Genomic DNA, 286,228 nt, shown 5'->3' on the forward strand with positions numbered 1-286,228 from the left:
CAGCAGGACAGAGCAGGCAGGCCACGGAGGGGGAACTGTACTCATAGAATCATAGAATCATAGAATATCAGGGTTGGAAGGGACCCCAGAAGGTCATCTAGTCCAACCCCCTGCTCGAAGCAGGACCAATTCCCAGTTAAATCATCCCAGCCAGGGCTTTGTCAAGCCTGACCTTAAAAACCTCTAAGGAAGGAGATTCCACCACCTCCCTAGGAAGGAAGGGAAGCCGTGACTCTGTCAAGGATTTAGGTGTCATACCGGGCAAGCCGCTCAACATCCGCTCCCGGTGCGATGCTGTGGGGAACAGGGCCAAAGCCATCGGTGATGACGGGGGGATTTTCTTGGTTTTTCAATGGTTTGCATGCCGCGTGTGGGACTCAGTTTCCCTGGGTGCTGTTTGTTTAACGAGGTGGCACTGGTGGGAGAGGTCGTTTGTTGTTACAGAGGACCAGCGGTGATCTCGCCTGACAGTTGGGCCCTCAGGCAATGGCCTGGAGAATGGATACCCCAGCGACTGGTGAGCGGGAGGCCCAGCTTGGAAGTCACAGCCAGGTCGGGCCAGTAGTAGGACAATGGGCTGAGGAGAGAAGACCCGGTGACTGCCTCCAGCCTGGGGGAAAGAAAAGAGGGAGGAGAGGAGAGGCTGAGATAGAGGAGACCCAGGCAGCCTGTTTACCTGGGACAGAAGACAAAGGACACAGGCTTGTGGGAAGGTGATATCGGACGCTTAGCTGAAAAGAGGGGGCTTCTGGACTGGGGAGAGAAAGCAGCCAGAGCCCACACGGGTGCAGGAGAGACCAAGATGGACTGTGCTGAGGGAGGTTAGGCCTGAGGCCCTGAGAGTTTCCTGTGCTGTGTTCAGATGCTCAATAAACCCCTCTCTTTTACGCTGGCTGAGAGTCACGGCAGTCTCGGGATCAGGGTTGCGTTCTTCCCTCTGGGAGTAGAGGCCCCAGGGGTCCAGAGTGAGGGGACTCCCTGAGGGGGCCCACGGCAGAGAGGCATGCTCAAGGCTCAGAGAAGAGGGGTTCCAGGAGGTGGAAGGGCCTACGGCTTAACCCTTGAGAGAGTGGATCTCCGAGAAGGGTTGTCACACTGAAAGGGGTTCCTCCCAAGGACTGTACGAGGCTGAGAGAGAGCACAAGTCCTGTGAGTCCGTGACGCCATCCATGGATAGATAAACAGAGGATGGAAAGGGAGGTGATTCAGCAGTGGGGAGACTGACACTGGAATACCGCATCCTGTTCTGGTGTCCACATTTCAAAAATAACGTTAAAAAAAACTGGAGAGGGTGCAGAAAAGAGCCATATTTGAGGGATGGAGAAGACTTATAAGGAGGGATTGAAAAACTCAGTCTGTTTAGTTTTCAAAAAGATGGAGAGGTGAGCTGATGGCAGCCTGCAAGTGCCTTCGCTGAGAGAAAACACCAAGTATTTAAAGGGCTCTTTAGTCTTGCAAAGAAAGGCAGAACAAGAACCGATGGCTGGAAGCAGAAATCAGAAAAATTCTCCTTAGAACAAGGCAGAGATTTGTAAGAGGGAGGGCGACTCATCACTGGAACAAACTGCCAAGAGAAGTGATGGATTCTCCATCTCTTGATGTCTTCCAATGAAGACTAGATGCCTTTCGGGAAGGTGCTTTCATCAAAAAGCAGCTCTTGTGATACACGGGAGGGCTGGGAGATACAGGGCGTCATATTAGATGCTCCAATGGTCCCTTCTGGCCTTAAGTCGACTAATTTATGAAAAACTGGTGTTTTATTGTATAGCCGGCTCCACCCCCGACTCACCAGTCATTGAGTGCGGAGATCCGGGGGCAACAACTCCAAGCTCCACAGAGGCTGGGCAGGGGCAGGACATCAGCTTGGAGGGGAGGGATGGGGGGGGCAGTGACATCACAAACGCCTTTTGCAGGACCTCAGCCCATTGCGCAAAGGTGGTGGGGAGGGGGTGACCTCACAGACAGACCCCGACATCAGCGGGGCAGGGCCGAGGTGCAGGGCCAGGGCAGTCGCTGAGACCCCCCCGGCTTTGCAGCCGCACGTCTCCTTCGCCAGGTCTCCCCTCGAGGCCGGGGAGAGAATTAGGATTCACGTCGTGAGCATGAGGAGGAGCCTCTGTGGAGTTTTCTCCTTTCCGACCAGTGATTGTGCCAGAAAACGAACTTCCCTTGGACAAGGTCAGAGGCTGCGAGAGGTTTGGAGCCTGTTGGGTCTGATGCACCTGCTGCAGGCAGAATTCTCAGCACAGAAAACACTGGCTTAAGGGGGCAGAATTTGATTTCCTACCGAGCACTTTGATGCTTGGAAACATTGGGGACCTTGGGGTTTATCCTTTTTTGGTTTCCCTTTTCCTCTTTCCTCCCTCCTTTCTCCTCTTCTCTTGCTTCTTTTTTCCCTGTTTCCCTCCCTCTACCAAGGAGGGGTGTGTGTGTGGAGGGTGGGCAAGGGCGGGTTGCTCTCATCGCGGGAGGTCCTCACAAAGAGGTGGCTCTGGATCTGAGAGCGATCCCCTCTGATGGTGACCTGGGCCATCCTGTTGGACCTCTGGTGAGACCTCTCAGCCGCCCGCCCCTCAGCGTCTCGGTGCTGGTTGGCCAAGCGGGGGGCTATCAACAGTGAGGAGACTCAGGTCCTTTTGGTCTCTTTTCAGATCAGGCAAATAAGTCACCATCAATGCAATGTATGGGATTCTTCTTGCTGCTTCAGGGGCGGAAGGAGGCAGGGTCTTGGGGGAAGAGGTGGAGTGCGGCGGGGTCTGGGGCGGAAGGGGGGTTGCCCCGGGCCCGCACCCCCCTCGGGACGGCCTTTGCAGCAGTATTGGTCCCACCCCGCGGCAGGGCCGGGCTGGAGCCAGGTACGGCTGGGGCAGGGGAGGGCAGGGCAGGAGGTGGGGGAAAGCTGGGCCGGCGGGAGCCGGGGGAGGTACCTCTCTCCAAGCCAGACCTCGTAACCTGAGATCCAGAGAGGGGTGGGGCTCAGGGCACACCCCTCCCATCGGCCTTTCCCGTTGGTTAGCGTCGGTGTGGAGATGCCTCGCACGCTGGGTTTTGTGGGTCCTACTTTCAGGCACCTCCTTCTTCCTGTAAGCGGGGGAACAGTCCCGCTCTTGTGGGAAACTTTCCTGGCTTCTGCACGACCCCGGTGAAGTGGGCTAGCGAAAGGATCTGAGTCCTCGCTCCCACTGCCTTTACCCAGTGGGTTCCCTGCCCTCGAGGACTCCCCTTCCGCTCTCCTGTCTGGCAGAGTCCTCGTAACCCCAACCAGGCTGGGCCCAGGATTCCTGGGGGGCTCGACCCCCAACCTTGCTGTGGCCACCTAAGACAGGGGCTAGGGTGTCCGCACTCCGGGGTACTCTCTGCACTGGGCACTTCTCTGACCCACTGACCATTACATACAATTTAAAGAAAATGCAAGTTATTTAATCAACAATTAATTTTAAAAAGAATAAGGAATAATGGGAAACGTGAAAGGAAACGCATCACCCCGCTCTGTGGCAGGGAACATCACAAACAGGGTCTCTGGAACGTCAGGGCAGTTCACAGTCTGTTCCTTGTGAGTCCCAGGCCCCTTCTCCGGCCCTGGCCGTGCTGCGGGGATGCTGCGGGTCGGACGCTTGCTCTGGTGGTGGCCACACGCTCTCAGGCTCGAAGTGGCAGGACCCTTCTGCCCAGTGTCGCCCCCGCCCTGTCGGGTTACGATCCAAGCCTGGCCTGCAGAGCCTCTGGGCTGAGACGTCTCCCTGTGCGGGGCCCACTGCCCAGGGTCCCCCTCGCTCTCCCCAGCTGCTCACCGCACCCAGCTCCGGACTGCTCCCGCCCCAGCCCTACCACTCGGTCTCTGCACGGTTCCTGCTCTGCCCCCAGATCCCTGGGCTGCTTCTCTGGCCCCTCTGGCTCTGGTTGCTCTCAGGACAGGTCTGCTCTCTCTGGGCTGCTTTACTGGTCCCCCTGGATCAGCACAGCTCCGCTCCCCAGCTCAGCTCGGGCCCCTGCTTTCTCCTTAGCTCGGCCCCACTCTGTCTGTCTGACCCAGGCAAATCCAGCTCACACGGAGGACGGGACCCCCCTGGCCTCCTGACTCCCTCATTAGCCTTCTCACCCTGTCATTCAGGCTGACCTGGCGCGTTGGCCTCTCCCCATTGTTCCTGGGGACTATCAGTCTCAGGGTGCTGGTTTCCCATCGACCCTTCCCCCTTTTAGGACTGGGAGCTAGCCAACCAAAACACCCCCACTGACTGTTAGTAAGGGGGCAACAGTCCCCTTACATTTAGGCCGTAGCTGTGGGGGCGTTGAGGATCGGCAGCATCTCAGTGTCAGATTTAGGTAGCTAAAGTGAAAGTAGCAGCCAAGCCCACCTCAATATTTTTGTGGAGCTAGCCCCTGGTGCCTAACCTGTTTTGAACAACCCACTAGGCCCCCATCTGTGTTGTCAGGTGCCCGATCCCAGACCTACATTATTTTAAACAGATGCTTTTGAAAAACGTACCAAAAGTCTAACGGGCTCTAAAAATCAGCTGAATACATTCCAGGCCTACAAGCACTAAAATACCTTCCTCAAACCAGTGTATGGGGCTTTGAACGGTATCACGACATGGCAGGGGCTGACAGTCAGTGCTAACTGTGTGAAGACCCATTTTTCATGATTCTTGCTAAAGCCAGTCAGCAAATGTCGTCTAGGAGTAAGTGCTGTAATTATGGGGAAGAAAAATCTGCATTTTTCACACCTAACAGAAGTGGAATAACTGCATTCAAAGACAAAACGATGAAAAACTTGAAAGGCCACAAGCCCACTCAGTCCTACTACTTGTTCAGCCAGTCGCTCCGACAAACAGGTTTGTTGACATTTGCAGGAGCTCATGTTGCCCACTTCTCGTTTACAGTGTCACCTAAAAGGGAGACCAGGCATTCACAGGGCACTGTTGTAGCTGGCATCGCAGCATATTGACAGCCCAGATGTGCTGAAGAATCATACGTCCCTTCGCGTTTCAACCACCATTCCAGAGGTCATGCGTCCGTGTTGATGACAGATTGAGATGTCACCAGCGGAAGGTTGATTTTCTTGTTCGGTGGTTTGGATCTTGTCGTTTCCACATTGGCGTGTTGCTCTTTTCAGACTTCTGAAAGCATGCGCCACACCTCATCCCGCTCAAATTTTGGAGTCCAGTTTCAGACTCTTAACTCTTGGGACAAGTCCTGTGGCTATCTTTAGAAATCTCACATTGGTCCTTCTTCGCCTTTTGTCAGATCTGCAGTGAAAGTGTTCTTAAAACGAACACCACGGGTTGGGTCATCATCCGAGATGGCTAGGATATGAAATCTGTGGCAGAGTGCAGGAAAAACAGAGCAGGAGACAGACAATTCTCCCCCAAGGAGCTGAGTCACCGATTTAATTCACACATTACTTTTTTTTAACGAGTGTCATCAGCATGGAAGCATGTCCTCTGGAATGGTGGCAAAAGCATGCAGGGGCATACGAATGTTTAGCATCCCTGGCACATAACTACCATGCAATGCTGGCTACAAAAGTGCCATGCGAACGCCTCTTCTCAGTGTCCGGTGGCCTTGTAGGCGCTAAACGTTTACACTGTTTTCCTTTTGAGTGCAGTTCTGGAACAAAACAAAAAATCTACATTTGTAAGTTGCACTTTCACGGTCAAGAGCTTGCACTGCAGCACTTTTATGAGGGGAACTGAAAAAGGCTCTTTCTTTTATTACTTTGACAGTGTAAATATTTGTAAAGAATCATCCTAGAAAGGGAGCCCTGTATTCTGTGTTGTAATGGACATCAATATATTTGAAAAAAGTAGAAAAACACCCCAAAATCTTTAATAAATTTCAATTGGTATTCAATGTTTAACAGTGTGATCAATCATAACTAAAAAAATCACAATTAAAAAATTAATCATGATTAATTGCAGTTTTAATTTTTTTAATTGTGATTAATTTTTTGGAGTTAATTGCATGAGTTAATTGCGGTTCTCCCTGCCCCAGCCCAGAGCCTGCACCCAGCACCCAAACTCCATCCCACAGCCTGCACCCCCACGCCCTTCCCACATCCCCCCTCCTGCACCCGAACTCCCTCCTACACACCCACCCCTTACCCCAGCCCAGAGCCTACAACCAAACTCCGTTCCAGAGCCTGCATCCCCTCCCTCCGCAGCCCCTCCCATCCCCAAACTCCCTCCCAGAGCCTGCACCCCTCCACCCATCCTGCACCCCCACCCTGTGCCCCAGCCCGGAGCCTGCACCCAGCACCCAAACTCCATCCCAGAGCTTGCACCCCAGACTCCATCCTAGAGTGGTGAAGAGGACAGATTACTAACTCATCACAGTGGGTTTCAGCCCCATAGGATCACCTGTCAGGATTTTTCCTTCCTTTAAAGAGGGCAGAACCTAAACCCCATTCAGAAGATGCGGGGAATCTTACAGTAAATTCTTCCCACATAGTCCCCTCTGTAAACTCATCAAGCAGAGCTTGCCTTTGACTGCATTTGACCAATCAGGGGACGTTGCGGGGCAGGGTGACCCATGCAGAAGGGGGTTGTATCTCCCCTCTGAGAACTCCTCCCTCTGTCCTCTACCAATTGAAGTGGGCGTCAGCTCTGTAGGACCACCCCGAGAGGGGATTTGACCAAATACGGGAAGTGCCGCAGTGGAGTGAGCTGCCCACAACAGGATTCCGTGGTCCCTAAAAAGTCCCCACGCCGCCCTCTCACAATTGGAGAGGGTTCCACTCCCACCTTAGGCCATCTCAGAAGGGAAACGTGTACCAATCCAGAAGAGGTTTAGCCCGAAGGCCTAGGCCACGATTTCTGCAAAAGACAACCTTGGAACGAGACGGGCTCTTCCACGCAGTGTTGAGTTGCGACTTCCAGGAGGATGCTGCCAGCCACGCAAACATGGAGCTCCAGAGATCGGCGGCTTCTGGCCTAGACCTTCGGGCACTGCCTATTCTGATCGGCACGTTTCCCTTCTGGGATGGCCTAAGGGGTGTGTGAAACCCTGACCGATTAGTAGAGGACGGTGGGGGGATTTCATGGAGCGGTGATGGGCCCCTCTTGCAGGCAGGTCACCCCACCACAGCACTTACCCTATTTGGTGAAATCCCCTCTCTGGCTGGTCCTAAGGGGATGAGGCTCAACCCAACTGGGAGGAGTTCTCGGAGGGGTCACGTGACCCACTTCCGGATGGGTCACTCTGCCCCAGAACTTTCCCCCATTGCTCAAATCCATTCTTGAGGCAGATGGATGGAGATAAAACACCCCCAGATTGGTAGAGGAGTGGCAGGAGCTCTTAGAGGGGTCACATGCCACTTCTTGCTTCTACTCATATTTGCATCCTGACCCCGAAAATCTTATATCATAGTGTGGGTCTTATGGTGACAGATGAGAGATGCCTTAGGGGTGACGGGGTGAGGTCCCATGGGTGAAACTAAATAACTGTCCTTAGCCTCAGGGTGGTTTGGCCTTATGGCCAGAGCAAAAATGGCTGCCCTCCCACTCAGGGGTGTGTAGCCCAACGCCCAGGGTCCGTGCGGCCGCCCGCTCCATCCAGGGCTGTGTGGCCCAACGACCAGAGTCCGTGCGGCCGCCCTCTCCATCCAGGGCTGTGTGGCCCAGCGACCAGAGTCCGTGCGGCCGCCCTCTCCGTCGGGGCTGTGTGCCCCAAAGACCAGAGTCCGTGCGGCTGCCCTCTCCGTCCGGGGCTGTGTGGCCCAACGACCAGAGTCCGTGCGGCCGCCCTCTCCGTCCGGGGCTGTGTGGCCCAACGGCCAGAGTCCGTGCGGCCGCCCTCTCCGTCAGGGCTGTGTGGCCCAACGACCAGAGTCCGTGCGGCTGCCCTCTCCATCGGGGCTGTGTGGCCCAACGACCAGAGTCCGTGCGGCTGCCCTCTCCATCCAGGGCTGTGTGGCCCAACGGCCAGAGTCCGTGCGGCCGCCCTCTCCGTCAGGGCTGTGTGGCCCAACGACCAGAGTCCGTGCGGCCGCCCTCTCCGTCGGGGCTGCGTGGCCCAACGACCAGAGTCCGTGCGGCCGCCCTTCAGTACAGGGCTGTGTGGCTGAGAGTTCAGAGACAAGATGGTTGCCCCTCCTCTTGGGGCCGTGCAGTCTAGTGGCGCAATGGGGACGTGGGCAGCCACCCGAGGATGGATGGCAGCCAGGGCAGGGGGACCCAGACTCTCCTTACTCCCCCTTGCCCTAGCTCAGGGCCTTGTCCGTGGCCAATGTGTTTGCCGTTGAGTCAGTGGGGATCCAACCAGAACATGCTGACGTCACTCAGCATGACAATGGCTCGTTCACCCAGGTTACTTCAGAGGAGAAGTCTCTAGGCCACGGGCTGGGGGTCTCTGGGCTCCCGGCGTGGGAAACTCCCAGACACTCCGATCTCCCTTGCACGTCTGCAGGCCCCCGGGGGTGCGGCTGGGTCTCGGCGCCTCGGGGCTCTGCAGTCAGGGGCTTCAGCTGCTTCTGGACTGGAGCCTACAATGTGCATCCTCCATTTTCGGCGCTCTGCCTAGCGTGAGCTGAGCTGCTCCCTTTCACACTGGTGCTCCAGTTGTAGCGTGTCCGGCAGGGCTGGGGAGGGGCTTGGCTTCCTCCGCCTAATCTGTGGGGTTATGTGGGGCTGGTTCACCCCGGCACACGCTGCTCGGCCTCTTCTGTCTCCTCCTTCCCATGCAACAGCTGCTTTGCCATCTCACAAGAGATGGGATCAGTGGTGGGCTCAGTTGGCTCCTGTTGGCCTCCAGATGTCTGGAAGAGGGAGAAAGGGCAGGAGCACAAATTAGAAAAACAAAGCCTTCAAGCAGGGTAGTTTTCCACAGCACAAAACCACCCCACTTTGCCAATATTCATTTGCAACTTCCCTGAGAGCTGGCATTTCTTAAAGAGAGCACCCAACCCCCCGCAACCTCCACTACCCTGGGGGCTGGCAATGGTTAAAGGGAGTCTGGGAGAATTTCTCCTCTCTCCGCCTGGCTGTGATGAGTGAGGGAATCACATGCGAGAAGCTGTGTGAATGTCGGGCTCTGTGTGGTGGGGTGAGATGTCCTACATGGTGCCCAAAGGTGGGGTTGTCCTGACTCTGCAGTGACTTCATTCTAGGGAGAGAGATGTCAGAGATCAGCTCCAGGGTGCTGCCCTGTAACAGTGTGTGGGAATGGGGCAGAAGTGGGGCAATGGTGCACTCAGGAAAGGAGCAGGGCTAAGGGGGGCCCGAGCTGCAGCCACCAAAGCCCCTGTGTGCTGCGTTCCAGCCGGGCCGGCTCTGCCTGGCTGGGGTGCGGGCGAGGCGGCTCCAAGTACTGCCCTTCTTGTCTGCCCCCCCAGCCACGTCGCCGCGATGAGCACTGCACCGGGAACCTCTGTCCCGGGGGCTGCTCTTGCCTTTCGGCTCTGCCCTCCCCCCGCGTATCTCCCCCAGCAGCTCCCATTGGCCGGGAATTGTTAATCCAGCCCTGGCCCTACTCCCCAGCCTGTTCCAATCCTGCTCTTGACTCCTGACTCCGGCTCCAACCCTTGGCTCCCCTTGGCTCGACCTCCACCACTCTGAGCACGCGGCCCCAGCGACCCTGCTCCAACCACTGGGCCCAACCAGCCGTGCTTTGGCTTCTGACACCAGCGATATGGAGGAGTCGTTCACCTCACTGCTTTCCATGTGTATGGCCCTGCCTTGGTCAGCGCTGGTTTTCATCTGCCATTGCGCTGCCCGGTGACATGGCTTGATTAGATCCCTTTGAACTTCTTCAAAGTCTTCTCTAGGCTGATTAATCTGCATAATTTTGTGTCATCTGCCAATATCCACCTTGTTGTTCAGCCCCGGTTCCAAACATAAGAAAGGCCAGACTGGGTCAGAGGAAAGGTCCATCTAGCCCAGTATCCTGTCTTCTGACAGTGGCCACTGCCAGGTGCCCCAGAGGGAATCAACAGACAAGACTCATCCAGTGATCTATGCCCTGTTGCCTAATTCCTAGTTTCTGGCAATCAGAGGCTAGGGACACCAAAAAGTTGATAAGCGTCTGGTGTACGTACCATAGCAGGGCAAAGAGCTCTTCTGTGTCGGTCCCGGTTCCCTAGTCAACTGCAGAACCCGACACGAGATTTACAAGCTTCTGCAACCATTTGTAATGTCTGTTGAGGATGTCCCACGTGGTCCTGTCAGATTTCAAAGGCACTTCCTGAAAAGCTGAAACCAAGAGGAAACGGGTTGAAAAGCCCCTGGTGCTGATGTGCCTGGTGCCTAGGAATCCTCCACTCCCGATGGCCATTGCCCCCTGCTATTAGCTCCCCCAGAGTCTAAGGGCATGAGAGCAACAACTCCGCTCCTCCCAAAATAGCCCTGGACAGAGAGGAGACCCCATTCTTGTCACTTCCCCCTCCGCCGGCCTACACCCCTACACACACCCCTACACACGGACGGTTGGGGGCACTTGTTCTTTCGATGGAACAGGAAAGTGACAGCCGCAGCGACATTAAACCATCCAACATTTAGGCCAAGATCCACAAAGGGATTTAGGCTCCTAATGTCTGCTGAAATCCTTTGTGGCCCTGTGCCTTCATTCCTGAAGAGATCACAGGGAAAAGTGTTTCCCATGTGCCCTCATGGGATTTCCTAGGAGCTGATAACCAATCTCGGAGTGAATCTCCCTGGCCTGCAATCACTCCATTCCAGGGAGGGCAGGTGATGAGGGTAATTGTCATCATCATCATCATCCTTAATAACAACGGCTCTTTTCAATTCTGTCAGGCCTTCCATTACAGACTTTCAGACCTTTATGAAGACACTTTCCCCACACAGCTTTAAGGCTACGTCTACACTAGGAGCTAGAGATGGAATTCCCCTGCTCCCATACACATATTGTGGTACCTCGATGAAGCTCGCATGACCATCCTTCTTCCTTAAACGCTGTCCTTAGACAGAGAGGGACCTGTGTCCACATTCAAACCTGTCTTCGGGCCCTGTGCTGCACCCCTGTACTTCCCACAGAGGCACAAACACACAGAGGTATTTCCTTACCTTCATACAGGCGGGAGATGCCATCTTCATTCACTGTTTCAGACAACAAATTGTAGTAATGGCGGATAGTATTTCCTAGACATACAATGAATACAGTGCATCTCATTACTTTTCAAATCCTTCGCTGAAAACTGCTAAGGATGCAGCCATTCCCCCAAGACAGCCCTTCGGAAATTAAATACATTCCTTACATCTGTTCACAAAGCACATTAGATAAAGCATCAGATGCCCAGCAGTGACTGAGAAGCTGATTTCCAAAGGAGATTGAATTCACAACAAACCAGCATGATGTGAATTCAATCTCCCCGAGGCGCAGCCAAAGAGCTGTTGTGGGCAGGGGAAGTTGGTGCAGTTGATACAGCTAAGTTGCTCCCTTCATCTTGGAATACATGTTAATTCTCTCTCTCTCTCTCTCTCACACACACACACACACAGACACCCCGTTGTAGGATTCTGGTGCTGTCAGAGGGAACAGAGCAGCCGTCTAGAAAAGGGCTTTGAAGGAAACATTTAAGAAAGCTCAAGTGAATTTCCTCTGCTTACCAATGAACAAGGCTGCAGAGTGTCGTATTGTTGTCTGGGAGCTTTCCAGGTACTCTAGGGCCTGGAACAGGAATTTGGGGATGTGGCTCTTGTTGTTCTGCATCTGGAAAGAAAGAAGGAAGAAATGCACAATATACAAATGACATGTTCTCCCCACAGCGAATAGTCCAGGAAAGCCAAAGCATATAGCCAGGCCATGGCAACCGCCAATACGAACCCATACACCAGAGCAGCACCTCTCTGAAGTCACTGTTGTGTTCTCCAGAACCTCCGCTTTCATTTGAAAAGACAAAAGTTTGGAGGTCTGACAGTTGTGGAGAAAAATGTCAAAAATGTGAACGGATTGTAACTCCTGCAGAAATGAACCAGCAGAGAGCCTGGAATAGCGTCTTGCAACCCGACCGAAGCGGATGGGTACTCAGGCTGTGGGGTTCGAAAGGTCTCCCTCAAGTCCCCATTCACCCCTCTCAAGGCACAAAGAATTCACCTACCAAGCACTTCCCGACACACTTCAAGAGCTGTGAGGAGCCATCCCAGGCCATGCTGCGGAACAGCCTCTTCAAATGAGCCCAGCCGAGAAACATTGCGCAGCGGAAGAGCGTCAGTTTACATCGCTGCAAGAGAAGGGAGACCAAGAGGGTTCTCACTGAGAGAGGGATAGTGTGGGGGACACTGGACCTTCTCCACCCCTTGTGCTGTGTGCTGTGAGGATGGATGAGGCACGAGGCTCCAGCATGGAGTGAAGCCGGGAGGAGAAGACTCTGCTTGGGCAAGGGGCTCTGGCGATGACTGGAGTGGGGGCCCCAGGGGATTCTGGCCCTTTGCTCTGAAGGAAATAATGACGGTTGCACTTACCAGTGTCACACTCTCCTCCTGGTCTGCAAGATGCAGCAGCAGCGGGAGCAAGCAGTGGATGATTTCCTGCTGCACGAGGGGTTTGTCCGGGTCCTGCACCCTGCTCACCATGTTGCCAAGCAGTGAAATGGCAGCTGAGCGCACACTGCCCCTCTCCTGGCAATGACACACAGGGGGTGGGGACCCCCAGTTAAAGCCAGGCAGTATCAGAGCAGAACGCGACAGAGTCATAATCCGCCCGCTGCTCCGGTTCCCCCTGTGTGAACTGACTTGGCTGGCGGGAGCAGGGCGGACACCAGGCCAGCGCCATAGACATCTTGTGCAAGGCCTGAGACCCTGTGCAGGACAGCGCAGCCCCAGGGTGTCCCAGAGGCAGTTTCTGTCTGGAGAGCCCAGAATCCCAGAACCCGAGAAGATTTGGGGAGAGGGAGGGAAGTCTGCTGGAGACTGGTCTGGGGAAGGGGAGAAGCCGCTGCTGGAGCCTTGCAGGGATGCGCTGCTACAAAACACAGCATTTCTTTTGCTCTTCGGTGCCCCCGAGAGCCGAGCCATTCCCGACCCACCTCTTTCCTGCTGAGAATCTCCACCTCTTTGGGGGCCTGTGTTCTCCAGACAGCTGGTCATCTGCCCAGGGCCAGGCCCCCTCTCCCCCAGGCCAGGCTGCAGCAGGGGCTGGGAGCATGGCGCTGAGGCTGAGCTTTGGCGAGAAGAGCTCTGACAGGGAGGTGGCTCAGCAGGAGATTCCCCACCCATGGCGGGGGCGCTCCTTGGAGGCTCCATGGCAGGCCTGAGGGGCGGGAGCCAAGGAGATGGGGAGAGAGAGACAAGGGCATCAGAGACAGGTGGAGGGGGGGCATGGGCTTCTCCTGGGGTTCCAAGCCTTACATCATCAATGAAGGGGCGAAGGCTGACTGCAATGTCCTGGGAGATGGAGCCAAGCCCCTCCCTCTTGAGGAGGTAGATGATGTCTCCAGCTTTGTGCATGGCCTCCTTGACACACCCTCCATCCCGGTCACAAAACCTGGCCACGGTTCCTGGCAGCTGGGCCTGTAACCATCTCACCTGCAGGAATGAAGAAGGCAACTCATTACTTTCCAGGGTGACAGCCTGGAGCACATGCTGGACCACTCCCACCTAGGAGAAACCACGGATGGCACAGCCCCCCAACGGGGCAGAAAGTCGTTCTCCTATCACTCTGTGCCCGCTGCTCACTGTAACCTTTGTCTTTGCTCACCCCACCTCCCCCATTGCATCCCATCTGCAATCAGGGCTCAGCTCACGGGAGCAGGGAGCACCTCATGCCTTGATTTGCTCAGGAAAACAACTCCACCATTTGAGGGCTGTGTGTTAAACAACAAGGCTTGTGTGGGGATCTGGCTCTCATTTCCGAGCTATCTGAGAGACATCGGCTTCCTCGGTCCCCTGGGCAATCCACGCCTCTTACCTTTTCTGGCTGGAACACAATACTGCCAAGGCCTCGCAGACTGAGCTTACGTATAACGGGATTTGTGTCTTTGCTCCATTCCATGAGCTGCGCCCGGAGCTCTGATTTTGTCAGCACTGTCTCAATGGAAGGACTCTGGAGAAACTGGAAAGAGCCAAATCAACATCAGGTTGAGGAACAGAGGTCTTCCTGTGGGGTCTCTGCCCTAGACAGTCATCTTTACCAAAGGGCCACTTACTCCCACCCAAAGTCTCTGGTGCGTAGGGAGCCAGTTGCTGCTGTTTCAGTTGGTTCATTCCCAAAAGTTGGACTCATGCACAAATCACAAATCAACCCCCAGGGAAAGGGGCGTCTCCAGGCCTCATTGAGTGCCATGCAGAGACCCCTGGGACAGCAGAAAAGCACAACCCCAGGAAAAGGTGAGGAGAGAAGCAAGGCCTTGGGGCACTGGAGAAACATCCCCTCTTGCCCCATAATCCCATTGAGGCACATCCAGCCAGGAGCAATCTCACCCTGTCTCCCCCTCCCTCTCTTTGCCATGCCCCACAACCATCTTTGTGCGGAGAGGAGCTAGCTGGCGGTAAGGCTGCTGAGCTGCTGACAATGTGCCCCAGAGCTTACTGGCCTGAGCTGCTCTCCAGAAAGCTCCCTTGTGCCTGTCAACTAATGAATCTCACCTCAATACAGAAAGCCATGGCGATCGTTCTCTGCTCCTCCTCCCTCTCGCTCTGGACGATGGTGATTGCCTCTCTGAAAACTGCAGGGAGCTGAGGGTTCTCACACTCGATCATGGCTCTGGAACATGGAACAGAAAGTCCCTTAAAGAAAAGGAGTACTTGTGGCACCTTAGAGACTAACCAATTTATTTGAGCATAAGCTTTCGTGAGCTACAGCTCACTTCATCGGATGCATACTGTGGAAAGTGTAGAAGATCTTTTTATATACACACAAAGCATGAAAAAATACCTCCTCCCACCCCACTCTCCTGCTGGTAATAGCTTATCTAAAGTGATCACTCTCCTTACAGTGTATATCTTCTGTCCCAGGGGTCTCTGCATGGCGCTCAATGAGGCCTGGAGACGCCCCTTTCCCTGGGGGTTGATTTGTGACTTGTGGGGGGGGGGGTGGGGGGGTGAGAAAACCTGGATTTGTGCTGGAAATGGCCCAACTTGATTATCATACACATTGTAAGGAGAGTGGAACAGGAATATTTCACACGGAAATCCCATTCCCAAGAGAGACCCAGTGAGGAGAAAACTTTGGGCTCTTACCTTGCAATCAGGCCAACACCCTGTGAGTAGTAATATCTGGAGGCTATCGTGTCCCAACCCTGCTGAAACTGGATGATGGCAAATTCCTTCCAGTAGCCGGGCATGGAGAAAAGAGTCTTCACAGCCTCCACTGACGTGCTAAAGAGAAACAAATACCAGTGTCAGGCAACGAGATCAGCCCCAGGCATGGCAACTCTGCAGAAGTCCTGGGACACACAGCGTGGTCAGCAGTAGCTAGCCTCCCCGAGGATAGATCCAGTGTGATATCATGGTGCTTCCCTGCCCAATGGGCCCTGTCTACACTGCCGTTTCATTGAGTTTCTAACCAATTAGTGACAATGTTGCTTCTTAAGATGGTTGGTGTCATCACTCACTGTGGCTGAATACTTGATTCTTTACCGTGACAGGTAACAGGACTCAAGTGGGCATGTGGGGTCGGGTCCTTCGTTGGTGTAAGCGAGCAAAGCGATGTCAGTTTACACCACCTGAGGTGTCTTCCGGCGCTCTGGTTTTCCCGTGTAGATAGAAGCCCCTCACTGTGCCCACAGAGCCAGTCGAACGGGTCCCTCTTCCTCCTGCCTGCCTGTGGGGCTGAGATCCTGCACGGCCTGGCCCCAGGTGCTGCCGGTGTGGCTCTGTCCACATTTGGGGACGGAGGCCCCCAGATTTGCTCAGCAGACAGTGATGAAAGCACTGACCCTCTGGCGGGTGGCACATGTGGTTGGATGCACAAACTTGACTGCTGCCTGAGTGTGTAGGGAAAGCACCTGGCCTGTGGACGGCGTCAGATGAGCGAGTGTGACTCACAAGAACACACGGCTCTCAACCCTTTTCCCTCAAGAGAGACCTGCACCCAACTGAGCCTGGGCCAACGACAGCACCCGAACCACTGATGGCCATAAACAGACCCCAGGTGTTTAGCAGAACAAATCTGTTCTTCCTTTTCCTTTCAGTCATTACCTTAGGGGGCTGAGGCAGCTGGATCCCTCCTCGGGGCTGGATGTCTCGCTGGCCATGTCGGTCCCTGGCAAGTGCAGATCCATCACATACTGCACTTGCCTGACGCAGAGGATGAGGAGCTGGGGAAACATTTCCAGGATGGCTTCTCGGTATCCCCAAAGGAAAAGGACCTCATAAATGGTCTTCATGGCCTGGAGGGGGGAAAGCATTTCACTCAACTATCCCAATCTGTCCCCTGCCCCCATTGCCATTCGCGATTGTCCTTTTGTCATGTCTCCTTTCCTCTCCAGCGTGTTACAAAAGAGGATTGGCTCCTGAGAGGGGAGGAGACATTTGGAAGCTCCTGAACCTTCCCCCATTCCTGGAACGGAAGCAGGATGGAACCCTATGGAAAGATCAGAAGAGTCTGGGTGACGTTATTCCCCGTTATTTCTCTTAATGGTGCAGACCCTGTGCTTTGGCTTTCCAGCTGTGACTGGACGGGCTGAAACCATCCTGAGGAGATGCGTTCTCATAGGCCCAGTGTTTCTGGCCCAGTCAAAAGTACTGGACATCTCAAGATCCCATGCTGGGAAGATTTCTAGCCACGGTTTACAAAGCCAGAAACCTGGATACTTCCAAGAGACGCCCGAACTGCACCTGCTCACTAAAGGGCCATCTAAAGCAGAAGACGACTGAGCCAGGGTACCAGCAGATAAACCACTTAAGATCTATAACTTTTACCTGGGGGAAACTTTATTTACACCTCTTTGGTTTCATTGGAGGTGGCCAGGACACACGAAGGTCTGGTCTACACGACAGAGTTAGGTCAACACAAGGCCACTCACCCAGCATCACCCTAACTATGGAATTTCCTTCCCATTGGCAGAACTGCCCCTGGGTGCCAAATTCATAACTCCACCTCCACAAGGGGCAGAGAGTCCAAGTCAATGCAGTTGGGTCGATGCAGTGTCAGTGTAGACACCGTGTCCTTTACGTCAACTGACCCTCAGGAGCCTTCCCGCAATGCCCCACCCTGACCGAGGAATCGCAACAAGCACTTCTGGTGAGGACGTGCCCTGCTGGCACCAGGGCTGGCTCCAGCTTTTTGGCTGCCCCAAGCGGAGAAGGAAAAAAAAAAAAGAAAAACCCGATTGAGCTGCCCCCGAAGTGGCGCTGAAGAGGAAGAGAGGGAATGAAGGACCCGCTGCCGAATTACTGCCGAAGACCCGGACGTGCCGCCCTGACTTTCTATTGGCTGCCCCAGGCCCCTGCTTCCTTTGCTGGCACCCGGACCCGGCCCTGGCTGACACACGCCGCAAAGTGCAGCCCCACCCAAGGGATGGGCTTGCTGTGGCGGCTGTGTGCCGAGGGAGGTTAGGTCAGCTGAACTGTGTAGTGGAGCTGTGGCCTGAAGATCAGAAGGGGTGAAGCTCACACACACACACACACACACACACACACACACAAAGATGCACCAACCTCCCTGCAGTGACGGGTTCACAAAGTGACCTCTCAAATCTCACTTACAGCCAGAGACACATGGTCGCTCTTCTCCTCCCGGCGTCTCTGCTGGAGCTTGTCCAGCAGCTGCCGCAGCACCTCCCTGGTGAGCTGGGGTTCTTCACCCAAGGCCTTCCACAGCTCAAGGGCACATCTGCAGAGTCAGAAACAGAAGTCAGACCTTCCCTGCCTGGCCACCTCTCGCCCTCCCCAGGCAGAGGCTTGCAATGTAGGCAGGAAAGGCGTCTCTCAGAGGAGACACCGATCGGTGCAGGGAGGCTGAGGCTGGGCAAGTCCCTTCAGAAAACGTTGTATTTATTCCTTTCCCCTAATGGGTTATTGTTCCTGAAGCCAGCACCACTGCTTCCCAACAGTGACCATGAACTGACCCCAGAGTGACCAACGCACTGCAGACTGCAAAATTCTGCTCTGTTACGCTAGGGTCAGTCCGGAGGAACTTGCCTGAACTCATTGGAGTTACTCTGGCTATCTGGAGGTGTAACTGAGACCCAGCGTTTGGCCAAGTGTCTCAAAGCACCTCAACCCTACTGCAGTGTGGTGGATGGGGTCAGGCACTGAATCAGAACATGCCCTGATAGGAGAGGATTCAGGAGCTTGGAAGGGGAGATTGTACTGCCCAGCGTGACAGAGATGGAAGGAAACTACAATTGAAATCCCTCTCCTCTCTTCTCTCCATTCTTGCTGATCTAAGTCCTGCTGGTCCCCGCAGGCTTCTGCAGAGGAAGACTGCAGACGGATCCAAAAGACTTCCAGTCATTTGACTTCCAAGTTTGGTGAGGAAGGTCGGACATGGTGGTCAAGCCCTGGAGACACTGAGAGCTAGGTTGGACAAATCAAGAGCAAATGGCCTGGAAGCAAGGTCTTCAGGAAGCTTGACTGAAATTCTGTGCCAAGGCTGCCGAGTTTCTACAGCTTGTGAGCACAGCCCCTGGAAAGCACTGTGGCTGTTCCAAGGAATCCAAGGAAAGGTTTACAAATCAAACACTCAAAGAAATATGAAAACCAACACTGTATTCCTCTGGTAACTGAATTGGGCAAGAAATTCCATTTCTTTCATGCTGCTCTTCAATTTGCTCTCCCATGTGACACAGATTTGTCTCTGGTCAATGCAGAACTGCATTGCAGAAGATGCCGAGGAAAGCCGGAGTTTTGAGCTCTGGCTAGGGTCCAAGTTGAGTTTCACGGCCCCTAGGAACATGGGGATTGTGTTTAAAACACCTCAGATGGATGACTCTGCAAAGTGACCAGCAATAACCAGCAGGACTCAGAGTTTACAACACATTGAGATGAAAAGAGGCACTCACCCCTCTCAGAGCTATTATTGCCGGCTGTCTGCAGACTCAGGCAGGCTGCACTGCATTTACGCTCTGGTCATGTGTGGATGATTTTTTGTCTTTTTGCAACAATAAGGGCTGGAAATTTCTGTCTTCAGAGATTTACCTCTGCTGCACAGCTCCAGAAGAATGAGTGTATTTTTTCACCAATTCCTCAGCCACGGAATAACTAGGGATCTGACGACAGGTAACAATCCTGCACAGCGAATAGACAGATGGGCCTCATGGGCCTTTTCCATCTCTGCCTTCTCTCATGCACTAAGGAGCAGCCAGACCTCATGAGCCAGGGAAGTTGAGTGAGCCCCAAAGTCATTTATTTTGACATAGTCATGGATCTGAGAGGAAGTGGGTGACCCATAGAAATCAGGAGAATGCAGGAATTCTCCAGAAAACTGGCACGTCTCCATCCCGGGCAGTGCAGGAGGAGGGGTTGGCTCCTCAGCAGCTGGGCCTGGGCATCTCCTCTTACTAAGCATGGACAGCTCTCTGCACAGCAGGAAACTCCCTCCAACTGTGTGAGCCCCACGGACCCTTCCCGGCCTGTGGCCTGTCAGTGGGAGCAGGAAGAGAAATAACAGACTGAGGTGATAACAGAGCAGCTCCCTACCTGTGCGATGAGAGTGTGTGAGCCACACAGGTTAGAACCACGTCCTGGGGGTGGGAGCGAGCCAGCAAGGCCGTGGCCCTCAGCGCTGCTTTTCTGGCTCTGGGATCGCAGACATTGTCGAGCCAGATTAAGATCCCTCCCACAACGTCTCCAACCTGGAAGAATGCCAGGAAGTTGAGGGATGGATTAATCAAAGAGTGGCCTCCTCCCAGGGAACCCCTCCTGGCAGCCCTGCAAGCCGCCTCTGACCTCAGTTTCCCATCTTGGCTCCTCCATAATCTGAAGAAAGAGGCTTTGACAAGTCCAGGAACCCCAGTCTTCCCGAGGTCTGGTTTAGCACCTTAAAGCTCAGAAACACACACAAAAGCCTTCCCCAAAACCTTACAGTGGGCACAGCCCAAACTCCCCTGATGTCCCAGGGCCTTCCCTGCCATAGCAAACTGCTCTCAGCCCTGCTCTCAAAGGCTTCCCTGCAGGAGCCTTTCCTCAGTCTCTGCATCTTCCTGTTGCTCTTTCTAGCACAATCAGTTCCTCCAGACCAGGGGTCTCAACCTAGTTTCCATTGTGGGCCACATCCAATCCTACCTGTTTGGCCCTGAGGATGTCCCATGGGGCACAGCTCTGTGCTGACGGGGCCGCAGGTTGAGAACCACTGCTCCAGACCCCAGAGCCCATCCTAGAGATGGCAGGCCTAATGTGGAGGCTCGTCAGCAGACTAGGTAAGTGCTGCCTTGCCAGGGCTGGGGCTGTCCCACACCTTCAGTGTGGCTGGGCGTCCTCAGGGAAGTGTTAGGGCTCCAGCGGGCAGAGGACACTTTCAAAACCTGACACCGCGGATCCCCGCAGCCAAGCGCTGAATGGCAAGGGGCTGAGCCAACCTTCAAAGCACCATGCTAGTGTGTCCCAGGAACGGTTTCCTAGGAGAGGCGATTCTCCCGTCCCCCTCTCTGCGCAGCATCCCCCTGCCCCACTGCGGCCGTCTCTTACTCTCTCCATCTTGTCTCCGTGGAGAGATACGATGGCCCTCAGCTCTTCCTCTGCGGCTCTAAATCTCTCCAGGGTGGGTGTTGTCAGACCCTGCACGGCTGTCATCAGCAGGGCGTGGAGCGGGGCTGAGGAAGGGTGCTCCCCGAGGGTCTGCAATGAACAGGGACAAAGCCTGTGGGGACTGAGTATTTCCCTCGGGCAGCTGCCCTGGAACAGTCTGTCCCCGGGGGAGGCTGCCAGCGCAGAGGGAGCCTGGAGACTCCGGCTGAGCCCGTTTCTTCAGAAGCCTCAACCGGTGCCAAGGTTTCCTCAGCCTTTCGTCCGCTCTCTGGCCCCCTCTCCTGAGAAGAGACGGGAGCCTCTCGGGCAGTGCGGGGACCCCAAGGGCCACCCCATTTCCTCCCTCTCTAGCCCCTCCTCCCAGGACGCCCAGCTTTTCTTGAGAAAGCCTCAATGTCCTGCAAAGCCCATTTGAGTTGCTCCTTGAGTGTCGCCGAGGGGTCACTGGAGAACCTGCCCCCTGTCCCATCCCACCCCGAGCGCCTGAGCAGATTGGCTCAGCAGCTCTGGCAGCCCACAGTGTCTGCGAGGAAAGGAGTGAGAATAGGGCCCAAAGGGAAACGCCCTCTTCCTTCCCCACCCCGCAGCGTGTGGCGCTGCCAGGAAACAGGCAGGAATCGCCGGCAGGAGAGAAAGTAGCTGAGACTGAAGGAGCGTGTCTGCCTGGCTGAGGAGAAGCCCAAACCGTGGGCCTCCGGGGCCAGAGCCCTGTGGGTCAGAACTCACTGGGCACAATGTTACTCCAGGGGGCCCGGTTCCAGGGTCACCTAAACCCAGGGCCTGGGCTGCTGGAGGCCTTTGCCCTGGTGTCTCAGGGCAGCCCCTGGGGATTGCTGCAGCTGGGCTGCGTGGCGCTGGATTAGCACCGTCTGTCCTGGATGCCCGCAGCTGAGGACGCCGTAGAGCACACCGGAGTGGCCGACTCGCATACAGACTCCAGCCCCCCGGCACCTCAGGAGCTCCCAGAACTGCAGACTTTTGTCTGCGCTGCAGGGTGCTCTGTCACTGACAGCAAGAGTCACAACGGCGTCGAGGTGCCTTTGTAACTCGGACGGAGCCCAGATGTTGGCAGGCGGGATCGAACCTGGGATCTCAGTGCAGGAGCCGCTACCACATGAGCTAAAACCCATGCGGCTGTCAGCTCAGGCTGGAGAGCAGACTCATCGGTTCTGTCTCGAAGTGGTCCTGGTGCCACGAGATGGGCCAGAACCCCACAGCCAGGAGATACGTGGGTTACCCCGACAAGGGCAGGGATGGGCCTGGTCTGACTTTCAGCCGTGCCTGTGGGCCATGGGAAGTGCCTCAGAATCAGGCACCTGAGCCAGGCACGTCTGCCAATCCCACGAAGCACCTCTGGACTTCTTTAGGTGCCTAAACCCCCTAGACAAACTGGGCCTCCTTCCACAACCCAGAGAAACTCGTAAAGACTGGCTGGAGTTGACCACACTTCAAGAGTGTTCCTTTTCAGCCCCCTGAGCAAGGGGCAGGTCGTTCTCCTGTCAGAGATCCCAGCTCCGGGAGATATAAACACACACAGCAAGGGGTGCTTTCCATGAGCACAGTCACAAAGCGTCATTACCATCGTCATAGGGGAGATGCTCGTTAATGAGGAGACGGGAGCGCGCTCTTCTTCCTGCTCTTCTGGGCTCCCTATTTCCCACTTCTCCTTCGTCTCCGACGGCTCCTTCTTCGTCCCTGCAGCAGAAAGAAACATTCTTAACATTTTGCTTTTCCATGTCTTCTCCCTGGTTTCCAGAGGGTGGAAGCTGGGCACAGAGCCCTGAAGCGAATTGCCCCGGCTCAGACTGAAGGTTGTTGGCAGAGCTGAGCAGAGAACTCCAATCTCATGACTCTTAGCTGGGGGCTTTTACCACACGAGGCTTCCTCTTACTTAGGGGCCAGTTTCTTTTCTATTCTACTCTTCCTCTCCCCTTGCCCACCTTTCCCGTCAGTGATGGGCCACAGGCCTCATTTTGCATTTAACCCCCCAAGAAGCAATGACTCAGCTCTGCTACGGTTCCCAGCTGTGACCTGCTGAGACCTCGGGAGCATTTTCCTGATGAAAGGGACCCGATCCAGGAGAAAAGAAACGATTTCCTCCAACGTCCAGCCTCTCTGTTCCCCTTACAGCCTGAAGCAATGTTAGTACTCCCCACCCCACAGGGCCAGACCCCCAGAGGGGGGTGACCTGACATTGTCAGCTCTCCCCACCTCAGCGATGGATCTCTGCCACCCTCTCCAAGAGGATCCGGCACTAAATGGATTCCAGAGTCTGAGGTACCCATCACTGTCCCATGAGACGGCCCTGATGTGGAAGTGTAAGGGGTCTGTTGGCCCCTTACTCAAACTCAGTGGGGTTTTTGGTTGGCTAGGTCCCAGTCCCGAAAGGAAGGGGAAGGGTGGATGGGAAACCAGGACTCTGATACTGACAGACCTCAGGGGCCATGGGGAGAGGCCAACGCTCCAGGTCAGCCTGATTGGCAGGGCGGGCAGGCTAATGACGGAGTCAGGGGGTCAGAAAGGTCCCCATCCTCCACGCGAGCTGGAATTGCCTGGCTCAGGCAGCGTGGGGCCGAGCTAAGGAGAGAGCAGGGGCGCGAGCTGAGCTGGGGAGCAGAGGCGGGCCAGCCAGCGGGGCAGAGACACAGCCCAGGGAGAGCAGACCCTGGGCTGGGAGCAGGGCTGCAGCCACAGAGCCAGCGGGGCCGGAGAAGCAGCCCCGGGGCTGGAGGCAGAGCAGCAGCATCAGAGCTGAGGCAGGGTGGAGCCGGAGCTCGAACAGTGGGGCTGGGGCTGGGACTGGAGCAGTCTGGAGCTGGGTGCGGAGAGCAACTGGGGCCAGCCAAGGGGGGACCCTGGCAAAGGGCCCAGCGCAGAGAGACACCCCCACCAAGGGTCCTTGCAGGCCAGACTGGGAGGGGGATCTGAACCCGGCGGGAAGGAGGGTCCAACCCCCCAAAGCCCGGAGGTGTGTGGTCACCACCAGAGCAAGTGTCCGACCCACAGCATCCCTGCAGCACAGCCAGGGCCGGAACTGCCCTGACGTTCCAGAGACGTGGTTTGTGATGTTCCCTGCCACAGAGCGGGGTGATGTGTTTTCCTTTCATCTTTCCCATTTTTCCTTATTCTTTTTTAAATTAATTGCTGATTAAATAAACTGTATTTGCTTTAAATCGTATGTAATGATCAGTGGGTCAGGGAAGCTCCCAGTGCAGAGAGAGTACCCCGGAGTGGGGACACCCTAGCCCCTGTCCTAGGTGGCCACAGCAAGGTTGGGGGTCGAGCCCCCCAGGAATCCTGGGCCCAGCCTTGTTGGGGTTACGAGGACTCTGTCAGACAGGAGAGTGGAAGGGGAGTCCTCCAGGGCAGGGAGGCCTCTGGGGAAAGGAAGTGGGAGCGAGGACTCAGATCCTTCCTCTAGCCCATTTCACCGGAGTAGTGCAGAAGCCAGGAAACTTCCCCACAATAGTGGGACCGTTCCCCTGCTTCCATAAGGCTTGTAGAGTGACTGGTGTGAGTATTCCTCACATGCTCCTTGCTAACCATGTGGTTTGTTTCCTCACCTGTAAGATCCAGTTCAACTTTGTCTTGCTTCTCCTGCAGCTTCTCCTCCTCTGACTCCACCTGGTTCTTGGCTGCTTTCTTCTTCTTCTTCTTCTTCTTCTTCTTCAGGGAAAAGCACGTCCACCTTCTTGGAGAGGAAACCGTTCTCTCCTCATCGCTATCTGCCATCGAGTTGTCAGATTGGCTACAGACACAGAGTCTTTTCATGCCTGATAGGATCTTCCACGAGCATTTCCTTCTCGTGGGCTTCTCTGGCAAGGCCTGTTCTTGCTGGCTGATGGCAGAGCATGCCTCCATGGCTGCAGGTTGGACGAACACTGTGTTCACATGGCTCTCTCTGTGCTCCCGAGAGGTGAGTCTTTGAAAAAAGGAACGAAGCCTGGAATAGAAAGAAGGAAGAAATGGGTTTTTCTGTCCTACTCTAAAGGAAGGGAATTTGTGTGCGCAGGATTCCCAGATCCAAGAGAGTGGTCTTTTGAAATCATCTGCTCCTCTAATAGCCAGGACTGGTTCATACAACCAAGAACATAAGCAACAAAAGACTGGCCACACTGGGTCAAACGAAAGGTCCATCTATCCCTGTAGCCTGTCTTCCGACAGTGGCCAGTGCCAGGTGCCCCAGAGGGAATGAACAGAGAATCATCAAGTGATCCATTCCTGTTGCTCACTCCTGGCTTCTGGCAAACAGAGGCTAGGGAAACCATCCCTTCCCATCTTGGCTAATAGCCACTGATGGACCTATCCTCCATGAATTTATCTCGTTCATTTTTGAATCCTCTTATAATCTTGGCCTTCACAACATCCTCCGGCAAAGAGATCCACACATTAACTGTGTGTTGTGTGGAAAGAATACTTCCTTTTATTTGTTTGAAATTTGCTGCTTATTAACAAAGGTTTCAAAGGGGGCACTTGGAGTTGAACCAAGGACCATTTAATGTGCAGTCAAACACTCTATCGCTGAGCTCTACCCCCATGACTGGACCCAGCCCCAGGTGAAGACACTTGGGACCATGGTGAAAGAGGAATTCTTCTGGGGAAGTCCAAGGGCCCGTGTTATGCAGGTCAGACTAGATGATCAGGGCTGGCCTTAGAGCCTTTGAAACTGTGAATTTATGAACCTAAAGTTGCCTTTAATGGCTAGTATGAAAGTTGCTACTCCTTTCCAAGAGGAGATGCGTTGAGGTTTCCTTGGGGAGAGGCACCAGGATCCTTTGTCACAGCCTTTCTTGGACACAGCACATCACAGCTTCTCCCCTTTTGCTCTATAACAAGAAACCTCCACGCACCAGATCTGTAATCCCGTCCTAGCCCAGTCACTGGCTCCAGTTCCTAGCCTGACTCTCACCCCATGGAGCTCACGCCTCCTCTGCCAATGGACAGACATGGAAACAGCCAAGGTCAACTTCTGTTTTCTTTGCTCATTGCCTGGGCCTAGTTGCAAAAATGCTTCATTATTAACCCCACTCCTTTGTGCACAGAATGCTGGGACTCTGGGAACAGACAGGGCCAAGCTGAAAACCAAGACACCTCTGTTCCCAGAGAAGCCAGGAAAAGGAACAAAGGATTGTCATCTAGAAGGCTTGAGGGTCTGGATGGATGGATTAGCAGCTGCAAATATGTTGACTTATTCTCAACTATTTCAAAATCTGGACTGTAGTTGCATGGGGAAAATAACCAGTAAACTTTAACTGAAGGATTTCCCATACTATTTATAACGTCCAATCAGAACAATAGGCCACCCAAACAATGACAAAGAAATCACACCGAGACCCATGACAAATTTAGGCTGCAGTTTATTTAAACCCCTTTCCTGGAAAGGAATTGCAGGGGGGATTTGACACGTCTATTTTATGTAGCCCAGTGGGGGTATAGTACAATTTGTCGAGAGTTTTGAAGTCTCTCTCCATGAGATTATTTCTGAGAGAACTACCAAGATGGCAGCCAGGGGATGGGAGTGGAGCTGTGTCACTTTCAATAGCTTCAGATTTATTTTTTCTGCATATCTGAGCTCATTTATGTGTCTTTCAATCATGTAAATTCTGAGACCGATCTTGTCTCAATACACATATGTTAGACAATCATGACATGAGACAAAGGGTTTATATTCACTACTTGAAGGCAAGGAGTGCATTAGGGTCAACTCCAAGGGAAATACTCTTGATGGAGCTATCAATCTAAATTCCAGACCAGTTTTTTATCTTCCCTTTAGGTTATACCCATGGAAATTCACCCATACTAGTCTGCTGAAAGATAAAAGCATCGAAATCTGCCTCCAAAGACCGGGAAAGGCTGAAGCAGACGGAGAAGGGAGAGACGCCCACATTCAAATCAAAACGGAACGCTGAGACCTGACTGTTGCAACGCTGGCCCCCACCCGTCCCTGCCCCGGGGGGGCCAAGCTGAGCCTGAGAAGAGCCAGAACTGACCAATGAACATTGCCAAAGAGCCCCAGTAACACGCCAGCAGCCCCCATCCACCACCCCCTCCAGCCCCCAGCACCTCCCGCCCAGCGGCAGCCCCGCCCGTCAGCGCCTCCCCCTCCCTCCCCACTCCTCCCGCCCGCCGCAATCGGCTGTTCTGCCGTGCGCAGGAGGCTCTGGTGGGGAAGGGGCAGGAGCGAGGGCATGGCAGGCTCGGGGGAAGGGGCAGGGGCCTTGGGGGAAGGGGTGGAGAGGTGGCAGGACCTGGGGCAGAGCAGGGGGTTGAGCAGTGAGCACCCCACAGCGTATTGGAAAGTTGGCATCTGTAGCTCCAGCCTCGGAGTCAGCGCTGTGCAAGGAGCCGCGTATTAACCTCTGACGAGCCGCATGCGGCCCCGGAGCCCCAGGTCGGCCACCCCTGCCCGAGGGGAAGGAGGCACCAACCTGTCATGTGCGATCGAAGGAGCAGGAAAAGAATCTGGGAATTACCTTCTGTAAAAACTCATCTTTTGTCGAAAACCTGTGGAAAAAGCTGATGCAAGAAGTTGTTGACAGAGGGATAGTCCGCGTCTCTCAGCAGCTCCTTGGGTCACCAGCCGTTGTCAACCAAGCCAGTTGGCAGACTGAAGGCAGGGCAAGAATGCTGAGGCCGAACAGTCTTTGTTGTTGGCATCCATGACCTCACAATCAGCTTAAGCATCAACACACACAGACCCCACCCACCCACCCAGAGAGACACGCACACACAGAAGCTGGTAACATTTACAACATGGAGAGATGCACCCAAACTCTCGAGGACTTTTGATTTGGGGGAGGGCATCATCGGCGCTGACTGCATGGGTGTCCCGGGGCTGGAGCACCCATGGGGAAAAATTAGTGGGTGCTTAGCACCCACCGGCAGCCAAGCTCTGCCCTCCCCCCAGAGCATCTCCCGCTGACCAACTCTTCCCGCACCCTTCCAGGGCCTTCTGCCCACCGCAAAACAGCTGTTTGGCTGCATTCAGGACGCTCCCATTTGGTGCGGGAGGAGCAAAGCCATAACTCACCCAGAGATGTGATTTTATTAAATAGTTCGGAGGCTCAGAAACACGTAGAAAATGTTCTAAGGCTCTGAGCTAGTGAAAGTGCCAGTCACCCAGAGAGCAGTGGGAGCAGGTCCAAGATGTAGCAAAGAGGGTTTCCTGCAGGGAGAAGGGAAGCAGGGAGATTGCAGCTCTTTGGGACAGAGACTGTCTGTTTGTTCTGTATGTATGCAGCACCTGGCACAATGGGGCCTGATACCTGAGTAGGGCCTGGACACAGTGCTAATAAAGCAAGGGCATTTGTTGAATTACTGAAGTGCCCTGAGTCCCCTGAGTGGAAAGGTGGCAGGTGAAGCAGGGGCAAACCCTAGACAGATGGGATCTGCCCAGCCTGGGGCAGCATGTGCGGGAAGGGGAAGGGGAAAGGCCATTGGGAGTGTTTCCACAGAAGCCAAGAAATCAGGGCACCAGCCCTAGCATGGCTGAGTGAGGCTGTTTCCTGGGAGAGATCTCCACAGACAGCATTCGCGGGCAGGCTGGGAGGGATGGCCTGGATTCACTTTGGAGTGGATCCAGTGTAAATGAGACTAGAATTGTCCCAGAAGGGCCCAGATACAACAGTGACAGACACTGTAGGTGGAGTCTGTGAATAAATAAATTAGGTGCATTATAAAACAGTAGTGAAATAATCCCCCTGCTCTGTGACCCCAAGTCTGACCTTGTAGCTGTCAATGGGGCATCATCACTGAATGGGGGAGCTGTTAATGAGGCGCCACAGGGATTGGCTGTAGCCCCCTCACTTGTCAACTTTTTAATTAACGATCTGGAAGTAAGTATAAAATCACTGCTGATAAAGTCTGTGGCTAACACAGCTTGGAGGAGCGGTAAATAATGCTAGTGACGGGGCCGTTGTATGGAGCAGCCTGGATAGTTTGGTAAACTGGGATTAGTAAGGAGGCAACCTAGTGACAGAGGATGTGGAAAAAGCTAATGTGCTCAATGCTTTTTTTGCTTCTGTCTTCACTAACAAGGACAGCTCCCAGACTGCTGCGCTGGGCATCGCAACATGGGGAGTAGATGGCCAGCCCTCTGTGGAAAAAGAGGTGGTTAGGGACTATTTAGAAAAGCTGGATGTGCACAAGTCCATGGGGCCGGACGAGTTGCATCCGAGAGTGCTGAAGGAATTGGCGGATGTGATTGCAGAGCCATTGGCCATTATCTTTGGAAACTCGTGGAGAATGGGGGAAGTCCCGGATGACTGGAAAAAGGCTAATGTAGTGCCAATCTTTAAAAAAGGGAAGAAGGAGGATCCTGGGAACTACAGGCCGGTCAGCCTCACCTCAGTCCCCGGAAAAATCATGGAGCAGGTCCTCAAGGAATCAATCCTGAAGCACTTAGACGAGAGTAAAATGATCAGGAACAGTCAGCATGGATTCACCAAGGGAAGGTCATGCCTGACTAATCTAATCGCCTTCTATGATGAGATTACTGATTCTGTGGATGAAGGGAAAGCAGTGGATGTATTGTTTCTTGACTTTAGCAAAGCTTTTGACACTGTCTCCCACAGTATTCTTGTCAGCAAGTTAAAGAAGTATGGGCTGGATGAATGTACTTTAAGGTGGGTAGAAAGTTGGCTAGATTGTCGGGCTCAACAGATAGTGATCAATGGCTCCATGTCTAGTTGGCAGCCGGTGTCAAGTGGAGTGCCCCAGGGGTCGGTCCTGGGGCCGGTTTTGTTCAATATCTTCATAAATGATCTGGAGGATGGTGTGGATTGCACTCTCAGCAAATTTGCGGATGATACTAAACTGGGAGGAATGGTAGATACGTTGGAGGGCAGAGATAGGATACAGAGGGACCTGGACAAATTGGAGGATTGGGCCAAAAGAAATCTGATGAGGTTCAATAAGGATAAATGCAGGGTCCTGCACTTAGGACGGAAGAACCCAATGCACAGCTACAGACTAGGGACCGAATGGCTAGGCAGCAGTTCTGCGGAAAAGGACCTAGGGGTGACAGTGGACGAGAAGCTGGATATGAGTCAGCAGTGTGCCCTTGTAGCCAAGAAGGCCAATGGCATTTTGGGATGTATAAGTAGGGGCATAGCGAGCAGATCGAGGGACGTGATCGTTCCCCTCTATTTGACATTGGTGAGGCCTCATCTGGAGTATTGTGTCCAGTTTTGGGCCCCACACTACAAGAAGGATGTGGATAAATTGGAGAGAGTCCAGCGAAGGGCAAGAAAAATGATTAGGGGTCTGGAACACATGACTTATGAGGAGAGGCTGAGGGAACTGGGATTGTTTAGTCTGCAGAAGAGAAGAATGAGGGGGGATTTGATAGCTGCTTTCAACTATCTGAGAGGTGGTTCCAGAGAGGATGGTTCTAGACTATTCTCAGTGGTAGAAGAGGACAGGACAAGGAGTAATGGTCTCAAGTTGCAGTGGGGGAATCCGTGACTTCCAGAGACCTCTGTGACTTCAGCTCGTAGCTCCAAGCGAGCCCCCACAGCTGCCCAGCCACTGTGAGCGGTGTGGGGACCCCGCAGCTGAACTCCCCATGGACAGGTCACGGGCTTCTGTGAATTTTTCTTTATTGCCCGTGACCTGCCGTGACTGTTACTAAAAATATCCCGGACAAAATCTTAGCCTTACCCATGGTTAAGTAGGTGAGGGGAGGGGGGAAAGGTGTTACTTGTAGAGACCCAGAGATACAGGCATGAGGGACAGCTGGCTGCCTGGGGCCCCATGCCCATGGAGTGTCCCAGAAGACAATGGCCATTCCAATTGCCTGGACATTGGGCACCAAACAATAAATGACCATGGACGGCCCACCCTCCATGGGAAGCCAGCCAAGTGTGCCCAGCAGGAGGTCAAAGGACTGGGCTGGGGTTCTAAGTGTGGGCATCTGGAGGCAGGAGAGCAGCTTGTGGGCTCGGACGACAGAGGGGACAGAGGGCTCCGGGACTGACCCAGATGGACCTTTCCGTTCTCTGTGTTCACTAAGCACTGTCTGCGCTGTGTTCCAGACATGTCAAAAAACAGGGAGAGTCAATTATTTTTTATAAAGGTCCAAATTTCTTGGTCAAGGCATAGTCAAGGTCCAGACTTCAGAGAAAATAATAAAAAATAATAACAATCATGATCATAATCAAATAATAAAAAGATTTCAGGATCTGCTGGAAAGCAGCTGGTGGTCCAGATTTGGCCCGCGGTCTGCCTGTTGACTGCCCCTGTAATAACCCCCCGTGCTTTCACAATGCTGGTTGAGAGTCACTCCAGGGTAAGGAAGTGGGGGTACATGGCTCCCTGGGGGCCTACAAGACTCCCTTGGGTATCCAACTCAGGTGGACTTGCTGACGTGAAGCAGGGGTGTTGAAGGCTCTGAGATTCAGAGTCAGGAGGCAGTGAAGTCAGGTGACTTTCCTCATTGGAAAAAGTGTGACCTTAAGGGGGTTGCCACACTAAAGAGCTCCTCCCAGGGACTGTTCAAGAGCACCAGACCTATGGCAGGGAAACCGCCTGGAGATGATGGTGCTGGGGCAGAGTGGGCCAGGCCCAGCAGCTCTGCCGGGGAGCTACCTTGGAGCTGAGGTCACTTTTTCAGAGGGTTGGAGAAGGGGAACCTGCTCCCACAGCCTCACTCTGCTCAGTTATCGCTGGGCACAAACCAGTGACCCCAAACCAGCCCCCAGAGCCATTGTCTGTTTGCAGGAGCAAATCCTGAGCCGCCTGCAGCATCTGTGGGAGGAGACAGAAGAGCTCCTGGGCCTGAAATCTGACTGGGACAAGGAGAGTGAGAGGCTCCTGGTAGGTGCCCTGCCCTGCCCGGCCGCTTTGCACAGGGGTGTCAGCGACAGCAGCAGGGGGTCTCTGCGCTGCTTGGGGTCTGGGTCATTCAGAAGGTTAAAGGGTTTCCAGGGTCGCTACAGGGAGACAGGTCAGGGTCATTGTAACCAGTGCAGGGCAGCTCTGCTCTCAGGTACCTGGTGTACATCAGGAGTGACCCCACCGAAGTCAGTGGGGTCAGGGTCAGACTCCTCTGGGACCCTGGTGTTAGTTCCCACTGGGGTCAGTGGGTTTACACCAGGGTAGCTGGGAGCAGCCTCTGGCTCTGTCTCTCTAGCACTGGGAGTGGGGGCCAGAGGGAGAGGCCAGTAAAACACTGAACAGACACAGATGTGGCAGGGGTCGGGGCGGAGCGGGGGAGACTTTTGCTGATCCCAGGGTTCGAGTGTCAGATGTTCCAGTGATGCCACTGAGCAGTTTGGGAAGCACCATTTGCCACGGCCTGGTCTGCACTTCACTCTGGTGCTGGGACAGTGATGGGGACGGGCTGGGGGTTGGTGATTTTGGGTCACATTTTTATACTAGCAAAAGCTCTAGTGTAGCCACAGTGACTCTGGCAAAGATATTGAATGAAAGGCTCTGTGGAGCCCGGACAAGGCTTTGTCCCATTTCCCATGACACCCGCTCTCCCCGTGTCCCTGCCCTGCCCCTGCGTCTCTCTGTGCACCCCAGAGGCAGACGGAAGTGGAGCGGCCGCTGGTGGTGTCCAAGTGCGAGGGGCTGCGCCAGTTTCTGGCTGAACAGGAGCGCCTCCTCCTGGCCCGGCTGGGAGAGCTGGACGAGGCGATTGGGAGGAGGAGGGAGGAAAATGCCACCCACCTGGGTGAGGAGATTTCCCGGCTCAGCGCCCTGATCACAGAGCTGGAGAGGAAGCATAAGCAGCCGGTGCTGGAATTGCTGCAGGTGAGACAGTGTCAGATGCGCCCAGAGCCCAGTGCAGGGAGGAGACGGCCCCTGAGTCACTCGGGCTGACAGGGTAACTCAGTGCAGGGAGCACGGCCCGGGGCGTCTGCAGGGCCAGGGGCCCAGGGCTGCAGAGAGACAGGAGTTTGGGCTGTCGGGGAGGTGGGGGGAGGCTGGTGAAAGGCTGTTCCAGCCCTGGGCTCAGCACAGAGGACCCGGCCGTCCCGTCCCTGAGGAACATCTGGTGTGAACGGGGCTCTGCGCCCACTAGCACAGCCCTTCAGTGCTCCACCCCGCTGGGGGAGCAGCCTGTGGGGCCGGGGCTGGGGGAGCAGAGTGACCCCTCTGGGGCAGGGGGCCGGCTGGGCCATGGGCACTGACTCTCTGCTCTGTCTCTCCTTCCCCTCTAGGGTGTCAGAAGTGCTGTGAGCAGATACATCCGGGCTCCGTCTGCCCCCACGCCTCGTTGTGCTGGGAAAGACTCAGGGTATGTCTACACTATGAAATTAGGTCGAATTTATGGAAGTCGGTTTTTTAGAAATCGGTTTTATATAGTCGAGTGTGTGTGTCCCCAGAGAAAATGCTCTAAGTGCATTAAGTGCATTGACTCGGCGGAGAGCTTCCACAGTACCGAGGCTAGCGTCGACTTCCGGAGCGTTGCACTGTGGGTGGCTATCCCACAGTTCCCGCAGTCTCCGCTGCCCATTGGAATTCTGGGTTGAGATCCCAGTGCCTGATGGGGCTAAAACATTGTCGCGGGTGGTTCTGGGTACATGTCGTCAGGCCCCCGTTCCCTCCCTCCCTCCATGAAAGCAACGGCAGACAATCGTTTCGCGCCTTTTTTCCTGAGTTACCTGTGCAGACGCCAGACCACGGCAAGCGTGGAGCCAGCTCAGCTCACCGTCACCGTACGTCTCCTGGGTGCTGGCAGACGCGGTACTGCATTGCTACACAGCAGCAGCAACCCATTGCCTTGGGGCAGCAGACAGTGCAATAGGACTGGTAGCTGTCATCGTCATGTCCGAGGTGCTCCTGGTCGCCTCTGTGAGGTTGATCAGGAGCGCCTCGGCAGACATGGGCGCAGGGACTAAATTTGGAGTGACTTGATCCGGTCATTCTCTTTAGTCCTGCAGTCAATCCTATTGAACCATCTTATGGTGAGCAGGCAGGCGATACGGATTGCTAGCAGTCCTATTGCACCGTTTTCTGCCGAGCAGCCATGAGATGTGGATGGCTAGCAGTCCTATTGTACCATCTTCTGCCGAGCAGCCATGAGATGTGGATGGCTTGCAGTCCTTCTGCACCGTCTGCTGCCAGCCAAAGATGTAAAAGATAGATGGAGTGGATCAAAACAAGAAATAGACCAGATTTGTTTTGTACTCATTTGCAAACACACACACACACACACCCCCGTCTAGGGGACTCATTCCTCTAGGTCACACTGCAGTCACGCACAGAGAAGGTGCAGCGAGGTAAATCTAGCCATGTATCAAGCAGAGGCCAGACTAACCTCCTCGTTCCAATAAGAACAATAACTTCGGTGCACCATTTCTTATTGGAACCCTCCGTGAAGTCCTGCCTGAAATACTCCTTGATGTAAAGCCACCCCCTTTGTTGATTTTAGCTCCCTGTAAGCCAACCCTGTGAGCCGTGTCGTCAGTCGCCCCTCCCTGCGTCAGAGCAACGGCAAACACTCGTGCATCCGAGTTGAGAGTGCTGTCCAGAGCAGTCACAATGGAGCACTCTGGGATAGCTCCCGGAGGCCAATACCGTCGAATTGTGTCCACAGTACCCCAAATTCAACCCGGCAAGGCCGATTTAAGCGCTAATCCACTTCTCAGGGGTGGAGTAAGGAAATCGATTTTAAGAGCCCTTTAAGTCGAAATAAAGGGCTTCATCGTGTGGACGGGTGCAGGTTTACATCGATTTAAAGCTGCTAAATGAGACCTAAAGTCCTAGTGTAGACCAGGGCTCAGAGCCCAGGCAGCAGACCCAGCATCCCGACCGTGGGACGGTCTCACCCTCTGGATCCAGCCCCCCTCCATCCCCATAGCCCTGGTGCTGCTGCCGCTGTGTCTGTGTGACCCACCCTGGGAAGGGGAGTGCCCCACAGAGCTGAGTGTCCCAGCCCAGGCCCTCGTGGGGCAGTGTCTCGGTCCCAGAACCCCCACCCCATGGGGAGTGACCAGGCCCCTTGGAGGCTAAGAGGAGAAGCTGAGAAGAAGCTGGGCATGGAGAATGGGCCCCTCTCTCATCCCTGGGAGAAGCCCCTCCAGGCCCTTGTAGGGAACGTGGGGCTGGGCCAGGTGTGAGGGGAGCTGGCCCTGCCTGGGCTGGGTTTTCTCTCTGGATGGAGAGAGGCCCCCAGTCTCCAGGCCGGCCCCGGCAGATTGTGCAGGCAGTAAATTCCCTGGGCAGCAGAGGTCACGGCCCCGTTAGCCCTGCCTGTGGCCCAGCTCCCACCCACTCCCCATCTGGCTCTGGGGGGGCAGGAACTTAGAGCAAAGGAATGGGAGAAATAAACACGCTCGTGACTCTGCAGGGATGAGAAGGCTACGTCTCCGCTGCTAAATGAGACCTAAAGTCCTAGTGTAGACCAGGGCTCAGAGCCCAGGCAGCAGACCCAGCATCCCGACCGTGGGACGGTCTCACCCTCTGGATCCAGCCCCCCTCCATCCCCATAGCCCTGGGGCTGCTGCTGCTGTGTCTGTGTGACCCACCCTGGGAAGGGGAGTGCCCCACAGCTCTGGGCTGGAGAACGCTCCCTGGGACCAGGCTGGCTTGGGGGATCATTAATGGGGCTGAGAGCCTGTCACCCCGATGGCCCAGCTGGGACCTGGCCCCAGCTCTGTCATGGCCCAGAGCCTGTCCCGTGTGAGGGGGCCCCAAGGGCCTGTGGGGAAAGAGCTGAGTGTCCCAGCCCAGGCCCTCGTGGGGCAGTGTCTCAGTCCCAGAACCCCCACCCCATGGGGAGTGACCAGGCCCCTTGGAGGCTAAGAGGAGAAGCTGAGAAGAAGCTGGGCATGGAGAATGGGCCCCTCTCTCATCCCTGGGAGAAGCCCCTCCAGGCCCTTGTAGGGAACGTGGGGCTGGGCCAGGTATGAGGGGAGCTGGCCCTGCCTGGGCTGGGTTTTCTCTCTGGATGGAGAGAGGCCCCCAGTCTCCAGGCCGGCCCCGGCAGATTGTGCAGGCAGTAAATTCCCTGGGCAGCAGAGGTCACGGCCCCGTTAGCCCTGCCTGTGGCCCAGCTCCCACCCACTCCCCATCTGGCTCTGGGGGGCAGGAACTTAGAGCAAAGGAATGGGAGGAATAAACACGCTCGTGACTCTGCAGGGATGAGAAGGCTACGTCTCCGCATCCGGTGCCTGAGTCCCCTGAGCTGGAAAAAAGAACCAGGACTTCCCTCGAGAGAACAATCTCCAGGAGGCTGTGACGGGATTCCTGGGTAAGGGGCGCTGCCGAGGGTTTCTCTCATTGTATTCGAGCAGGGCAGGGGGAGGGATTTGGCCCAGCAGGTTGGGTTATTATCAGTTCGTGTGTGCCCGTATTACTCGTGGATCAGAGCCACACTATCAGAGGCTCGTTCACCTGCACATCCACCAATGTGATATATGCCATCATGTGCCAGCAATGCCCCTCTGCCATGTACATTGGTCAAACTGGACAGGCTCTATGTACAAGAATAAATAGACACAAATCAGATGTCAAGAATTATAACATTCATAAACCAGTCGGAGAACACTTCAATCTCTCTGGCCACGCGATTACAGACATGAAAGTCGCTATTTTACAACAAAAAAACTTCAAATCCAGACTCCAGCGAGAAACTCCTGAATTGGAATTCATTTGCAAATTGGATACAATTAACTTAGGCTTGAATAGAGACTGGAAGTGGCTTAGTCATTATGCAAGGTAGCCTATTTCCCCTTGTTTTTTCCTAACCCCCCCGCCCCCTCAGACGTTCTTGTTAAACCCTGGATTTATCCTGGAAATGGCCCACCTTGATTATCATACACATTGTAAGGAGAGTGGTCACTTTAGATAAGCTATTACCAGCAGGAGAGTGGGGTGGGAGGAGGTATTTTTTCATGCTTTTTGTGTGTATATAAAAAGATCTTCTACACTTTCCACAGCATGCATCCGATGAAGTGAGCTGTAACTCACGAAAGCTTATGCTCAAATAAATTGGTTAGTCTCTAAGGTGCCACAAGTACTCCTTTTCTTTCTGCGAATACAGACTAACACGGCTGTTACTCTGAAACCATTCAGAGCACTGTGACTGCCCAGCCCAGAGGGGCCCAGATCCTGGGAGAGCCCTTGGGGTCCCAGCTTCCCTGGCTGCTCAGAGCAGAGCCCAAAGGGGAAGATTTCAGGAGAGCAGATAATTCAGTCATGAATCTGTGCGCCCAGTGCTGTCTCCTGCTCTCTCCCTGGCTATCTGAGCGCAGGGGCTGATGCTCCTGGTTAACAGGAGACGTTATCACGGATTCTCAGCCTCCCTTACTGACACCAGCTGAGCATCAGGGCCCTAGTGTTTAAGCACCTTGGGCCACACTTTCAATGGTATTTAGGTGTCTGGTGGGAACCTCCAAAGCACCTAACTCCTATGGACTTGCCAAACCTGCTTCAGCCCTTTGGAAAATCCCCTTCTCCAGGCGGTTTCCCTGCCATAGGTCTGGTGCTCTTGAAGAGTCCCTGGGAGGAGCTCTTTAGTGTGGCAACCCCTTAAGATCACACTTTTTCCAATGAGGAAAGTCACCTGGCTTCACCGCCTCCTGACTCTGAATCCCAGAGCCTTCAGCACCCCTGCTTCACGTCAGCAAGTCCACCTGAGTGGGACACCCAAGGGAGACTTGTAGGCCCCCAGGGAGCCATGTACCCCCACTTCCTTCCCCTGGAGTGACTCTCAACCAGCATTGTGAGAGCAGGGGGGGTTATTACACGGGCAGTCAACGGGCAGACCGTGGGCCAAATCTGGGCCACCAGCTGCTTTCCAGCAGATCCTGAGATCTTTTTATTGTTTTATTCTGATCAAGATTGTTATTGGTGTTTATTGTTTTCTCTGAAGTCTGGACCTTGACGCTGCCCCGAACAAGCTGCCCCGACCAAGAAATCGGGACCGGAATAAGAAGTAACCGGCTCCCCCGGTCCCGGCCTGTCCGGAGCAGGGCGCGGCCAGGGCCCAGTGACCACGGGGACGGGCAGGTCCGGCTGGGCCAGCCCCGGAGCCCGCTGTCCCCCGAGCCGGGCCGGCTCCCCGCCGCCAGCAGCCCGCCCCTCCGACCCACCCGGCTCTGCCCGCGGCTGGGCCCCGGCCGGCTCCCTGGGGCGGGCCGCCCTGCCCCGTCTCGGCGGGCGCCAGCGGCCCGGGCGGGGGCGCGGCATCGCCTCCCGGGCCGGCCCCGGCCCGGCCGCCTCAGGCCGCGCCGCGGGGTGCGCAGGGGACCCCGGCCGGGAGCCCGGGAGCCGGGGAGCCGCGGCCCCGCCCGGGACGGGCCCGGCCGGCGTCAGGGCGGCCCGACGCCCGAGGCTTTTCCCGGCCCAGCCCGGCGGAGCGGGAGACCCGGGGCCCCGACGGACGGGCCCGCCCGCCCCGGCAGCCCGCCCGCCCCGCGAGACCTGCCGCGCCCCCCCGCCCGCGGGCGTCGCGCGGCCTCCGGCGGGCCCGGGCCGGGGGGTCCGGGCCCCGGTCCGCGCGTTCACAGCCCCCGGGGGCAGCGACCGGAAGTCCCCCCGGCACCCCAGGGCCTGCGGCCACCCAGGCGAGTCCGCTCCGCGGCCGGCGCTCGCGGGGGGGGCTGCGGGGGGGCGGAGCCAGGGAGCCCGGCGGGGGGGCCGCAGCATAAAACCAGCGGCTTTGAATTCCCGACCCCCCCCCCGCCCACACCCAAAGACCCACAGAGAGACCCCCCACACCCACAGAGACCCCCCCACAGAGACCCCCCCCGCACACACCCACACCCACAGAGACCCCCCCCACGAGACAGACCCCCCCACACAGAGACCCTGAGACAGAGACCCCCCCACACACACGAGACAGAGAGACAGAGACCCCCCCCACAGAGACCCCCCACACCCACAGAGACCCTGAGACAGAGACCCCCCCACAGAGACCCCCTCACACACACAGACACAGAGACCCTGAGACAGAGACCCCCCCCCCACACACACACACGCGTCCTGTGAACCGGGAGTTCGCGGCTATTTCTTAAACCGCGGGCAATTAGCGCAAGATTTGAGGATTCCCTGAACTAGTTAATAGCCAAGAATAACAATTCCTGCAACCCAATCCAGTAAATTTCATAGTGTGTGTACACACACACACACACACACACTGGGGCTGTCAAGCGATTAAAAAAAATCACCATTAGTCGTGCGGTTGTACAACTCTAGAATACCATTTACTTTAAATATGTGGCATGCTTACATCTTCAAATATATTAATTTCAATTACAACACGATACAAAGTGTACAGTCCTCACTTTATATTTATTTTTGATTACAAATATTTGCGCTGTAAAAACAAAAAAATTGTGTTTTTCAGCTCACCTCATACCCGTACTGTAGTGCAATCTCTTTCCCATAAAAGTTGAACTTACAAATGTAGAATTATGTAAAAAAACAGCAACCCTACATTCAAAAATAAAACAGTGTAAAATTTTAGAGCCCACAAGTCCCCTCAGTCCTACTTCTTGGTCAGCCAATCGCTCAGACAAGCAAGGGTAGTTACAATTTCCAGGAGATAATGCTGCCGCTTCTTGTTTACAAGGTCACCTGAAAGTGAGAGCAGGAGTTCGCATGGCACTGCTGTAGCTAGTGTTGCAAGTTATTTACATGCCAGGTGCGCTAAAGATTCATATGTCCCTTCATGCTTCAACCACCATTCCAGAGGATATGCCTCCGTGCTGATGACGGGTTCTGCTCGATAAAGATCCAAAGCAGTGCGGACCGATGACACGTGTTCATTTTCATCATCTGAGTCGGATGCCTCCAGCAGAAGGCTGATTTTCTCTTTTGGTGGTTTGGGTTCTGTAGTTTCCGCATCGGAGTGTTGCTCTTTTAAGACTTCTAAAAGCGTGCTCCACATCTCGTCCCTCTCAGACTTTGGATGGCACTTCAGATTCTTAAACCTTGGGCCGAGCACTGTCGCTGTTTTTAGAAATCTCACATTGGTACTTTCTTTGCGTTTTGTCAAATCTGCTGTGAAAGTGTTCTTAAAACGAATATGTGCTGGGTCATCATCCAAGACTGCAATAACATGAAACATATGCAGAATGCAGGTAAAATAGAGCAGGAGACCTACAATTCTCCCCCCAAGGAGTACAGTCACAAATTTAATTGATGTATTATTTTTTTTAACGAGCATCATCAGCATGGAAGTATGTCCTCTGGAATGGTGGCCGAAGCATGAAGGGGCATACGAATGTTTAGCATATCTGGCATATCTTGCAACGCTGGGTACAAAAGTGCCATGCGAACGCCTGTTCTCACTTTCAGGTGACATTGTAAATAAGAAGCAGGCAACAGTATCTCCCGTCAGTTGTAAACAAACTTTTGTCTTAGCGATTGGCAGAATAAGAAGTAGGACTGAGTGGACTGGTAGGCGCTAAAGTTTTAAACTGTTTTGTTTTTGAGTGCAGTTATGCAACCAAAAAAAAAAAACCAGCTGCATTTGTTACACTTTCACAATAAAGAGTTTGCACTTCAGTACTTGTATGAGGTGAATTGAAAAATACTACTACTTGCGTTTTATCATTTTTACAGGGCATATATTTGTAATAAAAAATAATAATATAAAGTGAGCACTCTGCACTTTGTATTCTGTGTTGTAATTGAAATCAGTATTGAAAATGTATCAAAAAAATTTAATAAATTTCAATTGGTCTTCTATTGTTATAAGTGTGATTAATCGCGATTGATTTTTTTGAGTTAATCGTGTGAGATAACTGTGATTGACAGCCTTAACGTACATATATAAAATAATACCAAATCCTCAGAACACCAATGTAATGGGGAAACTAATTCTTACCTTAAAATGACAAGTGATTTTATGTACTCATGTGGCACTTGTTGGCATTGCCCTAGCAACAAAGCTATTGAAACAGAAAAGCAAGCAGGGTGCGGCAGTGAGGCTGATGCCTAGCAGGGCTACCAGGGAAAAAAAAAATTCTTTTCATTTTGCCTGTGCTCCTAAGAGGTTGAAAGTTACCTAAACCCCAAAGCATAAACGTGGGAGTGGGGGCAGGTGCTTTGAAACTTCCATTCCCAGGATGGCCATGGCAAATGGGTCATGAGAGACAGAATCTACAGGGGCCAGGGCAGGGCTTGCAACTAAACTCCCATGTTTCCCTCAGGATTTTCAAACTACACCGGACCCTCACGAGAATGTGGGATTTGGGATCCATGCCAAATCCCGCATTTTAGCGGGTACTGCGTTACAGCGGGGACCGCGTTACAATGAAAGTTAATGACCGTTACTAAATTTGGGATCCGCAACCACGTTCTATCAGAATTTGTGTTATCTAGACGCGTGTTCTAGCGAGGGTCCGGTGTATAACTTTCAGGGTCTCATCTCTGTCAGTTAAGGCTATGTCTACCCTATAGCATTTACAGCGGCACAGCTGCAGTGGGCTAGCCCCTTGTTCTGTGTTTGGGAGTGGCAGGGGATTCATTCATGGTCTTTTTCCTCTTTCAGGTGCTTTCAAGGGTCATCATGGTGCACCTTGGTAAGTGCAGACAGGGCTTGTTAGGGGTTGCGTGCACACCATGTTGTACTGGCAGACCCCAGGTTCTGCATCCCTCTAAATCAATCACAGTTAGTGGAGAATGTGCAGCCTTCACCGCTGAACTCTCTTAAGGGTTGGTAGAGCAAATCTGTCATCTTTATTGTAAATAAATTGCTTTAAGACCTCAATCTCCTGGCAAGGTACAGACTTCGATTCCATCATGAAGAATAATCTATTGTTGCTGTGTAAGGGAAGGTTACAGCAGTTTTATTGATTTTTAAATGAAACCAAGCTTTTCTCTAAGGCCTTTGGAATTTTTTGGCTCGACGTCTATACACATCTGTTTATAATCAAATCTATTGTGACACCTGTTGATCTTCCCTTCAGCTCATCACCTTATGAAAAATTATCATGGAGGACACGTAGCTATCCGATTGGCTCTTGGTGGTTGTGCCAACAGACCCTTCTTCCGTATAGTGGCCGCATATAACAAGCGAGCACGGGACAGCAAGTATTTGGAGCAAGTGGGCTGCTATGACCCACTCCCAAATAGCCACAATGAAAAGCTTGTTGGCTTGAACATCGAGAGAATCAAACACTGGATTGGTTGTGGAGCACATGTCACAAAACCGGTTGAAAAACTTCTAGGTAACTCAATGTGTTTTTCAATCTGAACTATTTGCTTATTTCTCTTAAAAGACAACAGGTTTTCCTTGGTGATCCTCCGCATACTTGGAGTACCAAAGACTCTTTCTTCATTTCTTTGCATGAATTCTTGAGAATATGTATATATGCAATCACCCTTCTTTTGGCCACAGGAAATGGGATGTTTCAGAGTAGCAGCCTTGTTAGTCTGTCTCCGGAAAAAGAACGGGAGGACTTGTGGCACCTTAGAGACTAACAAATTCATTTGAGCATAAGCTTTCGTGGGCTACAGCTCACTTCATCAGATGAATAGAATGGAACATATAGTAAGAAGATCTATACACATACAGAGAATCATGAAAAGGTGGGAGTTGCCATACAAACTGTAAGAGGCTAATTAAGATGAGCTATCATTTGTTAGTCTCTAAGGTGTCACAAGTACTCCTGTTCTTTTTGAGGAAATGGGAACGGGTCTCATTTATGGAGACACTGAGCTGGCCGAGACAGCAGTAAAAGGCACTTCAAGCCACTAGAGGGTTGGTGAGAGAGACAATTACTCTCACTTCTTAAAAGTCTCATTAACTATTGGAACAGTTGACCCAGGGTTGTCGTGAATTCTCCATCACTGACAATTTAACTTGAGATTGGATGTTTTTCTGAAATATCTATGCTAAGAATTATTTTGGGGAAGATCTATAGCATGTGTTATATAGGATGTCAGACGAGATAATCACAGCGCTCCCTTCTAGCCTTTGAATCTGTGAGTCTAGAACAGTCATATTGCAACTCCAGCTATAAACATAAATAGTCTTTCTTTCAGGTCTTTCTGGATTTTTCCCATTGCATCCTATGACAATCACAAATGCAGAAAGATTAAGGAAGAGAAGAGCCTTGAAAGCCATAACAGCTTCTGAGGAAGAAACTCCAGGTGACTGATAACATCTAACTGAACTGAATGACTCAAAAGATTACTGTACAGACAACGATCAGAACAGTGTGCCAACTAAAAAGGACAATATCTTTACTACAGGCAAAGAAATGATAGTGGATGTGAATTATTTCATAAGAACGTATTTTGAGGCTTTAGGAGTCCTCAGACAAGGATTCTGATTGTCCTCATTTGTTAATTACTTCTTATTTTGCACAAATTATTCATCTTTCATGTTTGTCAAACTGCAATTACTTAGGCCCCGATCCACAAAGGTAAAATTTAGGCTTCTAAATTCCACTGAAATCCAATGGAAGTCAAGAACCAAAATACCTTTGTGGATCTGGGCCTTCCAGATTACAGCATTCATACAAACTGAATACAAACTCCCGTTTTCTAAAGAGCTCTATTGTGGAGGTAGAGAGAGCGTTACTGACTGCCGTAAGAGTCTAATGTATAGGAAGTTGTGCTGGATCAACGAACAGGTGAGGATGCACCTGTAGGCTTCCTTCTAAACGTCACCTTACCATTACTTAAGACAAGCCACAGTTGTTTTTTAATTTTGCAGTGAACTATTTCAAGATTTTTGTTAGAGGAGGGGCACTCAGACCTGGCCACTGTTGCTTCTTTATTTTCACCCAATGAAGCTGCAAATAGTGTAAGCAGCAGAAAATCCTTTTTTCGGTGCAGGGGTGCAGCACAGAATGTGACACGATTTACTTAACCACACTACTGTTCTTCCAGAAGGTATCCCACAGAACATGACCACTCTAAACATAGCAAATACTTGGATGTTTTTATACCTTTCTCCCTGAACAGTATTTGATCAAACATTATACATGCGTCCAGCTAAAACAATAATTTAAAAATCCAGGAATTACTACATGGTGTTCATAGATTATCAGCCACCCATAGCAGCCATTCATATTCCAGCGTGATAAGCACAATAAACATTGAGCTATGTTCAGAGGCAGACGGCTATCCCTGTTACTTGGAGGAACTCGCACATCATTCGTTCTATCGTCTTCCATCCACATTGTAACTCGCTTAAATGTCTTAGGTAAGGCTTGTACCATCCCCGAAGATCACCAACCTCAGACTCTGGTAGACCAAACAAAGCCACTGAGTTTGAGTCATAGAACCATCACCCCAAAAGCCTTAATGCCAATCAGTGCAAATCTCAGAATTGATGATAGGGAGCACATGAGATCTTTCTCAGCCCACGCTGCAGCACATCACCCCTTTTAAAGCGCTTGACGTAACAAAGCTGAGACACGCTCACTGGACGATCACAGTATCCTGCTTATTTAAGAAGAGCACAATACAATAGACCACTCTAGTGCTGACAGAAAAGTCGCCTTCCTCAGCTGTTGCTCCAAGATGGCAATCTGCTGCTGTTCCTGCATGTGAGGAAGTTGGTGGGGCTCAAAAGGAGGGCAGCTCACAGCAAGAGAAATGGCTGAGAAGAGCTAGGCAAGTTAGAGGCACTTGAGATTCACTGCAGGCCTATGTGGTGCTCCCTTGGCACCAGACCCATAAGGGTGCAGGGAGAACCATGGAAACTCAGCCGGCTCTCACTTGACAGGCAGCTGGGAATTGGTTCCATTTTTAATGGAGAAGTAAAATCTGAGCAAATGCATACATGGAACGAAAGAAAAATAAGATCTTTTGGGTGATACCTGAAGTCCTGCCTGAAAAGGTTCAGGCAGACGTGGCTGGTTTGGATTTTGCCTATTAGTACATTTAAACCAGGGGTTCTCAGAACACATTTTTTGGTGGCCTCAGACTGTGACCACCAATTCTTGCTGGTGGCCGCTGTGACGATGTGACGCAGCAGGGAGGGGGGAGTGTTGACCTGGGAATGTGCCCTGGGGACGGGAGACCTGAGAGCCTGTCACCTGAGCCAGGAGGGGGAGGGGGAGGTAACACCTCTGCCCAGGAATGTGGATGGAGGCTGCAGCAGGGAACCTGCTCGGTGGGTTTAGTTTCAGTTTGGGGCTGGGTGGAGGAACACAGGGAACCCCAGGGCTGGGGTCTAAGCTCCCTGCTCCCCCAGAAGGACTTCACTGAGGGGTCCTGGGTGTCCCCACAAGCTCTGTTTTGGACTGTGTTCCTGTTGTCCAATAAACCTTCGGTTTTACTGGCTGGCTGAGAGTCTCAGTGAATCCCAGGAAGAGGGGTGCAGGGCCTGGACTCCCCCACACTCCGTGACAACTGGTGACAGCGGTGGGATCTACTGCACCCCGTGAACGGCGCTTCCTGCAGTAAGTGACTGGGGAACAGTAAAACGAAGGGGGATTGACGGGGACCAGGCGTGCTGAAGATTCAGAGAGAGACGGTTTCAGGGGGCGGTTAACCCCTGGGAGTGTGTCACCAGAGAGAAGGACTTTTGCAGTAACAGGGTCCCCCGGGGGATTGCAGCGAGCGGTCCCAGGGGCGGAGGAGTCTGCAGCTCGACCCTGGCAAAGAGGTGGTGACCTCAAGAAGGACTGGCACACTAGGGGCTTTTCCTGGAAACCGTGGACAGCTGCCCGGCCTGCGAGTGGCCAGCCGGGAGATGTACGCTAAACGCCTTAAGAGCGACCTGGTGGAGCTGTGCAGGCAGAGGGGGCTGCGCGTCGGGAGGTCCACCAAGAAACAGCTGATTGCCCAGCTGGAGGAGAGGGATCGCTTGGATGACCCGATCCCTGTCCCTGAGGGAAGCCGCCCGGCGGACGCAGCGTGGGCCCTGGGGCCTGACCAGGCTGGGAGGGGTCAGACTGCTGCCCAGGACACCCCGAGACCCTTCCTACCTATGCCTGGGGGAGGGGTTGTGGGAAGCCCAACGAATACCGAGGGTCCCCTGACCCCAGCAGCCAGCAGGGGATCCTCCCAGCGGAGCTCCCCATCCCTGGAGCGGATGCGGCTGGAATGGGAGAGGGAGAGGAAAATGAGGGAGCTGGAGGATCATGAAAAACAACGTCAACATGAGGAGAAACAACGTCAACATGAGCAGGAGGAGAAGGAGAGGGAGCGTCAGGAGAAGGAGAGGGAGCGTCAGGAGAAGGAGAGGGAGCGTCAGCATGAGCAGGAGGAGAAGGAGAGGGAGCGTCAGGAGAAGGAGAGGGAACGTCAACATGAGCAGCAGGAGAAGGAGAAACAAAGACAGCATGAACTGGAGCTGGCCAGGCTGAGGAGCAGTGGGGCCCCGGCTGCGGTGAGTGAGGGGGGACCCAAGACTGCAAGGAGCTTTGATAAGTGCTTCCTGGCCCAGCGGAAGGAGGGGGAGGACATGGATAGCTTCCTGACGGCCTTTGAGAATGCCTGCGAGCTGCACAGGGTTGACCCTGCAGACAGGCTCCAGTTCCTCACCCCCTTACTGGACCCCAAAGCCGTGGAGGTCTACAGCCGGATGACAGGGGCAGAGGCAGGGGACTATGAACTGTTCAAACAGGCCCTGCTCCGTGAGTTTGGGCTGACCCCCGAGATGTACCGGAGAAGGTTCCGGAGTCAGCGTAAAACGCCTGAGGTCACCTACCTACAACTGGTCAACAGGATGCAGGGATATGCCCGCAAGTGGACAGCGGGGGCCCAAACTAAAGAGGACCTGCTTGACCTGTTTGTACTGGAGCACCTGTATGAACAGTGCCCTTCCGACCTGAGGCTGTGGCTGGTGGACAAAAAGCTCGCGAACCCCCAGCATGCAGGGCAGCTGGCCGACGAGTTTGTGAACAGTCGGTCAGGGGGTAGCCGGGAGGAGTCCCAAAAGAACAGGCCCCCCCCGATGCAGAGAGAGAGTCACCATGGGGCCTCCCAGCGGGGAAATAGGGAGAACCCCCTCCAAAGGGGAACGCCTGGTGTCGGGCCCCTCCGACCCGTTCGAGGGGACCAACGTGACCTGAGCTGCTATCACTGTGGCCAGAGAGGCCACGTACGGGCCCAGTGCCCCGGGCTCAGGGACAAACTGAGCAGACCCAACCTACCCAGGGTTAACTGGGTAGGGACTCAGCTGGACGAGGGGCAGGCGACCCAGGAAAGGGGGGCTACCAGTTTGCCACCTGCTCAGGAGGGAAGAGTACCCCCAGCCAGCCCCGCCAGAGGGCTGGAGGCTCTGGACTCAGGGTGCTCGGTTTACAGGGTGGGTGCGGGGCTGTCCCTCCGGAGAGAGTGCCTTGTTCCCCTGGAGGTGGATGGGAGGAAGGTCAATGGATACTGGGATACGGGCGCGGAGGTGATGCTGGCCCGGCCCGAGGTGGTGGCCCCAGATCGGGTGGTGCCCAACACCTACCTGACCCTGACGGGGGTGGGCGGGACCCCATTTAAGGTGCCCGTGGCAAGGGTACACCTGAAATGGGGGACCAAGGAGGGCCCCAAGGATGTGGGGGTACACCACCATTTGCCCACTGAAGTTTTGATGGGGGGAGACCTAGAGGACTGGCCAAGCGACCCCCAGACCGCCCTGGTTGTGACCCGTAGCCAGAGCCGGCGAGGGGCACTGCGACCTGACCCTGGGGAGGGTACCACACTGGAGGCGCGAGACCCTACTCGGGTGGGGAGGGAGCGCCGAGGGGCACGGCTCAGAGAGGCTGCAGCCTCAGACCTGGCCACGGAGGGGGAACCGGGCCCCATCCCTTCCCCAGCCGCTGAGTTCCAGGCCGAGTTGAGGAAAGATCCCTCCTTGCAGAAGCTCAGGGACCTGGCCGACCTCAGTGAGGGACGGACCATGAGGAGAGGCTGCCAGGAGAGGTTCCTGTGGGAGAAGGGGTTCCTGTACCGAGAATGGGCTCCCCCAGGGGAAGGGGAGTCCTGTGGGATCAGGAGGCAGCTGGTGGTCCCCCAGAAGTACCGCCGCAAGCTCCTGTCCCTGGCCCATGACATCCCCCTCGCAGGGCACCAGGGAATCCGGCGCACCCGGCAGAGGTTGCTACAGAACTTTTACTGGCCCGGGGTCTTTACCACCGTCCGGCAGTATTGCCGATCCTGTGACCCCTGTCAGAGGGTGGGGAAGGCCCGGGACAAGGGGAAAGCGGCGTTGAGACCTTTGCCCATCATAGAGGAGCCTTTCCAGAAGGTGGCCATGGACATCGTGGGGCCTCTCAGCAAGACGACCCGGTCGGGGAAGAAATACATTCTGGTGGTGGTAGATTTCGCCACCCGCTACCCCGAGGCAGTGCCCTTAGCTTCCATTGAAGCAGACACCGTGGCAGATGCGCTCCTGACCATTTTCAGCCGAGTGGGGTTCCCCAGGGAAGTCTTGACAGACCAAGGCTCCAACTTCATGTCGGCCCTGCTCCGGTGCTTGTGGGAGAAATGTGGGGTCCGGCATGACTGGGCCTCAGCGTATCACCCCCAGTCCAATGGGCTGGTGGAGAGGTTTAACGGGACGCTAAAGATGATGCTGAAAACCTTTATGAACCAGCACCCGCAGGATTGGGACAAGTACTTACCTCACCTGCTGTTCGCGTACAGGGAGGTGCCCCAGGAGTCTACCGGATTTTCGCCTTTCGAACTGTTATATGGAAGGAGGGTGAGGGGCCCCCTGGACCTGATGAGAGACGAGTGGGAGGGGAAGGCCACTCCCGATGGAGAGTCAGTGGTGGAGTATGTCCTGACCTTCCGAGAGAGACTGGCTGAACTCATGGGCCTGGCCAGGGAGAATCTGGCCAGAGCCCAGAGGAAGCAGAAGGTCTGGTATGACCGCACGGCGCGGGCCCGTGCCTACGCCACCGGGGATCAGGTGATGGTTCTCATCCCCGTGAGAAAGAACAAACTACAGGCCGCCTGGGAGGGCCCGTTCAAGGTCGTCAAGCAGCTCAATGAGGTAAACTATGTGGTGGAGCTGTCGAACCGGGCCCACCACCGCCGGGTGTACCATGTGAATATGATGAAGCCATATTATGCCAGGGGGAATGTGGTGTTAGCTGTGTGTGGTCAGTGGGAGGAGCAGGGAGATGACCCTTTAGTAGATCTATTCCCTGGGACCAGAGCTGGTTCCCCCCTGGAAACAATCCCCCTCTCGGATCAGCTCACCCCTGCCCAGCAAGCCGAGGTCAGGGGGGTGCTGCATCCGTACCGACAGCTGTTTTCCAACCAGCCTGGACGCACTAATCTGACTGTCCACCGGGTGCAGACAGGGTCGCACCCGCCGATAAGATGCTCCCCCTTCCGAGTCACAGGGAAAACTGCTCAGGACCTGGAAAGAGAGGTCCGGGACATGCTGGCTTTGGGGGTGATCCAGCCATCGGCCAGCCCTTGGGCCTCGCCGGTGGTGCTGGTCCCCAAAAAGGATGGGTCAGTCCGGTTCTGTGTGGACTATCGGAAGCTCAATGCCATCACTGTATCGGATGCCTACCCCATGCCCAGGCCGGACGAGCTCCTAGACAAGCTGGGAGGAGCTCGGTACCTTACCACCATGGACCTTACAAAGGGCTACTGGCAAGTGCCGCTGGATGCAGATGCCCGGCTGAAATCGGCCTTTATCACCCCTCTGGGGCTCTATGAGTTTCTGACCCTGCCTTTCGGCCTCAAGGGAGCGCCGGCCACCTTCCAGCGCCTGGTGGACCAGCTCCTGAGGGGGATGGAGAGTTTTGCCGTGGCGTATATTGACGACATCTGTGTCTTTAGCCAGACCTGGGAGGACCACGTGTCCCAGGTTAGACAAGTGCTGGACCGACTCCAGGGGGCTGGGCTGACTGTCAAAGCGGAGAAGTGCAAGGTGGGGATGGCTGAAGTATCTTACCTGGGCCATCGGGTGGGGAGCGGCCGCCTAAAGCCGGAACCGGCCAAGGTGGAGGTGATCAGAGACTGGCCCGCTCCCCACACCAAAAAGCAAGTCCAAGCCTTTATTGGGATGGCAGGATACTACCGAAGATTTGTGCCCCACTTTAGCGCCATAGCCACCCCCATCACTGAGCTATGCAAGAAGGGGAAGCCAGACAAGGTGGTCTGGACCGAGCAGTGCCAGGAGGCTTTCCGAGCGCTGAAGGAGGCTCTGGTCAGTGGCCCAGTTCTAGCAAACCCAGACTTTGACAAGCCCTTTGTGGTGTTCACCGACGCCTCCGACACGGGACTGGGGGCGGTGTTAATGCAGGAGGATGAAAAGGGGGAGAGACACCCCATCGTGTACCTGAGCAAGAAGTTGCTACCCCGGGAGCAACACTACGCGGCCATCGAGAAGGAGTGCCTGGCCATGGTGTGGGCCCTCAAGAAACTAGAGCCCTATCTCTTCGGGCGACACTTCACCGTCTACACCGACCACTCTCCCCTGACCTGGCTGCACCAGATGAAAGGAGCCAACGCCAAGCTCCTGAGGTGGAGCCTGCTCCTGCAGGATTACGACATGGACGTGGTCCACGTGAAGGGAAGTGCCAACCTGATAGCGGATGCGCTGTCCCGGAGAGGGGGCCCCGAACTTCCCCAGGTCACTGGTCACAGTGACCCCGCTCAGTTCAGTCTCGAAGGGGGGAGAGATGTGACGATGTGACGCAGCAGGGAGGGGGGAGTGTTGACCTGGGAATGTGCCCTGGGGACGGGAGACCTGAGAGCCTGTCACCTGAGCCAGGAGGGGGAGGGGGAGGTAACACCTCTGCCCAGGAATGTGGTGGGAGGCTGCAGCAGGGAACCTGCTCGGTGGGTTTAGTTTCAGTTTGGGGCTGGGTGGAGGAACACAGGGAACCCCAGGGCTGGGGTCTAAGCTCCCTGCTCCCCCAGAAGGACTTCACTGAGGGGTCCTGGGTGTCCCCACAAGCTCTGTTTTGGACTGTGTTCCTGTTGTCCAATAAACCTTCGGTTTTACTGGCTGGCTGAGAGTCTCAGTGAATCCCAGGAAGAGGGGTGCAGGGCCTGGACTCCCCCACACTCCGTGACAGCCGCACTGACACTTTTCCCTAAAATACTTAACTGTAGGAAAAACAAATAAATATGCACATACACGTGTCCAAATCATTGTAATTTATTTATGTAGGGTTTTTTCAGACTCAAAAATAATGTGAAAAATTATATTTGTATGTTGAATATTGCTTTTCGCAGCACCCTTAGTAGCTAGCTGGGAGTTTGTGAAAAGTGATATTAACAAACATACAAGTATCACTTTTCACAGCCTCCCAGGCAGCTAGTAAGCGTGCTGTGAAAAGTGATACTTGCATGTTTCTTTCTTTCGCTTTTCTCAGCAAGCCCCGGGTTTGGAGAGGGAGGCAGCAGGGGTCTGGGGCAATGGGGGGGGATAGAGGTGGAACCAGGGAAGGCAGTGGGGGCTGGGGGCGATAAATGGGGGTTAGGGGAGGCGTCGGGGAGAATGGTGAGCCCTGCTGCCATATGGCTGGAGCTGGGAGGCAGCACCCCCAGGGTCCAGAGTGAGCGCTGGAGCCCAGGGTTGGTGGCTGCTGCTGCGCAGCTGGAGCTGTGGATCAACACCCACCACCCTGGGGCTGGGGCTGGGGCTGGGGTTAGGGAGCGGGGTTAGGGCTGGGGGTCGGTGCCAGAGCCCGGAGCCAGCACTTGTTGCTGCACAGCCAGGGGTTAGCACCCAGGGCCAAGGACACGTGGCCAGAGCCTGGGTCGGAGCCCGGGGCTCAAGCCGTGCAGCTGAAACCCTGCGGCCAGGTTCTCACCCAGGGCTGAAGCCCAAGCCCCAAGGTGCCCTGCCCACCCCACAGGTGAGTCAAGAACTCACCTGGCTCCTGCAGCATTGTGCCCCACCTGTCTCCAGAGGCGGGGCATGGTGGCTCATGCAGGAGCAACAGGGAGGGAAGGGGAGAGGCTGATGCTTTGGCCTCTCCACCGCTGCCCAGGAGGCTGTTAGGCCTGCACAAAAAGCCCCTGGTAGCCGCATGCGAGAAATGCTGATTTAAACTCACTTCCATGCTGTCAAAACCTTTGCCATTGTACCTCCTAACTGCTGGTTTCTCAGGTCAGAGTGCACTTAAGGGTTAAGTGAAGTGCTGCTGGAAGAATAAGCTTCGTGTCCTTTAAAGGAAACCAAGGCAGAAAAAAATACTGATGATTTTTAATATTTTTTCTTTAGCCAAAAAAATTAATGAAACGATATAGAAAATTCTATTAAACACACCTTTTGCATTTTACAGATTTGTAGTATGCAAAATTTGATTTTATGTAGTGCCCATCCCCATGTATATTCCAGATTAGTATAAACAAGACATGATTTCCCTGGTAACTGGGACCAGTTTTTATTCTGTCTCCTCAAATTGAAAAGTTCATTTGTATGTAGGCTTCGGGAAGAGTTCCTTTCTCATTTCTAAACACACAACACGGTTTTCTTTTCTGGATTTCTCGGCCTCAAATACAAGGAGGTGGGTCTGCAGGGTTGCTTCAGGACCAGTCTGAATGAGGGAGGGTTTATTCTCCTGTTTAAAAAACAAAATTATTTCTAGTGTTACAGGAATAAAAGACAGAGAAGTCTGGTTTATAAAGCTGGATCTCTGCATCCCTCTCCCAAAAGGACTGCATGATCAAGCTCAAGGGAGTATTCAGAAATAAATTGTTGATCATCCCTTTAATCGAGTTATACCAAAGCAAGAGTTAGACAGTGGTTGGGCAATCACCATACAGTTAAATGGAGTAAATATTAATTAGAATGTTACTGCCAATAAAGACAGGTGACCCAGTAGTAAAGCTTTGATAATTAGGGGAGGCAACATTGTCTAGTAATAACTGGCTGAACGAAGAGAGGTCCTACACTCAACAGTCACTCCCATGTTGGAGGAATCTCAACTACAAAGATGAACAATCATCTTCCCAAAATAATTTTAAAATGGTGACACCCCCAATGACTTATCTCTCAGACAGAAAGAAAAGAAATAATGGTGGGGAGAAAAGGGGACCCTGGCCTGGGGAGAGGAGGCATACAGAAGTTCTGTGTGGTAGGGGAAGGTCAGAGGGCACACAGAGCCCCAGCCTAGGGGAGATGAAGAAACATGGGACAGAGCCTGTGACATGAAAGAGGGGTGAGCAGATGCAGGGAATCTGTGAAATAGAGAGGATGGGAGGGTGGCACATGGAGGGGAGGGGAATGGAGGGCAGCCAGGAGCCCTCAGTGTGTGCAATGAGTACAGCCTACAGAAGCATCTAAGTGTGAGAATGCCAAGTTCATAATACTTTGCATGTCTAAAATGACTTTTATCACTGTCCCAAAGAACTTTAAAAATGCAATTATTTCTTCCCATTTACAAATAAACTCTCTTGCCATGGTTTTCTGGAGAGAGCTGCACAGAGTCAGAGTATTAGCTATGTTTCTGGCTCCTGACCAAAACAGATAATCTGTCAACATTTGCTTTACGTGCATGTAGCATTCAGGGGTGGGGTTCTGGGAAGGGATCAGGAGTGATGCTTATATGCCTAGATCGTCCAGTAGAAGATTTTGGAAGTAAAAGATGTCTGACAGAGGCAGGTTTCAGTATGAACCTAGCTCTCAGGTAAAGCCTGGCCCCTTCTTGGTGGCTGTGGAGCATTCTTTCTTAAAAGACCTAGTCTTGGACTGCAAAGGCGTGGGGTAGCATTTAAGGAGCACTGACAGGGGATGCATACTTCCTACTGCCAAGGAGCTCAGCTGCACAGGGGCTCACTGCACACCACTATACAGCTGAGATCTGGAACTTGATCAGTGGATCCTTTGTATTCTCTTATCCTTATCCTTCTCTCTTATCCTTTGAATTCTCCGGGAATTACTGGGTAAAATCATATTGTTGGTGTAATGCCGGAGGTCAGATTAAAAAACCCACATTAGTCCTTTCCATGGAATCACAGAACCGGAAGGACCGTCCTAGTCCCGTCCCCTGCACTCAAGGCAGGACTAAGTACAGTAGAACCTCAAAAATACGAACACCAGAGTTACAGACGGACCCATCAACCAGACACCACGTGGACCCAGAAGTACGCAGTCAGGCAGCAGCGGAGACGAAAAACAAAAAAACCCAACAAATACCGTGCTGTGCCAGCACTGCATCGTCAAGTTAGGCACATCGGGGCTGCCTGTCCCCACCCCACCCACCACTTGCCACGCGGAAGGCCAGCCACGTACAGGTGAAGACGCTGAGGTTCACAGGCACAGCTGTGAGCTCCCGAGAAGGAGTGCTGGGGTCTGCACTAGCCACAGGGGCCGTTTCCCGCCTCTGGCTGGGAGGGGGACAAGCCTGCAACCTTAGTCTCAGTCCAGGAAAGAAGCTCCCTGAGATGCTGCTGGAACCTGGCCGAGAGCGTCAGCTGCTGGAGCCCGAACTCCTGCCCGCCTGCCGCGCTCTGGAGGAGCGGCTGCGTTTGAAAGGGCCCCAGCCTGCACTGCGCACCCACTGGTGCCAAAGCGCCCCCGGGTGCCTCACGCATCACCCTTGCAGTCAGGGGGCTAGAATCAGAAACTTGCCGGGCAGCCGCTGCAGAGTGTGAGCCCCCGTTCCGAGCACTCCGCCCTGAGGAGCAGCCCATAACGGCTTGGGCAAAGTTACGAACAACCTCCATTCCCGAGGTCTCCATAATTCTCCTATATTATCTAGACCAGGGGCTGTCAACAGGCGAACCACGGGCCAAATCCGGATTGCCAGATGCTTTTGAACAGACCCCAGAAACTTTTTATTTATATATTGTCATTATTATTATTTTTGTAAATGATTTTCTCTGCAGTCTGGCCGCTGACTGTACATTAATGAAGAATTTGGACCTTGACAAAAAATAATTGACTACCCCTCATCTAGACCATCCCTGAGCGGTGACTGTCGATCCTGCTAAGAACCTACAATGACAGAGATTCCACAACCTCCCTAGGTAATTTGTTCCAGTGCTTAACTATGCTGGCAGGAAGTTTTTCCTAACGTCCAACCTAACCTCCCTTGCTGCAATTTCAGCCCATTGCTTCTTGTCCTGTCCTCAGAGATTCACAAGAACAATTTTTCTCCCTCCTCCTTGTAACAACCTTTTATGTACTTGAAAACTGTTCTCATGTCCCCTCTCAGTCTTCTCTTCTCCAGACTAAACGAACCCAGTTCTTTCAACCTTTCCTCGTAGATCATGTTTTCTAGACCAGCGGTTCTCAACAGGGGGTTCGTGGCCCACTGGGGGTCCATGAACCCTTTCGGGGGGCCGCAGGGCCCCGTGGCTAAAATCCAAAGCCCGAACCCGAGCACCTCCCGCAGAGCTGAAGCCGGGAGCAACAGGGCTGAATTCTGGAGCCCTGAGCCCCGGTGCTCCCCAAGGGCCAGAAGCCCTGAGCCCATGGGCAGAGTTGGGGGAACACAGGGGTGTTACACCCCCCCCCAAACTACAGTGCAAGAGCAGGGCAGTCCTGGGGTAGCTCCACACCCCCCCTCCACCACCTCCTCTCTCCACCCCCTGGCTAGGTCGGAGGTGGGAAGTCAGAGTCCGGCAGCGTGGGACAGCTGCTGCTCTGACTGGTGCCAGGGAGGAGGCAGCCGCAGCGTTGCCTCATCTCCTGCTGCTGCAGGGGGTTGAAGCTGCTCCCATTTGCTCATGCAGCTGGTAAGAGCTGCCTGGGCGGGGGGACCTGGCTGCTTTGTGGCTGGCAGAGCCCTCAGGGTACAGGGACCGCAGGGGAGCCCTGAGAGCACACAGACGCTAGCTACCCCCCTCACTGCACCCTGAGCTACCCTCTGCCCAGACACAGCCCCTAGCTACCCCCGTCACTGCACCCTGAGCTACCCTCTGCCCAGATACAGCCCCTAGCTACCTCCTCCCTGCACCCTGAGCTACCCTCTGCCCAGACACAGCCCCTACCTACCCCCCTCACTGCACCCTGAGCTACCATCTGCCCAGACACAGCCCCTAGCTACCCCCCTCCCTGCACCCTGAGCTACCCTCTGCCCAGACACAGCCCCTAGCTACCCCCCTCACTGCACCCTGAGCTACCCCCCTGCACACCCCCATGCACAGCCCCAGGAGTCTCCCTGCACCCTGAGCTACCCTCTGCCCACACACAGCCCCTAGCTGTCCCTCTCCGTGCACCTCAAACTTTTTGAGCTGAGCCCCCCCACCTTTGAGTTATAATTTTTGGTGGTAGGCCCCCCAAGTCCAGACAGGCGGGTGGCCTGCTGAGGTGAGTCAGGGGGTGGAAGTAGCATACCCTCCCCAGACCCCGACGTCGGAGCTGGCTTGAGCCTCACTGGCCCCTGCCCACCCAAAACAGAAACTCCCCAGTGCAGCCACAGCCTCAGGGCAGGGACGATGCCCCGGGACTCCGGGGACACAGTCCGGGCCTCTCACCTCCAGGGCACTGGGGTTCTCTTCTGCCCAGGGCAGGAGTGAGCAAACGTCTGTATGACGTGATGACCATTCAGAAACCGGTGAGGAATGAGCTGGTTTGAGAGGAGTTGATCTCGGTCCAGTTGCAGGTCAGTGAACCTCTCCCTGTCTCCATGTCCCTATCTTTAAACAATTACAGGCCCCACAGGAAGGGGTTGGTTTGATGTTTAACCACATGGCTAAGCAACGAGAACCCCAAATCCCCCTGCGCTTTGGGAGCCAGGTTTCCTGTTTGAATTCTGTGTTTCAGAGGACTTCAGGCCTGGGCACTGTGATTATTTACCAGTTTCTCGGGCCTGAGGGGGTCACGTCACTCACGGCTGTGAGGGCCGAGCGGTTAAGGCGTTGGACTCGAAATCCAATCGGGTTTCCCTGCGCAGGTTCAAATCCCGCTCACAGCGAGGCCTGTGTTTTAGCCACACTTGCTCACCAGGGCAATACATCTCCACCGACCCTGGGACGCTCTCCATACACTCCCCACCCCAAGGAAACCCTGTTCTGCTCCTTTCATGGGGATGCCTGGGATGGTGCCTCACGCTGTGTCCCTGCGGTCTCAGCTCCCAAGGCCTCTGCCCCTCACCCAGCGCCCCCCGGCTCAGCCCCACCCCTGGGTGCTGCTCCTCTCCAGCGCGTGGAAGGAGCTGAGCACGGGCAGCCCGTATCAGAGGCCAGGGGAGGCTGAGCCTCCCCCAAAAGGCCGTCCATGCGGGGGGGAAACGCTGGGGATGTGGGGCGGGTCTCCCCTCCGGAGGCCCGTGGGCCCGTGGTCATCTTTCGAGGGCCAGAAGCGAAGCTCCAGAGAAGTGGGGGCCCCGCCTGCACCCCGCTCCCCTCTGCCTCTTAGCCCGATGCCCTGCTCTTGCTCTGCCTCTTCCCATCCCCCCTCCGCCTCTTCCCCCAAAACCTGCACCCCACCCCCCCTCGGACTTTTCCCCCGCGGCCCCGTCTTCTCATGCCTCTTCCTGTCCTGCTCCACCTCCTTCCCCAAGGACCCCACGGCCCCCCGCTCACTGAAGACAGAGAAAAGGGACGGGTGCCTGGCCCCATGGCCCCCCGGTAGCCCCCCTTAGGGGAAAGGGGCAGAGAGGAGCAAGCAGGGGGTGAGTGGAGTCTTGGGGGAAGAGGCGGAGAGGAGCGAGGGGCAGGTAGGGGGACCTCGGGGGCCAGAGGAGTGAACAGTGGGTGGGCGGGGCCTCGGGGGAAGAGGATGACCGGGGGCGGGGCCTCTGTGGCAGGGCCATGCTCTAGGCGCCGGTGGCCCCCCAACTTCTCGGGGTCATCTGAAACCCAGGATGAAGGTGACACAGGGCCTGGTTCTTCTTTGGGCTAAGATTCCATAACACCTCTCCCTTCCTGGCAGTGTGAAGGGGCTGGACAGGGCATAAAGCCCTCCAGACGCGGCCGGAGACAGGGAAAGGGCCGTCAATGCGGAAGAGAATCGGGCCCAGAGTTAGACAAGGGGTGCAGAGAATATTCTGGATTCTGGTCATTGCACTTCACCCTTGCTAGAAATGCTTCCTGTATTTTCTCCATTTCACTCCCTGACTCTCGATCTCTGCCCCTTTCCCTGTTTCGTCCTCAGAATTAGCACGTTCAGCCAGTTAATCGCAGCAATCCCGCCATAACACGGCAGCCTGAAATCTCAGCTCTCCCCGCCCCTCGCACGAGACCTGCTGCCAGCTGAACTGGAGAAAGAATGGGGAACGACTCTGGCGGAGGGTGTGAAACAGACCCCCGGAAAAGGTGAGTTTTCACAGGGATTTCCTCAAATTAGGAGAAACTTGGGGTCCCAGTTAGTGCCCAGAAAACCCTTCAGGGATCAAACAAACCAGAGGCCCAGCCCTCCCCGATCTGGGCTCCAAGTGGGAGTGAGCGGGAGGCTGCTGTGACATGCACAGACTGCTGGGCACGCACGGACTGTGGCTGGGGAGGGGGCTGCCAGACCTCCCTGGGTGACCAGACAGCAAGTGTGAAAAATCGGGACGGGGGTGGGAGGTAATAGGAGACTATATAAGAAAAAGACCCAAAAATCGGGACTGTGCCTCTAAAATCGGGACCTCTGGCCACCCTAGACCTCCCCCACAGACTGCCACTGAGGGAGGAGTGGGCAGATGCACAGACCTGCAGTGACCACACGGATTGTGAGGTTTGTTCCCCTCCTGTCTCCAGTGGAGCTGAGGTTTCTCCCTGAGCCTGCTGAGCCCTGTGGCCCTTCCCAGCCACGCCCGTGGGAGCAGAAAACACCGAGAGACCAGGCCGGGAAGGTCATATAGTTTATTGGATCCGCTTCTGTTGGGGAGAGAGACCAGGGCCTGAGGACGAGCTCTGCGGAGCTCGAAGGCTGGTCTCTCCCCAGCAGAAGTTGGAGAATGAAAGAGATCCCCTCCCCGCCTTGTCTCTCTAATCTCCTGGCACCGACCTTGCAAACAGAGAACTCTGAGGCAGTTCAGTGCTTCCGACCGAGCACCCGGAGCCCGTATGTAACACAGACGTTGCATTCATTCAAACAGTGCCTAGCGCAGCTGGGGGACGGGCTTCAAGCTGCTGCCAGCCACAGCCCCTTCTGTGCCCCAAACCGGGGGCGACTGCGCCTACCGGCCAGACCTCTCTGTTCCAGAACGGAGGTGCCGTTTGGTCTCTCAGCCCGGCGCTCTCACACAACCACAGCAGCTCCAGTCACCAGGTCCCCTCTTGGCGCAGTGGGAGCGGGCAGCAGGACAGAGCAGGCAGGCCACCGAGGGGGAACTGTACTCCGGGAAGCCGTGACTCTGTCAAGGATTTAGGTGTCATACCGGGCAAGCCGCTCAACATCCGCTCCCGGTGCGATGCTGTGGGGAACAGGACCAAAGCCATCGGTGATGACGGGGGGATTTTCTTGGTTTTTCAATGGTTTGCATGCCGCGTGTGGGACTCAGTTTCCCTGGGTGCTGTTTGTTTAACGAGGTGGCACTGGTGGGAGAGGTAGTTTGTTGTTACAGAGGACCAGCGGTGATCTCGCCTGTCAGTTGGGCCCTCAGGCAAAGGCCTGGAGAATGGATACCCCAGCGACTGGTGAGCGGGAGGCCCAGCTTGGAAGTCACAGCCAGGTCGGGCCAGTAGTAGGACAATGGGCTGAGGAGAGAAGACCCGGTGACTGCTTCCAGCCTGGGGGAAAGAAAAGAGGGAGGAGAGGAGAGGCTGAGATAGAGGAGACCCAGGCAGCCTGTTCACCTGGGACAGAAGACAAAGGACACAGGCTTGTGGGAAGCTGATATCGGACGCTTAGCTGGAAGGAGGGGGCTTCTGGACTGGGGAGAGAAAACAGCCAGAGCCCACACAGGTGCAGGAGAGACCTAGATGGACTGTGCTGAGGGAGGTTAGGCCTGAGGCCCTGAGAGTTTCCTGTGCTGTGTTCAGATGCTCAATAAACCCCTCTCTTTTACGCTGGCTGAGAGTCACGGCAGTCTCGGGATCGGGGTTGCGTTCTTCCCTCTGGGAGTAGAGGCCCCAGGGGTCCAGAGTGAGGGGACTCCCTGAGGGGGCCCACGGCAGACAGGCATGCTCAAGGCTCAGAGAAGAGGGGTTCCAGGAGGCGGAAGGGCCTACGGCTTAACCCTCGAGAGAGTGGATCTCCGAGAAGGGCTGTCACACTGAAGGGGGTTCCTCCCAAGGACTGTACGAGGCTGAGAGAGAGCACAAGTCCTGTGAGTCCGTGACGCCATCCATGAATAAAGAGAGGATGGAAAGGGAGGTGATTCAGCAGTGGTGAGACTGACACTGGAATACCGCATCCCGTTCTGGTGTCCACATTTCAAAAATAATGTTAAAAAAACTGGAGAGGGTGCAGAAAAGAGCCACATTGAGGGATGGAGAAGACTTATAAGGAGGGATTGAAAAACTCAGTCTGTTTAGGTTTTAAAAAGATGGAGAGGTGAGCTGATGGCAGCCTGCAAGTGCCTTCGCTGAGAGAAAACACCAAGTATTTAAAGGGCTCTTTAGTCTTGCAAAGAAAGGCAAAACAAGAACAAATGTCTGGAAGTAGAAATCAGAAAAATTCTCCTTAGAACAAGGCAGAGATTTGTAAGAGGGAGGGCGACTCATCACTGGAACAAACTGCCAAGAGAAGTGATGGATTCTCCATCTCTTGATGTCTTCCAGTGAAGACTAGATGCCTTTCGGGAAGCTGCTTTCATCAAAAAGCAGCTCTTGTGATACACAGGAGGGCTGGGAGATGCAGGGCGTCATATTAGATGCTCCAATGGTCCCTTCTGGCCTTAAGTCGACTAATTTATGAAAAACTGGTATTTTATTTATAGCCGGCTCCATCCCCCGACTCACCAGTCATTGAGTGCGGAGATCCGGGGGCAACAACTCCAAGCTCCACAGAGGCTGGGCAGGGGCAGGACATCAGCTGGGAGGGGAGGGATGGGGGGGCAGTGACATCACAAAGGCCTTTTGCAGGACCTCAGCCCATTGGGCAAAGGTGGTGGGGAGGGGGTGACCTCACAGAGAGACCCCGACTTCAGCGGGGCAGGGCTGAGGTGCAGGGCCAGGGCAGTCGCTGAGACCCCCCGGCTTTGCAGCCGCACGTCTCCTTCGCCAGGTCTCCTCTCGAGGACGGGGAGAGAATTAGGATTCACGTCGTAGCATGAGGAGGAGCCTGTGTGGAGTTTTCTCCTTTCCTACCCCTGGTTGTGCCCTTAAACGAACTTCCCTTGGACAAGGTCGGAGGCTCCGAGAGGTTTGGAACCTGTTGGGTCTGATGCACCTGCTGCAGGCAGAATTCTCGGCACAGAAAACACTGGCTTAAGGGGGCAGAATTTGATTTCCTACCGAGCACTTTGATGCTTGGAAACATTGGGGACCTTGGGGTTTATCCTTTTTGGTTTCCCTTTTCCTCTTTCCTCCCTCCTTTCTCCTCTTCTCTTGCTTCTTTTTTCCCTGTTTCCCTCTCTCTACCAAGGAGGGGTGTGTGTGTGGAGGGTGGGCAAGGGGGGGGGGTTGCTCTCATCGCGGGAGGTCCTCACAAAGAGGTGGGTCTGGATCTGAGAGCGATCCGCTCTGATGGTGACCTGGGCCGTCCTGTGGGACCTCTGGTGAGACCTCTCAGCCGCCCGTCCCTCAGCGTCTCAGTGCTGGTTGGCTATCGACAGCGAGGAGACTCAGGTCCTTTTGGTGTCTTTTCAAATCTGGCAAATAAATCACAATTAATCCAATGTATGGGATTAATCTTGCTGCTTCAGGGGCAGAAGGAGGCAGCGTCTTGGGGGAAGGGGTGGAGTGGGGCGGGGTCTGGGGCAGAGGGGGGTTTGCCCTGGGCCCGCACCCCCCTCCGAATGGCCTTGGCAGCAGTATTGGTCCCACCCCGCGGCAGGGCCGGGCTGGAACCAGGTACGGCCGGGGCAGGGCAGGGCAGGGCAGGGGGTGGGGGAAAGCTGGGCGGGAGGGAGCCAGGGGAGGTACCTCTCTCCAAGCCAGACCTCGTAACCTGAGATCCAGAGAGGGCTGGGGCTCAGGGCACACCCCTCCCATTGGCCTTTCCTGTTGGTTAGCGTCGGTGTGGAGATGCCTCGCACGCTGGGTTTTGTGGGTCCTACTTTCAGGCACCTCCTTCTTCCTGTAAGCGGGGGAATAGTCCCGCTCTTGTGGGGAAATTTCCTGGCTTCTGCACGACCCCGGTGAAGTGGACTAGCGAAAGGATCTAAGTCCTCGCTCCCACTGCCTTTACCCAGTGGGCTCCCTGCCCTCGAGGACTCCCCTTCCACTCTCCTGTCTGGCAGAGTCCTCGTAACCCCAACAAGGCTGGGCCCAGGAGTCCTGGGGGGCTCGACCCCCAACCCTGCGGTGGTCACCTAGGACAGGGGCTAGGGTGTCCCCACTCTGGGGTACTCTCTGCACTGGGCGCTTCCCTGACCCACTGACCAGTACATACAATTTAAAGCAAATGCAAGTTATTTAATCAACAATTAATTTAAAAAAGAATAAGGAAAAATGGGAAAGGTGAAAGGAAACACATCACCCCGCTCTGTGGCAGGGAATATCACAAACAGCGTCTCTGGAACGTCAGGGCAGTTCACAGTCTGCTCCTTGTAAGTCCCAGGCCCCTTCTCTGGCCCTGGCCGTGCTGCGGGGATGCTGCGGGTTGGACACGCGCTCTGGTGGTGGCCACACGCTCTCAGGCGCTAAGTGGCAGGACCCTTCTGCCCGGTGTCGCCCCCGCCCTGTCGGGTTACGATCCAAGCCTGGCCTGCAGAGCCTCTGGGCTGAGGCGTCTCCCTGTGCGGGGCCCGCTGCCCAGGGTCCCCCTCGCTCTCCCCAGCTGCTCACCGCACCCAGCTCCAGACGGCTCCCGCCCCAGCCCCACCACTCGGTCTCTGCACGGTTCCTGCTCTGCCCCCAGATCCCTGGGCTGCTTCTCTGGCCCCTCTGGCTCTGGTTGCTCCCAGGACAGGTCTGCTGTCTCTGGGCTGCTTTACTGGTCCCCCTGGATCGGCACAGCTCCGCTCCCCAGCTCAGCTCGGGCCCCTGCTTTCTCCTTAGCTCGGCCCCACTCTGTCTGTCTGACCCCGGCAAATCCAGCTCACACGGAGGACGGGACCCCCCTGGCCTCTTGACTCCCTCATTAGCCTGCCCGCCCTGTCATTCAGGCTGACCTGGAGCGTTGGCCTCTCCCCATTGTTCCTTGGGACTATCAGTCTCAGGGTCCTGGTTTCCCATCGACCCTTCCCCCTTTTAGGACTGGGAGCTAGCCAACCAAAACACCCCCTCTGACTGTTAGTAAGGGGGCAACAGTCCCCTTACATTTAGGCCGTAGCTGTGGGGGGGTTGAGGATCGGCAGCATCTCAGTGTCAGATTTAGGTAGCTAAAGTGAAAGTAGCAGCCAAGCCCACCTCAATATTTTTGTGGAGCTAGCCCCTGGTGCCTAACCTGTTTTGGACAACCCACTAGGCCCCCATCTGTGTTGTCAGGTGCCCGATCCCAGACCTACATTATTTTAAACAGATGCTTTTGAAAAACGTACCAAAAGTCTAACGGGCTCTAAAAATCAGCTGAATACATTCCGGGCCTACAAGCACTAAAATACCTTCCTCAAACCAGTGTATGGGGCTTTGAACGGTATCACGACATGGCAGGGGCTGACAGTCAGTGCTAACTGTGTGAAGACCCATTTTTAATGATTCTTGCTAAAGCCAGTCAGCAAATGTCGTCTAGGAGTAAGTGGTGTAATTATGGGGAAGAAAAATCTGCATTTTTCACACGTAACAGAAGTGGAATAACTGCATTCAAAAATAAAACGATGAAAAACTTGAAAGGCCACAAGCCCTCTCAGTCCTACTTCTTGTTCAGCCAGTCGCTCAGACAAACAGGTTTGTTGACATTTGCAGGAGCTCATGTTGCCCACTTCTCGTTTACAGTGTCACCTAAAAGGGAGACCAGGCATTCACAGGGCACTGTTGTAGCTGGCATCGCAGCATATTGACAGCCCAGATGTGCTGAAGAATCATACGTCCCTTCGCGTTTCAACCACCATTCCAGAGGTCATGCGTCCGTGTTGATGACAGATTGAGATGTCACCAGCGGAAGGTTGATTTTCTTGTTCGGTGGTTTGGATCTTGTCGTTTCCACATTGGCGTGTTGCTCTTTTCAGACTTCTGAAAGCATGCGCCACACCTCATCCCGCTCAAATTTTGGAGTCCAATTTCAGACTCTTAATTCTTGGGTCAAGTCCTGTGGCTATCTTTAGAAATCTCACATTGGTCCTTCTTTCCTTTTGTCAGATCTGCAGTGAAAGTGTTCTTAAAACGAACACCACGTGTTGGGTCATCATTCGAGATGGCTAAGAGATGAAATCTGTGGCAGAGTGCAGGTAAAACAGAGCAGGAGACAGACAATTCTCCCCCAAGGAGCTGAGTCACCGATTTAATTCACACATTACTTTTTTTTAACGAGCGTCATCAGCATGGAAGCATGTCCTCTGGAATGGTGGCAAAGGCATGCAGGGGCATATGAATGTTTAGCATCCCTGGCACATAACTACCATGCAATGCTGGCTGCAAAAGTGCCATGCGAACGCCTCTTCTCAACGTCCGGTGGCCTTGTAGGCGCTAAACGTTTACACTGTTTTCCTTTTGAGTGCAGTTCTGGAACAAAACAAAAAATCTACATTTGTAAGTTGCCAGGAGCTCCTGCTCCCTCCATGGCCCCACCCCTGCCCCGCCTCTTTCCCTCAAGGCCCTGCCCCCCAGCCAAGCTGGAAGCCGGAGCAGGGCTGGGGAGCCACAGACCCCCCGTGTGCCCAGGCTGGGCGGGCCTGAGAACAGCCCCCAGCCCATATCCCCATCCTCCATCCCCCGGCCCAGGGCAGGTGGAGGGTCTGAAGCTCCCCACAGCTGTCTGCACGGCTCTTCCCCCGACCTGGTTCCAGACGGGGCTGGGGCCTCAGAGCCACAGCTGGGTTATGGTAAGAGCCCCCCCGGGCAGCTGGTGACTCAGGAGGGTGCTCGAACCATGGGGCTATGCTGATGTGAGGCGTTCTCTGTCTCTCCAGTTAAAGCTGCGCTGGAGACACAGGCCTGGACGCTGGTCAGTGCTGTAACCCCCCGGCAAGCGGGTCCTACTCATGTTTATGTTCCCTCTCTCAGGCTCTGGCCCAGATCACTCTTTGAAGGAGAGGGAGAGAGCACAAGAAAACACACGCATGAGACTGACGCTATCGGAGGGTGGTTAGCATACCCACCCACAAGGTGGGAGACCAGAGTCCAGTCCCCCTGCTCCAATTCAGCTTTAATTATTTATCCAGAGGGCAACAGCTTCACTAGGACAGACTGACGGGGCCTCACAGCACAGTATCCCATAGCTTAGTGCTCAGAGCACGCTCCTGAAAAGAGCGGATCCCTGTCCAAATCCCTTCTCACCCTCAGGCAGAGGGGGGCTGTCACCTGGGTCGCTCACGTCCCAGGTGAGTGCTCTAACCAGGGGGCTACAAAGGTGGGAGGGACGTGTCGTTTCCCCTGGCTTCTTGCAAACCCAGCAGATGCGCGTATCTCCAAAGAGGGTTCCTGGCTGTGGCTGGCACCTCCCATTGTCAGCGTAGGCAGGTCCATGCGTAGCGTGCTGGCTTTTGTGAGTCACATTCCAGGGTTGTGTTTACGCTTCACTTTTATCAGTACAACTTTTGTGTCGGTCAAGAGTTTGAAAAAAACACACCCTGGGCCAACGAAAGTTTTACTGACGAAAAGCACCTAAATCTTTCTGAACCTAGCCCTAAGTCTAGGAGCAAAGAGGACCAGGGAATTGTAGACTCAGATTTTAATGGGTTTCTCTCACCAACTGAACGTCAGATTGTGATGGGGGGGGCTGTTTGTCAAAGGGGGCCACGCTCATAGATCCAGTGTGGAGGTCGCACACTTCCTCACACAGAGGTAGTGGGTATCGAAGGCCGGGAAAGGCTGAGCCTCCCCAAACAGCCTTGCATGGCCCCACTGACGCTCCACCCCCAGGCCTCTTCCTGCTTCCTGGTGCTGTGCTGTGGGGGACTCTTCCCCCCATGGCCGGGGCCCCAGGCTGGGGCTAGTGGGGGCCGGCCTGTGCTCTGGTGCTGGTGGGGGGGCATGCTGCCTGCCCTCCCACCCGGCACTCCGGGGCTGAGGGGGTGCTCTGGGGCTAAGGGGAGGTGCCCACCTGGTGCTCCAGGGCTGGAGGAGGGGGACCATGTTGCCTGCCCAACTGCCCGTGCTCTGGGACTGGGGTAGGGGGGCCACGCCACCCACCCCACTGCCTGGTGCTCCGGGGCTGCGGGAGCAGGGCTGCGCCACCCGCCTGGCTCTCCGGGGCTGGGGGCACTCAGGCAGCCCGGGGGTGGGGGGAGGTGGTGGTGGCCGTGCAGGGTGGGGCTCTGGGCTCTGGTGGGAGGGGAAGAGCCTGAGGCAGAAGGGATGGGCCAGGCCAGGGGCTAGCGTCCCCAAGCCCAGGTTCCACCCGCCCCCCATGCCGTCACACACGTGTCTGGACTCCCTGTGGGATCAAATAATTGCAACCGTGGGGTCTCAGGATCCCTGGCAGGGCTGAGCGAATATCAACCCGCAGGCAGGGTAGAACAAGCAGTCTGTAGCCTCCGAGCCTCCTGCCCGTGGCCGACAGTAACAGTTCGGGTTCCTGACCTTCTGGGCTGGGCAGAACAAATAGTCAGTTCATCGCCCCCGGGGGGGCAAAACAAACAAACAAACAAACAGTCTGTGGCCCCTGAGCATCCGGGCTGGAGGAGGCAACCACCGTTGGGGTTCTGGCCCTCTGGGCCGGGCAGAACAAACAGTAGCCAAACCTAGCGGGAAGTGGGGGAGTGGCAGGGTCAGCCGGGCCCATCCAGCTCCACCGGGTGCCGACCCAGGGCCCGATGAAGCCAGGGAATTCCACGTTAAGGGATGAACCATCAGCTCCTACTACGTTCCCTGGGTCTCTTCCTACCCCAGGGCGCTTCTCATACACCTCTCGGCTCGCCGCAGCTCAGCATCCCTGTCAACCTCTGCGCTTGCCTGGCCGCTCACAGTGCAGTCCGGGTCTCAGGTTCCCACTGCTTGGGGAGCCTCCGGCCTCTCTGCAGGAGCTTGCAACACACGTCCTTCCTCCTCCTCAGCCGGCCCAGGCTGGGCTGGGCCGCCTCCTTTTATCTGTCGCTTCCACTGGGAGCGGGTGCAGCAAGGCTGAGGGGACGTGGCCTTCTGAGGCCTGCAGCGACTGGTCTGTCCCTGGTGGCCTAACGAGGGGTCGTACACCCCTTCACACAGATCCTGAAAAGACCAGGAACTAAAATCGAAACTTCTCCTTATGGAGGAAGCCATCCAAGAGGCGGCTGACCTGGTCCCAAGTCTCCTTGGCCATGCGTGCCAGCGCCGCGGCCTTCTCCCTCCAGAGGGTGAACGTAGGAAAAAGACTCCAAAAAGAGACCCACGAGCCCTCCCGTGAGCCCCCAACCAGCCAGAGGTGATGCCCAGCGTATGCAGTCACTTGGGCACGCCTACGCCCGGTACCCGCAGATTGCAGACACACCTAGGAAGCCTAAGGACCCGACAGGCATAGGCACCGAAGCCGTGTTACCGGCTCTCAGAGACAGGAGCACAGATCAGACCGCCTCTGGGAATCTCACTTTAGAATTGTTTAAACGTTGCGGAGCTGAGGGGCCACAGAGATGTGGTGACCTTGATCATAATTCAACCCTGACATTGCACCAGCACTGGAGATGTTGGGTGGGTCACTTGTTGTACCAATAAAATAAAAACCAGCAGGATCTTATTAAAGGGAAAAAGGCAAAATACCACATTTATTGTGAATACAGAAAGAATCATAGTAAGCAGTTAGTTACAGCTATAACATTTCATTCAATCTCATATTTATTCACACAGTCATTCATACACACACACACACACACACACACACACACAGGTTCTGCAAAGTTGTTATCATAGTTACCAGCCTTAAAGTTGCTCGTGCCAAGCCACTGGCCAGGTGGCCTGGACATGAGGAGGGAGCAGGACCTTGTCAGATGCTCATCTGATGCTCCTGGAAGTTGGTTTGCAGAATCAGACCCCAAAGTTCTCACTTTTTAGAGTCTGTTTTTATAGGAATTTCTTCCTATGCCAGTCTATGGGAATTGCTTCATCATGCTGTTGCTGAATCAATCAGCAGATAGCACATTTCTGACGGCTCCAAGATGTTATCTTGTTCTTTGGTTCTCCCATTCTTGAGGCTGTTGGGTGGATTCCAGTCTGCCCTCCGGGGGTCCTCTGGTTATTTCCACTTCACGCCTTCTTCAGCCGATGGACGCTGGATTCTTAGGCTGGCACCTCCCTGATCATTTAGTTATTATCCACACCAAGCATCCATCCACATACATCCTCTATCTCTATTTTAATCACAATTGTTAATACAACAAAAGGGCGGGGAGTCTCTGGGGGCTGTTTCTGTTGTTACAGAGTATTGCTTTGAGTCTCTGTGAATTGCTTGAGAACAGACTCTGTCTTAGGCTGTACTAACACAATTAGCAGCTTGCAAGTTTCACACAGAGAGGGAGAGAAACAGCACCAAAACCCAGGAGAGCTCTTCATTAGTAATACCCTGGAATTGAAACTATGGGGAATCAAACTCATTTGTGATTTTAATACAGAACTTCTTTAATATGATCCAACACACTGACATGTAAAATCACTGGGGCCGGGGGCTGATTTGCTCTTTGGGAGATCCTCCGAGAGCCCTCACCTATGGGCAGCACGTGACCTGCCCGTTGCAGGACCCTAGCCCCGGGCCTCTCCCATTCTGCCCAAGTCCCCGCCCCCCTCCCTGCCGGTGCCCCCCCACCATAGCCACTGGCCCCCCAGTCCCAGGACACCCCAGCCACCCCCAGCCCCGGAGCACCACCCTGAGTCCTGGCCATAGGCCGGTGCTTGTACCGGCCCCAGCCGCCCCAAGTCCCAGCCACATGCTGGCTGCCCCTGCCCAAGTCCCAGCGGAAAAGAGGGAACTGGAAGCAGGCAGGTGGGGGCTGGGGGCAGAGCATGGGCTGGGCTGGGCAGGCTGGGCTGTTTGGGGAGGCTGAGCCTCCCCTGGCCTGTGATACCTGCTGCCCATGCCCTCACCCAAGACAGGTGTGGCTGGGAGATGGCGCTGCTTTCTCCTACAGCAATAAGGGGCCATTCCTACCACGCTCAGAGGCATTGCGTGCACTCACTTGCTCTCCTTAATACCTCCTTTCTTATTTATTTATTTATATTACAGTAACTTCTAAATGGCCCAACCAAGATGCGGGCCCCATTGTGCTGTGCCCTGGACACACCAATAGTGAGGAACCATCCTTGCCCTGGAGAGTTTACAGATTTAAAATTTTTATTAAGATGATGTTTTTTAAAAAAGTGAACGGTACAGAATTTAAGCACAGAAGTTTCAGGTTATCAGGGAATAACGTACAGATTATCAAGGGCTGCGAAGTTCGGTTTAAGATCGGGTGGCTAAGGAATACATAATCTGCAATATCCCCGACTGGGGGTAAAAGGTTAACGGGTCAAAGGACAGACATTGAGATATGAGGGCATGTTGTTCATATAATGGCTATGTTCAGGTGTGGAGTATAGTGAGTGAATACGATGATGAGGATGGATTGACCCTCATTTGGTGAGATTTAACGTTCAGTGAGTTTATGGCTCCAGTTCATATGGTCCAACGGACAAAGTCTCTCGGTCCCTCTCTCATAGTTGATGCACCATGTCGCTCCAGCTCATGCCTCCTGGCACTGTCGGTGGCCGGTGATGTGTTCAGTGTAGATGTCCTATTGCAATCTAAATTACACCAGACATCTCCACAGGTGCAGCCATGGTGTGAGTGTGGTATGGACCGGCTGCTGGCCCAGTGACATCTGACCCTGCTCGGAGCCAGGCAGGCGAGACCTGTGGGGGAAATCCCTTCCCTTCTGGTGCTTGTTACCTCCTCCCCACTGCCCTGTGTCGCTGTCACCGCGTCCCACTCACTCACCATCTGGTTGGTTATTTCTCCTGTTCCCCAGACCCAGCTACGATGATGGGGAAGGTTCCCTCGTTCTCTCCCGGCTCCACAGTGAGCTCCGCTCTGCCCGGCTACGTCGCTCTCTGCCTCGCTCTACAGGTTCACAGTCTGGTGTCAGGTAGGAGCTCTGGGCTCCTCGCTGGGTTTGCTGATGTTCTGTTGCTGGTCATCACCATCCACCTCCCTTCCCTGCCTTGTCTCGTAAACCACGTCTGCTTTTTGCAGGGCCAGCCCTAGACCAAATGATGCCCTCGGCGAGGAGCGTTTCTTTGTTGCCCCCCCCTTCCATTTGTTAAATTTTTGAATACTTTTCTCTTATTGTATTTGTAGCCCATTTCATGGCTTTGATGCACGATTTGCATGCATGATTTATCCCTGTCATATAAGACAATAAATGGGCATGCTAGGATCTGTACATCTGTATCTATTCATGCCTATAGAAGCAAAAAAAAAAAGTTTCCTCAAAGAAAATTTTTAATTGTAGGAATAACTGGAATGTACTAACATCTATACTTGAAACATTTCACTTCAAACATTCTGTTTTCCCTTTTGTCACTAACAGACACAGGACCCCAAGCCTGGCACCCCCCGAGCCTGGCGCCCACCAATCCTGGCACTCCAGGTGGTTGGCTGGGTCGCCTGCCCCTAAATCCAGCCCTGGTCTTTTGCTCTTTACACAATGACCATAAACCGCAGAGCACAGCTGGGTCCTAGTGATGGTGTTTATCTATACACAATCTAGTCAGGCCTAGTTATACACACGCTGCTGCTCTGACTGGAGGCTTCTAAGACATAGAACATGGTGAGCGCCGTTACTGGGCTCACGAACTATTTAAAGGGACACTACACAATTCCGCTACACTACACCGCTGGACCATGTAAGTCACAGATCAGACTCTTCAGCCACAAACAAATCATGACTTCCCAACTCTCCACTTATGAAATTAAAACCCACAAGTCATTCACACTGCACTAGGCACAGCCGTCTAGGGGTGAGAGTGAGGCCTTCTTCATTCTGTGCCCTCAGTGAAAGTCTTATCGTATCCCATGGCACCCCCGGGGCTGCCCCCACAGCTACACAGACATTTTGGTTCCCTCCTGCTGTGGTTTCCATTCTGCTAATTTAACCAGCTCTCTTTGTCGCTCTGGATGCTGAGTCTCTGCCCAGAGACCCCCCTTTCTGTTCAGTTCCACAATGGCTGGTTCTCTGCCCCCTGCACTTTTCTATCTGCCTCCTTCTCCCTCTTCATTATCTGACTTCTGACTTTACCTGCACAGTGGCAATGATCTCTTTTCACATCCTGCTGGCCCTTACACCATCCTTACAGCAGTCAGGGAGGGCACTGCACTGGAGCAGCATGAAAAGTCCTTGGTGTGTCAGAGAACCAGCCCCCCCTCCCCATTACCCATTATACCCAAGGTGCTTGTGAGAAGTGTTCAGCCCTGTTCAGCGATGATAGGGACAGTGTATAACATTCACCTGTGAACGCTGGGTGACAGATATGGCAACCACATGCCGTATTTGGGGACTATCAAATTAACATCATGTCTATTTTGCACCCTCTCCATAGATAGTATCTGTGATGGGTTCGGTCACAGAGACCCCCTGGAGACTGTCACCTGATGCTCTGGGGTACCACAGAGAACAACCCTCCTGCCAGAACGGGTGCCCCTCCACTCTTGTCACACTCCAATTCGGCTCTAGCCCAGACTCAGAGGTTGGGCCACGCCCCTCTGCAGTTCGCAGAAACTGAGATTCACTCAGCCGTGGGGCTTCTCAGTTAACAGGGACTTTCCCAGCGCCCAGTGTTCAGCCTTTCTGGGAGCCTGAACCCCAAATAAATCCGTTTTACTCTGTATAAAGCTTATACAGGGTAAACTCATAAAATGTTCGCCCTCTATATCACTGAAAGAGAGACGTGCACAACTGTTTTTCCCCCAGGTAACAATTACTTGCACTGGGTTTATTAATAAACAAAAGCGATTTTATTAAGTATAAAAAGTAGGATTTAAGTGGTTTTAAGTAATAACAGACAGAACAAAGTAAATCATAATGCAAGATAAACCAAAACACGCACGGCTCAGCTTAATACATTAAGAAATCAGTTACAGATGATAACTTCTCACCCTCGATGTTATTTCAAGTAAAATGCTTCCCAGGTCAGTTGCCTTTTCTGACCTGGGTCCAGCCTGTTCTCTCCCACCCCTGTAGTTACAGTTCTTTTGTTTCCAGATACTTTCAGGTATCTCCTTGGGGTGGGGAGGCCATCTCTTAAGCCAGATGAAGACCCTCATTGTTTACTTCCCCCGCCTTATATAGAATTTCCCTAAGGCGGGGAAACCCTTGTTTGGAATCCCACCCCCACTCTGGAAAAGTACCAGCTTCAAGATGGATTTCAGTATCAGGTGACATGGTCACATGTCTGTGTAAGACCCCAGTCTCCATTCTTCCTAGGTTGCCTGACCCATACACAGGAAGGCTTTAAGGTAAACCAGGCCATTTACAGCCAATTGTCCTGTGAATGGGAGTCACCAAGTTCCCGATGCCCCATTGACGGCCCTCACCTGGTCTGACTACACCAGTAATACAAGTTCATACCTCATATTTCTATAAGAACGATAGATGCATACAAATAGGAAAATCAAATGCAGCACATTATAACTTTGTCAGTGATATGTTACAAGAGACCTTTTGCATAAAGCACATTCCAGCTATGTCATTTTCAGATTCATAAGCCTATTTTCATAAAGCATACGGAGTGGAACTTCACAGTATCGATCCGTTCTATATGTATCTTTGTGGGCTCCGGACTGTAATCTACTCTGTGGGGGAGGGTTACCCCATCTCCTGCAGGATATACAAATGATGGGGCGTAATTTCTTGTGGGACAGATAACAGCTCTAGAGAAGTACCAGCCCAGGCAGTGAAACTAGTTCAGAGCAGGTTCCAGAAACCAAAGAGAATGAAGATTTTTGGTATGAAAAGCTGATTTAAGCTAACCAGAAGCCTGGGATCTTGGGCTACAAACTGAGAGAAACCCTTAGAGAAAGGTTTGACAGAGAGTCTGTCCCCATGTGCCAGATGAGAATGCTTTGCGATAAGTGTAAGATGTTTGATTGGTTTGTGGTAACTTTTCTCTCTCGGGCTTTTGTCCATAAATGTTCCCTGCTTTGGAAAACCTGTTTGGTTACTGGTAACCGCTTGCACACACTGTTCATAGCCCTGGGATGGAAAGCAAAGCATAGGTGGTGGACTTTGGTCAGACCTGGTGGGAAAACCTGCAAGCCTTAAACCCCAGTGGAGAGAGAGGGCCATGGGTCCCTGCCCAGAGAGAGGTGACAGCTGGAGGCCTGAGACCTAAGGGACAATCCTTAAGCAGACCCCAGAGGGAGTCAAAGATGCAGCTACCCCAAGCATGTGACTCTCTGCACTTATAGACATGCCTAGGGCACTGCATGGAGACGGGGTGTTCACTTCTAATGCAGGACGCTCTTTTATTTTGTCTTACTGCTGAATTAATGCCACCTTCAGCCCCCTGTCAATTTAATTTCTATTTTCATTGCATTTTTCTCAGCACAGTTCACAGTAACTGGACCTGCCCATCCAATCACCGCTTCCTTAGGTGGGGAGGCCATCCTGCCCTGCCACCTTTCCCCCAGGATGGATGCTCAGAGCATGGAGGTGAGACGGTTCAGGTCCCCGTACTCTGCAGTTGTGCATCTGTACCACGATGGGCAGGATCAGTGTGGGGAGCAGATGCCAGAATATCAAGGAAGGACTGAGCTCTGAAAAGACCACATCACGGATGGGAGTGTTTTCCTGAGAATACGCGATATCCAACCCTCCGACGATGGACAGTACAAGTGTTTTTTTCATTCTAGAGTGGCTTATGAAGACGCTTTATTGGAACTACAGGTGGCAGGTCAGTAACTTGTTGTGATACTTTGATGTCTTCAATAGGGTCATAAGTGGATCAAAGATTCATTGTGAGATGACACCTGATTTATCTCATTACAGAGGGGCAGTAGCTCTGCTCTGGTGAAGGTTTATTCTAGTTGACTGTTTTTTCTAAGGGCTCTAAAATCCACACAAATACTCAGATTGTCTCGAAGAGTGTTGTGACTCTTTGGAGTCTGGGGTAGCATTCATGGGTTACATTTACGGGGTTAATAAAATACACAAACACGCCTAAAAAGTTGGGTGATATGAATATGTTGTGTTTATTACAACTCTCTTGTGCACCCCTGGGGCCAAACAATAGCTGATCCTCCTCACACTAATGTCTGGCCTCATGTCTGGCACTCACAGGGTAACCGTGGTTGATATACAGGGTCCTGTAGCCCACCGCCTGCCACTGGGGCTTGGCTGCCCATGGGTGCACCCACTATTTTTTCTCCATGGGTGCTCCAGCCCCGCAGCACCCACGGAGTCGGCGCCTACGCCCCTCTCCTCTCCCTCTCTCCACCCTCCTCCCTCTGGAACACCCAGCCCTTCCTCTGCCTGAGGCAGGTGTTAAAGGGGCTTCTCTAAGCCCAAGGGGATTACAAATATGTTTCTAAAATTACCTTTGCAAGTGAAAGTAGTGGAAGAGTTTAGCCTCCCTGCCCATCAGTTCAACTGTGCACAGCTCCTTCCAGTGGTTCTTATTCAACCCTTCAGACCTGCCGCGAAGTGTCTGTGGCGAGAGGCACGGTCTGTGTTCATCAACGGGAAAGCCAGTCCCTTGTCCCTGCTCAGGAGCTGGCAGGATTATGGGGCCACTCACACAGCCTCACTGGAGAATGTGAAGCAGGTGCACATATGCTAGACCAGCAATACGTGAGAGGCAGGGTTACCGGGTGGATAGAGCCGTCGACTGAGCGTCAAGGGACAGGGTTCCAGTCTTGCCTTTGCTACTGAGCTGTGCAAGAATTTGGGCAAGTCTCTGTGCCTCTGTTTCCTCGCTCACCCTTTCTCCATCATGCCTGTTGAGACTGTAAACTCTTCAGCGCAGACTGTCTCCTAGGATGTGTGCATGACGCCCAGCCCGCTGGGGACCCAGTCTCAGCTGGGACCTCTAATTGCTTCTGTAAGACAAACAATCATAGCCCACAGCTCTGGCACACTTGTACGTGTGTTTTTCGTCATTTCCATGTGCCTCTGGAGACATGTGGGGCCAGTGTGAATGGCACTGGAGGAGGCTCTTGTCAGCAGGGTTTGGTCACTGAGGCACTCCCCTGGGCAGTTGCCTGGCTCCCGCCCGGCCAAGGCATGGGGAGGCTGGGACTTTGCAGCTGGCCAGTGAGTTCCTGACTCACCTTCCTCAGGGTGGGCTATTGCTTAAGGGCTGCAGGTCGGAGAGGGGTTTTTCAGAGTGGCCACCAGAGTGGCTGCACACACTTAGGCCACCAAAAAAATTATTGTGAGAACCCCTGCTAGCCTGTGCTTTTCTGGTGAAGACTCCCGAGTGGAAATGGCACCAGACACCCATCCCTTCTTTGTCTCTCCTGGGCGGTTGTTTTCCCTTTCTCGGATGGTCTGTATGCAATTTCCAAGCAACCTAAGGGCCTCTCTGCCCACAGACTGACCCCGCAATAAAGAAATCCATTTGAATTCACAAGACACTTGCTTCAAATTAAGATAATTTTATTTCAGTTCAGCTCATCAGTAATAAAAAATCCCCAGTGTGACCTTATCTAGTGTTTGCGACAGCCCCCATCTCTCCCCCGACCCAGCCCTGCCCCTTCCACCCGAGGCCTCATCCCCTCTGTGCTCAATGGAGCCCGGCTCACATTGTGGGCTTGGCCCCTGCCCTGTGCCCCCAGCCCCCTTCCATTGTGGCCACTGGTCCCTGCCCCAGGTTAGCCCCCTCCTCCCCCCGACCCCGAGAACCAGGAGGCCCGGCAGTGCAGCTCCAGCCTTTCCAAGCTGGAGTGCCAATGTAATGGCAAAAACAGCAGCCAGCAAATTTTCCTACCCCTGGTGCTCTGGGGCCGGGAGGGCTGGAGTAGGAAAATTTGCTGGCTGTTGTTTTTGCCATTACACTAGGCAGTGTGGCCACAGCCCTCCTGGCCCCAAAGCACCAGGCTGTCGACCAGTACATTGGGAGGGCCCAAGGGACCAGCCCTCCCGGCCACGGAGCACCACACGGCCCTGGAGTGTGGGGAGGCCAGACAGCGTGGCCGCAGCCCTCCTGGCCCCAAAGCACTGGGCTGTTGGGCAGCAAGGCCCCTGCCTTCCCGGCCCCGGTGTGCCAGGACTCCGAAGCCGGGCAGAGCAGCCCCAGCCCCCCTGGCCCCAGAGCATCAGCAGGCTGGCAGCCCCGGAAGAGCCGGACACCTGCAGAGTGAGAAGCCGGACGGGGAGAAGGGGCAGAGTGTGGATGGGCCACATCCTGGCTGTTTGGGAAGGCTCAGCTTTCCCTGCCGCCCATGCTTTGTGTTTCTGTTTTGGTGAGTGTATTTCCTGGCTCTGAGAGGTATCAGTTTTCTGCTACCCATTTCAGCATTCTGGAAGGATACAAGGCCCTGCCAAGGCAAACTGAATTCCCCTATAATAAAGTTTTTTATTAGTGAATTATTTAAGGCTTGTTTACACATACACATACACTGGTTTCAATGAACTAGTGAAGAGTTTTTCAAACTGGGTCCGTGGACCCCCAGGTACTCCAGGGGGTGCACTGACCCCACTGATCAACTCCTTCCCCTTCCTCCCTCAACACAGCCTCCTCCCTCCCAGTGCTTCCTGTGTGCTGGGGAACAGCTGTTCAGCGGTGTGCAGCAGGGCCTGGGAGGGAGAGGAAGGAGCAGAGACGGGGTGTGCTCAGGGGAAGGGCTAGAAAGAGGTGGAGAAGAGGAGGGGCAGGGGTGGAGCAGGGGCAGGAAGAGGTGGGGCGAGGATGGGGTCTTGGGGGAAGGGGTGGAGTGAGAGCAGGGCCTGGTGCTGAGCGGGTTGGGCTAGGGGGTTTGCTGAAAATTTGAAATCAAAATGGGGGTCCTTAGGTTGCTAAAATTTGAGAACTGCTGAACTAGGGCAAACATCCAGGTGGACCCTCTGAAACGAGTTTGGAAATGGCTTATATTGATTTAGTTTAAGTCTTGATTTAAGGGATTTGCACTTGATTAACTAAACCAGGTTAACTAAACTGGAGAAAGTTTGTGCATAGAACAGCACTGACATTAACATTAATTCTACTCTACATCAAATAGGAATCTGGCCAAATTAGGTGACCAGCTGCACTCGTGGACTCACATTCAATTATTAGTTTGATAGGAAATGGCTTTTGATAACAGTGTAATAAAGCTTTTGGCTCATTACTGGGTTATCACAAATTTATTTATTTCTTCTGTAGGTTTGGGCTCCGATCCTGATATCTCTGTAGAGGGACATCAGGATGGAGGGATCCAGGTGGTGTGTCGATCATCTGGATGGTACCCAGAGCCTGAGGCTCAGTGGAGAGATCTCCAGGGGAAGCTCTTACCATCAGCCTCTGAAAAAATATCCCAAGAGGCCGGTGGCCTGTTTCAAACAGAGATTGCCATTGTTCTAACAGAAGAGTCCAACCATAAAGTGTCCTGCTGTGTCAGGAACCCCCGACTCGACCAGGAGAGAGAGTCAGCGATTTCCATAGCAGGTCAGTGCCCGGCCGTGCCGCACATGGCTGGACTGAGATGCCACAGACATGGGCAGAAAGTATTTATCATTGTGTCTCCTATTTATTGGCCTGGACCTTCAACATGGTGAGCACTTCTTGGAAACTTCTGAATAAGCTTAGTTCTCTTTGGATATGTCTACGCTGCAATTCAAAACCCATGGCTGGCCCATGCCAGCTGACTCAGGCTGGTGGAGCTTGGGCTAAGGGGCTGTTAAATTGCAGTGTAGACATCTGGGCCTGGGCTAGAGACTGAGCTCGAGGGCCCTGCAAGGTGGAAGTTGTGCCTGCTGCCTTAGGGAGCAGCCCCTCTCTGTTTTGGGTTCTTGGGTGTTAAGATTCTGGATTCTAAAAAACAAAACATTGTGTTACGCTGCAAGCTTCAAGCAAGAGTATTTCGGTTTGTATCTGACTTCTCTCTGTGCTGGAACATCGCAGTTCTCAAGGGGGTGATGAAGAGAATTCTTATTAAAAAACAAAAAGTCTCCAGAACCGAGCCTGGCAGCTACAGCCTAACTTCAGTACCAGACAAATTGGTTGATACTATGGTAAAGAAAAGAAGTACCAGACACATAGGTGAACATGATTTGTTGGGGGAAAAGTCAACGTGGCATTTGTAGAGGGAAATCATGCTGCATTAATCTATTAGAATTTTTTGAAGGGGGTCAACAAACATGTAGAGAAGGGTGATCCAGTACATGCAGGGTACCTTGACTTTCAGAAAGCCTTTGGCAAGGCCCCTCACCAAAGGCTCTTAAGCAAAGTAAGCTGCTATGGGATAAGAGGGAAGGTGCTTTCATGGATCAGTACCTGCTTAAAAGACAGGACACAAAGAGTAGGAATAGATGGTCAGTTTTCAGAAAGAAGAGAGGTAAATCGTGATGTCCTTCAGGAATCTGTACTGGGACCAGTGTTGTTCAACATACTAATAAAAGGTCTGAAAAAGAGGTAAAAAATGAGATGGTAAAACTTGCAGATGATACAAAATTACTCAAGATAGTTAAGTCCAAAACAGACTGTGAAGAATTATGAAGGGATCTCAAAAAACTGGGGAACAAAGTGGCAGATGAAATTCCATGTGGATAAATGCAAAGTGATGCACATTGGAAAACATAATCCCAACTAGACATATAAAATGATCAGGCCTTACTTACCTGTTTCTACTCAAGAAAGAGATCTTGGACTCATTGTGGATAGTTCTCTGAAAACATCCACTCAATGTGCAGTGGTATTAATAAAAGCTAACAGAATGTTAGTAACTATTAGAAAGGGGGTAGATCATAAGACAGTAAATATCATAATAAATTTATATAAACCCATGGTACGCTCATATCTTGAATACTGTAGGCAGTTTTGGTTGCCCCATCTCAGAAAAGCTATATTAGAAATGGAAAGGTGCAGAGAATGGCAACAAAAATGTTTAAGGGCCTGGAACAGCTTCACTCTGAGGAGAAATTAAAATGACTGTGACTTTTCAGCTTGGGAAAGAGACGGCTAAGGGGGGATAGGGCAGAGGTCTATAAAATTGTGAGGGGTGTGGAGAAAGTGAACAAGGAAGTGTTACTTACCCCTTCACATAATACAAGAACCAAGGAATGAAACTAATAGGCAGCAGGTTTAAAGCAAACAAAACGAAATATTTCTTCACACAACGCACAGTCAACCTGTGGAGCTCATTGCCATCTAGTGAAGGCCAAAAGTATAACTGGTTTCAGAAAAGAAGCAGGTGTGTTCATGGAGGACGGGTCCACCAATGGCTACTAGCCAAGATGGGCAGGGATGTGGCCCCTTGCTCTGGGTGTCCTTAAACCTCTGACTGCCAGAAGCTGGGTGTGGGTGACAGGGGATGGATCACTTGATTATTGCCCTGTTCTGTTCATTCCCTCTGCAGCATCTGGCTTTGGCCACTGTCAGAAGACAGGATACTGGGCTCCACGGAACATTTGTTTGACCCAGTCTGGCTGTTCTAATATTCTTATGTACGTATTTGTTCCCAAGTCAATAACACTTTCTCTTGCAGAGCTGTTTTTCCCAAGAGTCGATGCCTGGACTGTGGTTCTGGGGGTGATCCTGGCTCTCCTGGTGGTTCTCATTGCCCTGGCCACTTACTGCTTCTGGAGGCAACACAGAGAGAAAGGTAAAGTGACAAGAGGGGAGAAAATAAATAAATGAATTAATTTATAATGTATCAGAACCCCGCAGAAGGGGAAATTTATTTTATGTGCTTTGGCCTATGAAAAACCATAGGGAGCCCCAGGATAGAAATGAGGGTGGTGTGCGTGCAAGTCACCGTATGCTAGAAGACGGTGCTCTGGAGATGACATCACTGCAGCACCCATGTGGACTAGCCCTGACTTACCTCAAGGGCTGCTTTGGCACCAGAGCAGCCCAGGAGCCAGCGGATGCCAGGAATGTTAAAAGTCACAGTGACGTTGCAGGCTGTATGATTTTATGAAAATATGCTAATGAGTATGAATATAATGTAACTGGAATATGCTTCATGCAAAAGGTCTCTTGTAAGGTATCATTCCAAAGCTTATAATCTACTGAGTGTGGTCATCCTATTTGTATAAATGTATCACTCTTATATCTGAAACTAGAAATAGGAAATATAACTCTGAGGGCCGATTGTAATTATGCAAAGTGTGGGCCATTAATGGTGGTTTGGAATCTTGATGGCTCCCATCAACCAGGACAATTGACGGTGGATGGCTCTGTTTGCAGGCAGGCCTTCCTGTGAGCCAGGCTGGGAGCAATGAAGGCTTGGGGGGGTCTCACAGTGACAGGTGACCATGTCACCTGGTACCGGACTCCATCTTAAACTTGGTGCTTTTCCATTTGGAAGTGGGGGTGGGGACCCAGAGAGACAAAAGATTCCCACCTTATGCCAACGCCATATAAGGGGGTGGAACAGAACACAGAGGGCGGCCATGATGAGAAATCCCCTCGCTACCACCTGGGCTGGAACAAGGGCTGAACCAGGGGAAAGGATTGTGCCCAGACTGGGAAGGGGCCAGTCTGTGAAATAAACTTATTGAAACATCTCGGAGGGTGAGATTTTATCTGTATTCAGTTTTATTACTGTACTAGGCTTAGATTTGCATGTTTTATTTTATTTTGCTTGGTAATTCACTTTTTTCTGTCTGTTATTATTTGGAACCACTTAAATCCTACTTTCTATATTTAATAAAATCACTTTTTACTTATTAATTAACCCAGAGTATGTATTAATACTTGGGCGGGGGGGGGGGCAAACAGCTGTGCATATCTCTCTATCAGTGCTATAGAGGGCGAACAATTTATGAGTTTACCCTGTGTAAGCTTTATACAGGGTAAAACTGATTTATTTGGGGTTTGGACCCCATTGGGAGTTGGGCATCTGAGTGTTAAAGACAGGAACACTTCTTAAGTTGCTTTCAGTTAAGCCTGCAGCTTTGGGGCATGTGGCTCAGACCCTGGGTCTGTGTTGGAGCAGACTGGTGTGTCTGGCTCCACAGGACAGGGTGCTGGAGTCCCAAGTTGGCAAGGTAAGCAGGGGCAGACGTAGTCTTGGCACATCAGTTGGCAGCCCCCAGGGGGTTTCTGTGATCCAACCCGTCACGGTCACCTTAGCTCTTCCCTGCACCGATGCTGCAGGTTCCGAGCACAGAATCTCACTGTGAAAATTTAGATCATGGAGCAAAATTATGTGGCTTTTTTTCAACTAGAAGGTTGCATACTTCATTGCTTATGTAGGCTGAGCCCCTCACCCCGCACTCTGGTCAGAACCCTGTAGATTTTGTCGAAAATCAGATTCCTGAAATTCTTCTCTAGTGGCTACCTGCAGCTGGTTTGCAAACTTAGGCATCACTGTCCAATTTACGAAGTCATAACTGGACACCAATGCCTGCTGGCATAAATTCCCATTTGCAGGGAGGAGCAAGTGTAAATCTTCCTGCCCATTTAATCCATCCTGTTGGAGAATTTGTCCTTCAGAATGGACTTAAACCTGCCCTGCTGGGCTCTATCATTCACAGCAGTCATGACGAGGGAGTTTATGCCAAAGTGAGAGAAGAAGCCCTTTCTGTGCACTTTCATAGAATCATAGAACTGGAAGGGACCTCGAGAGGTCATTAAGTCCAGTCCCCTGCACTCATGGCAGGACCAGCACCATCTAGAACATCCCTGACAGGTGTTTGTCTAACGTGCTCTTAAAAATCTCCAGTGATGGAGACTCCATAATCTCCCTAGGCTATTTATTCCCGTGCTTAACCACCCTGGCAGGTAGGAAGTTTTTCCTAATGTCCAACCTAAACCTCCCTGGCTGCAATTTAAGTCCATTGATTCTTGTCCTATCATCAGAGGTTAAGGAGACCAATTTTTCTCTCTCCTGCTTGTAACAACCTTTTAGGCATTTGAAAACTGTTATCAGGTCCCCTCTCAGTCTTCTCTTTTCCAGACTAAACAAACTCAGTTCTTTCAATCTTCCCTCATAGGTCATGTTTTCCAGACCCCTAATCATCCTTGTTGCTCTTCTCTGAACTCTCTCCAATTTGTCCACATCTTTCCTGAAATGTGGCGCCCAGAGCAGGACACAATACTCCAGTTGAGGCCAAATCAATGCAGTGTGGTGGGCAGTATGGAAGTCAGCAGGCTCCAGAAAACCTTTGCAGACTCCAGTGGTGCATCATTGATCAGGAGGGCTACGCTACCAGGAGCAGATGGCTGCAGGGCATCCACTAACTGATGGACATTCATTGAAGGAACTCTGCCTGAATCCCCAGTGAAGCAGGGGACAAGAGGTCCTGATGGGCCTCGAAATACTCCATGGGTAAAGCTCACCAGTGCTGGGAGAGCAATACAGCGGTGCATAGACAATCCAGGAAGTTTTTGGAAAGCGTAGGGGACAATTTCCTGGTGCAAGTGCTAGGGGAGCCAACTAGGGGGGGCGCTTTTCTTGACCTGCTGCTCACAAACCGGGTAGAATTAGTGGGGGAAGCAAAAGTGGATGGGAATCTGGGAGGCAGTGACCATGAGTTGGTTGAGTTCAGGATCCTGACGCAGGGAAGAAAGGTAAGCAGCAGGATACGGACCCTGGACTTCAGGAAAGCAGACTTCGACTCCCTCAGGGAACAGATGGCCAGGATCCCCTGGGGGACTAACATGAAGGGGAAGGGAGTCCAGGAGAGCTGGCTGTATTTCAAGGAATCTCTGTTGAGGTTACAGGGACAAACCATCCCGATGAGTCGAAAGAATAGTAAACATGGCAGGCGACCAGCTTGGCTTAATGGTGAAATCCTAGCGGATCTTAAACATAAAAAAGAAGCTTACAAGAAGTGGAAGGTTGGACATATGACCAGGGAAGAGTATAAAAATATTGCTCGGGCATGTAGGAAAGATATCAGGAGGGCCAAATCGCACCTGGAGCTGCAGCTAGCAAGAGATGTCAAGAGTAACAAGAAGGGTTTCTTCAGGTATGTTGGCAACAAGAAGAAAGCCAAGGAAAGTGTGGGCCCCTTACTGAATGAGGGAGGCAACCTAGTGACAGAGGATGTGGAAAAAGCTAATGTACTCAATGCTTTTTTTGCCTCTGTTTTCACTAACAAGGTCAGCTCCCAGATTGCTGCGCTGGGCATCACAAAATGGGGAAGAGATGGCCAGCCCTCTGTGGAGATAGAGGTGGTTAGGGACTATTTAGAAAAGCTGGACGTGCACAAGTCCATGGGGCCGGACGAGTTGCATCTGAGAGTGCTGAAGGAATTGGCGGCTGTGATTGCAGAGCCCTTGGCCATTATCTTTGAAAACTCGTGGCGAACGGGGGAAGTCCCGGATGACTGGAAAAAGGCTAATGTAGTGCCAATCTTTAAAAAAGGGAAGAAGGAGGATCCTGGGAACTACAGGCCAGTCAGCCTCACCTCAGTCCCTGGAAAAATCATGGAGCAGGTCCTCAAAGAATCAATCCTGAAGCACTTACATGAGAGGAAAGTGATCAGGAACAGTCAGCATGGATTCACCAAGGGAAGGTCATGCCTGACTAATCTAATCGCCTTTTATGATGAGATTACTGGTTCTGTGGATGAAGGGAAAGCAGTGGATGTATTGTTTCTTGACTTTAGCAAAGCTTTTGACACGGTCTCCCACAGTATTCTTGTCAGCAAGTTAAGGAAGTATGGGCTGGATGAATGCACTATAAGGTGGGTAGAAAGCTGGCTAGATTGTTGGGCTCAACGGGTAGTGATCAATGGCTCCATGTCTAGTTGGCAGCCGGTGTCAAGTGGAGTGCCCCAGGGGTCAGTCCTGGGGCCGGTTTTGTTCAATATCTTCAAAAATGATCTGGAGGATGGTGTGGATTGCACTCTCAGCAAATTTGCGGATGATACTAAACTGGGAGGAGTGGTAGATACGCTGGAGGGGAGGGATAGGATACAGAAGGACCTAGACAAATTGGAGGATTGGGCCAAAAGAAATCTGATGAGGTTCAATAAGGATAAGTGCAGGGTCCTACACTTAGGATGGAAGAATCCAATGCACCGCTACAGACTAGGGACCGAATGGCTAGGCAGCAGTTCTGCGGAAAAGGACCTAGGGGTGACAGTGGACGAGAAGCTGGATATGAGTCAGCAGTGTGCCCTTGTTGCCAAGAAGGCCAATGGCATTTTGGGATGTATAATTAGGGGCATAGCGAGCAGATCGAGGGACGTGATCGTTCCCCTCTATTCGACACTGGTGAGGCCTCATCTGGAGTACTGTGTCCAGTTTTGGGCCCCACACTACAAGAAGGATGTGGATAAATTGGAGAGAGTCCAGCGAAGGGCAACAAAAATGATTAGGGGTCTAGAGCACATGACTTATGAGGAGAGGCTGAGGGAGCTGGGATTGTTTAGTCTGCAGAAGAGAAGAATGAGGGGGGATTTGATAGCTGCTTTCAACTACCTGAAAGGGGGTTCCAAAGAGGATGGCTCTAGACTGTTCTCAATGGTAGCAGATGACAGAACGAGGAGTAATGGTCTCAAGTTGCAATGGGGGAGGTTTAGATTGGATATTAGGAAAAACTTTTTCACTAAGAGGGTGGTGAAACACTGGAATGCGTTACCTAGGGAGGTGGTAGAATCTCCTTCCTTAGAGGTTTTTAAGGTCAGGCTTGACAAAGCCCTGGCTGGGATGATTTAACTGGGAATTGGTCCTGCTTCGAGCAGGGGGTTGGACTAGATGACCTTCTGGGGTCCCTTCCAACCCTGATATTCTATGATTCTATGATTCTATGATTCTATGAACCTGTGGTGGGCCTATATTTCCTACTGCTGATCTGACCAGCAATGTCACCTTTGCTTGAGCTAAGCAGTATGACCTCCATCACCGAGGAAGGTCCCACAGATTCCATGGAGGCCTCTGGTAAGGATAAGGCATTGTGGCCAGAGACCCCCATCTCGACCATGAGAGAAGCACCAGTCCTGATGCCTATAATGCTCTGTAAACAGTCCCCGATGCTGGTTTGGCGATGGAGACCAGGAGAAGGAAGATCCCAACCTTGAAACTGAGAAGCCTTGGGATTCCAGGAATAAAGTCAGAGCCAGACCAGAGGGAGCAAGTACCTGGCCTGACTCATCTGTGACCCATAACAAGGCAGGGACCAGCGCTGATAATGGAAGCAGCTCCACCTGCACTGAGTATGCCAAGGCTGGAAGCAGTATCAGTCCCAAAGTCATCAGTTGTACTGGACTGGTTGACAGTGCCGAAGTCAAGGACGGTGAAAGCTGTTGAGATCTCCCACACCAACCTCGATACTGGCCCTGATTCAACAGCCTGTTCAGCCAATGGGGTGATAGATGGCATAGCCCTGGGCCAAAGGAGAGGTTGGGGTAAAAGGCAAAGGAGGTCTGTGGCTGCCTGGAATGCCACCGACACGGAGACAGTCAGTGCCACCATCATCCTCTTTGGTACCAGACTCCACAGATGCCCTGGGGCCGGAACCAGAGCCCATAATACCAGGTCTCTAATCTCTCCACATCGTACCAGGGAAAGGTTAGAGGCACCCATGCCATATCGCACACGAGCACCAACCCTGTGCAAAGTGAAAGAGTCTCCTGGAGTCTCAGTTGGTCTTATGAGATCCTTTCCTTGGTGCATGCAGTGGCGAACAGCTCCCCCGTTTCTTGAGAGAGGCACCTGCTCTGGACTGCGAAGCAGCAGTGCTCTCAGAGCCCGAGGGCCACTTCCAGTCAGACAAGGACCTCACAACGAAAGGAGGTCACATAGCCTGGTCAAGCAGGTGCTGCTTTAGGCAAAGGTCTCGAGCCACTTGAGTCCATTTCATGACTGAGCAACGCTTCTTTAACGTGGGCCTCACACAGGCACGGCAAGCACCATGTGTGAGGATCACTGCTGGGGACATGAACGACAATGTTTGTCCCTGATGAGGGCATCACCGAGGAAAAACTTAACTAATACCACCATAGGCGCTGACTTCCCCGTTTCCCCTGTGTGCTCGACTTCCCTCTACCCCTGGCCCTGACCCCACTCCACCCCTTCCATACGGCCCCGCCCCACCCCACCTCTTCCCACCCTAGCCCCACCCCCCATGCCAACCCCTTACCCCAAGGCCCCACCCCAACTCTGCCTCCTCCCTGCCCCTATTCCAACCCCTTCCCCAAGGCTCACTGAGCTGTCATTCTCAGGACAAGTCCTACCAAAATTTGAAAAGCTGGTTACAACATTCCGATTCTCCAGAAGAGTAGCTGATTTTAATGAGATGCATATTATTGTTAACAGCTCCGCCATAGCGCTCTTAGGTCATTTCACAACTCTTGGGCATTTGCAACCTGGCAAGGATCTCCTCTGGTCTTGGTGACGTCTGGCTCTTTCATTAATCAGTCTGTTCTATTATCTCTGCTTCACACCTCAAGCCCTGATGTTCATTTCTTGAAAAGAGCAGCTCCAGGGCTGGTCTCTTCCCACCACACTCAGTGTGGTAAAAACTGTTGCAAAGAAATCAGTCTCTCAGCATTGTCATTACCCTCCTCAATTGTTCCCTTTATTTGTTTTATATTTTTGGCTATTCCCTCTTCTAATTCCATTTTAACCCCCTAATTCCTATCATTCGCTTCACCCAATGTACTTAATGTGGCTTTCTACTGGCTTCACAGGGTTAATACTTTTCATTTGCTGAAGGATCCCTCTTTAGCTCTAACAACCTCTTGCTCCTGAGCAGGTGGCCAGATGAGGTTACTGTACTGTATTTCTTCCTTTCCTTTTCCTTTGCTGCCCAGGAGGCTTCCTTGCTTTGAGGTCTTTTTCACTCACTTCCCTTCTGCAAGGTAATGTGACACTGACTCATTTCTCTCTCTTTTATTTTCAGACAAACTCCAGGCTGAGCTCAGTAAGTTCCATTCCCCCCAGTACGACCCTTGGGTGACATTGTCTCCTGCTCAGTGTGTCTGTGTCCAGGGGCGTTCTTACCCCTCTGTCTGTGTTTGGTTGCAGGGTGGAGAAGCGCCCGGCTCTACGCAGGTACTGTACATACCGCTGGTATTGTATCCATGGTGAGACCCACCTTCCCCTGGGAGCTCTCTGCTCCTTTCCCTGCACAGAGTGTTTCCCTGTGACATTCAGTCGGCTGGAAATAGCAATGTCACTGGGGGCAGACGAAACGCAGATTTATTGCTGAGCACAGGGACACACTCCCTTTGGGAAAGGGCTGATTGGTGGTGAAATATGTCCCCTAGTGTCCCCTTCCCAGGGCTGTACCTGGGTTCTGCAGGATGGGCATTCTTATCTGCCCATCACTGGCACTGAACGGCTCAGCTCTCTCTTCCCAACGGCAGGATTTCCATGCTCAGACCGAGCTCTACCCACAATGTTCTTCTCGTGTAACAGGAGCAGACAAGAGCTGCTCAGCGTCCCCCTGGCTCTGGGGTGAGGCAGGCCCTGTCCCCACTGCAAGGGCAGACAGGTTTTTATAACCAGCTTGTGACACTCCCCTGACCCAGTTGCCACAAATTGTGCCATACGGCAGCTTTTCTGCCTCACACCTGTGGCTATGTGCGTGTTTTCACCTGGCTTGCAGCCTGACCATGTGTGTGTACTCGAGCAGGCTGGGAGAGTCTGGCAGCTCCAGCAGGGATGAGCTTGTCCAGTGGATGTGCACGCACATTGTAGCACCGGGAGCCCCGGGCTCCTCGCACGCCAGGGTATCCTAATGCACTGAGCCGGGGGGGGCGGGGGGGCAGGGCTGGATGAACTAAACTGATGGGAAAAGCTCCTTCCTCTCAGTTTAGAGCATCTCCGTGAAAGTGCTACGGCGGCACAGCTGCATCGGTGCAGGATTTTAAGCGAAGACCTGCCCTTAGACTGTGATTCACAAACGCCAAGACATGAGGTGAGGAGATGCCTACGCTAGACAGTAGGAGATGCGGATGAAAGGGGGGTGTGCTAAGCCCTGCCTCTCTCGTGGAGATGGGCACCTATCTCTGCTCAGTGATCCACAAAGGGAACCCCTTTCTTGGAGTCAGGCTGCTTAGCACCTACGGCAGATCTTGTGGGAATGAATTGGACGCCTTCCTCACGCCACACAAACCGGCCGGGGTGGAGGAGCTGGCAATGACTTGTAGCCCCGTGGTTAAAGCCATCACCTGGGAGACCCTGCTTCAATTCCCCCTTCTGCCCAAGGCAGGGAAGGATTTGAACAGGGGCCTTCTAGCTCTCGGGGTAGGGCCCTAACCCCTGGGGTATAAGTTAGTCTGTTCTGAGACCTCCTCTCTCTGGAAGCTGTTCCACGACGGACTGAATAATTAAAGATCATTGGGCACAGGTGCCGACTTTCTTCTTTCTGGGTGGGTGCTCCACCCCCACCCCAAGGCCCTGCCCACACTCTGCCCCTTCCCCCAAGGCCCTGCCCTTGCTCCATCTCTTCCTGCCCCCGCTCTGCCCCACACCAGCACCTCCCGCCCACTGCCAAACAGCTGGGCCCACCAAACAGCTGATTGGAGGGTGGCTGATGGGCACCCACTGTTTTGTTTCTGAGGGTGTCTAGCCCCGGAGCACCCTCGGAGTCGGCACCTGTGATTGGGTCAGAGAGCGCAAGTATGCGGCTGACTCTACAGCTGGGGGGTTAGAGCACCCCCCGGCGAGGGGGGAAGCCAGGGTCCGTCCCTGCACCAATGGCCCTTTATTTACCCACCATGGAAAATCCTCAGCAGGAGAGAGTGCGGGAGCCCCCCACCTCCGCCTCGCCTCGTGGTCAAAGCGCTCTCCTGAGACTGGCGGAGCCCTGTTTCAGTTTAAGCTCCCCCTCTGCCCGAGGGGAGCAGGGACTGGGAGTCCCCCCATCCTAGGGGAATGCTCTAGCCCCTGGGTTAAAATGTATGAGGGAAGCCCTCCCCAGCCAGCTGCTGCGTGGCCTCGCCTGAGGGACCCGGTCTGAGAGCGCCCCTGAGCTCGCCTACCAAACTAGCTGGGACGGCTGGACCCCGATCTTCCCCCAGTCTGTGGATCACGCTGGGGCTCAGGCCGGGGAATAGGCGTCCACGCGCCTGGAGGGAGGCAGCCGTGGTCATGGCTGGAGGGAGAAACGCAGGCACCGAGGGAACTTTTACTGCACAAACTTCGACTGCGAGTGAGTTTTGGCAGCTCCGGGGTCAGCAGGAGGTTTGTGCCTCACCGTGGAGCTGAAACCAGGGACTTAGGCCCCGAGCTCCTTTTGTGCCGCCCTAGGTGACCCCGGAGCCCGTGGACTGTCCTGTTGACAGCCCCTGGGATCTGTGCCCTCAATCATTCAGATCCAGGTGAAGATCCCCCTCTGCCCGTGTAGCAACCAGCACAACGGGGAACCGGCTTGAGTGGCCTCAGACCCCCCAGCAGCTCCCACAGTACCTGCCCCTCCCCTTCCTTTGCTGCCCCCCAATGTCTGCCTCCTGCCCCAGCCCTGAGCACCTTCCTCTGCCCCCGGCACCTGCCGTCATGAGCAGTGGGCGCAGCTTCCCTTGGCACTGACACCTTCTCCGGGACGCTCCGTCCTTATTTTTATGTTGGTTACAAAGAGGAGGGTAAAAACACTGCTCCCCTAATAATCTGTCCTGTCCCAGCTCAGGCCAAAGGGAATCTTTGTCCCTGAGAGTGACAGCCGTGGCAGAGACTATCCCCTCCCAGCGCTGACCAGCCCCCAGCTCTGTTCCCATGGGGATGGTACAAAGGGTATCACCTCCCTGCCCCCTCCCTCAGTTCCCAGTCCCAGGCCTGTGAGCTGGGGGAGAGGAGGGGGCAGAGAAGGGGGTGCGGGGAGCAGGCTGCTGGGCTGTGGGGGTGCAGGGACAGAGGGCGGTGTGGGGGTGCAATGTCAGGGGTGGATGCTGTGGCCAAGGGGGGCGTGGAGTGGGGAGGGGGCTGCAGCAGCAGGAAGGGAAGAGCCCAGATCATGAGAGAGACTCTGGGGAGGGGGTTGGGGGATGTAATGAGAGGGGAGGGGAGAGGAGAGGGGAGGGGAGGGGAGAGAGACCACAAGGAGGAAGAGAACCATGGCAGAAATGACAAAGGGGAGAAGACCCCAGTGTGAGGAGCAGGAGGATCTTGGGCAGGGTAAGAGTTGGCAGAAGGGAGGGATCCAGGAGCGGGGAAGGCTGGAGTCAGAGGAGGGAGGGATGCGTGAGGAGGGATTGGCCCTGTCTGCACTCTCCGTTTCTTGTTCCTGCAGGAGCCATTGAGCGCACGGTGGCTGCCAACACCCTCAGAGCGCGGCCGGGCTCTGCAGTGTAGACAGGACTAACCTCGGTCTCGTCTGTGCCCTGAGCTGCGCTGGCCCGGGAGGCACCTGCAGGGCCCTGCATGGCTCAGGGGAAGGTGAACATAGATCAGAACCATGTTCCATTGCAAACCCCACCCAGCGCTAGCCAGGACGGGTCAGATCTGTGCCGTGACTAGATTCCAAGACAGGGGGTTTGATGGAGAGGAGATAGCTGCATAGAGGGGGAGGGGGGATAAGTGGGGCGTTGGATGGAAAACAGTTTCTGGGACTGATGGTGAAAAGGCAGCTGCCAGGGGAGCAGGGAGACATCTGGCAGAGAGAGAAAATGGGACAGAGAGCAGGGAGTGACAGTGGACGGCGCTGTACAGCAACGCCAGGGCCAAAATATTCCTGAGGTGCTGCATGAGCCCTTCAATGCCAACTGGCAGAGCACCCACTGTACAGTAACTCAAATCAGGTCTGACACACTCATTACCCCCCCACGCGGTTCTCCTCATAGGTATCCAGACGGTGTCATATATAAACTGGTCACAGGCTGGTCCCCAAAATCATTGTGTGATGTCTGTGTGGGCTGTGTACAAAAGAGTGATACGTGAGTGCTGGAAATATGTTCTGAATGTGTTTGGGAGGCAGTGCGTAAAGCCAGCCAGCCCTAGCCAGAGGAACGTCTGACTGGCTTGGGGACAGGCAGAGAACAACGAAAGTACATTTACAGATAAGGTAAACGAAGCAATGCGGCCGGCAGGAAAGGGCTTAGTGAGCACGCTGGGGACAGAGTCCGCACCCCCAGGAAGTCTTCCTGGCTCCTGAAAAAATGCAGTCGACTTCCAGGACATACTGTTAGTTAGGGAAGAAAGAGAACGGCCCCCTCCGAGCCGTGGAAGCTGGGTCCCCTGGCCTGGGTGGCTAGTGATGTCAACTTCTTAGGTAACGATTGTAACGTGCTAAAACTGAGTTGTAGTCACTAGAAAGTCTGCTTTGTTTAGTTTTGTTTGGAACCAATCTGTTCTCTTCTTCTCTTGCTTAGCATCACTTAAATGGCTGTTCTTTGTTAATAAACTCAGTCTTATTTTTCCTACCTATCAGTGCTGTTATACTGGAGTGTAGACTGAGTCCTCAGCTCAGCTCACAGGCTGGTGTGTGCTGTGTGTCTCTTTGGAGACAGAAAACTTAATAACGTTTTGCCAGTGTCCTGTGAGAGCGACTGGACGCTGCAGAGAAATGTCTCTGGGGAACTCGGGAAGTGGAGATCATTGATTTGTTACCTGCAAGCTATGGTAAAGACTGGCAGAGTCTCGAGGAGTTTGCTGGTGAATTGAACGGGAAGATGTGGCGGGGAGCGGACACAGTCTAATCTCCAGTAAAGCTCACTCTTTCTAAAACAGAGGGGTAACACTTCGGTTTACAGTTCTGGGTGTCCGGAACAGAACTTTACACCCCTCCCACATAGGTTTGATTTCTCTCTCAGGAGATGTGGAGGGAGATGCTTCTGTAGGTGGGGGCTCAGGGAGACCGGTTTATTGCTGGGAGACAGGCCCCCCACCCAAGTGATCCCTCCCTCTTGCTCCACATATCTATTCAGGGGACACCATCACAGGGCCTAATAACATCAGATGTCAAGAATTAGAACATTCATAAACCAGTCGGAGAACACTTCAATCTCTCTGGTCATGCGATTACAGACATGAAAGTTGCGATATTACAACAGAAAAACTTCAAAACCAGACTCCAGCGAGAGACTGTTGAATTGGAATTCATTTGCAAATTGGATTCAATTAACAGGCTTGAATAGAGACTGGGAGTGGCTAAGTCATTATGCAAGGTAACCTATTTCCCCTTGTTTTTTCCTACCCCACCTCCGCCCCGTTCCTCAGACGTTCTTGTTAAACCCTGGATTTGTGCTGGAAATGGCCCACCTTGATTATCATACACATTGTAAGGAGAGTGATCACTTTAGATAAGCTATTACCAGCAGGAGAGTGGGGTGGGGGGAGAGAAAACCTTTTGTAGTGTTAAACACCCATTTTTTCATGGTCTGTGTATATAAAAATATCCTCACTGCATTTTCCACTTTATGCATCCGACGAAGTGAGCTGTAGCTCACGAAAGCTTATGCTCAAATAAATTGGTTAGTCTCTAAGGTGCCACAAGTCCTCCGTTTCTTTTTGCGAATACAGACTAACACGGCTGCTACTCTGAAACTTTTTAAAATATTTAACATTATAATTAATGCTGGAGGTTTAAGCAGGGTTTTGGGTGGAGGCTGACAGCTCACAACCCCCCAGGTAATAATTGCATGACCCCCTGAGGGGTCACGACCCGCAGTTTGAGAACCCCTGCTGTAAACTGATGGTGAGAGATTCCCTCCCACACCTCCCTGAAACCAACTGTCTGGCTGAGGCAGCTTCCCACTCGGAGCGCTGGCTTTTGTTGATCCCATTCTTAGGCCCCTAACTCTCCCCATCCCTTGTACAGGGAGCCTAGGTGCCTAACTCAAGGCTCTGGGTTCCACTGGGTGGCAACTGCTGAGTCTGGGTCCCCTTTGTGAATCGGGACCTTTCTGCCTCCCTCACACAGAAATCCTCAAATGCTGCTGAGCAAGGTTCAGGTGCAGCCCGTTTGTGGAAAGGGGAAAATGAAACTCAGCTCCTCTCTTCCCTGCATTGGGGCTGATGAGAATCCAGCAAAACCCCTCCAAATTCAACGGACCTGCTCCGTCTGCCTGGAGCTTTCCAAGGATCCAGCGAGCACAGCCTGTGGGCACAGTTTCTGCTGCGTGTGTGACAGAGCAGCTAGATGCTAACGCCAGACGGTCTCACTCTCTGTGGTCATGGTGTTCCCCTGGATTTGAGGTGTGTTTGTGTACCCCAGTATGTGATCAAGCTAACTGCAGCCATATTATCTGCACTCAGTCACCATGAATTAATGAAATAGAACACCATATATTGAAGGGTTAATTTGAAAGCAGGCTTTTAGAGGCAAGGTCAAAACTAGCTGCAGTTTCTGCTAATCAGAATGGGAGGAGGGAAAAGACAAGTCAACATTTGAGACTGAAAGTAAACAAGTGGACAGAAAGCTTGGAGTTTGGGCACCTTTGATATAGAAGTTTATTATGACTAAAATGGTTAGGAAAAGTGATGACGTAGTAGGGGTCACTATGACCTATGTGTTTTGTAGAAGTTAATTATAAAAAGGGTTAGATATAGAATGTTCTTTGGAGCAGTCCTCTGCAGCCATCCTCAGAGAGATGTTCCAGAGGAACAGCCGTGTTCGTCTGTATTCGCAAACAGAAAAGGAGGACTTGTGGCACCTTAGAGTTAGTCCTTTTCTTTTTCCTAAGAGAGATGTTTTTCTGACACCTTTTCCCCCAGGAGGGAAGTGTTTGGCCACCCCTGACCTACCATTAATTACCCAATACTGTCTCACATTTTAGGAAAATACCCGGGATGTTCTAAATCTATTCCTTAGGTCTGTGTGGGCTTAAATGTAATAAACTGCAGTTTTAGAAAGCGCATACGTACTTGTATTAATCATTTATCAGACGGAATCTCTGTGTTCCCATTGATTTATTCCCGACACTGCCTGGAGTGAAACAGTGAAGTTACCATCGCTGCGGGTTCTGAAACCCCCAGGCAACAACGATGTTGAGAGGACCAGCTGAGGCATAGCCACTAAAATTCACACAAACAGGCAAAGCTCATTGTCCAGGTGAATTAGGTCTCAGTTTCCCTGATTGTAAATAAATCATTTTTTAAAACTTCCCTTTCTACAAGGAGGGTATTGTATCGCCTGATTTATTTTGGGGGTGGGATCAAACAAGTACGGACCAGGTTCTCTTTTCACTGTGAGGGGAAACATGGACCTTGCCATTCCCAGGCTGCCCTGTGGCACTCTGCATTCCCAGAGGGAGAGGGAAGGGGAGGGGGCAGAGATGCCATGAATAGCCTAGAACCCAGCCTCTGGGGGTGAAAAGACAGAGCCAGTGTAGGGGAAGCTGTGGGCTGAGAAGACAGCTAAATTCAGGGACAGCATCTCCCACTCAGAGAAAGAGGAGCAGATGGTGGCTGAATTGCAGAATCTGTGCAGTGAGACCCATCTCAAAAAAGATATACTGGAATTGGAAAAGGTTCAGAAAAGAACAAAAATGATTGGGGGTACGGAACGGCTTCCGTATGAGGAGAGATTAATGAGACTGGGACTTTTCAGCTTGGAAAAGAGATGGCTAAGGGGAGATATGATTGAGGTCTATAAAAATATGACTGGTGTAGAGAAAGTAGATAAGGAAGTGCTGTTTACTACTTCTCATAACACAAGAACTAGGGGTCACCAAATGAAATTAATAGGCAGCAGGTTTAAAACAAATAAAAGGAAGTATTTCTTCACACAATGCACAATCAACCTGTGGTACTCCTTGCCAGGATGCTGTGATGGCCAAGACCATAACAGGGTTCAAAAAAGAACTAGACAAATTCATGGAGGATAGGTCCATCAATGGCTATTAGCCAGGATGGGCAGGGACGGTGTCCCTAGCCTCCTTTTGCCAGAAGCAGGGAATGAGCAACAGACTGAGGTTGACACAGTGTGTGTGAGGATACTGCATGACCCAGGTCAACCCTAACGGACCTCCAGAAGCTGTCCCCCAGTGCCCAACACACCTCTCTGCTTACAGCTGTGAACTCCACTACCCAGGAGTCATGAAGACCAGGAGCCGTCGCTGTATTTAAACCCCCCCATATTTTTGAAATGCCGTTTCTGCATTGCCCAGCTGAGTGAGCGCACACTTAGCAGCTCTCCCAGGGCGCGTGCCGCTGCCCATCTGCGCACGCCAGTTACACATTCTAGACGCACCGATGGCTGGAGTAGGCAGGAAATGCTGGATCTCCTGAGCCTGAGGAGAGAAGAGCTCTGCAGGCAGAGCGACAGAGCAGTGGTATCCGGTATCCGTGAGCAGGTTGCTCGGGGGATGCCGGGGAAGGGGTAGGGCAGGGATCGGCAGCAGCGCCATGGGAACGTGAAGAAACTGCAGCAGGCACACCAGGCAGTCAGGGAAGCCAACAGTTGACCTGGTGCTGAGCCACAGACCTGCTGCTTCTCCAATAAGCTGCATGAAATACTTGGCAGAGACCAACACCCCACATCTCACTGTGGATACCTCTGAGGAGTCTGAGTCACAGGCCCCAGCCGTAAACAGCAGGGATGGGAACGAGGAAGAGTAGCAGACGGGGGGACATGCAATTGGGGATCCCGTTATGATGTTCGAGAATGCACTACAGTCAGACCTGGCTGTCAAGAACTGGCGAGCCTGATGCGGGGGGGGACCCTCAGGTAAATGTGTAAATTTATTTCCCATGACAGTGACGGTGGCCATGAACTTGGCAGGACACAGCTATTGACTTTTCTTTAATTCACTCACACTGGAAGAGGAGGTGGTACCACACAGTGAGGTAGCGTTGGGGGAGCACGTGGAGCAGTTTGCTTCTGACACAGGGAGGACCCTCGAATCCTCCTGAGCAATCCTCATGAAATTTCTGTGCAGGTACTCTGCAATCCTCTGCCCAAGGTTTCGAGGGATTGCAGCCTCGTTTCTTCATCCATGGTAGGGCACTTTCCCACATCAGTCACTGATAACTTCGGCAGGCACCATCACAGTAAAGAGACGAGCAGCAAGTAGGTGGCTTTGGGGTGCTATCAGTAGCCAGGCTCCCTGGACCTTCGTCACACGCAGGAGGGAGATATCAGCTGTTAGCGACCAAAGGGGAAATAGAATGTCTGAGGTAACATGTGTCAGGTGTTCTGTAGGTGGGTTCATTTTTCACGAACCTCCTACAATATTCTGGATCTTTGTAGAATCTTGTGGCACCTTCCAGACTTTCTGAGAACTACATTTTCCTTGAACTTCCTAGAATGCTGTCAGCCTCGCCCTCACGGGTAGATAAGGGGCAGGTGTCGCCAGGCACCCAGTGAGATAGAAGAAAAAAATGAAGTGACGTGAGAGCCATGCTACAATAGTGTGAACCTTATTTTATTGCGGAATCGTGGAAGTGAACTTGTGTTATAAGACTCCAAGAGTGTAAGCAGCAACTAATAAAAGACACATCTAATGAGACGCCAGAGACATCTATCGAACACCTATCGATGCAACAACATAAAAGAACCACTGTTCCTTCTTTTGCCCTGCTTAACACAGAATGTTGGATGACTTTCTAAGACTGCAGAGCATAGACTTTTGGTCTCCATGATACTGTCTGTTTCCCCTGTAGAAAATAAAAGATGATCCCAAAAAAGCCTTCAGGAGCTCAGTATAGGAAGCAAAAAGCTCAGCTGCCATCTACTTTGCAGCAAGGGGCAAATGTGATGGGACAATATCTGAAGCAGATCCACACAGACCAGGTTGTAGGCAGTAGCAGTTGTTCCCGTGCAGAAGAAACTGAGGAGTGAAACATAAATGATGGAAGCCCTATTACTAAGGAATGAGCAGATTCGCCTGAAGATGAGGAATGGGAATGTGAGGAAAGTGATGGAGAATCGTCTAGTTTTCCTGGTGGCGTAAAGGAGAGGGATGATAAAGAAGAATGTGGCTCCCATGAAAAGGGGAGTAATGACAAAGAAAAATCTGGTTTACATGAAAAGGAGAGAAACGATAAAGAAGAATCAGCCTCGCATGATGAGAGAAACAGCAGTAAAAAAAAATTGCACACCACAAATCGATACATCAGAGTCTGCTTTATGGCCGGCGATCCTAAACTCTGCCAATATTGATTGTACAATTTTGAATGGTCTGAGCAAGATTGAGGATATGACATTTCTAGTAAATGAGCAGAAGTGTTCTGTCTCAAAGTCACACTGAGAAAGAGTGCTCGAGAATGGTGAGCAACTGAATCGGCATTGACTAGTTTACTCAAAATCAACTGACAAAGTGTTCTGTTTTTGTTGCAAAATATTTGACAAGAATGCCAAATCCTTGCTTGCGCGTTCCGGGTACAGTTACTACCAAAACTTGGCTGATGCTCTGAAGCAACATGAAAAGTCACCCAGCCATTTTAGGGCCTACTCCAAATGGATGGAGGTCAAGTCCAGGATCAAGCTGAATAAATGTATAGATGCAGAAAACCAGTGCATTATTAATGTAGAAACCCAGCATTGGAGGAACGTGCTTGAGCATCTGATCTCAATTACCCTCCCCCTTGCAAAGAATAATTTGACTTTCCATGGCTCGTCGGATAAGTTGCTCACTGAACATAACAGTAATTTCCTCAGTTTGGTGAAGCTCCTTGGGAAATACGACAATATCATGCATGAGCACTGGCATCGAGGAATTCAACACGAGGTGCAAAACCTGGCAAAACAGATCACTGACTTCAAATTGATGGTCTCAGCTGTGGTCTGGCACAATATCCTGTTCCAAGGAAACATTGTAAGCAAGGCATTACAAACTCATTCGATGGACAACCACTACTACTTTGATGAGACGCTACCTTGATTTCGCTCTGGCCTATGGAGACAACAGATTTGAAGATGCCGTCACTGCTGCCAAAGAAATTTTGGAAGACTTAGGAGTTGAGCCTGTCTTCAAGGGAACTTGTATTCATCGGAAGAAGAGACATGTTGCTTACGAGGGCAGAGATAAGGTGATGGGAAGCTCGGAAGAAAAATTTAAGAGGGAGGTTTTTTGCTCACTTGTGACACTGCTTGAGTGCCCATCGAAGAAAGGTTTGGACAAATGAAGCACCACAAAGAGAGCTGGGGGTTTTTTTGTATGACCTTAGTAAACTGCCAGCAGACCGGAAAACACTCTTGAACAATTGTATGGACCTTCACCGGACACTGACACAGGGGGAATGTTCAGATAAAGAGCTCTATATCAAATTGGACAACATCTGTCACATTTTGCCACACAGGAAGCACTCTCCACTCCAAGTTCTCCAATTCAAGCGATCAAATCAGGGTCTCAGAAGATAAAGCTCCTAGCCCCATTAACCATGCAGTTAGCAAATGATTTAAATGGGCGGCAGGGAAAAACAAACATAATTACAATGAATGGGTCCTTCCCAGGATCCTTTTCATTCTGAATTCCCTCCCTATCCATATTCCTCCTTTTTATTTTACCAAAATCGACACCATGTCCAGGTCATTGTTGTAGGTACTGGTAACAAACCCAGAATCTCCTTACACAGATTCCAGCTCCCTGTCAAAACAGATGGATTTAAATTTCCTAACTTTAACATCAGGCAATAATTCTTAGCCAAGCAGCACAATGGCTCATTCCCCTGGGCTGCAGAGCTCCAGCTGGAAACAGAAATGGCTGCACCTTTACACCTTGCCAATGCACTGTACTTGGATTGATACCGATTCCCTAAAGAACAATTACCAGCTATTGGGGCAGCCAGAAATACTTGTCATATAGTGTCTACTAAATTAAAAAAATCCCTCCCTTCTTCATCTCAGGGCTTCAGGCTGGGGTAACTCAAAACTCTGTCTAGCAGGCAACCCCATCGTTTGGCCAGATTGGATTAGGACTGGAATTTTGACCATCAGTCAATTTATTGAAAATGACACTTTCCTCCCTTTTACAATCTTAAAAGAAAGGTTCAATCTAGAGTCTAAGAAGGAGTGGCAATACATCCAACTTAACCATGCCATCTCCCATCTGTATGGCCCTGATACCTTTGCTACCCCAACTCATCTCAACTGCTTTCTTTTCTCCAAATATTACCCAGATTGCCAAGATCTATGGCAACACTATATGCATACCTGGCCAGCAAATTTGAATTAAACAAAGATCCTCTAAAGAACGAAATGGGAGGAGGAATAGACCAATTATTCTCTGCTAACCAAGGGAAACAAATTGTAGCCGGAGCTCTGAACTGCTCCTTGGATCACTGTTTAAGATTAATTCAGTAGAAAATTATATGGAAGATGCATTGGACACCTCTCTGACTGTTCAAAAGAGGTGCCACTGAGTCCGACAAATGTTGGTGCTCTGATTCAGTGTGTGCTAAGGTAGCCCATATGTCGGGGAATGCTCCTGTGCCCTTAGGTTTTGGGCAGAACTTAACTGCAGAGTTATTTTTGTCTGATAAAATACAATTGTGTTACAAGCTGAGCGTGTAATTTTAAGCCTAATGGATGTTAACTGGAAGCTGAATAAATCTGAAAAAACTTTGGCTGAGCAGAGCACTAAGAATTACTAAAAGACTAATACCTCAAACACGGACATCCCCAAAGCAACCAGCAGTTGAGACCTGGAGCATAGACATTGTAAGCTTGGCCACCATGGAAAGTAAACAAAAACACAATCTGAGCTTAGTATACTACATAGATCAGATATGAATAGCAAATTCTCACCCTAAGTGATGATACCAGCGGGTGCAGAATCTTAAGGGGCCAGCTTGGAATCCCCAGCTGTTTCATTCATAGGCTAAAACTCCCGTAAGCCTGGGTCCGGAACTTGCTCCAGTTCCGTCTCTGTTCCTTAGGTGTTTCCAAGAGTCTCTTTGGGTGGGGAGTCAGTGAAGAACGCTGCCTTAAATAGCTTTTGCATATGGCGGGAACCCTTTCTTTCAAAGCTTAGTTCCCAGATCAGTCTGGGGAAAAACACTGATATTCCAAGATGGAAACCAGAACCAGGTGACCTGGTCACATGTTACAGTAGCCATAACTCAGAGGCTGTCTGTAGCATCCTCAGGAAGGCTCCCCAGGTTCAGGAAGAGAAGCTTCTTCTAAGGCCTACTGTTTTCCGAATGGCTCATTAACCTGAATGGGCCCTTCCCAGCCAGCCATTCTGAATGAAAGCAGCTTGTCTAGGGGGCGTTCCCCAAGTGTAAACACAGTTGAAATACAGTTACATAGTCAATATTCCTAACTTCAGATACAGAAATGATGCATGCATACAACTAGGATAATCACAGTCAGCACATCATACCCTATGCAATGACATCTCCCATGACTTCTCTTGCGTAAAATACATCATAACTATGTCGGAATCATCTCACGATAATGTCACTGTGAAGAATCTGGGGGTGCAGTGTCCCGGCGGCTTCCATAGCACTGCTGGGGAATGTTACATGTTACACCGGGGAGGGCACGATTATGTTAATTTCCAAACAAAAGGAAAAAAAGAAAACCACGTCATGTGCTCCATGACCTTCACGCCACCGGGGAAAGAAAACACACGTGTCAATAGTCCAACAAAGTCTAGGAAAAGTTGTTTCCCAGGCAGCACTGTCAGCCTGTGGTGCATACAAGTGTGTAAGTATCATGAATTTGTTTTCGATGTGCTGCAGGAAACTATTTGCAGATTTCACACAAATAGTTTTGGTCGGTCACAAAAAGGCCAGAGGAATTCATACTATCCCCCCCCCATCCCCATTTCACCCAGTGGCTATGGCACTCACCTGGTGTTTCAAGCCACAGGCTTGAATCTCCAGAATAGCCCCAAAATTGACTTTTTTGATTCACTGGAAATTCCAGAAAAGACCGACGAGTTGGACCTGAAATGATTTTTATTCTGAACTGCCACGGAACCAAAAAGAGCAATCTCCTCAACACTGCCGTTGTCTTCAGCCAAAGGGAGGCACTTGAAAATGCGAGTCTCCTGCTGCCAACCCTTGCAGCTCAGTAGAACTAACGGTGGGTGGTTCTTTAAGGATACCTCTCCTCTCACGTTAATTAACTGGAATTACTGTAACTATCCAATTAATCAGCTGCTTTCGCAAACCAGCTCAGGAGAGCTGATGGAATTTAAAAAGCCAAGTGATCTTAAAACTTCTCAGAAGCTTCATTCCAGGATCCAGGAGGGACACAAAAGTGGCACCAGCTAAAGGCGGGTGGGGGGGAATGTCAGCCTGCCACATGAACCCCCACGTGACTCCTTCCCACCCTGCCCCCCGCGCTCTCCCTGTCCCTCCCACCCATCCCATGTTACCTGGGGGGGGGGCTCTGTCCTGAGCCACAAGGCTCTGGCCGCAGCGGACTCCTGGCCCAGGGGTCTGTACAGCCCTGTCGGAGGACACAGCTGGGGGTGCTCTAGGGAGCAGCGACCCCATGTTCTGCTCTTCTCGCCGCTGCGGTTTGCGGTGGAGCTGCAGGGCTCTCCCAGGAACAGCAGTGGCGAAAGCAGCAGAAAGTGGGGCTGCCTGGCGGCCTCACACTGGCAGCTCCTCCGGCACAGCTGTTCCATACCATCCCTAGCCCTGACGCGGCTCCATCTCTCGGCATCTGTCCAGCCCCGCCGGAAGACAGGGCTTGGGGCGGGGCTGGGGCGGTACCAGAAGAGCCGCGCTGGAGAGCTGCTGGCATGGGGCTACTTCTGTGCCCCCCACGGCGTCTGGGGAGGGGCATGTGGCGCTTGCCCCTCCCCTCGTCGCCTCTGCATCTACTTGGTGAGTACTGGCTGCTTGAATATCACCCAAGTGAGCCTTTATCTATTCCATGGGGGAAACGCTGAGATCAAATCTCCCACCTTAAATTTGTCTGACATATACATATATCTCATGAGAAACAGATATTCAAAGCAATATAAACTATATTTCAGTTCACTTCCCTTGTAACTTGTCGGCGAGGTGCCATGGCCTGCAATGTGCAGGAAGTCAGACTAGATGATCACGATGGTCCCCTCTGACTTCAAAGTCCATGAGCCTATGAGATCTTTGCCCCAGACTTTCAGACCACAGAACATTAGTGAGGAAATGATTGTTTCACACATTATTCATGAAGACAGGACTGAATGACCTCAAAGGGAAATCTGTAATTATCTACTTCTTTTAATTCAGTTTACAACAACAGATTGATCCAAATTTGTCAGCATGGGACTGCTCCTTCTTTATTGCCATTGTAATGTTTCAGCTCCGGCTATGGGACTGACTCCGGTCATTTCTAATATTCTGAACAAATCAATTCATCGAAGTATTTCCCTGAACCAGTCCCTACCAAGAGTTCTGGTTGGTCTGCGTTCCTTGAAATACTGAGTGGAAAGTCCCCAAGCGAAGATTTTAGGAGGGAACCTATAAGTATTCAGGTTTCAGAGGAGCAGCCGTGTTAGTCTGTATTCGCAAAAAGAACAGGAGGGCTGGTGGCACCTTAGAGACTAACCAATTGATTTGAGCATAAGCTTTCGTGAGCTACAGCTCACTTCGTCGGATGCATGCAGTGGAAAATACAGTGGGGAGATTTATATACACAGAGAACATGAAACAATGGGTGTTACCATACAGACGGTAAGGAGAGTGATCACTTAAGATGAGCTATTACCAGCAGGAGAGCGGGGTGGGGGGGAGAAAACCTTTTGTAGTGATAATCAAGGTGGGCCATTTCCAGCACGAAAGCTTATGCTCAAATCAATTGGTTAGTCTCTAAGGTGCCTCCTGTTCTTTTTATAAGTATTTACTTGCTGAGTTTCCCAGCCACTGGGTCAGGTGGGGATTGGTTCCCTGCAGTAAAGGCTGTGTGAGACATGCCCCAGACTGGGGGCATCCCCTAGGATCTGCAAAAGTTCAGGGACTTCCACACCCAGACCATTTGATCCCACTTTGATTCTGGGCCTCCATTCCCTGGCAGCAAGGACTCACCATGGCCATGGCTGCCCTTGTTCCTGTGCCTTTGGGTGAGGGCTCTGGCAACAAGTGACTAGAGCCTGTGGCTACATGGACTTTCCGGGGTCAGTTCTGGGGGCTCATAGGGAGGATTAGATGGTTCTGCTTCATCCTCAAACTGCCCACTCCTCCCCTTGCCCTCACTGCCTCCATCTCCTCCCTTCCTTGTGGACTGTGGACCATTCAGAGACGCCTTTACAGGGTATGGAAAGAAGAGGGCTAAAATAGCACCAATATCCAGCCTCTCATGTTCCCTTTTCTTCTCCCTTTTTTTTCATACTGTTCATTTTTACTCATTTTTTCTGGCACTAGTTTCCCCTCCCTGTTTATTTCTCTGTCTCTCTCCCACTCTCTTCAAATCCCAGTCACAAGCCACACTCCAGGACTCTGTATGTTCCTGTTTTACTTTCATGCACCTTTTCTTCTTGTGTCTTCTATTTCCTCCGGTTGAGGCAGCCCTGTCCCTGCCTCTTCCAGTTTTGCCAACCCCAAATCAGTTAAAAATCATGAGTCAGATGCTGAAAAATGAAGAGGTTGACCCCAAATCAGGATCTTACTTTTAACGATTATATAAAGTTTTCGGTCTATTTTTTAGATTTTACAACTCCCCCTTCCCATCACCCATGTGTGTGACTGTCACTGTCTGGAGTGGTTCACAACCGACCTCAGGGCAGACTGTCGGAAACAGGGCAGATACCCCAGACTGGCAGTGTGTGCTATAATTAGATTCCTCCAAGCAGGTAAGAAATGTGAATTCCTGGTTTACCACGGACAGTCCCCATAGACTCTCCAGTCTATCTTGCCACCCAGACAAACTGGACTTAGTGATACATGGTCACTTACACCAAAACTCACACCAAGTTCAGGTTGCTTCCAGTCCCAAGAAACCAGTCACTTACCCCAGATTATTTGGTACCCTACATCTTACACCAAAGACAACGCCTGTAGCCGATCCTGTAATAAACTATCTGAGGATTTATTAACTATGAAAAAGAAATAAAAAAGTTATTTACAGGTTAAAGCAAGCAAACATACACACACAAATGAGTTACCATTTAAATCCTAAGAGTGACAGAGCTGTAGGATCTGTCAAGTTTAAGTGTCTTTCAGGGCACACCCAGGAGGCAGCCCCTGGGGACCTCTGGCTTCACCTTGGTTTCTCTGGCCCTGTGAGAGATCAAACAGTGAAGAGATGGAAAAATTTCCTGTGACCTTATTTTATTCCCTTCATTCAGCTTCCAAGTCCCCAGGATTAGCTGCCTGGCAGGTAGCATTTTCAAGGTACAACAGGGCCATTACCCTACCCTTTGTGTTGTGATATTCCTTGATGGCCCATCTGATTTTGATAGTCCTTCTGGATGGGTGGGGTGTGTGTGTGATTCCTATGTTTGGGCTCATAAGTTCAGAGCAAACATTTGAAAGCCAAACCTACCTATGGGTATGTCTACACTACGAAATTAGGTCAAATTTATAGAAGTCAGTTTTTTAGAAATCGGTTTTATATAGTCGATTGTGTGTGTCCCCAGAGAACATGGTCTAAGTGCATTAAGTGCATTAACTCGGCGGAGAGCTTCCACAGTACCGAGGCTAGCGTCGACTTCCGGAGCGTTGCACTGTGGGTAGCTATCCCACAGTTCCCGCAGTCTCCGCTGCCCATTGGAATTCTGGGTTGAGATCCCAGTGCCTGATGGGGCAAAAAACATTGTTGCGGGTGGTTCTGGGTACATATAATCAGGCCCTCCCTCCCTCCGTGAAAGCAAGGGCAGACGATCGTTTCACGCCTTTTTTCCTGAGTTACCTGTGCAGACGCCATACCACGGCAAGCATGGAGCCCGCTCAGCTCACCGTCACCGTACGTCTCCTGGGTGCTGGCAGACGCGGTACTGCATTGCTACACAGCAGCAGCAACCCATTGCCTTGGGGCAGCAGACGGTGCAATAGGCCTGATAACCATCGTCATCATGTCCGAGGTGCTCCTGGCCGCCTTGGTAAGGTCGGTCAGGAGCGCCTGGGCAGACATGGGCACAGGGACTGAAAGAGGAGTGACTCGACCAGGTCATTCTCTTTAGTCCTGCAGGCAGTCCTATTGCACTGTCTTCTGGCAAGCAGGCAGGAGATGAGGATGGCTAGCAGTCCTTCTGCACCGTCTGCTGCCAGCCAAAGATGTAAAAGATAGATGGAGAGGATCAAAACAAGAAACAGACCAGATTTGTTTTGTATTCATTTGCTCCCCCGACCCTCGCTCTGTGAAATCAACGGCCGACAATCGTTTTGGTGAGGTCTGTCAGGGGCACCTTGAAAAGTTTAATGGAGATTCAGTCCTGCCTGAAATACCGGGCAGAGGGACAGCTCAGTGGGTTGAGCATTGGCCTGCTAAACCCAGGGCTTTGAGCTCAATCCTTGAGGGGGCCATTCTGTGTGACAGTTGTTTTTGTTTCTCCTTGATGTAAAGCCACCCCCTTTGTTGATTTTAATTCCCTGTAGGCCAACCCTGTAAGCCATGTCGTCAGTCGCCCCTCCCTCCGTCAGAGCAACAACAGACAATCGTTCCATGCCTTTTTTCTATGCAGACGCCATACCACGGCAAGCAGGGAGCCCGCTCAGATCACTTGGGCAATTAGGAGCACATTAAACACCACGCGCATTATCCAGCAGTATATGCAGCACCACAACCTGGCAAAGCAAAACCGGGCGAATAGGTGACGTCAGCGCGGTGACGAGAGTGATGAGGACATGGACACAGACTTCTCTGAAAGCACGGGCCCTGGCAATGCAGGCATCATGGTGCTAATGGGGCAGGTTCATGCGGTGGAACGCCAATTCTGGGCTCGGGAAACACGCACACTGGTGGGACCGCATAGTGTTGCAGGTCTGGGACAATTCCCAGTGGCTGCAATACTTTCGCATGCGTAAGGGCACTTTCATGGAACTTTGTGACTTGCTTTCCCCTGCCCTGAGGTGCAAGAATACCATGGATGAGAGCAGCCCTCACAGTTGAGAAGCAAGTGGCAATAGCCCTGTGAAAGCTTGTAACTCCAGAGAGCTACTGGTCAGTCGGGAATCAATTTGGAGTGGGCAAATCTACTGTGGGGGCTGCTGTGATGCAAGTAGCCAACGCAATCAAAGATCTGCTGATATCCAGGGTAGTGACTCTGGGAAATGTGCAGGTCATAGTGGATGGCTTTGCTGCAATGGGATTCCCTAACTGTGGTGGGGCCGTAGACGGAACCCATATCCCTATCTTGGCACCGGAGCACCAAGCCGGAGAGTACATAAACCGCAAGGGGTACTTTCCAATAGTGCTGCAAGCTCTGGTGGATCACAAGGGACGTTTCACCAACATCAACGTGGGATGGCCGGGAAAGGTACATGACGCGCGCATCTTCAGGAACTCTGGTCTGTTTCAAAAGCTGCAGGAAGGGACTTTATTCCCAGACCAGAAAATAACCGTTGGGGACGTTGAAATGCCTATAGTTATCCTTGGGGACCCAGCCTACCCCTTAATGCCATGGCTCATGAAGCCGTACACAGGCAGCCTGGACAGTAGTCAGGACCTGTTCAACTACAGGCTGAGCAAGTGCAGAATGGTGGTAGAATGTGCATTTGGACGTTTAAAGGCGCGCTGGCGCAGTTTACTGACTCGCTTAGACCTCAGCGAAACCAATATTCCCACAGTTATCACCGCTTGCTGTGCGCTCCACAATATCTGTGAGAGTAAGGGGGAGACGTTTATGGCGGGGTGGGAGGTTGAGGCAAATCGCCTGGCTGCTGGTTACACGCAGCCAGACACCAGGGCAGTTAGAAGAGCACAGGAGGGCGCGGTGCGCATCAGAGAAGCTTTGAAAACCAGTTTCATGACTGGCCAGGCTTCGGTGTGACAGTTCTGTTTGTTTCTCCTTGATGAACCCCACCCCCCTTGGTTCACTCTACTTCCCTGTAAGCCAACCACCCTCCCCTCCTCCCTTCGATCACTGCTTGCAGACGCAATAAAGTCATTGTTGCTTCACATTCATGCATTCTTTATTAATTCATCACACAAATAGGGGGATAACTGCCAAGGTAGCCTGGGAGAGGTGGTGGAGGAGGGAAGCACTGGGAGGGGTGCTGGAGGAGGAGGGAAGGACATGGCCACACAGCACTTTAAAAGTTTGAAACTTTAAAATTTATTGAATGCCAGCCTTCTGTTGCTAAGGCAATCCTCTGGGGTGGAGTGGCTGGGTGGCCGGAGGCCCCCCCACTGCGTTCTTGGGCGTCTGGGTAGGGAGGCTATGGAGCTTGGGGAGGAGGGCAGTTGGTTACACAGGGACTGTAGCAGCAGTCTGTGCTCCAGCTGCCTTTCCTGCAGCTCAACCATATGCTGGAGCATATAAGTTTGATCCTCCAGCAGCCTCAGGATTGAATCCTGCCTCCTCTCATCACACTGCCGCCACCTTTCAGCTTCAGCCCTCTCTTCAGCCCACCACTTACTCTCCTCAGCTCGCCACCTCTCCTCCTGGTCATTTTGTGCTTTCCTGCACTCTGACATTGTCTGCCTCCACGCATTCGTCTGTGCTCTGTCAGTGTGGGAGGACAGCATGAGCTCAGAAAACATTTCATCGCGAGTGCGTTTTTTTTCACCTTCTAATCTTCGCTAGCCTCTGGGAAGGAGAAGATCCTGTGATCATTGAAACACATGCAGCTGGTGGAGGAAAAAAAAGGGACAGTGGTATTTAAAAAGACACATTTTATAGAACAATGGGTACACTCTTTCACGGTAAACCTTGCTGTTAACACTACATACATAGCACGTGTGCTTTCGTTCCAACGTCGCATTTTGCTTCCCCCCACCGTGTGGCTAGCCCTTCCCCCCTCCCCCCTCCCCGTGGCTAACAGCGGGGAACATTTCTGTTCAGCCACAAGCAAACAGCCCAGCAGGAACGGGCATCTCTGAATGTCCCCTGAAGAAAAGCACCCTATTTCCACCAGGTGACCATGAATGATATCACTCTCCTGAGGAAAACACAGAGAGATAAAGAACGGATGTTGTTTGAACGCCAGCAAACATACACTGCAATGCTTTGTTGTACAATGATTCCCGAGTACGTGCTACTGGCCTGGTGTGGTAAAGTGTCCTACCATGGGGGACGGAATAAGGCTGCCCTCCCCAGAAACCTTCTGCAAAGGCTTTGGGAGTACATCCCGGAGAGCCGCAAATGCCAGGGCAAATTAATCATTAAACACGCTTGCTTTTAAACCATGTATACTATTTAAAAAGGTACACTCACCAGAGGTCCCTTCTCCACCTGGCAGGTCTGGAAGGCAGCCTTGGGTGGGTTCGGGGGGTACTGGCTCCAGATCCAGGGTGAGAAACAGTTCCTGGCTGTCAGGAAAATCGGTTTCTCCACTTGCTTGTTGTGAGCTATCTACAACCTCATCATCATCATCTTCCTCGTCCCCAGAATCTGCTTCCGTGTTGCCTCCATCTCCATTGAAGGAGTCAAACAACACGGCTGGGGTAGTGGTGGCTGAACCCCCTAAAATGGCATGCTGCTCATCATAGAAGCGGCATGTTTGGGGCTCTGACCCGGAGCGGCCGTTCGCCTCTCTGGTTTTCTGGTAGGCTTGCCTCAGCTCCTTCAGTTTCACAAGGCACTGCTTCGGGTCCCTGTTATGGCCTCTGTCCTTCATGCCCTGGGAGATTTTGACAAATGTTTTGGCATTTCGAAAATTGGAACGGAGTTCTGATAGCACGGATTCCTCTCCCCATGCAGCGATAGATCCCGTACCTCCCGTTCAGTCCATGCTGGAGCTCTTTTGCGATTCTGGGACTCCATCATGGTCACCTCTGCTGATGAGCTCTGCATGGTCACCTGCAGCTTGCCACGCTGGCCAAACAGGAAATTGAAATGCAAAAGTTCGCGGGCCTTTTCCTGTCTACCTGGCCAGTGCATCTGAGTTGAGAGTGCTGTCCAGAGCGGTCACAATGGAGCACTGTGGGATAGCTCCCGGAGGCCAATACCATCTAATTGCATCCACAGTACCCCAAATTCGACCCGGCAAGGCCGATTTCAGCGCTAATCCACTTGTCAGAGGTGGAGTAAGGAAATTGATTTTAAGAGCCCTTTAAGTCGAAAAAAAGGGCTTCGTCGTGTGGACGGGTGCAGAGTTAAATCGATTTAATGCTGCTAAATTCGACCTCAACTCCTAGAGGAGACCTGGGCTATTTTCTTATAGCATGGAATTCCAGCATTACATGTGAAATCAATGCATGCAGCAATTTACAAGTATTTCGTGGAGTCTAAACACTCAACACACTCTTGCAAGACTAATACCTATTTTAAGTAAAAGTAACATACAGGTGAACTGGTCTGATCTCCAGCTATGAGTTTGCCAGTTCTTAGCTAATGCCTGAAGTTTTGGTAAGAGCTGGCACTTGGTTTGCCAGCATCACAGTGACAATTACAGTGTTCCCAACTCATCCATATCTATAGAGGAAAGTGACTTTAGCCCCTGTTGCAGGAGCTGTTGCTGTGGGTACCATAGATCTAATGACACAGATTTGTATAAAACGTTTCATGCTGGTGCGGGGCTTCCAGCTTCTCTCCAACCCCCAAATCCCAATTAATTAATTCTGTGACCCTGCAGTCCCCACATCTGCCCATCAGTCCAGTCCGCTCCTCTTCAACCCCTCCTCCTTCCCATCCCTGGTGCCGAAGTGGGGAGGGAGCAGATTCCCTTCTGGGGGCAGAGATAAGGAGCTACCAGATGGGAAATGACATGAGGCAGACGACTAGATAGATGCAAACCTTCTAGGGTCGCAGAGATTAGGATGACGGCATCTAGAGGAGCCAATTTTTCATTCCTAGTGGGCTATTTCCCCCATGTCTGACCCAGGATCCCCACAGTCCTCTTGACCATAGAGGACAGTGACAAACAGGCTGCACAATCCTGGGGCAATGAGATTGGCTTCTCCATCTCAATCACTCCCTGCTCCCTATGGTTTGTCAGTCCAGACCCCATGGAACTTCTGGGGTCATGGAGACGACATGATAGAAAGTCTGCAGGAATACAAGAGTACTAGAGACTGGTGTGTCTGATGCTGGAGAGGCTGATTTCAGGATCCCCAGTGCACTATGCTCCCACCATGTCTCAGGGACACAGGCTGAACTGGGATCTCTGCCCCACCCGGAACCAGGGATAGATTCTCTCCCCATCGAAAGAGATTGTTGGGAAAGTGAAGATTGGGTCATCATTATCAGCATTGGCAAATATCACTTGCCCCTGTTCATAGTCCACAGAAACCCGGATAAACCTGAGATCACGACTCAGGGACAGAGGCGTCTCAGAGGAGGAGACAGCGCAGAACGTATTCATATACCAATCCACAGCCCAGATCCTGTCCTCAGGGTTACGGGTTATCCCTCCCTTCCTCCACACAGACTCTCTGGCCACCCTCACAGCCCAGGTTCCCTCATCCTTCACCTCCACCTCCCAGTAATGTCTCCCCGAGGTGAATCCCTCGCAGCCCAGCACACAGACTCTAGTATCAAATCTCTCAGGATTGTTGGGCAGATCCTGCCGGGTGTAACTATAGCTCACACTTTTCCGATCCTCAGACACGATCAGTCGGGGATGAGCTGTGTCTGGATCCAGAGTCACATTTGCTGGAGAGAGAGAATCAGAGCGTGAGGGGCAGAGCTCAGTCCTGGGGGCTGGTGGTGCCATGTTTCACGCTCCCCAGCAGCCCTGGTCTGGCTGGGACAGCCTGGATCCCAGGGAGCTGCTTCTGTCTTGGGCACCTGAGACTGAGCAGATCTCTCACTGCAGTTCCTCACTGTGTTTAATGGGACCTGCTTCTTTAGTTTCTCCTTTGTTTGCAGAGACTTCAGCTCCCGGCTCCCTCTGCTGGGGCTGCTCCATTCCCAGCAGCACAGACACAGCAAGGAAGGTCTCAGAAGCTTTTCGTGAGGAGGGAGCAAGGGAGGCAGGTACCAGCTTTAAACCTCAGAGGGAAGCTCCTTCCCCTAATGTAGCCTCCACTCCCAGGCCGGGGAACAGAGAGGAAGGTGCAGCATTGGGGAAGAGCCGCTCCAGACCAGAGAGTAGGAGATGGTGGGGTACCCCCATTCCCAGCCCAGAGAGAAGGCGGGGGGTGTGGGGGGAGGCGAGAGCGGGCAGCTTCAGAGGGAGAGCACCTCCCCAATCCAGGAAGCAGTGAGCAGCTCCAATGGGAGAGCCCAGCCCTGCCCACAGGAAAGGGAGGATATTGGAGAAGGGGCAAAGGAGAGGGATGTGTCAGCCCTCAGGGGAGAGGTTTTTCTGTTCATCACTCTGAATATAATATTAAAAAGGTCAACGAATGCCTATGAAAATGCCAGGATCAGTGTTCAGGTGTTTGGATGTTGGTCAGTGCGAGTGTTTCTGATCATTGGCGTGGGCACGAACTCAGCACTAAGGTTGGCAATTGGCTTCAGGATTGTTTGTCTGACTTCAGCTTGGGATCTCCTTAGCATGACATGCTTTTATTTTTAGGGCTGTGTATGGCATGACCGGTGTCGGTTTGGTTGATTTTATTAACATATTTTTGTGGGAATTTTCTCATAATTTAAAGATAGTCTCCAGCTGAAATCTCACCCAGTCTGCGTGACCCTAGGGATTTCTCTCTTTTTGTCTGCAGTTCAGATGGCAGAGTGGTTGGAGGGGCAAAGGATAAGAAAGATGAGCTTTCACGCTGTCGTATGTGTAACCGCATTCTTATTCTAAACCAATATAACTGTCTTTTAATTACAACCAAAAAACAAACCGAGGCACAGACACACACTTAGGGCTTTAATATCAATATCAACTAGTCTGAAACCTCCTTTTTCCTCTTTTATTCAGACGTCTCACAGCAATGGAATCAACTGTCATTAAGCCACACCTGGGAGATGCAATCTCGAGGAGAGATATCCTTTCCCCTCATCATCCACCCCCCAACCCCAGCTGGTTTGTCTCATTCACCACTTGCATTTTGCCATAACTTAGACCCAGATCCTGCAAAAAGTTTAGGGCAAAAGTAGCTTTGCACACTTTGGTCTCTTTGACATTCATGGGATGTTAAGAATTTGCAGTCAGGGCTCTGAATTGTAAACTTTTTGGGTCTATTTACTCAGCACTCTGCAGAGCTCAGCACAATGGGGCCCTTTCCCCTCCATAGACTGAAATATGAATAATGATACAATTATTTTATAAGCGGGGAAATTTGAGATGGAAGAGGGTCAACTCAATGGGCCAAATTCATCCTGAACTGGCAAAGGGATAGAGAAGGCCAATCTGTGACTCCCCTATTTAGTGGCTTCAGAGGGCAGTGCAGACCTTGGCACAGGCTAGGGAAGTCCTGAGATCCAGCTAGAGAATCACCCCGGATTCATTGGGCCCGATAGGCTTTGCCAGCTCTGTAACTGGGAGAGATAAACTCAGGGGGCACAATTTAGGCCATTTGGCTAAATTTGGACCTTAATGTTGTGACCTTTGGTAAATCATGAATTAATTTGAAACATCCTGATGCCTGGGCCCCTGCTACATCTGCTCAATTTCTCTACTTTCCACATTTTATTAAATAGATATGTCATCTAATTGGCCAGAGCCCATCTCCTCCCAGTCTCAGAGGCATATTCCACTTTCCCTTCCTAGGTCCTGTCTTAGTACCTTTGAACATCCTCAGCGTCTCCCTAAGAGCAATATATTTCTGGGAGAAATTGCTGAGCCCCTTTTCCAGTTCAGGAGAAATCTCCACTGACTTCTGGAGCTTCCTCTTCTCACACCTGGAAAGAAAAAAATTCACATTCTTATATTTCATTTAGTGATACGTTATAATTTCTTGTTAAAAGGGGAATTGAGTCTCCATGGCCAATTCACTCCCTGGCCTCTATGCTTCTGATGGATAGGAGATTCCAGTGCTAAGAGCTGTAGAAATCTGTCCATTAGGAACTAGACTGATACACCAACTCCCCCCTACGCAGCTCATTCCACACTGGTCTCCAAACAGGTGGGATCTCTCTTTATCGCAGCAGACCTGGGTTAAATTGTAACCAGCATAGGTGCTGACTTCCCCTCTGCCTGGTGGTGCTGGACCCCCACCCCACCCTGGCCATGTCCCTGTCCTGCCTTTTCCCACCCTGCCCCCATTCCACCCCCTTCCTCCAAGTCCCCACCCCCGTCCCACCTCTTCTCCGCCTCCTCCCCCAAGCATGCCGTGTCCCCCTCCCTCCTGGAGCATCCTAAGTGCCGCCAAACAGCTGTTTGGTGGCGGGCCGGTGGCAGGGAAGCGCTGGGAGGGAGGGGGAGGAGCATGGACGTGGCGCGCTCAGGGGGGGCATGGGGACCTTGGTTGTCAGTGGGTGCAGAGAACCCGCTAATTTTTTCCCATGGGTGCCTATGGTAACCAGTACCTCAGCACTCCTATTCCGTCCCCAGAATCCTGAGCCAGCAAGTCCCCCAGGGATGTAGCATCCAATTCAATAGATAATCCCAGACTCTTCTATAAAAAGGTGAGACTCTCAGGATTAAGTTAATCAGAGATTGGTATCCAAAATGTGACCCTGCCCCACCCATTTTGCTGTGTGACCCTGGGGAGATGTGGTGTTAACATGGTTTCCAAGCTTTTTTCCAGCATAAGAGGTATGTGTGGGAGTGAGAAAGAGCCACGTCCCTGCTCAAGGTGCTTCCAATGTCCTAGAAAAGACAGACAGAGAGAGAGAGAGAATCTCAGTCCTACCTGAGTCACACACTTGGGATCTCAGGGAAGGGATTTTGCAGATATAGGGTAAAAAGGACAAGGGTCATGGATACACTGAGCTAATGAGGCTTTTCCATTTCTAATATAAAAGTGTCTCTATCTCTTGAAAGAACAATTGTAACTCACATTTGTGCAATGCACACACTGAGTTATGCTGTCCTCTCTGACCGCTTGACCCCAGTGTCCAGGATTCAGGAGCAGTCCTGTCCCTTTGTTTGGGATCTGGGATGTTTCTCTGACTTGGTCTCACCTGCAGGAATTCACTCGCTGACTCCTGACCCTTCCCCTCCATCTCACTGATCAGCTCACTGAGATGGGAAATCTTCTTAGAAAGTTTAGGGAAATAGTCATGCTGTATGTTCACAATCTCCTTGTCCAACTGGTCCAGCTGGGCCAGCAGGAGTCGCTCTTGTTCCTCCAGGAACTGCCGCAGTTGCTGAAATTGACATGCAATCTTCTGCCTCTCCGCCTGGGTCTGTTTCTGTAAAGCAGGAGGGAAAGGGCTGGTCAGGGACATGGACGGAGCCTGGGGTCCTTGCATGGAGTGCTGAGTGTGCAGGAGGGAGACTTTCTTTTCCAATTCTAAGACATCAAGCACTTGACTATACCTTGTGGGAGACTATGCCCTGTATCCCACGAGGGAGAGGATTTTCTCACACCTTCCCATTTGGCCTCTATCTCTCTTACAGAGATATTTCCATGTGTGACCCGGTCAGGATAGTGCGTTATCAGGGACCTCAGAGATGGAGACCCCAAGGCAGCGGGATTCAGGACTCAGCACTAGATCTGGGAGAAATTTTTTTGCACTAAACTTTTCTTCAGGGAAAATGCAGTTTTGTCGCCTCTGAAATGTTTCATGAGTTCATGTAAATTTACTGTTTGGTAAAAAATAAATAAAAATCTTGAAAAAATCAAGACATTTATTTCAACTATTTCTTAAGAAAATAGCTTGATTTTTTTTATTTGAAATAAATTTATTTGAAAATTTCCTTATGGTTAATATAATTATATCATTTTAAAAAATGGTCCAGATCGAAACAAAACATTTTGAGTTTATCAAAGTGAAAGATGTCATTTGTCCAAGAAAAAATATTTTTTTTTATCTGCTCAAAATTTTTTAAAAGTTCATTTTTGGTTCTACCCAATTCCCCGCCCCCCGTTTAAAAAAATCCAGACAATGGAAAGTTCTGTTAGGTTCCCAGATCTCCACAGAATTACCTTGACAGAGAAGAAAAGAAAGAAACAATTCAATAAAAACGTACAGACTCAGGCATCGAGCGCTGCACTGGATACGTTCAGTTCACCTTGGGAAGATTTTCATCGAAGCCACAAAAGCTGGAAATTGATTCACTGATTGAAATGAAATGATAGACTCTGAAGAGGAAGATGTTACCCTTCTCTAGGGAGAGGGTTTTTCAGGCCCCCCCATAGGGAGGTGTGTGTGCACCTGCACGTACACACACCCACACAGTGTCCCAGGATCAGGGATCAACTGACAAACGCTCACTCTCCCCAAGGCCACAGAGGACTCTACCTACAGACACACCTCACGCCTCACGTCAGTGTGTAAAGCCCCACCAGTACCGGAGGCTGCTGGGCAATGGACGCAGCACTGCCAGGTTGTGGCTCAGAGGCAGCCTCATGGGATTTAGAATTTTTTTTTTGAAGGGGAGCCCAAACCAGCTGCTCCGGGAGAAGTCTCGAGAATGCCAAGTATTCCAGGACCACTGAGGTGGGGTGAGCTCAAGCCTGGGGACAGTTTTTGGGCAGTGGTGCTGAAATGCTCTTTATAGGGGGGTGCTGAAGGCGGAAGCCATGTATTTGTGTTGTTACCACTCCTTCAAGCCCAGGGGCAGCACCCCCAGAACCCCTAGTTCCAGCACCTATGTTTTTTGGGGGGAAATAAAAGGGAAAAAAACAGCGGGGGTGGGGGGAGGCGGCCACTCCCCCTGGAGTGCTGCTGTGAGCGGCAGAAACAGCTGGTGGAGTCTGGAGGGAGGCTTCCCAGTGCTGGGAGAGAGAGAGAGGCCAGCAGCGAGCCCGGCAGCACCTGGCACCACAAAAGAAGGGACGCAGTAAGTGGGGAGCCCGTGGATAGGGACCACAGTGGCTGAGATGCATCGTCGCGGGGGCGCCAGGAACAGAGCTGAAGCCCAGTTCAGGAGGAACAGGAAAGACGAGGGTAATCGGAACAGTAGGGGACCCACCAAAGGGACAGTAAGAGGAAAGACAATGGCAGGCGGGGAAAAGAGGGAAAGTAAAAGGAAGAACAGTACAGTTAAACAAGAGGAAAAACAGCTGGAGTTTCTAAGGCTATGTCCACACTGGCAATTGAATGACTAAATTTTTTGTCTTTCAGAGGTGCTAAACCCTCTCCCCCGGGAGACAAACGTTTTGTTGCAGCAAGTGCCAGTGTGAACAGCACGCTGTCGGCAGGAGCGCTCTCCTGTCGCAAACGCGAACGGCGCTCGTGGGGGGGGAGTATTTTGTCGGCAAAGGAGCCAACAAACAGCGGCCACGCTGCCCGACTTGTGGTGACACAGCTGTGTTGACGTGGCCATGTCACTGAAAGCTACGTAGTGTGGACAAGGCCTTTGCAACATAAGAAATTATTCAAAAAGCATTGTTCGAAAAACTATGGGAAAAGTAACGTAAGAAGGAGATATGAAGGAAATATGGTGTAATAAAGGATAAAGTGTAATTAAAGAGAAACAGACTTAAGAAATAAGGAGGAAGCGAGCTGTAGTGAAAATAAGAAAACAGCTAGGACTGTAAAACAAGAAATCCTTACCGTGGCCTAAGGTGTACAAGGCGAATGACAGGAAGAGGGAAATGAGCACAAAGGGACTGTAAACCAGAGAGGAGCAGAGGGATAATTGTTCAATTAAGAAACCAACACACTGCACCAAGGAATACCTGTTTTTATTTAGGCTGCAACACAAAACAGTAAACAAAGAACTTTTCCTCCAAACTCTGGGCTTAGAGAGGCTGAAAACTGAGAAGTGAACATGTATCCCTGGGGCTTATGTTCGAGTGCATTGGATTTTCTAATTCAAAATTCGGTTAGTTCATCAATGTAAATTGTTCCCTATAAAGTGAGTTTAATTAAACTAACAGTAGTTAATACACAGTAGATAAGAACAATAGTTTAAGGTGTAAGCCTGAGCAGTAGTTCCTGCTAAAACAACTCATTTTGATTTACTAGTGATTATTCCCCACTTAACTGAATTCTGCTTTACCCAGGACTGAACGGCCTCCATCCAGCTCATTACAAATGCAGGTGAAAAATGACGGGCACCTACCAGATACTCCTGGCTCCTCTTCTCTCCAGTCACTTTAAAGCCCAGAAACTTTTCTCTCTCCTCCCTCAGAGTCTGCAAATGGGCCTGGATCTTTTCCTGAACAAATGGAAATGTTTTGGGTGGTTTGATTTTTATTTTGATAGATCAGAGTGTGTGTGTGTGTGTCGGGGGGGGGGGGGGGGAACCTTTTCAACCCTTAACAAAAACAAACAAACAAACAAACAACTGACTGTATTGATGACAGGACAACCAAGCAGGGTTATGATATCAGCGAGACCAAGGACTTTAAGTCATATTAATATTAATGGAGCTGGAGAGGTTTGTATTTGACTTTGTGTCTCCCCTGATTTACACCACCATGAAACTGGGGTCACACCCTTGCATTGTTCTTTCACGGTGTGAAACAACCTGTTTTGGAGAAGGTTTAACTAACCAAGTGACAGCAATCCCAGAAGCCTGCAGGGTGAGAAATCTGGGCTGGGATTCTCAGCGGAGCCCAACTCCCACTGACTGTAAGCTCTCAAGCCTCGTGGATGGGACTGGCTGGACGGAACTGGTCGTAGCACTAGGGCAAAGCCCATTAGACGTTCTGGGTTTTGTTGAGGACGGTGGGGCTTGGCCCGAGCGCTGTCCTGAGCCCTTCCCATGGCAATGCCGCCTGGGCAGCTATTCCACAGCTCCCAGCAAAGCTGCCAGCAGCAGCGGGTTCTGGGGTGTCAAAATGCTGCACCGTGGGAGAGCAGCGTGAGGACTAATGGAGCCACTGTGGCTGGTCCCTCAGACTGATGCGGGGCAGCCCCACCCGGGGGTTAGCTTTGCTGCAATCAAGTTCGATCCCAAAGAGATCTGACAGGGACCTGCACTGCCTGGAGCCCTCTTGTGCAGGAGCTCAAGGTGCTCAGGGGCCACCCCGTGTTCAGCCCAGCGAGCTCCTCTAGCGCAGACCAGCAACGTGGGAATTCAGAATCCCAAGGAGAAACGTCATCTCCTTGCTGGGCCTAGGACCTTTATCAAGGTGTTGTTCCCTCCTAATGGCCACACTTCATCACTGCTGTGGAGGCAGCGTGACCTAGTGATTAGGGTACTGGACTGGGCGTTGGGAGACCTGGGGTCTATTCCCAGCTCTGCCACTGAGCCGCTCAGTAACCTTGGACAAGCCCCATCCCCTTGTTGTGCCTCAGTTTCCCCTCCCACCTTCTGTCTGTCTTATCTACTTAGACTATAAACAGGCCAGGGATTGTCCCTCACTGGGTTTTGTGCAGGGCCCAGGACAGTAGAGGTCGGATCTTGTCTGAGGTCTGTATGTAAGTAAATAATAATAAATACTATGATACAAATCAGCAATAACCACAGCATGTAACTCCCCCTTCTGCAGCCTGAGGGCAGCACTCTCACACAGACTGGCCTGCAGCTCTGGTGATTTAAACCTCACTGATCATTTAACAGCTTCAGTTCTGTAGAAAATTCCCTTATTTCACCAGTGGGAGCCAGTTTCGAAAAGGATTCGGGATTTCAGATAAAAGATGCCACATCAAACATCTGTATGTAAAGTCTTCATCTCTTGCCCGGCTTGCCACATTGCCACATCATTTACCCTTTACAGCATCTCTCATACAGTGAAGGCTTTACAAAGCAGAATGATGCTGTTATACCTGTGACTGTCAACATGTGATTAAATTAACTGGTAATTAAAACCCAAAGCTATAACTCATTAAACTTGACAGCAATTCCTTACCTTGTACTCCTCTGCAGCCTCCTCAATGGGAACGACTGTGTGATCTCGGTGAGCCCGGGATCTGTCACACGCTAGGCAAATGGGACTTTGATCCTCCTCACAGAACAGCTTGAGAGGCTCCTGGTGTTCCCCACACACCCTCTCCCCTCCTGCATCCTTTATTACCTGTAAACTCAGTTGTTTGGTTATTTCTATGACAGCTGCCAGCTGCCTCTTCGGCCTGGGGTTTCTCTGCTCACAGTTTGTCTACACTGAGGGTAGGTGATGGCTATACCTGATTTCTCTCAGCACTGGATGATGCAGGCTCAGCAGAAATTGTGCCCCCGCTCCAGAGTGACAGGTTTTCTGAAATACTCCAGACAGACGGGACAAGAAGCTTCATGCTGGAGTCTGCCCACGGGGTTCTTTCTGGCCATAACTCCCTCTGTGGAGAGCTGGACCCAGCCCCGTGGGACAGGAGTCACCACTGCGGCTGAGTGTAGGGTGGCCTCAGCTCTGCAATTCCTCCCCCCCAAGGATCTCACCTGTGCACCAAGCCCACCACTCATCTACCACCTTCCCATGACCCTCTGGCAGGTCACAACCCACCATTTGGGAACCAGTGCCAAGAGGGTATCAGCACCCTCAGCCCGATTCTGACCTCCCTGCCAAGCCCCCAGCAGGGAGGGGAGACTGGGCCGTGGACTCCCCCTCCTGCCTGCTGCCATTCAAGCACCTAAAACACTCTAGATTGAAAAGTATGGGCACTTACACGCTGCACCGAGGAAACGGGCAGCAAACGGACTATCGAGCTCGCTAATATACTCAGCCATCCTTACGAGTCCCCCACTCCCACCTCAGTCTGTTTCTTTATCCACCTGCTGCACATGGTCCTGGTTTTAGACTGTGAGCTCCCTTTGGTTAACTTGTCTGTACAGTGCCTGGCACAAGAGGGCCCTAATCCCTCACTGGGACTCGTAGATGCTACTGCAATGGGAAACCAGTGCATTCTATTAAATATTGTTATGAATGTCAACACAGAAAATTGTATGGGCACAAGGCTTGCACACTGAAATCTATGGCCCAAATTCCCAAACGGATATCCGCAGGATGGGGACTCTCTGGCTGTGGCCCTAGGAGATGTGGACAGTTGACAATGCTGGTCACAGGGTGGCTGGCCCTTGAAAGGGAGATGGGTCTCAGCCCTACCTGTGACATAGACAGCTCTCCTACGCAGGTGGGGACAATGAAGAAGGACCAGTGACCAGGAGTGGGTGGTGTGACATTGCACTCCATATGTTTATGAACATATGCTGATGAATATAAATATGACATAACTGGAATTTGCTTTATGCTAAATATGCCATGTAACATATCTTTGCAAAGGTTATGATCTACTGAATAGATTCATCCTATTTGTTTGCATGTATCTTTTCTATGTCTGAATTTAGGGAAATAAGATATAAACTTGTATTTCTCTGTGTGTGCTGATGAGTGGCCCATCAGCAAACATTTAACTAACAATGGGCGTTGGGAGACGCCAGTCCACACCTGAGCTTTCCTGGGAACATTCAAACTAACATGTAAACAATGGCGTCAGCCTGCAAAAAGCTGACTCTTTCATGGACATGTGACTTGCCCATGTGGCTACAAACTCCATACTGTTGCTGTGATTTTGCAAAGGAACAAAGGAATTTCCGCCTACAAGAAAGAGAATATAAAAGGTCCTGCAGCCCCACCCTTTTGTCTTCAGCTGGCTCAAGGTTGCTGGACCCAGGCCATAAACTACAGCTTTGGTCTGAAAAGGATTGGGCCCAGGCTAGGAAAGAATCCAGTCTGTGAAGTATGCTTATTGGAACATCTTTGAGGGTGAGATATTACCTGTAATCAGTTTCTTAACGTCTTAGGCTTAGACTTGTGAATTTGTTTTATTTTACTTTTGTGACCTTCCTTGTTCTGTCTGTTACTACTTGAAACCATTTAAATCCTACTTTTTATACTTAATCAAATCACTTTTGTTTATTAATAAACCCAGAGTAAGTGATTAATACCTGGGGGGAGCAAACAGCTGTGCATCTCTCTCTATCAGTGTTATAGGGGGCAGACAATTTATGATTTTACCCTGTATAAGCATTATACAGAGTAAAACAGATTTATTTTGGGTTTAGTCTCCCAGAAAGACTGAATCTTGTGTGCTGGGAAAGTCCCTGTTAACTGAGAAGCCCCTGGGCTGAGTGAATCTCCGTCTCAGTAAACTGCAGGGGGGTGTGGCCCAACCCCTTGGTCTGTGCTGGAGCTGAGTGGAGTGTCTTAACTCAGCAAGACAGGAGTGAAGGGGTACCTTTTCTGGCAGGGGGGTTGTTCTCAGTGGTATCCCCAGCACATCGAGTGACCGTCTCCAGGGGGTCTCTGTGACTGAACCCGTCACAGGTGGGTTATGTGCTCCAATCAGGCCTGGGGTAGCCAAAACAGAGGCCTATGGATGGCCAGAGGGAGGAGGTCTGTGTAAAAGGCAGAGGAGGCCTTGGATCTTCTTCATGGTGATAAGGCCAAACTCCAGCCAAAAAGTCCTGGGAGTCCCTGCTGGGAGAGCAGGGGTGTAATTGACCACAACCCTTTGTGGATTATTTCTGGGAACCTCAGAGGGAAACTGAGGCAGGGCCTCTGCAGAGCCACCCTGGGCCATGAGGGGGCACGCTGGAAGCGGTGACCCTGCTACAGCGCCCTATTGCTGTGCTGCTCCCTCCCACCCAGTCCCTGCTTCCTGCAATCCCACCCCTGATTTTATCAAACAGACTTGCTCGGGTCTGTAGGATGGGAGCACCACTTCAGTGCCCCCGCTAAGTCTCATGAGGGTGGGGCTCCCTTCCTGCCTGCGTGAGGAGTTCTGCAGGGAAAGCGTGATGGGGATGTGTGCCCAGAGGACAGCCCCAGCAGCATCCTACTGCTTCCTCGGCCCCAAGAGGGGAGAAGCAATGAAAGGGAGTTTGTGTCTCTGGGATGTGGTGGGAGGGGCAGAGCAGGTGAGTTTCCCAAGGCTCTAGCTATAAAAATGATGATTAGTCAGTAAATTCCTACCTTGAATTCTTCAGCAGCAACCTCCTCTGCAGAAATCACAGAGTGATCTCTGTGCTCCTTGGATTTGTCACACACGACACAAATGAGGATTTTATCCTTTTTGAAGAAAAGTTTCAGAGGCTCTTTGTGTTTCTCATACAATGTCTCTGGTTCTGGTTCCTTCACTGACTGCAACCTCAATTCTCTGACTGCTTCTGCAACATTCCTGAGCTTCTTGTTAAGTCTGAGATTCCTCTGGGGAAAGACCTCTCTGCACTGAGGGCAGGAGACCTCTGTATCCAAGCTCTCCCAGCACTGGGTGATGCAGGCTCTGCAGAAATTGTGACTGAACTTGGCTTAGTCATTGGGCATTTCCTTTCTGGGCACAGTCTCGTATTCTCTGGTTTTTGTGGACTTCAGAGTAGCTTTGAACTAAGTGTGATGAGTCCAAACTGAGACTAACTCCTCCCTTTGTTAACCCAGAAATCCGTGGCGTAGATACCCCATTGCCCTGCGACTTCCCTTGTCCTTTACTCACTCACGTATACAAATTAGAGCTGGTCAAAAAAAAAATTCTAATGGAACAATTTTTCTGCTGGAAAATGTTATTTTGATTAAATCAAAACTTTGCATGGGAATATGCCAACTTTGATTGAAGGCCAAGCTCGCCTGGCTTGGCCTTCTCTGCCAGAAGAGAGGCAGACAGACTAGGATCAGGACCACCAGCTGTGCCCCCAAAAGACTGGGCTCTGGGCCAATCCTCCAAATATCTGAGACCCACATCCTGCCCCAGAACAACCCCCCCAAACTGGACCAGCCCCACCTCCCGCCCCAGAATGACCATCCGTGACCTGGACAGCACACCCAGCTCAGCCAGGAAGGAGAACTCTTGATACTTTCTTTGGGTTTTTATCTACGGCTTTGGCTACACTTGCATGTTACACCGCAATAAAGCCTCCCAGAGCGCTCTACCTTACTCCCGTCCACACTGGCCAGGCACGTAGCGCGCTCTGACTCCCTGGCTGGAGCGCTCCTGGTACTCCACCTCCCCGAGAGGATTAACAGCTGTTGCGCATCGGCTGAGACGCTCCAGCTCCAGTGTAAACGGGGAGTAAGGTTATTAGGCACTGATTGACCTCCGGAAACTCCCCATAATCCTTTTAACTGACGCGTCCTCTCTTGTTCGGTTGTGAACTCCGGACGTGGCCGTGCCGTTTCAAAGCTCCGTTTCGGGGGCTGCTTATCAAACACACACACACGGCTCCCGTTGGCTTTGAATGAGTGAGAGGCAGGCGGGGGGCTCCGTTTGGAGCGCCGGCCGCTCCTGTTTGCTTGCAGAGCGAGGCGGCGGCGAGGCGGGGTTGGGGTCCATTTCAGCGAGCGGCTGCTTCTCTCGTCTATGAGAAAAAAGGAAAGAACGGCCGTTTGCTTTCAGTGAGTGAGAGAGAGGCGGGGGAGGGACGGAGGGAGGTCTGGACTTACAAGACAGCACGCTGACACACTCTCAGCCCCCCAAACCCACTCTCTCTCCCCCCACGCTCCCTGTCACACTCCACCCCACCCCCGTTGGAAAAGCACGTTGCAGCCACGGGAACGCTGGGATGGCTGCCCCAATGCGCCCCTCCCACTGCAGCGGCAAACGTGGCCAGGACAGCGGGCTGGCAGCTGCCAGTGTGGACAGGCTGCAGCGCTCCCCCTGCGCGGCTGTAGAAGGCAGGTTTAACTCACAGCACCATGCATCTGCAAGCGTGGCCACGGCCTGCCTGTCCTTCCCCTAATCGTCAGGGTCTCAAAATCTCCCGCTGTGGGAAGCGAAGATGCAGGCCCTGGACTCTACCTGCCGGCAGCCAACCGGACACACACAGACGGTCGCCTGCGGTCTGGTGCCACGCTGGAAGTGCCATTTCCAAGTGGTTGAGTTTTAAAGCTAGATTTGGCTGTTGGTTTCTGGCCCAAAGTTCTGAGGCCTGACAATTTCAGCAATGGCCAAATGTGGCTTGTTGTTGTAAGGGTCTGATTCTCACTTTGGGTGCCAAGGGGCCTGGCTGCAGCTCCCGGACAAGCCCTTCCCCAGGGTGTGTTTGCTGCTGCCCCTTCCCATGTCCAGGCTTCTTCTGCCTGGGTGTGTGGCTGGTGGTTTGTCTTTGGAAACTCCTGTGGGATGCGGCTTCCTTCGAGTTCCCAAAGGGTTTGTTGGACTCGGGCATGAGTCTCCTTTACCAAGCAAGAGATCCTGGCTTCAAATTTCGACCAAGGCTGCGTTTGCAGCTTACCTTGGAAGTTTTTTTCACCTGTGTTTTCTCCAACATCCTGCAGAGGGAGAGCTGCATTAGGGTCTGAATTTGGTTTGTTTCTCAAGGTGTAGGATTCTCACTTGGGGCGGGAGAGAGTGCGGAGAAGACCTTGGAAAGGTGAAGTCAGGGGCAGGACTTTTCAGGTGCCTGTTGTTGTGGGGGTTTGTTTGATTTGGGGTTTTGCTGAAATTGCGAGAAACGATGTCACTTTTCAGCCTGAAGGCTTGTTCTGTCCAGCAGCCCAAACGGCAAGCCTTGTTTCACCTGTTTAATGTTGGACAGTGACAGGGTGACGTTAACACCTTTGTCTCTCTTTGAGCCCCTTGATTCTCTTTCAATTACCACCAAAGTTCCCACCCCCTGTGTGAGTGGCATGGGGGACTGAGCGTCTTTTCTCCTTTCTCCCCTCTAGGATGTCAGAAGCACCATAGACAGGTGCCTGGCTCCTTCCCCTTCACACCTCATTATTCTGGCCACAGGCTGAGACAAAACAACTGTCCCAGGGCACAGCTGCAAAGTGGGGAAGGTGACTCGTGGGGTCGGAATCTCCTTTGGTTTATTACAAACCTGGGGTTCCTGCATTTCCTCCAAAACTAAAGCGGTTTTCTTAATCGCTTCTCTGCTAAGGCTGCGTCTACACTCCCCCTTGTGTCGGTAGAACGTATGTGGCTCAGGGGTGTGAATAAGCCACCCCCCGAGTGACACAAGTTACACTGACCTAAGTGCCGGTGTGGACAATGCTATGGTGCTGGGAGAGCTTCTCCTGCCAACATGGCTATGGCTGCTCGTTGAGGGTGGAGAGCTCCCTCCCGTCGGCTTCCAGCGGCTCCACTAGAGACTGCCACTGTAAACTCCCCAGTGCAGCCACAGCCTTCGGGCAGGGACGATGCCCCGGGACTCCGGGGACACAGTCCGGGCCTGTCACCTCCAGGGCACTGGGGTTCTCTTCTGCCCAGGGCAGGAGTGAACAAACGTCTGTAGGACATGATGACCATTCAGAAACCGGTGAGGAATGAGCTGGTTTGAGGGGAGTTGATCTCGGTCCAGTTGCAGGTGGGCAGATGTCCACAGAACAAAGACCAGCAGGAACATTGGAATCTATTGGTCACTGAAGCATGGAGGCCGAGGAGTGAATTGCCCACGGGGACTGAACTCCCATCCTGTCCCCAGAGTTGGTCTCAGTCAATCAGGGCTGAAGCACATTGACGGGACACCTCGGGGAAGCTTTCCCAGCCATTGCTGGGGCTGTAGCTATTCTGTGGCTGGCTACACAGAGATTCATTCTCCAGGCCCCTCAATTCAGCATTTTGCAGTGGCAAGAAATTCACAGTAAAATACAAAAATAAAATAAATCATGATTATTGGGAAAAAACCTGTTTCTTTCTTGATGTGAAAAAGGAAAGTTCCAGCAGCTGGAGGACACGTCTCCTGACCTGGAAATCAGACCTGGTTATTGGAGCCAACAAACCAGGAGACTCTGAGGAAAATCAAAGGTACCGAGAAGGGAGCTAGGTGGGGAAACTGAGACACGCGTCTGGGACTTTTGGAAGTGACAGATTCTGACCAATTAGTTGCAATAGATGCGAACATAAAACTGAAACAAATCAGAGTGAACCAATAAACCATAATTCCTGACTCAGGGGAAGAGGCTGGGGCGGGGGGGGAGAGCCGTGTTCCAAGGCAACAAAAATTACAAACTGTTCATAATCTGTAGTCATTTGAATGTGATTCATTTTTCCACTGAGAAGTTTCTCTGAAGGAATGAGAAATCCAGGGTCCAAGTGAAGGGAGCCGTGTCCCATTCTCCCGTCTGACAGTCCAGTCATGGCTTAGTCCTGTTTATAAAGAGAGACAAGAGACAATAAAAACAGGTGAATCGAGCGAGACAGTCAGGACAGGGGAGGATAAATCAGGGAGGGGCAGAGCTGGGCTCTAACTCCCTGCGTGGCCTTGGTCAGGTCAGTGAACCTCTCCCTGTCTCCCTTTACAGTGGGGATAGCAACAATTACAGGCCCCACGGGAGAGGGTTGGTTTGATGTTTAACCACATGGCTAAGCAACGAGAACCCCAAATCCCCTGTGCTTTGGGAGCCAGGTTTCCTGTTTGAATTCTGTGTTTCAGAGGACTTCAGGCCTGGGCACTGTGATTATTTACCAGTTTCTCGGGCCTTAGGGGGCCACGTCACTCACAGCTGTGAGGGCCGAGCGGTTAAGGCGTTGGACTCGAAATCCAATCGGGTTTCCCTGCGCAGGTTCAAATCCCGCTCGCAGCGAGGCCTGTGTTTTAGCCACACTTGCTCACCAGGGCAATACATCTCCACCGACCCTGGGACGCTCTCCATACACTCCCCACCCCAAGGAAACCCTGTTCTGCTCCTTTCATGGGGATGCCTGGGATGGTGCCTCACGCTGTGTCCCTGCGGTCTCAGCTCCCGAGGCCTCTGCCCCTCACCCAGCACCCCCCGGCTCAGCCCCACCCCTGGGTGCTGCTCCTCTCCAGCGCGTGGAAGGAGCTGAGCACGGGCAGCCCGTATCAGAGGCCAGGGGAGGCTTAGCCTCCCCCAAAAGGCCGTCCATGCGGGGGGGAAACGCTGGGGATGTGGGGCGGGTCTCCCCTCCGGAGGCCCGTGGGCCCGTGGTCATCTTTCGAGGGCCGGAAGCGAAGCTCCAGAGAAGTGGGGGCCCCGCCTGCACCCCGCTCCCCTCTGCCTCTTAGCCCGATGCCCTGCTCTTGCTCTGCCTCTTCCCATCCCCCCTCCGCCTCTTCCCCCAAAACCTGTGCCCCACCCCCCCTCGGCCTTTTCCCCCACAGCCCTGTCTTCTCGTGCCTCTTCCTGTCCTGCTCCACCTCCTTCCCCAAGGACCCCACTGCCCCCCGCTCACCGAAGACAGAGAAAAGGGACGGGTGCCTGGCCCCATGGCCCCCCGGTAGCCCCCCTTCAGGGAAAGGGGCAGAGAGAAGCAAGCAGGGGGTGAGTGGAGTCTTGGGGGAAGAGGCGGAGAGGAGCGAGGGGCAGGTAGGGGGACCTCGGGGGCCAGAGGAGTGAACAGTGGGTGGGCGGGGCCTCGGGGGAAGAAGATGACCGGGGGCGGGGCCTTTGTGGCAGGGCCATGCTCTAGGCGCCGGTGGCCCCCCAACTTCTCGGGGTCATCTGAAACCCAGGATGAAGGTGACACAGGGCCTGGTTCCTGTTTGGGCGAAGATTCCATCACACCTCTCCCTTCCTGGCAGTGTGAAGGGGCTGGACAGGGCATAAAGCCCTCCAGACACGGCCGGAGACAGGGAAAGGGCCATCAATGCGGAAGAGAATCAGGCCCAGAGTTAGACAAGGGGTGCAGAGAATATTCTGGATTCTGGTCATTGCACTTCACCCTTGCTCGAAATGCTTCCTGTATTTTCTCCATTTCACTCCCTGACTCTCGATCTCTGCCCCTTTCCCTGTTTCGTCCTCAGAATTAGCACGTTCAGCCAGTTAACCGCAGCAATCCCGCCATAACACGGCAGCCTGAAATCTCAGCTCTCCCCCGCCCCTCGCACGAGACCTGCTGCCAGCTGAACTGGAGAAAGAATGGGGAACGTCTCTGGCGGAGGGTGTGAAACAGACCCCCGGAAAAGGTGAGTTTTCACAGGGATTTCCTCAAATTAGGAGAAACTTGGGGTCCCAGTTAGTGCCCAGAAAACCCTTCAGGGATCAAACAAACCAGAGGCCCAGCCCTCCCCGATCTGGGCTCCAAGTGGGAGTGAGCGGGGGGCTGCTGTGACATGCACAGACTGCTGGGCACGCACGGACTGTGGCTGGGGAGGGGGCTGCCAGACCTCCCTCGGGTGACCAGACAGCAAGTGTGAAAAATCGGGACGGGGGTGGGAGGTAATAGGAGACTATATAAGAAAAAGACCCAAAAATCGGGACTGTGCCTCTAAAATCGGGACCTCTGGCCACCCTAGACCTCCCCCACAGACTGCCACTGAGGGAGGAGGGGGCAGATGCACAGACCTGCAGTGACCACACGGATTGTGAGGTTTGTTCCCCTCCTGTCTCCAGTGGAGCTGAGGTTTCTCCCTGAGCCTGCTGAGCCCTGTGGCCCTTCCCAGCCATGCCCGTGGGAGCAGAAAACACCGAGAGACCAGGCCGGGGAGGTCATATGGTTTATTGGACCCGCTTCTGTTGGGGAGAGAGACCAGGGCCTGAGGACGAGCTCTGCGGAGCTCGAAGGCTGGTCTCTCCCCAGCAGAAGTTGGAGAATGAAAGAGATCCCCTCCCCGCCTTGTCTCTCTAATCTCCTGGCACCGACCTTGCAAACAGAGAACTCTGAGGCAGTTCAGTGCTTCCGACCGAGCACCCGGAGCCCGTATGTAACACAGACGTTGCATTCATTCAAACAGTGCCTAGCGCAGCTGGGGGACGGGCTACAAGCTGCTGCCAGCCACAGCCCCTTCTGTGCCCCAAACCGGGGGCGATTGCGCCTACCGGCCAGACCCCTCTGTTCCAGAACGGAGGTGCCCTTTGGTCTCTCAGCCCGGCGCTCTCACACATCCACAGCAGCTCCAGTCACCAGGTCCCCTCTTGGCACAGTGGGAGGGGGCAGCAGGACAGAGCAGGCAGGCCACCGAGGGGGAACTGTACTCCAGGAAGCCGTGACTCTGTCAAGGATTTAGGTGTCATACCGGGCAAGCCGCTCAACATCCGCTCCCGGTGCGATGCTGTGGGGAACAGGGCCAAAGCCATCGGTGATGACGGGGGGATTTTCTTGGTTTTTCAATGGTTTGCATGCCGCATGTGGGACTCAGTTTCCCTGGGTGCTGTTTGTTTAACGAGGTGGCACTGGTGGGAGAGGTCGTTTGTTGTTACAGAGGACCAGCGGTGATCTCGCCTGTCAGTTGGGCCCTCAGGCAAAGGCCTGGAGAATGGATACCCCAGCGACTGGTGAGCGGGAGGCCCAGCTTGGAAGTCACAGCCAGGTCGGGCCAGTAGTAGGACAATGGGCTGAGGAGAGAAGACCCGGTGACTGCTTCCAGCCAGGGGGAAAGAAAAGAGGGAGGAGAGGAGAGGCTGAGATAGAGGAGACCCAGGCAGCCTGTTTACCTGGGACAGAAGACAAAGGACACAGGCTTGTGGGAAGGTGATATCTGATGCTTAGCTGGAAAGAGGGGGCTTCTGGACTGGGGAGAGAAAACAGCCAGAGCCCACACGGGTGCAGGAGAGACCTAGATGGACTGTGCTGAGGGAGGTTAGGCCTGAGGCCCTGAGAGTTTCCTGTGCTGTGTTCAGATGCTCAATAAACCCCTCTCTTTTACGCTGGCTGAGAGTCACGGCAGTCTCGGGATCGGGGTTGCGTTCTTCCCTCTGGGAGTAGAGGCCCCAGGGGTCCAGAGTGAGGGGACTCCCTGAGGGGGCCCACGGCAGACAGGCATGCTCAAGGCTCAGAGAAGAGGGGTTCCAGGAGGCGGAAGGGCCTACGGCTTAACCCTCGAGAGAGTGGATGTCCGAGAAGGGCTGTCACGCTGAAGGGGGTTCCTCCCAAGGACTGTACGAGGCTGAGAGAGAGCACAAGTCCTGTGAGTCCGTGACGCCATCCATGGATAGATAAAGAGAGGATGGAAAGGGAGGTGATTCAGCAGTGGTGAGACTGACACTGGAATACTGCATCCCGTTCTGGTGTCCACATTTCAAAAATAATGTTAAAAAAACTGGAGAGGGTGCAGAAAAGAGCCACATTGAGGGATGGAGAAGACTTATAAGGAGGGATTGAAAAACTCAGTCTGTTTAGGTTTTAGAAAGATGGAGAGGTGAGCTGATGGCAGCCTGCAAGTGCCTTCGCTGAGAGAAAACACCAAGTATTTAAAGGGCTCTTTAGTCTTGCAAAGAAAGGCAAAACAAGAACAAATGTCTGGAAGTAGAAATCAGAAAAATTCTCCTTAGAACAAGGCAGAGATTTGTAAGAGGGAGGGCGACTCATCACTGGAACAAACTGCCAAGAGAAGTGATGGATTCTCCATCTCTTGATGTCTTCCAGTGAAGACTAGATGCCTTTCGGGAAGGTGCTTTCATCAGAAAGCAGCTCTTGTGATACACAGGAGGGCTGGGAGATGCAGGGCCTCATATTAGATGCTCCAATGGTCCCTTCTGGCCTTAAGTCGACTAATTTATGAAAAACTGGTATTTTATTTATAGCCGGCTCCATCCCCCGACTCACCAGTCATTGAGTGCGGAGATCCGGGGGCAACAACTCCAAGCTCCACAGAGGCTGGGCAGGGGCAGGACATCAGCTGGGAGGGGAGGGATAGGGGGGGCAGTGACATCACAAAGGCCTTTTGCAGGACCTCAGCCCATTGGGCAAAGGTGGTGGGGAGGGGGTGACCTCACAGAGAGACCCCGACTTCAGCGGGGCAGGGCCGAGGTGCAGGGCCAGGGCAGTCGCTGAGACCCCCCGGCTTTGCAGCCGCACGTCTCCTTCGCCAGGTCTCCCCTCGAGGACGGGGAGAGAATTAGGATTCACGTCATAGCATGAGGAGGAGCCTCTGTGGAGTTTTCTCCTTTCCTACCCCTGGTTGTGCCCTTAAACGAACTTCCCTTGGACAAGGTCGGAGGCTCCGAGAGGTTTGGAACCTGTTGGGTCTGATGCACCTGCTGCAGGCAGAATTCTCAGCACAGAAAACACTGGCTTAAGGGGGCAGAATTTGATTTCCTACCGAGCACTTTGATGCTTGGAAACATTGGGGACCTTGGGGTTTATGCTTTTTGGTTTCCCTTTTCCTCTTTCCTCCCTCCTTTCTCCTCTTCTCTTGCTTCTTTTTTCCCTGTTTCCCTCTCTCTACCAAGGAGGGGTGTGTGTGTGGAGGGTGGGCAAGGGGGGGGGGTTGCTCTCATCGCGGGAGGTCCTCACAAAGAGGTGGGTCTGGATCTGAGAGCGATCCGCTCTGATGGTGACCTGGGCCGTCCTGTGGGACCTCTGGTGAGACCTCTCAGCCATCCGCCCCTCAGCGTCTCAGTGCTGGTTGACCAAGCGGGGGGCTATCGACAGCGAGGAGACTCAGGTCCTTTTGGTCTCTTTTCAAATCTGGCAAATAAGTCACAATTAATCCAATGTATGGGATTAATCTTGCTGCTTCAGGGGCGGAAGGAGGCAGGGTCTTGGGGGAAGGGGTGGAGTGGGGCGGGGTCTGGGGCAGAGGGGGGTTTGCCCCGGGCCCGCACCCCCCTCGGGATGGCATTGGCAGCAGTAATGGTCCCACCCCGCGGCAGGGCCGGGCTGGAACCAGGTACGGCCGGGGCAGGGCAGGGTAGGGCAGGGGGTGGGGGAAAGCTGGGCGGGAGGGAGCCAGGGGAGGTACCTCTCTCCAAGCCAGACCTCGTAACCTGAGATCCAGAGAGGGGTGGGGCTCAGGGCACACCCCTCCCATCGGCCTTTCCTGTTGGTTAGCGTCGGTGTGGAGATGCCTCGCACGCTGGGTTTTGTGGGTCCTACTTTCAGGCACCTCCTTCTTCCTGTAAGCGGGGGAATAGTCCCGCTCTTGTGGGGAAATTTCCTGGCTTCTGCACGACCCCGGTGAAGTGGACTAGCGAAAGGATCTGAGTCCTCGCTCCCACTGCCTTTACCCAGTGGGCTCCCTGCCCTCGAGGACTCCCCTCCCACTCTCCTGTCTGGCAGAGTCCTCGTAACCCCAACAAGGCTGGGCCCAGGAGTCCTGGGGGGCTCGACCCCCAACCCTGCGGTGGTCACCTAGGACAGGGGCTAGGGTGTCCCCACTCTGGGGTACTCTCTGCACTGGGCGCTTCCCTGACCCACTGACCAGTACATACAATTTAAAGAAAATGCAAGTTATTTAATCAACAATTAATTTTAAAAAGAATAAGGAATAATGGGAAACGTGAAAGGAAACGCATCACCCCGCTCTGTGGCAGGGAACATCACAAACAGCGTCTCTGGAACGTCAGGGCAGTTCACAGTCTGTTCCTTGTGAGTCCCAGGCCCCTTCTCCGGCCCTGGCCGTGCTGCGGGGATGCTGCGGGTCGGACGCTTGCTCTGGTGGTGGCCACACGCTCTCAGGCTCGAAGTGGCAGGACCCTTCTGCCCAGTGTCGCCCCCGCCCTGTCGGGGTTACGATCCAAGCCTGGCCTGCAGAGCCTCTGGGCTGAGACGTCTCCCTGTGCGGGGCCCGCTCCCCAGGGTCCCCCTCGCTCTCCCCAGCTGCTCACCGCATCCACCTCCGGACGGCTCCCGCCCCAGCCCCACCACTCGGTCTCTGCACGGTTCCTGCTCTGCCCCCAGATCCCTGGGCTGCTTCTCTGGCCCCTCTGGCTCTGGTTGCTCCCAGGACAGGTCTGCTCTCTCTGGGCTGCTTTACTGGTCCCCCTGGATTGGCACAGCTCCGCTCCCCAGCTCAGCTCGGGCCCCTGCTTTCTCCTTAGCTCGGCCCCACTCTGTCTGTCTGACCCAGGCAAATCCAGCTCACACGGAGGACGGGACCCCCCTGGCCTCCCGACTCCCTCATTAGCCTTCTCGCCCTGTCATTCAGGCTGACCTGGTGTGTTGGCCTCTCCCCATTGTTCCTTGGGACTATCAGTCTCAGGGTCCTGGTTTCCCATCGACCCTTCCCCCTTTTAGGACTAGGAGCTAGCCAACCAAAACACCCCCACTGACTGTTAGTAAGGGGCAACAGTCCCCTTACATTTAGGCCATAGCTGGGGGGGGTTGAGGATCGGCAGCATCTCAGTGTCAGATTTAGGTAGCTAAAGTGAAAGTAGCAGCCAAGCCCACCTCAATATTTTTGTGGAGCTAGCCCCTGGTGCCTAACCTGTTTTGAAGAACCCACTAGGCCCCCATCTGTGTTGTCAGGTGCCTGATCCCAGACCTACATTATTTTAAACAGATGCTTTTGAAAAACGTACCAAAAGTCTAACGGGCTCTAAAAATCAGCTGAATACATTCCGGGCCTACAAGCACTAAAATACCTTCCTCAAACCAGTGTATGGGGCTTTGAACGGTATCACGACATGGCAGGGGCTGACAGTCAGTGCTAACTGTGTGAAGACCCATTTTTCATGATTCTTGCTAAAGCCAGTCAGCAAATGTCGTCGAGGAGTAAGTGCTGTAATTATGGGGAAGAAAAATCTGCATTTTTCACACGTAACAGTGTAGCCAGACAGCCAGCCCCCCCTCTCAGACCAGCATTGCTGGAAACACACGGGAGCCAAAACACCAGGGCACTCCAGCACAGCCTTTGAAGCTGTGTGCCTCTGGGAACATATACAACGATTGGGCTCACAGCAGGCAGAGGCGCTGTGACAGACATGGCTCTTAGCCCCTACTAAAACAGCATGATGCACACACACCAACATCCTAGGTGGGAAAATATTTACCCTGATAAAAGAAGTGTCCAGTAGTCGAAACTTATTGTTTCTCCCTTGCAAGTGTGAACTACTCTTGCGAGAGCTGGCATCACCCCGACAGACCAGCCCCAATTTAGCATAGAAAGGAGAAAGAGAATAAAGGAGTACAGAGGTATAAGTAGGGGACCTACAGCACCATGATTTTTGAGTGCTTTTCACTATCTATCTGCTGGTCAGATAAGTGACAGCCTCCCAAGGCTTCTGCAGCTAAGAGGGTCCCTAAGCCTTGTCCCTTATTCGTCTTTCCGCGGAATTGAGTGACCGATCCTGGCTTGGCACCGCTGGAATCGAGAGATGCAAGGAGGGTAAGAAGCACCCACACCTGATCTCCTATCTTTAGTGTACACATATTTTGAAATAGAGCTCTATACTTTGTTTTCTTTCTTTGGGGTTGTGGCTTCAGTTTCGTAACTTGTTTGTGTGTGTAACATCTCTACATTTAAATAAGTAGGCACTAGCAATTTTGTAACCACATGATTAGAATCTAGTTTAATAAATATTGGTAACCATTTTTGCATAAGCCTGACTTGTTTCTCTGGTTTACTGTGAAGCAGCCAACACAATTAAAGAACCTCAGCCGTTTTGGCTATAAAGCCTGGCCATTAGGTGAGAGTACTAAGAGCCTAGCGTTGAGTTGTGCCGCCTCCACGGGGCAAACTCTTGGGGCGCCTGTCAGTCAATCCTGACTGCCCGCTGCGAAGGAGCTCTGAGCTCTAGCAGTTAAAGTCACGGGTGTGGAGAGGCTCTTAGTGCTGCCATTGGGGCACCTGTCAGTCAATCCTGACTGCCCGCTGCGAAGGAGCTCTGAGCTCTAGCAGTTAAAGTCAGGGGTGGTTAGGACCTTGGGGCATCCGTCAGCCTAGCCCGGGCTGCCCGCCGCGAAGGGACAGTGTGTCCTAGCGGTTAAAGTCACGGATGGTATAAATGGGCATAGCTGGCACCTCACCAAACATCCCTGGCCATCGGCTAACAAACAGAAGTGGAATAACTGCATTCAAAGATAAAACGATGAAAAACTTGAAAGGCCACAAGCCCACTCAGTCCTACTACTTGTTCAGCCAGTCGCTCAGACAAACAGGTTTGTTGACATTTGCAGGAGCTCATGTTGCCCACTTCTCGTTTACAGTGTCACCTAAAAGGGAGACCAGGCATTCACAGGGCACTGTTGTAGCTGGCATCGCAGGATATTGACAGGCCAGATGTGCTGAAGAATCATACGTCCCTTCGCGTTTCAACCACCATTCCAGAGGTCATGCGTCCGTGCTGATGACAGATTGAGATGTCACCAGCGGAAGGTTGATTTTCTTGTTCGGCGGTTTGGATCTTGTCGTTTCCACACTGGAGTGTTGCTCTTTTCAGACTTCTGAAAGCATGCGCCACACCTCATCCCGCTCAAATTTTGGAGTCCAATTTCAGACTCTTAAATCTTGGGTCAAGTCCTGTGGCTATCTTTAGAAATCTCACATTGGTCCTTCTTCGCCTTTTGTCAGATCTGCAGTGAAAGTGTTCTTAAAACGAACACCACGTGTTGGGTCATCATCCGAGATGGCTAGGAGATGAAATCTGTGGCAGAGTGCAGGTAAAACAGAGCAGGAGACAGACAATTCTCCCCCAAGGAGCTGAGTCACCGATTTAATTCACACATTACTTTTTTTTAACGAGTATCATCAGCATGGAAGCATGTCCTCTGGAATGGTGGCAAAAGCATGCAGGGGCATACGAATGTTTAGCATCCCTGGCACATAACTACCATGCAATGCTGGCTACAAAAGTGCCATGCGAACGCCTTTTCTCAGTGTCCGGTGGCCTTGTAGGCTCTAAACGTTTACACTGTTTTCCTTTTGAGTGCAGTTCTGGAACAAAACAAAAAATCTACATTTGTAAGTTGCACTTTCAGGGTCAAGAGCTTGCACTGCAGCACTTTTATGAGGGGAACTGAAAAAGGCTCTTTCTTTTATTACTTTGACAGTGTAAATATTTGTAAAGAATCATCCTAGAAAGGGAGCCCTGTATTCTGTGTTGTAATGGACATCAATATATTTGAAAAAAGTAGAAAAACACCCCAAAATCTTTAATAAATTTCAATTGGTATTCAATGTTTAACAGTGTGATCAATCATAACTAAAAAAATCACAATTAAAAAATTAATCATGATTAATTGCAGTTTTAATTTTTTTAATTGTGATTAATTTTTTGGAGTTAATTGCGGTTCTCCCTGCCCCAGCCCAGAGCCTGCACCCAGCACCCAAACTCCATCCCACAGCCTGCACCCCCACCCCCTTCCCACACACCCCCTCCTGCACCCGAACTCCCTCCTACACACCCACCCCTTACCCCAGCCCAGAGCCTACAACCAAACTCCGTTCCAGAGCCTGCATCCCCTCCCTCCGCAGCCCCTCCCATCCCCAAACTCCCTCCCAGAGCCTGCACCCCTCCACCCATCCTGCACCCCCACCCTGTGCCCCAGCCTGGAGCCTGCACCCAGCACCCAAACTCCATCCCAGAGCTTGCACCCCAGACTCCATCCTAGAGTGGTGAAGAGGACAGATTACTAACTCATCACAGTGGGTTTCAGCCCCATAGGATCACCTGTCAGGATTTTTCCTTCCTTTAAAGAGGGCAGAACCTAAATCCCATTCAGAAGATGCGGGGAATCTTACAGTAAATTCTTCCCACATAGTCCCCTCTGTAAACTCATCAAGCAGAGCTTGCCTTTGACTGCATTTGACCAATCAGGGGACGTTGCGGGGCAGGGTGACCCATGCAGAAGGGGGTTGTATCTCCCCTCTGAGAACTCCTCCCTCTGTCCTCTACCAATTGAAGTGGGTGTCAGCTCTGTAGGACCACCCCGAGAGGGGATTTGACCAAATACGGGAAGTGCCGCAGTGGAGTGAGCTGCCCACAACAGGATTCCGTGGTCCCTAAAAAGTCCCCACACTGCCCTCTCACAATTGGAGAGGGTTCCACTCCCACCTTAGGCCATCTCAGAAGGGAAATGTGTACCAATCCAGAACAGGTTTAGCCCGAAGGCCTAGGCCACGATTTCTGCAAAAGACAACCTTGGAACGAGACGGGCTCTTCCACGCAGTGTTGAGTTGCGACTTCCAGGAGGATGCTGCCAGCCACGCAAACATGGAGCTCCAGAGATCGGCGGCTTCTGGCCTAGACCTTCGGGCACTGCCTATTCTGATCGGCACGTTTCCCTTCTGGGATGGCCTAAGGGGTGTGTGAAACCCTGACCGATTAGTAGAGGACGGTGGGGGGATTTCATGGAGCGGTGATGGGCCCCTCTTGCGGGCAGGTCACCCCACCACAGCACTTACCCTATTTGGTGAAATCCCCTCTCTGGCTGGTCCTAAGGGGATGAGGCTCAACCCAACTGGGAGGAGTTCTCGGAGGGGTCACGTGACCCACTTCCGGATGGGTCACTCTGCCCCAGAACTTTCCCCCATTGCTCAAATCCATTCCTGAGGCAGATGGATGGAGATAAAACACCCCCAGATTGGTAGAGGAGTGGCAGGAGCTCTTAGAGGGGTCACATGCCACTCCTTGCTTCTACTCATATTTGCATCCTGACCCCGAAAATCTTATATCATAGTGTGGGTCTTATGGTGACAGATGAGAGATGCCTTACGGGTGACGGGGTGAGGTCCCATGGGTGAAACTAAATAACTGTCCTTAGCCTCAGGGTGGTTTGGCCTTATGGCCAGAGCAAAAATGGCTGCCCTCCCACTCAGGGGTGTGTAGCCCAACGCCCAGGGTCCGTGCGGCCGCCCGCTCCATCCAGGGCTGTGTGGCCCAACGACCAGAGTCCGTGCGGCCGCCCTCTCCATCCAGGGCTGTGTGGCCCAGCGACCAGAGTCCGTGCGGCCGCCCTCTCCGTCGGGGCTGTGTGCCCCAAAGACCAGAGTCCGTGCGGCTGCCCTCTCCGTCCGGGGCTGTGTGGCCCAACGACCAGAGTCCGTGCGGCCGCCCTCTCCGTCCGGGGCTGTGTGGCCCAACGGCCAGAGTCCGTGCGGCCGCCCTCTCCGTCAGGGCTGTGTGGCCCAACGACCAGAGTCCGTGCGGCCGCCCTCTCCATCGGGGCTGTGTGGCCCAACGACCAGAGTCCGTGCGGCTGCCCTCTCCATCCAGGGCTGTGTGGCCCAACGGCCAGAGTCCGTGCGGCCGCCCTCTCCGTCGGGGCTGTGTGGCCCAACGACCAGAGTCCGTGCGGCTGCCCTCTCCGTCGGGGCTGTGTGGCCCAGCGACCAGAGTCCGTGCGGCCGCCCTCTCCGTCGGGGCTGTGTGGCCCAACGACCAGAGTCCGTGCGGCTGCCCTCTCCGTCGGGGCTGCGTGGCCCAACGACCAGAGTCCGTGCGGCCGCCCTTCAGTGCAGGGCTGTGTGGCTGAGAGTTCAGAGACAAGATGGTTGCCCCTCCTCTTGGGGCCGTGCAGTCTAGTGGCGCAATGGGGACGTGGGCAGCCACCCGAGGATGGATGGCAGCCAGGGCAGGGGGACCCAGACTCTCCTTACTCCCCCTTGCCCTAGCCCAGGGCCTTGTCCGTGGCCAATGTGTTTGCCGTTGAGTCAGTGGGGATCCAACCAGAACATGCTGACGTCACTCAGCATGACAATGGCTCGTTCACCCAGGTTACTTCAGAGGAGAAGTCTCTAGGCCACGGGCTGGGGGTCTCTGGGCTCCCGGCGTGGGAAACTCCCAGACACTCCGATCTCCCTTGCACGTCTGCAGGCCCCCGGGGGTGCGGCTGGGTCTCGGCGCCTCGGGGCTCTGCAGTCAGGGGCTTCAGCTGCTTCTGGACTGGAGCCTACAATGTGCATCCTCCATTTTCGGCGCTCTGCCTAGCGTGAGCTGAGCTGCTCCCTTTCACACTGGTGCTCCAGTTGTAGCGTGTCCGGCAGGGCTGGGGAGGGGCTTGGCTTCCTCCGCCTAGACTGTGGGGTTATGTGGGGCTGGTTCACCCCGGCACACGCTGCTCGGCCTCTTCTCTCTCCTCCTTCCCATGCAACAGCTGCTTTGCCATCTCACAAGAGATGGGATCAGTGGTGGGCTCAGTTGGCTCCTGTTGGCCTCCAGATGTCTGGAAGAGGGAGAAAGGGCAGGAGCACAAATTAGAAAAACAAACCCTTCAAGCAGGGTAGTTTTCCACAGCACAAAACCACCCCACTTTGCTAATGTTGATTTGCAACTTCCCTGAGAGCTGGCATTTCTTAAAGAGAGCACCCAACCCCCCGCAACCTCCACTACCCTGGGGGCTGGCAATGGTTAAAGGGAGTCTGGGAGAATTTCTCCTCTCTCCGCCTGGCTCTGATGAGTGAGGGAATCACATGCGAGAAGCTGTGTGAATGTCGGGCTCTGTGTGGTGGGGTGAGATGTCCTACATGGTGCCCAAAGGTGGGGTTGTCCTGACTCTGCAGTGACTTCATTCTAGGGAGAGAGATGTCAGAGATCAGCTCCAGGGTGCTGCCCTGTAACAGTGTGTGGGAATGGGGCAGAAGTGGGGAATGGTGCACTCAGGAAAGGAGCAGGGCTTAGGGGGGCCCGAGCTGCAGCCACTAAAGCCCCTGTGTGCTGCGTTCCAGCCGGGCCGGCTCTGCCTGGCTGGGGTGCGGGCGAGGCGGCTCCGCGTACTGCCCTTCTTGTCTGCCCCCCCAGCCACGTCGCCGCGATGAGCACTGCACCGGGAACCTCTGTCCCGGGGGCTGCTCTTGCCTTTCGGCTCTGCCCTCCCCCCGCGTATCTCCCCCAGCAGCTCCCATTGGCCGGGAATTGTTAATCCGGCCCTGGCCCTACTCCCCAGCCTGTTCCAATCCTGCTCTTGACTCCTGACTCCGGCTCCAACCCTTGGCTCCCCTTGGCTCGACCTCCACCACTCTGAGCACGCAGCCCCAGCGACCCTGCTCCAACCACTGGGCCCAACCAGCCGTGCTTTGGCTTCTGACACCAGCGATATGGAGGAGTCGTTCACCTCACTGCTTTCCATGTGTATGGCCCTGCCTTGGTCAGCGCTGGGTTTCATCTGCCATTGCGCTGCCCGGTGACATGGCTTGATTAGATCCCTTTGAACTTCTTCAAAGTCTTCTCTAGGCTGATTAATCTGCATAATTTTGTGTCATCTGCCAATATCCACCTTGTTGTTCAGCCCCGGTTCCAAACATAAGAAAGGCCAGACTGGGTCAGAGGAAAGGTCCATCTAGCCCAGTATCCTGTCTTCTGACAGTGGCCACTGCCAGGTGCCCCAGAGGGAATCAACAGACAAGACTCATCCAGTGATCTATGCCTGTTGTCTAATTCCTAGTTTCTGGCAATCAGAGGCTAGGGACACCAAAAAGTTGATAAGCGTCTGGTGTATGTACCATAGCAGGGCAAAGAGCTCTTCTGTGTCGGTCCCGGTTCCCTAGTCAACTGCAGAACCCGACACGAGATTTACAAGCTTCTGCAACCATTTGTAATGTCTGTTGAGGATGTCCCACGTGGTCCTGTCAGATTTCAAAGGCACTTCCTGAAAAGCTGAAACCAAGAGGAAACGGGTTGAAAAGCCCCTGGTGCTGATGTGCCTGGTGCCTAGGAAACCTCCACTCCCGATGGCCATTGCCCCCTGCTATTAGCTCCCCCAGAGTCTAAGGGCATGAGAGCAACAACTCCGCTCCTCCCAAAATAGCCCTGGACAGAGAGGAGACCCCATTCTTGTCACTTCCCCCTCCGCCGGCCTACACCCCTACACACACCCCTACACACGGACGGTTGGGGGCACTTGGTCTTTCGATGGAACAGGAAAGTGACAGCCGCAGCGACATTAAACTATCCAACATTTAGGCCGAGATCCACAAAGGGATTTAGGCTCCTAATGTCTGCTGAAATCCTTTGTGGCCCTGTGCCTTCATTCCTGAAGAGATCACATGGAAAAGTGTTTCCCATGTGCCCTCATGGGATTTCCTAGGAGCTGATAACCAATCTCGGAGTGAATCTCCCTGGCCTGCAATCATTCCATTCCAGGGAGGGCAGGTGATGAGGGTAATTGTCATCATCATCATCATCCTTAATAACAACGGCTCTTTTCAATTCTGTCAGGCCTTCCATTACAGACTTTCAGACCTTTATGAAGACAGTTTCCCCACACAGCTTTAAGGTTATGTCTACACTAGGAGCTAGAGATGGAATTCCCCTGCTCCCATACACATATTGTGGTACCTCGATGAAGCTCGCATGACCATCCTTCTTCCTTAAATGCTGTCCTTAGACAGAGAGGGACCTGTGTCCACATTCAAACCTGTCTTCGGGCCCTGTGCTGCACCCCTGTACTTCCCACAGAGGCACAAACACACAGAGGTATTTCCTTACCTTCATACAGGCGGGAGATGCCATCTTCATTCACTGTTTCAGACAACAAATTGTAGTAATGGCGGATAGTATTTCCTAGACATACAATGAATACAGTGCATCTCATTACTTTTCAAATCCTTCGCTGAAAACTGCTAAGGATGCAGCCATTCCCCCAAGACAGCCCTTCGGAAATTAAATACATTCCTTACATCTGTTCACAAAGCACATTAGATAAAGCATCAGATGCCCAGCAGTGACTGAGAAGCTGATTTCCAAAGGAGATTGAATTCACATCAAACCAGCATGATGTGAATTCAATCTCCCCTAGGCGCAGCCAAAGAGCTGTTGTGGGCAGGGGAAGTTGGTGCAGTTGATACAGCTAAGTTGCTCCCTTCATCTTGGAATACATGTTAATTCTCTCTCTCTCTCTCTCTCACACACACACACACACAGACACCCCGTTGTAGGATTCTGGTGCTGTCGGAGGGAACAGAGCAGCCGTCTAGAAAAGGGCTTTGAAGGAAACATTTAAGAAAGCTCAAGTGAATTTCCTCTGCTTACCAATGAACAAGGCTGCAGAGTGTCGTATTGTTGTCTGGGAGCTTTCCAGGTACTCTAGGGCCTGGAACAGGAATTTGGGGATGTGGCTCTTGTTGTTCTGCATCTGGAAAGAAAGAAGGAAGAAATGCACAATATACAAATGACATGTTCTCCACACAGCGAATAGTCCAGGAAAGCCAAAACATATAGCCAGGCCATGGCAACCGCCAATACGAACCCATACACCAGAGCAGCACCTCTCTGAAGTCACTGTTGTGTTCTCCAGAACCTCCGCTTTCATTTGAAAAGACAAAAGTTTGGAGGTCTGACAGTTGTGGAGAAAAATGTCAAAAATGTGAACGGATTGTAACTCCTGCAGAAATGAACCAGCAGAGAGCCTGGAATAGCGTCTTGCAACCTGACCGAAGCGGATGGGTACTCAGGCTGTGGGGTTCGAAAGGTCTCCCTCAAGTCCCCATTCACCCCTCTCAAGGCACAAAGAATTCACCTACCAAGCACTTCCCGACACACTTCAAGAGCTGTGAGGAGCCATCCCAGGCCATGCTGCGGAACAGCCTCTTCAAATGAGCCCAGCCGAGAAACATTGCGCAGCGGAAGAGCGTCAGTTTACATCGCTGCAAGAGAAGGGAGACCAAGAGGGTTCTCACTGAGAGAGGGATAGTGTGGGGGACACTGGACCTTCTCCACCCCTTGTGCTCTGTGCTGTGAGGATGGATGAGGCACGAGGCTCCAGCATGGAGTGAAACCGGGAGGAGACTCTGCTTGGGCAAGGGGCTCTGGCGATGACTGGAGTGGGGGCCCCAGAGGATTCTAGCTCTTTGCTCTGAAGGAAATAATGACCGTGGCACTTACCAGTGTCACACTCTCCTCCTGGTCTGCAAGATGCAGCAGGAGCGGGAGCAAGCAGTGGATGATTTCCTGCTGCACGAGGGGTTTGTCCGGGTCCTGCACCCTGCTCACCACGTTGCCAAGCAGTGAAATGGCAGCTGAGCGCACACTGCCCCTCTCCTGGCAATGACACACAGGGGGTGGGGACCCCCAGTTAAAGCCAGGCAGTATCAGAGCAGAACGCGACAGAGTCATAATCCGCCCGCTGCTCCGGTTCCCCCTGTGTGAACTGACTTGGCTGGCGGGAGCAGGGCGGACACCAGGCCAGCGCCATAGACATCTTGTGCAAGGCCTGAGACCCTGTGCAGGACAGCGCAGCCCCAGGGTGTCCCAGAGGCAGTTTCTGTCTGGAGAGCCCAGAATCCCAGAACCCGAGAAGATTTGGGGAGAGGGAGGGAAGTCTGCTGGAGACTGGTCTGGGGAAGGGGAGAAGCCGCTGCTGGAGCCTTGCAGGGATGCGCTGCTACAAAACACAGCATTTCTTTTGCTCTTCGGTGCCCCCGAGAGCCGAGCCATTCCCAACCCACCTCTTTCCTGCTGAGAATCTCCACCTCTTTGGGGGCCTGTGTTCTCCAGACAGCTGGTCATCTGCCCAGGGCCAGGCCCCCTCTCCCCCAGGCCAGGCTGCAGCAGGGGCTGGGAGCATGGCGCTGAGGCTGAGCTTTGGCGAGAAGAGCTCTGACAGGGAGGTGGCTCAGCAGGAGATTCCCCACCCATGGCGGGGGCGCTCCTTGGAGGCTCCATGGCAGGCCTGAGGGGCGGGAGCCAAGGAGATGGGGAGAGAGAGACAAGGGCATCAGAGACAGGTGGAGGGGGGGCATGGGCTTCTCCTGGGGTTCCAAGCCTTACGTCATCAATGAAGGGGCGAAGGCTGACTGCGATGTCCTGGGAGATGGAGCCAAGCCCCTCCCTCTTGAGGAGGTAAATGATGTCTCCAGCTTTGTGCATGGCCTCCTTGACACACCCTCCATCCCGGTCACAAAACCTGGCCACAGTTCCTGGCAGCTGGGCCTGTAACCATCTCACCTGCAGGAATGAAGAAGGCAACTCATTACTTTCCGGGGTGACAGCCTGGAGCACATGCTGGACCACTCCCACCTAGGAGAAACCACGGATGGCACAGCCCCCCAACGGGGCAGAAAGTCGTTCTCCTGTCACTCTGTGCCCGCTGCTCACTGTAACCTTTGTCTTTGCTCACCCCACCTCCCCCATTGCATCCCATCTGCAATCAGGGCTCAGCTCACGGGAGCAGGGAGCACGTCATGCCTTGATTTGCTCAGGAAAACAACTCCACCATTTGAGGGCTGTGTGTTAAACAACAAGGCTTGTGTGGGGATCTGGCTCTGATTTCCGAGCTATCTGAGAGACATCGGCTTCCTCGGTCCCCTGGGCAATCCACGCCTCTTACCTTTTCTGGCTGGAACACAATACTGCCAAGGCCTCGCAGACTGAGCTTACGTATGACGGGATTTGTGTCTTTGCTCCATTCCATGAGCTGCGCCCGGAGCTCTGATTTTGTCAGCACTGTCTCAATGGAAGGACTCTGGAGAAACTGGAAAGAGCCAAATCAACATCAGGTTGAGGAACAGAGGTCTTCCTGTGGGGTCTCTGCCCTAGACAGTCGTCTTTACCAAAGGGCCACTTACTCCCACCCAAAGTCTCTGGTGCGTAGGGAGCCAGTTGCTGCTGTTTCAGTTGGTTCATTCCCAAAAGTTGGACTCATGCACAAATCACAAATCAACCCCCAGGGAAAGGGGCGTCTCCAGGCCTCATTGAGCGCCATGCAGAGACCCCTGGGACAGAAGAAAAGCACAACCCCAGGAAAAGGTGAGGAGAGAAGCAAGGCCTTGGGGCACTGGAGAAACATCCCCTCTTGCCCCATAATCCCATCGAGGCACATCCAGCCAGGAGCAATCTCACCCTGTCTCCCCCTCCCTCTCTTTGCCATGCCCCACAACCATCTTTGTGCGGAGAGGAGCTAGCTGGCGGTAAGGCTGCTGAGCTGCTGACAATGTGCCCCAGAGCTTACTGGCCTGAGCTGCTCTCCAGAAAGCTCCCTTGTGCCTGTCAACTAATGAATCTCACCTCAATACAGAAAGCCATGGCGATCGTTCTCTGCTCCTCCTCCCTCTCACTCTGGACGATGGTGATTGCCTCTCTGAAAACTGCAGGGAGCTGAGGGTTCTCACACTCGATCATGGATCTGGAACATGGAACAGAAAGTCCCTTAAAGAAAAGGAGGACTTGTGGCACCTTAGAGACTAACCAATTTATTTGAGCATAAGCTTTCGTGAGCTACAGCTCACTTCATCGGATGCATAGTGTGGAAAGTGTAGAAGATCTTTTTATATACACACAAAGCATGAAAAAATACCTCCTCCCACCCCACTCTCCTGCTGGTAATAGCTTATCTAAAGTGATCACTCTCCTTACAGTGTATATCTTCTGTCCCAGGGGTCTCTGCATGGCGCTCAATGAGGCCTGGAGACGCCCCTTTCCCTGGGGGTTGATTTGTGACTTGTGGGGGGGGGTGTGAGAAAACCTGGATTTGTGCTGGAAATGGCCCAACTTGATTATCATACACATTGTAAGGAGAGTGGAACAGGAATATTTCACACGGAAATCCCATTCCCAAGAGAGACCCAGTGAGGAGGAAACTTTGGGCTCTTACCTTGCAATCAGGCCAACACCCTGTGAGTAGTAATATCTGGAGGCTATCGTGTCCCAACCCTGCTGAAACTGGATTATGGCAAATTCCTTCCAGTAGCCGGGCATGGAGAAAAGAGTCTTCACAGCCTCCACTGACGTGCTAAAGAGAAACAAATACCAGTGTCAGGCAACGAGATCAGCCCCAGGCATGGCAACTCTGCAGAAGTCCTGGGACACACAGCGTGGTCAGCAGTAGCTAGCCTCCCCGAGGATAGATCCAGTGTGATATCACGGTGCTTCCCTGCCCAATGGGCCCTGTCTACACTGCCGTTTCATTGAGTTTCTAACCAATTAGTGACAATGTCGCTTCTTAAGATGATTGGTGTCATCACTCACTGTGGCTGAATACTTGATTCTTTACCGTGACAGGTAACAGGACTCAAGTGGGCATGTGGGGTCGGGTCCTTCGTTGGTGTAAGCGAGCAAAGCGATGTCAGTTTACACCACCTGAGGTGTCTTCCGGCGCTCTGGTTTTCCCGTGTAGATAGAAGCCCCTCACTGTGCCCACAGAGCCAGTCGAACGGGTCCCTCTTCCTCCTGCCTGCCTGTGGGGCTGAGATCCTGCACGGCCTGGCCCCAGGTGCTGCCGGTGTGGCTCTGTCCACATTTGGGGACGGAGGCCCCCAGATTTGCTCAGCAGACAGTGATGAAAGCACTGACCCTCTGGCGGGTGGCACATGTGGTTGGATGCACAAACTTGACTGCTGCCTGAGTGTGTGGGGAAAGCAGCTGGCCTGTGGACGGCGTCAGATGAGCGAGTGTGACTCACAAGAACACACGGCTCTCAACCCTTTTCCCTCAAGAGAGACCTGCACCCAACTGAGCCTGGGCCAACGACAGCACCCGAACCACTGATGGCCATGAACAGACCCCAAGTGTTTAACAGAACAAATCTGTTCTTCCTTTTCCTTTCAGTCATTACCTTAGGGGGCTGAGGCAGCTGGATCCCTCCTCGGGGCTGGATGTCTCGCTGGCCATGTCGGTCCCTGGCAAGTGCAGATCCATCACATACTGCACTTGCCTGACGCAGAGGATGAGGAGCTGGGGATACATTTCCAGGATGGCTTCTCGGTATCCCCAAAGGAAAAGGACCTCGTAAATGGTCTTCATGGCCTGGAGGGGGGAAAGCATTTCACTCAACTATCCCAATCTGTCCCCTGCCCCCATTGCCATTCACGATTGTCCTTTTGTCATGTCTCCTTTCCTCTCCAGCGTGTTACAAAAGAGGATTGGCTCCTGAGAGGGGAGGAGACATTTGGAAGCTCCTGAACCTTCCCCCATTCCTGGAACGGAAGCAGGATGGAACCCTATGGAAAGATCAGAAGAGTCTGGGTGACGTTATTCCCCGTTATTTCTCTTAATGGTGCAGACCCTGTGCTTTGGCTTTCCAGCCGTGACTGGACGGGCTGAAACCATCCTGAGGAGATGCGTTCTCATAGGCCCAGTGTTTCTGGCCCAGTCAAAAGTACTGGACATCTCAAGATCCCATGCTGGGAAGATTTCTAGCCACAGTTTACAAAGCCAGAAACCTGGATACTTCCAAGAGACGCCCGAACTGCACCTGCTCACTAAAGGGCCATCTAAAGCAGAAGACGACTGAGCCAGGGTACCAGCAGATAAACCACTTAAGATCTATCACTTTTACCTGGGGGAAACTTTATTTACACCTCTTTGGTTTCATTGGAGGTGGCCAGGACACATGAAGGTCTGGTCTACACGACAGAGTTAGGTCAACACAAGGCCACTCACCCAGCATCACCCTAACTATGGAATTTCCTTCCCATTGGCAGAACTGCCCCTGGGTGCCAAATTCATAACTCCACCTCCACAAGGGGCAGAGAGTCCAAGTCAATGCAGTTCGGTCGATGCAGTGTCAGTGTAGACACCGTGTCCTTTACGTCAACTGACCCTCAGGAGCCTTCCCGCAATGCCCCACCCTGACCGAGGAATCGCGACAAGCGCTTCTGGTGAGGACGTGCCCTGCTGGCACCAGGGCTGGCTCCAGCTTTTTGGCTGCCCCAAGCGGAGAAGGAAAAAAAAAAAAGAAAAACCCGATTGAGCTGCCCCCGAAGTGGCGCTGAAGAGGAAGAGAGGGAATGAAGGACCCGCTGCCGAATTACCGCCGAAGACCCGGACGTGCCGCCCCAACTTTCTATTGGCTGCCCCAGGCCCCTGCTTCCTTTGCTGGCACCCGGACCTGGCCCTGGCTGACACACGCAGCAAAGTGCAGCCCCACCCAAGGGATGGGCTTGCTGTGGCGGCTGTGTGCCGAGGGAGGTTAGGTCAGCTGAACTGTGTAGTGGAGCTGTGGCCTGAAGCTCAGAAGGGGTGAAGCTCACACACACACACACACACACACACACACACACACACACACACAAAGATGCACCAACCTCCCTGCAGTGACGGGTTCACAAAGTGACATCTCAAATCTCACTTACAGCCAGAGACACATGGCCGCTCTTCTCCTCCCGGCGTCTCTGCTGGAGCTTGTCCAGCAGCTGCCGCAGCACCTCCCTGGTGAGCTGGGGTTCTTCACCCAAGGCCTTCCACAGCTCAAGGGCACATCTGCAGAGTCAGAAACAGAAGTCAGACCTTCCCTGCCTGGCCACCTCTCGCCCTCCCCAGGGAGAGGCTTGCAATGTAGGCAGGAAAGGCGTCTCTCAGAGGAGACACCGATCGGTGCGGGGAGACTGAGGCTGGGCAAGTCCCTTCAGAGAACGTTGTATTTATTCCTTTCCCCTAATGGGTTATTGTTCCTGAAGCCAGCACCACTGCTTCCCAACAGTGACCATGAACTGACCACAGAGTGACCAACGCACTGCAGACCTCAAAATTCTGCTCTGTTACGCTAGGGTCAGTCCGGAGGAACTTGCCTGAACTCATTGGAGTTACTCTGGCTATCTGGGGGTGTAACTGAGACCCAGCGTTTGGCCAAGTGTCTCAAAGCACCTCAACCCTACTGCAGTGTGGTGGATGGGGTCAGGCACTGAATCAGAACATGCCCTGATAGGAGAGGATTCAGGAGCTTGGAAGGGGAGATTGTACTGCCCAGCGTGACAGAGATGGAAGGAAACTACGATTGAAATCCCTCTCCTCTCTTCTCTCCATTCTTGCTGATCTAAGTCCTGCTGGTCCCCGCAGGCATCTGCAGAGGAAGACTGCAGACGGATCCAAAAGACTTCCAGTCATTTGACTTCCAAGTTTGGTGAGGAAGGTCGGACATGGTGGTCAAGCCCTGGAGACACTGAGAGCTAGGTTGGACAAATCAAGAGCAAATGGCCTGGAAGCAAGGTCTTCAGGAAGCTTGACTGAAATTCTGTGCCAAGGCTGCCGAGTTTCTACAGCTTGTGAGCACAGCCCCTGGAAAGCACTGTGGCTGTTCCAAGGAATCCAAGAAAAGGTTTACAAATCAAACACTCAAAGAAATATGAAAACCAACACTGTATTCCTCTGGTAACTGAATTGGGCAAGAAATTCCATTTCTTTCATGCTGCTCTTCAATTTGCTCTCCCATGTGACACAGATTTGTCTCTGGTCAATGCAGAACTGCATTGCAGAAGATGCCGAGGAAAGCCGGAGTTTTGAGCTCTGGCTAGGGTCCAAGTTGAGTTTCACGGCCCCTAGGAACATGGGGATTGTGTTTAAAACACCTCAGATGGATGACTCTGCAAAGTGACCAGCAATAACCAGCAGGACTCAGAGTTTACAACACATTGAGATGAAAAGAGGCACTCACCCCTCTCAGAGCTATTATTGCCGGCTGTCTGCAGACTCAGGCAGGCTGCACTGCATTTACGCTCTGGTCATGTGTGGATGATTTTTTGTCTTTTTGCAACAATAAGGGCTGGAAATTTCTGTCTTCAGAGATTTACCTCTGCTGCACAGCTCCAGAAGAATGAGTGTATTTTTTCACCAATTCCTCAGCCACGGAATAACTAGGGATCTGACGACAGGTAACAATCCTGCACAGCGAATAGACAGATGGGCCTCATGGGCCTTTTCAATCTCTGCCTTCTCTCATGCACTAAGGAGCAGCCAGACCTCATGAGCCAGGGATGTTGAGTGAGCCCCAAAGTCATTTATTTTGACATAGTCATGGATCTGAGAGGAAGTGGGTGACCCATAGAAATCAGGAGAATGCAGGAATTCTCCAGAAAACTGGCACGTCTCCATCCCGGGCAGTGCAGGAGGAGGGGTTGGCTCCTCAGCAGCTGGGCCTGGGCATCTCCTCTTACTAAGCATGGACAGCTCTCTGCACAGCAGGAAACTCCCTCCAACTGTGTGAGCCCCACGGACCCTTCCCGGCCTGTGGCCTGTCAGTGGGAGCAGGAAGAGAAATAACAGACTGAGGTGATAACAGAGCAGCTCCCTACCTGTGCGATGAGAGCGTGTGAGCCACACAGGTTAGAACCACGTCCTGGGGGTGGGAGCGAGCCAGCAAGGCCGTGGCCCTCAGCGCTGCTTTTCTGGCTCTGGGATCGCAGACGTTGTCGAGCCAGATTAAGATCCCTCCCACAACGTCTCCAACCTGGAAGAATGCCAGGAAGTTGAGGGATGGATTAATCAGAGTGGCCTCCTCCCAGGGAACCTCTCCTGGCAGCCCTGCAAGCCGCCTCTGACCTCAGTTTCCCATCTTGGCTCCTCCCTAATCTGAAGAAAGAGGCTTTGACAAGTCCAGGAACCCCAGTCTTCCCGAGGTCTGGTTTAGCACCTTAAAGCTCAGAAACACACACAAAAGCCTTCCCCAAAACCTTACAGTGGGCAGAGCCCAAACTCCCCTGATGTCCCAGGGCCTTCCCTGCCATAGCAAACTGCTCTCAGCCCTGCTCTCAAAGGCTTCCCTGCAGGAGCCTTTCCTCAGTCTCTGCATCTTCCTGTTGCTCTTTCTAGCACAATCAGTTCCTCCAGACCAGGGGTCTCAACCTAGTTTCCATTGTGGGCCACATCCAATCCTACCTGTTTGGCCCTGAGGATGTCCCATGGGGCACAGCTCTGTGCTGACGGGGCCGCAGGTTGAGAACCACTGCTCCAGACCCCAGAGCCCATCCTAGAGATGGCAGGCCTAATGTGGAGGCTCGTCAGCAGACTAGGTAAGTGCTGCCTTGCCAGGGCTGGGGCTGTCCCACACCTTCAGTGTGGCTGGGCGTCCTCAGGGAAGTGTCAGGGCTCCAGCGGGCAGAGGACACTTTCAAAACCTGACACCGCGGATCCCCGCAGCCAAGCGCTGAATGGCAAGGGGCTGAGCCAACCTTCAAAGCACCATGCTAGTGTGTCCCAGGAACGGTTTCCTAGGAGAGGCGATTCTCCCGTCCCCCTCTCTGCGCAGCATCCCCCTGCCCCACTGCGGCCGTCTCTTACTCTCTCCATCTTGTCTCCGTGGAGAGATACGATGGCCCTCAGCTCTTCCTCTGCGGCTCTAAATCTCTCCAGGGTGGGTGTTGTCAGACCCTGCACGGCTGTCATCAGCAGGGCGTGGAGCGGGGCTGAGGAAGGGTGCTCCCCGAGGGTCTGCAATGAACAGGGACAAAGCCTGTGGGGACTGAGTATTTCCCTCGGGCAGCTGCCCTGGAACAGTCTGTCCCCGGGGGAGGCTGCCAGCGCAGAGGGAGCCTGGAGACTCCGGCTGAGCCCATTTCTTCAGAAGCCTCCCCAGGTGCCAACGTTTCCTCAGCCTTTCGTCCGCTCTCTGGCCCCCTCTCCTGAGAAGAGACGGGAGCCTCTCGGGCAGTGCGGGGACCCCAAGGGCCACCCCATTTCCTCCCTCTCCAGCCCCTCCTCCCAGGACGCCCAGCTATTGCTGAGAAAGCCTCAATGTCCTGCAAAGCCCATTCGAGTTGCTCCTTGAGTGTCGCCGAGGGGTCACTGGAGAACCTGCCCCATGTCCCATCCCACCCCGAGCGCCTGAGCAGATTGGCTCAGCAGCTCTGGCAGCCCACAGTGTCTGCGAGGAAAGGAGTGAGAATAGGGTCCAAAGGGAAACGCCCTCTTCCTTCCCCACCCCGCAGCGTGTGGCGCTGCCAGGAAACAGGCAGGAATCGCCGGCAGGAGAGAAAGTAGCTGAGACTGAAGGAGCGAGTCTGCCTGGCTGAGGAGAACCCCAAACCGTGGGCCTCCGGGGCCAAGCCCCTGTGGGTCAGAACTCACTGGGCACAATGTTACTCCAGGGGGCCCGGTTCCAGGGTCACCTAAACCCAGGGCCTGGGCTGCTGGAGGCCTTTGCCCTGGTGTCTCAGGGCAGCCCCTGGGGATTGCTGCAGCTGGGCTGCGTGGCGCTGGATTAGCACCGTCTGTCCTGGATGCCCGCAGCTGAGGACGCCGTAGAGCACACCGGAGTGGCCGACTCGCATCCAGACTCCAGCCCCCCGGCACGTCAGGAGCTCCCAGAACTGCAGACTTTTGTCTGCGCTGCAGGGTGCTCTGTCACTGACAGCAAGAGTCACAACGGCGTCGAGGTGCCTTTGTAACTCGGACGGAGCCCAGATGTTGGCAGGCGGGATCGAACCTGGGATCTCAGTGCAGGAGCCGCTACCACATGAGTTAAAACCCATGCGGCTGTCAGCTCAGGCTGGAGAGCAGACTCATCGGTTCTGTCTCGAAGTGGTCCTGGTGCCACGAGATGGGCCAGAACCCCACAGCCAGGAGATACGTGGGTTACCCCGACAAGGGCAGGGATGGGCCTGGTCTGACTTTCAGCCGTGCCTGTGGGCCATGGGAAGTGCCTCAGAATCAGGCACCTGAGCCAGGCACGTCTGCCAATCCCACGAAGCACCTCTGGACTTCTTTAGGTGCCTAAACCCCCTTGTCAAACTGGGCCTCCTTCCACAACCCAGAGAAACTCGTAAAGACTGGCTGGAGTTGATCACACTTCAAGAGTGTTCCTTTTCAGCCCCCTGAGCAAGGGGCAGGTCATTCTCCTGTCAGAGATCCCAGCTCCGGGAGATATAAACACACACAGCAAGGGATGCTTTCCATGAGCACAGTCACAAAGCGTCATTACCATCGTCATAGGGGAGATGCTCGTTAATGAGGAGACGGGAGCGCGCTCTTCTTCCTGCTCTTCTGGGCTCCCTATTTCCCACTTCTCCTTCGTCTCCGACGGCTCCTTCTTCGTCCCTGCAGCAGAAAGAAACATTCTCAACATTTTGCTTTTCCATGTCTTCTCCCTGGTTTCCAGAGGGTGGAAGCTGAGCACAGAGCCCTGAAGCGAATTGCCCCGGCTCAGACTGAAGGTTGTTGGCAGAGCTGAGCAGAGAACTCCAATCTCATGACTCTTAGCTGGGGGCTTTTACTACACGAGGCTTCCTCTTACTTAGGGGCCAGTTTCTTTTCTATTCTACTCTTCCTCTCCCCTTGCCCACCTTTCCCGTCAGTGACGGGCCACAGGCCTCATTTTGCATTTAACCCCCCAAGAAGCAATGACTCAGCTCTGCTACGGTTCCCAGCTGTGACCTGCTGAGACCTCGGGAGCATTTTCCTGATGAAAGGGACCCGATCCAGGAGAAAAGAAATGATTTCCTCCAACGTCCAGCCTCTCTGTTCCCCTTACAGCCTGAAGCAATGTTAGTACTCCCCACCCCACAGGGCCAGACCCCCAGAGGGGGGTGACCTGACATTGTCAGCTCTCCCCACCTCAGCGATGGACCTCTGCCACCCTCTCCAAGAGGATCCGGCACTAAATGGATTCCAGAGTCTGAGGTACCCATCACTGTCCCATGAGACGGCCCTGATGTGGAAGTGTAAGGGGTCTGTTGGCCCCTTACTCAAACTCAGTGGGGTTTTTGGTTGGCTAGGTCCCAGTCCCGAAAGGAAGGGGGAGGGTGGATGGGAAACCAGGACTCTGATACTGACAGACCTCAGGGGCCATGGGGAGAGACCAACGCTCCAGGTCAGCCTGATTGGCAGGGCGGGCAGGCTAATGATGGAGTCAGGGGGTCAGAAAGGTCCCCATCCTCCACGCGAGCTGGAATTGCCTGGCTCAGGCAGCGTGGGGCCGAGCTAAGGAGAGAGCAGGGGCGCGAGCTGAGCTGGGGAGCAGAGGCGGGCCAGCCAGCGGGGCAGAGACACAGCCCAGGGAGAGCAGACCCTGGGCTGGGACCAGGGCTGCAGCCACAGAGCCAGCGGGGCCGGAGAAGCAGCCCCGGGGCTGGAGGCAGAGCAGCAGCATCAGAGCTGAGGCAGGGTGGAGCCGGAGCTCGAACAGTGGGGCTGGGGCTGGGGCTGAAGCAGTCTGGAGCTGGGTGCGGAGAGCAACTGGGGCCAGCCAAGGGGGGACCCTGGCAAAGGGCCCAGCGCAGAGAGACACCCCCACCAAGGGTCCTTGCAGGCCAGACTGGGAGGGGGATCTGAACCCGGCGGGAAGGAGGGTCCAACCCCCCAAAGCCCGGAGGTGTGTGGTCACCACCAGAGCAAGTGTCCGACCCGCAGCATCCCTGCAGCACAGCCAGGGCCGGAACTGCCCTGACGTTCCAGAGACGTGGTTTGTGATGTTCCCTGCCACAGAGCGGGGTGATGTGTTTTCCTTTCATCTTTCCCATTTTTCCTTATTCTTTTTTAAATTAATTGCTGATTAAATAAACTGTATTTGCTTTAAATCGTATGTAATGATCAGTGGGTCAGGGAAGCTCCCAGTGCAGAGAGAGTACCCCGGAGTGGGGACACCCTAGCCCCTGTCCTAGGTGGCCACAGCAAGGTTGGGGGTCGAGCCCCCCAGGAATCCTGGGCCCAGCCTTGTTGGGGTTACGAGGACTCTGCCAGACAGGAGAGTGGAAGGGGAGTCCTCCAGGGCAGGGAGGCCTCTGGGGAAAGGAAGTGGGAGCGAGGACTCAGATCCTTCCTCTAGCCCATTTCACCGGAGTAGTGCAGAAGCCAGGAAACTTCCCCACAATAGTGGGACCGTTCCCCTGCTTCCATAAGGCTTGTAGAGTGACTGGTGTGAGTATTCCTCACATGCTCCTTGCTAACCATGTGGTTTGTTTCCTCACCTGTAAGATCCAGTTCAACTTTGTCTTGCTTCTCCTGCAGCTTCTCCTCCTCTGACTCCACCTGGTTCTTGGCTGCTTTCTTCTTCTTCTTCTTCTTCTTCTTCTTCAGGGAAAAGCACGTCCACCTTCTTGGAGAGGAAACCGTTCTCTCCTCATCGCTATCTGCCATCGAGTTGTCAGATTGGCTACAGACACAGAGTCTTTTCATGCCTGATAGGATCTTCCACGAGCATTTCCTTCTCGTGGGCTTCTCTGGCAAGGCCTGTTCTTGCTGGCTGATGGCAGAGCATGCCTCCATGGCTGCAGGTTGGACGAACACTGTGTTCACATGGCTCTCTCTGTGCTCCCGAGAGGTGAGTCTTTGAAAAAAGGAACGAAGCCTGGAATAGAAAGAAGGAAGAAATGGGTTTTTCTGTCCTACTCTAAAGGAAGGGAATTTGTGTGCGCAGGATTCCCAGATCCAAGAGAGTGGTCTTTTGAAATCATCTGCTCCTCTAATAGCCAGGACTGGTTCATACAACCAAGAACATAAGCAACAAAAGACTGGCCACACTGGGTCAAACGAAAGGTCCATCTAGCCCTGTAGCCTGTCTTCCGACAGTGGCCAGTGCCAGGTGCCCCAGAGGGAATGAACAGAGAATCATCAAGTGATCCATTCCTGTTGCTCACTCCTGGCTTCTGGCAAACAGAGGCTAGGGAAACCATCCCTTCCCATATTGGCTAATAGCCACTGATGGACCTATCCTCCATGAATTTATCTCCTTCATTTTTGAATCCTCTTATAATCTTGGCCTTCACAACATCCTCCGGCAAAGAGATCCACACATTAACTGTGTGTTGTGTGGAAAGAATATTTCCTTTTATTTGTTTGAAATTTGCTGCTTATTAACAAAGGTTTCAAAGGGGGCACTTGGAGTTGAACCAAGGACCTTTTAATGTGCAGTCAAACACTCTATCGCTAAGCTCTACCCCCATGACTGGACCCAGCCCCAGGTGAAGACACTTGGGACCATGGTGAAAGAGGAATTCTTCTGGGGAAGTCCAAGGGCCCGTGTTATGCAGGTCAGACTAGATGATCAGGGCTGGCCTTAGAGCCTTTGAAACTGTGAATTTATGAACCTAAAGTTGCCTTTAATGGCTAGTATGAAAGTTGCTACTCCTTTCCAAGAGGAGATGCGTTGAGGTTTCCTTGGGGAGAGGCACCAGGATCCTTTGTCACAGCCTTTCTTGGACACAGCACATCACAGCTTCTCCCCTTTTGCTCTATAACAAGAAACCTCCACGCACCAGATCTGTAATCCCGTCCTAGCCCAGTCACTGGCTCCAGTTCCTAGCCTGACTCTCACCCCATGGAGCTCACGCCTCCTCTGCCAGTGGACAGACATGGAAACAGCCAAGGTCAACTTCTGTTTTCTTTGCTCATTGCCTGGGCCTAGTTGCAAAAATGCTTCATTATTAACCCCACTCCTTTGTGCACAGAATCCTGGGACTCTGGGAACAGACAGGGCCAAGCCGAAAACCAAGACACCTCTGTTCCCAGAGAAGCCAGGAAAAGGAACAAAGGATTGTCATCTAGAAGGCTTGAGGGTCTGGATGGATGGATTAGCAGCTGCAAATATGTTGACTTATTCTTACCTATTTCAAAATCTGGACTGTAGGCGCATGGGGAAAATAACCAGTAAACTTTAACTGAAGGATTTCCCATACTATTTATAACGTCCAATCAGAACAATAGGCCACCCAAACAATGACAAAGAAATCACAGCGAGACCCATGACAAATTTAGGCTGCAGTTTATTTAAACCCCTTTCCTGGAAAGGAATTGCAGGGGGGATTTGACACGTCTATTTTATGTAGCCCAGTGGGGGTATAGTACAATTTGTAGAGAGTTTTGAAGTCTCTCTCCATGAGATTAGTTCTGAGAGAACTACCAAGATGGCAGCCAGGGGATGGGAGTGGAGCTGTGTCACTTTCAATAGCTTCAGATTTATTTTTTCTGCATATCTGAGCTCATTTATGTGTCTTTCAATCATGTAAATTCTGAGACCGATCTTGTCTCAATACACATATGTTAGACAATCATGACATGAGACAAAGGGTTTATATTCACTACTTGAAGGCAAGGAGTGCATTAGGGTCAACTCCAAGGGAAATACTCTTGATGGAGCTATCAATCTAAATTCTAGACCAGTTTTTTATCTTCCCTTTAGGTTATACCCATGGAAATTCACCCATACTAGTCTGCTGAAAGATAAAAGCATCGAAATCTGCCTCCAAAGACCGGGAAAGGCTGAAGCAGACGGAGAAGGGAGAGACGCCCACATTCAAATCAAAACGGAACGCTGAGACCTGGCTGTTGCAACGCTGGCCCCACCCGTCCCTGCCCCGGGGGGGCCAAGCTGAGCCTGAGAAGAGCCAGAACTGACCAATGAACATTGCCAAAGAGCCCCAGTAACACGCCAGCAGCCCCCATCCACCACCCCCTCCAGCCCCCAGCACCTCCCGCCCACCGGCAGCCCCGCCCGTCAGCGCCTCCCCCTCCCTCCCCACTCCTCCCGCCCGCCGCAATCGGCTATTCTGCCGTGCGCAGGAGGCTCTGGTGGGGAAGGGGCAGGAGCGAGGGCATGGCAGGCTCGGGGGAAGGGGCAGGGGCCTTGGGGGAAGGGGTGGAGAGGTGGCAGGACCTGGGGCAGAGCAGGGGGTTGAGCAGTGAGCACCCCACAGCGTATGGGAAAGTTGGCATCTGTAGCTCCAGCCTCGGAGTCAGCGCTGTGCAAGGAGCCGCGTATTAACCTCTGACGAGCCGCATGCGGCCCCGGAGCCCCAGGTCGGCCACCCCTGCCCGAGGGGAAGGAGGCACCAACCTGTCATGTGCGATCGAAGGAGCAGGAAAAGAATCTGGGAATTACCTTCTGTAAAAACTCATCTTTTGTCGAAAACCTGTGGAAAAAACTGATGCAAGAAGTTGTTGACAGAGGGATAGTCCGCGTCTCTCAGCAGCTCCTTGGGTCACCAGCCGTTGTCAACCAAGCCAGTTGGCAGACTGAAGGCAGGGCAAGAATGCTGAGGCCGAACAGTCTTTGCTGTTGGCATCCGTGACCTCACAATCAGCTTAAGCATCAACACACACAGACCCCCACCCACCCACCAAGAGAGACACGCACACACAGAAGCTGGTAACATTTACAACATGGAGAGATGCACCCAAACTCTCGAGGACTTTTGATTTGGGGGAGGGCATCATCGGCGCTGACTGCATGGGTGTCCCGGGGCTGGAGCACCCATGGGGAAAAATTAGTGGGTGCTTAGCACCCACCGGCAACCAAGCTCTGCCCTCCCCCCAGAGCATCTCCCGCTGACCAACTCCTCCCGCACCTTTCCAGGGCCCTCTGCCCACCACAAAACAGCTGTTTGGCTGCATTCAGGACGCTCCCATTTGGTGCGGGAGGAGCAAAGCCATAACTCACCCAGAGATGTGATTTTATTAAATAGTTCGGAGGCTCAGAAACACGTAGAAAATGTTCTAAGGCTCTGAGCTAGTGAAAGTGCCAGTCACCCAGAGAGCAGTGGGAGCAGGTCCAAGATGTAGCAAAGAGGGTTTCCTGCAGGGAGAAGGGAAGCAGGGAGATTGCAGCTCTTTGGGACAGAGACTGTCTGTTTGTTCTGTATGTATGCAGCACCTGGCACAATGGGGCCTGATACCTGAGTAGGGCCTGGACACAGTGCTAATAAAGCAAGGGCATTTGTTGAATTACTGAAGTGCCCTGAGTCCCCTGAGTGGAAAGGTGGCAGGTGAAGCAGGGGCAAACCCTAGACAGATGGGATCTGCCCAGCCTGGGGCAGCATGTGCGGGAAGGGGAAGGGGAAAGGCCATTGGGAGTGTTTCCACAGAAGCCAAGAAATCAGGGCACCAGCCCTAGCATGGCTGAGTGAGGCTGTTTCCTGGGAGAGATCTCCACAGACAGCATTCGTGGGCAGGCTGGGAGGGATGGCCTGGATTCACTTTGGAGTGGATCCAGTGTAAATGAGACTAGAATTGTCCCAGAAGGGCCCAGATACAACAGTGACAGACACTGTAGGTGGAGTCTGTGAATAAATAAATTAGGTGCATTATAAAACAGTAGTGAAATAATCCCCCTGCTCTGTGACCCCAAGTCTGACCTTGTACCTGTCAATGGGGCATCATCACTGAATGGGGGAGCTGTTAATGAGGCGCCACAGGGATTGGCTGTAGCCCCCTCACTTGTCAACTTTTTAATTAACGATCTGGAAGTAAGTATAAAATCACTGCTGATAAAGTCTGTGGCTAACACAGCTTGGAGGAGTGGTAAATAATGCTAATGACGGGGCCGTTGTATGGAGCAGCCTGGATAGTTTGGTAAACTGGGATTAGTAAGGAGGCAACCTAGTGACAGAGGATGTGGAAAAAGCTAATGTACTCAATGCTTTTTTTGCTTCTGTCTTCACTAATAAGAACAGCTCCCAGACTGCTGCGCTGGGCATCGCAACATGGGGAGTAGATGGCCAGCCCTCTGTGGAGAAAGAGGTGGTTAGGGACTATTTAGAAAAGCTGGACGTGCACAAGTCCATGGGGCCGGACGAGTTGCATCCAAGAGTGCTGAAGGAATTGGCGGATGTGATTGCAGAGCCATTGGCCATTATCTTTGAAAACTCGTGGCGAATGGGGGAAGTCCCAGATGACTGGAAAAAGGCTAATGTAGTGCCAATCTTTAAAAAAGGGAAGAAGGAGGATCCTGGGAACTACAGGCCGGTCAGCCTCACCTCAGTCCCCAGAAAAATCATGGAGCAGGTCCTCAAGGAGTCAATCCTGAAGCACTTAGACGAGAGTAAAGTGATCAGGAACAGTCAGCATGGATTCACCAAGGGAAGGTCATGCCTGACTAATCTAATCGCCTTTTATGATGAGATTACTGGTTCTGTGGATGAAGGGAAAGCAGTGGATGTATTGTTTCTTGACTTTAGCAAAGCTTTTGACACTGTCTCCCACAGTATTCTTGTCAGCAAGTTAAAGAAGTATGGGCTGGATGAATGTACTTTAAGGTGGGTAGAAAGTTGGCTAGATTGTCGGGCTCAACGGGTAGTGATCAATGGCTCCATGTCTAGTTGGCAGCCGGTGTCAAGTGGAGTGCCCCAGGGGTCAGTCCTGGGGCCGGTTTTGTTCAATATCTTCATAAATGATCTGGAGGATGGTGTGGATTGCACTCTCAGCAAATTTGCGGATGATACTAAACTGGGAGGAGTGGTAGATACGTTGGAGGGCAGAGATAGGATACAGAGGGACCTGGACAAATTGGAGGATTGGGCCAAAAGAAACCTGATGAGGTTCAATAAGGATAAATGCAGGGTCCTGCACTTAGGACGGAAGAACCCAATGCACAGCTACAGACTAGGGACCGAATGGCTAGGCAGCAGTTCTGCGGAAAAGGACCTAGGGGTTACAGTGGACGAGAAGCTGGATATGAGTCAGCAGTGTGCCCTTGTAGCCAAGAAGGCCAATGGCATTTTGGGATGTATAAGTAGGGGCATAGCGAGCAGATCGAGGGACGTGATCGTTCCCCTCTATTTGACATTGGTGAGGCCTCATCTGGAGTATTGTGTCCAGTTTTGGGCCCCACACTACAAGAAGGATGTGGATAAATTGGAGAGAGTCCAGCGAAGGGCAAGAAAAATGATTAGGGGTCTGGAACACATGACTTATGAGGAGAGGCTGAGGGAACTGGGATTGTTTAGTCTGCAGAAGAGAAGAATGAGGGGGGATTTGATAGCTGCTTTCAACTACCTGAGAGGTGGTTCCAGAGAGGATGGTTCTAGACTATTCTCAGTGGTAGAAGAGGACAGGACAAGGAGTAATGGTCTCAAGTTGCAGTGGGGGAATCCGTGACTTCCAGAGACCTCTGTGACTTCAGCTCGTAGCTCCAAGCGAGCCCCCACAGCTGCCCGGCCACTGTGAGCGGTGTGGGGACCCCGCAGCTGAACTCCCCATGGACAGGTCACGGGCTTCTGTGAATTTTTCTTTATTGCCCGTGACCTGCCGTGACTGTTACTAAAAATATCCCGGACAAAATCTTAGCCTTACCCATGGTTAAGTAGGTGAGGGGAGGGGGGAAAGGTGTTCCTTGTAGAGACCCAGAGATACAGGCATGAGGGACAGCTGGCTGCCTGGGGCCCCATGCCCATGGAGTGTCCCAGAAGACAATGGCCATTCCAATTGCCTGGACATTGGGCACCAAACAATAAATGACCATGGACGGCCCACCCTCCATGGGAAGCCAGCCAAGTGTGCCCAGCAGGAGGACAAAGGACTGGGCTGGGGTTCTAAGTGTGGGCATCTGGAGGCAGGAGAGCAGCTTGTGGGCTCGGACGACAGAGGGGACAGAGGGCTCCGGGACTGACCCAGATGGACCTTTCCGTTCTCTGTGTTCACTAAGCACTGTCTGCGCTGTGTTCCAGACATGTCAAAAAACAGGGAGAGTCAATTATTTTTTATAAAGGTCCAAATTTCTTGGTCAAGGCATAGTCAAGGTCCAGACTTCAGAGAAAATAATAAAAAATAATAACAATCATGATCATAATCAAATAATAAAAAGATTTCAGGATCTGCTGGAAAGCAGCTGGTGGTCCAGATTTGGCCCGCGGTCTGCCTGTTGACTGCCCCTGTAATAACCCCCCCTGCTTTCACAATGCTGGTTGAGAGTCACTCCAGGGTAAGGAAGTGGGGGTACATGGCTCCCTGGGGGCCTACAAGTCTCCCTTGGGTATCCAACTCAGGTGGACTTGCTGACGTGAAGCAGGGGTGTTGAAGGCTCTGAGATTCAGAGTCAGGAGGCGGTGAAGTCAGGTGACTTTCCTCATTGGAAAAAGTGTGACCTTAAGGGGGTTGCCACACTAAAGAGCTCCTCCCAGGGACTGTTCAAGAGCACCAGACCTATGGCAGGGAAACCGCCTGGAGATGATGGTGCTGGGGCGGAGTGGGCCAGGCCCAGCAGCTCTGCCGGGGAGCTACCTTGGAGCTGAGGTCACTTTTTCAGAGGGTTGGAGAAGGGGGACCTGCTCCCACAGCCTCACTCTGCTCAGTTATCGCTGGGCACAAACCAGTGACCCCAAACCAGCCCCCAGAGCCATTGTCTGTTTGCAGGAGCAAATCCTGAGCCGCCTGCAGCATCTGTGGGAGGAGACAGAAGAGCTTCTGGGCCTGAAATCCGACTGGGACAAGGAGAGTGAGAGGCTCCTGGTAGGTGCCCTGCCCTGCCCGGCCGCTTTGCACAGGGGTGTCAGCGACAGCAGCAGGGGGTCTCTGCGCTGCTTGGGGTCTGGGTCATTCAGAAGGTTAAAGGGTTTCCAGGGTCGCTACAGGGAGACAGGTCAGGGTCATTGTAACCAGTGCAGGGCAGCTCTGCTCTCAGGGACCTGGTGTACATCAGGAGTGACCCCACCGAAGTCAGTGGGGTCAGGGTCAGACTCCTCTGGGACCCTGGTGTTAGTTCCCACTGGGGTCAGTGGGTTTACACCAGGGTAGCTGGGAGCAGCCTCTGGCTCTGTCTCTCTAGCACTGGGAGTGGGGGCCAGAGGGAGAGGCCAGTAAAACACTGAACAGACACAGATGTGGCAGGGGTCGGGGCGGAGCGGGGGAGACTTTTGCTGATCCCAGGGTTCGAGTGTCAGACGTTCCAGTGATGCCACTGGGCAGTTTGGGAAGCACCATTTGCCACAGCCTGGTCTGCACTTCACTCTGGTGCTGGGACAGTGATGGGGACGGGCTGGGGGTTGGTGATTTTGGGTCACATTTTTATACTAGCAAAAGCTCTAGTGTAGCCACAGTGACTCTGGCAAAGATATTGAATGAAAGGCTCTGTGGAGCCCGGACAAGGCTTTGTCCCATTTCCCATGACACCCGCTCTCCCCGTGTCCCTGCCCTGCCCCTGCGTCTCTCTGTGCACCCCAGAGGCAGACGGAAGTGGAGCGGCCGCTGGTGGTGTCCAAGTGCGAGGGGCTGCGCCAGTTTCTGGCTGAACAGGAGCGCCTCCTCCTGGCCTGGCTGGGAGAGCTGGACGAGGCGATTGGGAGGAGGAGGGAGGAAAATGCCACCCACCTGGGTGAGGAGATTTCCCGGCTCAGCGCCCTGATCACAGAGCTGGAGGGGAAGCGTCAGCAGCCAGTGCTGGAATTGCTGCAGGTGAGACAGTGTCAGATGCGCCCAGAGCCCAGTGCAGGGAGGAGACGGCCCCTGAGTCACTCGGGCTGACAGGGTAACTCAGTGCAGGGAGCACGGCCCGGGGCGTCTGCAGGGCCAGGGGCCCAGGGCTGCAGAGAGACAGGAGTTTGGGCTGTCGGGGAGGTGGGGGGAGGCTGGTGAAAGGCTGTTCCAGCCCTGGGCTCAGCACAGAGGACCCGGCCGTCCCGTCCCTGCGGAACATCTGGTGTGAACGGGGCTCTGCGCCCACTAGCACAGCCCTTCAGTGCTCCACCCCGCTGGGGGAGCAGCCTGTGGGGCCGGGGCTGGGGGAGCAGAGTGACCCCTCTGGGGCAGGGGGCCGGCTGGGCCATGGGCACTGACTCTCTGCTCTGTCTCTCCTTCCCCTCTAGGGTGTCAGAAGTGCTGTGAGCAGATACATCCGGGCTCCGTCTGCCCCCACGCCTCGTTGTGCTGGGAAAGACTCAGGGTATGTCTACACTACGAAATTAGGTCGAATTTATGGAAGTCGTTTTTTTAGAAATCGGTTTTATATAGTCGAGTATGTGTGTCCCCAGAGAAAATGCTCTAAGTGCATTAAGTGCATTGACTCGGCGGAGAGCTTCCACAGTACCGAGGCTAGCGTTGACTTCCGGAGCGTTGCACTGTGGGTGGCTATCCCACAGTTCCCGCAGTCTCCGCTGCCCATTGGAATTCTGGGTTGAGATCCCAGTGCCTGATGGGGCTAAAACATTGTCGCGGGTGGTTCTGGGTACATGTCGTCAGGCCCCCGTTCCCTCCCTCCCTCCATGAAAGCAACGGCAGACAATCGTTTCGCGCCTTTTTTCCTGAGTTACCTGTGCAGACGCCAGACCACGGCAAGCGTGGAGCCCACTCAGCTCACCGTCACCGTACGTCTCCTTGGTGCTGGCAGACGCGGTACTGCATTGCTACACAGCAGCAGCAACCCATTGCCTTGGGGCAGCAGACAGTGCAATAGGACTGGTAGCTGTCATCGTCGTGTCCGAGGTGCTCCTGGTCGCCTCTGTGAGGTTGATCAGGAGCGCCTCGGCAGACATGGGCGCAGGGACTAAATTTGGAGTGACTTGATCCGGTCATTCTCTTTAGTCCTGCAGTCAATCCTATTGAACCATCTTATGGTGAGCAGGCAGGCGATACGGATTGCTAGCAGTCCTATTGCACCGTCTTCTGCCGAGCAGCCATGAGATGTGGATGGCTAGCAGTCCTATTGTACCATCTTCTGCCGAGCAGCCATGAGATGTGGATGGCTTGCAGTCCTTCTGCACCGTCTGCTGCCAGCCAAAGATGTAAAAGATAGATGGAGTGGATCAAAACAAGAAATAGACCAGATTTGTTTTGTACTCATTTGCAAACACCCCCCCCCCCGATCTAGGGGACTCATTCCTCTAGGTCACACTGCAGTCACGCACAGAGAAGGTGCAGCGAGGTAAATCTAGCCATGTATCAAGCAGAGGCCAGACTAACCTCCTTGTTCCAATAAGAACAATAACTTCGGTGCACCATTTCTTATTGGAACCCTCCGTGAAGTCCTGCATGAAATACTCCTTGATGTAAAGCCACCCCCTTTGTTGATTTTAGCTCCCTGTAAGCCAACCCTGTGAGCCGTGTCGTCAGTCGCCCCTCCCTGCGTCAGAGCAACGGCAAACACTCGTGCATCCGAGTTGAGAGTGCTGTCCAGAGCAGTCACAAGGGAGCACTCTGGGATAGCTCCCGAAGGCCAATACCGTCGAATTGTGTCCACAGTACCCCAAATTCAACCCGGCAAGGCCGATTTAAGCGCTAATCCACTTGGCAGGGGTGGAGTAAGGAAATCGATTTTAAGAGCCCTTTAAGTCGAAATAAAGGGCTTCATCGTGTGGACGGGTGCAGGTTTACATCGATTTAAAGCTGCTAAATGAGACCTAAAGTCCTAGTGTAGACCAGGGCTCAGAGCCCAGGCAGCAGACCCAGCATCCCGACCGTGGGACGGTCTCACCCTCTGGATCCAGCCCCCCTCCATCCCCATAGCCCTGGGGCTGCTGCCGCTGTGTCTGTGTGACCCACCCTGGGAAGGGGAGTGCCCCACAGCTCTGGGCTGGAGAACGCTCCCTGGGACCAGGCTGGCTTGGGGGATCATTAATGGGGCTGAGAGCCTGTCACCCCCAGGGCCCAGCTGGGACCTGGCCCCAGCTCTGTCATGGCCCAGAGCCTGTCCCGTGTGAGGGGGCCCCAAGGGCCTGTGGGGAAAGAGCTGAGTGTCCCAGCCCAGGCCCTCGTGGGGCAGTGTCTCAGTCCCAGAACCCCCACCCCATGGGGAGTGACCAGGCCCCTTGGAGGCTAAGAGGAGAAGCTGAGAAGAAGCTGGGCATGGAGAATGGGCCCCTCTCTCATCCCTGGGAGAAGCCCCTCCAGGCCCTTGTAGGGAACGTGGGGCTGGGCCAGGTGTGAGGGGAGCTGGCCCTGCCTGGGCTGGGTTTTCTCTCTGGATGGAGAGAGGCCCCCAGTCTCCAGGCCGGCCCCGGCAGATTGTGCAGGCAGTAAATTCCCTGGGCAGCAGAGGTCACGGCCCCGTTAGCCCTGCCTGTGGCCCAGCTCCCACCCACTCCCCATCTGGCTCTGGGGGGCAGGAACTTAGAGCAAAGGAATGGGAGGAATAAACACGCTCGTGACTCTGCAGGGATGAGAAGGCTACGTCTCCGCATCCGGTGCCCGAGTCCCCTGAGCTGGAAAAAAGAACCAGGACTTCCCTCGAGAGAACAATCTCCAGGAGGCTGTGACGGGATTCCTGGGTAAGGGGCGCTGCCGGGGGTTTCTCTCATTGTATTCGAGCAGGGCAGGGGGAGGGATTTGGCCCAGCAGGTTGGGTTATTATCAGTTCGTGTGTGCCCGTATTACTCGTGGATCAGAGCCACACTATCAGAGGCTCGTTCACCTGCACATCCACCAATGTGATATATGCCATCATGTGCCAGCAATGCCCCTCTGCCATGTACATTGGTCAAACTGGACAGGCTCTACGTAAAAGAATAAATGGACACTAATCAGATGTCAAGAATTATAACATTCATAAACCAGTCGGAGAACACTTCAATCTCTCTGGCCACGCGATTACAGACATGGAAGTCGCTATTTTACAACAAAAAAACTTCAAATCCAGACTCCAGCGAGAAACTCCTGAATTGGAATTCATTTGCAAATTGGATACAATTAACTTAGGCTTGAATAGAGACTGGAAGTGGCTTAGTCATTATGCAAGGTAGCCTATTTCCCCTTGTTTTTTCCTACCCCCCCCCCCTCCCCTCAGACGTTCTTGTTAAACCCTGGATTTGTCCTGGAAATGGCCCACCTTGATTATCATACACATTGTAAGGAGAGTGGTCACTTTAGATAAGCTATTACCAGCAGGAGAGTGAGTTTGTGGGGGGGGGGGGGGGGGAAGAAAACCTGGATTTGTGCTGGAAATGGCCCACCTTGATTATCATACACATTGTAAGGAGAGTGATCACTTTAGATAAGCTATTACCAGCAGGAGAGTGGGGTGGGAGGAGGTATTTTTTCATGCTTTTTGTGTGTATATAAAAAGATCTTCTACACTTTCCACAGCATGCATCCGATGAAGTGAGCTGTAACTCACGAAAGCTTATGCTCAAATAAATTGGTTAGTCTCTAAGGTGCCACAAGTACTCCTTTTCTTTCTGCGAATACAGACTAACACGGCTGTTACTCTGAAACCATTCAGAGCACTGTGACTGCCCAGCCCAGAGGGGCCCAGATCCTGGGAGAGCCCTTGGGGTCCCAGCTTCCCTGGCTGCTCAGAGGAGAGCCCAAAGGCGAAGATTTCAGGAGAGCAGATAATTCAATCATAAATCTGTGCGCCCAGTGCTGTCTCCTGCTCTCTCCCTGGCTATCTGAGCGCAGGGGCTGATGCTCCTGGTTAACAGGAGACATTATCACGGATTCTCAGCCTCCCTGACTGACACCAGCTGAGCATCAGGGCCCTAGTGTTTAAGCACCTTGGGCCACACTTTCAATGGTATTTAGGTGTCTGCTGGGAACCTCCAAAGCACCTAACTCCTATGGACTTGCCAAACCTGCTTCAGCCCTTTGGAAAATCCCCTTCTCCAGGCGGTTTCCCTGCCATAGGTCTGGTGCTCTTGAACGGTCCCTGGGAGGAGCTCTTTAGTGTGGCAACCCCTTAAGATCACACTTTTTCCAGTGAGGAAAGTCACCTGGCTTCACCGCCTCCTGACTCTGAATCCCAGAGCCTTCAGCACCCCTGCTTCACGTCAGCAAGTCCACCTGAGTGGGACACCCAAGGGAGACTTGTAGGCCCCCAGGGAGCCATGTACCCCCACTTCCTTCCCCTGGAGTGACTCTCAACCAGCATTGTGAGAGCAGGGGGGGTTATTACAGGGGCAGTCAACAGGCAGACCGTGGGCCAAATCTGGGCCATCAGCTGCTTTCCAGCAGACCCTGAGATCTTTTTATTGTTTTATTATGATCAGGATTGTTATTGGTGTTTATTGTTTTCTCTGAAGTCTGGACCTTGACGCTGCCCCAACCAAGAAATCGGGACCCGAATAAGAAGTAACCGGCTCCCCCGGTCCCGGCCTGTCCGGAGCAGGGCGCGGCCAGGGCCCAGTGACCACGGGGACGGGCAGGTCCGGCTGGGCCAGCCCCGGAGCCCGCTGTCCCCCGAGCCGGGCCGGCTCCCCGCCGCCAGCAGCCCGCCCCTCCGACCCACCCGGCTCTGCCCGCGGCTGGGCCCCGGCCGGCTCCCTGGGGCGGGCCGCCCTGCCCCGTCTCGGCGGGCGCCAGCGGCCCGGGCGGGGGCGCGGCATCGCCTCCCGGGCCGGCCCCGGCCCGGCCGCCTCAGGCCGCGCCGCGGGGTGCGCAGGGGACCCCGGCCGGGAGCCCGGGAGCCGGGGAGCCGCGGCCCCGCCCGGGACGGGCCCGGCCGGCGTCAGGGCGGCCCGACGCCCGAGGCTTTTCCCGGCCCAGCCCGGCGGAGCGGGAGACCCGCGGCCCCGACGGACGGGCCCGCCCGCCCCGGCAGCCCGCCCGCCCCGGGAGACCTGCCGCGCCCCCCCGCCCGCGGGCGTCGCGAGGCCTCCGGCGGGCCCGGGCCGGGGGGTCCGGCGGGGTCCGGGCCCCGGTCCGCGCGTTCACAGACCCGGGGGCAGCGACCGGAAGTCCCCCCGGCACCCCAGGGCCTGCGGCCACCCAGGCGAGTCCGCTCCGCGGCCGGCGGCGGGCGCCCGGTGCTCGCGGGGGGGGCTGCGGGGGGGCGGAGCCAGGGAGCCCGGCGCCGAGCGGCCTCGCCCGGAGCGCGGGACGGCCGGGTCGGGCCGCGGCCGCGGCGTGCGCCCCGCAATACCCGATGGGACATGGCGGGTCACCCGCAGGGCCCGGCTCCGCCCCCCCCGCCGCGGGTCTGCTCGCGAGTCTGACGCCGGCGGGACTCGACCCCGCTGCGGCGGCCCGTGAGCCCGGATCCGGGGCGGTTCAGCCGGCGTGCGCGGGAGCCGGGGGAGGAGCCCGGCCGGGCCTCCAGCGCCGCCCTCCGCGCAGGCAGCCGCGAGCGGGGCCGGGCTCCGGGGCGCCCTGAGCAGGCGGGGGGGCCGGGGGGAACCGGGGCCGGCGGGGGGGCCGCAGCATAAAACCAGCGGCTTTGAATTCCCGATCCCCCCCCGCCCACACCCAGAGACCCACGGAGAGACCCCCCCCACCCACAGAGACCCCCCCCGCACACACCCACACCCACAGAGACCCCCTCACACACACAGACACAGAGACCCTGAGACAGAGACCCCCCCCACAGAGACCCCCCCACACACACACCCACAGACACAGAGACCCCCCCACAGAGACCCCCTCACACACACAGACACAGAGACCCTGAGACAGACACCCCCCCACACACGAGACAGAGAGACAGAGACCCCCCCACAGAGACCCCCTCACACCCACAGAGACCCTGAGACAGAGACACCCCCCCACACACACACACACGCGTCCTGTGAACCGGGAGTTCGCGGCTATTTCTTAAACCGCGGGCAATTAGCGCAAGATTTGAGGATTCCCTGAACTAGTTAATAGCCAAGAATAACAATTCCTGCAACCCAATCCAGTAAATTTCATAGTGTGTGCCCACACACACACACACACTGGGGCTGTCAAGCGATTAAAAAAAATCACCATTAATCGTGCAGTTGTACAACACTAGAATACCATTTACTTTAAATATTTGGCATGCTTACATCTTCCAGTATATTAATTTCAATCACAACACAATACAAGTGTGCAGTCCTCACTTTATATTTATTTTTGATTACAAATATTTGCACTGTAAAAAACAAAAACATTGTGTTTTTCAGCTCACCTCATACCCGTACTGTAGTGCAATCTTTTTCCCATAAAAGTTGAACTTACAAATGTAGAATTATGTAAAAAAACAGCAACCCTACATTCAAAAATAAAACAGTGTAAAATTTTAGAGCCCACAAGTCCCCTCAGTCCTACTTCTTGGTCAGCCAATCGCTCAGACAAGCAAGGGTAGTTACAATTTGCAGGAGATAATGCTGCCGCTTCTTGTTTACAGTGTCACCTGAAAGTGAGAGCAGGAGTTCGCATGGCACTGCTGTAGCTAGTGTTGCAAGTTATTTACATGCCAGGTGCGCTAAAGATTCATATGTCCCTTCATGTTTCAACCACCATTCCAGAGGATATGCCTCCGTGCTGATGACGGGTTCTGCTCGATAAAGATCCAAAGCAGTGCGGACCGATGACACGTGTTCATTTTCATCATCTGAGTCGGATGCCTCCAGCAGAAGGCTGATTTTCTCTTTTGGTGGTTTGGGTTCTGTAGTTTCCGCATCGGAGTGTTGCTCTTTTAAGACTTCTAAAAGCGTGCTCCACACCTCGTCCCTCTCAGACTTTGGATGGCACTTCAGATTCTTAAACCTTGGGCCGAGCGCTGTCGCTGTTTTTAGAAATCTCACATTGGTACTTTCTTTGCGTTTTGTCAAATCTGCTGTGAAAGTGTTCTTAAAACGAATATGTGCTGGGTCATCATCCAAGACTGCAATAACATGAAACATATGCAGAATGCAGGTAAAATAGAGCAGGAGACCTACAATTCTCCCCCCAAGGAGTACAGTCACAAATTTAATTGATGTATTATTTTTTTAACGAGCATCATCAGCATGGAAGTATGTCCTCTGGAATGGTGGCCGAAGCATGAAGGGGCATACGAATGTTTAGCATATCTGGCATATCTTGCAACGCTGGGTACAAAAGTGCCATGCGAACGCCTGTTCTCACTTTCAGGTGACATTGTAAATAAGAAGCAGGCAACAGTATCTCCCGTCAGTTGTAAACAAACTTTTGTCTTAGCGATTGGCAGAATAAGAAGTAGGACTGAGTGGACTTGTAGGCTCTAAAGTTTTAAACTGTTTTGTTTTTGAGCGCAGTTATGCAACCAAAAAAAAAACCAACTGCATTTGTTACACTTTCACAATAAAGAGTTTGCACTTCAGTACTTGTATGAGGTGAATTGAAAAATACTATTTCTTGTGTTTTATCATTTTTACAGGGCATATATTTGTAATAAAAAATAATAATATAAAGTGAGCACTCTGCACTTTGTATTCTGTGTTGTAATTGAAATCAGTATTGAAAATGTATCAAAAAAATTTAATAAATTTCAATTGGTCTTCTATTGTTATAAGTGTGATTAATCGCGATTGATTTTTTTGAGTTAATCGTGTGAGATAACTGTGATTGACAGCCTTAACGTACATATATAAAATAATACCAAATCCTCAGAACACCAATGTAATGGGGAAACTAATTCTTACCTTAAAATGACAAGTGATTTTATGTACTCATGTGGCACTTGTTGGCATTGCCCTAGCAACAAAGCTATTGAAACAGAAAAGCAAGCAGGGTGCGGCAGTGAGGCTGATGCCTAGCAGGGCTACCAGGGAAAAAAAAAATTCTTTTCATTTTGCCTGTGCTCCTAAGAGGTTGAAAGTTACCTAAACCCCAAAGCATAAAAGTGGGAGTGGGGGCAGGTGCTTTGAAACTTCCATTCCCAGGATGGCCATGGCAAATGGGTCATGAGAGACAGAATCTACAGGGGCCAGGGCAGGGCTTGCAACTAAACTCCCATGTTTCCCTCAGGATTTTCAAACTACACCGGACCCTCACGAGAATGTGGGATTTGGGATCCATGCCAAATCCCGCATTTTAGCGGGTACTGCGTTACAGCGGGGACCGCGTTACAATGAAAGTTAATGACCGTTACTAAATTTGGGATCCGCAACCACGTTCTATCAGAATTTGTGTTATCTAGACGTGTGTTCTAGCGAGGGTCCGGTGTATAACTTTCAGGTTCTCATCTCTGTCAGTTAAGGCTATGTCTACCCTATAGCATTTACAGCGGCACAGCTGCAGTGGGCTAGCCCCTTGTTCTGTGTTTGGGAGTGGCAGGGGATTCATTCATGGTCTTTTTCCTCTTTCAGGTGCTTTCAAGGGTCATCATGGTGCACCTTGGTAAGTGCAGACAGGGCTTGTTAGGGGTTGCGTGCACACCATGTTGTACTGGCAGACCCCAGGTTCTGCATCCCTCTAAATCAATCACAGTTAGTGGAGAATGTGCAGCCTTCACCGCTGAACTCTCTTAAGGGTTGGTAGAGCAAATCTGTCATCTTTATTGTAAATAAATTGCTTTAAGACCTCAGTCTCCTGGCAAGGTACAGACTTCGATTCCATCATGAAGAATAATCTATTGTTGCTGTGTAAGGGAAGGTTACAGCAGTTTTATTGATTTTTAAATGAAACCAAGCTTTTCTCTAAGGCCTTTGGAATTTTTTGGCTCGACGTCTATACACATCTGTTTATAATCAAATCTATTGTGACACCTGTTGATCTTCCCTTCAGCTCATCTCCTTATGAAAAATTATCATGGAGGACACGTAGCTATCCGATTGGCTCTTGGTGGTTGTGCCAACAGACCCTTCTTCCGTATAGTGGCCGCATATAACAAGCGAGCACGGGACAGCAAGTATTTGGAGCAAGTGGGCTGCTATGACCCACTCCCAAATAGCCACAATGAAAAGCTTGTTGGCTTGAACATCGAGAGAATCAAACACTGGATTGGTTGTGGAGCACATGTCACAAAACCGGTTGAAAAACTTCTAGGTAACTCAATGTGTTTTTCAATCTGAACTATTTGCTTATTTCTCTTAAAAGACAACAGGTTTTCCTTGGTGATCTTCCGCATACTTGGAGTACCAAAGACTCTTTCTTCATTTCTTTGCATGACTTGTGGCACCTTAGAGACTAACCAATTCATTTGAGCATAAGCTTTCGTGGGCTACAGCTCACTTCATCAGATGAATAGAATGGAACATATAGTAAGAAGATCTATACACATACAGAGAATCATGAAAAGGTGGGAGTTGCCATACAAACTGTAAGAGGCTAATTAAGATGCGCTATCATTTGTTAGTCTCTAAGGTGCCACAAGTACTCCTGTTCTTTTTGAGGAAATGGGAACGGGTCTCATTTATGGAGACACTGAGCTGGCCGAGACAGCAGTAAAAGGCACTTCAAGCCACTAGAGGGTTGGTGAGAGAGACAATTACTCTCACTTCTTAAAAGTCTCATTAACTATTGGAACAGTTGACCCAGGGTTGTCGTGAATTCTCCATCACTGACAATTTAACTTGAGATTGGATGTTTTTCTGAAATATATATGCTAAGAATTATTTTGGGGAAGATCTATAGCATGTGTTATATAGGATGTCAGACGAGATAATCACAGCGCTCCCTTTTAGCCTTTGAATCTGTGAGTCTAGAACAGTCATATTGCAACTCCAGCTATAAACATAAATAGTCTTTCTTTCAGGTCTTTCTGGATTTTTCCCATTGCATCCTATGACAATCACAAATGCAGAAAGATTAAGGAAGAGAAGAGCCTTGAAAGCCATAACAGCTTCTGAGGAAGAAACTCCAGGTGACTGATAACATCTAACTGAACTGAATGACTCAAAAGATTACTGTACAGACAACGATCAGAACAGTGTGCCAACTAAAAAGGACAATATCTTTACTACAGGCAAAGAAATGATAGTGGATGTGAATTATTTCATGAGAACATTAAAGTATTTTGAGGCTTTAGGAGTTCTCAGACAAGGATTCTGATTGTCCTCATTTGTTAATTACTTCTTATTTTGCACAAATTATTCATCTTTCATGTTTGTCAAACTGCAATTACTTAGGCCCAGATCCACAAAGGTAAAATTTAGGCTTCTAAATTCCACTGAAATCCAATGGATGTCAAGAACCAAAATACCTTTGTGGATCTGGGCCTTCCAGATTACAGCATTCATACAAACTGAATACAAACTCCCGTTTTCTAAATAGCTCTATTGTGGAGGTAGAGAGAGCGTTACTGACTGCCGTAAGAGACTAATGTATAGGAAGTTGTGCTGGATCAACGAACAGGTGAGGATGCACCTGTAGGCTTCCTTCTAAGCGTCACCTTACCATTACTTAAGACAAGCCACAGTTGGTTTTTAATTTTACAGTGAACTATTTCAAGATTTTTGTTAGAGGAGGGGCACTCAGACCTGGCCACTGTTGATTCTTTATTTTCACCCAATGAAGCTGCAAATAGTGTAAGCAGCAGAAAATCCTTTTTTCGGTGCAGGGGTGCAGCACAGAATGTGACACGATTTACTTAACCACACTACTGTTCTTCCAGAAGGTATCCCACAGAACATGACCACTCTAAACATAGCAAATACTTGGATGTTTTTATACCTTTCTCCCTGAACAGTATTTGATCAAACATTATACATGCGTCCAGCTAAAACAATAATTTAAAAATCCAGGAATTACTACATGGTGTTCATAGATTATCAGCCACCCATAGCAGCCATTCATATTCCAGCGTGATAAGCACAATAAACATTGAGCTATGTTCAGAGGCAGACGGCTATCCCTGTTACTTGGAGGAACTCGCACATCATTCGTTCTATCGTCTTCCATCCACATTCTAACTCGCTTAAATGTCTTAGGTAAGGCTTGTACCATCCCCGAAGATCACCAACCTCAGACTCTGGTAGACCAAACAAAGCCACTGAGTTTGAGTCATAGAACCATCACCCCAAAAGCCTTAATGCCAATCAGTGCAAATCTCAGAATTGATGATGGGGAGCCCATGAGATCTTTCTCAGCCCCCACAGTGCAGCACATCACCCCTTTTAAACCACTTGACGTAACAAAGCTGAGACACGCTCACTGGACGATCACAGTATCCTGCTTATTTAAGAAGAGCACAATACAATAGACCACTCTAGTGCTGACAGAAAAGTCGCCTTCCTCAGCTGTTGCTCCAAGATGGCAATCTGCTGCTGTTCCTGCATGTGAGGAAGTTGGTGGGGCTCAAAAGGAGGGCAGCTCACAGCAAGAGAAATGGCTGAGAAGAGCTAGGCAAGTTAGAGGCACTTGAGATTCACTGCAGGCCTATGTGGTGCTCCCTTGGCACCAGACCCATAAGGGTGCAGGGAGAACCATGGAATCTCAGCCGGCTCTCACTTGACAGGCAGCTGGGAATTGGTTCCATTTTTAATGGAGAAGTAAAATCTGAGCAAATGTATACATGGAACCAAAGAAAAATAAGATCTTTTGCGTGATACCTGAAGTCCTGCCTGAAAAGGTTCAGGCAGACGTGGCTGGTTTGGATTTGGCCTATTAGTACATTTAAACCAGGGGTTCTCAGAACACATTTTTTGGTGGCCTCGGACTGTGATCACCAATTGTTGCTGGTGGCCGCACTGACGCTTTTCCCTAAAATACTTAACTGTAGGAAAAACAAATAAATATGCACATACACGTGTCCAAATCATTGTAATTTATTTATGTAGGGTTTTTTCAGACTCAAAAATAATATGAAAAATTATATTTGTATGTTGAATATTGCTTTTCGCAGCACCCTTAGTAGCTAGCTGGGAGTTTGTGAAAAGTGATATTAACAAACATACAAGTATCACTTTTCACAGCCTCCCAGGCAGCTAGTAAGCATGCTGTGAAAAGTGATACTTGCATGTTTCTTTGTTTCGCTTTTCTCAGCAAGCCCCGGGTTTGGAGAGGGAGGCAGCAGGGGTCTGGGGCAATGGGGGGGATAGAGGTGGAACCAGGGAAGGCAGTGGGGGCTGGGGGCGATAAATGGGGGTTAGGGGAGGCGTCGGGGAGAATGGTGAGCCCTGCTGCCATATGGCTGGAGCTGGGAGGCAGCACCCCCAGGGTCCAGAGTGAGTGGCTAGAGCCCAGGGTTGGTGGCTGCTGCTGCGCAGCTGGAGTTGTGGATCAACACCCACCACCCTGGGGCTGGGGCTGGGGTTAGGGAGCGGGGTTAGGGCTGGGGGTCGGTGCCAGAGCCCGGAGCCAGCACTTGTTGCTGCACAGCCAGGGGTTAGCACCCAGGGCCAAGGACACGTGGCCGGAGCCTGGGTCAGAGCCCGGGGCTCGAGCCGTGCAGCTGAAGCCCTGCGGCCAGGTTCTCACCCAGGGCTGAAGCCCAAGCCCCAAGGTGCCCTGCCCACCCCACAGGTGAGTCAAGAACTCACCTGGCTCCTGCAGCATTGTGCCCCACCTGTCTCCAGAGGCGGGGCATGGTGGCTCATGCAGGAGCAACAGGGAGGGAAGGGGAGAGGCTGATGCTTTGGCCTCTCCACCGTTGCCCAGGAGGCTGTTAGGCCTGCACAAAAAGCCCCTGGTAGCCGCATGTGAGAAATGCTGATTTAAACTCACTTCCATGCTGTCAAAACCTTTGCCATTGTACCTCCTAACTGCTGGTTTCTCAGGTCAGAGTGCACTTAAGGGTTAAGTGAAGTGCTGCTGTAAGAATCAGCCTCGTGTCCTTTAAAGGAAACCAAGACAGAAGAAAATACTGATGATTTTTAATATTTTTTCTTTATCTAAAAAAATTAATGAAACGATATAGAAAATTCTATTAAACACACCTTTGCATTTTACAGATTTGTAGTATGCAAAATTTGATTTTATGTAGTGCCCATCCCCATATATATTCCAGATTAGTATAAACAAGACATGATTTCCCTGGTAACTGGGACCAGTTTTTATTCTGTCTCCTCAAATTTAAAAGTTCATTTGTATGTAGGCTTCGGGAAGAGTTCCTTTCTCATTTCTAAACACACAACACGGTTTTCTTTTCTGGATTTCTCGGCCTCAAATACAAGGAGGTGGGTCTGCAGGGTTGCTTCAGGACCAGTCTGAATGAGGGATGGTTTATTCTCCTGTTTAAAAAACAAAATTACTTCTAGTGTTACAGGAATAAAAGACAGAGAAGTCTGGTTTATAAAGCTGGATCTCTGCATCCCTCTCCCAAAAGGACTGCATGATCAGGCTCAAGGGAGTATTCAGAAATAAATTGTTGATCATCCCTTTAATCGAGTTATACCAAAGCAAGAGTTAGACAGTGGTTGGGCAATCACCATACAGTAAAATGGAGTAAATATTAATTAGAATGTTACTGCCAATAAAGACAGGTGACTCAGTAGTAAAGCTTTGATAATTAGGGGAGGCAACATTGTCTAGTAATAACTGGCTGAACGAAGAGAGGTCCTACACTCAACAGTCACTCCCATGTTGGAGGAATCTCAACTACAAAGATGAACAATCATCTTCCCAAAATAATTTTAAAATGGTGACACCCCCAATGACTTATCTCTCAGACAGAAAGAAAAGAAATAATGGTGGGGAGAAAAGGGGACCCTGGCCTGGGGAGAGGAGGCATACAGAAGTTCTGTGTGGTAGGGGAAGGTCGGAGGGCACACATAGCCCCAGCCTAGGGGAGATGAAGAAACATGGGACAGAGCCTGTGACATGAAAGAGGGGTGAGCAGATGCAGGGAATCTGTGAAATAGAGAGGATGGGAGGGTGGCACATGGGGGGGAGGGGAATGGAGGGCAGCCAGGAGCCCTCAGTGTGTGCAATGAGTACAGCCTACAGAAGCATCTAAGTGTGAGAATGCCAAGTTCATAATACTTTGCATGTCTAAAATGACTTTTATCACTGTCCCAAAGAACTTTAAAAATGCAATTATTTCTTCCCATTTACAAATAAACTCTCTTGCCATGGTTTTCTGGAGAGAGCTGCACAGAGTCAGAGTATTAGCTATGTTTCTGGCTCCTGACCAAAACAGATAATCTGTCAACATTTGCTTTACGTGCATGTAGCATTCAGGGGTGGGGTTTTGGGAAGGGATCAGGAGTGATGCTTATATGCCTAGATCGTCCAGTAGAAGATTTTGGAAGTAAAAGATGTCTGACAGAGGCAGGTTTCAGTATGAACCTAGCTCTCAGGTAAAGCCTGGCCCCTTCTTGGTGGCTGTGGAGCATTCTTTCTTAAAAGACCTAGTCTTGGACTGCAAAGGCGTGGAGTAGCATTTAAGGAGCACTGACAGGGGATGCATACTTCCTACTGCCAAGGAGCTCAGTTGCACAGGGGCTCACTGCACACCACTATACAGCTGAGATCTGGAACTTGATCAGTGGATCCTTTGTATTCTCTTATCCTTGTCCTTCTCTCTTATCCTTTGAATTCTCCGGGAATTACTGGGTAAAATCATATTGTTGGTGTACTGCCGGAGGTCAGATCAAAAAACCCACATTAGTCCTTTCCATGGAATCACAGAACCGGAAGGACCGTCCTAGTCCCGTCCCCTGCACTCAAGGCAGGACTAAGTACAGTAGAACCTCAAAAATACGAATACCAGATTTACAGACGGACCCGTCAACCAGACACCACGTGGACCCAGAAGTACGCAGTCAGGCAGCAGCGGAGACGAAAAACAAAAAAACCCAACAAATACCGTGCTGTGCCGGCACTGCATCGTCAAGTTAGGCACATCGGGGCTGCCTGTCCCCACCCCACCCACCACTTGCCACGCGGAAGGCCAGCCACGTACAGGTGAAGACGCTGAGGTTCACAGGCACAGCTGTGAGCTCCCGAGAAGGAGTGCTGGGGTCTGCACTAGCCACAGGGGCCGTTTCCCGCCTCTGGCTGGGAGGGGGACAAGCCTGCAACCTTAGTCTCAGTCCAGGAAAGAAGCTCCCTGAGCTGCTGCTGGAACCTGGCCGAGAGCGTCAGCTGCTGGAGCCCGAACTCCTGCCCGCCTGCCGCGCTCTGGAGGAGCGGCTGCGTTTGAAAGGGCCCCAGCCTGCACTGCGCACCCACTGGTGCCAAAGCGCCCCCGGGTGCCTCACGCATCACCCTTGCAGTCAGGGGGCTAGAATCAGAAACTTGCCGGGCAGCCGCTGCAGAGTGTGAGCCCCCGTTCCGAGCACTCCGCCCTGAGGAGCAGCCCATAACGGCTTGGGCAAAGTTACGAACAACCTCCATTCCCGAGGTCTCCGTAATTCTCCTATATTATCTAGACCAGGGGCTGTCAACAGGCGAACCACGGGCCAAATCCGGATTGCCAGACGCTTTTGAACAGACCCCAGAAACTTTTTATTTATATATTGTCATTATTATTATTTTTGTAAATGATTTTCTCTGCAGTCTGGCCCCTGACTGTACATTGATGAAGAATTTGGACCTTGACAAAAAATAATTGACTACCCCTCATCTAGACCATCCCTGAGCGGTGACTGTCGATCCTGCTAAGAACCTACAATGACAGAGATTCCACAACCTCCCTAGGTAATTTGTTCCAGTGCTTAACTATGCTGGCAGGAAGTTTTTCCTAACGTCCAACCTAACCTCCCATGCTGCAATTTCAGCCCATTGCTTCTTGTCCTGTCCTCAGAGATTCACAAGAACAATTTTTCTCCCTCCTCCTTGTAACAACCTTTTATGTACTTGAAAACTGTTCTCATGTCCCCTCTCAGTCTTCTCTTCTCCAGATTAAACGAACCCAGTTCTTTCAACCTTTCCTCGTAGATCATGTTTTCTAGACCAGCGGTTCTCAACAGGGGGTTCGTGGCCCACTGGGGGTCCATGAACCCTTTCGGGGGGCCGCAGGGCCCCGTGGCTAAAATCCAAAGCCCGAACCCGAGCACCTCCCGCAGAGCTGAAGCCGGGAGCAGCAGGGCTGAATTCTGGAGCCCCGAGCCCCGGTGCTCCCCAAGGGCCAGAAGTCCTGAGCCCATGGGCAGAGTTGGGGGAACACAGGGGTGTTACACCCCCCCCAAACTACAGTGCAAGAGCAGGGCAGTCCTGGGGTAGCTCCACACCCCCCCTCCACCACCTCCTCTCTCCACCCCCTTGCTAGGTCGGAGGTGGGAAGTCAGAGTCCGGCAGCGTAGGACAGCTGCTGCTCTGACTGGTGCCATGGAGGAGGCAGCCGCAGCGTTGCCTCGTCTCCTGCTGCTGCAGGGGGTTGAAGCTGCTCCCCTTTGCTCATGCAGCTGGTAAGAGCTGCCTGGGCGGGGGGACCCGGCTGCTTTGTGGCTGGCAGAGCCCTCAGGGTACAGGGACCGCAGGGGAGCCCTGAGAGCACACAGACCCTAGCTACCTCCTCCCTGTACCCTGAGCTACCCTCTGCCCAGACACAGCCCCTAGCTACCCCCCTCACTGCACCCTGAGCTACCCTCTGCCCAGATACAGCCCCTAGCTACCCCCCTCCCTGCACCCTGAGCTACCCCCCTGCACACCCCCATGCACAGCCCCAAGGAGTCTCCCTGCACCCTGAGCTACCCTCTGCCCAGACACAGCCCCTAGCTACCCCCCTCCCTGCACCCTGAGCTACCCCCCTGCACACCCCTATGCACAGCCCCTAGGAGTCTCCCTGCACCCTGAGCTACCCTCTGCCCACACACAGCCCCTAGCTGTCCCTCTCCCTGCACCTCAAACTTTTTGAGCTGAGCCCCCCCACCTTTGAGTTATAATTTTTGGTGGTAGGCCCCCCAAGTCCAGACAGGCGGGTGGCCTGCTGAGGTGAGTCAGGGGGTGGAAGTAGCATACCCTCCCCAGACCCCGACGTTGGAGCTGGCTTGAGCCTCACTGGCCCCTGCCCACCCAAAACAGAAACTCCCCAGTGCAGCCACAGCCTCAGGGCAGGGACGATGCCCCGGGACTCCGGGGACACAGTCCGGGCCTCTCACCTCCAGGGCACTGGGGTTCTCTTCTGCCCAGGGCAGGAGTGAGCAAACGTCTGTATGACGTGATGACCATTCAGAAACCGGTGAGGAATGAGCTGGTTTGAGGGGAGTTGATCTCGGTCCAGTTGCAGGTCAGTGAACCTCTCCCTGTCTCCATGTCCCTATCTTTAAACAATTACAGGCCCCACGGGAGGGGGTTGGTTTGATGTTTAACCACATGGCTTAGCAATGAGAACCCCAAATCCCCCTCTGCTTTGGGAGCCAGGTTTCCTGTTTGAATTCTGTGTTTCAGAGGACTTCAGGCCTGGGCACTGTGATTATTTACCAGTTTCTCGGGCCTGAGGGGGTCACGTCACTCACGGCTGTGAGGACCGAGCGGTTAAGGCGTTGGACTCGAAATCCAATCGGGTTTCCCTGCGCAGGTTCAAATCCTGCTCACAGCGAGGCCTGTGTTTTAGCCACACTTGCTCACCAGGGCAATACATCTCCACCGACCCTGGGACGCTCTCCATACGCTCCCCACCCCAAGGAAACCCTGTTCTGCTCCTTTCATGGGGATGCCTGGGATGGTGCCTCACGCTGTGTCCCTGCGGTCTCAGCTCCTGAGGCCTCTGCCCCTCACCCAGCACCCCCCGGCTCAGCCCCACCCCTGGGTGCTGCTCCTCTCCAGCGCGTGGAAGGAGCTGAGCACGGGCAGCCCGTATAAGAGGCCAGGGGAGGCTGAGCCTCCCCCAAAAGGCCGTCCATGCGGGGGGGAAACGCTGGGGATGTGGGGCGGGTCTCCCCTCCGGAGGCCCGTGGGCCCGTGGTCATCTTTCGAGGGCCAGAAGCGAAGCTCCAGAGAAGTGGGGGCCCCGCCTGCACCCCGCTCCCCTCTGCCTCTTAGCCCGATGCCCTGCTCTTGCTCTGCCTCTTCCCATCCCCCCTCCGCCTCTTCCCCCAAAACCTGCGCCCCACCCCCCCTCGGCCTTTTCCCCCGCAGCCCTGTCTTCTCGTGCCTCTTCCTGTCCTGCTCCACCTCCTTCCCCAAGGACCCCACTGCCCCCCGCTCACCGAAGACAGAGAAAAGGGACGGGTGCCTGGCCCCATGGCCCCCCGGTAGCCCCCCTTCAGGGAAAGGGGCAGAGAGGAGCAAGCAGGGGGTGAGTGGAGTCTTGGGGGAAGAGGCGGAGAGGAGCGAGGGGCAGGTAGGGGGACCTCGGGGGCCAGAGGAGTGAACAGTGGGTGGGCGGGGCCTCAGGGGAAGAGGATGACCAGGGGCGGGGCCTCTGTGGCAGGGCCATGCTCTAGGCGCCGGTGGCCCCCCAACTTCTCGGGGTCATCTGAAACCCAGCATGAAGGTGACACAGGGCCTGGTTCTTCTTTGGGCTAAGATTCCATCACACCTCTCCCTTCCTGGCAGTGTGAAGGGGCTGGACAGGGCATAAAGCCCTCCAGACACGGCCGGAGACAGGGAAAGGGCCGTCAATGCGGAAGAGAATCGGGCCCAGAGTTAGACAAGGGGTGCAGAGAATATTCTGGATTCTGGTCATTGCACTTCATCCTTGCTCGAAATGCTTCCTGTATTTTCTCCATTTCACTCCCTGACTCTCGATCTCTGCCCCTTTCCCTGTTTCGTCCTCAGAATTAGCACATTCAGCCAGTTAATCGCAGCAATCCCGCCACAACACGGCAGCCTGAAATCTCAGCTCTCCCCCGCCCCTCGCACGAGACCTGCTGCCAGCTGAACTGGAGAAAGAATGGGGAACGACTCTGGCGGAGGGTGTGAAACAGACCCCCGGAAAAGGTGAGTTTTCACAGGGATTTCCTCAAATTAGGAGAAACTTGGGGTCCCAGTTAGTGCCCAGAAAACCCTTCAGGGATCAAACAAACCAGAGGCCCAGCCCTCCCCGATCTGGGCTCCAAGTGGGAGTGAGCGGGGGGCTGCTGTGACATGCACAGACTGCTGGGCACACACGGACTGTGGCTGGGGAGGGGGCTGCCAGACCTCCCTCGGGTGACCAGACAGCAAATGTGAAAAATCGGGACGGGGGTGGGAGGTAATCGGAGCCTATATAAGAAAAAGACCCAAAAATCGGGACTGTGCCTCTAAAATCGGGACCTCTGGCCACCCTAGACCTCCCCCACAGACTGCCACTGAGGGAGGAGTGGGCAGATGCACAGACCTGCAGTGACCACACGGATTGTGAGGTTTGTTCCCCTCCTGTCTCCAGTGGAGCTGAGGTTTCTCCCTGAGCCTGCTGAGCCCTGTGGCCCTTCCCAGCCACGCCCGTGGGAGCAGAAAACACCGAGAGACCAGGCCGGGAAGGTCATATAGTTTATTGGACCCGCTTCTGTTGGGGAGAGAGACCAGGGCCTGAGGACGAGCTCTGCGGAGCTCGAAGGCTGGTCTCTCCCCAGCAGAAGTTGGAGAATGAAAGAGATCCCCTCCCCGCCTTGTCTCTCTAATCTCCTGGCACCGACCTTGCAAACAGAGAACTCTGAGGCAGTTCAGTGCTTCCGACCGAGCACCCGGAGCCCGTATGTAACACGGACGTTGCATTCATTCAAACAGTGCCTAGCGCAGCTGGGGGACGGGCTTCAAGCTGCTGCCAGCCACAGCCCCTTCTGTGCCCCAAACCGGGGGCGATTGCGCCTACCGGCCAGACCCCTCTGTTCCAGAACGGAGGTGCCCTTTGGTCTCAGCCCGGCGCTCTCACACATCCACAGCAGCTCCAGTCACCAGGTCCCCTCTTGGCGCAGTGGGAGCGGGCAGCAGGACAGAGCAGGCAGGCCACCGAGGGGGAACTGTACTCCGGGAAGCCGTGACTCTGTCAAGGATTTAGGTGTCATACCGGGCGAGCCGCTCAACATCCGCTCCCGGTGCGATGCTGTGGGGAACAGGGCCAAAGCCATCGGTGATGACGGGGGGATTTTCTTGGTTTTTCAATGGTTTGCATGCCGCGTGTGGGACTCAGTTTCCCTGGGTGCTGTTTGTTTAACGAGGTGGCACTGGTGGGAGAGGTCGTTTGTTGTTACAGAGGACCAGCGGTGATCTCGCCTGACAGTTGGGCCCTCAGGCAAAGGCCTGGAGAATGGATACCCCAGCGACTGGTGAGCGGGAGGCCCAGCTTGGAAGTCACAGCCAGGTCGGGCCAGTAGTAGGACAATGGGTTGAGGAGAGAAGACCCGGTGACTGCTTCCAGCCTGGGGGAAAGAAAAGAGGGAGGAGAGGAGAGGCTGAGATAGAGGAGACCCAGGCAGCCTGTTCACCTGGGACAAAAGACAAAGGACACAGGCTTGTGGGAAGGTGATATCTGATGCTTAGCTGGAAAGAGGGGGCTTCTGGACTGGGGAGAGAAAACAGCCAGAGCCCACACGGGTGCAGGAGAGACCTAGATGGACTGTGCTGAGGGAGGTTAGGCCTGAGGCCCTGAGAGTTTGCTGTGCTGTGTTCAGATGCTCAATAAACCCCTCTCTTTTACGCTGGCTGAGAGTCACGGCAATCTCAAGATCGGGGTTGCGTTCTTCCCTCTGGGAGTAGAGGCCCCAGGGGTCCAGAGTGAGGGGACTCCCTGAGGGGGCCCACGGCAGACAGGCATGCTCAAGGCTCAGAGAAGAGGGGTTCCAGGAGGCGGAAGGGCCTACGGCTTAACCCTCGAGAGAGTGGATCTCCGAGAAGGGCTGTCACACTGAAGGGGGTTCCTCCCAAGGACTGTACGAGGCTGAGAGAGAGCACAAGTCCTGTGAGTCCGTGATGCCATCCATGAATAAAGAGAGGATGGAAAGGGAGGTGATTCAGCAGTGGTGAGACTGACACTGGAATACCGCATCCCGTTCTGGTGTCCACATTTCAAAAATAATGTTAAAAAAACTGGAGAGGGTGCAGAAAAGAGCCACATTGAAGGATGGAGAAGACTTATAAGGAGGGATTGAAAAACTCAGTCTGTCTAGGTTTTAAAAAGATGGAGAGGTGAGCTGATGGCAGCCTGCAAGTGCCTTCGCTGAGAGAAAACACCAAGTATTTAAAGGGCTCTTTAGTCTTGCAAAGAAAGGCAAAACAAGAACAAATGTCTGGAAGTAGAAATCAGAAAAATTCTCCTTAGAACAAGGCAGAGATTTGTAAGAGGGAGGGCGACTCATCACTGGAACAAACTGCCAAGAGAAGTGATGGATTCTCCATCTCTTGATGTCTTCCAGTGAAGACTAGATGCCTTTCGGGAAGGTGCTTTCATCAAAAAGCAGCTCTTGTGATACACAGGAGGGCTGGGAGATGCAGGGCCTCATATTAGATGCTCCAATGGTCCCTTCTGGCCTTAAGTCGACTAATTTATGAAAAACTGGTATTTTATTTATAGCCGGCTCCATCCCCCGACTCACCAGTCATTGAGTGCGGAGATCCGGGGGCAACAACTCCAAGCTCCACAGAGGCTGGGCAGGGGCAGGACATCAGCTGGGAGGGGAGGGGAGGGGGGGCAGTGACATCACAAAGGCCTTTTGCAGGACCTCAGCCCATTGGGCAAAGGTGGTGGGGAGGGGGTGACCTCACAGAGAGACCCCGACATCAGCGGGGCAGGGCCGAGGTGCAGGGCCAGGGCAGTCGCTGAGACCCCCCCGGCTTTGCAGCCGCACGTCTCCTTCGCCAGGTCTCCCCTGGAGGACGGGGAGAGAATTAGGATTCACGTCGTAGCATGAGGAGGAGCCTGTGTGGAGTTTTCTCCTTTCCTACCTCTGGTTGTGCCCTTAACCGAACTTCCCTTGGACAAGGTCGGAGGCTCCGAGAGGTTTGGAACCTGTTGGGGCTGATGCACCTGCTGCAGGCAGAATTCTCGGCACAGAAAACACTGGCTTAAGGGGGCAGAATTTGATTTCCTACCGAGCACTTTGATGCTTGGAAACATTGGGGACCTTGGGGTTTATCCTTTTTGGTTTCCCTTTTCCTCTTTCCTCCCTCCTTTCTCCTCTTCTCTTGCTTCTTTTTTCCCTGTTTCCCTCTCTCTACCAAGGAGGGGTGTGTGTGTGGAGGGTGGGCAAGGGCGGGGGTGGGTTGCTCTCATCGCGGGAGGTCCTCACAAAGAGGTGGGTCTGGATCTGAGAGCGATCCGCTCTGATGGTGACCTGGGCCGTCCTGGGGGGCTCGACCCCCAACCCTGCGGTGGTCACCTAGGACAGGGGCTAGGGTGTCCCCACTCTGGGGTACTCTCTGCACTGGGCGCTTCCCTGACCCACTGACCAGTACATACAATTTAAAGCAAATGCAAGTTATTTAATCAACAATTAATTTAAAAAAGAATAAGGAAAAATGGGAAAGGTGAAAGGAAACACATCACCCCGCTCTGTGGCAGGGAACATCACAAACAGCGTCTCTGGAACGTCAGGGCAGTTCACAGTCTGCTCCTTGTAAGTCCCAGGCCCCTTCTCTGGCCCTGGCCGTGCTGCGGGGATGCTGCGGGTTGGACACTCGCTCTGGTGGTGGCCACACGCTCTCAGGCTCGAAGTGGCAGGACCCTTCTGCCCAGTGTCGCCCCCGCCCTGTCGGGGTTACGATCCAAGCCTGGCCTGCAGAGCCTCTGGGCTGAGGCGTCTCCCTGTGCAGGGCCCGCTTCCCAGGGTCCCCCTCGCTCTCCCCAGCTGCTCACCCCACCCAGCTCCGGATGGCTCCCGCCCCAGCCCCACCACTCGGTCTCTGCACGGTTCCTGCTCTGCCTCCCGCTCCCTGGGCTGCTTCTCTGGCCCCTCGGGCTCTGGTTGCTCCCAGGACAGGTCTGCTGTCTCTGGGCTGCTTTACTGTTCCCTCTGGATCGGCACAGCTCCGCTCCCCAGCTCAGCTCGGGCCCCTGCTTTCTCCTTAGCTCGGCCCCACTCTGTCTGTCTGACCCCGGCAAATCCAGCTCACACGGAGGACGGGACCCCCCTGGCCTCTTGACTCCCTCATTAGCCTGCCCGCCCTGTCATTCAGGCTGACCTGGAGCGTTGGCCTCTCCCCATTGTTCCTGGGGACTATCAGTCATAGGGTCCTGGTTTCCCATCGACCCTTCCCCCTTTTAGGACTGGGAGCTAGCCAACCAAAACACCCCCACTGACTGTTAGTAAGGGGGCAACAGTCCCCTTTCATTTAGGCCGTAGCTGTGGGAGGGTTGAGGATCGGCAGCATCTCAGTGTCAGATTTAGGTAGCTAAAGTGAAAGTAGCAGCCAAGCCCACCTCAATATTTTTGTGGAGCTAGCCCCTGGTGCCTAACCTGTTTTGGACAACCCACTAGGCCCCCATCTGTGTTGTCAGGTGCCCGATCCCAGACCTACATTATTTTAAACAGATGCTTTTGAAAAACGTACCAAAAGTCTAACGGGCTCTAAAAATCAGCTGAATACATTCCGGGCCTACAAGCACTAAAATACCTTCCTCAAACCAGTGTATGGGGCTTTGAACGGTATCACGACATGGCAGGGGCTGACAGTCAGTGCTAACTGTGTGAAGACCCATTTTTAATGATTCTTGCTAAAGCCAGTCAGCAAATGTCGTCGAGGAGTAAGTGCTGTAATTATGGGGAAGAAAAATCTGCATTTTTCACACGTAACAGAAGTGGAATAACTGCATTCAAAAATAAAACAATGAAAAACTTGAAAGGCCACAAGCCCACTCAGTCCTACTACTTGTTCAGCCAGTCGCTCCGACAAACAGGTTTGTTGACATTTGCAGGAGCTCATGTTGCCCACTTCTCGTTTACAGTGTCACCTAAAAGGGAGACCAGGCATTCACAGGGCACTGTTGTAGCTGGCATCACAGCATATTGACAGCCCAGATGTGCTGAAGAATCATACGTCCCTTCGCGTTTCAACCACCATTCCAGAGGTCATGCGCCCATGTTGATGACAGATTGAGATGTCACCAGCGGAAGGTTGATTTTCTTGTTCGGTGGTTTGGATCTTGTCGTTTCCACATTGGCGTGTTGCTCTTTTCAGACTTCTGAAAGCATGCGCCACACCTCATCCCGCTCAAATTTTGGAGTCCAATTTCAGACTCTTAACTCTTGGGTCAAGTCCTATGGCTATCTTTAGAAATCTCACATTGGTCCTTCTTCGCCTTTTGTCAGATCTGCAGTGAAAGTGTTCTTAAAACGAACACCACGTGTTGGGTCATCATCCGAGATGGCTAGGAGATGAAATCTGTGGCAGAGTGCAGGTAAAACAGAGCAGGAGACAGACAATTCTCCCCCAAGGAGCTGAGTCACCGATTTAATTCACACATTACTTTTTTTTAACGAGTGTCATCAGCATGGAAGCATGTCCTCTGGAATGGTGGCAAAAGCATGCAGAGGCATACGAATGTTTAGCATCCCTGGCACATAACTACCATGCAATGCTGGCTGCAAAAGTGCCATGCGAACGCCTCTTCTCAACGTCCGGTGGCCTTGTAGGCGCTAAACGTTTACACTGTTTTCCTTTTGAGTGCAGTTCTGGAACAAAACAAAAAATCTACATTTGTAAGTTGCCAGGAGCTCCTGCTCCCTCCATGGCCCCACCCCTGCCCCGCCTCTTTCCCTCAAGGCCCTGCCCCCCAGCCAAGCTGGAAGCCGGAGCAGGGCTGGGGAGCCACAGACCCCCCGTGTGCCCAGGCTGGGCGGGCCTGAGAACAGCCCCCAGCCCATATCCCCATTCTCCATCCCCCGGCCCAGGGCAGGTGGAGGGTCTGAAGCTCCCCACAGCTGTCTGCACGGCTCTTCCCCCGACCTGGTTCCAGACGGGGCTGGGGCCTCAGAGCCACAGCTGGGTTATGGTAAGAGGCCCCCCCGGGCAGCTGGTGACTCAGGAGGGTGCTCGAACCATGGGGCTATGCTGATGTGAGGCGTTCTCTGTCTCTCCAGTTAAAGCTGCGCTGGAGACACAGGCCTGGACGCTGGTCAGTGCTGTAACCCCCCGGCAAGCGGGTCCTACTCATGTTTATGTTCCCTCTCTCAGGCTCTGGCCCAGATCACTCTTTGAAGGAGAGGGAGAGAGCACAAGAAAACACACGCATGAGACTGACGCTATCGGAGGGTGGTTAGCGTACCCACCCACAAGGTGGGAGACCAGAGTCCAGTCCCCCTGCTCCAATTCAGCTTTAATTATTTATCCAGAGGGCAACAGCTTCACTAGGACAGACTGACGGGGCCTCACAGCACAGTATCCCATAGCTTAGTGCTCAGAGCACGCTCCTGAAAAGAGCGGATCCCTGTCCAAATCCCTTCTCACCCTCAGGCAGAGGGGGGCTGTCACCTGGGTCGCTCACGTCCCAGGTGAGTGCTCTAACCAGGGGGCTACAAAGGTGGGAGGGACGTGTCGTTTCCCCTGGCTTCTTGCAAACCCAACAGATGCGGGTATCTCCAAAGAGGGTTCCTGGCTGTGGCTGGCACCTCCCATTGTCAGCGTAGGCAGGTCCATGCGTAGCGTGCTGGCTTTTGTGAGTCACATTCCAGGGTTGTGTTTACGCTTCACTTTTATCAGTACAACTTTTGTGTCGGTCAAGAGTTTGAAAAAAACACACCCTGGGCCAACGAAAGTTTTACTGACGAAAAGCGCCTAAATCTTTCTGAACCTAGCCCTAAGTCTAGGAGCAAAGAGGACCAGGGAATTGTAGACTCACGTTTTAGTGGGTTTCTCTCACCAACTGAACGTCAGATTGTGATGGGGGGGGCTGTTTGTCAAAGGGGGCCACGCTCATAGATCCAGTGTGGAGGTTGCACACTTCCTCACACAGAGGTAGTGGGTATCGAAGGCCGGGAAAGGCTGAGCCTCCCCAAACAGCCTTGCATGGCCCCACTGACGCTCCACCCCCAGGCCTCTTCCTGCTTCCTGGTGCTGTGCTGTGGGGGGCTCTTCCCCCCATGGCCAGGGCCCCAGGCTGGGGCTAGTGGGGGCCGGCCTGTGCTCTGGTGCTGGTGGGGGGGCATGCTGCCTGCCCTCCCACCCGGCACTCCGGGGCTGAGGGGGTGCTCTGGGGCTAAGGGGAGGTGCCCACCTGGTGCTCCAGGGCTGGAGGAGGGGGACCATGTTGCCTGCCCAACTGCCCGTGCTCTGGGACTGGGGTAGGGGGGCCACGCCACCCACCCCACTGCCTGGTGCTCCGGGGCTGCGGGAGCAGGGCTGCGCCACCCGCCTGGCTCTCCGGGGCTGGGGGCACTCAGGCAGCCCGGGGGTGGGGGGAGGTGGTGGTGGCCGTGCAGCGTGGGGCTCTGGGCTCTGGTGGGAGGGGAAGAGCCTGAGGCAGAAGGGATGGGCCAGGCCAGGGGCTAGCGTCCCCAAGCCCAGGTTCCACCCGCCCCCCATGCCGTCACACACGTGTCTGGACTCCCTGTGGGATCAAATAATTGCAACCGTGGGGTCTCAGGATCCCTGGCAGGGCTGAGCAAATATCAACCCGCAGGCAGGGTAGAACAAGCAGTCTGTAGCCTCCGAGCCTCCTGCCCGTGGCCGACAGTAACAGTTCGGGTTCCTGACCTTCTGGGCTGGGCAGAACAAATAGTCAGTTCATCGCCCCCAGGGGGGCAAAACAAACAAACAAACAAACAGTCTGTGGCCCCTGAGCATCCTGGCTGGAGGAGGCAACCACCGTTGGGGTTCTGGCCCTCTGGGCCGGGCAGAACAAACAGTAGCCAAACCTAGCGGGAAGTGGGGGAGTGGCAGGGTCACCCGGGCCCATCCAGCTCCACCGGGTGCCGATCCAGGGCCCGATGAAGCCAGGGAATTGCACGTTAAGGGATGAACCATCAGCTCCTACTACGTTCCCTGGGTCACTTCCTACCCCAGGGCGCTTCTCATACACCTCTCGGCTCGCCGCAGCTCAGCATCCCTGTCAACCTCTGCGCTTGCCTGGCCGCTCACAGTGCAGTCCGGGTCTCAGGTTCCCACTGCTTGGGGAGCCTCCGGCCTCTCTGCAGGAGCTTGCAACACACGTCCTTCCTCCTCCTCAGCCGGCCCAGGCTGGGCTGGGCCGCCTCCTTTTATCTGTCGCTTCCACTGGGAGCGGGTGCAGCAAGGCTGAGGGGACGTGGCCTTCTGAGGCCTGCAGCGACTGGTCTGTCCCTGGTGGCCTAACGAGGGGTCGTACACCCCTTCACACAGATCCTGAAAAGACCAGGAACTAAAATCGAAACTTCTCCTTATGGAGGAAGCCATCCAAGAGGCGGCTGACCTGGTCCCAAGTCTCCTTGGCCATGCGTGCCAGCGCCCCAGCCTTCTCCCTCAAGAGGGTGAACGTAGGAAAAAGACTCCAAAAAGAGACCCACGAGCCCTCCCGTGAGCCCCCAACCAGCCAGAGGTGATGCCCAGCGTATGCAGTCACTTGGGCACGCCTACGCCCGGTACCCGCAGATTGCAGACACACCTAGGAAGCCTAAGGACCCGACAGGCATAGGCACCGAAGCCGTGTTACCGGCTCTCAGAGACAGGAGCACAGACCAGACCGCCTCTGGGAATCTCACTTTAGAATTGTTTAAACGTTGCGGAGCTGAGGGGCCACAGAGATGTGGTGACCTTGATCCTAATTCAACCCTGACATTGCACCAGCACTGGAGATGTTGGGTGGGTCACTGACATGTAAAATCACTGGGGCCGGGGGCTGATTTGCTCTTTGGGAGATCCTCCGAGAGCCCTCACCTATGGGCAGCACGTGACCTGCCCGTTGCAGGACCCTAGCCCTGGGCCTCTCCCATTCTGCCCAAGTCCCCGCCCCCCTCCCTGCCGGTGCCCCCCCACCATAGCCACTGGCCCCCCAGTCCCAGGACACCCCAGCCACCCCCTGCCCCGGAGCACCACCCTGAGTCCTGGCCATAGGCCGGTGCTTGTACCGGCCCCAGCTGCCCCCAGTCCCAGCCACATGCTGGCTGCCCCTGCCCAAGTCCCAGCGGAAAAGAGGGAACTGGAAGCAGGCAGGTGGGGGCTGGGGGCAGAGCATGGGCTGGGCTGGGCAGGCTGGGCTGTTTGGGGAGGCTGAGCCTCCCCTGGCCTGTGATACCTGCTGCCCATGCCCTCACCCAAGACAGGTGTGGCTGGGAGATGGCGCTGCTTTCTCCTACAGCAATAAGGGGCCATTCCTACCACGCTCAGAGGCATTGCGTGCACTCACTTGCTCTCCTTAATACCTCCTTTCTTATTTATTTATTTATATTACAGTAACTCCTAAATGGCCCAACCAAGATGCGGGCCCCATTGTGCTGTGCCCTGGACACACCAATAGTGAGGAACCATCCTTGCCCTGGAGAGTTTACAGATTTAAAATTTTTATTAAGATGATGTTTTTTAAAAAAGTGAACGGTACAGAATTTAAGCACAGAAGTTTCAGGTTATCAGGGAATAACGTACAGATTATCAAGGGCTGCGAAGTTCGGTTTAAGATCGGGTGGCTAAGGAATACATAATCTGCAATATCCCCGACTGGGGGTAAAAGGTTAACGGGTCAAAGGACAGACATTGAGATATGAGGGCATGTTGTTCATATAATGGCTATGTTCAGGTGTGGAGTATAGTGAGTGAATACGATGATGAGGATGGATTGACCCTCTTTTGGTGAGATTTAACGTTCAGTGAGTTTATGGCTCCAGTTCATATGGTCCAACGGACAAAGTCTCTCGGTCCCTCTCTCATAGTTGATGCACCATGTCGCTCCACCTCATGCCCCCTGGCACTGTCGGTGGCCGGTGATGTGTTCAGTGTAGATGTCCTATTGCAATCTAAATTACACCAGACATCTCCACAGGTGCAGCCATGGTGTGAGTGTGGTATGGACCGGCTGCTGGCCCAGTGACATCTGACCCTGCTCGGAGCCAGGCAGGCGAGACCTGTGGGGGAAATCCCTTCCCTTCTGGTGCTTGTTACCTCCTCCCCACTGCCCTGTGTCGCTGTCACCGCGTCCCACTCACTCACCATCTGGTTGGTTATTTCTCCTGTTCCCCAGACACAGCTACGATGATGGGGAAGGTTCCCTCGTTCTCTCCCGGCTCCACAGTGAGCTCCGCTCTGCCCGGCTACGTCGCTCTCTGCCTCGCTCTACAGGTTCACAGTCTGGTGTCAGGTAGGAGCTCTGGGCTCCTCGCTGGGTTTGCTGATGTTCTCTTGCTGGTCATCACCATCCACCTCGCTTCCCTGCCTTGTCTCGTAAACCACGTCTGCTTTTTGCAGGGCCAGCCCTAGACCAAATGGTGCCCTCGGCGAGGAGCGTTTCTTTATTGCCCCCCCCTTCCATTTGTTAAATTTTTGAATACTTTTCTTTTATTGTATTTGTAGCCCATTTCATGGCTTTGATGCACGATTTGCATGCATGATTTATCCCTGTCATATAAGACAATAAATGGGCATGCTAGGATCTGTACATCTGTATCTATTCATGCCTATATAAGCAAAAAAAAAAAAAGTTTCCTCAAAGAAAATTTTTAATTGTAGGAATAACTGGAATGTACTCACATCTATACTTGAAACATTTCACTTCAAACATTCTGTTTTCCCTTTTGTCACTAACAGACACAGGACCCCAAGCCTGGCACCCCCCGAGCCTGGCGCCCACCAATCCTGGCACTCCAGGTGATTGGCTGGGTCGCCTGCCCCTAAATCCAGCCCTGGTCTTTTGCTCTTTACACAACGACCATAAACCACAGAGCACAGCTGGGTCCTAGTGATGGTGTTTATCTATACACAATCTAGTCAGGCCTAGTTATACACACGCTGCTGCTCTGACTGGAGGCTTCTAAGACATAGAACATGGTGAGCGCCGTTACTGGGCTCACAAACTATTTAAAGGGACACTACACAATTCCGCTACACTACACCGCTGGACCATGTAAGTCACAGATCAGACTCTTCAGCCACAAACAAATCATGACTTCCCAACTCCCCAGTTATGAAATTAAAACCCACAAGTCATTCACACTGCACTAGGCACAGCCGTCTAGGGGTGAGAGTGAGGCCTTCTTCATTCTGTGCCCTCAGTGAAAGTCTTATCGTATCCCATGGCACCCCCGGAGCTGCCCCCACAGCTACACAGACATTTTGGTTCCCTCCTGCTGTGGTTTCCATTCTGCTAATTTAACCAGCTCTCTTTGTCGCTCTGGATGCTGAGTCTCTGCCCAGAGACCCCCCCTTTCTGTTCAGTTCCACAATGGCTGGTTCTCTGCCCCCTGCACTTTTCTATCTGCCTCCTTCTCCCTCTTCATTATCTGACTTCTGACTTTACCTGCACAGTGGCAATGATCTCTTTTCACATCCTGCTGGCCCTTACACCATCCTTACAGCAGTCAGGGAGGGCACTGCACTGGAGCAGCATGAAAAGTCCTTGGTGTGTCAGAGAACCAGCCCCCCCTCCCCATTACCCATTATACCCAAGGTGCTTGTGAGAAGTGTTCAGCCCTGTTCAGCGATGATAGGGACAGTGTATAACATTCACCTGTGAACTCTGGGTGACAGATATGGCAACCACATGCCGTATTTGGGGACTATCAAATTAACATCATGAATATTCTGTCTATTCTGCACCCTCTCCCTAGATAGTATCTGTGATGGGTTCGGTCACAGAGACCCCCTGGAGACTGTCACCTGATGCTCTGGGGTACCACAGAGAACAACCCTCCTGCCAGAACGGGTGCCCCTCCACTCTTGTCTTGCTGAGCCAGACACTCCAATTCGGCTCCAGCCCAGACTCAGAGGTTGGGCCACGCCCCTCTGCAGTTCACAGAAACTGAGATTCACTCAGCCGTGGGGCTTCTCAGTTAACAGGGACTTTCCCAGCGCCCAGTGTTCAGCCTTTCTGGGAGCCTGAACCCCAAATAAATCCATTTTACTCTGTATAAAGCTTATACAGGGTAAACTCATAAAATGTTCACCCTCTATATCACTGAAAGAGAGACGTGCACAACTGTTTTTCCCCCAGGTAACAATTACTTGCACTGGGTTTATTAATAAACAAAAACGATTTTATTAAGTATAAAAAGTAGGATTTAAGTGGTTTTAAGTAATAACAGACAGAACAAAGTAAATCATAATGCAAGATAAACCAAAACACGCACGGCTCAGCTTAATACACTAAGAAATCAGTTACAGATGATAACTTCTCACCCTCGATGTTATTTCAAGTAAAATGCTTCCCAGGTCAGTTGCCTTTTCTGACCTGGGTCCAGCCTGTTCTCTCCCACCCCTGTAGTCACAGTTCTTTTGTTTCCAGATACTTTCAGGTATCTCCTTGGGGTGGGGAGGCCATCTCTTAAGCCAGATGAAGACCCTCATTGTTTACTTCCCCCGCCTTATATAGAATTTCCCTAAGGCGGGGAAACCCTTGTTTGGAATCCCACCCCCACTCTGGAAAAGTACCCGCTTCAAGATGGATTTCAGTATCAGGTGACATGGTCACATGTCTGTGTAAGACCCCAGTCTCCATTCTTCCTAGGTTGCCTGACCCATACACAGGAAGGCTTTAAGGTAAACCAGGCCATTTACAGCCAATTGTCCTGTCAATGGCAGTCACCAAGTTCCTGATGCCCCATTGACTGCCCTCACCTGGTCTGACTACACCAGTAATACAAGTTCATACCTCATATTTCTATAAGAACGATAGATGCATACAAATAGGAAAATCAAATGCAGCACATTATAACTTTTTCAGTGATATGTTACAAGAGACCTTTTGCATAAAGCACATTCCAGCTATGTCATTTTCAGATTCATAAGCCTATTTTCATAAAGCATACGGAGTGGAACTTCACAGTATCGATCCGTTCTATATGTATCTTTGTGGGCTCCGGACTGTAATCTACTCCGTGGGGGAGGGTTACCCCATCTCCTGCAGGATATACAAATGATGGGGCGTAATTTCTTGTGGGACAGATAACAGCTCAAGAGAAGTACCAGCCCTGCCACCTTTCCCCCAGGATGGATGCTCAGAGCATGGAGGTGAGATGGTTCAGGTCCCCGTACTCTGCAGTTGTGCATCTGTACCACGATGGGCAGGATCAGTGTGGGGAGCAGATGCCAGAATATCAAGGAAGGACTGAGCTCTGAAAAGACCACATCACGGATGGGAGTGTTTCCCTGAGAATACGCGATATCCGACCCTCCGACGATGGACAGTACAAGTGTTTTTTTCAGTCTAGAGTGGCTTATGAAGACGCTTTATTGGAACTACAGGTGGCAGGTCAGTAACTTGTTGTGATACTTTGATGTCTTCAATAGGGTCATAAGTGGATCAAAGATTCATTGTGAGATGACACCTGATTTATCTCATTACAGAGGGGCAGTAGCTCTGCTCTGGTGAAGGTTTATTCTAGTTGACTGTTTTTTCTAAGGGCTCTAAAATCCACACAAATACTCAGATTGTCTCGAAGAGTGTTGTGACTCTTTGGAGTCTGGGGTAGCATTCATGGGTTACATTTACGGGGTTAATAAAATACACAAACACGCCTAAAAAGTTGGGTGATATGAATATGTTGTGTTTATTACAACTCTCTTGTGCACCCCTGGGGCCGAACAATAGCTGATCCTCCTCACACTAATGTCTGGCCTCATGTCTGGCACCCACAGGGTAACCGTGGTTGATATACAGGGTCCTGTAGCCCACCGCCTGCCACTGGGGCTTGGCTGCCCGTGGGTGCACCCACTAATTTTTCTCCATGGGTGCTCCAGCCCCGCAGCACCCACGGAGTCGGCGCCTACGCCCCTGTCCTCTCCCTCTCTCCACCCTCCTCCCTCTGGAACACCCAGCCCTTCCTCTGCCTGAGGCAGGTGTTAAAGGGGCTTCTCTAAAGCCCAAGGGGATTACAAATATGTTTCTAAAATTACCTTTGCAAGTGAAAGTAGTGGAAGAGTTTAGCCTCCCTGCCCATCAGTTAAACTGTGCACAGCTCCTTCCAGTGGTTCTTATTCAACCCTTCAGACCTGCCGCGAAGTGTCTGTGGCGAGAGGCACGGTCTGTGTTCATCAACGGGAAAGCCAGTCCCTTGTCCCTGCTCAGGAGCTGGCAGGATTATGGGGCCGCTCACCCAGCCTCACTGGAGAATGTGAAGCAGGTGCACATATGCTAGACCAGCAATACGTGAGAGGCAGGGTTACCTGGTGGATAGAGCCGTCGACTGAGCGTCAAGGGACAGGGTTCCAGTCTTTCCTTTGCTACTGAGCTGTGCAAGAATTTGGGCAAGTCTCTGTGCCTCTGTTTCCTCGCTCACCCTTTCTCCATCATGCCTGTTGAGACTGTAAACTCTTCAGCGCAGACTGTCTCCTAGGATGTGTGCATGACGCCCAGCCCGCTGGGGACCCAGTCTCAGCTGGGACCTCTAATTGCTTCTGTAAGACAAACAATCATAGCCCACAGCTCTGGCACACTTGTATGTGTGTTTTCGTCATTTCCATGTGCCTCTGGAGACATGTGGGGCCAGTGTGAATGGCACGGGAGGCGGCTCTTGTCAGCAGAGTTCGGTCACTGAGGCACTCCCCTGGGCAGTTGCCCGGCTCCCGCCCGGCCAAGGCATGGGGAGGCTGGGACTTTGCAGCTGGCCAGTGAGTTCCTGACTCACCTTCCTCAGGGTGGGCTATTGCTTAAGGGCTGCAGGTCGGAGAGGGGTTTTTCAGAGTGGCCACCAGAGTGACTGCACACACTTAGGCCACCAAAAAAATTATTGTGAGAACCCCTGCTAGCCTGTGCTTTTCTGGTGAAGACTCCCGAGTGGAAATGGCACCAGACACCCATCCCTTCTTTGTCTCTCCTGGGCGATTGTTTTCCCTCTCTAGGATGGTCTGTATGCAATTTCCAAGCAACCTAAGGGCCTCTCTGCCCACAGACTGACCCCGCAATAAAGAAATCCATTTGAATTCACAAGACACTTGCTTCAAATTAAGATAATTTTATTTCAGTTTAGCTCATCGGTAATAAAAAATCCCCAGTGTGACCTTATCAAGTGTTTGCGACAGCCCCCATCTCTCCCCCGACCCAGCCCTGCCCCTTCCACCTGAGGCCTCATCCCCTCTGTGCCCAATGGAGCCCAGCTCACATTGTGGGCTTGGCCCCTGCCCTGTGCCCCCAGGCCCCTTCCATGGTGGCCACTGGTCCCTGCCCCAGGTTAGCACCCCTCGTGCCCCGCCGGGAGGCCGGGCAGTGCAGCTCCAGCCTTTCCAAGCTGGAGTGCCAATGTAATGGCAAAAACAGCAGCCAGCAAATTTTCCTACCCCTGGTGCTCCAGGGCCGGGAGGGCTGGAGTAGGAAAATTTGCTGGCTGTTGTTTTTGCCATTACACTGGGCAGTGTGGCCACAGCCCTCCTGGCCCCAAAGCACCAGGCTGTCGACCAGTACATTGGGAGGGCCCAAGGGACCAGCCCTCCCGGCCACGGAGCACCACGCGGCCCTGGACTGTGGGGAGGCCAGACAGCGTGGCCGCAGCCCTCCTGGCCCCAAAGCACTGGGCTGTTGGGCAGCAAGGCCCCTGCCTTCCCGGCCCCGGTGTGCCAGGACTCCGAAGCCGGGCAGAGCAGCCCCAGCCCCCCTGGCCCCAGAGCATCAGCAGGCTGGCAGCCCCGGAAGAGCCGGACACCTGCAGAGTGAGAAGCCGGACGGGGAGAAGGGGCGGAGTGTGGCTGGGCCACATCCTGGCTGTTTGGGAAGGCTCAGCTTTCCCTGCCGCCCATGGTTTGTGTTTCTGTTTTGGTGAGTGTATTTCCTGGCTCTGAGAGGTATCAGTTTTCTGCTACCCATTTCAGCATTCTGGAAGGATACAAGGCCCTGCCAAGGCAACCTGAATTCCCCTATAATAAAGTCTTTTGTTAGTGAATTATTTAAGGCTTGTTTACACATACACATACACTGGTTTCAATGAACTAGTGAAGAGTTTTTCAAACTGGGTCCGTGGACCCCCAGGTACTCCAGGGCGTGCACTGACCCCACTGATCAACTCCTTCCCCTTCCTCCCTCAACACCGCCTCCTCCCTCCCAGTGCTTCCTGTGTGCTGGGGAACAGCTGTTCAGCGGTGTGCAGCAGGGGCTGGGAGGGAGGGGAAGGAGCAGAGACGGGGTGTGCTCAGGGGAGGGGATAGAAAGAGGTGGGGAAGAGGAGGGGCAGGGGTGGAGCAGGGGCAGGAAGAGGTGGGGCGAGGATGGGGTCTTGGGGGAAGGGGTGGAGTGAGAGCAGGGCCTGGTGCTGAGCGGGTTGGGCGAGGGGGTTTGCTGAAAATTTGAAATCAAAATGGGGGTCCTTAGGTTGCTAAAATGTGAGAACTGCTGAACTAGGGCAAACATCCAGGTGGAACCTCTGAAACGAGTTTGGAAATGGCTTATATTGATTTAGTTTAAGTCTTGATTTAAGGGATTTGCACTTGATTAACTAAACCAGGTTAACTAAACTGGAGAAAGTTTGTGCATAGAACAGCACTGACATTAACATTAATTCTACTCTACATCAAATAGGAATCTGGCCAAATTAGGTGACCAGCTGCACTCGTGGACTCACATTCAATTATTAGTTTGATAGGAAATGGCTTTTGATAACAGTGTAATAAAGCTTTTGGCTCATTACTGGGTTATCACAAATTTATTTATTTCTTCTGTAGGTTTGGGCTCCGATCCTGACATCTCTGTAGAGGGACATCAGGATGGAGGGATCCAGGTGGTGTGTCGATCATCTGGATGGTACCCAGAGCCTGAGGCTCAGTGGAGAGATCTCCAGGGGAAGCTCTCACCATCAGCCTCTGAAAAAATATCCCAAGAGGCCGGTGGCCTGTTTCAAACAGAGATTGCCATTGTTCTAACAGAAGAGTCCAACCATAAAGTGTCCTGCTGTGTCAGGAACCCCCGACTCGACCAGGAGAGAGAGTCAGCGATTTCCATAGCAGGTCAGTGCCCGTCCGTGCCGCACACGGCTGGACTGAGATGCCACAGACATGGGCAGAAAGTATTTATCATTGTGTCTCCTATTTATTGGCCTGGACCTTCAACATGGTGAGCACTTCTTGGAAACTTCTGAATAAGCTTAGTTCTCTTTGGATATGTCTACACGGCAATTCAAAACCCATGGCTGGCCCATGCCAGCTGACTCAGGCTTGTGGAGCTTGGGCTAAGGGGCTGTTAAATTGCAGTGTAGACATCTGGGCCTGGGCTAGAGACTGAGCTCGAGGGCCCTGCAAGGTGGAAGTTGTGCCTGCTGCCTTAGGGAGCAGCCCCTCTCTGTTTTGGGTTCTTGGGTGTTAAGATTCTGGATTCTAAAAAACAAAACATTGTGTTACGCTGCAAGCTTCAAGCAAGAGTATTTAGGTTTGTATCTGACTTCTCTCTGTGCTGGAACATCGCAGTTCTCAAGGGGGTGATGAAGAGAATTCTTATTTAAAAACAAAAAGTCTCCAGAACCGAGCCTGGCAGCTACAGCCTAACTTCAGTACCAGACAAATTGGTTGATACTATGGTAAAGAACAGAAGTACCAGACACATAGGTGAACATGATTTGTTGGGGGAAAAGTCAACGTGGCATTTGTAGAGGGAAATCATGCTGCATTAATCTATTAGAATTTTTTGAAGGGGGTCAACAAACATGTGGAGAAGGGTGATCCAGTACGTGCAGGGTACCTTGACTTTCAGAAAGCCTTTGGCAAGGCCCCTCACCAAAGGCTCTTAAGCAAAGTAAGCTGCTATGGGATAAGAGGGAAGGTGCTTTCATGGATCAGTACCTGCTTAAAAGACAGGACACAAAGAGTAGGCATAGATGGTCAGTTTTCAGAAAGAAGAGAGGTAAATCGTGGTGTCCTTCAGGAATCTGTACTGGGACCAGTGTTGTTCAACATACTAATAAAAGGTCTGAAAAAGAGGTAAACAATGAGATGGTAAAACTTGCAGATGATACAAAATTACTCAAGATAGTTAAGTCCAAAACAGACTGTGAAGAATTATGAAGGGATCTCAAAAAACTGGGGAACAAAGTGGCAGATGAAATTCGATGTGGATAAATGCAAAGTGATGCACATTGGAAAACATAATCCCAACTAGACATATAAAATGATCAGGCCTTACTTACCTGTTTCTACTCAAGAAAGAGATCTTGGACTCATTGTGGATAGTTCTCTGAAAACATCCACTCAATGTGCAGTGGTATTAATAAAAGCCCTGACTTACCTCAGGGGCTGCTTTGGCACCAGAGCAGCCCAGGAGCCGGCGGATGCCAGGAATGTTAAAAGTCACAGTGACGTTGCAGGCTGTATGATTTTATGAAAATATGCTAATGAGTATGAATATAATGTAACTGGAATATGCTTCATGCAAAAGGTCTCTTGTAAGGTATCATTCCAAAGCTTATAATCTACTGAGTGTGGTCATCCTATTTGTATAAATGTATCACTCTTGTATCTGAAACTAGAAATAGGAAATATAACTCTGAGGGCCGATTGTAATTATGCAAAGTGTGGGCCATTAATGGTGGTTTGGAATCTTGATGGCTCCCATCAACCAGGACAATTGACGGTGGATGGCTCTGTTTGCAGGCAGGCCTTCCTGTGAGCCAGGCTGGGAGCAATGAAGGCTTGGGGGGGGTCTCACAGTGACATGTGACCATGTCACCTGGTACCGGACTCCATCTTAAACTTGGTGCTTTTCCATTTAGAAGTGGGGGTGGGGACCCAGAGAGACAAAAGATTCCCACCTTATGCCAACGCCATATAAGGGGGTGGAACAGAACACAGGGGGCGGCCATCATGAGAAAGCCCCTCGCTACCACCTGGGCTGGAACAAGGGCTGAACCAGGGGAAAGGATTGTGCCCAGACTGGGAAGGGGCCAGTCTGTGAAATAAACTTATTGAAACATCTCGGAGGGTGAGATTTTATCTGTATTCAGTTTTATTACTGTACTAGGCTTAGATTTGCATGTTTTATTTTATTTTGCTTGGTAATTCACTTTTTTCTGTCTGTTATTACTTGGAACCACTTAAATCCTACTTTCTATATTTAATAAAATCACTTTTTACTTATTAATTAACCCAGAGTATGTATTAATACCTGCGGGGGGGGGGCAAACAGCTGTGCATATCTCTCTATCAGTGCTATAGAGGGCGAACAATTTCTGAGTTTACCCTGTGTAAGCTTTATACAGGGTAAAACGGATTTATTTGGGGTTTGGACCCCATTGGGAGTTGGGCATCTGAGTGTTAAAGAGAGGAACGCTTCTTAAGTTGCTTTCAGATAAGCCTGCAGCTTTGGGGCATGTGGCTCAGACCCTGGGTCTGTGTTGGAGCAGACTGGCGTGTCTGTCTCCACAAGACAGGGTGCTGGAGTCCCAAGCTGGCAGGGTAAGCAGGGGCAGACGTAGTCTTGGCACATCAGTTGGCAGCCCCCAGGGGGTTTCTGTGATTCAACCCGTCACGGTCACCTTAGCTCTTCCCTGCACCGATGCTGCAGGTTCCGAGCACAGAATCTCACGGTGAAAATTTAGATCATGGAGCAAAATTATGTGGCTTTTTTTCAACTAGAAGGTTGCATACTTCATTGCTTATGTAGGCTGAGCCCCTCACCCCGCACTCTGGTCAGAACCCTGTAGATTTTGTCGAAAATCAGATTCCTGAAATTCCTCTCTAGTGGCTACATGCAGCTGGTTTGCAAACTTAGGCATCACTGTCCAATTTACGAAGTCATAACTGGACACCAATGCCTGCTGGCATAAATTCCCATTTGCAGGGAGGAGCAAGTGTAAATCTTCCTGCCCATTTAATCCATCCTGTTGGAGAATTTGTCCTTCAGAATGGACTTAAACCTGCCCTGCTGGGCTCTATCATTCACAGCAGTCATGACGAGGGAGTTTATGCCAAGTGAGAGAAGAAGCCCTTTCTGTGCACTTTCATAGAATCATAGAACTGGAAGGGACCTCGAGAGGTCATTAAGTCCAGTCTCCTGCACTCATGGCAGGACCAGCACCATCTAGAACATCCCTGACAGGTGTTTGTCTAACGTGCTCTTAAAAATCTCCAGTGATGGAGACTCCACAACCTCCATCAAACCTTCCACAAAAGGAAAAACTTTTTCACTAAGAGGGTGGTGAAACACTGGAATGCGTTACCTAGGGAGGTGGTAGAATCTCCTTCCTTAGAGGTTTCTAAGGTCAGGCTTGACAAAGCCCTGGCTGGGATGATTTAACTGGGAATTGGTCCTGCTTCGAGCAGGGGGTTGGACTAGATGACCTTCTGGGGTCCCTTCCAACCCTGATATTCTATGATTCTATGATTCTATGATTCCCTAGGCAATTTATTCCCATGCTTAACCACCCTGGCAGGTAGGAAGTTTTTCCTAATGTCCAACGTAAACCTCCCTGGCTGCAATTTAAGTCCATTGATTCTTGTCCTATCATCAGAGGTTAAGGAGACCAATTTTTCTCTCTCCTGCTTGTAACAACCTTTTAGGCATTTGAAAACTGTTATCATGTCCCCTCTCAGTCTTCTCTTTTCCAGACTAAACAAACTCAGTTCTTTCAATCTTCCCTCATAGGTCATGTTTTCCAGACCCCTAATCATCCTTGTTGCTCTTCTCTGAACTCTCTCCAATTTGTCCACATCTTTCCTGAAATGTGGCGCCCAGAGCAGGACACAATACTCCAGTTAAGGCCAAATCAATGCAGTGTGGTGGGCAGTATGGAAGTCAGCAGGCTCCAGAAAAACTTTGCAGACTCCAGTGGTGCATCATTGATCGGGAGGGCTACGCTACCAGGAGCAGATGGCTGCAGGGCATCCGCTAACTGATGGACATTCATTGAAGGAACTCTGCCTGAATCCCCAGTGAAGCAGGGGACAAGAGGTCCTGATAGGCCTCGAAATACTCCATGGGTAAAGCTCACCAGTGCTGGAACCTGTGGTGGGCCTATATTTCCTACTGCTGATCTGACCAGCAATGTCACCTTTGCTTGAGCTAAGCAGTATGACCTCCATCACCGAGGAAGGTCCCACAGATTCCATGGAGGCCTCTGGTAAGGATAAGGCATTGTGGCCCGAGACCCCCATCTTGACCATGAGAGAAGCACCAGTCCTGATGCCTATAATGCTCTGTAAACAGTCCCCGATGCTGGTTTGGCGATGGAGACCAGGAGAAGGAAGATCCCAACCTTGAAACTGAGAAGCCTTGGGATTCCAGGAATAAAGTCAGAGCCAGACCAGAGGGAGCAAGTACTTGGCCTGACTCATCTGTGACCCATAACAAGGCAGGGACCAGCGCTGATAATGGAAGCAGCTCCACCTGCACTGAGTATGCCAAGGCTGGAAGCAGTATCAGTCCCAAAGTCATCAGTTGTACTGGACTGGTTGACAGTGCCGAAGTCAAGGACGGTGAAAGCTGTTGAGATCTCCCACACCAACCTCGATACTGGCCCTGATTCAACAGCCTGTTCAGCCAATGGGGCGATAGATGGCATAGCCCTGGGCCAAAGGAGAGGTTGGGGTGAAAGGCAAAGGAGGTCTGTGGCTGCCTGGAATGCCACCGACACGGAGACAGTCAGTGCCACCATCATCCTCTTTGGTGCCAGACTCCACAGATGCCCTGGGGCCGGAACCAGAGCCCATAATACCAGGTCTCTAATCTCTCCACATGGTACCAGGGAAAGGTTAGAGGCACCCATGCCATATCGCACACGAGCACCAACCCTGTGCAAAGTGAAAGAGTCTCCTGGAGTCTCAGTTGGTCTTATGAGATCCTTTCCTTGGTGCATGCAATGGGGAACAGCTCCCCCGTTTCTTGAGAGAGGCACCTGCTCTGGACTGCGAAGCAGCAGTGCTCTCAGAGCCCGAGGGCCACTTCCAGTCAGACAAGGACCTCACAACGAAAGGAGGTCACATAGCCTGGTCAAGCAGGTGCTGCTTTAGGCAAAGGTCTCGAGCCACTTGAGTCCATTTCATGACTGAGCAACGCTTCTTTAACGTGGGCCTCACACAGGCACGGCAAGCACCATGTGTGAGGATCACTGCTGGGGACATGAACGACAATGTTTGTCCCTGATGAGGGCATCACCGAGGAAAAACTTAACTAATACCACCATAGGCGCTGACTTCCCCGTTTCCCCTGTGTGCTCGACCTCCCTCTACCCCTGGCCCTGACCCCACTCCACCCCTTCCATAGGCCCCGCCCCACCCCACCTCTTCCCACCCTAGCCCCACCCCCCATGCCAACCCCTTACCCCAAGGCCCCACCCCAACTCTGCCTCCTCCCTGCCCCTATTCCAACCCCTTCCCCAAGGCTCACTGAGCTGTCATTCTCAGGACAAGTCCTACCAAAATTTGAAAAGCTGGTTACAACATTCCGATTCTCCAGAAGAGTAGCTGATTTTAATGAGATGCATATTATTGTTAACAGCTCCGCCATAGCGCTCTTAGGTCATTTCACAACTCTTGGGCATTTGCAACCTGGCAAGGATCTCCTCTGGTCTTGGTGACGTCTGGCTCTTTCATTAATCAGTCTGTTCTATTATCTCTGCTTCACACCTCAAGCCCTGATGTTCATTTCTTGAAAAGAGCAGCTCCAGGGCTGGTCTCTTCCCACCACACTCAGTGTGGTAAAAACTGTTGCAAAGAAATCAGTCTCTCAGCATTGTCATTACCCTCCTCAATTGTTCCCTTTATTTGTTTTATATTTTTGGCTATTCCCTCTTCTAATTCCATTTTAACCCTCTAATTCCTATCATTCGCTTCACCCAATGTACTTAATGTGGCTTTCTACTGGCTTCACAGGGTTAATACTTTTCATTTGCTGAAGGATCCCTCTTTAGCTCTAACAACCTCTTGCTCCTGAGCAGGTGGCCAGATGAGGTTACTGTACTGTATTTCTTCCTTTCCTTTTCCTTTGCTGCCCAGGAGGCTTCCTTGCTTTAAGGTCTTTTTCACTCACTTCCCTTCTGCAAGGTAATGTGACACTGACTCATTTCTCTCTCTTTTATTTTCAGACAAACTCCAGGCTGAGCTCAGTAAGTTCCATTCCCCCCAGTACGACCCTTGGGTGACATTGTCTCCTGCTCAGTGTGTCTGTGTCCAGGGGCGTTCTTACCCCTCTGTCTGTGTTTGGTTGCAGGGTGGAGGAGCGCCCGGCTCTACACAGATACTGTACATACCGCTGGCATTGTATCCATGGTGAGACCCACCTTCCCCTGGGAGCTCTCTGCTCCTTTCCCTGCACAGAGTGTTTCCCTGTGACATTCAGTCGGCTGGAAATAGCAATGTCACTGGGGGCAGACGAAACACAGATTTATTGCTGAGCACAGGGACACACTCCCTTTGGGAAAGGGCTGATTAGTGGTGAAATATGTCCCCTAGTGTCCCCTTCCCAGGGCTGTACCTGGGTTCTGCAGGATGGGCATTCTTATCTGCCCATCACTGGCACTGAACGGCTCAGCTCTCTCTTCCCAACGGCAGGATTTCCATGCTCAGACCGAGCTCTACCCACAATGTTCTTCTCGTGTAACAGGAGCAGACAAGAGCTGTTCAGCGTCCCCCTGGCTCTGGGGTGAGGCAGGCCCTGTCCCCACTGCAAGGGCAGACAGGTTTTTATAACCAGCTTGTGACACTCCCCTGACCCAGTTGCCACAAATTGTGCCATACAGCAGCTTTTCTGCCTCACACCTGTGGCTATGTGCGTGTTTTCACCTGGCTCGCAGCCTGACCATGTGCGTGTACTCGAGCAGGCTGGGAGAGTCTGGCAGCTCCAGCAGGGATGAGAGAGTCCAGAGGATGTGCACGCACATTGTAGCACCGGGAGCCCCGGGCTCCTCGCACGCCAGGGTATCCTAATGCACTGAGCCGGGGAGGGCGGGGCTGGATGAACTAAACTGATGGGAAAAGCTCCTTCCTCTCAGTTTAGAGCATCTCCGTGAAAGTGCTACGGCGGCACAGCTGCATCGGTGCAGGATTTTAAGCGAAGACCTGCCCTTAGACTGTGATTCACAAACGCCAAGACATGAGGTGAGGAGATGCCTACGCTAGACAGTAGGAGATGCGGATGAAAGGGGTGTGTGCTAAGCCCTGCCTCTCTCGTGGAGATGGGCACCTATCTCTGCTCAGTGATCCACAAAGGGAACCCCTTTCTTGGAGTCAGGCTGCTTAGCACCTACGGCAGATCTTGTGGGAATGAATTGGACGCCTTCCTCACACCACACAAACCGGCCGGGGTGGAGGAGCTGGCAATGACTTGTAGCCCCTTGGTTAAAGCCATCACATGGGAGACCCTGCTTCAATTCCCGCTTCTGCCCAAGGCAGGGAAGGATTTGAACAGGGGCCTTCTAGCTCTCGGGGGAGGGCCCTAACCCCTGGGGTATAAGTTAGTCTGTTCTGAGACCTCCTCTCTCTGGAAGCTGTTCCACGACGGACTGAATAATTAAAGATCATTGGGCACAGGTGCCGACTTTCTTCTTTCTGGGTGGGTGCTCCACCCCCACCCCAAGGCCCTGCCCACACTCTGCCCCTTCCCCCAAGGCCCTGCCCTTGCTCCATCTCTTCCTGCCCCCGCTCTGCCCCACACCGGCACCTCCCGCCCACTGCCAAACAGCTGGGCCCACCAAACAGCTGATTGGAGGGTGGCTGGTGGGCACCCACTGTTTCGTTTCTGAGGGTGCTCTAGCCCCGGAGCACCCTCGGAGTCGGCACCTGTGATTGGGTCAGAGAGCGCAAGTATGCGGCTGACTCTACAGCTGGGGGGTTAGAGCACCCCCCGGCGAGGGGGGAAGCCAGGGTCCCGTCCCTGCACCAATGGCCCTTTATTTATCCACCATGGAAAATCCTCAGCAGGAGAGAGTGCGGGAGCCCCCCACCTCCGCCTCGCCTCGTGGTCAAAGCGCTCTCCTGAGACTGGCGGAGCCCTGTTTCAGTTTAAGCTCCCCCTCTGCCCGAGGGGAGCAGGGACTGGGAGTCCCCCCATCCTAGGGGAATGCTCTAGCCCCTGGGTTAAAATGTATGAGGGAAGCCCTCCCCAGCCAGCTGCTGCGTGGCCTCGCCTGAGGGACCCGGTCTGAGAGCGTCCCTGAGCTCGCCTACCAAACTAGCTGGGACGGCTGGACCCCGATCTTCCCCCAGCCTGTGGATCACGCTGGGGCTCAGGCCGGGGAATAGGCGTCCACGCGCCTGGAGGGAGGCAGCCGTGGTCATGGCTGGAGGGAGAAACACAGGCACCGAGGGAACTTTTACTGCACAAACTTCGACTGCGAGTGAGTTTTGGCAGCTCCGGGGTCAGCAGGAGGTTTGTGCCTCACCGTGGAGCTGAAACCAGGGACTTAGGCCCCGAGCTCCTTTTGTGCCGCCCTAGGTGACCCCGGAGCCCGTGGACTGTCCTGTTGACAGCCCCTGGGATCTGTGCCCTCAGTCATTCCGATCCAGGTGAAGATCCCCCTCCGCCCGTGTAGCAACCAGCACAACGGGGAACCGGCTTGAGTGGCCTCAGACCCCCCAGCAGCTCCCACAGTACCTGCCCCTCCCCTTCCTTTGCTGCCCCCCCATGTCTGCCTCCTGCCCCAGCCCTGAGCACCTTCCTCTGCCCCCGGCACCTGCCGTCATGAGCAGTGGGCGCAGCTTCCCTTGGGGGAGGCTAGCCCCCCGTCTCACCTCTTCCACCCGCTGCCCTGCCCACACTCCACCCCCACTCGCCCCAGGCCTCTCCCCCCACCTCCCTCCCCCACTTGGCCGTCACTCGATGCATCCCACCTCACCCCCTGCCCCCGTGAGACCCCCGCCCACCGCTCACCGCATCTCGTCCTCGGGATGGCGAGCGGTGGGCGGGGGGTGAGGAGGGACACAGTGAGGGGCGGGGGGGGCTCATGGGGAGGGGGGGAGGAGAGGAGGGAGGTGGGGGGCGGCAGGGACCTCGGGAGCGGAAGGGGGGGAAGTGGGGAGGGGCTCCCTCACCTGGTGGCAGCGGCTGTGCCAGGGGTGTTCTCCACCGCCCAAGCCTGCCCTTCCCGCTCCCCTAACCCTTCCCCCTCTGCCTGTGCCAGTCCTACCCCCACCACTCCTCTGCCCCCATTACTTCCCCCCTCCCAGCCCCATGGCACCTGCCCCTCCTCTCTGCTCCCCTCGTGCAACCCACCCTCAGCCCCCTCAACACACCCTCCCCCATCTCCCCTCCGTCCCTGTCTCACCTCCCCCCATGTCCTTCCCCTTGACCTGACCCCCTGGCACCTGCCCCTCCCCTCCCCCCTTTGGTGCCCACCCCTCCCCTTCCCCATCACCCTGGCACCCACTCCTCCCTTCACCCTCTGCACCCCGGTACGTGCCCTCCCTGGTGCCTGCTCCATCCCCTGGCCCCCACCCTTTCGTCCCCCTCTGGTTCCTTGGTGTCTGCCTCATGCCCCCCTATTGCCCCTGGAGATCTCCCCCTTCCTTCCCTTCCACTCCTGCTCCCCACCCCCTCCCCCTGCCCCTGTCCCCCGGCATTAGCTGAGCTCCTGACTCCCCTTAAGGGTGAGGAACCCCATATCACAGTGATTAATGGGCACGTGGGTGAATTGCCCTTTGATCCCAGTGACCAGCCCCTGCCCCCAGCACTGACTCTGATTCTCTCCCCAGTGGATGTGACTCTGGATCCAAACACGGCTCATCCCAGCCTCGTCCTGTCTGAGGATCAGAAAACTGTGACATACGATGAGAGACGACAGGATCGACCTGACAATCCTGAGAGATTCAATACTTATCCGATTGTCCTGGGCACAAATGGATTCACAGGCGGGAGGTTTTACTGGGAGGTGGAGGTGGGAGACAAAATAAACTGGACTGTGGGGGTTTGTAGGGAATCTGTGATCAGGACAGGGAAGGTCAGACTCACTCCTGGGAATGGATACTGGGCTGTGTGGCTGAGGGATGGGAAATACGAGGCCTGCACCTCCCCCCCAAGATCCCCCTCCCCACAGGCATCAGGCCCAGCCGGGTGGGGGTTTTCCTGGACTATGAAGCAGGCGAGGTCTCATTTTACAGTGTGACTGACAGGTCCCATCTCTTCCCTTTCACTGACACCTTCTCCGGGACGCTCCGTCCTTATTTTTATGTTGGTTACAAAGAGGAGGGTAAAAACACTGCTCCCCTAATAATCTGTCCTGTCCCAGCTCAGGCCAAAGGGAATCTTTGTCCCTGAGAGTGACAGCCGTGGCAGAGACTATCCCCTCCCAGCGCTGACCAGCCCCCAGCCCTGTTCCCATGGGGATGGTACAAAGGGTATCACCTGCCTGCCCCCTCCCTCAGTTCCCAGTCCCAGGCCTGTGAGCTGGGGGAGAGGAGGGGGCAGAGAAGGGGGTGCGGGGAGCAGGCTGCTGGGCTGTGGGGGTGCAGGGAGAGAGGGGGATGTGTGGGTGCAATGTCAGGGGTGGATGCTGTGGCCAAGGGTGGGGTGGAGTGGGGAGGGGGCTGCAGCAGCAGGAAGGGAAGAGCCCAGATCATGAGAGAGACTCTGGGGAGGGGGTTGGGGGATGTAATGAGAGGGGAGGGGAGAGGAGAGGGGAGGGGAGGGGAGAGAGACCACAAGGAGGAAGAGAACCATGGCAGAAATGACAAAGGGGAGAAGACCCCAGTGTGAGGAGCAGGAGGATCTTGGGCAGGGTAAGAGTTGGCAGAAGGGAGGGATCCAGGAGCGGGGAAGGCTGGAGTCAGAGGAGGGAGGGATGCGTGAGGAGGGATTGGCCCTGTCTGCACTCTCCGATTCTTGTTCCTGCAGGAGCCATTGAGCGCACGGTGGCTGCCAACACCCTCAGAGCGCGGCCGGGCGCTGCAGTGTAGACAGGACTAACCTCGGTCTCGTCTGTGCCCTGAGCTGCGCTGGCCCGGGAGGCACCTGCAGGGCCCTGCATGGCTCAGGGGAAGGTGAACATAGATCAGAACCATGTTCCATTGCAAACCCCACCCAGCGCTAGCCAGGACGGGGCAGATCTGTGCCGTGACTAGATTCCAAGACAGGGGGTTTGATGGAGAGGAGATAGCTGCATAGAGGGGGAGGGGGGATAAGTGGGGCGTTGGATGGAAAACAGTTTCTGGGACTGATGGTGAAAAGGCAGCTGCCAGGGGAGCAGGGAGACATCTGGCAGAGAGAGAAAATGGGACAGAGAGCAGGGAGTGACAGTGGACGGCGCTGTACAGCAACGCCAGGGCCAAAATATTCCTGAGGTGCTGCATGAGCCCTTCAATGCCAACTGGCAGAGCACCCACTGTACAGCAACTCAAATCAGGTCTGACACACTCATTACCCCCCCCCCACGTGGTTCTCCTCATAGGTATCCAGACGGTGTCACATATAAACTGGTGACAGGCTGGTCCCCAAAATCATTGTGTGATGTCTGTGTGGGCTGTGTACAAAAGAGTGATACATGAGTGCTGGAAATATGTTCTGAATGTGTTTGGGAGGCAGTGCGTAAAGCCAGCCAGCCCTAGCCAGAGGAACGTCTGACTGGCTTGGGGACAGGCAGAGAACAACGAAAGTACATTTACAGATAAGGTAAACGAAGCAATGCGGCCGGCAGGAAAGGGCTTAGTGAGCACGCTGGGGACAGAGTCCGGACGCCCAGGAAGTCTTCCTGGTTCCTGAAAAAATGCAGTCGACTTCCAGGACATACTGTTAGTTAGGGAAGAAAGAGAACGACCCCCTTCGAGCCCGTGGAAGCTGGGTCCCCTGGCCTGGGTGGCTAGTGATGTCAACTTCTTAGGTAACGATTGTAACGTGCTAAAACTGAGTTGTAGTCACTAGAAAGTCTGCTTTGTTCAGTTTTGTTTGGAACCAATCTGTTCTCTTCTTCTCTTGCTTAGCATCACTTAAATGGCTGTTCTTTGTTAATAAACTCAGTCTTATTTTTCCTACCTATCAGTGCTGTTATACTGGAGTGTAGACTGAGTCCTCAGCTCAGCTCACAGGCTGGTGTGTGCTGTGTGTCTCTTTAGAGACAGAAAACTTAATAACGTTTTCCAGTGTCCTGTGAGAGTGACTGGACGCTGCAGAGAAATGTCAATGGGGAACTCGGGAAGTGATCATTGATTTGTTACCTGCAAGCTATGGTAAAGACTGGCAGAGTCTCGAGGAGTTTGCTGGTGAATTGAACGGGAAGATGTGGCAGGGAGCGGACACAGTCTAATCTCCAGTAAAGCTCACTCTTTCTAAAACAGAGGGGTAACACTTCGGTTTACAGTTCTGGGTGTCCGGAACAGAACTTTACACCCCTCCCACATAGGTTTGATTTCTCTCTCAGGAGATGTGGAGGGAGGTGCTTCTGTAGGTGGGGGCTCAGGGAAACCTGTTTATTGCTGGGAGACAGGACCCCCACCCAAGTGATCCCTCCTTCCTCCCTCTTGCTCCACATATCTATTCAGGGGACACCTCACAGGGCCTAATAACATCAGATGTCAAGAATTAGAACATTCATAAACCAGTCGGAGAACACTTCAATCTCTCTGGTCACGCGATTACAGACATGAAAGTTGCGATATTACAACAGAAAAACTTCAAAACCAGACTCCAGCGAGAGACTGTTGAATTGGAATTCATTTGCAAATTGGATTCAATTAACAGGCTTGAATAGAGACTGGGAGTGGCTAAGTCATTATGCAAGGTAACCTATTTCCCCTTGTTTTTTCCTACCCCCTCTCCCCCCCTGTTCCTCAGACGTTCTTGTTAAACCCTGGATTTGTGCTGGAAATGGCCCACCTTGATTATCATACACATTGTAAGGAGAGTGATCACTTTAGATAAGCTATTACCAGCAGGAGAGTGGGGTGGGGGGAGAGAAAACCTTTTGTAGTGTTAAACACCCATTTTTTCATGGTCTGTGTGTATAAAAATATCCTCACTGCATTTTCCACTTTATGCATACGACGAAGTGAGCTGTAGCTCACGAAAGCTTATGCTCAAATAAATTGGTTAGTCTCGAAGGTGCCACAAGTCCTCCTTTTCTTTTTGCGAATACAGACTAACACGGCTGTTACTCTGAAACTTTTTAAAATATTTAACATTATAATAAATGCTGGAGGTGAAGCAGGGTTTTGGGTGGAGGCTGACAGCTCACAACCCCCCAGGTAATAATTGCATGACCCCCTGAGGGGTCACGACCCCCAGTTTGAGAACCCCTGCTGTAAACTGATGGTGAGAGATTCCCTCCCACACCTCCCTGAAACCAACTGTCTGGCTGAGGCAGCTTCCCACTCGGAGCGCTGGCTTTTGTTGATCCCATTCTTAGGCCCTTAACTCTCCCCATCCCTTGTACAGGGAGCCTAGGTGCCTAACTCAAGGCTCTGGGTTCCACTGGGTGGCAACTGCTGAGTCTGGGTCCCCTTTGTGAATCGGGACCTTTCTGCCTCCTTCATACAGAAATCCCCAAATGCTGCTGAGCAAGGTTCAGGTGCAGCCCGTTTGTGGAAAGAGGAAAATGAAACTCAGCTCCTCTCTTCCCTGCATTGGGGCTGATGAGAATCCAGCAAAACCTCTCCAAATTCAACTGACCTGCTCCGTCTGCCTGGAGCTTTCCAAGGATCCAGCGAGCACAGCCTGTGGGCACAGTTTCTGCTGCGTGTGTGACAGAGCAGCTAGATGCTAACGCCAGACGGTCTCACTCTCTGTGGTCATGGTGTTCCCCTGGATTTGAGGTGTGTTTGTGTAACCCAGTATGTGATCAAGCTAACTGCAGCCATATTATCTGCACTCAGTCACCATGAATTAATGAAATAGAACACCATATATTGAAGGGTTAATTTGAAAGCAGGCTTTTAGAGGCAAGGTCAAAACTAGCTGCAGTTTCTGCTAATCAGAATGGGAGGAGGGAAAAGACAAGTCAACATTTGAGACTGAAAGTAAACAAGTGGACAGAAACCTTGGAGTCTGGGCACCTTTGATATAGAAGTTTATTATGACTAAAATGGTTAGGAAAAGTGATGATGTAGTAGGGGTCACTATGACCTATGTGTTTTGTAGAAGTTAATTATAAAAAGGGTTAGATATAGAATGTTCTTTGGAGCAGTCCTCTGCAGCCATCCTCAGAGAGATGTTTCAGAGGAACAGCCGTGTTAGTCTGAATTCGCAAAAAGAAAAGGAGGACTTGTGGCACCTTAGAGTTAGTCTCTAAGGTGCCACTAATACTCCTTTTCTTTTTCCTAAGAGAGATGTTTTTCTGACACCTTTTCCCCCAGGAGGGAAGTGTTTGGCCACCGCTGACCTACCATTAATTACCCAATACTGTCTCACATTTTAGGAAAATACCCGGGATGTTCTAAACCTATTCCTTAGGTCTGTGTGGGCTGAAATGTAATAAACTGCAGTTTTAGAAAGCGCATACGTACTTGTATTAATCATTTATCAGACGGAATCACTGTGTTCCCATTGATTTATTCCCAACACTGCCTGGAGTGAAACAGTGAAGTTACCATCGCTGCGGGTTCTGAAACCCCCAGGCAACAATGATGTAGAGAGGACCAGCTGAGGCATAGCCACTAAAATTCACACAAACAGGCAAAGCTCATTGTCCAGGTGGATTAGGTCTCAGTTTCCCTGATTGTAAATAAATCATTTTTTTAAAACTTCCCTTTCTACAAGGAGGGTATTGTATCGCCTGATTTATTCTGGGGGTGGGATCAAACACAGGTAGGGACCAGGTTCTCTTTTCACTGTGAGGGGAAACATGGACCTTGCCATTCCCAGGCTGCACTGTGGCACTCTGCATTCCCAGAGGGAGAGGGAAGGGGAGGGGGAAGAGATGCCATGAATAGCCTAGAACCCAGCCTCTGGGGGTGAAAAGACAGAGCCAGTGTAGGGGAAGCTGTGGGCTGAGAAGACAGCTAAATTCAGGGACAGCATCTCCCACTCAGAGAAAGAGGAGCAGATGGTGGCTGAATTACAGAATCTGTGCAGTGAGACCCATCTCAAAAAAGATATATTGGAATTGGAAAAGGTTCAGAAAAGGGCAACAAAAATGGTTAGGGGTATGGAACGGCTTCCGTATGAGGAGAGATTAATAAGACTGGGACTATTCAGCTTGGAAAAGAGATGGCTAAGGGGAGATATGATTGAGGTCTATAAAAATATGACTGGTGTAGAGAAAGTAGATAAGGAAGTGTTGTTTACTACTTCTCATAACACAAGAACTAGGGGCCACCAAACGAAATTAATAGGCATCAGGTTTAAAACAAATAAAAGGAAGTATTTCTTCACACAACGCACAGTCAACCTGTGGTACTCCTTGCCAGGATGCTGTGATGGCCAAGACCATAACAGGGGTCAAAAAAGAACTAGATAAATTCATGGAGGATAGGTCCATCAATGGCTATTAGCCAGGATGGGCAGGGACGGTGTCCCTAGCCTCCTTTTGTCAGAAGCAGGGAATAAGCAACAGACTGAGGTTGACACAGTGTGTGTGAGGATACTGCATGACCCAGGTCAACCCTAACGGACCTCCAGAAGCTGTCCCCCAGTGCCCAACACACCTCTCTGCTTACAGCTGTGAACTCCACTACCCAGGAGTCATGAAGACCAGGAGCCGTCGCTGTATTTAAACCCCCCCATATTTTTGAAATGCCGTTTCTGCATTGCCCAGCTGAGTGAGCGCACACTTAGCAGCTCTCCCAGGGCGCGTGCCGCTGCCCATCTGCGCACGCCAGTTACACATTCTAGACGCACCGATGGCTGGAGTAGGCAGGAAATGCTGGATCTCCTGAGCCTGAGGAGAGAAGAGCTCTGCAGGGAGAGCGACAGAGCAGTGGTATCCGGTATCCGTGAGCAGGTTGCTCGGGGGATGCCGGGGAAGGGGTAAGGCAGGGATCGGCAGCAGCGCCATGGGAACGTGAAGAAACTGCAGCAGGCACACCAGGCAGTCAGGGAAGCCAACAGTTGACCTGGTGCTGAGCCACAGACCTGCTGCTTCTCCAATAAGCTGCATGAAATACTTGGCAGAGACCAACACCCCACATCTCACTGTGGATACCTCTGAGGAGTCTGAGTCACAGGCCCCAGCCGTAAACAGCAGGGATGGGAACGAGGAAGAGTAGCAGACGGGGGGACATGCAATTGGGGATCCCGTTATGATGTTCGAGAATGCACTACAGTCAGATCTGGCTGTCAAGAACTGGCGAGCCTGATGCGGGGGGGGACCCTCAGGTAAATGTGTAAATTTATTTCCCATGACAGTGACGGTGGCCATGAACTTGGCAGGACACAGCTATTGACTTTTCTTTAATTCACTCACACTGGAAGAGGAGGTGGTACCACACAGTGAGGTAGCGTTGGGGGAGCACGTGGAGCAGTTTGCTTCTGACACAGGGAGGACCCTCGAATCCTCCTGAGCAATCCTCATGAAATTTCTGTGCAGGTACTCTGCAATCCTCTGCCCAAGGTTTCGAGGGATTGCAGCCTCGTTTCTTCCTCCACGGTAGGGCACTTTCCCACATCAGTCACTGATAACTTCGGCAGGCACCATCACAGGAAAGAGACGAGCAGCAAGTAGGTGGCTTTGGGGTGCTATCAGTAGCCAGGCTCCCTGGACCTTCGTCACACTCAGGAGGGAGATATCAGCTGTTAGCGACCAAAGGGGAAATAGAATGTCTGAGGTAACATGTGTCAGGTGTTCTGTAGGTGGGTTCATTTTTCACGAACCTCCTACAATATTCTGGATCTTTGTAGAATCTTGTGGCACCTTCCAGACTTTCTGAGAACTACATTTTCCTTGAACTTCCTAGAATGCTGTCAGCCTCGCCCTCACGGGTAGATAAGGGGCAGGCGTCGCCAGGCACCCAGTGAGATAGAAGAAAAAAATGAAGTGACGTGAGAGCCATGCTACAATACTGTGAACCTTATTTTATTGCGGAATCGTGGAAGTGTACTTGTGTTATAAGACTCCAAGAGTGTAAGCAGCAACTAATAAAAGACACATCTAATGAGACGCCAGAGATATCTATCGAACACCTATCGATGCAACAATATAAAAGAACCACTGGTCCTTCTTTTGCCCTGCTTAACACAGAATGTTGGATGACTTTCTAAGACGGCGGAACATAGACTTTTGGTCTCCATGATACTGTCTGTTTCCCCTGTAGAAAATAAAAGATGATCCCAAAGAAGCCTTCAGGAGCTCAGTATAGGAAGCAAAAAGCTCAGCTGCCATCTAGTTTGCAGCAAGGGGCAAATGTGATGGGACAATATCTGAAGCAGATCCACACAGACCAGGTTGTAGGCAGTAGCAATTGTCCCCGTGCAGAAGAAACTGAGGAGTGAAGCGTAAATGATGGAAGCCCTATTACTAAGGAATGAGCAGATTCGCCTGAAGATGAGGAATGGGAATGTGAGGAAAGTGATGGAGAATCGTCTAGTTTTCCTGGTGGCGTAAAGGAGAGGGATGATAAAGAAGAATGTGGCTCCCATGAAAAGGGGAGTAATGACAAAGAAAAATCTGGTTTACATGAAAAGGAGAGAAATGATAAAGAAGAATCAGCCTCGCATGATGACAGAAACAGCAGTGAAAAAAAACTGCACACCACAAATCGATACATTAGAGACTGCTTAATGGCCGGCGATCCTAAACTCTGCCAATATTGATCGTACAATTTTGAATGGTCTGGGCAAGATTGAGGATATGACATTTCTAGTAAATGAGCAGAAGTGTCCTGTCTCAAAGTCACACTGAGGAAGAGTGCTCGAGAATGGTGAGAAACTGAATCGGCATTGACTAGTTTACTCAAAGTCAACTGACAAAGTGTTCTGTTTTTGTTGCAAAATATTTGACAAGAATGCCAAATCCTTGCTTGCGCGTTCCGGGTACAGTTACTAGCAAAACTTGGCTGATGCTCTGAAGCAACATGAAAAGTCACCCAGCCATTTTAGGGCCTACTCCAAATGGATGGAGGTCAAGTCCAGGATCAAGCTGAATAAATGTATAGATGCAGAAAACCAGTGCATTATTAATGTAGAAACCCAGCATTGGAGGAACGTGCTTGAGCATCTGATCTCAATTACCCTCCCCCTTGCAAAGAATAATTTGACTTTCCATGGCTCGTCGGATAAGTTGCTCACTGAACATAACAGTAATTTCCTCAGTTTGGTGAAGCTCCTTGGGAAATACGACAATATCATGCATGAGCACTGGCATCGAGGAATTCAACACGAGCTGCAAAACCTGGCAAAACAGATCACTGACTTCAAATTGATGGTCTCAGCTGTGGTCTGGCACAATATCCTGTTCCAAGGAAACATTGTAAGCAAGGCATTACAAACTCATTCGATGGACAACCACTACTACTTTGATGAGACGCTACCTTGATTTCGCTCTGGCCTATGGAGACAACAGATTTGAAGATGCCGTCACTGCTGCCAAAGAAATTTTGGAAGACTTAGGAGTTGAGCCTGTCTTCAAGGGAACTTGTATTCATCGGAAGAAGAGACATGTTGCTTACGAGGGCAGAGATAAGGTGATGGGAAGCTCGGAAGAAAAATTTAAGAGGGAGGTTTTTTGCTCACTTGTTGACACTGCTTGAGTGCCCATCGAAGAAAGGTAAATCTGAAAAAACTTTGGCTGAGCAGAGCACTAAGAATTACTAAAAGACTAATACCTCAAACACGGACATCCCCAAAGCAACCAGCAGTTGAGACCTGGAGCATAGACATTGTAAGCCTGGCCACCATGGAAAGTAAACAAAAACACAATCTGAGCTTAGTATACTACATAGATCAGATATGAATAGCAAATTCTCACCCTAAGTGATGATACCAGCGGGTGCAGATTCTTAAGGGGCCAGCTTGGAATCCCCAGCTGTTTCATTGATAGGCTAAAAATCCCGTAAGCCTGGGTCCGGAACTTGCTCCAGTTCCGTCTCTGTTCCTTAGGTGTTTCCAAGAGTCTCTTTGGGTGGGGAGTCAGTGAAGAACCCTGCCTTAAATAGCTTTTGCATATGGTGGGAACCCTTTCTTTCAAAGCTTAGTTCCCAGATCAGTCTGGGGAAAAACACTGATATTCCAAGATGGAAACCAGAACCAGGTGACCTGGTCACATGTTACAGTAGCCATAACTCAGAGGCTGTCTGTAGCATCCTCAGGAAGGCTCCCCAGGTTCAGGAAGAGAAGCTTCTTCTAAGGCCTACTGTTTTCCGAATGGCTCATTAACCTGGATGGGCCCTTCCCAGCCAGCCATTCTGAATGAAAGCAGCTTGTCTAGGGGGCGTTCCCCAAGTGTAAACACAGTTGAAATACAGTTACATAGTCAATATTCCTAACTTCAGATACAGAAATGATGCATGCATACAACTAGGATAATCACAGTCAGCACATCATACCCTATGCAATGACATCTCCCATGACTTCTCTTGCGTAAAATACATCATAACTATGTCGGAATCATCTCACGATAATGTCACTGTGAAGAATCTGGGGGTGCACTGTCCCGGCGGCTTCCATAGCACTGCTGGGGAATGTTACATGTTACACCGGGGAGGGCACGGTTATGTTAATTTCCAAACAAAAGGAAAAAAAGAAAACCACGTCATGTGCTCCATGACCTTCACGCCACCGGGGAAAGAAAACACACGTGTCAATAGTCCGACAAAGTCTAGGAAAAGTTGTTTCCCAGGCAGCACTGTCAGCCTGTGGTGCATACAAGTGTGTAAGTATCATGAATTTGTTTTCGATGTGCTGCAGGAAACTATTTGCAGATTTCACACAAATAGTTTTGGTCGGTCACAAAAAGGCCAGAGGAATTCATACTATCCCCCCCCCATCCCCATTTCACCCAGTGGCTATGGCACTCACCTGGTGTGTGAGGCACCCAGGCTTGAATCTCCAGAATAGCCCCAAAATTGACTTTTTTGATTCACTGGAAATTCCAGAAAAGACCGACGAGTTGGACCTGAAATGATTTTTATTCTGAACTGCCACGGAACCAAAAAGAGCAATCTCCTCAACACTGCCGTTGTCTTCAGCCAAAGGGAGGCACTTGAAAATGCGAGTCTCCTGCTGCCAACCCTTGCAGCTCAGTAGAAGTAACGGTGGGTGGTTCTTTAAGGATACCTCTCCTCTCACGTTAATTAACTGGAATTACTGTAACTATCCAATTAATCAGCTGCTTTCGCAAACCAGCTCAGGAGAGCTGATGGAATTTAAAAAGCCAAGTGATCTTAAAACTTCTCAGAAGCTTCATTCCAGGATCCAGGAGGGACACAAAAGTGGCACCAGCTAAAGGCGGGTGGGGGGGAATGTCAGCCTGCCACATGAACCCCCACGTGACTCCTTCCCACCCTGCCCCCCGCGCTCTCCCTGTCCCTCCCACCCATCCCATGTTACCTGGGGGGGGGGGGCTCTGTCCTGAGCCACAAGGCTCTGGCCGCAGCGGACTCCTGGCCCAGGGGTCTGTACAGCCCTGTCGGAGGACACAGCTGGGGGTGCTCTAGGGAGCAGCGACCCCATGTTCTGCTCTTCTCGCCGCTGCGGTTTGCGGTTGAGCTGCAGGGCTCTCCCGGGAACAGCAGTGGCGAAAGCAGCAGAAAGTGGGGCTGCCTGGCGGCCTCACACTGGCAGCTCCTCCGGCACAGCTGTTCCGTACCATCCCTAGCCCTGACGCGGCTCCATCTCTCGGCATCTGTCCAGCCCCGCCGGAAGACAGGGCTTGGGGCGGGGCTGGGGCGGTACCAGAAGAGCCGCGCTGGAGAGCTGCTGGCATGGGGCTACTTCTGTGCCCCCCACGGCGTCTGGGGAGGGGCATGTGGCGCTTGCCCCTCCCCTCGTCGCCTCTGCATCTACTTGGTGAGTACTGGCTGCTTGAATATCACCCAAGTGAGCCTTTATCTATTCCATGGGGGAAACGCTGAGATCAAATCTCCCACGTTAAATTTGTCTGACACATACATATATCTCATGAGAAATAGAAATTCAAAGCAATATAAACTATATTTCAGTTCACTTCCCTTGTAACTTGTCGGCGAGGTGCCATGGCCTGCAACGTGCAGGAGGTCAGACTAGATGATCACGATGGTCCCCTCTGACTTCAAAGTCCATGAGCCTATGAGATCTTTGCCCCAGACTTTCAGACCACAGAACATTAGTGAGGAAATGATTGTTTCACACATTATTCATGAAGACAGGACTGAATGACCTCAAAGGGAAATCTGTAATTATCTACTTCTTTTAATTCAGTTTACAACAACAGATTGATCCAAATTTGTCAGCATGGGACTGCTCCTTCTTTATTGCCATTGTAATGTTTCAGCTCCGGCTATGGGACTGACTCCGGTCATTTCTAATATTCTGAACAAATCAATTCATCAAAGTATTTCCCTGAACCAGTCCCTACCAAGAGTTCTGGTTGGTCTGCGTTCCTTGAAATACTGAGTGGAAAGTCCCCAAGCGAAGATTTTAGGAGGGAACCTATAAGTATTCAGGTTTCAGAGGAGCAGCCGTGTTAGTCTGTATTCGCAAAAAGAACAGGAGGACTTGTGGCACCTTAGAGACTAACCAATTGATTTGAGCATAAGCTTTCGTGAGCTACAGCTCACTTCGTCGGATGCATGCAGTGGAAAATACAGTGGGGAGATTTATATACACAGAGAACATGAAACAATGGGTGTTACCATACAGACGGTAAGGAGAGTGATCACTTAAGATGAGCTATTACCAGCAGGAGAGCGGGGTGGGGGGGAGAAAACCTTTTGTAGTGATAATCAAGGTGGGCCATTTCCAGTACGAAAGCTTATGCTCAAATGAATTTGTTAGTCTCTAAGGTGCCTCCTGTTCTTTTTATAAGTATTCACTTGCTGAGTTTCCCTGCCACTGGGTCAGGTGGGGATTGGTTCCCTGCAGTAAAGGCTGTGTGAGACATGCCCCAGACTGGGGGCATCCCCTAGGATCTGCAAAAGTTCAGGGACTTCCACACCCAGACCATTTGATCCCACTTTGATTCTGGGCCTCCATTCCCTGGCAGCAAGGACTCACCATGGCCATGGCTGCCCTTGTTCCTGTGCCTTTGGGTGAGGGCTCTGGCAACAAGTGACTAGAGCCTGTGGCTACATGGACTTTCCGGGGTCAGTTCTGGGGGCTCATAGGGAGGATTAGATGGTTCTGCTTCATCCTCAAACTGCCCACTCCTCCCCTTGCCCTCACTGCCTCCATCTCCTCCCTTCCTTGTGGACTGTGGACCATTCAGAGACGCCTTTACAGGGTATGGAAAGAAGAGGGCTAAAATAGCACCAATATCCAGCCTCTCATGTTCCCTTTTCGTCTCCCTTTTTTTTCATACTGTTCATTTTTACTCATTTTTTCTGGCACTAGTTTCCCCTCCCTGTTTATTTCTCTGTCTCTCTCCCACTCTCTTCAAATCCCAGTCACAAGCCACACTCCAGGACTCTGTATGTTCCTGTTTTACTTTCATGCACCTTTTCTTCTTGTGTCTTCTATTTCCTCCGGTTGAGGCAGCCCTGTCCCTGCCTCTTCCAGTTTTGCCAACCCCAAATCAGTTAAAAATCATGAGTCAGATGCTGAAAAATGAAGAGGTTGACCCCAAATCAGGATCTTACTTTTAACGATTATATAAAGTTTTCGGTCTATTTTTTAGATTTTACAACTCCCCCTACCCATCACCCATGTGTGTGACTGTCACTGTCTGGAGTGGTTCACAACCGACCTCAGGGCAGACTGTCGGAAACAGGGCAGATACCCCAGACTGGCAGTGTGTGCTATAATTAGATTCCTCCAAGCAGGTAAGAAATGTGAATTCCTGGTTTACCACGGACAGTCCCCATAGACTCTCCAGTCTATCTTGCCACCCAGACAAACTGGACTTAGTGATACATGGTCACTTACACCAAAACTCACACCAAGTTCAGGTTGCTTCCAGTCCCAAGAAACCAGTCACTTACCCCAGATTATTTGGTACCCTACATCTTACACCAAAGACAACGCCTGTAGCCGATCCTGTAATAAACTATCTGAGGATTTATTAACTATGAAAAAGAAATAAAAAAGTTATTTACAGGTTAAAGCAAGCAAACATACACACACAAATGAGTTACCATTTAAATCCTAAGAGTGACAGAGCTGTAGGATCTGTCAAGTTTAAGTGTCTTTCAGGGCACACCCAGGAGGCAGCCCCTGGGGACCTCTGGCTTCACCTTGGTTTCTCTGGCCCTGTGAGAGATCAAACAGTGAAGAGATGGAAAAATTTCCTGTGACCTTATTTTATTCCCTTCATTCAGCTTCCAAGTCCCCAGGATTAGCTGCCTGGCAGGTAGCATTTTCAAGGTACAACAGGGCCATTACCCTACCCTTTGTGTTGTGATATTCCTTGATGGCCCATCTGATTTTGATAGTCCTTCTGGATGGGTGGGGTGTGTGTGTGATTCCTATGTTTGGGCTCATAAGTTCAGAGCAAACATTTGAAAGCCAAACCTATCTATGGGTATGTCTACACTACGAAATTAGGTCGAATTTATAGAAGTCGGTTTTTTAGAAATCGGTTTTATATAGTCGAGTGTGTGTGTCCCCAGAGAAAATGCTCTAAGTGCATTAAGTGCATTAACTCGGCGGAGAGCTTCCACAGTACCGAGGCTAGCGTCGACTTCCGGAGCGTTGCACTGTGGGTAGCTATCCCACAGTTCCCGCAGTCTCCGCTGCCCATTGGAATTCTGGGTTGAGATCCCAGTGCCTGATGGGGCAAAAAACATTGTTGCGGGTGGTTCTGGGTACATATAATCAGGCCCTCCCTCCCTCCGTGAAAGCAACGGCAGACGATCGTTTCACGCCTTTTTTCCTGAGTTACCTGTGCAGACGCCATACCACGGCAAGCATGGAGCCCGCTCAGCTCACCGTCACCGTACGTCTCCTGGGTGCTGGCAGACGCGGTACTGCATTGCTACACAGCAGCAGCAACCCATTGCCTTGGGGCAGCAGACGGTGCAATAGGCCTGATAACCATCGTCACCATGTCCGAGGTGCTCCTGGCCGCCTTGGTAAGGTCGGTCAGGAGCGCCTGGGCAGACATGGGCACAGGGACTGAAAGAGGAGTGACTCGACCAGGTCATTCTCTTTAGGCAGTCCTATTGCACTGTCTTCTGGCAAGTAGGCAGGAGATGAGGATGGCTAGCAGTCCTTCTGCACCATCTGCTGCCAGCCAAAGATGTAAAAGATAGATGGAGAGGATCAAAACAAGAAACAGACCAGATTTGTTTTGTATTCATTTGCTCCCCCGACCCTCGCTCTGTGAAATCAACGGCCGACAATCGTTTTGGTGAGGTCTGTCAGGGGCACCTTGAAAAGTTTAATGGAGATTCAGTCCTGCCTGAAATACCGGGCAGAGGGACAGCTCAGTGGGTTGAGCATTGGCCTGCTAAACCCAGGGCTTTGAGCTCAATCCTTGAGGGGGCCATTCTGTGTGACAGTTGTTTTTGTTTCTCCTTGATGTAAAGCCACCCCCTTTGTTGATTTTAATTCCCTGTAGGCCAACCCTGTAAGCCATGTCGTCAGTCGCCCCTCCCTCCGTCAGAGCAACAACAGACAATCGTTCCATGCCTTTTTTCTATGCAGACGCCATACCACGGCAAGCAGGGAGCCCGCTCAGATCACTTGGGCAATTAGGAGCACATTAAACACCACGCGCATTATCCAGCAGTATATGCAGCACCAGAACCTGGCAAAGCAAAACCGGGCGAATAGGTGACGTCAGCGCGGTGACGAGAGTGATGAGGACATGGACACAGACTTCTCTGAAAGCACGGGCCCTGGCAATGCAGGCATCATGGTGCTAATGGGGCAGGTTCATGCGGTGGAACGCCAATTCTGGGCTCGGGAAACACGCACACTGGTGGGACCGCATAGTGTTGCAGGTCTGGGACAATTCCCAGTGGCTGCAAAACTTTCGCATGCGTAAGGGCACTTTCATGGAACTTTGTGACTTGCTTTCCCCTGCCCTGAGGTGCAAGAATACCATGGATGAGAGCAGCCCTCACAGTTGAGAAGCAAGTGGCAATAGCCCTGTGAAAGCTTGTAACTCCAGAGAGCTACTGGTCAGTCGGGAATCAATTTGGAGTGGGCAAATCTACTGTGGGGGCTGCTGTGATGCAAGTAGCCAACGCAATCAAAGATCTGCTGATATCCAGGGTAGTGACTCTGGGAAATGTGCAGGTCATAGTGGATGGCTTTGCTGCAATGGGATTCCCTAACTGTGGTGGGGCCGTAGACGGAACCCATATCCCTATCTTGACACCGGAGCACCAAGCCGGAGAGTACATAAACCGCAAGGGGTACTTTCCAATAGTGCTGCAAGCTCTGGTGGATCACAAGGGACGTTTCACCAACATCAACGTGGGATGGCCGGGAAAGGTACATGACGCGCGCATCTTCAGGAACTCTGGTCTGTTTCAAAAGCTGCAGGAAGGGACTTTATTCCCAGACCAGAAAATAACCATTGGGGACGTTGAAATGCCTATAGTTATCCTTGGGGACCCAGCCTACCCCTTAATGCCATGGCTCATGAAGCCGTACACAGGCAGCCTGGACAGTAGTCAGGACCTGTTCAACTACAGGCTGAGCAAGTGCAGAATGGTGGTAGAATGTGCATTTGGACGTTTAAAGGCGCGCTGGCGCAGTTTACTGACTCGCTTAGACCTCAGCGAAACCAATATTCCCACAGTTATTACCGCTTGCTGTGCGCTCCACAATATCTGTGAGAGTAAGGGGGAGACGTTTATGGCGGGGTGGGAGGTTGAGGCAAATCGCCTGGCTGCTGGTTACACGCAGCCAGACACCAGGGCAGTTAGAAGAGCACAGGAGGGCGCGGTGCGCATCAGAGAAGCTTTGAAAACCAGTTTCATGACTGGCCAGGCTTCGGTGTGACAGTTCTGTTTGTTTCTCCTTGATGAACCCCACCCCCCTTGGTTCACTCTGCTTCCCTGTAAGCCAACCACCCTCCCCTCCTCCCTTCGATCACCGCTTGCAGACGCAATAAAGTCATTGTTGCTTCACATTCATGCATTCTTTATTAATTCATCACACAAATAGGGGGATAACTGCCAAGGTAGCCCGGGAGAGGTGGTGGAGGAGGGAAGCACCGGGAGGGGTGCTGGAGGAGGAGGGAAGGACATGGCCACACAGCACTTTAAAAGTTTGAAACTTTAAAATTTATTGAATGCCAGCCTTCTGTTGCTTGGGCAATCCTCTGGGGTGGAGTGGCTGGGTGGCCGGAGGCCCCCCCACCGCGTTCTTGGGCGTCTGGGTAGGGAGGCTATGGAACTTGGGGAGGAGGGCAGTTGGTTACACAGGGACTGTAGCAGCAGTCTGTGCTCCAGCTGCCTTTCCTGCAGCTCAACCATATGCTGGAGCATATAAGTTTGATCCTCCAGCAGCCTCAGGATTGAATCCTGCCTCCTCTCATCACACTGCCGCCACCTTTCAGCTTCAGCCCTCTCTTCAGCCCGCCACTTACTCTCCTCAGCTCGCCACCTCTCCTCCCGGTCATTTTGTGCTTTCCTGCACTCTGACATTGTCTGCCTCCACGCATTCGTCTGTGCTCTGTCAGTGTGGGAGGACAGCATGAGCTCAGAAAACATTTCATCGCGAGTGCGGTTTTTTTCGCCTTCTAATCTTCGCTAGCCTCTGGGAAGGAGAAGATCCTGTGATCATTGAAACACATGCAGCTGGTGGAGGAAAAAAAAGGGACAGTGGTATTTAAAAAGACACATTTTATAGAACAATGGGTACACTCTTTCACGGTAAACCTTGCTGTTAACACTACATACATAGCACGTGTGCTTTCGTTCCAACGTCGCATTTTGCTTCCCCCCACCGTGTGGCTAGCCCTTCCCCCCTCCCCCCTCCCCGTGGCTAACAGCGGGGAACATTTCTGTTCAGCCACAAGCAAACAGCCCAGCAGGAATGGGCATCTCTGAATGTCCCCTGAAGAAAAGCACCCTATTTCCACCAGGTGACCATGAATGATATCACTCTCCTGAGGAAAACACAGAGAGATAAAGAACGGATGTTGTTTGAACGCCAGCAAACATACACTGCAATGCTTTGTTGTACAATGATTCCCGAGTACGTGCTACTGGCCTGGTGTGGTAAAGTGTCCTACCATGGGGGACGGAATAAGGCTGCCCTCCCCAGAAACCTTCTGCAAAGGCTTTGGGAGTACATCCCGGAGAGCCGCAAATGCCAGGGCAAATTAATCATTAAACACGCTTGCTTTTAAACCATGTATACTATTTAAAAAGGTACACTCACCAGAGGTCCCTTCTCCACCTGGCAGGTCTGGAAGGCAGCCTTGGGTGGGTTCGGGGGGTACTGGCTCCAGATCCAGGGTGAGAAACAGTTCCTGGCTGTCAGGAAAACCGGTTTCTCCACTTGCTTGTTGTGAGCTATCTACAACCTCATCATCATCATCTTCCTCGTCCCCAGAATCTGCTTCTGTGATGCTTCTATCTCCATTGAAGGAGTCAAACAACACGGCTGGGATAGTGGTGGCTGAACCCCCTAAAATGGCATGCTGCTCATCATAGAAGCGGCATGTTTGGGGCTCTGACCCGGAGCGGCCGTTCGCCTCTCTGGTTTTCTGGTAGGCTTGCCTCAGCTCCTTAAGTTTCACGCGGCATTGCTTCGGGTCCCTGTTATGGCCTCTGTCCTTCATGCCCTGGGAGATTTTGACAAAGGTTTTGGCATTTCGAAAATTGGAACGGAGTTCTGATAGCACGGATTCCTCTCCCCATACAGCGATAGATCCCGTACCTCCCGTTCAGTCCATGCTGGAGCTCTTTTGCGATTCTGGGACTCCATCATGGTCACCTCTGCTGATGAGCTCTGCATGGTCACCTGCAGCTTGCCACGCTGGCCAAACAGGAAATTGAAATGCAAAAGTTCGCGGGCCTTTTCCTGTCTACCTGGCCAGTGCATCTGAGTTGAGAGTGCTGTCCAGAGCGGTCACAATGGAGCACTGTGGGATAGCTCCCGGAGGCCAATACCATCTAATTGCATCCACAGTACCCCAAATTCGACCCGGCAAGGCCGATTTCAGCGCTAATCCACTTGTCAGAGGTGGAGTAAGGAAATTGATTTTAAGAGCCCTTTAAGTCGAAAAAAAGGGCTTCGTCGTGTGGACGGGTGCAGAGTTAAATCGATTTAATGCTGCTAAATTCGACCTCAACTCCTAGAGGAGACCTGGGCTATTTTCTTATAGTATGGAATTCCAGCATTACATGTGAAATCAATGCATGCAGCAATTTACAAGTATTTCGTGGAGTCTAAACACTCAACACACTGTTGCAAGACTAATACCTATTTTAAGTAAAAGTAACATACAGGTGAACTGGTCTGATCTCCAGCTATGAGTTTGCCAGTTCTTAGCTAATGCCTGAAGTTTTGGTAAGAGCTGGCACTTGGTTTGCCAGCATCACAGTGACAATTACAGTGTTCCCAACTCATCCATGTCTATAGAGGAAAGTGACTTTAGCCCCTGTTGCAGGAGCTGTTGCTGTGGGTACCATAGATCTAATGACACAGATTTGTATAAAACGTTTCATGCTGGTGCGGGGCTTCCAGCTTCTCTCCAACCCCCAAATCCCAATTAATTAATTCTGTGACCCTGCAGTCCCCACATCTGCCCATCAGTCCAGTCCGCTCCTCTTCAACCCCTCCTCCTTCCCATCCCTGGTGCCGAAGTGGGGAGGGAGCAGATTCCCTTCTGGGGGCAGAGATAAGGAGCTACGAGATGGGAAATGACATGAGGCAGACCACTAGATAGATGCAAACCTTCTAGGGTCGCAGAGATTAGGATGACGGCATCTAGAGGAGCCAATTTTTCATTCCTAGTGGGCTATTTCCCCCATGTCTGACCCAGGATCCCCACAGTCCTCTTGACCATAGAGGACAGTGACAAACAGGCTGCACAATCCTGGGGCAATGAGATTGGCTTCTCCATCTCAATCACTCCCTGCTCCCTATGGTTTGTCAGTCCAGACCCCATGGAACTTCTGGGGTCATGGAGACGACATGATAGAAAGTCTGCAGGAATACAAGAGTACTAGAGACTGGTGTGTCTGATGCTGGAGAGGCTGATTTCAGGATCCCCAGTGCACTATGCTCCCACCATGTCTCAGGGACACAGGCTGAACTGGGATCTCTGCCCCACCCAGAACCAGGGATAGATTCTCTCCCCATCGAAAGAGATTGTTGGGAAAGTGAAGATTGGGTCATCATTATCAGCATTGGCAAATATCACTTGCCCCTGTTCATAGTCCACAGAAACCCGGATAAACCTGAGATCACGACTCAGGGACAGAGGCGTCTCAGAGGAGGAGACAGCGCAGAACGTATTCATATACCAATCCACAGCCCAGATCCTGTCCTCAGGGTTACGGGTTCTCCCTCCCTTCCTCCACACAGACTCTCTGGCCACCCCCACAGCCCAGGTTCCCTCATCCTTCACCTCCACCTCCCAGTAATGTCTCCCCGAGGTGAATCCCTCGCAGCCCAGCACACAGACTCTAGTATCAAATCTCTCAGGATTGTTGGGCAGATCCTGCCGGGTGTAACTATAGCTCACACTTTTCCGATCCTCAGACACGATCAGTCGGGGATGAGCTGTGTCTGGATCCAGAGTCACATTTGCTGGAGAGAGAGAATCAGAGCGTGAGGGGCAGAGCTCAGTCCTGGGGGCTGGTGGTGCCATGTTTCACGCTCCCCAGCAGCCCTGGTCTGGCTGGGACAGCCTGGATCCCAGGGAGCTGCTTCTGTCTTGGGCACCTGAGACTGAGCAGATCTCTCACTGCAGTTCCTCACTGTGTTTAATGGGACCTGCTTCTTTAGTTTCTCCTTTGTTTGCAGAGACTTCAGCTCCCAGCTCCCTCTGCTGGGGCTGCTCCATTCCCAGCAGCACAGACACAGCAAGGAAGGTCTCAGAAGCTTTTCGTGAGGAGGGAGCAAGGGAGGCAGGTACCAGCTTTAAACCTCAGAGGGAAGCTCCTTCCCCTAATGTAGCCTCCACTCCCAGGCCGGGGAACAGAGAGGAAGGTGCAGCATTGGGGAAGAGCCGCTCCGGACCAGAGAGTAGGAGATGGTGGGGTACCCCCATTCCCAGCCCAGAGAGAAGGCGGGGGGTGTGGGGGGAGGCGAGAGCGGGCAGCTTCAGAGGGAGAGCACCTCCCCAATCCAGGAAGCAGTGAGCAGCTCCAATGGGAGAGCCCAGCCCTGCCCACAGGAAAGGGAGGATATTGGAGAAAGGGCAAAGGAGAGGGATGTGTCAGCCCTCAGGGGAGAGGTTTTTCTGTTCATCACTCTGAATATAATATTAAAAAGGTCAACGAATGCCTATGAAAATGCCAGGATCAGTGTTCAGGTGTTTGGATGTTGGTCAGTGCGAGTGTTTCTGATCATTGGCGTGGGCACGAACTCAGCACTAAGGTTGGCAATTGGCTTCAGGATTGTTTGTCTGACTTCAGCTTGGGATCTCCTTAGCATGACATGCTTTTATTTTTAGGGCTGTGTATGGCATGACCGGTGTCGGTTTGGTTGATTTTATTAACATATTTTTGTGGGAATTTTCTCATAATTTAAAGATAGTCTCCAGCTGAAATCTCACCCAGTCTGCGTGACCCTAGGGATTTCTCTCTTTTTGTCTGCAGTTCAGATGGCAGAGTGGTTGGAGGGGCAAAGGATAAGAAAGATGAGCTTTCACGCTGTCGTATGTGTAACCGCATTCTTATTCTAAACCAATATAACTGTCTTTTAATTACAACCAAAAAACAAACCGAGGCACAGACACACACTTAGGGCTTTAATATCAATATCAACTAGTCTGAAACCTCCTTTTTCCTCTTTTATTCAGACGTCTCACAGCAATGGAATCAACTGTCATTAAGCCACACCTGGGAGATGCAATCTCGAGGAGAGATATCCTTTCCCCTCATCATCCACCCCCCAACCCCAGCTGGTTTGTCTCATTCACCACTTGCATTTTGCCATAACTTAGACCCAGATCCTGCAAAAAGTTTAGGGCAAAAGTAGCTTTGCACACTTTGGTCTCTTTGACATTCATGGGATGTTAAGAATTTGCAGTCAGGGCTCTGAATTGTAAACTTTTTGGGTCTATTTACTCAGCACTCTGCAGAGCTCAGCACAATGGGGCCCTTTCCCCTCCATAGACTGAAATATGAATAATGATACAATTATTTTATAAGCGGGGAAATTTGAGATGGAAGAGGGTCAACTCAATGGGCCAAATTCATCCTGAACTGGCAAAGGGATAGAGAAGGCCAATCTGTGACTCCCCTATTTAGTGGCTTCAGAGGGCAGTGCAGACCTTGGCACAGGCTAGGGAAGTCCTGAGATCCAGCTAGAGAATCACCCCGGATTCATTGGGCCCGATAGGCTTTGCCAGCTCTGTAACTGGGAGAGATAAACTCAGGGGGCACAATTTAGGCCATTTGGCTAAATTTGGACCTTAATGTTGTGACCTTTGGTAAATCATGAATTAATTTGAAACATCCTGGTGCCTGGGCCCCTGCTACATCTGCTCAATTTCTCTACTTTCCACATTTTATTAAATAGATATGTCATCTAATTGGCCAGAGCCCATCTCCTCCCAGTCTCAGAGGCATATTCCACTTTCCCTTCCTAGGTCCTGTCTTAGTACCTTTGAACATCCTCAGCGTCTCCCTAAGAGCAATATATTTCTGGGAGAAATTGCTGAGCCCCTTTTCCAGTTCAGGAGAAATCTCCACTGACTTCTGGAGCTTCCTCTTCTCACACCTGGAAAGAAAAAAATTCACATTCTTATATTTCATTTAGTGATACGTTATAATTTCTTGTTAAAAGGGGAATTGAGTCTCCATGGCCAATTCACTCCCTGGCCTCTATGCTTCTGATGGATAGGAGATTCCAGTGCTAGAGAGCGGTAGAAATCTGTCCATTAGGAACTAGACTGATACACCAACTCCCCCCTACCCAGCTCATTCCACACTGGTCTCCAAACAGGTGGGATCTCTCTTTATCGCAGCAGACCTGGGTTAAATTGTAACCAGCATAGGTGCTGACTTCCCCTCTGCCTGGTGGTGCTGGACCCCCACCCCACCCTGGCCATGTCCCTGTCCTGCCTTTTCCCACCCTGCCCCCATTCCACCCCCTTCCTCCAAGTCCCCACCCCCGTCCCACCTCTTCTCCGCCTCCTCCCCCAAGCATGCCGTGTCCCCCTCCCTCCTGGAGCATCCTAAGTGCCGCCAAACAGCTGTTTGGTGGCGGGCCGGTGGCAGGGAAGCGCTGGGAGGGAGGGGGAGGAGCATGGACGTGGCGCGCTCAGGGGGGGCATGGGGACCTTGGTTGTCAGTGGGTGCAGAGAACCCGCTAATTTTTTCCCATGGGTGCCTATGGTAACCAGTACCTCAGCACTCCTATTCCGTCCCCAGAATCCTGAGCCAGCAAGTCCCCCAGGGATGTAGCATCCAATTCAATAGATAATCCCAGACTCTTCTATAAAAAGGTGAGACTCTCAGGATTAAGTTAATCAGAGATTGGTATCCAAAATGTGACCCTGCCCCACCCATTTTGCTGTGTGACCCTGGGGAGATGTGGTGTTAACATGGTTTCCAAGCTTTTTTCCAGCATAAGAGGTATGTGTGGGAGTGAGAAAGAGCCACGTCCCTGCTCAAGGTGCTTCCAATGTCCTAGAAAAGACAGACAGAGAGAGAGAGAGAATCTCAGTCCTACCTGAGTCACACACTTGGGATCTCAGGGAAGGGATTTTGCAGATATAGGGTAAAAAGGACAAGGGTCATGGATACACTGAGCTAATGAGGCTTTTCCATTTCTAATATAAAAGTGTCTCTATCTCTTGAAAGAACAATTGTAACTCACATTTGTGCAATGCACACACTGAGTTATGCTGTCCTCTCTGACCGCTTGACCCCAGTGTCCAGGATTCAGGAGCAGTCCTGTCCCTTTGTTTGGGATCTGGGATGTTTCTCTGACTTGGTCTCACCTGCAGGAATTCACTCGCTGACTCCTGACCCTTCCCCTCCATCTCACTGATCAGCTCACTGAGATGGGAAATCTTCTTAGAAAGTTTAGGGAAATAGTCATGCTGTATGTTCACAATCTCCTTGTCCAACTGGTCCAGCTGGGCCAGCAGGAGTCGCTCTTGTTCCTCCAGGAACTGCCGCAGTTGCTGAAATTGACATGCAATCTTCTGCCTCTCCGCCTGGGTCTGTTTCTGTAAAGCAGGAGGGAAAGGGCTGGTCAGGGACATGGACGGAGCCTGGGGTCCTTGCATGGAGTGCTGAGTGTGCAGGAGGGAGACTTTCTTTTCCAATTCTAAGACATCAAACACTTGACTATACCTTGTGGGAGACTATGCCCTGTATCCCACGAGGGAGAGGATTTTCTCACACCTTCCCATTTGGCCTCTATCTCTCTTACAGAGATATTTCCATGTGTGACCCGGTCAGGATAGTGCGTTATCAGGGACCTCAGAGATGGAGACCCCAAGGCAGCGGGATTCAGGACTCAGCACTAGATCTGGGAGAAATTTTTTTGCACTAAACTTTTCTTCAGGGAAAATGCAGTTTTGTCGCCTCTGAAATGTTTCATGAGTTCATGTAAATTTGCTGTTTGGTAAAAAATAAATAAAAATCTTGAAAAAATCAAGACATTTATTTCAACTATTTCTTAAGAAAATAGCTTGATTTTTTTTATTTGAAATAAATTTATTTGAAAATTTCCTTATGGTTAATATAATTATATCATTTTAAAAAATGGTCCAGATCGAAACAAAACATTTTGAGTTTATCAAAGTGAAAGATGTCATTTGTCCAAGAAAAAATATTTTTTTTTATCTGCTCAAAATTTTTTAAAAGTTCATTTTTGGTTCTACCCAATTCCCCGCCCCCCGTTTAAAAAAATCCAGACAATGGAAAGTTCTGTTAGGTTCCCAGATCTCCACAGAATTACCTTGACAGAGAAGAAAAGAAAGAAACAATTCAATAAAAACGTACAGACTCAGGCATCGAGCGCTGCACTGGATACGTTCAGTTCACCTTGGGAAGATTTTCATCGAAGCCACAAAAGCTGGAAATTGATTCACTGATTGAAATGAAATGATAGACTCTGAAGAGGAAGATGTTACCCTTCTCTAGGGAGAGGGTTTTTCAGGCCCCCCCATAGGGAGGTGTGTGTGCACCTGCACGTACACACACCCACACAGTGTCCCAGGATCAGGGATCAACTGACAAACGCTCACTCTCCCCAAGGCCACAGAGGACTCTACCTACAGACACACCTCACGCCTCACGTCAGTGTGTAAAGCCCCACCAGTACCGGAGGCTGCTGGGCAATGGACGCAGCACTGCCAGGTTGTGGCTCAGAGGCAGCCTCATGGGATTTAGAATTTTTTTTTTGAAGGGGAGCCCAAACCAGCTGCTCCGGGAGAAGTCTCGAGAACGCCAAGTATTCCAGGACCACTGAGGTGGGGTGAGCTCAAGCCTGGGGACAGTTTTTGGGCAGTGGTGCTGAAATTCTCTTTATAGGGGGGTGCTGAAGGCGGAAGCCATGTATTTGTGTTGTTACCACTCCTTCAAGCCCAGGGGCAGCACCCCCAGAACCCCTAGTTCCAGCACCTATGTTTTTTGGGGGGAAATAAAAGGGAAAAAAACAGCGGGGGTGGGGGGAGGCGGCCACTCCCCCTGGAGTGCTGCTGTGAGCGGCAGAAACAGCTGGTGGAGTCTGGAGGGAGGCTTCCCAGTGCTGGGAGAGAGAGAGAGGCCAGCAGCGAGCCCGGCAGCGCCTGGCACCACAAAAGAAGGGACGCAGTAAGTGGGGAGCCCGTGGATAGGGACCACAGTGGCTGAGATGCATCGTCGCGGGGGCGCCAGGAACAGAGCTGAAGCCCAGTTCAGGAGGAACAGGAAAGACGAGGGTAATCGGAACAGTAGGGGACCCACCAAAGGGACAGTAAGAGGAAAGACAATGGCAGGCGGGGAAAAGAGGGAAAGTAAAAGGAAGAACAGTACAGTTAAACAAGAGGAAAAACAGCTGGAGTTTCTAAGGCTATGTCCACACTGGCAATTGAATGACTAAATTTTTTGTCTTTCAGAGGTGCTAAACCCTCTCCCCCGGGCGGGAGACAAACGTTTTGTTGCAGCAAGTGCCAGTGTGAACAGCATGCTGTCGGCAGGAGCGCTCTCCTGTCACAAACGCGAACGGCGCTCGTGGGGGGGGAGTATTTTGTCGGCAAAGGAGCCAACAAACAGCGGCCACGCTGCCCGACTTGTGGTGACACAGCTGTGTTGACGTGGCCATGTCACTGAAAGCTACGTAGTGTGGACAAGGCCTTTGCAACATAAGAAATTATTCAAAAAGCATTGTTCGAAAAACTATGGGAAAAGTAACGTAAGAAGGAGATATGAAGGAAATATGGTGTAATAAAGGATAAAGTGTAATTAAAGAGAAACAGACTTAAGAAATAAGGAGGAAGCGAGCTGTAGTGAAAATAAGAAAACAGCTAGGACTGTAAAACAAGAAATCCTTACCGTGGCCTAAGGTGTACAAGGCGAATGACAGGAAGAGGGAAATGAGCACAAAGGGACTGTAAACCAGAGAGGAGCAGAGGGATAATTGTTCAATTAAGAAACCAACACACTGCACCAAGGAATACCTGTTTTTATTTAGGCTGCAACACAAAACAGTAAACAAAGAACTTTTCCTCCAAACTCTGGGCTTAGAGAGGCTGAAAACTGAGAAGTGAACATGTATCCCTGGGGTTTATGTTCGAGTGCATTGGATTTTCTAATTCAAAATTCGGTTAGTTCATCAATGTAAATTGTTCCCTATAAAGTGAGTTTAATTAAACTAACAGTCGTTAATACACAGTAGATAAGAACAATAGTTTAAGGTGTAAGCCTGAGCAGTAGTTCCTGCTAAAACAACTCGTTTTGATTCACTAGTGATTATTCCCCACTTAACTGAATTCTGCTTTACCCAGGACTGAACGGCCTCCATCCAGCTCATTACAAATGCAGGTGAAAAATGACGGGCACCTACCAGATACTCCTGGCTCCTCTTCTCTCCAGTCACTTTAAAGCCCAGAAACTTTTCTCTCTCCTCCCTCAGAGTCTGCAAATGGGCCTGGATCTTTTCCTGAACAAATGGAAATGTTTTGGGTGGTTTGATTTTTATTTTGATAGATCAGAGTGTGTGTGTGGCTGGGGGGGGGAACCTTTTCAACCCTTAACAAAAACAAACAAACAAACAAACAACTGACTGTATTGATGACAGGACAACCAAGCAGGGTTATGATATCAGCGAGACCAAGGACTTTAAGTCATATTAATATTAATGGAGCTGGAGAGGTTTGTATTTGACTTTGTGTCTCCCCTGATTTACACCACCATGAAACTGGGGTCACACCCTTGCATTGTTCTTTCACGGTGTGAAACAACCTGTTTTGGAGAAGGTTTAACTAACCAAGTGACAGCAATCCCAGAAGCCTGCAGGGTGAGAAATCTGGGCTGGGATTCTCAGCGGAGCCCAACTCCCACTGACTGTAAGCTCTCAAGCCTCGTGGATGGGACTGGCTGGACGGAACTGGTCGTAGCACTAGGGCAAACCCCATTAGACGTTCTGGGTTTTGTTGAGGACGGTGGGGCTTGGCCCGAGCGCTGTCCTGAGCCCTTCCCATGGCAATGCCGCCTGGGCAGCTATTCCACAGCTCCCAGCAAAGCTGCCAGCAGCAGCGGGTTCTGGGGTGTCAAAATGCTGCACCGTGGGAGAGCAGCGTGAGGACTAATGGAGCCACTGTGGCTGGTCCCTCAGACTGATGCGGGGCAGCCCCACCCGGGGGTTAGCTTTGCTGCAATCAAGTTCGATCCCAAAGAGATCTGACAGGGACCTGCACTGCCTGGAGCCCTCTTGTGCAGGAGCTCAAGGTGCTCAGGGGCCACCCCGTGTTCAGCCCAGCGAGCTCCTCTAGCGCAGACCAGCAACGTGGGAATTCAGAATCCCAAGGAGAAACGTCATCTCCTTGCTGGGCCTAGGACCTTTATCAAGGTGTTGTTCCCTCCTAATGGCCACACTTCATCACTGCTGTGGAGGCAGCGTGACCTAGTGATTAGGGTACTGGACTGGGCGTTGGGAGACCTGGGGTCTATTCCCAGCTCTGCCACTGAGCTGCTCAGTAACCTTGGACAAGCCCCATCCCCTTGTTGTGCCTCAGTTTCCCCTCCCACCTTCTGTCTGTCTTATCTACTTAGACTATAAACAGGCCAGGGATTGTCCCTCACTGGGTTTTGTGCAGGGCCCAGGACAGTAGAGGTCGGATCTTGTCTGAGGTCTGTATGTAAGTAAATAATAATAAATACTATGATACAAATCAGCAATAACCACAGCATGTAACTCCCCCTTCTGCAGCCTGAGGGCAGCACTCTCACACAGACTGGCCTGCAGCTCTGGTGATTTAAACCTCACTGATCATTTAACAGCTTCAGTTCTGTAGAAAATTCCCTTATTTCACCAGTGGGAGCCAGTTTCGAAAAGGATTCGGGATTTCAGATAAAAGATGCCACATCAAACATCTGTATGTAAAGTCTCCATCTCTTGCCCGGCTTGCCACACTGCCACATCATTTACCCTTTACAGCATCTCTCATACAGTGAAGGCTTTACAAAGCAGAATGATGCTGTTATACCTGTGACTGTCAACATGTGATTAAATTAACTGGTAATTAAAACCCAAAGCTATAACTCATTAAACTTGACAGCAATTCCTTACCTTGTACTCCTCTGCAGCCTCCTCAATGGGAACGACTGTGTGATCTCGGTGAGCCCGGGATCTGTCACACGCTAGGCAAATGGGACTTTGATCCTCCTCACAGAACAGCTTGAGAGGCTCCTGGTGTTCCCCACACACCCTCTCCCCTCCTGCATCCTTTATTACCTGTAAACTCAGTTGTTTGGTTATTTCTATGACAGCTGCCAGCTGCCTCTTCGGCCTGGGGTTTCTCTGCTCACAGTTTGTCTACACTGAGGGTAGGTGATGGCTATACCTGATTTCTCTCAGCACTGGATGATGCAGGCTCAGCAGAAATTGTGCCCCCGCTCCAGAGTGACAGGTTTTCTGAAATACTCCAGACAGACGGGACAAGAAGCTTCATGCTGGAGTCTGCCCACGGGGTTCTTTCTGGCCATAACTCCCTCTGTGGAGAGCTGGACCCAGCCCCGTGGGACAGGAGTCACCACTGCGGCTGAGTGTAGGGTGGCCTCAGCTCTGCAATTCCTCCCCCCCAAGGATCTCACCTGTGCACCAAGCCCACCACTCATCTACCACCTTCCCATGACCCTCTGGCAGGTCACAACCCACCATTTGGGAACCAGTGCCAAGAGGGTATCAGCACCCTCAGCCCGATTCTGACCTCCCTGCCAAGCCCCCAGCAGGGAGGGGAGACTGGGCCGTGGACTCCCCCTCCTGCCTGCTGCCATTCAAGCACCTGAAACACTCTAGATTGAAAAGTATGGGCACTTACACGCTGCACCGAGGAAACGGGCAGCAAACGGACTATCGAGATCGCTAATATACTCAGCCATCCTTACGAGTCCCCCACTCCCACCCCAGTCTGTTTCTTTATCCACCTGCTGCACATGGTCCTGGTTTTAGACTGTGAGCTCCCTTTGGTTAACTTGTCTGTACAGTGCCTGGCACAAGAGGGCCCTAATCCCTCACTGGGACTCGTAGATGCTACTGCAATGGGAAACCAGTGCATTCTATTAAATATTGTTATGAATGTCAACACAGAAAATTGTATGGGCACAAGGCTTGCACACTGAAATCTATGGCCCAAATTCCCAAACGGATATCCGCAGGATGGGGACTCTCTGGCTGTGGCCCTAGGAGATGTGGACAGTTGACAATGCTGGTCACAGGGTGGCTGGCCCTTGAAAGGGAGATGGGTCTCAGCCCTACCTGTGACATAGACAGCTCTCCTACGCAGGTGGGGACAATGAAGAAGGACCAGTGACCAGGAGTGGGTGGTGTGACATTGCACTCCATATGTTTATGAACATATGCTGATGAATATAAATATGACATAACTGGAATTTGCTTTATGCTAAATATGCCATGTAACATATCTTTGCAAAGGTTATGATCTACTGAATAGATTCATCCTATTTGTTTGCATGTATCTTTTCTATGTCTGAATTTAGGGAAATAAGATATAAACTTGTATTTCTCTGTGTGTGCTGATGAGTGGCCCATCAGCAAACATTTAACTAACAATGGGCGTTGGGAGACGCCAGTCCACACCTGAGCTTTCCTGGGAACATTCAAACTAACATGTAAACAATGGCGTCAGCCTGCAAAAAGCTGACTCTTTCATGGACATGTGACTTGCCCATGTGGCTACAAACTCCATACTGTTGCTGTGATTTTGCAAAGGAACAAAGGAATTTCCGCCTACAAGAAAGAGAATATAAAAGGTCCTGCAGCCCCACCCTTTTGTCTTCAGCTGGCTCAAGGTTGCTGGACCCAGGCCATAAACTACAGCTTTGGTCTGAAAAGGATTGGGCCCAGGCTAGGAAAGAATCCAGTCTGTGAAGTATGCTTATTGGAACATCTTTGAGGGTGAGATATTACCTGTAATCAGTTTCTTAACGTCTTAGGCTTAGACTTGTGAATTTGTTTTATTTTACTTTTGTGACCTTCCTTGTTCTGTCTGTTACTACTTGAAACCATTTAAATCCTACTTTTTATACTTAATCAAATCACTTTTGTTTATTAATAAACCCAGAGTAAGTGATTAATACCTGGGGGGAGCAAACAGCTGTGCATCTCTCTCTATCAGTGTTATAGGGGGCAGACAATTTATGATTTTACCCTGTATAAGCATTATACAGAGTAAAACAGATTTATTTTGGGTTTAGTCTCCCAGAAAGACTGAATCTTGTGTGCTGGGAAAGTCCCTGTTAACTGAGAAGCCCCTGGGCTGAGTGAATCTCCGTCTCAGTAAACTGCAGGGGGGTGTGGCCCAACCCCTTGGTCTGTGCTGGAGCTGAGTGGAGTGTCTTAACTCAGCAAGACAGGAGTGAAGGGGTACCTTTTCTGGCAGGGGGGTTGTTCTCAGTGGTATCCCCAGCACATCGAGTGACCGTCTCGAGGGGGTCTCTGTGACTGAACCCGTCACAGGTGGGTTATGTGCTCCAATCAGGCCTGGGGTAGCCAAAACAGAGGCCTATGGATGGCCAGAGGGAGGAGGTCTGTGTAAAAGGCAGAGGAGGCCTTGGATCTTCTTCATGGTGATAAGGCCAAACTCCAGCCAAAAAGTCCTGGGAGTCCCTGCTGGGAGAGCAGGGGTGTAATTGACCACAACCCTTTGTGGATTATTTCTGGGAACCTCAGAGGGAAACTGAGGCAGGGCCTCTGCAGAGCCACCCTGGGCCATGAGGGGGCACGCTGGAAGCGGTGACCCTGCTACAGCGCCCTATTGCTGTGCTGCTCCCTCCCACCCAGTCCCTGCTTCCTGCAATCTCACCCCTGATTTTATCAAACAGACTTGCTCGGGTCTGTAGGATGGGAGCACCACTTCAGTGCCCCCGCTAAGTCTCATGAGGGTGGGGCTCCCTTCCTGCCTGCGTGAGGAGTTCTGCAGGGAAAGCGTGATGGGGATGTGTGCCCAGAGGACAGCCCCAGCAGCATCCTACTGCGTCCTCGGCCCCAAGAGGGGAGAAGCAATGAAAGGGAGTTTGTGTCTCTGGGATGTGGTGGGAGGGGCAGAGCAGGTGAGTTTCCCAAGGCTCTAGCTATAAAAATGATGATTAGTCAGTAAATTCCTACCTTGAATTCTTCAGCAGCAACCTCCTCTGCAGAAATCACAGAGTGATCTCTGTGCTCCTTGGATTTGTCACACACGACACAGATGAGGATTTTATCCTTTTTGAAGAAAAGTTTCAGAGGCTCTTTGTGTTTCTCATACAATGTCTCTGCTTCTGGTTCCTTCGCTGACTGCAACCTCAATTCTCTGACTGCTTCTGCAACATTCCTGAGCTTCTTGTTAAGTCTGAGATTCCTCTGGGGAAAGACCTCTCTGCACTGAGGGCAGGAGACCTCTGTATCCAAGCTCTCCCAGCACTGGGTGATGCAGGCTCTGCAGAAATTGTGACTGAACTTGGCTTAGTCATTGGGCATTTCCTTTCTGGGCACAGTCTCGTATTCTCTGGTTTTTGTGGACTTCAGAGTAGCTTTGAACTAAGTGTGATGAGTCCAAACTGAGACTAACTCCTCCCTTTGTTAACCCAGAAATCCGTGGCGTAGATACCCCATTGCCCTGCGACTTCCCTTGTCCTTTACTCACTCACGTATACAAATTAGAGCTGGTCAAAAAAAAAATTCTAATGGAACAATTTTTCTGCTGGAAAATGTTATTTTGATTAAATCAAAACTTTGCATGGGAATATGCCAACTTTGATTGAAGGCCAAGCTCGCCTGGCTTGGCCTTCTCTGCCAGAAGAGAGGCAGACAGAGTAGGATCAGGACCACCAGCTGTGCCCCCAAAAGACTGGGCTCTGGGCCAATCCTCCAAATATCTGAGACCCACATCCTGCCCCAGAACAACCCCCCCAAACTGGACCAGCCCCACCTCCCGCCCCAGAATGACCATCCGTGACCTGGACAGCACACCCAGCTCAGCCAGGAAGGAGAACTCTTGATACTTTCTTTGGGTTTTTATCTACGGCTTTGGCTACACTTGCATGTTACACCGCAATAAAGCCTCCCAGAGCGCTCTACCTTACTCCCGTCCACACTGGCCAGGCCCGTAGAGCGCTCTGACTCCCTGGCTGGAGCGCTCCTGGTACTCCACCTCCCCGAGAGGATTAACAGCTGTTCCGCATCGGCTGAGACGCTCCAGCTCCAGTGGAAACGGGGAGTAAGGTTATTAGGCACTGATTGACCTCCGGAAACTCCCCATAATCCTTTTAACTGACGCGTCCTCTCTTGTTCGGTTGTGAACTCCGGACGTGGCCGTGCCATTTCAAAGCTCCGTTTCGGGGGCTGCTTATCAAACACACACACACGGCTCCCGTTGGCTTTGAATGAGTGAGAGGCAGGCGGGGGGCTCCGTTTGGAGCGCCGGCCGCTCCTGTTTGCTTGCAGAGCGAGGCGACGGCGAGGCGGGGTTGGGGTCCATTTCAGCGAGCGGCTGCTTCTCTCGTCTATGAGAAAAAAGGAAAGAACGGCCGTTTGCTTTCAGTGAGTGAGAGAGAGGCGGGGGAGGGAGGGAGGGAGGTCTGGACTTACAAGACAGCACGCTGACACACTCTCAGCCCCCCAAACCCACTCTCTCTCCCCCCACGCTCCCTGTCACACTCCACCCCACCCCCGTTGGAAAAGCACGTTGCAGCCACGGGAACGCTGGGATGGCTGCCCCAATGCGCCCCTCCCACTGCAGCGGCAAACGTGGCCAGGACAGCGGGCTGGCAGCTGCCAGTGTGGACAGGCTGCAGCGCTCCCCCTGCGCGGCTGTAGAAGGCAGGTTTAACTCACAGCACCGTGCATCTGCAAGCGTGGCCACGGCCTGCCTGTCCTTCCCCTAATCGTCAGGGTCTCAAAATCTCCCGCTGTGGGAAGCGAAGATGCAGGCCCTGGACTCTACCTGCCGGCAGCCAACCGGACACACACAGACGGTCGCCTGCGGTCTGGTGCCACGCTGGAAGTGCCATTTCCAAGTGGTTGAGTTTTAAAGCTAGATTTGGCTGTTGGTTTCTGGCCCAAAGTTCTGAGGCCTGACAATTTCAGCAATGGCCAAATGTGGCTTGTTGTTGTAAGGGTCTGATTCTCACTTTGGGTGCCAAGGGGCCTGGCTGCAGCTCCCGGACAAGCCCTCCCCCAGGGTGTGTTTGCTGCTGCCCCTTCCCATGTCCAGGCTTCTTCTGCCTGGGTGTGTGGCTGGTGGTTTGTCTTTGGAAACTCCTGTGGGATGCGGCTTCCTTCGAGTTCCCAAAGGGTTTGTTGGACTCGGGCATGAGTCTCCTTTACCAAGCAAGAGATCCCGGCTTCAAATTTCGACCAAGGCTGCGTTTGCAGCTTACCTTGGAAGTTTTTTTCACCTGTGTTTTCTCCAACATCCTGCAGAGGGAGAGCTGCATTAGGGTCTGAATTTGGTTTGTTTCTCAAGGTGTAGGATTCTCACTTGGGGCGGGAGAGAGTGCGGAGAAGACCTTGGAAAGGTGAAGTCAGGGGCAGGACTTTTCAGGTGCCTGTTGTTGTGGGGGTTTGTTTGATTTGGGGTTTTGCTGAAATTGCGAGAAACGATGTCACTTTTCAGCCTGAAGGCTTGTTCTGTCCAGCAGCCCAAACGGCAAGCCTTGTTTCACCTGTTTAATGTTGGACAGTGACAGGGTGACGTTAACACCTTTGTCTCTCTTTGAGCCCCTTGATTCTCTTTCAATTACCACCAAAGTTCCCACCCCCTGTGTGAGTGGCATGGGGGACTGAGCGTCTTTTCTCCTTTCTCCCCTCTAGGATGTCAGAAGCACCATAGACAGGTGCCTGGCTCCTTCCCCTTCACACCTCATTATTCTGGCCACAGGCTGAGACAAAACAACTGTCCCAGGGCACAGCTGCAAAGTGGGGAAGGTGACTCGTGGGGTCGGAATCTCCTTTGGTTTATTACAAACCTGGGGTTCCTGCATTTCCTCCAAAACTAAAGCGGTTTTCTTAATCGCTTCTCTGCTAAGGCTGCGTCTACACTCCCCCTTGTGTCGGTAGAACGTATGTGGCTCAGGGGTGTGAATAAGCCACCCCCCGAGTGACACAAGTTACACTGACCTAAGTGCCGGTGTGGACAGTGCTATGGTGCTGGGAGAGCTTCTCCTGCCAACATGGCTATGGCTGCTCGTTGAGGGTGGAGAGCTCCCTCCCGTCGGCTTCCAGCGGCTCCACTAGAGACTGCCACTGTAAACTCCCCAGTGCAGCCACAGCCTTCGGGCAGGGACGTGATGACCATTCAGAAACCGGTGAGGAATGAGCTGGTTTGAGGGGAGTTGATCTCGGTCCAGTTGCAGGTGGGCAGATGTCCACAGAACAAAGACCAGCAGGAACATTGGAATCTATTGGTCACTGAAGCATGGAGGCCGAGGAGTGAATTGCCCACGGGGACTGAACTCCCATCCTGTCCCCAGAGTTGGTCTCAGTCAATCAGGGCTGAAGCACATTGACGGGACACCTCAGGGAAGCTTTCCCAGCCATTGCTGGGGCTGTAGCTATTCTGTGGCTGGCTACACAGAGATTCATTCTCCAGGCCCCTCAATTCAGCATTTTTCAGTGGCAAGAAATTCACAGTAAAATACAAAAATAAAATAAATCATGATTATTGGGAAAAAACCTGTTTCTTTCTTGATGTGAAAAAGGAAAGTTCCAGCAGCTGGAGGACACGTCTCCTGACCTGGAAATCAGACCTGGTTATTGGAGCCAACAAACCAGGAGACTCTGAGGAAAATCAAAGGTACCGAGAAGGGAGCTAGGTGGGGAAACTGAGACACGCGTCTGGGACTTTTGGAAGTGACAGATTCTGACCAATTAGTTGCAATAGATGCGAACATAAAACTGAAACAAATCAGAGTGAACCAATAAACCATAATTCCTGACTCAGGGGAAGAGGCTGGGGCGGGGGGGGAGAGCCGTGTTCCAAGGCAACAAAAATTACAAACTGTTCATAATCTGTAGTCATTTGAATGTGATTCATTTTTCCACTGAGAAGTTTCTCTGAAGGAATGAGAAATCCAGGGTCCAAGTGAAGGGAGCCGTGTCCCATTCTCCCGTCTGACAGTCCAGTCATGGCTTAGTCCTGTTTATAAAGAGAGACAAGAGACAATAAAAACAGGTGAATCGAGCGAGACAGTCAGGACAGGGGAGGATAAATCAGGGAGGGGCAGAGCTGGGCTCTAACTCCCTGCGTGGCCTTGGTCAGGTCAGTGAACCTCTCCCTGTCTCCCTTTACAGTGGGGATAGCAACAATTACAGGCCCCACGGGAGAGGGTTGGTTTGATGTTTAACCACATGGCTAAGCAACGAGAACCCCAAATCCCCCTCTGCTTTGGGAGCCAGGTTTCCTGTTTGAATTCTGTGTTTCAGAGGACTTCAGGCCTGGGCACTGTGATTATTTACCAGTTTCTCGGGCCTGAGGGGGTCACGTCACTCACAGCTGTGAGGGCCGAGCGGTTAAGGCGTTGGACTCGAAATCCAATCGGGTTTCCCTGCGCAGGTTCAAATCCCGCTCGCAGCGAGGCCTGTGTTTTAGCCACACTTGCTCACCAGGGCAATACATCTCCACCGACCCTGGGATGCTCTCCATACACTCCCCACCCCAAGGAAACCCTGTTCTGCTCCTTTCATGGGGATGCCTGGGATGGTGCCTCACGCTGTGTCCCTGCGGTCTCAGCTCCCGAGGCCTCTGCCCCTCACCCAGCACCCCCCGGCTCAGCCCCACCCCTGGGTGCTGCTCCTCTCCAGCGCGTGGAAGGAGCTGAGCACGGGCAGCCCGTATCAGAGGCCAGGGGAGGCTGAGCCTCCCCCAAAAGGCCGTCCATGCGGGGGGGAAACGCTGGGGATGTGGGGCGGGTCTCCCCTCCGGAGGCCCGTGGGCCCGTGGTCATCTTTCGAGGGCCGGAAGCGAAGCTCCAGAGAAGTGGGGGCCCCGCCTGCACCCCGCTCCCCTCTGCCTCTTAGCCCGATGCCCTGCTCTTGCTCTGCCTCTTCCCATCCCCCCTCCGCCTCTTCCCCCAAAACCTGTGCCCCACCCCCCCTCGGCCTTTTCCCCCGCAGCCCTGTCTTCTCGTGCCTCTTCCTGTCCTGCTCCACCTCCTTCCCCAAGGACCCCACTGCCCCCCGCTCACCGAAGACAGAGAAAAGGGACGGGTGCCTGGCCCCATGGCCCCCCGGTAGCCCCCCTTCAGGGAAAGGGGCAGAGAGAAGCAAGCAGGGGGTGAGTGGAGTCTTGGGGGAAGAGGCGGAGAGGAGCGAGGGGCAGGTAGGGGGACCTCGGGGGCCAGAGGAGTGAACAGTGGGTGGGCGGGGCCTCGGGGGAAGAGGATGACCAGGGGCGGGGCCTCTGTGGCAGGGCCATGCTCTAGGCGCCGGTGGCCCCCCAACTTCTCGGGGTCATCTGAAACCCAGGATGAAGGTGACACAGGGCCTGGTTCCTGTTTGGGCGAAGATTCCATCACACCTCTCCCTTCCTGGCAGTGTGAAGGGGCTGGACAGGGCATAAAGCCCTCCAGACGCGGCCGGAGACAGGGAAAGGGCCGTCAATGCGGAAGAGAATCGGGCCCAGAGTTAGACAAGGGGTGCAGAGAATATTCTGGATTCTGGTCATTGCACTTCGCCCTTGCTCGAAATGCTTCCTGTATTTTCTCCATTTCACTCCCTGACTCTCGATCTCTGCCCCTTTCCCTGTTTCGTCCTCAGAATTAGCACGTTCAGCCAGTTAATCGCAGCAATCCCGCCATAACACGGCAGCCTGAAATCTCAGCTCTCCCCCGCCCCTCGCACGAGACCTGCTGCCAGCTGAACTGGAGAAAGAATGGGGAACGTCTCTGGCGGAGGGTGTGAAACAGACCCCCGGAAAAGGTGAGTTTTCACAGGGATTTCCTCAAATTAGGAGAAACTTGGGGTCCCAGTTAGTGCCCAGAAAACCCTTCAGGGATCAAACAAACCAGAGGCCCAGCCCTCCCCGATCTGGGCTCCAAGTGGGAGTGAGCGGGGGGCTGCTGTGACATGCACAGACTGCTGGGCACGCACGGACTGTGGCTGGGGAGGGGGCTGCCAGACCTCCCTCGGGTGACCAGACAGCAAGTGTGAAAAATCGGGACGGGGGTGGGAGGTAATAGGAGACTATATAAGAAAAAGACCCAAAAATCGGGACTGTGCCTCTAAAATCGGGACCTCTGGCCACCCTAGACCTCCCCCACAGACTGCCACTGAGGGAGGAGTGGGCAGATGCACAGACCTGCAGTGACCACACGGATTGTGAGGTTTGTTCCCCTCCTGTCTCCAGTGGGGCTGAGGTTTCTCCCTGAGCCTGCTGAGCCCTGTGGCCCTTCCCAGCCACGCCCGTGGGAGCAGAAAACACCGAGAGACCAGGCCGGGGAGGTCATATGGTTTATTGGACCCGCTTCTGTTGGGGAGAGAGACCAGGGCCTGAGGACGAGCTCTGCGGAGCTCGAAGGCTGGTCTCTCCCCAGCAGAAGTTGGAGAATGAAAGAGATCCCTCCCCGCCTTGTCTCTCTAATCTCCTGGCACCGACCTTGCAAACAGAGAACTCTGAGGCAGTTCAGTGCTTCCGACCGAGCACCCGGAGCCCGTATGTAACACAGACGTTGCATTCATTCAAATAGTGCCTAGCGCAGCTGGGGGACGGGCTTCAAGCTGCTGCCAGCCACAGCCCCTTCTGTGCCCCAAACCGGGGGCGATTGCGCCTACCGGCCAGACCCCTCTGTTCCAGAACGGAGGTGCCCTTTGGTCTCAGCCCGGCGCTCTCACACAACCACAGCAGCTCCAGTCACCAGGTCCCCTCTTGGCGCAGTGGGAGGGGGCAGCAGGACAGAGCAGGCAGGCCACCGAGGGGGAACTGTACTCCAGGAAGCCGTGACTCTGTCAAGGATTTAGGTGTCATACCGGGCGAGCCGCTCAACATCCGCTCCCGGTGCGATGCTGTGGGGAACAGGGCCAAAGCCATCGGTGATGACGGGGGGATTTTCTTGGTTTTTCAATGGTTTGCATGCCGCGTGTGGGACTCAGTTTCCCTGGGTGCTGTTTGTTTAACGAGGTGGCACTGGTGGGAGAGGTCGTTTGTTGTTACAGAGGACCAGCGGTGATCTCGCCTGTCAGTTGGGCCCTCAGGCAAAGGCCTGGAGAATGGATACCCCAGCGACTGGTGAGCGGGAGGCCCAGCTTGGAAGTCACAGCCAGGTCGGGCCAGTAGTAGGACAATGGGCTGAGCAGAGAAGACCCGGTGACTGCTTCCAGCCTGGGGGAAAGAAAAGAGGGAGGAGAGGAGAGGCTGAGATAGAGGAGACCCAGGCAGCCTGTTCACCTGGGACAGAAGACAAAGGACACAGGCTTGTGGGAAGCTGATATCGGACGCTTAGCTGGAAGGAGGGGGCTTCTGGACTGGGGAGAGAAAGCAGCCAGAGCCCACACGGGTGCAGGAGAGACCTAGATGGACTGTGCTGAGGGAGGTTAGGCCTGAGGCCCTGAGAGTTTCCTGTGCTGTGTTCAGATGCTCAATAAACCCCTCTCTTTTACGCTGGCTGAGAGTCACGGCAATCTCAAGATCGGGGTTGCGTTCTTCCCTCTGGGAGTAGAGGCCCCAGGGGTCCAGAGTGAGGGGACTCCCTGAGGGGGCCCACGGCAGACAGGCATGCTCAAGGCTCAGAGAAGAGGGGTTCCAGGAGGCGGAAGGGCCTACGGCTTAACCCTCGAGAGAGTGGATGTCCGAGAAGGGCTGTCACACTGAAGGGGGTTCCTCCCAAGGACTGTACGAGGCTGAGAGAGAGCACAAGTCCTGTGAGTCCGTGACGCCATCCATGGATAGATAAAGAGAGGATGGAAAGGGAGGTGATTCAGCAGTGGTGAGACTGACACTGGAATACTGCATCCCGTTCTGGTGTCCACATTTCAAAAATAATGTTAAAAAAACTGGAGAGGGTGCAGAAAAGAGCCACATTGAGGGATGGAGAAGACTTATAAGGAGGGATTGAAAAACTCAGTCTGTTTAGGTTTTAGAAAGATGGAGAGGTGAGCTGATGGCAGCCTGCAAGTGCCTTCGCTGAGAGAAAACACCAAGTATTTAAAGGGCTCTTTAGTCTTGCAAAGAAAGGCAAAACAAGAACAAATGTCTGGAAGTAGAAATCAGAAAAATTCTCCTTAGAACAAGGCAGAGATTTGTAAGAGGGAGGGCGACTCATCACTGGAACAAACTGTCAAGAGAAGTGATGGATTCTCCATCTCTTGATGTCTTCCAGTGAAGACTAGATGCCTTTCGGGAAGGTGCTTTCATCAAAAAGCAGCTCTTGTGATACACAGGAGGGCTGGGAGATGCAGGGCGTCATATTAGATGCTCCAATGGTCCCTTCTGGCCTTAAGTCGACTAATTTATGAAAAACTGGTATTTTATTTATAGCCGGCTCCATCCCCCGACTCACCAGTCATTGAGTGCAGAGATCCGGGGGCAACAACTCCAAGCTCCACAGAGGCTGGGCAGGGGCAGGACATCAGCTGGGAGGGGAGGGATAGGGGGGGCAGTGACATCACAAAGGCCTTTTGCAGGACCTCAGCCCATTGGGCAAAGGTGGTGGGGAGGGGGTGACCTCACAGAGAGACCCCGACTTCAGCGGGGCAGGGCCGAGGTGCAGGGCCAGGGCAGTCGCTGAGACCCCCCCGGCTTTGCAGCCGCACGTCTCCTTCGCCAGGTCTCCCCTCGAGGACGGGGAGAGAATTAGGATTCACGTCATAGCATGAGGAGGAGCCTCTCTGGAGTTTTCTCCTTTCCTACCCCTGGTTGTGCCCTTAAACGAACTTCCCTTGGACAAGGTCGGAGGCTCCGAGAGGTTTGGAACCTGTTGGGTCTGATGCACCTGCTGCAGGCAGAATTCTCAGCACAGAAAACACTGGCTTAAGGGGGCAGAATTTGATTTCCTACCGAGCACTTTGATGCTTGGAAACATTGGGGACCTTGGGGTTTATGCTTTTTGGTTTCCCTTTTCCTCTTTCCTCCCTCCTTTCTCCTCTTCTCTTGCTTCTTTTTTCCCTGTTTCCCTCTCTCTACCAAGGAGGGGTGTGTGTGTGGAGGGTGGGCAAGGGGGGGGGGGTTGCTCTCATCGCGGGAGGTCCTCACAAAGAGGTGGGTCTGGATCTGAGAGCGATCCGCTCTGATGGTGACCTGGGCCGTCCTGTGGGACCTCTGGTGAGACCTCTCAGCCATCCGCCCCTCAGCGTCTCAGTGCTGGTTGACCAAGCGGGGGGCTATCGACAGCGAGGAGACTCAGGTCCTTTTGGTCTCTTTTCAAATCTGGCAAATAAGTCACAATTAATCCAATGTATGGGATTAATCTTGCTGCTTCAGGGGCGGAAGGAGGCAGGGTCTTGGGGGAAGGGGTGGAGTGGGGCGGGGTCTGGGGCAGAGGGGGGTTTGCCCCGGGCCCGCACCCCCCTCGGGATGGCATTGGCAGCAGTATTGGTCCCACCCCGCGGCAGGGCCGGGCTGGAACCAGGTACGGCCGGGGCAGGGCAGGGTAGGGCAGGGGGTGGGGGAAAGCTGGGCGGGAGGGAGCCAGGGGAGGTACCTCTCTCCAAGCCAGACCTCGTAACCTGAGATCCAGAGAGGGGTGGGGCTCAGGGCACACTCCTCCCATCGGCCTTTCCCGTTGGTTAGCGTCGGTGTGGAGATGCCTCGCACGCTGGGTTTTGTGGGTCCTACTTTCAGGCACCTCCTTCTTCCTGTAAGCGGGGGAATAGTCCCGCTCTTGTGGGGAAATTTCCTGGCTTCTGCATGACCCCGGTGAAGTGGACTAGCGAAAGGATCTGAGTCCTCGCTCCCACTGCCTTTACCCAGTGGGCTCCCTGCCCTCGAGGACTCCCCTCCCACTCTCCTGTCTGGCAGAGTCCTCGTAACCCCAACCAGGCTGGGCCCAGGAGTCCTGGGGGGCTCGACCCCCAACCCTGCGGTGGTCACCTAGGACAGGGGCTAGGGTGTCCCCACTCTGGGGTACTCTCTGCACTGGGCGCTTCCCTGACCCACTGACCAGTACATACAATTTAAAGAAAATGCAAGTTATTTAATCAACAATTAATTTTAAAAAGAATAAGGAATAATGGGAAAGGTGAAAGGAAACGCATCACCCCGCTCTGTGGCAGGGAACATCACAAACAGCGTCTCTGGAACGTCAGGGCAGTTCACAGTCTGTTCCTTGTGAGTCCCAGGCCCCTTCTCCGGCCCTGGCCGTGCTGCAGGGATGCTGCGGGTCGGACGCTTGCTCTGGTGGTGGCCACACGCTCTCAGGCGCTAAGTGGCAGGACCCTTCTGCCCAGTGTCGCCCCCGCCCTGTCGGGGTTACGATCCAAGCCTGGCCTGCAGAGCCTCTGGGCTGAGACGTCTCCCTGTGCGGGGCCCGCTCCCCAGGGTCCCCCTCGCTCTCCCCAGCTGCTCACCGCATCCACCTCCGGACGGCTCCCGCCCCAGCCCCACCACTCGGTCTCTGCCCGGCTGCTGCTCTGCCTCCCGCTCCCTGGGCTGCTTCTCTGGCCCCTCTGGCTCTGGTTGCTCCCAGGACAGGTCTGCTCTCTCTGGGCTGCTTTACTGGTCCCCCTGGATTGGCACAGCTCCGCTCCCCAGCTCAGCTCGGGCCCCTGCTTTCTCCTTAGCTCGGCCCCACTCTGTCTGTCTGACCCAGGCAAATCCAGCTCACACGGAGGACGGGACCCCCCTGGCCTCCCGACTCCCTCATTAGCCTTCTCGCCCTGTCATTCAGGCTGACCTGGTGTGTTGGCCTCTCCCCATTGTTCCTTGGGACTATCAGTCTCAGGGTCCTGGTTTCCCATCGACCCTTCCCCCTTTTAGGACTGGGAGCTAGCCAACCAAAACACCCCCTCTGACTGTTAGTAAGGGGGCAACAGTCCCCTTACATTTAGGCCATAGCTGGGGGGGGTTGAGGATCAGCAGCATCTCAGTGTCAGATTTAGGTAGCTAAAGTGAAAGTAGCAGCCAAGCCCACCTCAATATTTTTGTGGAGCTAGCCCCTGGTGCCTAACCTGTTTTGAACAACCCACTAGGCCCCCATCTGTGTTGTCAGGTGCCCGATCCCAGACCTACATTATTTTAAACAGATGCTTTTGAAAAACGTACCAAAAGTCTAACAGGCTCTAAAAATCAGCTGAATACATTCCGGGCCTACAAGCACTAAAATACCTTCCTCAAACCAGTGTATGGGGCTTTGAACGGTATCACGACATGGCAGGGGCTGACAGTCAGTGCTAACTGTGTGAAGGCCCATTTTTCATGATTCTTGCTAAAGCCAGTCAGCAAATGTCGTCGAGGAGTAAGTGCTGTAATTATGGGGAAGAAAAATCTGCATTTTTCACACGTAACAGTGTAGCCAGACAGCCAGCCCCCCCTCTCAGACCAGCATTGCTGGAAACACACGGGAGCCAAAACACCAGGGCACTCCAGCACAGCCTTTGAAGCTGTGTGCCTCTGGGAACGTATACAACGATTGGGCTCACAGCAGGCAGAGGCGCTGTGACAGACATGGCTCTTAGCCCCTACTAAAACAGCATGATGCACACACACCAACATCCTAGGTGGGAAAATATTTACCCTGATAAAAGAAGTGTCCAGTAGTCGAAACTTATTGTTTCTCCCTTGCAAGTGTGAACTACTCTTGCGAGAGCTGGCATCACCCCGACAGACCAGCCCCAATTTAGCATAGAAAGGAGAAAGAGAATAAAGGAGTACAGAGGTATAAGTAGGGGACCTACAGCACCATGATTTTTGAGTGCTTTTCACTATCTATCTGCTGGTCAGATAAGTGACAGCCTCCCAAGGCTTCTGCAGCTAAGAGGGTCCCTAAGCCTTGTCCCTTATTCGTCTTTCCGCGGAATTGAGTGACCGATCCTGGCTTGGCACCGCTGGAATCGAGAGATGCAAGGAGGGTAAGAAGCACCCACACCTGATCTCCTATCTTTAGTGTACACATATTTTGAAATAGAGCTCTATACTTTGTTTTCTTTCTTTGGGGTTGTGGCTTCAGTTTCGTAACTTGTTTGTGTGTGTAACATCTCTACATTTAAATAAGTAGGCACTAGCAATTTTGTAACCACATGATTAGAATCTAGTTTAATAAATATTGGTAACCATTTTTGCATAAGCCTGACTTGTTTCTCTGGTTTACTGTGAAGCAGCCAACACAATTAAAGAACCTCAGCCGTTTTGGCTATAAAGCCTGGCCATTAGGTGAGAGTACTAAGAGCCTAGCGTTGAGTTGTGCCGCCTCCACGGGGCAAACTCTTGGGGCGCCTGTCAGTCAATCCTGACTGCCCGCTGCGAAGGAGCTCTGAGCTCTAGCAGTTAAAGTCACGGGTGTGGAGAGGCTCTTAGTGCTGCCATTGGGGCACCTGTCAGTCAATCCTGACTGCCCGCTGCGAAGGAGCTCTGAGCTCTAGCAGTTAAAGTCAGGGGTGGTTAGGACCTTGGGGCATCCGTCAGCCTAGCCCGGGCTGCCCGCCGCGAAGGGACAGTGTGTCCTAGCGGTTAAAGTCACGGATGGTATAAATGGGCATAGCTGGCACCTCACCAAACATCCCTGGCCATCGGCTAACAAACAGAAGTGGAATAACTGCATTCAAAGATAAAACGATGAAAAACTTGAAAGGCCACAAGCCCACTCAGTCCTACTACTTGTTCAGCCAGTCGCTCAGACAAACAGGTTTGTTGACATTTGCAGGAGCTCATGTTGCCCACTTCTCGTTTACAGTGTCACCTAAAAGGGAGACCAGGCATTCACAGGGCACTGTTGTAGCTGGCATCGCAGGATATTGACAGGCCAGATGTGCTGAAGAATCATACGTCCCTTCGCGTTTCAACCACCATTCCAGAGGTCATGCGTCCGTGCTGATGACAGATTGAGATGTCACCAGCGGAAGGTTGATTTTCTTGTTCGGTGGTTTGGATCTTGTCGTTTCCACACTGGAGTGTTGCTCTTTTCAGACTTCTGAAAGCATGCGCCACACCTCATCCCGCTCAAATTTTGGAGTCCAATTTCAGACTCTTAAATCTTGGGTCAAGTCCTGTGGCTATCTTTAGAAATCTCACATTGGTCCTTCTTCGCCTTTTGTCAGATCTGCAGTGAAAGTGTTCTTAAAACGAACACCACGTGTTGGGTCATCATCCGAGATGGCTAGGAGATGAAATCTGTGGCAGAGTGCAGGTAAAACAGAGCAGGAGACAGACAATTCTCCCCCAAGGAGCTGAGTCACCGATTTAATTCACACATTACTTTTTTTTAACGAGTATCATCAGCATGGAAGCATGTCCTCTGGAATGGTGGCAAAAGCATGCAGGGGCATACGAATGTTTAGCATCCCTGGCACATAACTACCATGCAATGCTGGCTACAAAAGTGCCATGCGAACGCCTTTTCTCAGTGTCCGGTGGCCTTGTAGGCTCTAAACGTTTACACTGTTTTCCTTTTGAGTGCAGTTCTGGAACAAAACAAAAAATCTACATTTGTAAGTTGCACTTTCAGGGTCAAGAGCTTGCACTGCAGCACTTTTATGAGGGGAACTGAAAAAGGCTCTTTCTTTTATTACTTTGACAGTGTAAATATTTGTAAAGAATCATCCTAGAAAGGGAGCCCTGTATTCTGTGTTGTAATGGACATCAATATATTTGAAAAAAGTAGAAAAACACCCCAAAATCTTTAATAAATTTCAATTGGTATTCAATGTTTAACAGTGTGATCAATCATAACTAAAAAAATCACAATTAAAAAATTAATCATGATTAATTGCAGTTTTAATTTTTTTAATTGTGATTAATTTTTTGGAGTTAATTGCGGTTCTCCCTGCCCCAGCCCAGAGCCTGCACCCAGCACCCAAACTCCATCCCACAGCCTGCACCCCCACCCCCTTCCCACACACCCCCTCCTGCACCCGAACTCCCACCTACACACCCACCCCTTACCCCAGCCCAGAGCCTACAACCAAACTCCGTTCCAGAGCCTGCATCCCCTCCCTCCGCAGCCCCTCCCATCCCCAAACTCCCTCCCAGAGCCTGCACCCCTCCACCCATCCTGCACCCCCACCCTGTGCCCCAGCCTGGAGCCTGCACCCAGCACCCAAACTCCATCCCAGAGCTTGCACCCCAGACTCCATCCTAGAGTGGTGAAGAGGACAGATTACTAACTCATCACAGTGGGTTTCAGCCCCATAGGATCACCTGTCAGGATTTTTCCTTCCTTTAAAGAGGGCAGAACCTAAATCCCATTCAGAAGATGCGGGGAATCTTACAGTAAATTCTTCCCACATAGTCCCCTCTGTAAACTCATCAAGCAGAGCTTGCCTTTGACTGCATTTGACCAATCAGGGGACGTTGCGGGGCAGGGTGACCCATGCAGAAGGGGGTTGTATCTCCCCTCTGAGAACTCCTCCCTCTGTCCTCTACCAATTGAAGTGGGTGTCAGCTCTGTAGGACCACCCCGAGAGGGGATTTGACCAAATACGGGAAGTGCCGCAGTGGAGTGAGCTGCCCACAACAGGATTCCGTGGTCCCTAAAAAGTCCCCACACTGCCCTCTCACAATTGGAGAGGGTTCCACTCCCACCTTAGGCCATCTCAGAAGGGAAACGTGTACCAATCCAGAACAGGTTTAGCCCGAAGGCCTAGGCCACGATTTCTGCAAAAGACAACCTTGGAACGAGACGGGCTCTTCCACGCAGTGTTGAGTTGCGACTTCCAGGAGGATGCTGCCAGCCACGCAAACATGGAGCTCCAGAGATCGGCGGCTTCTGGCCTAGACCTTCGGGCACTGCCTATTCTGATCGGCACGTTTCCCTTCTGGGATGGCCTAAGGGGTGTGTGAAACCCTGACCGATTAGTAGAGGACGGTGGGGGGATTTCATGGAGCGGTGATGGGCCCCTCTTGCGGGCAGGTCACCCCACCACAGCACTTACCCTATTTGGTGAAATCCCCTCTCTGGCTGGTCCTAAGGGGATGAGGCTCAACCCAACTGGGAGGAGTTCTCGGAGGGGTCACGTGACCCACTTCCGGATGGGTCACTCTGCCCCAGAACTTTCCCCCATTGCTCAAATCCATTCCTGAGGCAGATGGATGGAGATAAAACACCCCCAGATTGGTAGAGGAGTGGCAGGAGCTCTTAGAGGGGTCACATGCCACTCCTTGCTTCTACTCATATTTGCATCCTGACCCCGAAAATCTTATATCATAGTGTGGGTCTTATGGTGACAGATGAGAGATGCCTTAGGGGTGACGGGGTGAGGTCCCATGGGTGAAACTAAATAACTGTCCTTAGCCTCAGGGTGGTTTGGCCTTATGGCCAGAGCAAAAATGGCTGCCCTCCCACTCAGGGGTGTGTAGCCCAACGCCCAGGGTCCGTGCGGCCGCCCGCTCCATCCAGGGCTGTGTGGCCCAACGACCAGAGTCCGTGCGGCCGCCCTCTCCATCCAGGGCTGTGTGGCCCAGCGACCAGAGTCCGTGCGGCCGCCCTCTCCGTCGGGGCTGTGTGCCCCAAAGACCAGAGTCCGTGCGGCTGCCCTCTCCGTCCGGGGCTGTGTGGCCCAACGACCAGAGTCCGTGCGGCCGCCCTCTCCGTCCGGGGCTGTGTGGCCCAACGGCCAGAGTCCGTGCGGCCGCCCTCTCCGTCAGGGCTGTGTGGCCCAACGACCAGAGTCCGTGCGGCCGCCCTCTCCATCGGGGCTGTGTGGCCCAACGACCAGAGTCCGTGCGGCTGCCCTCTCCATCCAGGGCTGTGTGGCCCAACGGCCAGAGTCCGTGCGGCCGCCCTCTCCGTCGGGGCTGTGTGGCCCAACGACCAGAGTCCGTGCGGCTGCCCTCTCCGTCGGGGCTGTGTGGCCCAACGACCAGAGTCCGTGCGGCCGCCCTCTCCGTCAGGGCTGTGTGGCCCAACGACCAGAGTCCGTGCGGCTGCCCTCTCCGTCGGGGCTGCGTGGCCCAACGGCCAGAGTCCGTGCGGCCGCCCTTCAGTGCAGGGCTGTGTGGCTGAGAGTTCAGAGACAAGATGGTTGCCCCTCCTCTTGGGGCCGTGCAGTCTAGTGGCGCAATGGGGACGTGGGCAGCCACCCGAGGATGGATGGCAGCCAGGGCAGGGGGACCCAGACTCTCCTTACTCCCCCTTGCCCTAGCTCAGGGCCTTGTCCGTGGCCAATGTGTTTGCCGTTGAGTCAGTGGGGATCCAACCAGAACATGCTGACGTCACTCAGCATGACAATGGCTCGTTCACCCAGGTTACTTCAGAGGAGAAGTCTCTAGGCCACGGGCTGGGGGTCTCTGGGCTCCCGGCGTGGGAAACTCCCAGACACTCCGATCTCCCTTGCACGTCTGCAGGCCCCCGGGGGTGCGGCTGGGTCTCGGCGCCTCGGGGCTCTGCAGTCAGGGGCTTCAGCTGCTTCTGGACTGGAGCCTACAATGTGCATCCTCCATTTTCGGCGCTCTGCCTAGCGTGAGCTGAGCTGCTCCCTTTCACACTGGTGCTCCAGTTGTAGCGTGTCCGGCAGGGCTGGGGAGGGGCTTGGCTTCCTCCGCCTAGACTGTGGGGTTATGTGGGGCTGGTTCACCCCGGCACACGCTGCTCGGCCTCTTCTCTCTCCTCCTTCCCATGCAACAGCTGCTTTGCCATCTCACAAGAGATGGGATCAGTGGTGGGCTCAGTTGGCTCCTGTTGGCCTCCAGATGTCTGGAAGAGGGAGAAAGGGCAGGAGCACAAATTAGAAAAACAAAGCCTTCAAGCAGGGTAGTTTTCCACAGCACAAAACCACCCCACTTTGCCAATATTCATTTGCAACTTCCCTGAGAGCTGGCATTTCTTAAAGAGAGCACCCAACCCCCCGCAACCTCCACTACCCTGGGGGCTGGCAATGGTTAAAGGGAGTCTGGGAGAATTTCTCCTCTCTCCGCCTGGCTCTGATGAGTGAGGGAATCACATGCGAGAAGCTGTGTGAATGTCGGGCTCTGTGTGGTGGGGTGAGATGTCCTACATGGTGCCCAAAGGTGGGGTTGTCCTGACTCTGCAGTGACTTCATTCTAGGGAGAGAGATGTCAGAGATCAGCTCCAGGGTGCTGCCCTGTAACAGTGTGTGGGAATGGGGCAGAAGTGGGGCAATGGTGCACTCAGGAAAGGAGCAGGGCTAAGGGGGGCCCGAGCTGCAGCCACCAAAGCCCCTGTGTGCTGCGTTCCAGCCGGGCCGGCTCTGCCTGGCTGGGGTGCGGGCGAGGCGGCTCCAAGTACTGCCCTTCTTGTCTGCCCCCCCAGCCACGTCGCCGCGATGAGCACTGCACCGGGAACCTCTGTCCCGGGGGCTGCTCTTGCCTTTCGGCTCTGCCCTCCCCCCGCGTATCTCCCCCAGCAGCTCCCATTGGCCGGGAATTGTTAATCCAGCCCTGGCCCTACTCCCCAGCCTGTTCCAATCCTGCTCTTGACTCCTGACTCCGGCTCCAACCCTTGGCTCCCCTTGGCTCGACCTCCACCACTCTGAGCACGCGGCCCCAGCGACCCTGCTCCAACCACTGGGCCCAACCAGCCGTGCTTTGGCTTCTGACACCAGCGATATGGAGGAGTCGTTCACCTCACTGCTTTCCATGTGTATGGCCCTGCCTTGGTCAGCGCTGGTTTTCATCTGCCATTGCGCTGCCCGGTGACATGGCTTGATTAGATCCCTTTGAACTTCTTCAAAGTCTTCTCTAGGCTGATTAATCTGCATAATTTTGTGTCATCTGCCAATATCCACCTTGTTGTTCAGCCCCGGTTCCAAACATAAGAAAGGCCAGACTGGGTCAGAGGAAAGGTCCATCTAGCCCAGTATCCTGTCTTCTGACAGTGGCCACTGCCAGGTGCCCCAGAGGGAATCAACAGACAAGACTCATCCAGTGATCTATGCCCTGTTGCCTAATTCCTAGTTTCTGGCAATCAGAGGCTAGGGACACCAAAAAGTTGATAAGCGTCTGGTGTACGTACCATAGCAGGGCAAAGAGCTCTTCTGTGTCGGTCCCGGTTCCCTAGTCAACTGCAGAACCCGACACGAGATTTACAAGCTTCTGCAACCATTTGTAATGTCTGTTGAGGATGTCCCACGTGGTCCTGTCAGATTTCAAAGGCACTTCCTGAAAAGCTGAAACCAAGAGGAAACGGGTTGAAAAGCCCCTGGTGCTGATGTGCCTGGTGCCTAGGAAACCTCCACTCCCGATGGCCATTGCCCCCTGCTATTAGCTCCCCCAGAGTCTAAGGGCATGAGAGCAACAACTCCGCTCCTCCCAAAATAGCCCTGGACAGAGAGGAGACCCCATTCTTGTCACTTCCCCCTCCGCCGGCCTACACCCCTACACACACCCCTACACACAGACGGTTGGGGGCACTTGTTCTTTCGATGGAACAGGAAAGCGACAGCCGCAGCGACATTAAACCATCCAACATTTAGGCCGAGATCCACAAAGGGATTTAGGCTCCTAATGTCTGCTGAAATCCTTTGTGGCCCTGTGCCTTCATTCCTGAAGAGATCACAGGGAAAAGTGTTTCCCATGTGCCCTCATGGGATTTCCTAGGAGCTGATAACCAATCTCGGAGTGAATCTCCCTGGCCTGCAATCACTCCATTCCAGGGAGGGCAGGTGATGAGGGTAATTGTCATCATCATCATCATCCTTAATAACAACAGCTCTTTTCAATTCTGTCAGGCCTTCCATTACAGACTTTCAGACCTTTATGAAGACACTTTCCCCACACAGCTTTAAGGCTACGTCTACACCAGGAGCTAGAGATGGAATTCCCCTGCTCCCATACACATATTGTGGTACCTCGATGAAGCTCGCATGACCATCCTTCTTCCTTAAACGCTGTCCTTAGACAGAGAGGGACCTGTGTCCACATTCAAACCTGTGTTCGGGCCCTGTGCTGCACCCCTGTACTTCCCACAGAGGCACAAACACACAGAGGTATTTCCTTACCTTCATACAGGCGGGAGATGCCATCTTCATTCACTGTTTCAGACAACAAATTGTAGTAATGGCGGATAGTATTTCCTAGACATACAATGAATACAGTGCATCTCATTACTTTTCAAATCCTTCGCTGAAAACTGCTAAGGATGCAGCCATTCCCCCAAGACAGCCCTTCGGAAATTAAATACATTCCTTACATCTGTTCACAAAGCACATTAGATAAAGCATCACATGCCCAGCAGTGACTGAGAAGCTGATTTCCAAAGGAGATTGAATTCACATCAAACCAGCATGATGTGAATTCAATCTACCCTAGGCGCAGCCAAAGAGCTGTTGTGGGCAGGGGAAGTTGGTGCAGTTGATACAGCTAAGTTGCTCCCTTCATCTTGGAATACATGTTAATTCTCTCTCTCTCTCTCTCACACACACACACACACACACACACACACACACACAGACACCCCGTTGTAGGATTCTGGTGCTGTCAGAGGGAACAGAGCAGCCGTCTAGAAAAGGGCTTTGAAGGAAACATTTAAGAAAGCTCAAGTGAATTTCCTCTGCTTACCAATGAACAAGGCTGCAGAGTGTCGTATTGTTGTCTGGGAGCTTTCCAGGTACTCTAGGGCCTGGAACAGGAATTTGGGGATGTGGCTCTTGTTGCTCTGCATCTGGAAAGAAAGAAGGAAGAAATGCACAATATACAAATGACATGTTCTCCCCACAGCGAATAGTCCAGGAAAGCCAAAGCATATAGCCAGGCCATGGCAACCGCCAATACGAACCCATACACCAGAGCAGCACCTCTCTGAAGTCACTGTTGTGTTCTCCAGAACCTCCGCTTTCATTTGAAAAGACAAAAGTTTGGAGGTCTGACAGTTGTGGAGAAAAATGTCAAAAATGTGAACGGATTGTAACTCCTGCAGAAATGAACCAGCAGAGAGCCTGGAATAGCGTCTTGCAACCCGACCGAAGCGGATGGATACTCAGGCTGTGGGGTTCGAAAGGTCTCCCTCAAGTCCCCATTCACCCCTCTCAAGGCACAAAGAATTCACCTACCAAGCACTTCCCGACACACTTCAAGAGCTGTGAGGAGCCATCCCAGGCCATGCTGCGGAACAGCCTCTTCAAATGAGCCCAGCCGAGAAACATTGCGCAGCGGAAGAGCGTCAGTTTACATCGCTGCAAGAGAAGGGAGACCAAGAGGGTTCTCACTGAGAGAGGGATAGTGTGGGGGACACTGGACCTTCTCCACCCCTTGTGCTCTGTGCTGTGAGGATGGATGAGGCACGAGGCTCCAGCATGGAGTGAAGCCGGGAGGAGAAGACTCTGCTTGGGAAGGGGCTCTGGCGATGACTGGAGTGGGGGCCCCAGGGGATTCTGGCCCTTTGCTCTGAAGGAAATAATGACGGTGGCACTTACCAGTGTCACACTCTCCTCCTGGTCTGCAAGATGCAGCAGCAGCGGGAGCAAGCAGTGGATGATTTCCTGCTGCACGAGGGGTTTGTCCGGGTCCTGCACCCTGCTCACCAGGTTGCCAAGCAGTGAAATGGCAGCTGAGCGCACACTGCCCCTCTCCTGGCAATGACACACAGGGGGTGGGGACCCCCAGTTAAAGCCAGGCAGTATCAGAGCAGAACGCGACAGAGTCATAATCCGCCCGCTGCTCCGGTTCCCCCTGTGTGAACTGACTTGGCTGGCGGGAGCAGGGCGGACACCAGGCCAGCGCCATAGACATCTTGTGCAAGGCCTGAGACCCTGTGCAGGACAGCGCAGCCCCAGGGTGTCCCAGAGGCAGTTTCTGTCTGGAGAGCCCAGAATCCCAGAACCCGAGAAGATTTGGGGAGAGGGAGGGAAGTCTGCTGGAGACTGGTCTGGGGAAGGGGAGAAGCCGCTGCTGGAGCCTTGCAGGGATGCGCTGCTACAAAACACAGCATTTCTTTTGCTCTTCGGTGCCCCCGAGAGCCGAGCCATTCCCGACCCACCTCTTTCCTGCTGAGAATCTCCACCTCTTTGGGGGCCTGTGTTCTCCAGACAGCTGGTCATCTGCCCAGGGCCAGGCCCCCTCTCCCCCAGGCCAGGCTGCAGCAGGGGCTGGGAGCATGGCGCTGAGGCTGAGCTTTGGCGAGAAGAGCTCTGACAGGGAGGTGGCTCAGCAGGAGATTCCCCACCCATGGCGGGGGCGCTCCTTGGAGGCTCCATGGCAGGCCTGAGGGGCGGGAGCCAAGGAGATGGGGAGAGAGAGACAAGGGCATCAGAGACAGGTGGAGGGGGGGCATGGGCTTCTCCTGGGGTTCCAAGCCTTACATCATCAATGAAGGGGCGAAGGCTGACTGCAATGTCCTGGGAGATGGAGCCAAGCCCCTCCCTCTTGAGGAGGTAGATGATGTCTCCAGCTTTGTGCATGGCCTCCTTGATACACCCTCCATCCCGGTCACAAAACCTGGCCACGGTTCCTGGCAGCTGGGCCTGTAACCATCTCACCTGCAGGAATGAAGAAGGCAACTCATTACTTTCCAGGGTGACAGCCTGGAGCACATGCTGGACCACTCCCACCTAGGAGAAACCACGGATGGCACAGCCCCCCAACGGGGCAGAAAGTCGTTCTCCTATCACTCTGTGCCCGCTGCTCACTGTAACCTTTGTCTTTGCTCACCCCACCTCCCCCATTGCATCCCATCTGCAATCAGGGCTCAGCTCACGGGAGCAGGGAGCACCTCATGCCTTGATTTGCTCAGGAAAACAACTCCACCATTTGAGGGCTGTGTGTTAAACAACAAGGCTTGTGTGGGGATCTGGCTCTCATTTCCGAGCTATCTGAGAGACATCGGCTTCCTCGGTCCCCTGGGCAATCCACGCCTCTTACCTTTTCTGGCTGGAACACAATACTGCCAAGGCCTCGCAGACTGAGCTTACGTATGACGGGATTTGTGTCTTTGCTCCATTCCATGAGCTGCGCCCGGAGCTCTGATTTTGTCAGCACTGTCTCAATGGAAGGACTCTGGAGAAACTGGAAAGAGCCAAATCAACATCAGGTTGAGGAACAGAGGTCTTCCTGTGGGGTCTCTGCCCTAGACAGTCGTCTTTACCAAAGGGCCACTTACTCCCACCCAAAGTCTCTGGTGCGTAGGGAGCCAGTTGCTGCTGTTTCAGTTGGTTCATTCCCAAAAGTTGGACTCATGCACAAATCACAAATCAACCCCCAGGGAAAGGGGCGTCTCCAGGCCTCATTGAGCGCCATGCAGAGACCCCTGGGACAGCAGAAAAGCACAACCCCAGGAAAAGGTGAGGAGAGAAGCAAGGCCTTGGGGCACTGGAGAAACATCCCCTCTTGCCCCATAATCCCATTGAGGCACATCCAGCCAGGAGCAATCTCACCCTGTCTCCCCCTCCCTCTCTTTGCCATGCCCCACAACCATCTTTGTGCGGAGAGGAGCTAGCTGGCGGTAAGGCTGCTGAGCTGCTGACAATGTGCCCCAGAGCTTACTGGCCTGAGCTGCTCTCCAGAAAGCTCCCTTGTGCCTGTCAACTAATGAATCTCACCTCAATACAGAAAGCCATGGCGATCGTTCTCTGCTCCTCCTCCCTCTCGCTCTGGACGATGGTGATTGCCTCTCTGAAAACTGCAGGGAGCTGAGGGTTCTCACACTCGATCATGGCTCTGGAACATGGAACAGAAAGTCCCTTAAAGAAAAGGAGTACTTGTGGCACCTTAGAGACTAACCAATTTATTTGAGCATAAGCTTTCGTGAGCTACAGCTCACTTCATCGGATGCATACTGTGGAAAGTGTAGAAGATCTTTTTATAGACACACAAAGCATGAAAAAATACCTCCTCCCACCCCACTCTCCTGCTGGTAATAGCTTATCTAAAGTGATCACTCTCCTTACAGTGTATATCTTCTGTCCCAGGGGTCTCTGCATGGCGCTCAATGAGGCCTGGAGACACCCCTTTCCCTGGGGGTTGATTTGTGACTTGTGGGGGGGGTGGGGGGGGTGAGAAAACCTGGATTTGTGCTGGAAATGGCCCAACTTGATTATCATACACATTGTAAGGAGAGTGGAACAGGAATATTTCACACGGAAATCCCATTCCCAAGAGAGACCCAGTGAGGAGGAAACTTTGGGCTCTTACCTTGCAATCAGGCCAACACCCTGTGAGTAGTAATATCTGGAGGCTATCGTGTCCCAACCCTGCTGAAACTGGATGATGGCAAATTCCTTCCAGTAGCCGGGCATGGAGAAAAGAGTCTTCACAGCCTCCACTGACGTGCTAAAGAGAAACAAATACCAGTGTCAGGCAACGAGATCAGCCCCAGGCATGGCAACTCTGCAGAAGTCCTGGGACACACAGCGTGGTCAGCAGTAGCTAGCCTCCCCGAGGATAGATCCAGTGTGATATCACGGTGCTTCCCTGCCCAATGGGCCCTGTCTACACTGCCGTTTCATTGAGTTTCTAACCAATTAGTGACAATGTTGCTTCTTAAGATGGTTGGTGTCATCACTCACTGTGGCTGAATACTTGATTCTTTACCGTGACAGGTAACAGGACTCAAGTGGGCATGTGGGGTCGGGTCCTTCGTTGGTGTAAGCGAGCAAAGCGATGTCAGTTTACACCACCTGAGGTGTCTTCCGGCGCTCTGGTTTTCCTATGTAGATGGAAGCCCCTCACTGTCCCCACAGAGCCAGTCGAACAGGTCCCTCTTCCTCCTGCCTGCCTGTGAGGCTGAGATCCTGCAGGGCCTGGCCCCAGGTGCTGCCGGTGTGGCTCTGTCTGCGTTTGGGGACGGAGGCCCACAGGTTTCCTCAGCAGACAGTGATGAAAGCACTGACCCTTTGGCGGGTGGCACATGTGGTTGGATGCACAAACTTGACTGCTGCCTGAGTGTGTAGGGAAAGCACCTGGCCTGTGGACGGCGTCAGATGAGCGAGTGTGACTCACAAGAACACACGGCTCTCAACCCTTTTCCCTCAAGAGAGACCTGCACCCAACTGAGCCTGGGCCAACGACAGCACCCGAACCACTGATGGCCATAAACAGACCCCAGGTGTTTAGCAGAACAAATCTGTTCTTCCTTTTCCTTTCAGTCATTACCTTAGGGGGCTGAGGCAGCTGGATCCCTCCTCGGGGCTGGATGTCTCGCTGGCCATGTCGGTCCCTGGCAAGTGCAGATCCATCACATACTGCACTTGCCTGACGCAGAGGATGAGGAGCTGGGGAAACATTTCCAGGATGGCTTCTCGGTATCCCCAAAGGAAAAGGACCTCATAAATGGTCTTCATGGCCTGGAGGGGGGAAAGCATTTCACTCAACTATCCCAATCTGTCCCCTGCCCCCATTGCCATTCGCGATTGTCCTTTTGTCATGTCTCCTTTCCTCTCCAGCGTGTTACAAAAGAGGATTGGCTCCTGAGAGGGGAGGAGACATTTGGAAGCTCCTGAACCTTCCCCCATTCCTGGAACGGAAGCAGGATGGAACCCTATGGAAAGATCAGAAGAGTCTGGGTGACGTTATTCCCCGTTATTTCTCTTAATGGTGCAGACCCTGTGCTTTGGCTTTCCAGCTGTGACTGGACGGGCTGAAACCATCCTGAGGAGATGCGTTCTCATAGGCCCAGTGTTTCTGGCCCAGTCAAAAGTACTGGACATCTCAAGATCCCATGCTGGGAAGATTTCTAGCCACGGTTTACAAAGCCAGAAACCTGGATACTTCCAAGAGACGCCCGAACTGCACCTGCTCACTAAAGGGCCATCTAAAGCAGAAGACGACTGAGCCAGGGTACCAGCAGATAAACCACTTAAGATCTATAACTTTTACCTGGGGGAAACTTTATTTACACCTCTTTGGTTTCATTGGAGGTGGCCAGGACACACGAAGGTCTGGTCTACACGACAGAGTTAGGTCAACACAAGGCCACTCACCCAGCATCACCCTAACTATGGAATTTCCTTCCCATTGGCAGAACTGCCCCTGGGTGCCAAATTCATAACTCCACCTCCACAAGGGGCAGAGAGTCCAAGTCAATGCAGTTGGGTCGATGCAGTGTCAGTGTAGACACCGTGTCCTTTACGTCAACTGACCCTCAGGAGCCTTCCCGCAATGCCCCACCCTGACCGAGGAATCGCAACAAGCGCTTCTGGTGAGGACGTGCCCTGCTGGCACCAGGGCTGGCTCCAGCTTTTTGGCTGCCCCAAGCGGAGAAGGAAAAAAAAAAAAGAAAAACCCGATTGAGCTGCCCCCGAAGTGGCGCTGAAGAGGAAGAGAGGGAATGAAGGACCCGCTGCCGAATTACTGCCGAAGACCCGGACGTGCCGCCCCGACTTTCTATTGGCTGCCCCAGGCCTCTGCTTCCTTTGCTGGCACCCGGACCCGGCCCTGGCTGACACACGCCGCAAAGTGCAGCCCCACCCAAGGGATGGGCTTGCTGTGGCGGCTGTGTGCCGAGGGAGGTTAGGTCAGCTGAACTGTGTAGTGGAGCTGTGGCCTGAAGATCAGAAGGGGTGAAGCTCACACACACACACACACACACAAAGATGCACCAACCTCCCTGCAGTGACGGGTTCTCAAAGTGAGCTCTCAAATCTCACTTACAGCCAGAGACACATGGCCGCTCTTCTCCTCCCGGCATCTCTGCTGGAGCTTGTCCAGCAGCTGCCGCAGCACCTCCCTGGTGAGCTGGGGTTCTTCACCCAAGGCCTTCCACAGCTCAAGGGCACATCTGCAGAGTCAGAAACAGAAGTCAGACCTTCCCTGCCTGGCCACCTCTCGCCCTCCCCAGGCAGAGGCTTGCAATGTAGGCAGGAAAGGCGTCTCTCAGAGGAGACACCGATCGGTGCAGGGAGGCTGAGGCTGGGCAAGTCCCTTCAGAGAACGTTGTATTTATTCCTTTCCCCTAATGGGTTATTGTTCCTGAAGCCAGCACCACTGCTTCCCAACAGTGACCATGAACTGACCCCAGAGTGACCAACGCACTGCAGACTGCAAAATTCTGCTCTGTTACGCTAGGGTCAGTCCGGAGGAACTTGCCTGAACTCATTGGAGTTACTCTGGCTATCTGGGGGTGTAACTGAGACCCAGCGTTTGGCCAAGTGTCTCAAAGCACCTCAACCCTACTGCAGTGTGGTGGATGGGGTCAGGCACTGAATCAGAACATGCCCTGATAGGAGAGGATTCAGGAGCTTGGAAGGGGAGATTGTACTGCCCAGCGTGACAGAGATGGAAGGAAACTACAATTGAAATCCCTCTCCTCTCTTCTCTCCATTCTTGCTGATCTAAGTCCTGCTGGTCCCCGCAGGCTTCTGCAGAGGAAGACTGCAGACGGATCCAAAAGACTTCCAGTCATTTGACTTCCAAGTTTGGTGAGGAAGGTCGGACATGGTGGTCAAGCCCTGGAGACACTGAGAGCTAGGTTGGACAAATCAAGAGCAAATGGCCTGGAAGCAAGGTCTTCAGGAAGCTTGACTGAAATTCTGTGCCAAGGCTGCCGAGTTTCTACAGCTTGTGAGCACAGCCCCTGGAAAGCACTGTGGCTGTTCCAAGGAATCCAAGGAAAGGTTTACAAATCAAACACTCAAAGAAATATGAAAACCAACACTGTATTCCTCTGGTAACTGAATTGGGCAAGAAATTCCATTTCTTTCATGCTGCTCTTCAATTTGCTCTCCCATGTGACACAGATTTGTCTCTGGTCAATGCAGAACTGCATTGAAGAAGATGCCGAGGAAAGCCGGAGTTTTGAGCTCTGGCTAGGGTCCAAGTTGAGTTTCACGGCCCCTAGGAACATGGGGATTGTGTTTAAAACACCTCAGATGGATGACTCTGCAAAGTGACCAGCAATAACCAGCAGGACTCAGAGTTTACAACACATTGAGATGAAAAGAGGCACTCACCCCTCTCAGAGCTATTATTGCCGGCTGTCTGCAGACTCAGGCAGGCTGCACTGCATTTACGCTCTGGTCATGTGTGGATGATTTTTTCTCTTTTTGCAACAATAAGGGCTGGAAATTTCTGTCTTCAGAGATTTACCTCTGCTGCACAGCTCCAGAAGAATGAGTGTATTTTTTCACCAATTCCTCAGCCACGGAATAACTAGGGATCTGACGACAGGTAACAATCCTGCACAGCGAATAGACAGATGGGCCTCATGGGCCTTTTCCATCTCTGCCTTCTCTCATGCACTAAGGAGCAGCCAGACCTCATGAGCCAGGGAAGTTGAGTGAGCCCCAAAGTCATTTATTTTGACATAGTCATGGATCTGAGAGGAAGTGGGTGACCCATAGAAATCAGGACAATGCAGGAATTCTCCAGAAAACTGGCACGTCTCCATCCCGGGCAGTGCAGGAGGAGGGGTTGGCTCCTCAGCAGCTGGGCCTGGGCATCTCCTCTTACTAAGCATGGACAGCTCTCTGCACAGCAGGAAACTCCCTCCAACTGTGTGAGCCCCACGGACCCTTCCCGGCCTGTGGCCTGTCAGTGGGAGCAGGAAGAGAAATAACAGACTGAGGTGATAACAGAGCAGCTCCCTACCTGTGCGATGAGAGCGTGTGAGCCACACAGGTTAGAACCACGTCCTGGGGGTGGGAGCGAGCCAGCAAGGCCGTGGCCCTCAGCGCTGCTTTTCTGGCTCTGGGATCGCAGACGTTGTCGAGCCAGATTAAGATCCCTCCCACAACGTCTCCAACCTGGAAGAATGCCAGGAAGTTGAGGGATGGATTAATCAAAGAGTGGCCTCCTCCCAGGGAACCCCTCCTGGCAGCCCTGCAAGCCGCCTCTGACCTCAGTTTCCCATCTTGGCTCCTCCATAATCTGAAGAAAGAGGCTTTGACAAGTCCAGGAACCCCAGTCTTCCCGAGGTCTGGTTTAGCACCTTAAAGCTCAGAAACACACACAAAAGCCTTCCCCAAAACATTACAGTGGGCACAGCCCAAACTCCCCTGATGTCCCAGGGCCTTCCCTGCCATAGCAAACTGCTCTCAGCCCTGCTCTCAAAGGCTTCCCTGCAGGAGCCTTTCCTCAGTCTCTGCATCTTCCTGTTGCTCTTTCTAGCACAATCAGTTCCTCCAGACCAGGGGTCTCAACCTAGTTTCCATTGTGGGCCACATCCAATCCTACCTGTTTGGCCCTGAGGATGTCCCATGGGGCACAGCTCTGTGCTGACGGGGCCGCAGGTTGAGAACCACTGCTCCAGACCCCAGAGCCCATCCTAGAGATGGCAGGCCTAATGTGGAGGCTCGTCAGCAGACTAGGTAAGTGCTGCCTTGCCAGGGCTGGGGCTGTCCCACACCTTCAGTGTGGCTGGGCGTCCTCAGGGAAGTGTTAGGGCTCCAGCGGGCAGAGGACACTTTCAAAACCTGACACCGCGGATCCCCGCAGCCAAGCGCTGAATGGCAAGGGGCTGAGCCAACCTTCAAAGCACCATGCTAGTGTGTCCCAGGAACGGTTTCCTAGGAGAGGCGATTCTCCCGTCCCCCTCTCTGCGCAGCATCCCCCTGCCCCACTGCGGCCGTCTCTTACTCTCTCCATCTTGTCTCCGTGGAGAGATACGATGGCCCTCAGCTCTTCCTCTGCGGCTCTAAATCTCTCCAGGGTGGGTGTTGTCAGACCCTGCACGGCTGTCATCAGCAGGGCGTGGAGCGGGGCTGAGGAAGGGTGCTCCCCGAGGGTCTGCAATGAACAGGGACAAAGCCTGTGGGGACTGAGTATTTCCCTCGGGCAGCTGCCCTGGAACAGTCTGTCCCCGGGGGAGGCTGCCAGCGCAGAGGGAGCCTGGAGACTCCGGCTGAGCCCGTTTCTTCAGAAGCCTCCCCAGGTGCCAACGTTTCCTCAGCCTTTCGTCCGCTCTCTGGCCCCCTCTCCTGAGAAGAGACGGGAGCCTCTCGGGCAGTGCGGGGACCCCAAGGGCCACCCCATTTCCTCCCTCTCTAGCCCCTCCTCCCAGGACGCCCAGCTTTTCTTGAGAAAGCCTCAATGTCCTGCAAAGCCCATTTGAGTTGCTCCTTGAGTGTCGCCGAGGGGTCACTGGAGAACCTGCCCCCTGTCCCATCCCACCCCGAGCGCCTGAGCAGATTGGCTCAGCAGCTCTGGCAGCCCACAGTGTCTGCGAGGAAAGGAGTGAGAATAGGGCCCAAAGGGAAACGCCCTCTTCCTTCCCCACCCCGCAGCGTGTGGCGCTGCCAGGAAACAGGCAGGAATCGCCGGCAGGAGAGAAAGTAGCTGAGACTGAAGGAGCGTGTCTGCCTGGCTGAGGAGAAGCCCAAACCGTGGGCCTCCGGGGCCAGAGCCCTGTGGGTCAGAACTCACTGGGCACAATGTTACTCCAGGGGGCCCGGTTCCAGGGTCACCTAAACCCAGGGCCTGGGCTGCTGGAGGCCTTTGCCCTGGTGTCTCAGGGCAGCCCCTGGGGATTGCTGCAGCTGGGCTGCGTGGCGCTGGATTAGCACCGTCTGTCCTGGATGCCCGCAGCTGAGGACGCCGTAGAGCACACCGGAGTGGCCGACTCGCATACAGACTCCAGCCCCCCGGCACGTCAGGAGCTCCCAGAACTGCAGACTTTTGTCTGCGCTGCAGGGTGCTCTGTCACTGACAGCAAGAGTCACAACGGCGTCGAGGTGCCTTTGTAACTCGGACGGAGCCCAGATGTTGGCAGGCGGGATCGAACCTGGGATCTCAGTGCAGAAGCCGCTACCACATGAGCTAAAACCCATGCGGCTGTCAGCTCAGGCTGGAGAGCAGACTCATCGGTTCTGTCTCGAAGTGGTCCTGGTGCCACGAGATGGGCCAGAACCCCACAGCCAGGAGATACGTGGGTTACCCCGACAAGGGCAGGGATGGGCCTGGTCTGACTTTCAGCCGTGCCTGTGGGCCATGGGAAGTGCCTCAGAATCAGGCACCTGAGCCAGGCGCGTCTGCCAATCCCACGAAGCACCTCTGGACTTCTTTAGGTGCCTAAACCCCCTTGTCAAACTGGGCCTCCTTCCACAACCCAGACAAACTCGTAAAGACTGGCTGGAGTTGACCACACTTCAAGAGTGTTCCTTTTCAGCCCCCTGAGCAAGGGGCAGGTCGTTCTCCTGTCAGAGATCCCAGCTCCGGGAGATATAAACACACACAGCAAGGGGTGCTTTCCATGAGCACAGTCACAAAGCGTCATTACCATCGTCATAGGGGAGATGCTCGTTAATGAGGAGACGGGAGCGCGCTCTTCTTCCTGCTCTTCTGGGCTCCCTATTTCCCACTTCTCCTTCGTCTCCGACGGCTCCTTCTTCGTCCCTGCAGCAGAAAGAAACATTCTTAACATTTTGCTTTTCCATGTCTTCTCCCTGGTTTCCAGAGGGTGGAAGCTGGGCACAGAGCCCTGAAGCGAATTGCCCCGGCTCAGACTGAAGGTTGTTGGCAGAGCTGAGCAGAGAACTCCAATCTCATGACTCTTAGCTGGGGGCTTTTACTACACGAGGCTTCCTCTTACTTAGGGGCCAGTTTCTTTTCTATTCTACTCTTCCTCTCCCCTTGCCCACCTTTCCCGTCAGTGATGGGCCACAGGCCTCATTTTGCATTTAACCCCCCAAGAAGCAATGACTCAGCTCTGCTACGGTTCCCAGCTGTGACCTGCTGAGACCTCGGGAGCATTTTCCTGATGAAAGGGACCCGATCCAGGAGAAAAGAAATGATTTCCTCCAACGTCCAGCCTCTCTGTTCCCCTTACAGCCTGAAGCAATGTTAGTACTCCCCACCCCACAGGGCCAGACCCCCAGAGGGGGGTGACCTGACATTGTCAGCTCTCCCCACCTCAGCGATGGATCTCTGCCACCCTCTCCAAGAGGATCCGGCACTAAATGGATTCCAGAGTCTGAGGTACCCATCACTGTCCCATGAGACGGCCCTGATGTGGAAGTGTAAGGGGTCTGTTGGCCCCTTACTCAAACTCAGTGGGGTTTTGGGTTGGCTAGGTCCCAGTCCCGAAAGGAAGGGGAAGGGTGGATGGGAAACCAGGACTCTGATACTGACAGACCTCAGGGGCCATGGGGAGAGGCCAACGCTCCAGGTCAGCCTGATTGGCAGGGCGGGCAGGCTAATGACGGAGTCAGGGGGTCAGAAAGGTCCCCATCCTCCACGCCAGCTGGAATTGCCTGGCTCAGGCAGCGTGGGGCCGAGCTAAGGAGAGAGCAGGGGCGCGAGCTGAGCTGGGGAGCAGAGGCGGGCCAGCCAGCGGGGCAGAGACACAGCCCAGGGAGAGCAGACCCTGGGCTGGGAGCAGGGCTGCAGCCACAGAGCCAGCGGGGCCGGAGAAGCAGCCCCGGGGCTGGAGGCAGAGCAGCAGCATCAGAGCTGAGGCAGGGTGGAGCCGGAGCTCGAACAGTGGGGCTGGGGCTGGGGCTGGAGCAGTCTGGAGCTGGGTGCGGAGAGCAACTGGGGCCAGCCAAGGGGGGACCCTGGCAAAGGGCCCAGCGCAGAGAGACACCCCCACCAAGGGTCCTTGCAGGCCAGACTGGGAGGGGGATCTGAACCCGGCGGGAAGGAGGGTCCAACCCCCCAAAGCCCGGAGGTGTGTGGTCACCACCAGAGCAAGTGTCCGACCCACAGCATCCCTGCAGCACAGCCAGGGCCGGAACTGCCCTGACGTTCCAGAGACGTGGTTTGTGATGTTCCCTGCCACAGAGCGGGGTGATGTGTTTTCCTTTCATCTTTCCCATTTTTCCTTATTCTTTTTTAAATTAATTGCTGATTAAATAAACTGTATTTGCTTTAAATCGTATGTAATGATCAGTGGGTCAGGGAAGCTCCCAGTGCAGAGAGAGTACCCCGGAGTGGGGACACCCTAGCCCCTGTCCTAGGTGGCCACAGCAAGGTTGGGGGTCGAGCCCCCCAGGAATCCTGGGCCCAGCCTTGTTGGGGTTACGAGGACTCTGTCAGACAGGAGAGTGGAAGGGGAGTCCTCCAGGGCAGGGAGGCCTCTGGGGAAAGGAAGTGGGAGCGAGGACTCAGATCCTTCCTCTAGCCCATTTCACCGGAGTAGTGCAGAAGCCAGGAAACTTCCCCACAATAGTGGGACCGTTCCCCTGCTTCCATAAGGCTTGTAGAGTGACTGGTGTGAGTATTCCTCACATGCTCCTTGCTAACCATGTGGTTTGTTTCCTCACCTGTAAGATCCAGTTCAACTTTGTCTTGCTTCTCCTGCAGCTTCTCCTCCTCTGACTCCACCTGGTTCTTGGCTGCTTTCTTCTTCTTCTTCTTCTTCTTCTTCTTCTTCTTCTTCAGGGAAAAGCACGTCCACCTTCTTGGAGAGGAAACCGTTCTCTCCTCATCGCTATCTGCCATCGAGTTGTCAGATTGGCTACAGACACAGAGTCTTTTCATGCCTGATAGGATCTTCCACGAGCATTTCCTTCTCGTGGGCTTCTCTGGCAAGGCCTGTTCTTGCTGGCTGATGGCAGAGCATGCCTCCATGGCTGCAGGTTGGATGAACACTGTGTTCACATGGCTCTCTCTGTGCTCCCGAGAGGTGAGTCTTTGAAAAAAGGAACGAAGCCTGGAATAGAAAGAAGGAAGAAATGGGTTTTTCTGTCCTACTCTAAAGGAAGGGAATTTGTGTGCGCAGGATTCCCAGATCCAAGAGAGTGGTCTTTTGAAATCATCTGCTCCTCTAATAGCCAGGACTGGTTCATACAACCAAGAACATAAGCAACAAAAGACTGGCCACACTGGGTCAAACGAAAGGTCCATCTATCCCTGTAGCCTGTCTTCCGACAGTGGCCAGTGCCAGGTGCCCCAGAGGGAATGAACAGAGAATCATCAAGTGATCCATTCCTGTTGCTCACTCCTGGCTTCTGGCAAACAGAGGCTAGGGAAACCATCCCTTCCCATCTTGGCTAATAGCCACTGATGGACCTATCCTCCATGAATTTATCTCGTTCATTTTTGAATCCTCTTATAATCTTGGCCTTCACAACATCCTCCGGCAAAGAGATCCACACATTAACTGTGTGTTGTGTGGAAAGAATACTTCCTTTTATTTGTTTGAAATTTGCTGCTTGTTAACAAAGGTTTCAAAGGGGGCACTTGGAGTTGAACCAAGGACCATTTAATGTGCAGTCAAACACTCTATCGCTGAGCTCTACCCCCATGACTGGACCCAGCCCCAGGTGAAGACACTTGGGACCATGGTGAAAGAGGAATTCTTCTGGGGAAGTCCAAGGGCCCGTGTTATGCAGGTCAGACTAGATGATCAGGGCTGGCCTTAGAGCCTTTGAAACTGTGAATTTATGAACCTAAAGTTGCCTTTAATGGCTAGTATGAAAGTTGCTACTCCTTTCCAAGAGGAGATGCGTTGAGGTTTCCTTGGGGAGAGGCACCAGGATCCTTTGTCACAGCCTTTCTTGGACACAGCACATCACAGCTTCTCCCCTTTTGCTCTATAACAAGAAACCTCCACGCACCAGATCTGTAATCCCGTCCTAGCCCAGTCACTGGCTCCAGTTCCTAGCCTGACTCTCACCCCATGGAGCTCACGCCTCCTCTGCCAATGGACAGACATGGAAACAGCCAAGGTCAACTTCTGTTTTCTTTGCTCATTGCCTGGGCCTAGTTGCAAAAATGCTTCATTATTAACCCCACTCCTTTGTGCACAGAATGTTGGGACTCTGGGAACAGACAGGGCCAAGCTGAAAACCAAGACACCTCTGTTCCCAGAGAAGCCAGGAAAAGGAACAAAGGATTGTCATCTAGAAGGCTTGAGGGTCTGGATGGATGGATTAGCAGCTGCAAATATGTTGACTTATTCTCAACTATTTCAAAATCTGGACTGTAGTTGCATGGGGAAAATAACCAGTAAACTTTAACTGAAGGATTTCCCATACTATTTATAACGTCCAATCAGAACAATAGGCCACCCAAACAATGACAAAGAAATCACACCGAGACCCATGACAAATTTAGGCTGCAGTTTATTTAAATCCCTTTCCTGGAAAGGAATTGCAGGGGGGATTTGACACGTCTATTTTATGTAGCCCAGTGGGGGTATAGTACAATTTGTCGAGAGTTTTGAAGTCTCTCTCCATGAGATTATTTCTGAGAGAACTACTAAGATGGCAGCCAGGGGATGGGAGTGGAGCTGTGTCACTTTCAATAGCTTCAGATTTATTTTTTCTGCATATCTGAGCTCATTTATGTGTCTTTCAATCATGTAAATTCTGAGACCGATCTTGTCTCAATACACATATGTTAGACAATCATGACATGAGACAAAGGGTTTATATTCACTACTTGAAGGCAAGGAGTGCATTAGGGTCAACTCCAAGGGAAATACTCTTGATGGAGCTATCAATCTAAATTCCAGACCAGTTTTTTATCTTCCCTTTAGGTTATACCCATGGAAATTCACCCATACTAGTCTGCTGAAAGATAAAAGCATCGAAATCTGCCTCCAAAGACCGGGAAAGGCTGAAGCAGACGGAGAAGGGAGAGACGCCCACATTCAAATCAAAACGGAACGCTGAGACCTGACTGTTGCAACGCTGGCCCCACCCGTCCCTGCCCCGGGGGGGCCAAGTTGAGCCTGAGAAGAGCCAGAACTGACCAATGAACATTGCCAAAGAGCCCCAGTAACACGCCAGCAGCCCCCATCCACCACCCCCTCCAGCCCCCAGCACCTCCCGCCCACCGGCAGCCCCGCCCGTCAGCGCCTCCCGCTCCCTCCCCACTCCTCCCGCCCACCGCAATTGGCTGTTCTGCCGTGCGCAGGAGGCTCTGGTGGGGAAGGGGCAGGAGCGAGGGCATGGCAGGCTCGGGGGAAGGGGCAGGGGCCTTGGGGGAAGGGGTGGAGAGGTGGCAGGACCTGGGGCAGAGCAGGGGGTTGAGCAGTGAGCACCCCACAGCGTATTGGAAAGTTGGCATCTGTAGCTCCAGCCTCGGAGTCAGCGCTGTGCAAGGAGCCGCGTATTAACCTCTGACGAGCCGCATGCGGCCCCGGAGCCCCAGGTCGGCCACCCCTGCCCGAGGGGAAGGAGGCACCAACCTGTCATGTGCGATCGAAGGAGCAGGAAAAGAATCTGGGAATTACCTTCTGTAAAAACTCATCTTTTGTCGAAAACCTGTGGAAAAAGCTGATGCAAGAAGTTGTTGACAGAGGGATAGTCCGCGTCTCTCAGCAGCTCCTTGGGTCACCAGCCGTTGTCAACCAAGCCAGTTGGCAGACTGAAGGCAGGGCAAGAATGCTGAGGCCGAACAGTCTTTGTTGTTGGCATCCATGACCTCACAATCAGCTTAAGCATCAACACACACAGACCCTCCCCACCCACCCAGAGAGACACGCACACACAGAAGCTGGTAACATTTACAACATGGAGAGATGCACCCAAACTCTCGAGGACTTTTGATTTGGGGGAGGGCATCATCGGCGCTGACTGCATGGGTGTCCCGGGGCTGGAGCACCCATGGGGAAAAATTAGTGGGTGCTTAGCACCCACCGGCAGCCAAGCTCTGCCCTCCCCCCAGAGCATCTCCCGCTGACCAACTCTTCCCGCACCCTTCCAGGGCCTTCTGCCCACCGCAAAACAGCTGTTTGGCTGCATTCAGGACGCTCCCATTTGGTGCGGGAGGAGCAAAGCCATAACTCACCCAGAGATGTGATTTTATTAAATGGTTCGGAGGCTCAGAAACACGTAGAAAATGTTCTAAGGCTCTGAGCTAGTGAAAGTGCCAGTCACCCAGAGAGCAGTGGGAGCAGGTCCAAGATGTAGCAAAGAGGGTTTCCTGCAGGGAGAAGGGAAGCAGGGAGATTGCAGCTCTTTGGGACAGAGACTGTCTGTTTGTTCTGTATGTATGCAGCACCTGGCACAATGGGGCCTGATACCTGAGTAGGGCCTGGACACAGTGCTAATAAAGCAAGGGCATTTGTTGAATTACTGAAGTGCCCTGAGTCCCCTGAGTGGAAAGGTGGCAGGTGAAGCAGGGGCAAACCCTAGACAGATGGGATCTGCCCAGCCTGGGGCAGCATGTGCGGGAAGGGGAAGGGGAAAGGCCATTGGGAGTGTTTCCACAGAAGCCAAGAAATCAGGGCACCAGCCCTAGCATGGCTGAGTGAGGCTGTTTCCTGGGAGAGATCTCCACAGACAGCATTCGCGGGCAGGCTGGGAGGGATGGCCTGGATTCACTTTGGAGTGGATCCAGTGTAAATGAGACTAGAATTGTCCCAGAAGGGCCCAGATACAACAGTGACAGACACTGTAGGTGGAGTCTGTGAATAAATAAATTAGGTGCATTATAAAACAGTAGTGAAATAATCCCCCTGCTCTGTGACCCCAAGTCTGACCTTGTACCTGTCAATGGGGCATCATCACTGAATGGGGGAGCTGTTAATGAGGCGCCACAGGGATTGGCTGTAGCCCCCTCACTTGTCAACTTTTTAATTAACGATCTGGAAGTAAGCATAAAATCACTGCTGATAAAGTCTGTGGCTAACACAGCTTGGAGGAGTGGTAAATAATGCTAATGACGGGGCCGTTGTATGGAGCAGCCTGGATAGTTTGGTAAACTGGGATTAGTAAGGAGGCAACCTAGTGACAGAGGATGTGGAAAAAGCTAATGTACTCAATGCTTTTTTTGCTTCTGTCTTCACTAACAAGGACAGCTCCCAGACTGCTGCGCTGGGCATCGCAACATGGGGAGTAGATGGCCAGCCCTCTGTGGAGAAAGAGGTGGTTAGGGACTATTTAGAAAAGCTGGACGTGCACAAGTCCATGGGGCCGGACGAGTTGCATCCAAGAGTGCTGAAGGAATTGGCGGATGTGATTGCAGAGCCATTGGCCATTATCTTTGAAAACTCGTGGCGAATGGGGGAAGTCCCAGATGACTGGAAAAAGGCTAAGGTAGTGCCAATCTTTAAAAAAGGGAAGAAGGAGGATCCTGGGAACTACAGGCCAGTCAGCCTCACCTCAGTCCCCGGAAAAATCATGGAGCAGGTCCTCAAGGAATCAATCCTGAAGCACTTAGACGAGAGGAAAGTGATCAGGAACAGTCAGCATGGATTCACCAAGGGAAGGTCATGCCTGACTAATCTAATCGCCTTCTATGATGAGATTACTGATTCTGTGGATGAAGGGAAAGCAGTGGATGTATTGTTTCTTGACTTTAGCAAAGCTTTTGACACGGTCTCCCACAGTATTCTTGTCAGCAAGTTAAAGAAGTATGGGCTGGATGAATGTACTTTAAGGTGGGTAGAAAGTTGGCTAGATTGTCGGGCTCAACGGGTAGTGATCAATGGCTCCATGTCTAGTTGGCAGCCGGTGTCAAGTGGAGTGCCCCAGGGGTCGGTCCTGGGGCCGGTTTTGTTCAATATCTTCATAAATGATCTGGAGGATGGTGTGGATTGCACTCTCAGCAAATTTGCGGATGATACTAAACTGGGAGGAGTGGTAGATACGTTGGAGGGCAGAGATAGGATACAGAGGGACCTGGACAAATTGGAGGATTGGGCCAAAAGAAACCTGATGAGGTTCAATAAGGATAAATGCAGGGTCCTGCACTTAGGACGGAAGAACCCAATGCACAGCTACAGACTAGGGACCGAATGGCTAGGCAGCAGTTCTGCGGAAAAGGACCTAGGGGTTACAGTGGACGAGAAGCTGGATATGAGTCAGCAGTGTGCCCTTGTAGCCAAGAAGGCCAATGGCATTTTGGGATGTATAAGTAGGGGCATAGCGAGCAGATCGAGGGACGTGATCGTTCCCCTCTATTTGACATTGGTGAGGCCTCATCTGGAGTATTGTGTCCAGTTTTGGGCCCCACACTACAAGAAGGACGTGGATAAATTGGAGAGAGTCCAGCGAAGGGCAACAAAAATGATTAGGGGTCTGGAACACATGACTTATGAGGAGAGGCTGAGGGAACTGGGATTGTTTAGTCGCAGAAGAGAAGAATGAGGGGGGATTTGATAGCTGCTTTCAACTACCTGAGAGGTGGTTCCAGAGAGGATGGTTCTAGACTATTCTCAGTGGTAGAAGAGGACAGGACAAGGAGTAATGGTCTCAAGTTGCAGTGGGGGAATCCGTGACTTCCAGAGACCTCTGTGACTTCAGCTCGTAGCTCCAAGCGAGCCCCCACAGCTGCCCAGCCACTGTGAGCGATGTGGGGACCCCGCAGCTGAACTTCCCATGGACAGGTCACGGGCTTCTGTGAATTTTTCTTTATTGCCCGTGACCTGCCGTGACTGTTACTAAAAATATCCCGGACAAAATCTTAGCCTTACCCATGGTTAAGTAGGTGAGGGGAGGGGGGAAAGGTGTTACTTGTAGAGACCCAGAGATACAGGCATGAGGGACAGCTGGCTGCCTGGGGCCCCATGCCCATGGAGTGTCCCAGAAGACAATGGCCATTCCAATTGCCTGGACATTGGGCACCAAACAATAAATGACCATGGACGGCCCACCCTCCATGGGAAGCCAGCCAACTGTGCCCAGCAGGAGGACAAAGGACTGGGCTGGGGTTCTAAGTGTGGGCATCTGGAGGCAGGAGAGCAGCTTGTGGGCTCGGACGACAGAGGGGACAGAGGGCTCCGGGACTGACCCAGATGGACCTTTCCGTTCTCTGTGTTCACTAAGCACTGTCTGCGCTGTGTTCCAGACATGTCAAAAAACAGGGAGAGTCAATTATTTTTTATAAAGGTCCAAATTTCTTGGTCAAGGCATAGTCAAGGTCCAGACTTCAGAGAAAATAATAAAAAATAATAACAATCATGATCATAATAAAATAATAAAAAGATTTCAGGATCTGCTGGAAAGCAGCTGGTGGTCCAGATTTGGCCCGCGGTCTGCCTGTTGACTGCCCCTGTAATAACCCCCCGTGCTTTCACAATGCTGGTTGAGAGTCACTCCAGGGTAAGAAAGTGGGGGTACATGGCTCCCTGGGGGCCTACAAGTCTCCCTTGGGTATCCAACTCAGGTGGACTTGCTGACGTGAAGCAGGGGTGTTGAAGGCTCTGGGATTCAGAGTCAGGAGGCGGTGAAGTCAGGTGACTTTCCTCATTGGAAAAAGTGTGACCTTAAGGGGGTTGCCACACTAAAGAGCTCCTCCCAGGGACTGTTCAAGAGCACCAGACCTATGGCAGGGAAACCGCCTGGAGATGATGGTGCTGGGGCGGAGTGGGCCAGGCCCAGCAGCTCTGCCGGGGAGCTACCTTGGAGCTGAGGTCACTTTTTCAGAGGGTTGGAGAAGGGGGACCTGCTCCCACAGCCTCACTCTGCTCAGTTATCGCTGGGCACAAACCAGTGACCCCAAACCAGCCCCCAGAGCCATTGTCTGTTTGCAGGAGCAAATCCTGAGCTGCCTGCAGCATCTGTGGGAGGAGGCAGAAGAGCTCCTGGGCCTGAAATCTGACTGGGACAAGGAGAGTGAGAGGCTCCTGGTAGGTGCCCTGCCCTGCCCGGCCGCTTTGCACAGGGGTGTCAGCGACAGCAGCAGGGGGTCTCTGCGCTGCTTGGGGTCTGGGTCATTCAGAAGGTTAAAGGGTTTCCAGGGTCGCTACAGGGAGACAGGTCAGGGTCATTGTAACCAGTGCAGGGCAGCTCTGCTCTCAGGTACCTGGTGTACATCAGGAGTGACCCCACCGAAGTCAGTGGGGTCAGGGTCAGACTCCTCTGGGACCCTGGTGTTAGTTCCCACTGGGGTCAGTGGGTTTACACCAGGGTAGCTGGGAGCAGCCTCTGGCTCTGTCTCTCTAGCACTGGGAGTGGGGGCCAGAGGGAGAGGCCAGTGAAACACTGAACAGACACAGATGTGGCAGGGGTCGGGGCGGAGCGGGGGAGACTTTTGCTGATCCCAGGGTTCGAGTGTCAGACGTTCCAGTGATGCCACTGGGCAGTTTGGGAAGCACCATTTGCCACGGCCTGGTCTGCACTTCACTCTGGTGCTGGGACAGTGATGGGGACGGGCTGGGGGTTGGTGATTTTGGGTCACATTTTTATACTAGCAAAAGCTCTAGTGTAGCCACAGTGACTCTGGCAAAGATATTGAATGAAAGGCTCTGTGGTGCCCGGACAAGGCTTTGTCCCATTTCCCATGACACCCGCTCTCCCCGTGTCCCTGCCCTGCCCCTGCGTCTCTTTGTGCACCCCAGAGGCAGACGGAAGTGGAGCGGCCGCTGGTGGTGTCCAAGTGCGAGGGGCTGCGCCAGTTTCTGGCTGAACAGGAGTGCCTCCTCCTGGCCCGGCTGGGAGAGCTGGACGAGGCGATTGGGAGGAGGAGGGAGGAAAATGCCACCCACCTGGGTGAGGAGATTTCCCGGCTCAGCGCCCTGATCACAGAGCTGGAGGGGAAGCGTCAGCAGCCGGTGCTGGAATTGCTGCAGGTGAGACAGTGTCAGATGCGCCCAGAGCCCAGTGCAGGGAGGAGACGGCCCCTGAGTCACTCGGGCTGACAGGGTAACTCAGTGCAGGGAGCACGGCCCGGGGCGTCTGCAGGGCCAGGGGCCCAGGGCTGCAGAGAGACAGGAGTTTGGGCTGTCGGGGAGGTGGGGGAAGGCTGGTGAAAGGCTGTTCCAGCCCTGGGCTCAGCACAGAGGACCCGGCCGTCCCGTCCCTGCGGAACATCTGGTGTGAACGGGGCTCTGCGCCCACTAGCACAGCCCTTCAGTGCTCCACCCCGCTGGGGGAGCAGCCTGTGGGGCCGGGGCTGGGGGAGCAGAGTGACCCCTCTGGGGCAGGGGGCCGGCTGGGCCATGGGCACTGACTCTCTGCTCTGTCTCTCCTTCCCCTCTAGGGTGTCAGAAGTGCTGTGAGCAGATACATCCGGGCTCCGTCTGCCCCCACGCCTCGTTGTGCTGGGAAAGACTCAGGGTATGTCTACACTACGAAATTAGGTCGAATTTATGGAAGTCGGTTTTTTAGAAATCGGTTTTATATAGTCGAGTGTGTGTGTCCCCAGAGAAAATGCTCTAAGTGCATTAAGTGCATTGACTCGGCGGAGAGCTTCCACAGTACCGAGGCTAGCGTCGACTTCCGGAGCGTTGCACTGTGGGTGGCTATCCCACAGTTCCCGCAGTCTCCGCTGCCCATTGGAATTCTGGGTTGAGATCCCAGTGCCTGATGGGGCTAAAACATTGTCGCGGGTGGTTCTGGGTACATGTCGTCAGGCCCCCGTTCCCTCCCTCCCTCCATGAAAGCAACGGCAGACAATCGTTTCGCGCCTTTTTTCCTGAGTTACCTGTGCAGACGCCAGACCACGGCAAGCGTGGAGCCAGCTCAGCTCACCGTCACCGTACGTCTCCTGGGTGCTGGCAGACGCGGTACTGCATTGCTACACAGCAGCAGCAACCCATTGCCTTGGGGCAGCAGACAGTGCAATAGGACTGGTAGCTGTCATCGTCATGTCCGAGGTGCTCCTGGTCGCCTCTGTGAGGTTGATCAGGAGCGCCTCGGCAGACATGGGCGCAGGGACTAAATTTGGAGTGACTTGATCCGGTCATTCTCTTTAGTCCTGCAGTCAATCCTATTGAACCATCTTATGGTGAGCAGGCAGGCGATACGGATTGCTAGCAGTCCTATTGCACCGTTTTCTGCCGAGCAGCCATGAGATGTGGATGGCTAGCAGTCCTATTGTACCATCTTCTGCCGAGCAGCCATGAGATGTGGATGGCTTGCAGTCCTTCTGCACCGTCTGCTGCCAGCCAAAGATGTAAAAGATAGATGGAGTGGATCAAAACAAGAAATAGACCAGATTTGTTTTGTACTCATTTGCAAACACACACACCCACACACCCCCGTCTAGGGGACTCATTCCTCTAGGTCACACTGCAGTCACGCACAGAGAAGGTGCAGCGAGGTAAATCTAGCCATGTATCAAGCAGAGGCCAGACTAACCTCCTTGTTCCAATAAGAACAATAACTTCGGTGCACCATTTCTTATTGGAACCCTCCGTGAAGTCCTGCCTGAAATACTCCTTGATGTAAAGCCACCCCCTTTGTTGATTTTAGCTCCCTGTAAGCCAACCCTGTGAGCCGTGTCGTCAGTCGCCCCTCCCTGCGTCAGAGCAACGGCAAACACTCGTGCATCCGAGTTGAGAGTGCTGTCCAGAGCAGTCACAATGGAGCACTCTGGGATAGCTCCCGGAGGCCAATACCGTCGAATTGTGTCCACAGTACCCCAAATTCAACCCGGCAAGGCCGATTTAAGCGCTAATCCACTTCTCAGGGGTGGAGTAAGGAAATCGATTTTAAGAGCCCTTTAAGTCGAAATAAAGGGCTTCATCGTGTGGACGGGTGCAGGTTTACATCGATTTAAAGCTGCTAAATGAGACCTAAAGTCCTAGTGTAGACCAGGGCTCAGAGCCCAGGCAGCAGACCCAGCATCCCGACCGTGGGACGGTCTCACCCTCTGGATCCAACCCCCCTCCATCCCCATAGCCCTGGTGCTGCTGCCGCTGTGTCTGTGTGACCCACCCTGGGAAGGGGAGTGCCCCACAGAGCTGAGTGTCCCAGCCCAGGCCCTCGTGGGGCAGTGTCTCGGTCCCAGAACCCCCACCCCATGGGGAGTGACCAGGCCCCTTGGAGGCTAAGAGGAGAAGCTGAGAAGAAGCTGGGCATGGAGAATGGGCCCCTCTCTCATCCCTGGGAGAAGCCCCTCCAGGCCCTTGTAGGGAACGTGGGGCTGGGCCAGGTGTGAGGGGAGCTGGCCCTGCCTGGGCTGGGTTTTCTCTCTGGATGGAGAGAGGCCCCCAGTCTCCAGGCCGGCCCCGGCAGATTGTGCAGGCAGTAAATTCCCTGGGCAGCAGAGGTCACGGCCCCGTTAGCCCTGCCTGTGGCCCAGCTCCCACCCACTCCCCATCTGGCTCTGGGGGGGCAGGAACTTAGAGCAAAGGAATGGGAGAAATAAACACGCTCGTGACTCTGCAGGGATGAGAAGGCTACGTCTCCGCTGCTAAATGAGACCTAAAGTCCTAGTGTAGACCAGGGCTCAGAGCCCAGGCAGCAGACCCAGCATCCCGACCGTGGGACGGTCTCACCCTCTGGATCCAGCCCCCCTCCATCCCCATAGCCCTGGGGCTGCTGCTGCTGTGTCTGTGTGACCCACCCTGGGAAGGGGAGTGCCCCACAGCTCTGGGCTGGAGAACGCTCCCTGGGACCAGGCTGGCTTGGGGGATCATTAATGGGGCTGAGAGCCTGTCACCCCGAGGGCCCAGCTGGGACCTGGCCCCAGCTCTGTCATGGCCCAGAGCCTGTCCCGTGTGAGGGGGCCCCAAGGGCCTGTGGGGAAAGAGCTGAGTGTCCCAGCCCAGGCCCTCGTGGGGCAGTGTCTCAGTCCCAGAACCCCCACCCCATGGGGAGTGACCAGGCCCCTTGGAAGCTAAGAGGAGAAGCTGAGAAGAAGCTGGGCATGGAGAATGGGCCCCTCTCTCATCCCTGGGAGAAGCCCCTCCAGGCCCTTGTAGGGAACGTGGGGCTGGGCCGGGTGTGAGGGGAGCTGGCCCTGCCTGGGCTGGGTTTTCTCTCTGGATGGAGAGAGGCCCCCAGTCTCCAGGCCGGCCCCGGCAGATTGTGCAGGCAGTAAATTCCCTGGGCAGCAGAGGTCACGGCCCCGTTAGCCCTGCCTGTGGCCCAGCTCCCACCCACTCCCCATCTGGCTCTGGGGGGCAGGAACTTAGAGCAAAGGAATGGGAGGAATAAACACGCTCGTGACTCTGCAGGGATGAGAAGGCTACGTCTCCGCATCCGGTGCCCGAGTCCCCTGAGCTGGAAAAAAGAACCAGGACTTCCCTCGAGAGAACAATCTCCAGGAGGCTGTGATGGGATTCCTGGGTAAGGGGCGCTGCCGAGGGTTTCTCTCATTGTATTCGAGCAGGGCAGGGGGAGGGATTTGGCCCAGCAGGTTGGGTTATTATCAGTTCGTGTGTGCCCGTATTACTCGTGGATCAGAGCCACACTATCAGAGGCTCGTTCACCTGCACATCCACCAATGTGATATATGCCATCATGTGCCAGCAATGCCCCTCTGCCATGTACATTGGTCAAACTGGACAGGCTCTATGTACAAGAATAAATAGACACAAATCAGATGTCAAGAATTATAACATTCATAAACCAGTCGGAGAACACTTCAATCTCTCTGGCCACGCGATTACAGACATGAAAGTCGCTATTTTACAACAAAAAAACTTCAAATCCAGACTCCAGCGAGAGACTGTTGAATTGGAATTCATTTGCAAATTGGATACAGTTAACTTAGGCTTGAATAGAGACTGGAAGTGGCTTAGTCATTATGCAAGGTAGCCTATTTCCCCTTGTTTTTTCCTAACCCCCCCGCCCCCTCAGACGTTCTTGTTAAACCCTGGATTTATCCTGGAAATGGCCCACCTTGATTATCATACACATTGTAAGGAGAGTGGTCACTTTAGATAAGCTATTACCAGCAGGAGAGTGGGGTGGGAGGAGGTATTTTTTCATGCTTTTTGTGTGTATATAAAAAGATCTTCTACACTTTCCACAGCATGCATCCGATGAAGTGAGCTGTAACTCACGAAAGCTTATGCTCAAATAAATTGGTTAGTCTCTAAGGTGCCACAAGTACTCCTTTTCTTTCTGCGAATACAGACTAACACGGCTGTTACTCTGAAACCATTCAGAGTACTGTGACTGCCCAGCCCAGAGGGGCCCAGATCCTGGGAGAGCCCTTGGGGTCCCAGCTTCCCTGGCTGCTCAGAGCAGAGCCCAAAGGGGAAGATTTCAGGAGAGCAGATAATTCAGTCATGAATCTGTGCGCCCAGTGCTGTCTCCTGCTCTCTCCCTGGCTATCTGAGCGCAGGGGCTGATGCTCCTGGTTAACAGGAGACATTATCACTGATTCTCAGCCTCCCTGACTGACACCAGCCGAGCATCAGGGCCCTAGTGTTTAAGCACCTTGGGCCACACTTTCAATGGTATTTAGGTGTCTGCTGGGAACCTCCAAAGCACCTAACTCCTATGGACTTGCCAAACCTGCTTCAGCCCTTTGGAAAATCCCCTTCTCCAGGCGGTTTCCCTGCCATAGGTCTGGTGCTCTTGAACGGTCCCTGGGAGGAGCTCTTTAGTGTGGCAACCCCTTAAGATCACACTTTTTCCAGTGAGGAAAGTCACCTGGCTTCACCGCCTCCTGACTCTGAATCCCAGAGCCTTCAGCACCCCTGCTTCACGTCAGCAAGTCCACCTGAGTGGGACACCCAAGGGAGACTTGTAGGCCCCCAGGGAGCCATGTACCCCCACTTCCTTCCCCTGGAGTGACTCTCAACCAGCATTGTGAGAGCAGGGGGGGTTATTACACCGGCAGTCAACGGGCAGACCGTGGGCCAAATCTGGGCCACCAGCTGCTTTCCAGCAGATCCTGAGATCTTTTTATTGTTTTATTCTGATCAAGATTGTTATTGGTGTTTATTGTTTTCTCTGAAGTCTGGACCTTGACGCTGCCCCGACCGAGAAATCGGGACCGGAATAAGAAGTAACCGGCTCCCCCGGTCCCGGCCTGTCCGGAGCAGGGTGCGGCCAGGGCCCAGTGACCACGGGGACGGGCAGGTCCGGCTGGGCCAGCCCCGGAGCCCGCTGTCCCCCGAGCCGGGCCGGCTCCCCGCCGCCAGCAGCCCGCCCCTCCGACCCACCCGGCTCTGCCCGCGGCTGGGCCCCGGCCGGCTCCCTGGGGCGGGCCGCCCTGCCCCGTCTCGGCGGGCGCCAGCGGCCCGGGCGGGGGCGCGGCATCGCCTCCCGGGCCGGCCCCGGCCCGGCCGCCTCAGGCCGCGCCGCGGGGTGCGCAGGGGACCCCGGCCGGGAGCCCGGGAGCCGCGGCCCCGCCCGGGACGGGCCCGGCCGGCGTCAGGGCGGCCCGACGCCCGAGGCTTTTCCCGGCCCAGCCCGGCGGAGCGGGAGACCCGCGGCCCCGACGGACGGGCCCGCCCCCCCCGGGCCCCGCGGCCGCGGGAGACCTGCCGCGCCCCCCCGCCCGCGGGCGTCGCGAGGCCTCCGGCGGGCCCGGGCCGGGGGGTCCGGCGGGGTCCGGGCCCCGGTCCGCGCGTTCACAGCCCCCGGGGCAGCGACCGGAAGTCCCCCCGGCACCCCAGGGCCTGCGGCCACCCAGGCGAGTCCGCTCCGCGGCCGGCGGCGGGCGCCCGGTGCTCGCGGGGGGGGCTGCGGGGGGGCGGAGCCAGGGAGCCCGGCGCCGAGCGGCCTCGCCCGGAGCGCGGGACGGCCGGGTCGGGCCGCGGCCGCGGCGTGCGCCCCGCAATGCCCGATGGGACATGGCGGGTCACCCGCAGGGCCCGGCTCCGCCCCCCCCCGCCGCGGGTCTGCTCGCGAGTCTGACGCCGGCGGGACTCGACCCCGCTGCGGCGGCCCGTGAGGCCGGATCCGGGGCGGTTCAGCCGGCGTGCGCGGGAGCCGGGGGAGGAGCCCGGCCGGGCCTCCAGCGCCTCCCTCCGCGCAGGCAGCCGCGAGCGGGGCCGGGCTCCGGGGCGCCCTGAGCTGGCGGGGGGGCCGGGGGGAACCGGGGCCGGCGGGGGGGCCGCAGCATAAAACCAGCGGCTTTGAATTCCCGACCCCCCCCCCGCCCACACCCAGAGACCCACAGAGAGACCCCCCCCAGAGACCCCCCCCCGCACACACCCACAGACACAGAGACCCTGAGACAGAGACCCCCCCCACAGAGACCCCCCACACCCACAGAGACCCCCCCACAGAGACCCCCCCGCACACACACACAGACACAGAGACCCTGAGACAGAGACCCCCCCCACAGAGACCCCCCCACACACACACGAGACAGAGAGACAGAGACCCCCCCACAGAGACCCCCCCACAGAGACAGAGACCCTGAGACAGAGACCCCCCCACACACACACACGCGTCCTGTGAACCGGGAGTTCGCGGCTATTTCTTAAACCGCGGGCAATTAGCGCAAGATTTGAGGATTCCCTGAACTAGTTAATAGCCAAGAATAACAATTCCTGCAACCCAATCCAGTAATTTTCATAGTGTGTGCCCACACACACACACACACACACACACACTGGGGCTGTCAAGCGATTAAAAAAAATCACCATTAAGCGCGCGGTTGTACAACGCTAGAATACCATTTACTTAAATATGTGGCATGCTTACATCTTCCAGTATATTAATTTCAATCACAACACAATACAAAGTGTACAGTCCTCACTTTATATTTATTTTTGATTACAAATATTTGCGCTGTAAAAACAAAAACATTATGTTTTTCAGCTCACCTCATACCCGTACTGTAGTGCAATCTCTTTCCCATAAAAGTTGAACTTACAAATGTAGAATTATGTAAAAAAACAGCAACCCTACATTCAAAAATAAAACAGTGTAAAATTTTAGAGCCCACAAGTCCCCTCAGTCCTACTTCTTGGTCAGCCAATCGCTCAGACAAGCAAGGGTAGTTACAATTTCCAGGAGATAATGCTGCCGCTTCTTGTTTACAAGGTCACCTGAAAGTGAGAGCAGGAGTTCGCATGGCACTGCTGTAGCTAGTGTTGCAAGTTATTTACATGCCAGATGCGCTAAAGATTCATATGTCCCTTCATGCTTCAACCACCATTCCAGAGGATATGCCTCCGTGCTGATGACGGGTTCTGCTCGATAAAGATCCAAAGCAGTGCGGACCGATGACACGTGTTCATTTTCATCATCTGAGTCGGATGCCTCCAGCAGAAGGCTGATTTTCTCTTTTGGTGGTTTGGGTTCTGTAGTTTCCACATCGGAGTGTTGCTCTTTTAAGACTTCTAAAAGCATGCTCCACACCTTGTCCCTCTCAGACTTTGGACGGCACTTCAGATTCTTAAACCTTGGGCCGAGCGCTGTCGCTGTTTTTAGAAATCTCACATTGGTACCTTCTTTGTGTTTTGTCAAATCTGCTGTGAAAGTGTTCTTAAAACGAATATGTGCTGGGTCATCATCCAAGACTGCAATAACATGAAACATATGCAGAATGCA

At 52.9% G+C, this 286,228-nt stretch overlaps 1 protein-coding gene, 1 non-coding gene and 3 pseudogenes across 2 annotated transcripts; 3 read left to right on the forward strand and 2 right to left on the reverse strand.

Moving 5' to 3' along the window:
- Positions 1–24,470: 24,470 nt before the first annotated feature.
- On the forward strand, positions 24,471–208,350 carry LOC141996305 (butyrophilin subfamily 1 member A1-like; annotated as a pseudogene).
- Positions 56,197–56,278, forward strand: TRNAS-CGA (transfer RNA serine (anticodon CGA)). Its single transcript has one exon. It is a non-coding gene; the product is annotated as a tRNA-Ser (tRNA).
- On the reverse strand, positions 109,470–118,550 carry LOC141996230 (zinc finger protein RFP-like; annotated as a pseudogene).
- LOC141995774 (putative selection and upkeep of intraepithelial T-cells protein 1 homolog) lies at positions 190,594–205,969 on the forward strand. Its single transcript, XM_074967160.1, is given in 7 exon segments — positions 190,594–190,724; positions 191,330–191,364; positions 193,511–193,804; positions 197,203–197,484; positions 203,547–203,567; positions 203,672–203,730; positions 205,895–205,969. Coding segments are annotated over 7 exon segments (897 nt in total).
- An 18,302-nt stretch (positions 208,351–226,652) lies between the features above and the next one.
- On the reverse strand, positions 226,653–262,555 carry LOC141996306 (zinc finger protein RFP-like; annotated as a pseudogene).
- Positions 262,556–286,228: the final 23,673 nt, after the last annotated feature.

This window comes from Natator depressus, chromosome 11, assembly GCF_965152275.1.
Source record: "Natator depressus isolate rNatDep1 chromosome 11, rNatDep2.hap1, whole genome shotgun sequence".
NCBI lineage: Eukaryota > Metazoa > Chordata > Testudines > Cheloniidae > Natator > Natator depressus.